We start from the raw sequence: 242,548 nt of genomic DNA, 5'->3' as shown, positions 1-242,548 counted from the left end.
TACAAGCTTAGCAGTAGCCTTCATTCTATGTATATGCCTGCTTATTAGGGCTTTCACACACACCCCAAGCGGCATTATTACAAAGTCAGCTTAATTGCCCCCAACAATCTGGGTCCTCATTTTACCTACCTCGGAAGGATGGAAGTCTCCGGTCCTGCAATTGGTCAACTTTGGGCGGCAAGCATGGCTTCAGTCCAATTGGTTAATACCATAGGGCCTGGCTATATATTGAAGCAGGGTGACTCCAATCTCTCAGTAAAGTTTCTGCTTAAATAAAGTATGAGTTTGTCTGTACTCATCTGCGTGTCCTCGTTCCTGCTCATCAGAGCCCACGACATAATACCACCCAAGCCCCCACTTTCTCTTTAACCCTGGCAGGGTCTTCACTTTAAGTTGAACTGTCTAGCGTGCAGATAATATTGAACACTGTCTCAACAGATGTAATGCTAGCTAAATGTGGATTTCTGAAATGCCACTTTAGTGCCTACATAAACAAAGTGCATTTCTTTAAGGATTTCCTCTCTCCCAGGGAAAAGGCAAGGACGGCTCTGATTTCAGAAGGGTTTGTTCTACCAGCTTCCCACCATCTATGTTGCCTTTGCTGTTCTGAATCCCACAAAGGAGAAGGTCACCATGGGGGAAATTGCCAACAGCTGGCAGGAGTGGCAATTCATAATGTTTGTATAGAAAAGAATTATGTAGGACAATATTTTGTGGGAATGTAACGCTTCTTTAAAGCACGTTTTCACAATGTCCTCAATACAACTGAGCCCCAAAATTTTGTTGCTAAGCAAGGCAGTTGTTAAGTGAGTTGTGACCAATATTACAACCTTTTTTTGCCATAGTTCTTAGTCAAACCACTGCACAGTAGTTCAGTGAATAATGCGGTCATTAAGGGAATCTGTCTTTCCCCATTGACTTTGCTTGCCAGAAGCCCACTGGGAAGGTTGCAAATGGTGACCACATGACCTTGGGACAGTGAAACTATTGTAAATACATTCCAGTTGCCAAAGTCTGAATTTTGATCATGTAATCAAGGGGATGCTGCAAGGGTCATAGGTGTGAAAACTGGTCATAAATCCCTTTTTCCAATGGTATTTTAACTTCGAACAGTCACTAATGATAGTCAGATCTGGCCCTAGGTTCTGCCTCAGTTTACCCAGTCGGAAGATCATTTTATTAGAGTACTGACAAAGTGGGATCTCCCTACGAAAAGGGAAAACCTTGAGACCCATTATACCTTCCCTTTTATACTTAAGACATCAAAGAAAATGGAAGAGGAAAGATGATTGGGCAGGACAAAATCACACATGTTCATTAAAATGAGGCCTGATGTGAGAAGGTTCATAAAATTTAAAGAAAAAGGTTATTTGGAGTTCACGAAGAGACAAACCAGATGCCAATTAGCACTAACAAACTTTTTCATATCAGGAGATAGTCTCCATCCATCCCTTTTATAACTTATCTTTTCAGTTTAGGAATGTTAGAAGCTATCAATCAACTCATGTGCAGCAATAGGATAAAACGTTTTCCTACATTCCAGTCTATAATGAGCCTTAAAATCATTTTAAAAGAGAGAAAAATAAGTCAAATTAAAATACAAAGTTACTATGTCAGTTAACAAATTACAAAGTCCATGTCCTGTGCCCCTCACAATTCCCCTTTTTCAGATAAAGGGCAAAACAAAATATGCCCTTTCAGCATCACCAAAAAGAAAATACAGTAACAATAAACAAAAACCTAAGGAATTTGGACCAACAGTAACTGGGGCCAAATGTGCAGAAGTTTCAATGGAAAACAGCTTGCAAAAGTTGCAATGTACAGGGCAGGTACCCTGAGAAACAAATCAAAATCCCTAATAGAACATCAAAATAAAAACACCAAAAAGTGACGCCATTTATGTCAACATACTGTAGGTCAGGGGTAGGCAACCTCGGCTCTTTTATGACTCATGGACTTCAACTCCCAGAATTCCTGAGCCAGCCATGCTGGCTCAGGAATTCTGGGAGTTGAAGTCCATGAGTCATAAAAGAGCCGAGGTTGCCTACCCATGCTGTACGTCTTATAAATGAAGGGAAAAGGGTCATCAACACATACTACAGTATAAAACAGCGTAAATTAAAATTACAAAACAACAACCTGACTCTGGTAATAGGCATAACAACTAGAAGTAATGGGCGCACAAGCACCTCCTATTTCTGCCCATAAAAAAATCTAGGGCCATGTCATTCCAAATAGCAACAAGAAATACAGAGGAGACTTCAATTGATAGTCTCCTAATGGCATTTACTACAACAGCGACATAGATTACAAGTGATGCAGAAATAATGACAAGGGCAAACGCTAATTTAGCAACCCTAAACCAGGCAAGTGCCATGTATTGTTACATATTTTGTGTTATGTTATGAATATATCACAAATATGATATAAGTTATGAATATAGAGAGCCTGTAATACAACCATAGTTGTTGTTGTTGTTGTTAGCTGCGACGTCGTGTCCGACCCATCGCGACCCTATGGACAACATTCCTCCAGGCCTTCCTGTCCTACAACCATAGTTAGCCTTTTCATAAACTCACTGGGAAACTCACGTTGCTGGGATGTGTGTACTACTGATAAGGAAAGATTCTGAGTGCATGTATGAATGATTTATTGTTGGTGATACCAGGTGGAACATTATTGGGCATAAGGAGTGTGTAGTGGATTGCACTTTTCATGGAGTCTTGGAACAGAAAGTAAGAATGTAAAGTTCCAGACGGGGCTGGGGCAAGATGTACCATACATATGAATTCTGAGTAAACAAGTTGGGTATAAAGAGAAGACTGGAATGAACCCAGGCCCCGAAGTTCCAGACAACTCTTTTTGGAGTAGGGGACGCCCTGAGTCTGCTTCCCGGCCCATTATAATGTAGCCTGATCACCTGTGTTGAGAATGTATGTGAGTATTGTGTGAATGAGCAGCCTAGTTGGGCACACGTGTGTGGACATCTGAAGGTACCTTATTCAAACAAATTATACTCACTCTCACAACTGTTTTATGGGATTTTGGAAAATTTAAAAAACATTGATATGCTGAGCTATTTTTCATTGTCAGCAGAAATCCAGAATTATTGGGGGAAAAATGCCATCAAATTGTGTAAAGTGGCAACAAAAGAGAATTTCTTCTTCTAAATCTACCTTAGAGAACAACTGCAACATTTCAAATCATTCCAATATTTTACCTGATGTTTCCATAAAAATTCCTTTACCCATATATAACCCCACAACTGGGCAGCTGCATCTCAAAACAAAACAAAATGAAACAAAAATTGTTGAACTCTCTGGCCAGCCAACAAATTAAAAATTGGGCTTCTCAACTTGGCTTAAAGCCCCCAGATCACATTTCTAGTGGAATCACTCCTTGCATTTTCCCCACTGCCCAGAGAATAAGTCACAGATTGTCCCAGGAAAGAAAAAGTGGAAATTTAAAGGAACAAAACCTTCACAGGTCTGGAAATTATGTTTAATGGGGGTGGTGTGTGTATGCTTGTGTTGGGTTATTTCCAAAAGCTGGATGTGGGCAGACCCTCTATAATAATAAAAGCAACAACAAGGCCTTATTCCAAAAACGATTTGGAAAATGGAGCTTATTGGCTTGTGAAAAAGCTCCCTGAAAATAATGATTGTTTTGCCTGGAGAAAACATTGGGTAAAGTATTTGTATGTGGAATCATTTACACAGAAAGTCTGAATGGAGAATCCTGTGATTAGATGACTGGTGTGAATGCTTGTGCTGACAAACTTCAACCTCCCAGTCAGTAGACAGGGCTAGTTACCCTTCTCTTACAGAAAGCAAGGAGTGGCTATTGTGGAGTAATTAGAAGGACAGTAGAAAGTGTTAAAAAGAAGTGAAATGGGAAAGATCCACATAGAATAGAGAGATGATGGCGTGGGAAGTCAGCCCCATAGAGAAGGAAATATTAAAAGGTCAGAAAAATATATTTCCTCAAAGAATCTTAAAGAGGCAGAAAAGCATGCTCAGTTTTTCTTAATAGCCCCAAGTCTCTCTCCTCCAAGCAGAAACCAGCTCTATAGAAATGCAGATGTAAACCATCCAGGAAGGTTGGAGGCCCCCAGCTGGAAGATTAAGAAGACAAAAGACCTAAAATCTACATACCCCACCCAAACTCTAAAAGTCATCAGCCCCAGCCCCAGGGAAGCAGGATATGACTTTTGGGACATTATAGATAAACCCACCATCATCAGAATACTAGAGAGGCACACTCAGACTCAGGTCAAAGTTCATGCCACAGGAACAACTCCAAACAAAAGGCTCTAGAGCAGGGGTGTCAAACTGCCGGCCGGACATGTCATCTGGAAGCCGTGTCCACCCCATTGCCGGCAATGACAAAACCGTCCCGATACGTTGTGTGACATCACGTGACGTTGCGAGTTTGACATGTCTGCTCCAGAGGGTATAAAGACCCACTCCCTACATGTGCTCAGTCCTTTTTTTCCTCTTTTCTGCCAGAGCCTGGCTCCCCTCTTCAATAAACTACAACCTTCTTCCTAAAGCAGTCACCATGTTTATTCCCAGCTTGGAGTGAACCACGATGAAGACTTTTCTTCCAACAATGGCAATTACAAGTGAATCACAGGAGAGAGAGAGAGAGAGAGAGAGAGAGAGAGAGAGAGAGAGAGAGAGAGAGAGAGAGAGAGAGAGAGAGAGAGAGAGAGACTTTAAATACATGGAGCATCAACAATAAATACACATAAGCAATGAAATCATACAAGTAGTTACATATATACAAATCAATACCCAAATGTCCACCATCCCACTGTTCCATGAAGCTAATACAGCATCAGTCCTAGGGCAAAATCAATCAATTCTATGGCAATGCAGCAATGCCAATCTTTTTGTAGCTGAAATGGTAATCAGTTCAGCATCTGTAGTGCTCAGCAGGAAAAGTGTAACAAAGTCCATTATTGTATAATTTTCAGTAGTGTGGAGAACTCTTCCTAAAGTGACTCAGTTTCTCCTCACTGGTTTCTATTAAGGTCGACTGAATCAAAAAAACAATAATCAGTCATTAGTTCTAGGAAGCCAGGGGTCTATTAACACTCACCACACATCTTTTGAAATTCCCACCCAGGTTCCATAGTGATGTTATCAGGCATTTTCTGTTCTGTTGCCATATCTCTCAGTTTTGTGTCCACCAGTGGGAAAACAGATTCGTCTTTCCACACACGGGATATGGAAACCTTCTCCCCTGGGAGTTTCACTTGCATAGACTGGGTGAGATGCATGGCTTCCCTTGCGTGAATGACCCATGGTCAGACATGAGACAAATCAACCGTTTAAAAAAGATCTTACAAAAAATAATAAATGCCGTAACTGTTTCCAACCTCTTATTCTGGTAAGACACCTGGACATCAGCCTGTTACCACAGGTGGCAAAGAACTCACAGGTACAGGGAGTGCAAACCACAGCTCACCAGATCCTGAACTGTCTACCTTCCTTTTGCCATGATTCCTCATGTTCCTTTTACCTTGCTGGTAAAATACCTGTAAATAGTTCAGTGTCAAAGTCCAAACCGATTAATTCACAATGTTAGGGATGAAAAAAATTATAAACTTGGTTGAACTTAACTAGCCATACTTAGCCATTGAATCTTTGCAATAGAATAGAATAGAATAGAATAGAATAGAATAGAATAGAATAGAATAGAATAGAATAGAATAGAATAGAATAGAATAGAATAGAATAGAATAGAATAGAATAGAATAGAATAGAATAGAATAGAATAGAATAGAAGCTGGAAGGGAACTTTGGAGGTCTTCTAGTCCAGCCCCCTGCTCAAGCAGGAGAACCTATGCCATCTCAGACAAGTGACTGTCTAGCCTCTTCTTAAAAATCTCCAGTGATGGAGGGCCCACGATTTCTGGAGGCAAGCTGTTCCACTGGTTAATTGTCCTCACTGTCAAGAAGTTTCTCCTTAATTCTAGGTTGCTTCTCTCTTTAATCAGTTTCCAACCATTATTTCTTGTCCTGCCTTCTGGTTCTTTGGTGAATAACGTGACCCTCTCTCCTTTGTGGTGGCCCCTCAAACACTGGAATACTACTGTCATGTCTCCCCTATTTCTTCTTTTCTTTAGACTAGCCAAACCCAAGTCCTGCAGCCTTTAATTATCTTACTTGCTCTTCTCTGAACTGTTTCCAAGGTCTCAACATCTTTTTTGTGATATGGTGACCAAAATTGGCTGCACTATTCCAGGTGTGGTCTTACTAGGGTTTTATAAAGCAGTACTAATACCTTGCATCATCTTGATTCTATGCTTCTGTTTATACAACCCAGGATTGTATTGGCTTTTTTGGCTGCTGTTGCACATTGCTGGCTCATAGTCAAGTGATCATCTACTAGGACTCCAAGGTCCCTCTTACAGTTACTGTTTTTAAGCCAGTAAAAGTCTTGCCCAATCTGTATTTGTACCTTTGTCTTTCTATCTTGTCTTGTGAAGCCAAGCATGTTTCTTTCCATGGCTCTTTGCACACTTTGTAGCTTTTTATTAATTGTGAGGTTAGTGTACATGTTTCACTGGCATATGTTTTACCTGTTTTCAGGTAAAACACACTGATCGAAAACTTTTCAGGCATAGGAGAAAGGTTGTTCTTGAAAATTATGCATAGCTTGCTGAATGCCTGCCAACCACATTTTGCAAATATTGTCAATTAATTTTCCTTAGCTAAAAACTCCTGCTGGCTCATAGTCAAATGATCATCCACTAGGACTTCAAGGTCCCTCTTAGTTACTTTTTTTAAGCCAGGTCTTGCCCAATCTGTACTTGTACCTTAGATTTTTCCTGCCTAAATGTAAAACTTTGCTTTTCTCCACATTGAAACTCATTTTGTTGGATAGGGCCCATTGTTCAAGTTTGTCTAGATCTTTTTGGATCCTGAGTTTGTCTTCTGGGATGTTGGCTACTGCTGCCAGTTTGGTGTCATCCGCAAATTTGATGAGTTCCCCTTCAATTCTCGTCTAAGTCATTGATGAAGATATTGAAGAGTACTGGGCCTAAGATGGAAACTTGTGGTACCCCACTGCTTACTTCTCTCCATGTGGATGTTGTGCCATTGAGGACTACTTGTTGAGTACGGTTTGCCAGCCAGCTACAGATCCATCTGGTGGTGATGTTGTCTATTCCAGCTTTTTCTAGCTTACCAAGGAGTAGGTTGTGGTCTATTTTATCAACTGCCTTACTGAAGTCTAAGTATACTATGTCCACAGTATTTCACTGCTCTACTAGTTTAGTCACTTTATCGAAGAATGAAATAAAATTGGTTTGGCATGATCTGTTTTTAACAAACCCATGCTGGCTTCTAGTTATAACTTTGTTTGCTTCTAGTTGTTCACAGATCTGTGTTTTAATTGTCTTTTCTAGGATCTTCCCAGGTAGTGATGTTAAACTGATTGGTCTGTAGTTTCCTGGGTCCATTTTTTTTCTCCCTTTCTTGAAGATGTGAACCATATCAGCCCTTTTCCAATCCTCAGATTTTTGAAAGATGGCTTCCGGTTTGCACACGCGGCGCTGGTGGACGTTTGGGAAAAGCTCCCCCCTCCCCCGCCGTCTGGTCTTTCTCCCTCGGAGAGCCCTGAAAAGGGTTAAAAGTCACCCTGGAGGGGCGACCACCATGAGGAGGCTATCTCTCTGTGATTGCGGAAGGGTGGCAGCCCTCCATTTGATCCAGAGTTACTCCTCTGGCCTGAAGAAGAAGAGATCGGCCATGTTAAGCCGTTCCCTGCTGAAAGCCAAAATCACTATCAAACACCACAAGGCAATCTGGAGGATTTGGGTGAGACCTTACCTTTCTTACTCCCCTAATTACTTTCCTGTGGGACTTTTCTAAAAATCTTTTTCCCCATTCTTGAAAGATCGGCGACTGCTTACTTGGGGATTTACAACCTTAAAGCCTCAAAAGAAATCAAATGACTAAGCTAAATAACTAAGCAACCTTATTTGTACCTCTGGAATTTTTGGGCCACTAAAAGGTTTTTATTGCTTAGTTTTACAGGGACCTACTACCCCATTTACTGCTAAAAATGAATTAATTGGATAAAATACTCATATTATATTAGTCTGCAAAAGGAATGTACATGCTATTGAGGACATCTTCTGGCAAAACCTGGTACAGCAAGTAAACCTCTTTTTTTTACTCTTGAGATCTGGCTCTAACAGATTTGTCCTTGACATTATCTTTAAAGATAAAAATTGGGAACACCTGGCACTGAAAACAACCTTTATGAATAGTGGAGGTGGACATTTATTGACTTTTATTAAAACAGCCTCCACTAAAATACTAAAGAAATGGAAGAATATATTCCATCACTTGACTATAAACTCTTACTTGATACAATTTTGGCAATGACTGCAGAAATAAAATCAGACTTAAAGACAAACCTGATAGCACAAACTCACCTAATGAGACTCTTACTTCAATTGATGAACTGACAACCCAAAAATGAACAGAGGATGAGGAAATCAACAACAAAACAGGGGACTTTAAAGTACAACAAGTACAATCTACTGAGAGCCTTGATGCCCAAACTTTGATTTCAACTATAAAACCTACCAATGCAACAAACAACAGAAGCTCCTGCCCAGCTCACTTAGCAAGCAGCCTCTTTTCCGCAAGCAAGTGAGCTGGGCAGGAGCCCGGGATCAGCGTTTCTGAGCACAACTTCTGAGCGTGGCTCAGCTGATCCCAGGGTCCTGCCCAGCTCACATGCTTGCGGAAAAGAGGCTGCTTGCTAAGTGAGCTCAGCAGCAGCCCAGGATCAGTTGAGCCGCGCTCAGAAGTCGCGCTGAGAAATGCTGATCCCAGGCTCCTACCCAGCTCACTTAGCAAACAGCCTCTTTTCTGCAAGCGAGCTTGGCAGGAGCCCGGGATCAGCTGCCAGTCAGCTGGGAGCGCCAGTGCTTTTGATGCCAAAAAATAATAAAATTACAGACACACAAGGGAGGAAGTGAAAGCCATAAAGCTCCATGCCTGTTCCCTCTCCCCCTTGGGAATGGCAGAATCCAGGGGGAGATGAGATTTGGGGTTAGCTCAGAGGAGATAGTTAGAAATGAAATATAAATGGATTCTGACAGAGGGACTGAAAGACAAAGTATGGAGTTTTATACCTGGCCAGGATGAAAGGTGAGAACTGTGATGTTTTATTTTGTCTGAAAGACTTAATAAGTTGATAGTTCATTTATAGAAACCTATAGAAACCTAACAGAGTGAGCGCCTGTTACTCGTCCCAGCTTCTGCCAACCTAGCAGTTCGAAAACACATAAAAATGCAAGTAGAAAAATAGTGACCACTGCGGTGGGAAGGTAACAGTGCTCCGTGCGCCTTTGGCATCTAGTCATGCCGGCCACATGACCACGGAGACGTCCTCTCTATTATGCCTGCTATCTCCTATTTCTTAGTAAAAGTTCCTGCTTGGAAAATCTTGTCTCCAAGAGTCCTTCTTTCTTAAGATGTGGGCTGAGGTGGGTTCTGACACCCTGTCTCTTCTGTTGCACTTACACCCACACCAGACATAAACAATTTCCAAATACTTCACCCAATATTTTCTCCAGGCAAAACAATCATTATTTTCACAGAATTTTTTCACAAGCCAATAAGTTCCATTTTCCAATTTTTATTTTTTATTATTATTGTTATTTTGAATAAGGCCTTGTTGTTTTGTATATTATTATTATTATTAGAGGGTCTGCCTCCCCCCTCCATCTTATAAATGACCCAACACAAACATACACACACACCATTTAAAATCATTTCCAGACCTGTGGAGGTTTTGTCCCTTTAAATTTTCACCTTTCCTGGGGCAACTTGTGGCTTGTTCCCCAGGCAGTGGGGAAAATGCAAGAAGTAGTTCCAATAAAAATGTGATTGGGGCCCCCAACCACTGCCCACCTGTTCCTCACTGCTTTAAGCCAAGCTGAGAAGCCCAATTTTTAATTTGTTGGCTGGCCGAACATGTCAACACCTTTTCTTTTCTTTCATTTTTATTTTGTTTTGAGCTGCAGCTTCCCAATTGAGATTATACATGGGTAAAGAATTTCTTATGTAAACATATTCAAAGGTACCTTCGGATGACCATAAATGTGCACATAATTTTAACAAGCTCTATCTCCTTTTCTATTCAGTTTAACTTAATTCAATTTCAATTCCAATCCTGCTAGCTTCAAGGAAATTATTATAGAGACATATCAACAGAACAGAAGTCACATCCTCATTTTCTGAGTATTCAATATTCTAAGTTCCCATTCAGATAGGCTAAACTTACCTGCTGAATCCCAGGTGGGAAGAACAACAAAACGTTTCCTTTTTCATGACTTTCCATGCCAGGTAGGCCCAAATCATTTTACGATCCAGGAGATTTCCGTCTCTCCAGGATCAACTAACGGACCTTACTTCATTCAATATCTCTGTTGCCTCCAGGGGTTCCAGTTAAACCCTGCTGAGCATTATGCAGCATACCATTGTAATAATCAGCTTGTCCCCCATAATCAGAACGTAAGACACAAATGGTCTGTGTTGTGTAGTGAATTCTTTGGAAGCAGGAGGCGAGACAAGAGGGTTCAAACAGGAACATTGCTTTATTGTAGTAACAGGAACAGAACTGAATCAGAGGCTTCTGTGCAGCTACTTATATGGTTGGCCACTAGGCGATGGCCAATAGGTTTAAAAGGAACCTATTCCTGCCCCAGAGCCAACCAATGATTGTCCTGGAGACTGCATGTCTGGGCATCCAGCAACCGTTACACAGATACCCTAATTAAGCAATCTCAAGCATCATTCAAAGACACGTGAAGACAGTTCAAGTAAAAGGCCCAATACATTACACTCTGCCTCCTTTCCTTCTTTTCCTCATCTTTCTCCATTTTCTTTCTCTTTGTCTGTTGCTTTTCTCAAGAAGAACCCACTTGCCACTGTTCCTCTTGCCTGAATGCAAACCAAGAATCCTGCCGACTACACCAATTATGTCATAAGATTGAGTTCAAGCCACTCAAAGTGAAGTTTTCCAGTAGCTCTTTCATTCAGACAAAAAGCAATTATCTTAAGTTATGCCCAACAAGGCTATTCAAACAACTGTGCCCAACAAGGCTACTCAAGTTGCTGTAAATATTGCTGCACAATTTTAACAAGCCCTGTCTCTTTTTCAATTCAATTCACTTCAATTCAATCCAATCCAATCCTGCTGGCTTCAAGAACATTATTACAGACACACATCAAAGAATTTTGAACAGAAGTCACATCCAAATTATCCTAGTGTTTTGTATCACAACTTCCCATTTAGACAAGCTCTAACTTTTCATTACCTGCTAAACCTTCCAAGATGGGAAGAACAACAAAACTTTTTTTCTTCAGGGCTTTCCATGCCAAGTGGGCTGTTTTATGATCCAAGAGATTTCTGTCTCTCCAGGATCAACTAATGAACTTTACTCTGCTCGTTAGAGTACAAAAACAGTTACAATCCAGAAGATTTACCTCTCTTCAGACCCAACTAGCAAACTTTCCCTTGCTCACTAGACTAGAGTACCAAAAGAAAACTAAACAAATCAAAACTCACCAAATTTCTTTTGACTAAATTTCATCTGGATGGATATCTACTCAACCTTTCGTTTAGTGCTCCTTTATAAGGCCTCTTGCATCTCTAACGGCAGTCTCCTGAGTCTCATATAAAAATCAATGTCAACAGAAATTCTTTTGAAGCCTGCTTTCCCATTGATGGTGATCTGGAGTCCAAGAAAGAACTGGGTGAAATGAAGACCTCCTGACTGGGGTTTCACCAACTGAAAGCCAAATCTGGCCCTAGGTTTTGCCTCAGTTTACCTTTCCCAATAAGCAACCGAGTCAGAAGGTCATTTAAAAGCAATTTATTAGGGTGCCCTGATAAAGTGGGGTCTGAGATCCATCTTACATTTCCTTTTATAGTTAAGACATAAAAAAAAAGCAAGACGAAAAGTGATTGGGTGGGATAAAAGCAACTTCCCCTTTGCATAGTCAATCAGTTACATATAGTCAAACATGTTACATATTTGCATTCTATAATATCACACATGTTCATTAAAATGAGGACTGATGTCAGAAAGGGCATAAAATTTAAGGAAAAAGGTTGTTTGGAGTTCACGAACAGACAAACCAGATGCCAATTAACACTAACAAACTTTTTCTTATCAGGAGATAATCTCCATCCATCCTTTCTATAATTTATCTTTTCAATTTAGGAATGTTAGAAGCTATCGATCAATCCATACACAATAGGATAAAAGCTTTTCCTACATTCCAGTCTATAATGAGCCTTAACATCATTTTAAAAGAGAGAAAAATAAGTCAAATTAAAATACAAAGTAACTATGTTAGTTAACAAGTTACAAAGTCCACATCCTGTGCCCCTCGGAGGGATGGGGGGGAAGATAGGGGGGCACTGTAACATCCCTGCAGTCAGCTGTAAGGAAGGACAGATTGCCAAACTGTGTCCAAGTGATTGTAAGGTGGCTCCAGTTACTTAAGTTTGGGTACAGGTTGTAAGTCCTTTGTTCAGTGCCATCATAACTGCAATTGATCACTGAACAAATACTGGTAGTAGCAAGTCAAGGACTACTTGTAAACATCCTTGTAAGTGGATCTCTAAGAAAACGTATTTTGATAGGTACCGCAAATGTTAGTCTGTAAATAAAGCCTGTGTTTTGACTTTCTAAGGATGATGCAAATACGACAGCATGTATTAAAAATAGCTAAAACTACTGCTTACATAATCACACAAATCTACATTAATCCTTCTGCAGCCTCAAAACAAAAGATTTAGGAAAGTGGCAGAGCAGGATTACTCGCTTCCCATGATGCCTTTTCAAGCAGCTTTTAACACCCAGTGATTTTGGAACACATGTACTAGCAAAATCATTTGACTTCACTACGGTCAATTATTGCCACATTGTACTGTATTATTTTAATTTATATGTGTACATTTAATTTATATCTGCATGTTGCAATGCTAATTCCTCAGCCAAACTTGTTGGGAGTAGAAGTCTATTCAGTTTCTGTTAAACACATTCGTTTCTGTACAACATTGTGTATTGTGTAATTCCTCATACAAATGCATACAGTGGACTATTGCATAAAAATCTCAGATCAGGCTGTACGTGCAACAAAAATGGGAGGTGTGGCTAGGAAGGCCTTTGCACTGCTTCATGCTGATGTGTGCCAGTTGCACTTGTTCCTGGACTGGGAAGCTCTACTTCTGGTCACCCATGCCCTGTTTACCTCCTAGGTGGACTACTATAATGCGCTCTTCATGGGGCTGCCCTTGAACAGTATCTGGAAGCTTCTACTGGTGCAGAGTGTGGCAGTACAAAGCAGTTATCTCTTCCCCACAAATGACACACGTTTCACCTCTGCTCTGCGAGCTGCATTGATTGCCAATTTGCTTCTGGGTCCAGTTCAAAGGGTTGGTTTTGACCTCTAAGGCCCAGGTAAGTCGTATTGTATCTGATTTTACAACCTTTTTTTGTGGCAGTTGTTAAGTGAATCACTGCTTTCAAGTGACTATGGGACAATGCAAAGAGCCATAAATGCAGGCCAGTTGCTGAGCGCCCAAAATATGATCCCATGGCTGCGGGGGCGGGGAGGGGAGGGAGGTGGCCATCTGATTCTGAGGAAGTTCTTGAGAATGACCCGTAAATGAATCTCAACAGATGAAGCAACCTAGTTTTTGCCTTTGGCAACTAAAAGATCATTAGCAACTTCTTTCTAGCTCCTATTTTCCATTTCCCCTCCAACAACCACAGAGGCAACAACTTGTATTTATTGAATAGGCTTACTTCTTATTGAACTACTATAATTGGGAAGTTAGTATACAGAGAGAGAGAGAGGGAGAGGGAGGGAGAGGGAGATCACTCCTTTGTGTTTAACAGGGCAGCTAATATTTCCCACCAGGAAAGTTTCAGAAAAGGATCTTACAAGAACTTTATTTTCCAAACGGATGTCAGTTCTGGCTAGGATTGTTTGCTCATTGGCTCAAAGCACTTGAAAAACAAGAACAGGCCACTTTTTTTTTGAACAGAACAAAGAGGCAGAAAAACGACTGCATTTTTGGCACGGATCCCCAGCTTTCTGAACGGGCGAAAGAGTAGCTCTTTTGTCATTTCTTTTTATGAAAAGTTGCTTCCCACTTGCTGATGCTCATGGCTGCAGGTTGTGACACTCTCCTGGGTGGGCCCTTCCTCAGTTCCTTGGAAGTAACATTTTGAAACTCCTAACAGCTCCCATGGAGATATGAGAGGTGAAGGGTAGTGTTGCCAAGGGCTAGGTGTCTGTGTGCATTTCAACACAGATAGTCCTTGACTTATGACCACAACTGGAACTAGAACATCTGTGGCTTAGTGAGGCAGTAGTTAAGTGAGACACGACCAATTTTATGACTTTCTTTGCCATGGTTGTTAAGTGAATCGCAGGGTTATTCAGCGAGTCTGGCTTCTCCTGTTGACTTTCTTTTTTGGAAGCTGGCCGGGAAGGCCGCAAGTGGAGATCATGTGACCCAGGATGGTGCAAGGGTCGGAAATACAGGCCAGTCGCCAAGCACCCACATTTTGATCATGTGACCATGGGGAGGTTAAGATGGTCATAAGTGCAAGGACTGGTCACAAGTCATTTTTCAGTGCTGTTATAACTTGGAATGTTTGCTAATTGAATGACTACCTGTACAGTCGTAAGGCTGCCGTACCGTGTTTTTCTAATGGAATACTGATGCTGAACATCTGAAAGTGCAACTAGTTGATTAACCTCCAGTGGGGAACACCAACAAAATTTTGCCATGCCTTCATGCCTACTATTTTTTCTCCCCTGCCTTTCCCCAAGAGACACCACTCTAACAGAGGGATAGAAGATCAAGATCACGTGAAGTGTTAATACCACTTTACAAGGCCTTGGTAAGGCCATGCTTGGAATGCTGCATCCAGTTTTGGTCACCACGATGTAAAAAAGATGTCAAGACTCTAGAAAGAGTACAGAGAAGAGCAACAAAGATGATTAGGGGTCTGGAGGCCAAAACATACAAGGAATGGTTGCTGGAATTGGTATGTCTAGTTCAGGGGTTGGCAACCTTGGCTCTTTTATGGCTTGTGGACTTCAACTCCCAGAATTCCTGAGCCAGCCATGCTGAGGGAAAAGGGAGAGGTTTCTGAGCTAAGCCATGCTGGCTCAGGAATTCTGGGAGTTGAAGTCCACAAGTCATAAAAGAGCCAAGGTTGCCTACCCCTGGTCTAGTTGAATGAAGAGAAGGATGAGAGGGACATGATAGCAGTGTTCCAATATCTCAGGGGCAGCCACAAAGAAGAGGGAGTCAAGCTATTCTCCAAAGCACCTGAAGGCAGGACAAGAAGCAATAGATGGAAACTAACCAAAGAGAGAAGCAACCTAGAACTAAGGAGAAACTTATAACAATTAACCAGTGGAATGACATGCCTCCAGAAGCTGTGAATGCTCCAACACTGGAAGTCTTTAAGAAGAGACTGGACAACGATTTGTCTGAAATGGTATAGGGTTTCCTGCCTGAGCAGGGGGTTGGACTAGATGACCTCCGAGGTCCCTTCCAACTTTATTATTATTATTAGAATTAATCAATCAAGGCTTTTTTCTTCAAGAAGGGACGTTTTAGCATTTTTTGGTATTTAATTAGGAAAAGACCCTACATGGGGGCCTGGATATTTCCTGGGGTTCTCTCGGTGGCTAATTATCCATAGTTAGACTTTGCTAACTACTTATAGAAACAAAATGGACTTTACAGTAAATTTAAACTTGAGCCTCAAAACCTAAATTAAAGGAAGGAACTCTGCCAGGCATAAAGGCTGGTTTAATAACTGGTTAGTTTAAGTTGCAGAAAGCCACTTTTATGCATGGACAGACCTCCTTACCTAATTTAAGTTTTGAGACTCAGGTTTAAATTTATTGCAAAGTCTGCAGATAACAGAAATTAACAGAAATAAACACAGTGCATCACATTATCAGCTGAGTTACAGATTGTGTTTTGCAACAATTTATTTTAGCTGTATTTTTTTTTGTAAAATGAGCCACTGTCACCCAATTCATTTGTAATGCTAACCAATAAACCACAGTGCATTCACACATTGCATTAAGCTCCAAAATCCAAGCATGCTATACTATGGCTTGATGTAGACTTAATGCAGCTGAGAACAAATGAACCAACTGTTTATAAGTAAATATGAGATGTTTGTTGCAGAATACATTGAAGATCCAACTTTAGGTTTTCAGTATTTAGGCAAAACATGACTGTGTAAAAGAGAGGGGAAAGGAATTTAGCATTAAAGGGCCACAGATCCCTCAGAACAGGGATCCTTCCAATCCATTCACGGTTAGCATCCTTCTGACAGGTCCTGAGAGAGAACAGATCCTGAAGATAGAAATAGATCTTTATTTGGGTTCAAAAGCACAAAGATGCCTAGAAGCACACAAGTGCACCTGCGAGCCACAGCTTAAATCGGGGTAGGTAACGATTCACCTTTACAACCTGTGGATTTCAACTCCCAGAATTTCTGGCTGAGGAACTGTGGGAGTTGAAGTTCACAGGTCATAAAAGGGCCATAGGTGTTGACCCCTGGCTTAAGTCAAACATCTGTTCCAGGAAACACATGGGGGAATTAAAGAGAGGTGCTGTGTCCAGTTGTTCCAGAGCACCTTTTGGCCATCAGATCCAAAGCACCACACAACTCTAATGCCTTATTGTATACCTACAATTAAATAAACAAAAATGCCTGATGGGCAGCCCTGCTTTTCCTAGTGAGTGATCCGAAAGTATCTACAGCAGAAGAATTTGGGATTTGGGAATGACCAGTCTAGAGAAAAGAGGGACTGAGGGGACATGATAGCCATATTCCAGTATTTGAGAGGCTGCTACAAAGAGGAGGGGGTCACGTTATTCACCAAAGCACCAGAGGGCAGGACAAGAAACAGTGGATGGAAAATGACCAAGGAGAAAAGCAACCTGGAATTAAGGAGAAACTTTCTGACAGTGAGGACAATTAACCAGTGGAACAGAAGTTGCCTCCAGAAGTTGTAGAAGCTTTATCACTGGAGGTTTTTATGAAGAGACTGGACAGTCATTTGTCTCAGATGGTATTGGTTCTCCTGCTTGAGCAGGGGGCTCGACTGGAAGACCTTCAAGTTCCCTTCCAGCTCTATTCTGATTGATTGATTGAATTACAACAGTTATATGGAATGAACCCAGCCTTAAAAGTGGGAAGGTGCATTACCAACTACAGATAGAAGTGGCTTAGTTCTAAGTTTTGCTAAAAGAAAGGGAATTAATTTAGTGGCTCCAGAGAATCTCTTTTGATTCTTTCTATTTTCAAGGAAAGCGAGAGATAGAGCAAGCAGCACAGGAATTATGGGCAGAAACCATCTCAACACAGCATTACCCCGCTCCCAGACCCAATGAAAACCAATCCCACCTTGATGTAATGCAGGGCTTTGGTGGTGTAATTGGATTCTCCCTAGGTAGGCACCGATGCTGCCTTTTCTCCATTACCCTGATAGAAATGCATCGCTGTTTGCTTAAATATAAAGGCATGACTGATGCTTTCTATTTGTTTCCATTTCAGGTCACTTTGTTGAAAAATATTTCTAACCCACTTACTGATTTTAAAGGCCTTGCTTGCATCCAACTGCTTACATAGCAAAAAGTATTGCAATTGCACACAAGAGGGAGACGTCTGTGCACTTGGAAGAATCCCAGGTGGCAGATGTGGAGACAATACTTTGGGAGGGGACCCGCTGCAAGAGAGCAGGGTAGTAAGGAATGGACAGAGAACATGGGCGGGGGGCATCTCCTGAAAAGAACTCAATGTTGAAGAGCTGCTTCAGGTCACTTTTGCATTAGCTGAGCCAATATATCCAACATAATACCCAATACAGTACAACATAATGCAATATTCTGGGTTAGAACCGCAGTCAAAGGAGTGCTGAATTTTTCTTTTGCAGCGCTCCAAATTTGGTAGCTCCAATGACCTGGGATCAATGAACCTCCATGGAGGGCACAATTGCCTTGCCCCACCCTTTGGATCCTTGGCTTCAGCATTGTTGGTGCTTCTTTGAAGAGGCCCCACAAGTGTACACAGCATGATATGGATATTCATGCCACCCGGCTCAGCCTCTCGGCACTGTGAGGAGAGCACCCCGCTGCCTGCCAAAACTGGGCAGGCTGGGGGCTGTGTGGCATCGCGCTTCTCTTTGGATTTGCTCTGCCTGGCTCAGCCTCTTGGCACTATGAGAGAGTGCCCCCGCTGCCTGCTGAAGCCAGGCAGGCTGGGGGGTGGGCAGCATTGCACAGGTAATGTCGACTTTCATGCTGCTCATGGCATCCCCTCCCCCAGAGCCCACCAAGCCGGATATGTGAAGTAGGCGAGGGCCATGTGCTGGCCATTTCCAGGCAATGGTGCATTTCTTCATTCCTCACGAAGGATGACACTTCCCCAGCTGCGTTTCTTGCCTATTTTTCTCCCTTCCTCATCTCAAATATGAAGGAAGGAAGGAAGGAAGGAAGGAAGGAAGGAAGGAAGGAAGGAAGGAAGGAAGGAAGGAAGGAAGGAGAGGGAGGGTCTCAGGGAAGTCCTGCCTTAGTCCTTTCCTGCTGCCATTTCACCATCCCCTTGCCCCCTCCTCCTGGCCTATCCTGGGGGGTCTCCCATCCTAGTGCTAAGGAAGCTTTGGATACAAAGCCAGGTCTCCTCACATGGAGAGGGAGTGGGCCTCCCTCTGACTTTGCCCTCATACCCATCATGAGCAACCTGGCTAAGGAGAGCAAGCACAGCAGCAGCAGCCTTGAGGAGGAGGTAAGTGCAGCTGGGCACCCCTTGGGGAAGTGGGGCTGGGCTTAGTGCCGCGGGCACTTGAGGGCTGGGCTGGGCATTTGACCTCTGTGCCACCATTGAGTGCCCCCCCACATGGCCTGAGAGGAACAGTGAGGCTCCTCCAGTGGACCATGCCTTGGCACTTGCCCAGGTCCCATCTCCTTCTGCCAGAGACCCTCAGATCTGTCCCACTGCTGCACCCTTGACGTGAATGATGTAGAGTTGGCCATGCCATGAAAGTTGAAAAACCAAAAGCCAGTTCCTAACTTGTGTTTTGTTTACATTACAGGATCTGTCCTTTTTCTCAGGGGGGCCGGATGTCAATGCTGCTAACATCGAATGTTATTGCTTGACAAGAGATGAAGAAGTAGCCATTTCATATGTTAAACTTGTGTATTGCTTTAAGAGATTGAATTAAGGTTGGGAGGGGGGAAGAGGAGGATTGTTCCTCAAGGCCATCTGAAATTAAAGAAGCTTAATAGGAGCTTAATAGGAGAATATGATTAATGACAAAATTAGAAAGGTGGGGAATTCTGTTTTAATATATTGTGCAAGGGGCAGAGATTTCAGATTCCAGCTTCCTTCGAGCAAGCATTTATTTATTTTATTTTTATTTTAATCCCATTTATATCCCGCCCTTCTCCGAAGACTCAGGGCGGCTTACAAGCTTAGCAGTAGCCTTCATCCTATGTATATGCCTGCTTATTAGGGCTTTCATACACCCCCCAAGCGGCATCATTACAAAGTCAGCTTAATTGCCCCCAACAATCTGGGTCCTCATTTTACCTACCTCGGAAGGATGGAAGGCTGAGTCAACCTTGAGCCTGGTGGGAGTCGAACCTGCACTAATTGCAGGCAGCTGGTGTTACTTAGGGAGGCATTAGCCCACTGCTCCACCAAGGCCGGTGTATTAGGCTAAATAAAGGACTTTTAAGGTAAACAATGCCTCAGAGTCACTTGAAAAGCCCATACGTTGGAAATTTGACATCAGGAAATATGTAGGAGGCAGTCAGGAAGAGTGTAACCTCATAGTACCTCAGCCAATGGGGAAAGAGGAGGGATGTGGCAGCCGGGACAGGGCTGTATAAAGAAGGGAATATTTTGCGTTGAAACTTTGAAGAGAACCAAGCTTTGATAGCTTCTCTCCCCGCTTATTGCAATAAACGAAACAAAAGGCCTTCACTGTGTCTTGGCTGGTTATTGGTCAGGCGAGGTTGCCTCTGGTCATGAAGGAAAGTGGCCAGGAGCACATAACAATTGCCAAGGAAATGAACACTGCAAAAGCCCAGATGATGGGGGGAGGGGGTTTACGAAAACATTTCACACACTCATTTACACATATAAACATTCACTGGGATATAAAAGAGGGAGAAAGAGAAGCACATTCTGACTTGCAAGAGACCTTTACTGCAGTCAGTCTTAACAAAAGTAGTTTTAGGCACAGGCAGCTTCTGTTTCTTGGCCTGGTCTAATCTGTAGGGCTGACATATTAATGAAGCTGAACGTATCTGCTGCTCTAACAAGACATCAGGTAAGTTCATGAGACTTTGACAAATGCCACTAACACAGGTGTTGCGGCCATCTTTGGGCTTGCAGGCATGGGGAGGCCCAGCAGGAATTCCAGTCTTTAAAACACTAAACTGGATGGTGGCCAACTGTAAGCCAGCATGTGCTGCTAGAAGAACCCTGACATTCCCAGTGATGGGCAAGAAATACAAGCCAGAAACTTAACTGTAGCCAAAGTCTCACTTATTGCTTTCCTGAGTAGTGAAGCGGGAAGCCACTAGATGGCAGCAAAGGAATACAGAAACTTGTTTTTGCTGCCATTGGTTTTCATCTGGATTCTTGCAGCCCAATTAATCGTAATCGTAATGCAGTGTTTCTCAAACCTGGCAACTTTAAGATATGTGAACTTCAACTCCCAAAATGCTGGCTGAGGAATTCTGGGAATTGAGGACCACACATCTTAAAGTTGTCAAATTTGAAAAAAAAAAATATGCAGTCTTAGGACTAGCTCTATTTCCCAAGAGATTGTCCTGAGGAGCAGCTGCGCAAAGCCTGAGCATCTCCCTCCAGTGTTGCCAGTGGCTTTGTAATCAATTATTAAGGGGCAAATGAAGCCCATCTGAGAGGTCTGCCTTTCAGGCCAGAGAGTCCCACCGGCCTCACTTCCTTGACATCCCGATCCCGTGAAACCTTGGAGGGCATTAAACAAGAAGGTTGCAAATTTTTGAGATTCATAAAATCCCTGAAGAATCCACACTGGGTTAGAATCTGCAGGTGGATTCTTAGTCTTCCACTTTGTGCGGAGCATTTTGTTGTTGTTGTTAAGTCATGTTGCGAAGTCATGTTGCTAAGTCATGTATGACCCATCGCGACCCCATGGACAACGTTCCTCCAGGCCTTGCTGTCCTCTACCATCTTCTGGACTCCATTTAGGCTCACGCCTACTGCTTCAGTGACTCCATCCGGCCACCTCATTCTCTGTCGTCCCCTTCTTCTCTTGCCCTCAACCTTTCCCAGCATTAGGCTCTTCTCCAGTGAGTCCTTCCTTCTCATTAAGTACTTAGCTTCAGGATCTGGCTTTCTAAAGAGCAGTCAGGGTTGATCTCCTCTAGCACTGACCGGTTTGATCGCCTTGCAGTCCAAGGGACTCGCAGGAGTCTTCTCCAGCACCACAGTTCAAAGGCCTCAATTCTTTGGCGCTCAGCCTTTCTTATGGTCCAACTTTCACAGCCATACATTGCAACTGGGAAGACCATGGCCTTCACTATACACACTTTTGTTGGCAGGGTGATGTCTCTGCTTTTTAGTGTGCTGTCTAGATTTGCCATAGCTTTCCTCCCCAGGAACAAGCGTCTTTTAATTTCTTGGGCATGCTGATCTGCATATTCAGTCCCCACCGACAGGTTGAGTATTACTCCCAGGTGAAGAGAGTCTGAGGTTGCCTATTATGCTGACAACTGCATTCCGAACGTGGAGAGATCCATTTTAATTATTTCTGCCCAGGCTTTTGAAAAATTTAATTGCAGTATTTTTACGGAAATTTGATAATAGCAAAATTGTCCCCTCCCCAAACTTGTCATTTCCCCCCCTCCCCGGTAGAGGGCACAATAACATTGAGAGTGTTTCAGATTTAAAGCTTTCCTCAGCTGAGAAAGAAAAAAATTCAGTACTGCAGCCTTTTCTACAGCAAGACGTTGAGCAAAGAAGCCACCAGAGGTCGGGTTGAAAGCCTGTTTGCTTATGTTACTATAGCTTGGAAGGAATGATTAAAAATTTTACAAATGTAAAATTGGCTTAATTTGAGGAGATTTTGAGCTTTTTTTAAGGAATGCAGTAGATGCCTTAAACCTCTGTAAACCTAAGGAAATCCCCTCCTTCCAAACCTTCAAACCAACAAACAAGTCTCCAAACATCCCAGGTCTGTCTACCTCATTCTGTGATGCAGTAAGTAATAGGGGTGGGGGAGGCTACCAGAGTCACAGAAGAACTGCTGGTGACTTTTGTGACTATGCTGGTGATTTGCAGCATCCTCTTAAATCACGTGATCAACACTTGGGCATTTGGCAATGGGCATGTATTTATGACAGTTGCACTGTCAGGGTCATGTGATCACCAATGGTAACATTCCCAGAGAGATTCTGACAAGCAAGGTCAATGGGCAAAATTCACTCAACCAAAGTCTCATTTAGCAACAGAAATTTTGGGTTCAGCTGGGGTCAAAGTCAAGGACTACCTATAGATCATGCAAATGATAGCAAAACCTGTTATTTAAGGCTTATCAGTAGAAATCAGAAAAGCTAATGCCATCACTTTCTCTTTTTTTGACTTGTCCATCAACTCTCACACATATGAATTATTAAGAGTCACATAAATTGAAGGATGCAGTTCTGTGAAAACTTGGCAGAGTTTTCTGGGTGTTGCAGCTGTGCTTTAGCCAGATGTATTATCTCAGCCTCTCTTAGTTGCGAGATCTATTTTCCCCCCCCCTGGCCCGGAAAAAAAAGGTTTGGGAGCCTACCAACTCCCCTTCCCTACTTTCACATGTTGAACTAGCCATGTGTTTGCTAATTTATTTATTTGTTCATTCATTCATTTCCCCCCCCACCCCCGCTGAGCCTGCCAGGAGCGGCTTGCTATCTCATCTCATTGGTGTTTGCATCTTTTGGCTGGAACATTTGTTTGCCTAACAGATAAAAGTAAATTGAATAGCTTAACTAATACCCAAGATGAACAGATTCCTTTTAATTTTAGGCTGAGCGTTTCCAAAACAAAGCTATTATTTGTTCAGAAGAGAGAGATTTCTGGACAGGGATGGGAGAGATGAAAGATAACAAGCACAGCTTTGGAAAGATGATTTATGAATCCGAGGGAACAAAAACGATAAGTGCCGTAAAGTAAAACTTTCATTTGTGAAGAACTTTGGAAATTACCTACTTATATTTGATTGGAAAAAGGTAAAGGTAAAGGTTCCCCCGCACATGCGTGCTAGTCGTTTCCAACTCTAGGGGCCGGTGCTCATCTCTGTTTCAAAGCCGAAGAGCCAGCGCTTGTCCGAGGACGTCTCTGTGGTCATGTGGCCGGCATGACTAGATGCCAAAGGCGCACGGAACGCTGTTACCTTCCCACCGTAGTGGTCCCTATTTTTCTACTTGCATTTTTACATGCTTTCAAACTGCTAGGTTGGCAGAAGCTGGGACGAGTAACAGGCGCTCACTCTGTTACGCAGCACTCGGGATTCGACCCGCCAAACTGCCGACCTTCTGATCTACAAGCTCAGCGTCCTAACCCACTGAGCCACCACGTCCCTATATTTGATTGTATTATCTGCCAATTTATATAGCCGCCCATCTCACAGAACAATATTACTCAGCGGAGCATAGGTTAAAACAATAAATACACAAATATGATACAATATTAATCTGCCTGAATATGGCAAGAGCAGTAAGTTTAAACCTTGTTTTTCCCCCCACCAAATAATAAGGGCCCAAAACATGACTGACCTGGTAGGCCCACGATTAGCCAGCTTCTGCAAGTGAAAACATACTTTAACCCTTCTCACCTCTTAGGTTGTGACTGTTGTTCAGACTGCTTTCAGCAACCAATTAAGAGTTCGATAAGCAATGTACAATACACCAAAAATGTCAGAATCCATTTATATTTCATTTTTAACTCTCTTTTCTGTGCAAACCCAAATCTCTCCCCCACCCTTGGATTCTGCCATTCCCAAGGAGGAAAAGGGAATAAACATGGGAGTTGATTGCTTTCACTTCTTAATAAGATAGATGAGAGGCATTCTCCCTCTCATCTTACGGGCAACTAAGAAAGGGGGTGGGGAGGAATCTGGTAGTTTCTCCGGATGGAATGTGAAGGGGTGGGATTGATTCTGCTACGAATGGACTGATGTTTCTCCTTTTGCCACGAGGGGCTTGCCACCTAGAACTCGGCTGATCTGGAACTGACCAAATGAACTGAGGGGTGGAGTTTGCTTGGGGACACTTTAAAAATATTGATCTGTGAGGGGATTCTTCAGATCCTGTCTATTATACCCGCTATCATCTATGTCTTAGTAAAAGTTCCTGCTTGGATAATCTTGTCTCCAAGAGTCTTTCTTTCTTAAGATGTGGATTGGAGTGGGTTCTGACAGAAAATATAAGTGAGGTAGACATGAAACACAGGGGTGCCTACAAATCAACACGGTCAAAACTCATCATGGTTGTAAAGTGGGTCAGTCACACAACTGACACAATTTTATGACCTGCCTTGCACCGGTCGTTAAGTGAAACCATTGTAAAACGTGGTTACACCCCTGCAGTTCATGTGACTCTGAGGCCGCTTTTCCAATTGTTGAAACTTTGAATCCAGGTCATGAATACCCCTTCAAGTAAGTCTATTGGAAATTTGGTAATTTAAGTAAATTAGTCATAAGTTGAGGACTACCTCTATGTGTCTTTTTTTAAAAAAAAAAAACCCCAAAAGCTTCTAGTTAACCATCTCAACTGTGAGAAGCATTTTTAAGAATTTGAAGTTACATGGAATTATTGAAGTCAAAGTAAAATCTGGATGTCCAGAAAACTGATGAGATCTACAAAGTGATCAATGCAAATGACACTGGTGGGGTTGTCCACATTGGACAGCTTTGCTTACCCAACAGGGATCCGTATGAGAGTTATCCGAAAGAAACCTGTTCATCAAAAGAAAATGTCCAAAAGAATCCCTTGATCAGCCTGAAAAAAATTGGAAACAAGATGCTAACCCTAACCCTAACCCAACCGTCCGATGCATTTGAAGAGTGAAGAAAAGAACCAACCAAAGAGACTCTATTATGCTTTTGGGTTGGGCGGCAGCCAGCGGTGCAGGAAATATGCTGGTAGAGAGAAGGGTTCAATTAAATATCAACATACCCTAGCAGTTAACATCTCACAACCTATGAAGAACTGAAGCTGAAAGAGGTTGGATGCTTCTGCGAGACAAATCATTTTTGTTGCTTTTAGTGCTTTAGTGCTGCATGGTTTCAAGGTCCGTTCGTTGTTGCACTTATAATGCTTCCTGGTTCCTACTGCAAAGCTATCTGTGCATGATACAAGTGTGGGGCTTGTTTGGCAGCTATCTTGCTCCAAACCCTAAGACTGAGTAGGTCTGCGAGGTGAGGTCTACCCAAGTGCACTGTGCTGGTTTCCCTGCCTGAGGGACAACTAGCATCCATTTTTTTCCATGTTTAATCTAGCCCCTTAACCACTGTATTGTACACGGCACTCAAATCTTTCATGAAGGATTCAGGAAAGAAAGAATAATGTTTTCAAAACTCCCCAGACTCAAGATATTACTAAAAACCAGTGTCTGAATCTCAAACCTGCAATGCACATAAAGGAGACCTAAGAATATTTCTGAGCCGCAAGAGTTTTGAAGCAGGGTGCAGGGTGGAAACGTTGGGAACTGCTATTTCTCCTAAATCTGATATTGCAAAGTACTTACTTGAAGAGTATCCAAAGTTCTGCACCTTTTTTTATTGTTTTTCCTATTTTTAATCTGAAAACAGCCACACCTAAATAGTAATGTATATACATTTGCAGAAAGAGGTAGTGTCATTGCAATGTTTCTCAACCTTGGCAACTTTAAGCTGTGTGGACTTCAAGTCCCAGAATTCTCCAGCCAGCTATGCAGTATGCTGGGGAATTCTGGGAGTTGAGCTCCATACAAGCTTAAAGTTGCCAAGGCTGAGAAACCCTAATGTGAAGTCTGTGTCAGTTTCTCTTCATTTAGGACAGTGTTTCCCAAACTTGGTCACTTCAAGTTGTGTGGACCGACTCCTAGAACATGCAATGTCAAGTGATTAAGATTGGGAAACAATGACTTGGGGGTTCATTGACATATACAATTTGACAAAATGCCTAAACTCTGGCATGCAACTCTACTTATGCACCTCTTTCTCTTTTGAAAGTAAAGTAAAAATAAATATTAGGACAGAAGAGACATTGGAGGATTTGGGGACTGGAGATTTTCAGCAGGGCTCCAAAGAAAGGAGCTTCTTTAAATTTCACTGTTCTTTTACAATTTAATGTGCCCGTACACAAAAGTACTAATTTCAGAAGAGACTAATCAAAATTATGTTTTTATTGCTATGACTGCAATATCCAAACTCCTGCTCTTGAGATGTCACGGGATGACTCGAACAATTCAGAAGTATTTAAATACCACCTCATAAAACAGCTTATCCATTAACAATTATGAAAATGTTGGTCTGTCAGCACTTACAATGCAGTTCTGTAACCCTCCACTCTGGGAAAAATAGACTCAGGCCAAAGCCTCTGCGGGTCGATACCAAGCTCTTGAATGTGTCAAGAAAGCACTTGGTAGCCAGTGCCAATTTTTCAATGCAGGTATTATTTATCTCTCTTCCTTGCACTGATCAGCAGCTTTCCAACTATCCCACCATTTCTCTAATAACATCAGAGAACAGTTGCAAAATAGCAAAGCAAAGGATGCAGTCCAATTCTCCCCCAGTGTTGGTAGATAAGGCCAAATAGGGTCAGTACCCTAAGGGGTTCCCTTTATTTTAATTTTTTTTTATTTTCTTATCTGGCAAACATTCAATATGTATAATTTTCCAACATAGTAGGGTAATAATAAGAGCAAGTTTCTCTTCTTACATTCTAGCTTGTCATACTGCTATTAAAAGCCAATGAATCCTGCCAAAGAAGTAGTGTCCTTGTTTATCCACACTGTAGTTTTCCGAATTATTTGCTACAGCTGTTGACGGATGGGGTTTAGATTTCTCTTGGTTCCTATAAACTGTAGCCAGGTTTCACTTATGAACTAATATGATTCGTAGGGGTAACGTTCCTTCTTTCAGGCACTTTATACAATAACTCCTATGGTATAGATTGGCCAAATTCTGAACCTCACAATTTGGAGAAGGGGCAGATGCTAATAAATAATTTAAAGTTTGTATACGAGATAAAATTAATATTCCATTTCTTCATATTATTTATAGAAGTGGCATTGAGCAAAGGTCATTGTAATCTACTATATGTGGTAGGACTTGAAAATTAAGTCATTTTAAAAACAGATCATACAATTAAACTTGTAGTACTGGTAGTCCCCAACTTACAACAATTCATTTAGTGACCATTTGAACTTAGAATGGCACTGAAAAAGGAGACTTATGACCAGTCCTCACACATACGACCATTGCAGCATTCCCGTGATCATGGGATCCAAATTCAGCCACTTGGCCACCAGGATGTATTTACGATGGATACAGTGACCCGGGATCACATCATCCCCATTTGCGACCTTCCCAACTGGCTTCCAACATGCAAAATCAAGAGGGGCAGCCAGGTTCACTTAATGACTGCATGAATCACTTAACAACTGCAGTGATTCATTTAATTTAATTTAATTTAATTTATTAATATTTCTATACCGCCCTTCTCCCGAAGGACTCAGGGCGGTGTACAGGGCAAGAATAAAAATACAGAATTACAAAAGTTAAAAAGTAATTAAATACATGCCCATTAAAAAAACAGTTAATACATAATAAAAAACCCCAATAAAATGACAGTAAAAACCCCACCAATCCCCCCTCAGGCCAGGTCAGCTTGTTCGAACAAGTATGTTTTTAGATCGCAGCGAAAGGAGCGAAGATCGGGCGCCGTCCGGAGCTCAACTGGTAGCTGGTTCCATAGTTCCGGGGCGCCCACAGAGAAAGATCTCCCCCTGGGGGCCACCAATCTACATTCTCTGACCGGTGGCACCCTGAGGAGGCCCTCTCTGTGGGAATGCACAGGGCGGAGGGAGGTTGATGCCGGCAGCAGGTGTTCCCTAAGGTACTCCGGACCCCTGCCATGTAGGGCTTTAAACACCATTACTAGTACCTTGAATCTCACCCGGAAGACAACTGGCAACCAATGCAGCTCGCGGAGCAGAGGTGTGACATGGGAGTATCGGGAGACTCCCAACACAACTCTCGCGGCTGCATTCTGTACCAGTTGGAGCCTCCGGGTGGTCCTCAAGGGAAGCCCCATGTAGAGAGCGTTGCAGTAGTCTAGACGAGAGGTCACGAGCGCGTGAGTGACCATGCATAAATCATCCCGGCTTAGATAGGGCCGCAACTGGCGCACCAGGCGAACCTGGGCGAAAGCCCCCCTAGTCACAGCCACTATCTGATCTTCCAAGGTGAGCCATGAATCTAGGAGGACTCCCAAGTTGCGAGCCCTATCTACGGGGGGTAATAATTCACCCCCCATAGAAAGAGATGGAATATCCGAATAGACCCGGGATGAAGGTATGCAAAGCCACTCAGTCTTGTCGGGGTTGAGTTGAAGTCTGTTCCTCCCCATCCAGACCCGAACCGCCTCCAGGCAACGGGACATCACGTTGAGGGCATCACTGGGGTGGTTTGGGGTCGAAAGAAAAAGCTGGGTGTCATCAGCGTACTGATGATACCCAACTCCAAAGCCACGAATGATCTCACCCAGCGGTTTCATGTAGATGTTGAACAGGAGAGGCAAGAGGACCGACCCCTGAGGAACTCCACAAACGAGAGACCTCGCGGTCGACCTCTGCCCTCCTGTCAACACCGACTGCGAACGTCCCTGGAGATAGGAGGAGAACCACTGTAAGACCGTGCCTCCCACTCCCAATCCCTTGAGACGCCGCAGCAGGATACCATGGTCGATGGTATCGAAAGCCGCTGAGAGGTCTAATAGGACTAGAACAGAGGAATGTCCCCTGTCCCGAGCCCTCCAGAGATCATTCACCAGCGCGACCAATGCCGTCTCCGTGCTGTACCCGGGCCTGAAACCCGATTGGTACGGGTCTAGATAATCCACTTCATCCAGGATCAGAGGGAGCTGATGCGCCACCACACTCTCAACAACCTTCGCAAGGAAGCGAAGGTTGGAGACCGGACAAAAGTTGTTCAATACAGCTGGGTCCAAGGCAGGCTTCTTGAGGAGAGGCCTCACCACCGCCTCTTTCAAGACGGCAGGGAAGCTACCCTCACTCAAAGAAGCTGATATAACTGCCTGGAACCAGCTGCGTGTCCTCTCCCAGGCTGCTGGTTAGCCACTGTAGCAAAGAAAAGGTCATAAAATTGAGATGATTCATTTAACAACCTGCTTCCTTAGCAACAGAAATTCTGGTCCCAATTATCATAAGTTGAGGACCACTTGTATATCAGCAACTGAAAGCCTTATGTACGAAACTAGCGTAACCCAGAAGTCCCAGCCTGGCTTCTCAACTCAAATACATGAAAAGATGTTTTTAGCTGGAATTCTCCAGATTTCGCTTTTGCAAGACATTTCACATTGTGTTCTAAGTCTAAGAAATCTATAAGAAAACAATAGAATAACAGAGATGGAAGGGACGTTGGAGGATGAAAGGGTGGCTGGTCAAAGGCAAAGAATCAGGACCACTCATTAAGTTCTGGTTCAGAAGATTTATTGCTCTAGTCAACTAATGGTCAACACTAAATTTGTGCTAGAACAAAGTCAATAGAATTCCAGGGTGGCTGGACTTGGAGCATTTGTAGACACTTAAGGATTCTAAGCTGAGTCTCTCTTGACTCTGCCCCCAGGCCCTCCTCTTTTCCTACATCTGGACATCTATAACTGCTTTGGGATATGTGTGTGTATGATGAAAATATAATTATAGTAACCATGATGATGATGCGAATTGACATTCAGTAGTAACTGGAATACGATTGGCTTATTATAAAATGTAGGAAATTTGCCTTCAAACGCCCTAATGTAAATTTACTTCCTGATCAACAGTCTGATACTGTATTGTTTTGATAGAGTTGGATCAGACTTCTTTTCCATGAATATCTTCTCTTAAAATTTTATGCCTTGAATCAAATATGTATCCATATAAACTTCAAGGATGCTTTTTTGTGATTAATTTCACATTTTTAATTGACTTTGTGCAAAGTTGCAAAATGAGACAAAATTCACCTGGCGTTGATGGGTTTGCAGGATCACACTGGTCATGCAGAGAAAAAAAATAATGTAGAAATGACAGTCCATCTGGGAAATCAGCAGCGCAAAAAGAAAATGGGACTCTTTGAGACTTGCCAAGAGGATGGAATGAGCTTCCTAAGGTTGCCCAGAGGGCTATTTGAGGAACTTCAGTTATTTGAAATCTTATTACTTTGAAGAGCATTTTATGATTAGTATGTTGTTACCATCCTTAATAGTATTGTCAGATTATGCTGTGACTGATGTAATATTTTATGTACTTATTTGTTAAATTTATTTGCCGCCTCTCTCACGGGGCTATTATAGGTGGCTTACAATAATAAAAAGAAAAACGAAAGTGTAAACAGAAGTAAAATAATAGAACAATAATATAAACAAAGACAGAAGAACACAATAAGAATAATTTATCAATATCTTTGTGTTCCTTTGAGGTTTACTTTATTTTTATTTGTAACATTTTATAGCTAATTAGCTAGGTTTGCTACAGGTATTTTTATCTTTTTATCCTACATTTTTTACAATGAACATTTGATTGTATATGGTGGGTGCTTTATTGGTCACTGTTCTTGTGAACAGCCCCAGGTGTATAGTTGATTTGGCAGTATACACAAAGAATAAACAAATAAAACATTTAATGTATGAAAAAGGTACATATATTGGAAGAGATAATAATGCAGAGGATTTCTTGAGACTGTGTTTATGATAAAAAGAATCACTAGCCAGCTGTTCAGTGGAGATGGCAATATTTAACTCCTGTTTTGGTCTAATAAAAAAAAACCGCGTATGTCCAACCAGGAAACTGTGAAAAACTGGATGAGAGGTCATTGAAACTTTTTTATTTTTTTAGTTTAAACATCTACCGTCTTGTGAATTGCTTTCTGAAGTTGGGGAGGAACAAGTTGACAGCCAGGTGAAACACTTTGAGAAAACCCAGATAGTCCCCCACAACTAGAACAGGTCCAATCTCTTATCTCCCAAAAGTGAGAAAAGGAAGATCCAAAAACACTACAAATGAGTCTCTCTGACATCAATTCCCCTGGGAAGACTGCAAGGCAGAGCATAAAGAAATCCATCTTTAACCATCCTGAAAATCATGGAATAATAACCAGAAGTCAGTAGAGATTTCTTATGCAAAAAAACTTTATTAACCTTATCTCAATTTTGATCACGTAACTTCCTTAATAAATTGTAAGAGTAATTTTGACTTAATCAAAGCATCTGACAAAGTACCCCCATGACATGTTAATTAGCAATCTAATGATATGACAGTGAAGTGGATATATATCTGACTCAAAATTTGTAATCAAAGAAATTCCTCTTCAAGCTGGAGAAAAGTGTGAAGTGGGGTGCCACAGAATGATTAGTCCTGTGCCCTTCCCTTGTCAATATTTTTATTATTGACTTGAAGAAGCAGAGAGTGCGCTTACTGAATGTACTCCTAATAGTAAAAGCAGTTTGAATTTTCCTTTGTTTAATGTGCCAAAGTATGTCTGGAATGTTTTAATTTGGATTTATGTATCAAGCAGAGGTTATTCTATGATTTTATACTTCTTCAAGGTCCCTTCCAACTCTTATGATTCTATGAGCACAGAATGTAGGCATTGGAATAAACTATGAAGATCATTCAGCCCAATTTCTGCCCAGTGCAGGAACAGCATCCTTGACAGAGGCCCATCCACCCCGTGTCCAAGAACTTTTAATAAAAGATGATCCAGCACCTTCTGAGATAATATGTTCCATCACTGAATAGTTGCTACTGGCTGGGAAATGTGTCCTAATGTCCAACCTGGAACAATTCTGCATTGTGTATTACAATTCTTCTGATGTTGCAAGACAATTATCAGACCTCTCCACAATTTTCTCTTACCCAGGATATTATGTCCAATATTTTCACCTGTTTCGCATGTGTTTTCTTACTAGGTGTCCCATTTTGGTTGCTCTTCTCTGGAATTTTTCCAATGTATTAACACCTTTTTTAAAGTGGAGTTATGAGAACCAGATGAAATATTCTGTCTGACCAACACAGGAATGTAGGGAGGAAGAGTAACTTCTACAATATATAGTGGTACGTAAAAATTTAGGAACCTTGGTCAAAATCTAATTTCATTGAATCACTAAGTAAGCAACAATAAACCTCTACATGATACAAAATTAAGTACAACTGTCTAAAATTTGAATGCATGGTTCACATAAATAGTGCAGTTGTTTGGATTCAGAATGATAGAGCAGATAAATTTGACCACCTTTCTAGTGTATAATTTACAACACCTCCATTGGGAGAAATTACCGTATTTTCCGGCGTATAAGACGACCCCCTACATTTCCTGTTAAATTATAGGGTTTGGGCTATACTCGCCGTATAAGACTACCCCTCTTCCAACGCACACCAAATAAAAATTAAAAAACATCAGATTTGATTTTAATATGGTAATTTTAATTGAATGCTTATGACATGCAGGTGCTTAGTAGGAAAACTGTCACTTATAAACATAAGGCTGTTTGTCATCAAACATGTAAACATAAAACAGTGCAAGTGGATTAAACTATAATAATAATAATAATAATAATAATAATAATAATAATAATAATAATAATAATTTGGAGGGGACCTTGGAGGTCATCTAGTCCAACCCCCTGCTAAGGCAGGAAACCCTATACCATTTCAGACAAATGGCTGTCCAGTCTCTTCTTAAAAACTTCCAGTGTTGGAGCATTCACCACTTCTGGAGGCAGGTTGTTCCACTGGTTAATTGTTCTAACTGTCAGGAAGTTTCTCCTTAGTTCTAGGTTGCTTCTGTCCTTGACTAGTTTCCATCCATTGCTTCTTGTCCTGCTTTCAGGTGCTTTGGAGAATAGCTTGGCTCCCTCTGCTTTGTGGCAGCCCCTGAGATATTGGATCACTGTTATCACCCTTCTCTTCGTTAAACTACACATACCCAATTCCAGCAACCGTTCCCTATTTTCCTAATTCACTTTTTCACTTTTCCTAATTCACTCTAAAGCTTTCCCTGCGCAGAGCCTTAAGTAACACTAGCTGCCTGCAATTAGTGCAGGTTTGCATCCCACCAGGCTCAAGGTTGACTCAGCTTTCCATCCTTCCAAGGTAGGTAAAATGAGGACCCAGATTGTTGGGGGCAATAAGCTGACTTTGTAATAATGCTGCTGGGGTGTGTGTGAAAGCCCTAATAAACAGGCATATACACAGAATGAAGGCTATTGCTAAGCACATTGATTTGTGCTTTAAATTGTAAGCCACCCTGAGTCTTCAGAGAAGGGCAGGATATAAATGGGATTTTTTTTAAAAAAAGACCAAATGGGAGATCCACTCCAGGTTTTCCAGCCAGCCCGCCCAGTTCCTGAGTCAAATGTGTCCTTTAGAGCTAAGCCGCTGCTCTGGCTGCTGCCTTCCCCACCTGCCTTTCAAGTTGGGATATACTACAGCTGCTCTTCAACTTTAGAAGGAAAGACGCCCAGACCACAGCCTGTAAAAAATCACAGACTGCAGCTTCTTCTCCAATTGGTCCCGCTTTCCCTGCGCAGACTAAATGGGAGATCCGCTCCAGGTTTTCCAGCCAGCCCTGTCCCTAAATTTTCAGCACCTGGCTATAAGACGACCCCTGACTTTTGAGAAGATTTTCATGGGTTAAAAAGTAGTCTTATACGCCGGAAACTACGGTATATCTTTCCTATAGAGATTAAGAGATTTTCTCTTCCTGCTTTTGGATTTTCCCCCACACATGCTGGCAGAACTCTTCCAGTTCAGAAGTGTTAAGCTTTTTTGCAATCATGGCATATTCCAGATCTATATATTTGCAATATTCAATTCTGGGAACTAAGGAGGCCCTCTTGATATCATTATCTTTCTTTCTAGTAAGTACTTTATAGTTGATTTGGAGATACATTTCAGATGCATTAAAGCTGAAAAGAGATTGGGTAATTCAGGAAGACAGTGAAGGACTTTTAGTTGGCTACAATAAAGTTTGGAAGTTGCTTTTATTCCCTAAGATGATGTTACACACTAATTGAAAGGGTGCCCAAGCTTCTGTAACTGCTATGTCCACTGTTTTCTTATTTTGAATCTGTAAACAACTACACTAAATAGTAATGATTCATTCAAATTTATAGAAATATGCAGAGTTTAACTCTGCTTCATGCAGAAGTCATGAAAAGTTCTGTTCTAAGGATTTGTGGGAACATCCAATTTGACCAGGGGTGCCTGAACTTTTGCATACAGAGGCATGGCATAACATGTATCAAAATGAATTTGGGCTTCTAAAATTCTTATCATATAATTAATGCAGAAAACATTTCAAGGTAAATCTAAAAATTTACCATGAAATATCCTGGTGCTAAAAACATCCCTGGGATGCTGTTGGTTGGAGGAAATAACTTTGTGGAATTTTGACACAATGCATTTTGCACTATATAAGAAGCCAGGAAACGCAGTGGGAAAAGCATGGCTCCCTTCTAATCTAGAAACAGCTGCTGGCCTATTAAGTGTTTAGTGCTGGTCACTCTGATGCTTTTTGGAATCCCTGTAGCATCTGATCTGAAAGTGGATTTAAAAATGGCAAGCTATAAGAGTGATATGGAAAAAGACATTACACTGGATATACAAATAAAATTGGCTAATGTGTTAATAATTAAAAGGTGAATACAAACGGTAAACCAAAAGAGCAATTTGGATAACTTTCTTGTACTGGAAACCTGTTTTGTGCAAAGGGACAAAGAAAGAAATGAAACTAAATTGCAGGAAATTATTTGAAGGGATTCAAGATTAAGATTGTTAAAAGTAAAAGGAAGGTATATAAAGTAGGTTTATTTGATCAGTAAGACTTGTTATTTATGATAACCCTTAAAGAACCTTTCCTGATCAGGACTGAACCACACGTTTTTAAGGATCTGTTCATAAATCAGAGATGAGATATGAAACATAGAGATAGTTATATTCTAAGAAGTGGTGATAAGTTAAAATTGCTTTTACTTATTGTGATGGGGGGGAAGTCACTTCTTTATATATATATAGTCCTTGAGTTACAATAATGGAGCCTGCCCATTACGCTCGTAAGTCATGATGGTCATAAAGGGGTTGATCACATGACTGACCTGATTTCATGATCTTTTTTGAGGTGGTGGTGAAGCGAATGCAGTAGTTAAACAAACCAATGGCTTGCTATGGGGGCGGTTGGGCCAAACATCAGAAGTAACTACCAGTTTTCAGCAAAACCATTGTAAAATGCAGTGATAGGAGGATACTGCAAATAGTTGCAAATGCAGCCTGGTTGCCAAGCATCTGAAATGCGGTCACATAGCTGCACGGAGGTGTACAACTGTCGGAACTTCAAATCCAAGTCATAAATAGCCACCAGATAGTTCCATCCAAAGGATTATCTGTGTATTTCTTTACTTTTTGTTTGCTACATTGTTTTTTTTCTTTTTCCTTCACTATTTTCTTTCTATTCTTTTATTTTTCTGGTTTGTGTTACTTATAAAAACAGATAAATTTCTGCAGTATCAACTGTTAACTGGTTCCTTCTGTGAAGATCAGCAAAGCTACTTGGATTCAGCTTAATCTTCATTTATATATCGCTTGCTACCCTGGGCAGAATTGTAATAGGTATGTATTTGAAACCAGGGCATATGAGAAAGAGTCCAGTATGTTACTGGCAGATAACACTGCATTTTGGATAATCGTCTTTGCCCCTTAACACAAATATCTAAACATGTAGGGGTTTCTTTTGTCTACTGCTATGCATTTTCTATTCATAAATCCTGCTTGTTGACATTTTTGCTGGTGAAGAGCAGTTCTTTAATCCTCAGAGGTTTCTTCCTGAAAAGATTAACTTGCCATAGATTGAGAAATTACAACTGTGCCCAACACATACTCTTTAACCATAATCATGCTTTCTACCTACATCATGAAGGTGTGAAAAGATTGAGTTCAATGACATGTTAAAGACTATGCTGACATGGTTCTTATTATTCATTCTTAAAGCGTAATAATAATTTTAGCCTTTTAGAACAAGATAGTCAGTAATTAATGATGTACTTGCATGATATTTTAAAATCCCTTTTTCACCTGTATGTTGCCTTTTTATCCTTTTTTCCTGTCTTGTTTTTATGTCTGTTTATATATATATCTTCTTTAATGTCTAATACAAAGAAGTCAAGGAGCTTAAAAGGGATGAGAATTGCATTTTACAGGATGACTCAATCACTCCAAGCCAAAAAGGTTAGGAAATGTTTTTGTTTTTTTTTAAATTTAAAATACTTACAGCCTTCCCTTCTGGCAGATATGCAGGCTGGCTAAGATAACTCCGTAACTTGGCATAATTTACAATATATTACAACTGCAATATAACAAAACCAATTATAGTCAACCAAGATTAAACATACATGATATAAATTAAAACATAGCAAAAAAGAAAACATAAGTTAAATCACTAATTACAGCTTTTCAGATATTTTTTTTGGAAAAACCACCTTTATGGATGTTAGGAAGGAAGAGCAAACCTTATTAAGGAATTTTTAACAGAAAGGGAATTGAAGACCCCAAAAGGTTTTGTTCTGTCTAATCTGCCTTCCCTTTGAACCTTTAGTTCTCATTTTATTATTATATATTTAAGAAGATCAGATCAGAGGCTCCATAGTGCAGGATATACCTTAAAATCAGAACCCAGAAGAACTTAATTAATCTACATCACAGGTCTATTTAAAATGAAGATAATCTTTGGGCCCTGAGAGCATGCAGGTGTCATGTTAGAACAGTAGTGGCACACCTGTCAGCTCCTGGAAGTGCACAAGTTTCTTTCCTTTCCTGTCTCACAAATCAGTCGATACATTGTTTAATTTTCACACACATCTTTTTCTCACAGCTCCTTAAAAAACCCCCACAATTTATACTGTAATTAGCAGGAAAAATAAATCTAACATTTTTGAATTCTTTCCCCAAGGGAAAAAGGAAGTTCACAGCCTGCAGGCTGCTAGCAAAGACGTTAAAGAATTTAGTTATTGCTGCTAAAGGCAAGAATAAATAACTGAGCAATTTTACAAGTCTCTCCTGTTACTACATCATTTTACGTCCAGAATGTGGCCTGGGATTGCACAACAGGCTAGACCAGGGGTCGGCAACTTGAAACACTGAAAGAGCCACTTGGACCCGTTTCCCTCACAAAAGAAAAAACTGGGAGCCGCAAAATGCGTGCACACATGCGCCTAAGGCAAGACATGCACCGGCCCTGCCCCCATCCAGCTCTGGTATGGGCGGCTCTGCCGTCTTGGCTTCTCCTCCCCTCGGAAAAGACTGCTCTCCTGCCGCCCCGCGCTCTCCCTCTCTGGGACTTTCCTCTTTCCGCCTTTTGGCGCGAAGGTTCCGGGGGAGCGGAGGAGGAGGCCAACGGGGAGAAGGAGCTGGTGCAGCAAATCTTCTGAGGCAGCAGCAGACAGCCGCTTGGGCTCGCCTATCTCAGCCTGCTGCGGGAGGCCGGAGTTGAGGCTTCTGGCTTGCTCTGGGAGGGATGCTCCATTCCTCCTCTTGGCTGACGGATGGAGGAAAACCCGGATCCACAGACCCAGAACCGGCGGCGGGAAAGAGGGAAGATGGAGAAGAGTTTGCAATCTCAACCGATTGGTTTCTGGAAGGGGTGCTCGGAAAAGAGAGGATGAGAAGCAGAAAGTGGGAGAAAGGACGGGAGGGTGAGGAAGCAGCAGTTCTGCTCCGCGGGAGGTGGGAGCAGGCGGCCTCTCCTTCAAGCTTCACCAAGGGACTCTGGGAGCAAAGCGAGGTCCGAGTCCCCGGAATGTCAACTTTGCGAAAGAGGGAGGCGGTGGTGGGATTAAAATAAAACGGGGGAGGAGAGGTTGAGGAAACCCAGCAGACGCCTACAGAGAGCGAGCAAGAAAGGCAAGATCGGAGAGAGGAAGAAAGCTTTTGGGGCTTGCCCAGCAGGCAGCTGCTCCCCGCTCTCAGAAATCACCGCGACGGGAGTGGAAAGGGACGGCCGAAAGGCGGGGGCCAAGAGGGGATGCTTCCAAGACCCCCGGCAACCCCCCCAGGCTAGCAGAGGTGGCGGTGGAGCAGGGCGAGGGGAGACCCGCTGGGCAGGGAAGAGGTGGGCCCGGGGCACCCTGAGATTGGCTGCTCCCACCCGTGGCTCCTTACCCAGGTTCTTAAGCTAAAATGCTTTTTAAAAAGCATTAAATACTAGCATGTAAACGAAATCCCGCTTAGGTCATCATCTGCTGGGGCAGACAAGACCGCCCATCAATCCAGCTCAAGAAGGAAAGAGGAAGCGACCAAGAGGCCATGCCACCTGCGCACACAGGTGGCTGAGAGCAGCTCTGAGACCACTTCCCCTTGGCCACTTGGGAAGGGGTAAACGGTGCCACCCTCCAACAGGGTGAGCCCGCTCGCATGTAGACTGGAGGGCAAGGTGACTGCAGGGCACAGCGAAAGGAACTGCCGCCGAGCCCCGGGCAGGCGGATCCCCATGCTGCGGTGGGGACGCCTCCAGGTCCCTGCAGAAACGGCGACCGGGGGGGGGGCACCAATGACTTGGACTATTGGCTACAGCAGCTGGGAAGAATCGGAGTGCAAGGAATTTTTCTTCACAGCTCACATCTCCTTCGTCAAGAAATCCTTCGGCAAGTCGAGCCTGCAAGTAAGCGATTGTCGGCCTCCCTCGAGGCTGCTCCCGGGGTGCCAGCTGGGTGGGAATCTTCGGGCTGAGTCCCACACCCTACCCTGGCCTGACCCATTGCAGGCTGCGCCTACATCTGTAGTCCCACGTGCTCTTTCCAGCTCCAGAGCTAACACTTATCTTACCCACAGCTCCCATGTTTCCTTTTCTCCATATATAAATTCTACGAAGGATCCATGTGAACCAGGACTCTTGGAAGACCCAAGTGCAGAAAAGGTAGTGAGATAGCTAGAGGGGTTTTTTGGTCCCGCAGAGCTGGCGGGGAGAAAGAGAAAGAGCGGGCCGGGCAGACTCCACGGGGAAATCTCTTAGAAGAGGCCCCAGAGACCCGCTGCCTGCGGGACAGCCAAAAGGCAGGGGCCGAGGGGAAGCTTCCAAGACCCCCCCCCCCGTGACCCCCTGCAGGCTAGCAGAGGCGGCAACGGAGCAGGGCGAGGGGAGACCCGCCAGGCAGGGAAGAGGCAGGCCTGGGGCACCCGAAGACTGGCCATCCCCACCTGCACAGCAGGTAGAAAATGGGCCCACTCACCTTTCCAGTCCTCCCGTCTCTTCCTCCGCTGCCGCCACGTGCAGTCCGAAGAAGCAGAGGCTTGTGGACAGTCCCATAAACCAAAGAAGTTCAACCAATCAATTCAAACTTTGCAAGTTTTTTTTTCCATGAGAAATTTCAATTGATTGAACTTTTTTAGTCCCACTTTTTTTTTTTAGGACCGCACATGGCCGAGGAAGACTGGGAGCCACAGGAGACGGCTGAAAGAGCCGCACGCGGCCCCAAAACTGCAGGTCGCTGACCCACGGGCTAGAGTAGACTAAAATCCAGCTGACTAGTTTGTAGATGTTCACTAGAGAGCTTGCCAAAGCGATTTTAATAGTCCACGAAGGGACAGGAAAACCTGGCAATCAATAAACCATGGTGGACTCTGCTTGTTTTGCCCTATTTTGATTCTCCTCCCCAGCAGCAGCCCATCAATTTTAGAACCGCATTGCCACAAAGACAGTCCTGATCCCTGCAGAGAGAGAGAGAGAGAGAGAGAGAGAGAGAGAGAGAGAGAGAGAGAGAGAGAGAGAGAGAGAGAGAGAGAGAGAGAGAGAGAGAGAGAGAGAGAGAGAGAGAGCGCCAGGGTTACCTACCTCTTGCCAGGGGCGCTCAAAGGTTGCCCCAACTTTACTCTGGAATTTGGGGGTTTGTAGGCATCAGCTGCACCTGCTGGAAAGACTCCCGCTCCCTCCCCGGCCTTTCTGACCCCGACAGCCAAAAGGGTGAGCCAGGCCGGGCTAAGCCCCGCTTGCCCCTTCTCTGCTCCTCGGGGCTGGATCCGGGCAGGGAAACGCCGCTCCCGGACCGACAGGGAGGCGCCTCCCCAGGCAGGCAAGAGCGCGGCGGCCGCCTCTCCCGGCCCGTCACGCAGGCGCAGCCTCAGCCGCTCCGCCCGCGAAACGCGGCGCTTCAGCGGGCCCTCGGGGAGGCGGCGGCGGCGGCTCTTTGGATGCTTGGCCTCGGAGATCTCGCGGTGCTGGCGGCCGGCCCCGGCTGGCTTCAGACGCCTCCTCCTTTTTGTGTCGGGGTCGGGACTGTGCGCAGTGGAGCGGGCGGGGAGGCGCGCCGGCGGCGGCAGCAGCAGCAGCAGCAGAAGAGGAGGAGGAGGAGGAGGAGGAGGAGGAAGAGCCGGAGCCGCAGCGACCGGAGGCGGGAAGGAGGAGCGCGCTGGTCTGCCTTCGCCAGCGCCGCCGGAGCCTCGCCCAGTCCGATGTGCCTCCTGCGGCGGCGGCGGCGCTGCTGCTGAGCCAGCCGACGTGCCGGCCGAGCCTTTCCGCTTCCCGCAGTCCGAACATGGCCACCCCGGCAACGTGCACCCGCTTCACCGACGAATACCAGCTCTACGAGGAGCTCGGCAAGTACGTCCCCAGCCCGGCCGCCCCGTCCTTCCCGCCTGCGCGGCGCAGCCCCGGGCACCGCCACGCCGCGCCTTCCGGGGGCCCTGGAGCCGTCGCCTCGGCCTCCCCGGTCGCTTGCTTCCCAGGCTTGACAGCGCCTGCCGCTCAGCCCCCGGACACTGCGGTCTTTCCCCGAGCCTCCCCGGGCAGCCTCCTCGGCCGCCGCTGCCCGCTCGGCTTGCGCAGGAGCGGCGCCGCCCGCCCCTCCGTACTTGCTCAAGCGAGCTGCAACTTCTGCGGCCGACGGGGGCGGAAGGGGCTGCGCAGCGCCGGGGCAGCCGGAGGGGGCCCCGCGGAACCCGGGACGGGGAGCTGCGGCACCGGCGCCCGCTCTGGGGAGCCGATCTCGGCGCTCCCGCTGGGAAAGCCGGCCTCGCCTCCTGTCTTGCTTCGGCTCTAACTTCGAGATTTCCACCCCTCCATTCACCCCCCCCCCGCGCTCCCTTCTGCATTACAGCAAGGGCCGTTGCTACATTTCTCACACGTCGAGATCAGCTCTCTGTATGTCTCCCCTCGCCCCCATCCTCCACCTGCACCGCTTCTGTCTTCCCGCTTGTATTTTTTCTCATAGGTGCCCAATATAGGTGAAGGCGTAGTGTCTGGGGAGAGAGGGAGTTGGGAATGTCCCGGGTGCAATCTTCTTTTTGCACCAGTCTCTACGCATCCCTCCCGCTTGGTCTTGGACCCTGGGGTGGTTCTTTTTAATTTCTGGGCAGGAATGGAAGCGGGTGGATACCGCTAGGAAAAATGTCTCTTTATCAGGGCTGAAATTGGCAAGGTAGGAGCAGCTAGGGTCCCAATCTAGAAAGGGTCCCTTAGATAGATGTATCTCACTACCCGTGGCTCCCAAGCAAACAGCCAAGTCTAGAGCAGAGATGAAGTAGCTTGGAATCCTTTGCCTTGCAATGGGCAAGTCCACTGCTGATTTTAAAACTTCCTGTCTGCAATAATAATTCCAACCCATTCTAACTTTGCCATATAGTGTCTGAGGTTCTCTCCACTTCCCATCCCCCCACCCCTTGCTCAGAATTGGAGGCAGATGATGTCTTCTGCCATCCACACACCAAATTGCAAAATGACTCCCCCAAGGGGAAAGTGGCGGTTGAGGGTGGGGTACTTTCCTCGCTTTCTTGGGTGGCCCCTATTTCAGGATGCTGTCCTTGCTTTCTGGGCACCAGACAAGATGGGGATCTGGTTTCTCCTCTCAGAGAACCGGAGGCTTCCAAACTGATACTACTTTTGAGTAGGCTGCTTTGTGGTGGCTTGTGCTTGTCTGTCTTAGGACTGGGGCTTCCCTTGCTAAATTTGGATTGCCCGTGTTATAAAAGGCCACGATGAGGTACATATCAAGGCTCTTCCCATTAGAGTAACAGTATTTCAGTTCTGCAGACAGGGAGGGGTGCTAGAAAACTGGAATAGGAGTGGCCGTTTGAGATTTTCCCGTCCGAGATTTTCCCGTCCATTTACTCTGCTGCTTTGGAAGGTTTGGTGCTGAGTTATCCCAACGTGTTGGGGGGGAGGGCGTGTTTTGGGGGGCCTCCGTTGAAGAAAAGGAGTAATGGATACAGTGAGCTCTTGTGGGGCTGTGTTCATGGTTAAGAGCCTTGGCTATGTTCATGGTTAAGAGCCTTGGTGGAGCAGTGGGCTAATGCCTCCTTAAGTAACACCAGCTGCCTGCAATTAGTGCAGGTTCGCATCCCACCAGGCTCAAGGTTGACTCAGCCTTCCATCCTTCCCAGGTAGGTAAAATGAGGACCCAGATTGTTGGGGGCAATAAGCTGACTTTGTAATAATGCCGCTTGGGGTGTGTGTGAAAGCCCTAACAAGCAGGCATATACATAGAATGAAGGCTACTGCTAAGTTTGTAAAGCCGCCCTGAGTCTTCGGAGAAGGGCGGGATATAAATGGAATTAAAATAAAAAATAAATAAAATAATTAAATTAGCAATAGTCACAGAACACACTGAACCATAGAAATAACCGCATTATTTTAGTTTGTATAATACAGGGGTCTTCAAACTTGGCCCTTTTATGACTTGTGGACTTCAACTCCCAGAATTCCTCAGCCAGCTGGCTGAGGAATTCTGGGAGTTGAAGTCCACAAGTCATAAAAGGGCCAAGTTTGAAGACCCCTGGTATAATACATTGAGCCACACATTTCAGCTGCAATCCCAGTTTCTCTGTCCAAAGTGATAGTGGGAGACCAGGCTGGAATGAAAGAGTAAATTAAGTAAACAAATCTCAAAACTCCCCCCCCTTTTTTTTTTAACCCATGCTGGCTGTTTTCCAGACCATCTGATTTCTTGGAAGTTCCTTCTCCTATACTAATATTTTTTCTGTTTCTAGTTCTATAACCAGTTGAGCAAATGGGTTCTTTTAAACACCTTGACAGATTTAATCCTTCGTTCTTGATTCAGTTTCACGGGATCAGCCTTTCCGTATTTCTTCTAGGGGTGCTTTCTCAGTGGTACGGAGATGTGTGAAAAAACCCTCATCTCAAGAATTTGCTGCAAAGATCATCAATACCAAGAAGCTGTCAGCAAGAGGTAAATATCCAAGCACTGGTTTTAATCAAATTCCTATACAAGATAATGTTGGAGAATTGATTGCAAGACTCTAGATTGATACAGTGCGGCAAATGTTCTCACTGATCTTCTTGGAATAGGTGTTTCTTTTAGCTTTGATTTTGGAGTATGCTGCCTTCAAGCTCATAGTTAGAATGGATTCATTTCTTATTAGATACTAAAGTCTGGAACATCATGTACTGATGCTTAATACCTATCTAATAAGTCACTCAACCTATTAGGGGGTTGGGGTTATACTTTCAGAAGTATAAAATGCATTATGACTCTGTATTTGGACCAATTCCTTTTTAAACTCACGGGGTCAGTTCTAAATAAGTTTGCTTAGAGCTGCAGTGAAATTGGCCCAAAAGATTATAGCAGGCCTCTCCAGGTGTATGTTTTATTTCATATTTTGAAGTCTAGAAGAATGTTGGAATCAGAAAGAGAAGGGATTGTTAGAGGAATTATCTAGGACTCAGGGGTAGGCAACCTTGGCTCTTTTATGACTCGTGGACTTCAACTCCCAGAATTCCTGAGCCAGCATGGCTCAGCTTGGAAACTCCCTTTCCCTTCAGCATGGCTGGCTCAGGAATTCTGGGAGTTGAAGTCCACGAGTCATAAAAGAGCCAAGGTTGCCTACCCCTGGTCTAGGTCCTAGGACCCTGGTCCTTAAGCTTGGTATTACAAGTAATAATGTTTTTGTTTTTAGTGTTGTGATTTGGGGCTTGATTTTGTTACTATTATTTAGTATAATGATGCATTTTTCTGGCCTGGGGATTTGGCATGTGAGAAATCTGGAATTTATGAAGAACAAAAAGAATCAATAATAAAGTAACGTTTTCTTTTAAGGGATGTTATGCTTTGCATGTACTTAGCTATAGATTACTAACACACAACATCAACTCCACATTACTTAAATACATGTGTGAAATGGTACTCATATGATGCTTAAAATGATGTATTCCATGATGTTTGTCCACTCATCCAAGACCTCTGTTTATACTTGAAGAAGCCCATAACAGCATGCCACCATGCTTTTATACTGTTTTGAGTAGCATAAAATGTGTAATAATCCAATTTAAGTACAAGCATTTACTTACTCAGTGGTTCTGTTAGCAAATGTTTATCTATTCTGCATAATTAACCAGTATGTATAATGATATTTTCAGTAAAGCCAGGTTGTTGATTTAATCCTAATCAGTGTGTTATTTCTTTACTCATTTCCCAATTATCTTACCTGTTTTCTGGTTTCAGTGCATCTAGCTGATGGCATGCAGTTACTTGAACTAAAGAGTTGTCTTTTTTGCAATATTAATGTTATTGTTTCTTCTTGTAATTCCTCCATGACTTCTATAATTGCATCTTCAGTTCAGTGTCTTCTTGATTTCCTCCCTCCCTCCTTTTTAGCAACTTCAGCAGTAACAGTCGCCTTCCTTTGCTCTGACTTAATTGCTCCCAACCAGGAAATTCCTTGTTCATAACATACATTGATCATGAGTTTGAGGAAGGGTGTCTGCTTCTCAACATAGGGAGAGTAAGGATCTACGAATGCCTTTTCAACCATTGTAGATGGCAGAAAATCAAAGACCTAAACAGTTGCAGAATTGGTAGAGAAAACTCAAAGCTTGTTCTCTTTGAGAACTTCTCTTCATTTCCTACTACAAAATATAGATTACGATTATTTTCATTTACCACAATTGTGTCTTTGTCCCTGCGGTCCCTGTTTTCTTTTCATGGCAATTCTATTAAATAAGAAAGACATCAGTTGTCCTAACAATTATCATAATGTCTCAGTGGAAATTTGAATTTCCCAGTATCACTTGTAACTGTTGCACTGGTCTGGTCTTTGTTTTTTCAATGCATTTTGGAAGAACTGTAAAGCCATAATTAGGGCAGGTAATCCTATGCTGAAGTTTCGGTTTCTCTGACATACCTGATTCAAAGAGGTTTATCAAGTGGTAGAAACGATAATGGGTGCACCAAACTTCATTAAAAAGAGTACATAGTTTTATTCAGATTCCTGAAAAATTCATGCAGCTTTAGGTGTATAATTCCAAAGGAAAAAAATTGATATATTTGGTCATAGGTTAGGTCGTAAGAGAAATGAGGTGTAAATTTATTTATTTATGAAATTAATAGCAAAAGTAAAACCATTGAACTAATGGGTCCATGTCTGTGAAGAACGGAGAGTTATTATTGACTTATTGTAAGATGGAACAGACAGATAACATGATCTGAGCTTCTACAGATTGGTAGTAGCATTCAGTATTGAATGGGGGGCAGCTATGTTCTGGCAGCTATGTTCATAACAGAGTGAACGCCTGTTACTCGTCCCAGCTTCTGCCAACCTAGCAGTTCGAAAGCACATAAAAATGCAAGTAGAAAAATAGGGACCACTACGGTGGGAAGGTAACAGCATTCCGTGCGCCTTTGGCGTCTAGTCATGCCGGCCACATGACCACAGAGACGTCCTCAGACAAGCGCTGGCTCTTCGGCTTTGAAATGGAGCTGAGCACCGGCCCCTAGAGTTGGAAACGACTAGCACGCATGTGTGGGGGAACCTTTACCTTTACCTATGTTCTGGCAAAGTCAATACAAATATTAGTGGTGCCAAGAATCATGGAGAATTGTTTTTAGTGATGATAGGAGATACTGTCTTATTGCTTTTGCAATAAGTTGTAATACATTATATCTCAAAGCTATCCAGAGCTTAGGAGCAATTGTAAGGCAGAAAATATAAAAGAGTGATTAGTCTAAAATGACAATAACATCTAAGATGGTTCCTGATTACAAGTATACCGTAAGAGATGGAAGGAGAAAAACACTATGTCTCTTCCAGGAACACCATGGGGCAGGTCTTACTACTGCACATCTGTGAGGAAAACTATATTCAGCATGAATTCCTATTGCTGCTAGTTCTGCTTTCATCTTCCTCCTGTTGGGCTCAAATTATTGGTTGCTCTGATGTGTGGGGAAAATGTGTCTGAAGTTGGGCTTTGCTTTGACCATATGTTGTGTGCAACAAGATTGCCATACAAATCTGTTCCTTGTGAATCACCACTATGTGGAGATGGCAAAATAAACCACAGTACGCATACACAGTGTGTGCAGATTTTGATAAGGGTGTGAAAATTACAAGGAAAAAAAATCTGTCAAGTGTCATGATATTTAAATCATGGAATAAGAATTTAAGGACCCAGATGACTATTGAGCTGCAATAAAATATAAGCCATTATCACGAGCCAAGAAAGCAATAGGCAGTTAGTTATTCTCACTGATTTCAGGCTTGATGGTCTAAACAACATCAGTGATAAATGATCATGCTTGTGCTAAAGATGGGAGACTAATTCATTTCAGCATTTTTGAGAACCATGAAGGGTGGAGTTCTCAGTATTACATATTGAATAGAAGGGCAAAGTAGGAAAATATATAAAATCAGGAAATACCAAGAGAAACCCCTTTAGGTCTCTGTATATAAAGAACCTCTGCTGGAAAAAGCAATCTGGCAGAGTCTGTTAGGATCAGATATAGCTCTGGGTGACCTAAGAGGTGTTTAGTTTCTCTGGTGCTTCAGAGCAGCAATGTGAGTCAAGACTATGACTGAACACTCGGCTTAGAAAGTATTGGAGCCACAGTAACACCAGCTGCAAAGTGGCAGTGAGATCTCACCACCCCATCTCTTTCTTTACAAATTCAGGCTGCTTGTAAGAAAAGCTGTGGTGCAGTGTTTCCTCTAGCAAGTGTGAGTTGGCCTTGATCATTACGGCTTCCTTTAAATACCAGGTTTTTTTTTTACTATTTCAGTAGTCTCTTGAGTCACGTGTTTTAGTATATGCTTAGTGCTTTCCTTTAACATGTGTTGGCCCTCTTATCTGTGAAATAAAACTGGTTTACAATGGGGCAGCTTACATTTCTTAGTACATACTTGTGTGGGAGCCAAGATTCTTGATGCTGACAGAGACACTGAAAACAGAAGTGAATTGTGGCAATTACAATCTTCCTTTGTTCTGTGATCTGGCTACCTTGAGGTTAGTAGAAGCAAGATTGAAGAACTGCAATCTGCTGCTGTTCTAGTAAGGAAGACAGTGGATTAGTGGAAAGCTTGTCTTCTGCGCAGTGCTTGCTCTGCATCCTTCTTTCCTTCCTTCCTCTTCTCTTGAATCTCTCTTTCTATAGACCATAACACAAGAGATAGATTCTTGACTTGGATGGAGATAACACCTTGCATTGCAAAACATCTCACACTGTTAAACCTTGACGTGGATTTAGAATAGTAGTTGTTTTTTTTAAAATTGAAAAGTTTTACAATACATTTTTGAATACAACCCCCCCTCCCCCTCCCCTCTCCCCAACCCCCCCAACCCTCCCCTCCCCCCTCCCTGACTTCCCAGAGCAAAATACAGGGTATAAAAATACAAACAAACATAATCTAAAATATGCAAACAACAATAAAATATTAAATTCTATCGCACTTTAACTCTTAGTAAAATAACTACAAGCTGGTTATACAAGCTAGTTGTTATGGCTGTGACTTTAGTCCAGAATTGATTCCATAACTGGAAAAGAGGTGTTGAATTTGTTTCTGGCATCACTTTAGGAGAAAAGGGAAAGCTATTAAACTGTTTCAGAAATGCTTGCTGTTGTAGCTTTTCACTTCATGATATCTGTGCTGAAGTCATGTGAGTTTCCGTTGCTCACTCTGAGAGTCAGTTTTCTGTAAAAAAAGTTATTAATAGAATATTTTCAGAATAGATAAAATAAAATATGCTGATACTTTATTTAATCAAGCTTGTTTGCCTAGTAAGGAACAGAGGCAATCTGTGGGCCACAGGCCACCCCTGACATCCCATCTGTCATGCCAAGATAACATTCTGCTAAAATTGGTGAGAAATAGATGAACTTCATGGGTATTATATTTTTTCCCTCCAAAATAATGCTAGGAGGCCTTCGGGAGGGAAGACGCCCTTCCATCCATCCCCATTCCCAAATTTGGCTAAAACCAAGCTGCTGAAATTTCTGAACAGTGATGCAGTTTCTGCCCATTTTGGGAGTGGGGAATAAGTGTGGCCTGCTCTCATCTCTCCAGCCAAACCTCTGCTCCCTTTCCCATATTTAGGCCAGCAAAATAGGCAAAAAAATATATATTTGCCTCCTCCATTTTTGTTTTTAACACTGATGATCTCTGGTGTCCAGCAGCAGGTCAAAGTGCCTGGAAGAGAGCAAATAGGAAAAGAGTAGACCAGAACAGTAGACTGAGAGGAACCCTTTGAATCCCTGTAGGTAAAGAACCTCTGCTGGTTAAGAAAAAAGTGAAATCTGGCACAGTATGTAAGATCAGATGTTGCTGTGGGTTTTTGCAGGGCTCTGGAGTAGCAATGTGAGTCAAGACTCTGGCTAAATACAGGTAGTCCTCGACTTACAACTGTTGGTTTAGTGACTGTTCGAAGTTACAACGGAAGTGAAAAAAGTGATTTCTGATTGTTTTTTCACACTTACAACTGTTTCAGCATCCCCATGGTCAGGTGATCAAAATTCGGACACTTGGCAACTGACTCATATTTATGACTTTTGCAACCTTTTGACAAGCAAAGTCAATGGGGAAGTTAGATTCATTTAACAACTGCAGTGATTCACTCAACAGCTGTGGCAAGAATGGTTGTACAATGGAGCAAAACTCACTTAACAACTGTGTCAATTAGCAACATAAATTTTGGGCTCAAATGTGGTTGTAGGTCAAGGACTGCCTGTCCTGGCTGAGCGGTTGAACATCCCTAGTCCAGCAGAGATGCCATTGGAAGCCACAAGATGCTATTCCAATTGAGGTAATGGCACCGGCCACTGCTTCTGCTGACTGCTGGCTCTCTGCAGTTTGGCAGTTCCATTCTCACTGGCTCAAGGTTGACTGACCCTTCCATCCTTCTGAGGTCAGTAAAATGAGGACCCAGATTATTGACTCTGTAAACTGCTTAGAGAGGCTATAAAGCACCGTGAAGCGGTATATAAGTCTTAAGTGCTATTGCTATCTTAGCCAATGATTACTTTCATTATTTTACTGGATGTTCAGGCTGTTCCATTTTTCTTCTTTCTTTTTGCCTGGAAGAGAACCACTTTTAATAGTGATTCCCAGCCTTAAGCCCAGAAGCATAACTTCCTTGCTCGGTCATGTTGCAATTAAGCACCCTGTTCTTCATGTAATTAAATATGGGCCATTGAGGAACTAATTTGCATTAAGGTTGTGACTTGCTGTAATGTTTATGTCTCACTAAACAATCAAAAAAGTCTTTTCTCCCCTTTTCACTTTCTCTGCTGCCAGTTGCATTGAATAAGGGAGCCCCTGGAGAAAATTGTGGAATGATGTGAATGACCCCATATCACCCAACCAAATAAATCTTATTTATAGCATTTTATTCCTGCCCTTCAAACAAAAGCTCCCCAAGTCTCTTACATATAATCAATGAAAAATGTGTTGCGTGTTGTAGCCTTACAAACAAAATAGATAATCCAGAAAGGAAAAAGTATATGGAGAAAGGTGGGATAATGACCTCTTTCCCCTCCCTCATTCTTGGGCTTAAGCAAGAGCTACTGTAGGTCCAGAGGGATGCGGTGGCTCAGTGGGTTAGGACGCTGAGCCTGTCGATCAGAAGGTCAGCAGTTTGGTGGGTCGAATCCCGAGTGCCGCGTAACAGAGTGAGCACCTGTTACTCGTCCCAGCTTCTGCCAACCTAGCAGTTTGAAAGCATGTAAAAAATACAAGTAGAAAAATAGGGACCACTACAGTGGGAAGCTAACAGCATTCTGTGTGCCTTTGGCGTCTAGTCATGCCGGCCACATGACCACGGAGATGTCCTCGGACAAGCGCTGGCTCTTCGGCTTTGAAACGGAGATGAGCATCAGCCCCTAGAGTCGGAAACAACTAGCACGCATGTGGGGGGGGGGGAAACTTTACCTTTACTGTAGGTCCAGGAATGGAGCTGATGCAGTTGGATCTTTTAGCAACAGATCCTTACTTCCTCATTAGGCTCTAATTTGGCTTGATAAAATGGCAGGTGTTGCTGTTCTTTCAGTTTACAGGACTGGGGAGCATTTGTGGGGTTGGAACTACCAATCATCCTTCTGAAGGAGATGCTGGAGCTCATCTGTTGTCAGTGTGGCAACACTAGAAGGCACATGGTAGGACCCAAAGATGCTTTTGGACCCAAAAGTGCCAAAGGGAACTGTGCTTTCTTGGGTTTTTTTCTTTGAAAATGTTTTGCTTCTCATCCAAGAAGCTTCAGAAGAGAAGCAAAACATTTAAAAAAAAAAAGAAAGTCTACTTGCCTTTTAGAAAAGCACCTTTGGGAGAACCATGACCTTGATGATTGAAAATCTCCACAGATGACATGTTAGGAGTACTCTGGTAGTTTTTAAAGCTTAGTTTTAGAAGAGGATATGGATGAGAGTTGGGAAGCAAAATGCTCGTATCAGGTCTTCACCCTGAAAAGCCACATCAAAACACCAGTATCAATATTGGCATCACGTTGCCCAATTTCAGCCAATCTTGGAATGTGGTGAGTATAATGTGGGTTAACCAATCTTGCTTTGAAAACTATTTTTAGGTGAGGTATGGTGCTATCTAATCAAATTGCTTCCTCCCATTCTCCCTAAGACAGGGGTAGGCAACCTCGGCTTTTTTATGATTCATGGACTTCAACTCCCAGAATTCCTGAGTCTGCTGACTCAGGAATTCTGGGAGTTGAAGTCCATGAGTCATAAAAGAGCCGAGGTTGCCTACCCCTGCCCTAAGAGTACATGCGCTATGAAGCTTTAGATTCCAGGCTCAGTTACAAGACAATGTAGCCAGGAATGAAAATTAGAGTTAAGATGTCGATTTGAAATTGGCTAAAAATCCCAAGTTTATGAAAGTGAGCAAAATGATTAAATACAGTAAGACCAAATAGTATCTGAGTGCAGATGGGGAAAAGAGCTTGAGGGGAATGGGTAACTGAGTAGAAGGAATCAAATTTAACTTGGAAAGTCAGCAGATGGTCTTTGAATCTCTGAGTGGATTGTTTTATTTAATATACAAATTAGCTGTAGTGCTAACCATCACAAGTCTTTGGGCTGAAAATAATTTGTGATTATCTTCAAGTGTTTGAAATTGACACAGATATTTTATTTATTTATTTATTTATTTTATTGAATTTGTATACCGCCCTATTCCCGTAGGACTCAGGGCGGTTTACAGGGCAGTTAAAACCATGAATACAAAAAATTAAAAACAATTAAAACAATTAAATTAAATTCAAGCCCCAAGAGTAAATCTAAAACCCAGTTAAATTAACAACCCCACAGTCTGGACCAAACAGATCGAAGAGCCAGGTTTTCAGGTCCCAGCGAAATGAGCGAAGGTCGGGGGCAGTCCTACATTCTGTGGGTAGTTGGTTCCATAGGGCAGGCGCACCCACAGAGAACACCCTTCCCTTGGGAATAACCCGCCGGCATTCATTAACCGGCAGTACCCTAAGAAGGCCCTCCCTGTGGGGGCGCACAGGACGATGGGAAGATGCTGCCGGCAGCAGGTGTTCCCTTAGATAGTCCGGACCCAAGCCATTTAGGGCTTTATAGGTCATTACCAGCACCTTGAATCTCACCCGGAGGGCAACCTGGAAGCCAATGCAGCTCACGGAGAAGAGGTGTTACACGGGAGTATCGGGAAGCTCCCATCAAAACTCGCGCGGCTGAATTCTGCACCAGTTGAAGCCTTCGGGTGGTCCTCAAGGGCAGCCCCATGTAGAGGGCATTGCAGTAGTCTAACTGGGAGGTCACGAGCGCATGAGTGACTGTACGTAGAGCATCTCGGTCCAGATAGGGACGCAACTGGCACACCAGACGAATCTGGGCAAAAGCCCCCCTGGTCACGGCTCCTATATGATCTTCCAAACTGAGCCGTGAATCCAGGAGGACTCCCAAGTTGCGAGCCCTATCAACGGGGGTAATACCTCATCCCCTATTGTTAATGATGGAGAAGGCTGGTCAGCCCGAGATGCCGGTATGAACAGCCACTCAGTCTTGTCAGGATTGAGACGAAGCCTGTTTCTCCCCATCCAAACCCGGACCGCCTCCAGGCAACGGGACATCACAGTGAGGGCATCACTGGGTTGGGTCGGGGTGGAAAGAAAAAGTTGGGTATCATCGGCGTACTGGTGATACCACACCCCGAAACCATGAATGAGCTCACCCAGCGGCTTCATGTAGATGTTGAACAGGAGGGGAGAGAGGACCGACCCCTGAGGGACTCCACAAATGAGAGATCTCGGGGTGGACCTCTGTCCTCCCGTCAACACTGACTGCGAGCGGCCCAGGAGGTAGGAGGAGAACCACTGTAAAACGGTGCCTCCCACTCCCAGCCCCCTGAGACGCCGCAGTAGGATACCATGGTCGATGGTATCAAAAACCGCTGAAAGGTCTAATAGGACTAGGACAGAGGAACAACCCCTGTCCCGAGCCCGCCAGAGATCATTCACCAGTGCGACCAATGCCGTCTCTGTGCTATGCCCAGGTCTGAAACCCGATTGGTACGGGTCGAGATAATGTTATAATGTTAGAGTTTAAAAGGGCAGGATTGACAAGTACTAACTAGTCTGTTAAAAACTTTATTGAAGAACAAAACAAATATAGAACTAGCTGAGCAACAATATTCAAGTAGTAACATTTGGTAATGTGCTTTGTTAGACAGGGCTTTCTTTTTCCCTTTCACTCGTGTCCAATTTTTAGAGGCTTCCTGGACAAGTCCCTGCAGTTTTTGGGCAAGTTTCTTCAGAAGTGGTTTGCCATTGCCTTTTTCCTAGGGCTGAGAAAAAGGGACTGGCTCAAGATCACCCAGTTGGTTTTCTGCTTAAAGTGGGGCTAGAGCTCATAGTTTCCCAATTTCCTGTGCTCTAACCACTACACCAAAGTGGCTCTCAAATTTCAGTTTGGGAATATCATGTTTTAAACTTTTTATGCTGAAGAATCTGTTAGTTTCCCAGATTTCCAGAACTCCCAGTCAAGAAGCAAAACTAGTAAATCCCCAAAATACAATTTAAAAAAAAACAAAAAACCCCAATTCATTTATCTGATAACTGAAATGGGGTTCAAATGTCTTCCTTTGTGAAGAAATCTGATCTAGATATATCTGCAACATTAGCACTCTTTCCTGGAGGAATATGTGGTGCATTTCTGGAGTAGCAACCATTAGAAGCTAGTTAGCTTTAATACCTAGTTAAACTTTTCCAGAAAATGAGAATTTGTCCTGGAAACATGGAGAAAAAGGCATGAGATGCAGACTGATTGTAGGAAGCACAAAACATTGATATAATAGGGACTTGTCTTGCCAATTAGAAGATGGCTGCCAGTGTTTGATAAAGTGAAAGAAAAATGCACAGTGACAAAGGCCATAATTTGAGTATAGACACTTCTAGTTCAAACCTTGTCTCATTTATAAATTCACTGATGCAGTTCAAATATGCATTAGAATTATGCAGCTAGTATCTTTTTCTATAGGGAAAATAGCTTTCATTTCTGGAGATGAATTGCCTCATAATATTAGTTACATAATGGATGCGTACAACCTCTACTATATTAAATGGTTTTAAAATGCCATTGTTTGTAGAAATTCATTTCAAATACATATGTAAATGGAGACAAATTTAAACACAAAAATACACAATATTCCCGAGAAATGGAAAAAATAAAGAATGTTGAACATTGTGGTGATTTCCCATTGTTAAGTGTAGCAGCAAATTTGTTATCTCATTTCAGAAAAACCATATCATTGGTGTTCTTATTCATACTAATGTGGCTGTAGACCATGTTTTCAGGAAATGTCTTGGATTGAGTTAACTTTATGGCTAAATACATGAGGATTCACTCTAGCACAGAAGAGTCTCTTTCCTTTGTTGTATAAACTCTAATGCCGTAATTGCTGCATTATATAAGGAATCTGAAATCTTGGATGGATGCCTACCAGTGAAGTGATGTACTTTGCAAAAATGGCTGATATTGAAGCCAGAAAATCAGTCTCTGATGTGTGCTTGGATTAAACAGTCTTACTTAGCACAAATCTGATACACAGTGTGGATTTAAGGCCATGGGATCTGTATGGTGGGCTGGCATGACCAGAAGTTCTGCAAGTTAACTTCCACATTTCTGGTGGGCTTTTTGGCGGATGAGGACTGACCTGATGCCTTTCATATGGGTAACAGTGCCCCTGCTAGTCACAAATTTAAATTTAATTTAAATTCAACACTATTCTTCTTAAGTTATGCCCTGTCCAATTGGGTAGCAACTTTTCCCGCTAACACATTTTATTCAAGGACTGAAGTTTTCATGAGCTTTATCACTTTATCTGATGAAGCTGCCGTTCGCTCTGTGCATCCAGCGAAGTGAGCTGCAGCTCACAAAAACTTATGTCTTTTAATAACACGTTATTCAGAAAAAGTACTGCCAGACTTCTGGAACAAATAGATTATCCTACTGAGAGATGTCTATTATTCCGACATCAGTATACTCAGCAGTTGGTATGCAATAGCTTCATAGAGTGAATGTTCAGGTCTTGCTCTTCTAAGTCTTTTTGTTGTGGTGGTTTTTCAGCTGCAGCTAAGCTTGGACTGATCTGGTCTTTTTCCCCCAACTCTCATCAATGAACTTAATGCAAGTAATTGTTTGCTTCTGTGGTATTTAATGGGAAGACAATCCCAGGTGTTGAACATTATGGGCATTTTTGTACCTATAGTCACTTTCCTTGGTACTTCCAAGCTGACATGTTTAGATTCTTTCAGTAAAAACTGACAAGCCTTTAGATCATCTTTATTTCTGAATTATCTCTGCCCTCCCTTCAGGCATTCTTAGGAAATAAAAATAGAGGGGAGCTATGCCTCAGTGCTTTGTTTGGAAGTGTGCCATTCCATTTTGTGTGTGTGTGTGTGTGTGTGTGTGTGTGTGTGTGAGAGAGAGAGAGAGAGAGAGAGAGAGAGAGAGAGAGAGAGAGAGAGAAAGAGACAGACAGACTCTGGCCATGCCAGTTACGGCAGACATTTTCTGGCTAGGCTAATCTCCCATGGCAGCCATGTTGTGGCCACACAACTGCCTCTGAAAGATGTTAAGTTCTTTGAGCCACACACTGAAGTTGCAGATTGCCTTGGGGTGAGAAAGAGACTGAGTGTGTGGAGAATGTAACTACATTTTTTGTGCTACAGAGTCTTATTTTGGTTTGTAGTACATAATGAAAACTTCCAGAAAATATTTCAGGACTTCAAGGTGACAAACTCCAGGCCCTTCTCTAATTGCCGCATCGTATTTAGCATCCAAGTACTTTCTTCAGTAAATGAAAGCAATGACAGAATTGGTACTGGTCTTAGAGGTCATCTAGTCCAGCCTCTTGTTGGGAGCAGTATTGGTTAAAGCATCTCTGACAGATAATTGTCTAGCCTCTGTCTGAAAATCTTTAACAAAGGAGAATCTAACACTTTATGTGGTAGCCTGTTCCACTGGTTGACAGATTAAATTATATTTATTTACTTGATTTATATAGCCGCTCATCTTACTTTTATGTAGCTCTAAACAGCTTACAGTAAAGCAAATAACACAAAATAAATGATACAAAACAAGAATAGCAGCATACAGCAGGAAATGGGCTCTAATCCATGCCTGGGAACTCAGACTTGAGCACAAAGCCAGGTTTTTAAGTCCTTATGAAAAGCCAGCAGGGCCAGGGCCAGTCTAATCTCAGGGGAAATGATGCTCTAAAGGGCATGTGCCAAGGTAGAAACGGTTCTCCTTCTGAGCCCCATCAGCCAATGCTCCTTAGCTCCTGATTGGATGGGATGAGTAGAAACAATTGGGAAGGGATGGTCTTGTAAGTAACCTAATCTTAAATCATGAAGGTGACAACCAGCATCTTGAATTGCAGCTGGAAGCACACCAGAAGTCAGTGTAGCTCACAAAACAGTGATGTCATAAGTGCTGAGTAATTGGCACCAGTAATTGCCTGTGCTGTTGCATTTTGCATCAGCTGAAACTTGCAAATACTCTTCAAGTACAGCACCACAGAAAGTGTACTACAGAAGTCCTGCTGGAGGTCACAAGGACATGAGTGACTGATACACATCCCTAAACTGTGGAAAAGTCCTCCTAGCCGTGGCTGCCAGCTGTTCTTTGATCAGGACCTGTGAATCCAGGAGGGCCCCAGACATCCAGTCTTTCTGGGGCAGAACCATTCCATCCAGAACCAAAGATGGAAGATTCCTGGAACCAGGAGGTCCAAAAACCCAAAGCCCTCCGGTCTTTCTTGAGTTGAGCAGAAGCCTGTTGTCCCCCATCCAGGCCGCCACAGCTTCCAGGCACTTAGATGAAACCTCCATGGCATCATTCAGATAGCCTGGCATGGCGATACAAAGCTGGGTATCATCACTTAATGAAGATGCTTCACCCTAAACTGTTGGATGATCTCATCCAGTGGCTTCATATAGATGTTAAATAGGTGGGGCAAGACTACCAAGCCCTGAGGAACTCCACAAAGAAGTGGTCACTAGCTGGATCTCTCCCCTGATTGGAACCGATTCTGGAGGAAGGAGGAGAACCAGCACAACATCATGCTGCCAACTCCCAACTCCTGAAGCAGGTCCAGAAGGGCACCACAATTGATGATACTGAAAACTATTGAGAGATCAACAAGAGAAGTGCCAGAGATAATCCAAGAGTATAATCAATGCTGTCTTAGTCCCTGGACTCTGGCTAAAAGGAGTCCATCTTAGTCCCTGGACTCTGGCTAAAAGGAGTCCAGATAATCCCTTTTTCCAAAATCCTCTGAAGCTGCAATGTAACCTAGGAAGGAAAAGTTAGGAAATGGTAAAAAAATTGTTTAGAATGATGTGGTCGAGTCTGTTGAGGAGGAGGCAAAACCACTGCCTGGTTAAGAGGCAGCAGAAGTACCTCTTCCATTGAAGAGGAATTAACCACTGCCAGAGCCTAACCACACATCCCTTCTCAGGAGGCCTTAATCAGCAAGGACAATTAAAGTCAGGAGGTTCCTCATATCTAATCTGGATCTTCTTGTAATTTGAAGCCACAGATCCTGATCTTGTGCCCTGGGACAGTACAGAGTAAACTCGCTCCTTTCGTGTTCCTTCTGATACTTGAGGACTGCCATGGTATCTTTTCTGCAGGCTAAACATACATGGGTCCTTTAACTATAGGACTTATTTCTTTGAGGACCTACCACCAGGTATGGTTGGCAGGGTTCATGCCAAATGCAAGATTGATTGATTACAAGTGATTTTATGCTGTTTCGATTACTTGATTTTAAGTGGATTTATAAGCAATATAGCATCAGAATAGAAAAAACGTACAATCAAATTATATGCCAAAACAAATTTATAGTATTTACCAATTCACCGTCATTTATCCCAGGACCATCCCACTATTCACTACTTAGCTAGGTCTGCAGAAACCTTATAAATAACCAAGAATAAAGGTGTAGATCTTGTTCCTGGTAGAAAGACACTAAAGGGGGAGTTCTCCTGCTGAGGAGGCTCTCTTCCAGTTCCCCGCTTGCTCTGTGCAGGGCCTATTGAGTAGATTCTTTTTTGAGTAAGCAGTCTTGCAGATAACAGGGGTCTGAATTGATGTAGACCATATAACTAGCACTATGAATTGCATCTGGAAACTGCAAACAGAGTGCGTTTCACAGTATTGAACTTTTGTGGCAAGTATCCCACTGCTTTTGTTACTGCTCGGATTGTTCCAGATGATGTTCAAGAACAGTGCAGAGTGAATTACAGAACTCCAGAAAGTGTTGAGAGCATGAATAACCATTGCCAGCACCTCCTGGCCTAGCCATACCTGCCATACCTCTGGGCTACAGTTTTCTTACTACTATTCCAGCAAGAGATGAGAGTCCAGGAGGACCTCTAAGCTGCTCACCATCTCCTTTTGGGGTAGCAGAGCCCCACTGAGAGTTAAAGTTGATGTTCTCTTGGTGTTAGCTGAATTTTGAATTAGGTTCTGTTTGGCCTCAGCTATTTCAGTTCTCCTCAACCAGACCCTTGCGTCCTCCAGACACAAAGGATTTCACTGCATTTCCTGTTTGGGTGGAAATGTATAATTGAGTACCATCTGTATACTGAAGATAATTGGACCCCAAATGGTCATAATTTTCCCCCACAGCTTCATGCAAATGTCAAATAAAGTAGAGAAGAGAATTGAGCCCTCTGGTACTTCATACTAAAGTGCCAAAGGGCTTACCTTTCTCCACACAGACTGCCTGAGTCCATCTACTCAGGAAGTGTAGAAGCACTGCAAAATGCTTTTCCCACCTTCCAACCCCCATAGGCAGTCCGGGAGGCAAAAAGGAACATGGTGGCTCACTCTGGCTTGAGACCCGAGTGCTGCCACGAGACGAGGTGAGCTCCCATTTTTTGCTCCAGCTCCTGCTAAACCTAGCAATTCAAAAGTGTGCATTAGCAAATAGATAGATAAATACCACTTTGGTGGGTGCATTAATGGGGATATGAAAGGACCCCCAAACTGGGTGTTTCTGGGGCAGCAGTGATGTCACTGGCTAATCCTTTCAATCTGGAAGCAACTTGATGCTTCCGATATGAATGGGATGCGATGCAAGTCCAGGAGAATGTCAGTGGTATCAGAAGCCACCAAATGCTCCAGGACGATTCTTCCTATTCAAATTTCATCATAGATAATCAACAACAATTATCAGTATATTTGTATGTGCGCATTTCAGATAGGCTGGGTTTAAATGATGTGCTGAATGGTTAACAAAAATGTCAGCTTTAAATCAGGACTCGGAATTGGACAGGTTTGGAATCTTTTCAAAATGATTGAAACACATCCCAGAAGTTTGAATCAGTTCATTTTGCATTTGAAACCATTTTGAGCTCAAGATATTTCAAATTTAAGGTGCTTGTAGCGGTTATTGCTCACCTACTTTGAGGAAAGGTATTTTAACATTGCCATTTTCTGCCACCCTTGCTGTAGAAGGAAAAATGAGAGGGCTCAAAAGTCTTAAAACATCCAGCCAAAAAGCTCAGAACTCTGCATTTAGTGGCTCTGTTAGAAAACTTGGTATACAGACAGAATTATGTCAGCTTGATTTCCCTGTGTGTCCTTTTGCCTTGTCTGATGCCAAAAGAGGACAATTAAGAGGGCTTGGATATACTATTGACATCAGCTGCTGCTTAATTTGGATTTTCTCCTTAAGCTATTTGTGCATCCTGTCTGTGTAATGCGAACTAAAATACATTTATATTTTTAAATATGTTCAAAGCACCCACCATCTGTGAATCTTGTTTATAACAATCCTATAATCCAGGTTATATAAATTAAAAGGGAAGATTGAAACTTAGAGAATGTCTTACTTTAGGCCACTTAGTGGATTAAGGGCAGAGAGAAAATTATGAATGAAGGATTCTCTACATTTTTGTTGTTGTCAGACTGAAAACTTCTTTCATTGAGGGGCACAGTCCATTTCTACACATTGCACAGATTATAAATAACTGAATTAGTTCATTTACATCAGTGTTTTTCAAACTTGGCAACTTTAATTTGCGTGGACTTCAACTCCCAGAATAACCCAACCAGCAAGTTGACTGGGAATTCTGGGATTGGAGTCCACATATCTTAAATTTGCCATGTTTGAAGAACGCTGATTTACACTAACAAGTTACTTGTTGATTTCAAGAGTCGGTAAGAAGGTTGATTATGTTTTTCTGAACTGAAAATGTTATGTCTGTCCTCTTTCTTCCACAGTGCTTGCCTACTAATAGGTTAAGAGCTAGTGCATTTGGATGAAATTTGTATAGGTCAGAGGTAGGCAACCTTGGCTCTTTTATGACTTGTGGACTTCAACTCCCAGAATTCCTCAGCCAGCATGGCTGGTTGGCTGGCTCAGGAATTCTGGGAGTTGAAGTCCAAGAGTCATAAAAGAGCCAAGGTTGCCTACCCATGGTATAGGTGTACTAAGGTTCTTTTTCTAGTGGCTTTGGCTGAGGCAGGAGGTGATGGTAGTTCTCCCGGGAACTCACAAATGCTTTGCTGATAAAAGTAACATAGTTGATTAAATACCAAAGCAGAGGGGTACTGGAAATCATTCCATGATCCATCTCATCCTGCTATGTTTGGGAGGAGGAGGAGGCTGCCACCGCTGTACTATATGTGCTCCAACATCCAGTACAGCTGGTTTTATAAAAACCTCAGCCTTGCCATGGCACCAGTCCCATATAAGGAGCACCTAAAGACAGTAGGCATTTTGCCACTGGCCAGTGGTGCATCTACAGCATTCTGAATGAATGAATGAACAAATAAATGAATGAATGAACCTTTATTATCAAAGTACAACATGTGTACAGTGAGAATGGCTGAGCCTTCCTTCATGCCCCCCACCGCCACAACTCACAGTGACAACAAATCCACCATCTTGTTACACCATGTGAGCTAATTGCACAACATGCCGGCCCCGCAAGTCTTATCATACATAGAGTTATTTCCCATTCAGGGGCCCGACAGCCCATGGATAGAAGCTGTTCTTCAGCCTGTTGGTGCAGCTGGCTATCCTTCTATATCTCCTACCCCATGGTAAGAGAGTAAAGAGGTACCGACCAAGGTGTGAGTCGTCCCTGAGAATTTTCCTCACTCTTCCAAGGCAGTGAGCCCTGGCGATGTCATCCAGTAGTGTTTTGGTTCTAGCCCACAATGTTTTGGTTCTGGTCTACAAGGGTCCTGTTTGAAGCACAGTCCCACTTCCCTCACTTTCTCTCAGGGTATTGAGAAGAGGCACATATGAATGTAAACACAAAGAAATATTTTATTTCTTTGTATCCTGCCTTTATTATTTTACAAATAACTCAAGTTGGAGAATTTACACAAAACATCTCCATCCTCCTATTTTTCCCACAACAATAACACAGTGGACTGGACCGACTTTCATGTCTAAGGTGGAACTTGAACTCACGGTCCCCTGCTTTCTATAGCCTGGTGCTTTAACCATTAGACCAAACTGGCTCTCCCTAAGAGCAAACTGCTCAATAGGTTAAACTGATAGTTAACAACATTAATAGTTAATTTACTGCATGAAGAATCGTTGGTTTTATCTTGCTTTCCTCTGATTCTCAAGAGAAAATTCATTCCTTTTATGCAGAAATCAAAGTAATTCAACTTTACATTGTTTATAACAGACATGTCAAACACAAGGTCCGGGTGCCGGATCTGGCCCGCGAAGTGGTTTCATGTGGCCCACGAAGCCAACCTGGAAACAGTGAGGGAATGGCCCCCACTGCCCTGGCCCTGGCCCAGAGACCCTCCTCCTGCCAGAGACCCCCAGATCTGTCCCACTCCTGCCCAGGCCCCCATAGGCACCCTTGATGCGAAGGATGTAGAGCTGGCCATGCCCACCCAGTAGGCCACACCTTCTAGCCACGCCCATCCAGTAAGCCACGCCCACCCTGGCCATACCCACCCAGCCCCCTGAGGGCAACCGCAATGCTGATGTGGCCCTCAGTGAAATTGAGTTTGACACCCCTGGTTTATAACTTCTTAGTTATGTTGTGCATATTTTATTATGCAGTAGAATTGTCTCAATTCTCAGCTCAGCTAAATGTAATATGAAGCATTGCAAGGCAGAAATGACAATGTTCTGCTTGTTCACAAAACCAGTTTATTCCAGCTGGGCATGCATTCCAATGAGGGAGGTTTTTTGGTTTTTTTTTTAGCAGTGGTGCATTTAGAAGTCCTTGCAAAAAGTTTTATTGTGAGTACATATGAGAACATCTATCTTACGAGACGAAGATCAACTTCTTTTGAACCATAGGAGGAACGATCTTGAAGAAGAATTTTATCTTTGCTGTTAGGAAAGGTTGTGGTTTGGCGTTCCCAGCAGGGCGTTTCTAGCATTTGAAGTCAACTTGGAAAAGTAAAACAGATGAGCAAATAAAGTAGTGAGGTCTTTGACAGCTGCACACCAGTCTCCTACTGAAAAATCCAAATATGCATTCACACTTGAATGTTGACTTATTATAATATACAACATCTGGCAATTGTAGGCTCTTTATATTAACAATAACTTGGCACTCCCCTAGATACAATATGTTACAGCTACAACACGTATCTAACCTCTGCCAACATAGCTGCTTGTCAAACAGATTGGGGTTCATGAAACGGCCAGCAGGTTTCAAGCTTCAGGAACCAGAGATGGTAGACCCATTTGGGGGAAATCAGCACAAGATTGAAATGGAATTGTATCTCACAAATTCTTCCTTTTTTATGTGGCTTAGTGTTTACGACAACAAATTGGTTTGTGGTAATTCTTTAAGTCTTATTAGATCATAATTCCTTTTGTATTTTGCTGTTGTCAGGAACATTTGTAAAAGTAAGCAGTCTTCTCACAGTTACAAATCTTTCTTGTCTCTCTGAGGAAGTTTTGCTAAAGTGATATTTTCTGATCTTGGAATAGTTATTTATTAAACATCTTTCTATACTTTAGCAATCATAAGATTCTTGGCTTACATAGAAAAAAAATACAGATAAAAACATTGATTGGGCAAGATTAAAAAGAAAACCATCGCAACAATATAACAGTAAAACCATAAAAATAGAAATAAAGACAAACATTGAATAAGGGAAATCTCTCCAAAATTGTCTGGGGTTCAGATTCGGTCTTCAGAAGAGCGGGTTGACTAATTATGCCTGGATTGTTATGCTGTGGAACTGTCCTAGTTTCTCAGCTCAGCTAAATAGGAGATGAAACAGTACAAAGCTGTGTATATTACTTCCCAGATACACTTCCCAATATATATTGCTTTTCAGAGTCAAAGGCACAGTAATATAGCTTAACTGTTTACGTCATATAGGACAAAAGGTTTTCTGATTTCCCACAGGATCCGTCCAGGGAAAACCGATCAGTGGGGGTTTTGGGGGAGGGGAAAAGACCTGCTTTTATGAGACTTTTTGTATTTTCACAAGATAGGATGGATACAGATTTTTTAAATTAAGATTTTATTGTTCCATAAATTACCTGGGTATTTTATTCTAAATAAATGAATACAGAGTAAAATTTAATCAGCCAGCAGGTAAACAGATTGCTTTTTGCATTTTTTTTTCTTACTGATGAAGCTGATTCAAGGAGCAGCAAACTGGACTGAGTCTTGAAGATGTTCTCTGAACTGGATTGTTTTCTAGCAGACATTAGGTAACATCTGAAGATAACTGGGTAATGAAATGTCTGCAGCAAATCAACCAAGTTCAGAGAGGACCAATGGCCACAAATAGAGCACTTTAGAGCCTCAAATATTCTCTGCTATTGGGGCTGTGTTGATGTGGTTGGCTCAAATAGTTCTATTTTGGTGACCTCTTAGGGATCTTCTTCAAAGGCAGGGCTTTTCAACCTTTTCACTCATTGTACCACTTTTTGGATATGGCAACATCCGAGTACCACCAGTCGCCTAGCAAGGTGTCAAAAACTTGATCACCAAAAAAAAAAAGGAAAAAAGTGATGAAGTGCAGGTAGTCCTCGACTTACAACAGTTTGCTTAGTGACTGTTCGAAGTTACAATGGCACTAAAAAAAGTGCCCCCCAAGGCACAGTCGAGCAAGATGCCTGCCTGCCCAGTGGTGCTCTTCCTCCTGTCCGAGGCTTTCATTGTGAGCATTTCTGTTGAGGATTGGCAGCAGGGGTGGGGTGGGGAGTGTTTGGTTTTTATTCCCCCCATTTGCTGGGTTGTTTCAGCAGGTTTTGGTCACTTCACATGACCCTGGGACACTGTGACCATCATAAATATGAATCAGTTGCCAAGCATCTGAATGTAAATCACAAGACGCTGGAGATGCTGCAACGTTCCAGCTGATCAGCGCTTCTGGGCTCAGCAGAAGTGCCAGGATCAGCGCCGAGCTCCAGCTGGAGCCTGGCGCTGATCCTGGTGCTTCCACTGAGCCCTGACAGCCCTGCAGCTCCAGCCATCTCTCGCTCAGGCTTGTGCGATGCTGCCACCGGTTCAGCTTATTCCCCTCCCCCGCTACCACTTTTCTAGGATGGTCACGTACCATCTGCCATGTGCCAATGTACCACAGGTGGTACCCATACCACTGGTTGAAAAGCCCTGCTTTAAGGCATCTCCAGCCATGACTTAAGAGCTAATAGCTTATCGATATTCAGAGCTACTAAATGCAAGAACAGGAGGCCATTACAGTGTGGGGTTCACATAAGAAATATCTGTGTATTTCTTTTTTCTGTAATCACCTGGTTATGTGGTATAGTATATATTGGGAAACCTTCACTCTCCTGTACCTTATGAAAGGAGGCAGTATGATAAAAAGGTCGCTGCCCCTTTTGTGTATACACACACACACACACACACACACCATTTAGAATTGTTCAGTCTTTAACACAACCTTGTATATAAAACAATGTTTGCTTGGAGTTTTAATGTAGTATTGTGCATTCCTTGTTCTTATTCAAAATCTATTTCTTATTTACAAGATTGTGCTTCTTCATTTCAATTACTATTTGCTTTGTTTCTAATTTAGAGTATGTCTGTTTATAACCTGTAAATCAGAAATGGACTTAATTTATGCTTTTATGAGCTATATTTGAAAATACAAGGTGAATATTTGAAATATTTCAATGAAAATGAAAGAGACAGTAATATAGAGAGATAAATAAAGTTCTTATTTTAGAGGTCATTCTGCATAAAGAGACAGCATAGCTGAAATGGCAAGTTGTGTTCATGTCTCTCTGTGATGGTGGAATAAATGAGAGCAGAACTGCTCCATTGGTTTCTAACCAGCTGCCCTGTTAGATCAGGTCTATCTCTGTTGTCTACTGACTGGCTTCATGATGTCTATGCCCACTTTAAGATGGCTCATCTGCAATGCAGCTGTTAGCTGAGGAATTCTGTAAATCAAGACAGAGCCAGCCCAAGACCTGTCCTTGCATCGTGGCAGGGTTGCTGTTGCAGCAGGAGAGAAGGGAAGGAAAGGAGGGGGGGGGAAACCTGCATAAAAGAGAAAGTATTCTCATTGGAAGTGGCTAGCTCAGAGACTCCTTAGCCAAAGCCATTGACTTTATGCCCACATCTGCACCAGCTGTTCTGGCTGGAAGATACTGGGCAGTAGTAGCCAGAAACCATAAAAAGCCACTCCTAATAACCTGCCTCCCATCTGATCTTGTCTTTTGCTTCTGTTTCTGGGGCATCTGTCTTCATGTACAGGTAGCCTCAGTTAATGATGGCAATTGGGATTGGAATTGCTCTTGCTAAACGACTGTCAGGAGCAAGAAGGATAGAGTTCAAAAGTACTAAAAGTTTATTTCATACTACCTATACCACAGGTGTCAAACTCGCCATGTCACGTGACGTGTCTAGACATATTGTGACTTTTTTTGCATTGCCGGAGCTGGTGTGGGCCCGGCCTCTGTATGATGCAACTGGCCTGTGGGCCGGCAGTTTGACACCCCTGACCTATACACAAGAATTGGAATTACGTCCAGTCAAGAAAACAGGGGGGCTGGACCTAGGTCTTTTATGGGGGCGTAGGATTCCAAACTAATGATGGGTTTGACCCCGCACTCAGGCTCAGCTTGCTCATCTCCTACAGGGACACAATCCTAAATCATGATTCATGTGATCTTGCTGCTTAGCAATGGCAATTCCAGCACCCCTTGTTTGTTGCCCAGAGGTGCCTCTCGGGGCTTGTAATGTCAACAGGTTGCTGTTGTTAAGTGAATCACTATAGTTGTTAAGCAAGGATGTCACGTGGTTGCCATTTGCAATCCCCTGCCAAGTTCCCCATTTACAGTATTTTGCCGGTAGGGAGCTGGCAAAGAAGTCACAATGGTGATTGTGTGGCTGTGGGAAACTAACTGTGGGAATTCTGAAAACCACTCACAAGTACCTCTTGTTCAATTTACTGAATGAGTGGTTCAAGGCCAACCTGCATTGCTAGATTTTGGGGAAAGACCATTTAATGTTCCAGGTTGTGTTCATAAGTGAAGTGTTGTTTGAGAGCCCCTTTCGTTCTACTTTATGCAAAAGGGCTTCAAGGCCTTTTCTTGAAAATATAGTCAGAAAAACATAATGCAAAGTGCAAGTATGAGAACTTATAACAGCAACCTTCACAGTTATAAGAGAATCATGAAGATGTCTTTACAATCAACTGATTGTAGAAGAGGAAATGTAAACTTCATTTCCTGTTTTTTCTCTAGCTGGTCAGTACTCTAAAAGAATTTATGTGGGAAAGATGTTGGAAGACACTTCTGACTTGAACATTTTTCTGATTCAGAATTTGTATCTGTGTGATAACACAGTTGTATAAAAATGCAAAGTTCAGCATCTCTTTAAAGTTGGTATCTACTTTCAGCCAAGAGTAATGTTGAGAGCTGCCCTGTGACGTGGTTGAGCCACAGGCCTTCACAACCATACCACCATTATACGAGGAAGTGGAAAAGAATGCTAATCTGGTGCTTGATTTTGGCAGTAGACAAACAAGAATGCCCAAGTTGAAAGAATCACAAAGGAAGCTAGTTAAGGAATAGGATGTACTGGATGAGGATAATCTGCTTTTGAAGGGGCAAATTCCCAGCAGGGTTTACATTCTTTTTTTGTTTTAAATTTGACTGCCTGGGTTTGTCAGTGGCCAGAACCATGGAGCCAAAGCCAAAAGTATAAAATTCTGCTTTGTAATGATGTGTCATCTTGGGTTTCTCCATATGGTAAGTTTCTAAGAATACAAAAAGGGTAAAGAGGTTCTGGTTAGATTCCCACAGGGTGAGGAGCTAAGCTGTTCTAAACTGGCCTGGGCCATGTGTCCCAGCATCCGCTTGCTTTTGCTGTAAGAGGCTACTTTTAGGATGTGCTCCCAGGGATATACAGGTAATCCTTGACTTACAACCACAACTGAATCCAAAAATTTTGTTGCTAATAAAGACAGTTGTTAAGTGAGTTTTGCCCCATTTATGAGCATATTTGAGCAACCCTGGTACACAGTGGTTAGAATGAAGTATTGCAGCCAAACTCTGCCCACAGCTTGGAGTTCGATTCTGATGGGGCTCGAGGTTGACTCAGCCTTCCATCCTTCCAAAGTCAGTAAAATGACCCAGATTGTTGGGGGCAACAGATTGACATTTTAAACTGCAAGAGTGTAAAAGCACTATGAAGCAGTGTATAAGTGTTATTGCTATTGCTAAGTGCTATTGTTATTGTAAGTAAATCTGGCTTCCCCATTAACTTTGCTTATCAGAAGGTCGCAAAAGGTGATCATATGACCCAGAACTCTGCAACCATTCATAAATATGAGGCAGTTGCCAAGTGTCCAAATTTTGATCATGTGACCATAGGGATGCTGCAAAAGTCGTAAGTGTGAAAAATGGTCATAAGTCAGTTTTTTCAGTGCCATTGTAACTTTGAAGTGCAGTAAATTAATAGTTGTAAACTGAGGATTACCTGTATTGTTCGTAGCTCACTATCATCAGGAGAATGTGATTGACAAAATGCAAAAGCCCCTAAATCATTGCTAATTCTTTAAAAGTATGCCTTTGGAATGGTTGCACTGGAGGGATTCAGCTGCCAAGCTTCTCAGAGGTATATTTCAAAAGAGTTAAATATTTTACAGTTAATGAGATCAAATTTGGTATTAGATCAAAATGATTCTAATTGCTAGAAACAATGAAGATGGAGAAAAGCAGTCTATTTGATATAACTTTCCAGTATAGGCTAAATATCATGCAATGTTACTTAAGAGCCTTAACTTGAGCTCCTGGATGTTGAAAAAGACTGTAAGAATCAGTTTCAGTCAGATTGTGACCCTGCATCAATTTTCTTTTTAGATGTATTATTTGCTTGCTTTGGAGGAAGCAAGTCATTTTCCCCCACACTCTCCCAAATAATCCATTTTGTATCTCTTTCTGGGAATGAAAACCCAAAGACTGTGGATATGGTGAAGATAGAAGAAAAACTATTTATGCTTACAGTGAGATCTGTGTGTTTGAATATGTGTTGGAAGGGTTGATCTGATTTGATTTCTTGTTTGATTTTAATCCCTGTAATGCAACAAAGTCCTTGTGAGGGGGATGCAGGTATGAGACTGTTCCCAATGAGTTGAAATACCATTTTTAATGTGTTAAATACTTGTAGAGGAAGGACCACTGTCCTGCTTTGGATCAAGTTGCCATGGAGGCACTGTGGCCAGTTGTTGGGAATATGAGGAGTTGGTAATCCAGGGTTAGAAGTTCATCATACCTCTTCAAAATGGTCATGCGTCATATCATTTATGGTCAACTCTCCTAAAGCTCTCTAAAGTGGTTTTCTTGATGGAGCAGGAATGAATATATTTCAGGTATTCAAAGCCTGTCACAAAACTTAGCAATGTTCCTTATACAGTCTGCGGTTTATAGTTCTTGGCAAAATCCTGATTGGCTTTCTAAATGCGATTTATCTTTCCCAGTCAATCATCCTTGTCCGAATAGGCATGCATGACTGATTGGTATCAGTCCCATGCTAATATTTATAGGGAAGTTCTAACCTCTGGGAAATTTGTTCTGTATTTAGAAAAGTCTTTGCTTAATTTAAAGCAACCTTAAAATTGTGCCAGTGAAGTCTCGGTGGAAGGGGACGTTATTTTTCAGTTAAAGTCTATCAGTCCCCAAAGACTTTTGTGTCCACGTGCTTGCTATTCTTTTATGTTCTAGTACTTTTGATTATTTCTTTGAAACGATGGCTGAGGAATACCTGTGCATTCTGCCGAGGGAGGAAAGGTTGTGTTACCAATGGTGTGTTTTATTTTTAGAACATAAGAAGTCTCCTTGGTATACTTTATGCAAGCAAACTATTCCTCTCTTCTATCAAATGAGCCTGTGCTTCTTATCCCTTTAACATACTCTGTACCTTTTTGGACTTTGTATGTTGGAGACTGGATACAATTTTCTCTTTCTTTTCTGTTTGTCCCAATGTATTTTAGCTAAGATAAATGAGAAGCTTTCTGGAAAGATAATCCCTTCGGTCACTGAGGGTGTGTCTGAGTAGCTTTGCAAGCTACTGCCACAAATATATTGTGGTAGAATTATCTAGAACAGAACAGCCAGCTGACGACCCATTGGCCAGATCCAGCTCACAAAATCAGTTGCTGCTGCTCAGTGACATTATCAAATTTTAATTACAGAATAATTGAATGTTTACTCAGATACATATGTAAGGAATAGTACTAAGTCTGTCTATATAATGTACATGGCTGCATTTATGTAGAATTCAATAGCCTCAGCACCAGCCTGAAGGAAATGGTATATTAAGCTTTGGGCTGTTTTGGAGATAGTCTAGTCCAGGGATGGGCGATTAATTTTTCCAAATAGCCATGTGAGAAACTGGGACACTTGTGGGCCAAACCAGTAGGGCTGTGTGGGTATGGACTTATTCACATAAGTAAATTGAAAAGAAAATAGTTGCTTTCAAAATAAAAGCAATGCAGTTGTATTGTGTGCACGGCATACACTTAAGTTACATTTGATTTCTAATTTCCGATTGATCTTGTGCGGGCCAAACCAGGACAGTCAAAGGGCTGGGTGTGGTGTGGGGGCTGCAAAATGCCCAAGTCTGGTCTAGTCAGATCTAGTATCTTGATCCAAAGTAAAATCTGGGAAAGTATGGTTCTTTGCTTCCATATTTTTAAATGAAAAAACCCACCAGTGTAATGTTTTTGTTTTGCAGCAGAAAGGAATGATCAATACAAAGCATTATGGAAAGATAGCATGCCAAATTTCATAGAAATAAGTGCAGGGGAGATACAGCTAAAGATAATCTTCAACATATGATCCTCATTTAATGACTGTTCAAAGTTATGAGGGCATTAAAAAGTGTGTTATGAACAGTCCTCACATTTAGGCCATTGCAATCACATGTTCAGAATTTGGGCACTTGGCAACCAGTGTGTATTTACAGTTGTAGCATCCCTAGGTCACATGATTGGCCTTTGTGACCTTCCTGGGGTCTTCTGACAAGCAAAGTCAATGTGAGAAACTGGATTTGCTTAGCAACCATGGCAAAAACACTTAACGCACTTACCCAGCCCCCCTCGTTTAGTGATGAATGTTCCGGTCCCAAATTGTAGTCATAAATCAAGGACTATCTGTATATTTCTTTAAAATTATACGGATAAAAAGTGGCTGCAACTTCGTTGTTCTTAGACCTACTGCCACGAAGTATCGAAGATTCCCCTTGTGAGGAATACCAAGCTAGATTTCATAGAAAAAGGCTGAGAGAGTTTTTTTGTGTGTAAGGGAAGCTGAATTCATTGGGAAGGCTGCATCTTCCTGAAAGTGAGAGAGGGCTTCCCCTTTCATGAGAAAGCATTAATTCCCCTGTTTCCATAGTGTCCAGTTGTCATTAAACCACGTCTGCTCGCTAATTCAAAAAAAATGCTCAGAATGAGAGAGTGGTGACCATGACAGAGAGCCACATAAGGGAGTGATAAACTAAGAATATTTCATAACATTTCTGGATCCAGTCTAGGTCTGCTACCGGGATCAGAGCAATAGCAATAGCACTTAGACTTATATACTGCTTCACAGTGCTTTACAGCCCTCTCTAAGCAGTTTACAGAGTCAGCATATTTGATCACAAGAATCTGGGTCCTCATTGACCTCGGAAGGGTGGAAGGCTGAGTCAACTTTGAGACACTCAAAATCAAACTCCCGGAGTGAGCAGTACTACATTCTAGCCACTGTGCCATCACGGCTTTTGGACTCTCTAGAGAGAAATTCCCTGAAGATGGGCTCATGGATGAGCCCGAAAGCTCGGAAGATAAAACCTCTGGTCCCAGTGATCGACCCATATTGGATCCGGCAGCATTATCCTGGGACATGCCTTCAAGCATTGTACATTTAGGCTACCAGTGATGGCCTGATCACATTAGAAGTACTCTATTAAGCTTCCGTTGCTACCTTTTATATCTTCTTGGAGTGCAGCAAAACTGATTAAGTCTAGACCAGGGGTAGGCAACCTTGGCTCTTTTATGACTTGTGGACTTCAACTCCCAGAATTCCTGAGCCAGGAATTCTGGGAGTTGAAGTCCACAAGTCATAAAAGAGCCAAGGTTGCCTACCCCTGGTCTAGACCATACTTGAAGCCAAGGAAGGAATCGGTAGTTTTCCTTGGGAAAATATCAGAAAATAGAAGTCCGTTCTATATTGACTTGTTCAGGTAACCTGGTTGGACTAGACCAGTATTTCTCAACCTTGGCAACTTTCAGACAACAAGGTTGGCTGGGGAATTCTGAAGGTTGAAGTCTACTCGTCTAAAAGCTGACTAAGTGCATAGTTGGACATAGTTTTCGTTTACACATTTTGGATAGCTATGAAGACCTTTAACCAGATTATGTCAATTTTACTCCAAAAACAGTGGTAATATTTTATGTTATTATAAAACTTGACTGTTGCTGAGTGGTTTCTATTGCTAGCATCTGGAGAACAGATGAAGAATGTACACAGTTCTGCCTTGTTTGAAATCAAATTGTCCATTACCTCTTCCACAGGGCTGATATATATCCTTGGAGCCAAATTATAATAAAACTTGGTAAGAGCCCTCCAATTTATTTCTACCATTTTGAATTTTTCTCACTCTGTTTTGATTTTGTGAAATTACTCATCTTAATTCAGATGTTCAATATTTAAAATAGCTATTGACATTGCCTGTGAAACTTCCTGTGGAAACATCCACCCAGCCTTTCTGACAACCGCAGAACTACTTGCTGAGAAGAAAATAAGAGGGATTCTGTAGTTTCCTGTCTTTTGTTGGTGACTATAATGGAAACCTGTCTACATTTTGGCTCACTGATGTGAGAGAGAATATGTATAAGGAGGCTAGATCTTTCCCATACTAGAAATCTGGCTCTCAGCATCATAGTGTAAACATGGAAACAGCCCTCCTTGAGGCATACAGCACCTTGTATGTGAATCCTAAGCTTTTAAGGGTGCATTTGATGCTTGTAGGGGGGAAATTTTAGCTAAAAATACCTCACTGGCTAGAAAAGAAAGGATATTTAGCTAATGGATCTTCTCATGAAGAGGAAAATTAATACTTCTGTTGATACAATTCTTTGTTCTTCCACTTTATGCCTTTTTGTGCTCTTACATTCTTTGTTTATTCACCTATCTTCTCCAATTCATAGTAGAAAAATAAAAACCAAGCATTTTTAGTAGTGCAAAAGCTGTTCTTTAGCCTGTAATTTCTTCTCAGAGTATCTAGAACAGAGGTCTCCAACCTTTGGGTCACCAGGGACCGGTTCCGTGGAGAGAGGTTTTTCCATGGACCGGAGGGTGTGTGCTTTTGTGTACTCTCTGCATCTTGCGGATGAGGCTTTGCTTGTTTGTTCGGACAGTTGCTGGCATGCTGTGGCCCAGTACTGGTCCACAGACTGGGGGTTGGGGACCACTGGTGTAGAAGTATGGACGGCTGGTTAAGAAAGCTGGGCTAAAAACTGGGAGACTGTGAGTTCTAGTCCCACCTTAGACACAAAGCCAGCTGGGTGACCTTGGGCCAGTCACATCCCGTCATGTATGGGAAGCAGGCGGTGGAAAATCACTTCAGAAATCTTGCCAAGAAAACTGCAGTGATTAGTCCAGGCAGCCACCAGGATTGACTCAAACACACACGCAAAATTATACAGAACTGTAACCCAGGATCTTGTACTACTTTCCCATCAGGAATGGAAAGAATGGTGTGCTCAGAGCATTTGTTTGACATCCATTTGTTAAAGGGCTAGAATACTCTAGAGCATGGGTGTCAAACTGCCTGTGTCACATGACACATGTCGTGACATATTGTGACTTTTTTCACATTGCCTGACCTGGGGTGGGGGCAGCCTCCACATGATACAACCGGCCTGTGGGCCGGAAGTTTGACACCCTTGCTCTAGAGCAGGGGTGTCCAACCTTAGCAACTTTAAGACTTGTAGACTTCTGGCTAAGGAATTCTTGGAACTGAAGTCCACAAGTCTCAAAGTTGCCAAGGTTGAACACCCTTGCTCAGGAAATATTCTTTGCTTTCCTTGCAGTTTTCAATATAACTACAGGAGAAGGAGAGCTCAGGATAGGAAAGCACCTTGTAATTTTATGTTAACTTGTTAGATAACTGTATATCTAATGGCACAATAGAGGTTAAGTTGCCACAAAGTTGGCTGAATGTGCTACAGCATGACTATGTCTTTTGGGAGGCACTGCAGTAAAAGAAAAAGGATGATTTATTGCCGTCACTCAGTATTTTCATAGTTGGGGCATTATTATCTGCCCTAAATATAGTGTCTAATTTCTACATATTAGCTTACTCTTACATTTTGAACGTTTTGAGGAGAAAATTGCTAAACACAAAATAACGTGTACACTTGGGTAGGGTTATGGTGTGCTTTTGGTCCCAAACTATAGAGAAAGTCTGGGTTAAAGCAGACTATAGACTTGGTGTTTTTAAAGCTGCTACTTTTAGCTTTCATAATCATATTAATTATAATAAGTGAGAGAAGGAGCAAAGTAAGCCGGGTGTATTAAATGTTGGATTCTACAACACTGCATGATGAAACTGAGTCTGCATCAAGGAGATTCAGATAGTAATTCCCCAAAAGCTACTTCTCTGAAAACAGCTGTGGAACTAGAATCTTGCAAGGCTGAATGTGCTTCCCTTCCTTCATATGAATTGGGGGGTGGGAGGGCTGTTTGCACTTTGCTTTCTTGATAAGAGAGAGATGCTGCTGCGAGCAATGTGTAATAATGAATCCCTCTGATAGAACTGAACTGAACTCCTAGTGACTACATGGGCAAGCCTGTGTTGTTTCCTTGGCAACAATTGGAATTGTTTGGCTATTGCTTTCTTCCAGGGCTTGCCTTTATTTATTTGTTTGTCATTTCTTTTTACTACCCCTGTTTTCCCAAAAATAAAACAAGGTCTTAGATTTTATTTTTTTGAACCAAAAGACCCATTAGGTCTTATTTTAGGGGGATGTCTTATTGTACAGCAGGCGGCGAGTATTCGGGTACGGGGCGGGATGACATTCGATACAAACAGCAGAGCGTGGCCAGTACATGGGGTGGAGATGCGGAGCTTTGAAGCTTGCCCCAGGGATGCTGGTGGGCCATCTTCTTGGCCTGGCCTGCCAGAGAAGTGAACAGGGAGGCGCAGCCCAGGGCCAAAGTGTTGGCGGAGCCCTGGAGGGTCAGGGAGGGTGCTGAAGTGAACAGGCGTCCTGCCTGCAGTGCCCATGCTGGTTGCTCCTTCCCTGCCAGAGCCAGAATGCTGCCGTGTTGCAGTAGATGCCGGCCTTGCCCTCCAGAGAGCTGCTGGAGAGAAACGGGCCCATTTCAGCACCTGCAGCCCTTGGGGGGGGGGGTTTGCCTTGCCACCTTCTTTCGAGCTCCTTCGTGTTTCTCTGCCACTGCAGAGCTTGGAGCGTCACCGCCCAACTTGCCTCCCTTCTCCAAAGCATTCATTTGCTAACCTGATTTCAAGCTCTGCTGCGTTTCTCCACCGCCGCATGCAGGGAAACAAAAGAAGTTTGTGGGATTTAAAAAAAAAGTTCAATCAGACCTTCCAACTTCACGAGATCTTTTTTTTTTTCTCGTGAGAAGTTGGAAGGTCTGGTTGAACTTCTTCTCTTTTTTTTTAGATCTACAGTATGCTCTCCAGAGTGCACCCCCCTGCCGCTGGCCTGCTGCCACCAGAGGTGAGGCAGGGTAGGTGGTGGGGGGATGGAGCTGCCTCCCTCCGCCTGCCAGACCCCCGCCGAAGCTGCACAGCACAGAGGGAGGCGTGCTGCCTGGCCTCTGGGATGTATGGGGCAGCTCCAACGGGAGATAGTAGAGGCTGCTGGGTAGCATCCAGAGCTTGACGGGCCGGCGGAAGGTGAGGTGGTGGCAAAGCAGCCGCAGGTGAGGTAGAGACTGAAGGCAGCCAGGAGTAGACCCATGCTCGCCTCACACAGCCAGCATGAGAGCTCCACCGGTGACTGCTGGCGAAGAGGCCTTAGCAGGCCAGTGGTGGTGGGGTGCTCTGGAGGTCATGCTGTAGATCTGGGCCAACTCGCCCCATGCCAGTTAAAAGCATCCAGAGTGGGTGGGGGGGTCTCCTGCCAAGAGGGAAACTACAAGGACAAGGGCCCACTTCCCCCAGAGCACAGAAGGAAAGGGGGGAAGCATGCGGCATGTTTCCAGGCCATACGGTAATCAGGACAGGCAGGCCCGGGGGGCAGCGCTGCTGCGACTGAAGGCGGAATGCAAACCATGGTCGCTGCCTGTTCCAGAGTCACAAGGTGAGCTGCAGAAGAGAGGGGCCCTTGGTGGCAATGTTGTCTGCTGCCACAGGCATGGCAGGGGCTGGCAAGAATGCACCTCCAGGTGCCTGGAGAGATGGAACGAGAGAATTTTGAGACAGAGCTTGGGATGGTGCTTTACCCACATTGCCAGTCCCGCCGCTACGCTGAGTCCCGCCGTGCACCCCCTCCCGGCCACAGGTGGTGTTTGGCACCAAGGCCTATTGGGCTGCAGTCATGCTGGCGGTGAGGGAAGGGGCCAAGCCTCCAAAAGGAGACCAGGGAAGGGAAGGAGCTGCCATGCTAAGCGTTGCCTCAGGGATCACTGCCCGTGTTTGTGAGGGACATGTATGCATATCAGTAAATGCAAATTCACAGATTTATTTTATAGGAAGAGGTCCAGGAAAGTACAGACCAAATGAATTGTCATTGGTCATCCAGTAGAGTTACGTAACCAGTAAAGTGGCTGTGAGAATGAGATGAGATGAATGGATGGGATGGGATGGGATGGGATGGGATGGAACAGAACAGAATAGAATACTTTATTGGCCAAGGGGGATTGGAATTTGTCTCTGCTGCATAAGTTCTCAGTGTACATGCAAGCAGCAAGTGATAAATCATGATCAATTATAAAATACCATCATCATAAATCATAAAATACAATCATAAATCATAGCCAGATTGAAAGTTATTTCACCAGTTTGTAGAATATCAGATTGTCATTGAGTTATAACCATTTATTCAATGACTGTTGAAAGTTATAATGACAGTGAATGAACGGTACTTATTCATGATCCCTGAAGTTATGACCATTACAGTATCCCTGTGGTGACATGATCAGAATTTGTGTGCTTGGAAACTTGCCTGCTTGTATGACAGCAAGGGTCTATCTCTGTCTTACCCCATTTCTACCTTTTGGCCCCTGTGCTCCCCTGCCCACGATGTCCCGCTGAGGCACGCCTCGTCTGCAGCAGAAGCAAGAAGACTGTGAGGGTGATCTGGGGCTGCGGAGTACAGGCAAGGGAAGCGTTGGAGTGCAGGGCGGCTGGGGCTTTTGTGTTGCACTGCTGCGCTGGGGGGCAGCTGCAGCTTTGCAGCATGGTGCTGGGCTGTAGTGGATGGGGCTTCCACAGGCAGCTGTGGGTTTTTGCAGCTCTGCAACTCAAGGCCTTCTCACAGTTCTGCAAAACAGGGTGCAAGGTGGCCAAAAGAGCCGGTGGACAGTCAGTGGTTGGAAGAAGTTGAAGGCAAGTCATCCTTTTATCTTGGAAGAACCGTTGCTCAGGTCTGGGAGGGCGCAAAGGGGAAATAGCTTGGATTGGAATGGGTGGGATGGGTGGGATGATGACTAATGGGATTTGGTTAAAGATGGCAATGGAGATTGCCGAGATTACTGTTACTAAACAATACAGTCGTGATGTTACATTTTACGACTGCATCGCTTAGCAACCAAAATTCTACTCCCTGTTGCCACTGTAACCTGAGAACTAGAAGAAGCAGGAGTGATGTGAGGAGAGACATTGGTGAGAATTGAGATAAAAGAGTAGTAGTAGCAAAGCAATTTGGCATATCCAGGCACATACACACAAGCACCCCCACCGCCAAAAAACAGAGAGCTAGGAAATAATTGCTGAAAGCATGAGGCCAATGAGAAGTTGTGAGTCAGGCAACTTAGATCAAAACAAAATGGTTTAGGAGACAGTATTTTTTAGGCAGATGGTAATATGGCACTCTTCTTCTTGAGAAGATCTGGTGAACCACAGTCCTCCATGAAACTTATTTTTCTGTGGTTAGTAAATGAAGAAGTAGAAGTAGAAGGTAGATAAAATGAACAATTTGATATGGGGACTAAGTTGGAAATTCTACAGAGAATTAGGAAGGAAAAGAGTAAGGATTGTTTCAGATCAACCAGCTCAACTTGATATTTTCTTGTGCTGAAATAGTTTTGTAACAGAGACTACCGGAATTTATTTATAGTTATAATTCAATTTTGATTCAAATAAAGTGATTTTTATTGATGTATTTGAAAAGCTATATTCCCCCTGAGGAAAATGGTGACAGCAACAAGTACAAAACAACAGCAACAATAATGGTGATAATAATAATAAAGGTGTGGTAGTGGTGGAAGACGAGACCGAGACAACAACCAAATAATCTCATTATTAAAGGACATGCTGTAGCTGACTTGCTCTTAGGCAAACCCTGAGTTCTGATTGTTAAGAATCTGATGGGTTTCAGTGTTGGATGTGGATAGTCTTCCGTTTATATTTGTCTGGTTGCTGAAGCCATTAATAGAGGTTATCATGGTTGTGTTATGTGCTGAAGGCTTTCTATATTGTGGTAGCCACAGTCTGAAGCATTGTTTCTCAGAAATAAAATATGTTGCAATTTAAGTAAAATATTTTCCCTGTCATTTGAGAATGTATGATTGCCCTGTTGCATTAATTCTTGGTCCCCAATTAGGTTATAAATTTGTGTTTTATATTTTAAGCAATAGGTGACATCTAGAAATTTAAAATAAATGCTACGTATCCTCTTATAGAGCGAAAAACAGTTAAGAGGCCTTTTTAACAAACTTCTCTTGTCTTTGGCTGTGTCCACAGATTAGCTCTAGTATTTCTGTTCTTTAATTTCAGAACAGTCTTGCAGCTTTTGCAGCATCTGATTAAAGGCTGTCGTGCTCAGTCTGTTATGATGTGAAAAGCCTCTTCGGTCCCAATGTTCCTAGCCTGCCAAACTCATAGTAGACAGGCTCAGACCCAGCCAGTACACGTCTTCTCTTAGCCATGGGCTCCTCCATGTAATAAAAGACAAATGACCTCCAACCTATCCAGAAGGAGGAAGCGTTGTTCTTTTGGGAGACTGCAGTGAGATTAATCTATTCCCAAGAGGGTTATTCCTTGGACTCTGTATGGCCTAGAGCAGAGGTAGGCAACCTCGGCTCTTTTATGACTCATGGACTTCAACTCCCAGAATTCCTGAGTCAGCTGGCTCAGGAATTTTGGGAGTTGAAGTCCATGAGTCATAAAAGAGCCGAGGTTGCCTACCCCTGACCTAGAGCATTCCTTAGAAGGTAGTGAGAACTAACAAAGTTTCTGCTCCAGAGATCAGGACTGGGGCCAAGGTGTTAAGAGGAGTCAACTTCTGGGGAAAGGAGTTAGAGGTCTTCAGCCCTCCGTTCTATGGCTGGCTACAGCTGTATATTTGAAATCTCATTGGCAGCCCTGCCTCACAACGGGAAGGAAACATAGCATTGTTTGCAGTATACAGAATTCAGATGGGTGAGGGTCAGCTCATTACACGTGAATAAAATTCCTACACATGAAACATATCAGGATAAATTAACTTATCTGGGCAATGTTCATTCTTTACTATTCTTTTAACCACTGTGATCTATTACTATAGGTAGACCTTGACTTACCGCCAGAATTGAGCCCCAAATTTCTCTTGCTAAACAAAACATTCATTCAGTGAGTTTTGCCCCATTTTATGACCTTTCTTGCCACCGTTGTTTAGTGAATTGCTGCACTTGTTAACATTAGGCACACGGCTACAAAGTGAATCTGGCTTCCCCCCTTGACTTTGCTTGTCAGAAGGTCATAAAAGTTCATCACATGATCCCACAACACTGCAACCATTATAAATATGAGTCAGTTGCCCTTGTGTCTGAATTCCGATCACATGGCCATGGGGATGCTGCAACAGTCGTAAGTGTGAAAAACCGTCATAAGTCACTTTTTCGAGTTGTAACTCTGAGCAGTCACTAAGCAAACTGCTGTAAGTTGACGGCTATATGTACTACTAACTATACCTTACATTTTCTTGGTTTTGAACCGCTGAGTATGCTTCAAAATCAAAAGCTGAGTGGCAGCCTGTCCTGTCCTTATCTGAGGAAGACTCACCAGGAGAAAAAGTCAGGGCAGGCGATCTCTCTGACCAGATGAATGAAATCTTTGGACAGGGCTAGGGCGGAAATCTGTCTCCATTAGCCCCAAACCCTCTGCCAGAACTGCAAAAGAAGTCACTGCTGGCTTGAAAAGCATAGAAGTATTTGTGTAGAAAATGAACTGCTGTAGCGTCGTCACTACACCTGCCTGGCTTTGCAGCCAGATCCCAGAGTTTGAAGGAGTGCTTCTGCTACAGCCAGTAGTGTAAAGATATAGCAGGAAGTTTGTGGTGCTGCCTATCTTTGCATCTTTCTTAGCAGATCTTTGTGTTATACCAACTCTTTGGCTTGGTTTTTATACGATCTGAAGAGAAACCAGACTTGTCTGAAACTCGGTTATGCTTTGATTTCTTCACTGAATTTATGACCACTTTTCTGATATTAAACCTTAGATTGTATAATCATGCTTTTGTTGCTTCTAATCCCTAAAGCCTATCACAGGACAGAATACTTTTATATTTTAAAAATGCCTCTAGGGCTCAGAAGAAGCATAGTGCAGTCTTTTGGAATCAAAGTGGCAGAGTGCATGACATCATTTTGCAGTATGCCAGTCTGCAAATGTTTTGATCTTAAAATATTTATTTGTTAAAAAAGAGCAAGAGTTCTTAGCTGCTAGGAAGGACAGAAACCCAAGTTTTGGAATTATTGAAGTTGGGAACAAGGAATAATACTGACCAGTGACTTTATGACAAGATCTTGGTAGCATTAAGCACTGAGCAGCTGTTGTTACTTCGTTGATGATGGAAAACTCCTATTGATGGAACAGATAAAATCTGCTACCTGGCTTCATTTAATGAAGCCTTCTGGATCTTGGAAAGTTAACTTGGCTAACATAATTTGTAATCTGGAAACGTAGTTTTAAAATTCAGTGATGAAATCATGCTGTACACTGCAGTTAAGAGCAACTTTTTATATTCTTAGTTTCAACTTATTTCATTGCTTTTTGTAGGGCAAACCAATAACAATTTATCCAAATTAAAGTGGCTGTAAAAAAAGTTGGCCTCGGGGAACTGTGTTCAGAATAAAGATTTCCCTGAAATAATTGTGTATATATTATATGCTCATTTCTAATTATTGTATTCTGCAACTGTCACTGTGTAATTGCTTGCCTCTTAACAAATGTGTGCTAACCTAAACTCTACTTTGCAATCATGTAAAACTTATTTCATACTTGAGATCATGATCTCTACTTGATTCTGGGAGATTCAAGGAATTCAATGCTTTTCTTAATTTGTCCTTAAATCATTTATTTAAAGGAATCTGCAACTTTTCCATATGGATTTTCAGATAGTAGGATGATAATCTCCAAAACTGTTTCATAAAAAGAACAATACAGTATTTGAATGACAAGAATGCAATGGAGACAGATTAAATGACATTTCGCTTAATATTTTTGCAGAAAAAGAAGCGTTTTTGTGGGATAGCAAATTAATTAGCACCTCAACTTCATGTGCTCCAGGAAAGAAAGTAAATGTGAAAATCTCATGAAACTCCCATATTTTGTGAGATTTTGTTGTTACTATCTGAAAGATTTTGCCAAATTTTTAATATCAAAATTTTGCACAATTAGGTGATCTTGAAATAGTTTGACCAATTTAAAAGGGGACTTTTTCTCATGCTTGTTGGACATTTAAAAAGCCAAAACATTTTGGATTCAAATACATACAATTGAAGCCAGAGATCTTTCTTTTGGAACTGACTGGCAACAATTTGAAAACAACAACAAACTCATGGGGCTTTGTTATGGTAACAGTGGCAAGAATAGTAAACAATGCACAATGGTGGACAGATTTGACATTACCCACAATGGAAGTGGAAGGTGAAGATGATGGAAGTGGCTGAGGTGGCCAAATTGATAGTTTTGATGTGAGAAAATACACTGATTAATTTTAATAGGAATCCCTTTGGAACCTTCTGCATGAAACAGAAAAAAATGAAATTATGATATAGGCTTGATAATTAGAAAAAATAGTAGATAGAAAAAAAATGAAAATTATGTTGTAACCTTAGAGTAAGAGGTCAATTTAAATTTATACTTTTAAGTATTGTAAAAGAAAATCAGACATCATATTTCCCTGTTTCTTTCTTTCTTCACTTTTAGATTTGTTCTTTTGCTTTTTCTATACTTTTTTCTTTTTCCTATCTTATGAGTGGCTATTAGTTATTAGCTTTCTGCTTTAAAAAAATTAAATAAAGTTTTCTTAAAAACAAAATTTTGATCATTTAAAGAACATAATTTAAGAGCCAATACCACTTTGAAAGTCATTAATTAAAGTCTTGCAAGCATTTGAGAAAATTTTTTTGCAACAGTAAGATATTGTGGAATTTTAAACTTCTAATCATGAATACAATGCTTTTTTATTCTTTACAATCAGATCTGATTTTCAAAGACTACCTGGACAAATCTTTACAGTTTTAATTTTCTTAGCATTTCAAAAATTAGTTGCTATTTCCTAGAGCCAACATCACCCAGCTGGCTTTTGTGTCCAGAGTGGGACTAGAACTCATGATCTCCCAGACTCTAACCTGATACCTTAAGCACTACACCAAGTGTGCTGTCAATGCTTTAATAATCATCGATAATAGTTCACCTCACTTTTGAAGATATAAAATACTAGATTTTTTCTATATTTGGAGCATTTATAATACACTCTATGATTAACTAGTAAGTTTGTCTTATGAAATAACTCTTTGGGTTAAATATTAACTTCAGTTTTTGTAAATTATCTCTGTTCCTTTCTAAAATAGCCAATAGGATCCTTCGCCCCTGGAAGAAATACTGTTTGATTATATTAAATGATCAGTGCTACTCTTTAGTATAAATATTCTTAGGGCAGTCATGTATTGTATTTGTGAAGCTTTCTACAGGCTTTCTTAAAGCATTGGGCTATTAGCTTATTTTTATTTATTTATTTGTTTAGATTTATATACCGCCCTTTTCCCGAGGGACTCAGGGCGGTTTACAGGGCAAATTAAAACAGTGCAATGTACAAATTAAAATAAAATTAAATTAATAGCCCCAAAAGAGTTTAAAATTTAAAACCTTAAAATCCCTCAGTCCAGGCCGGCTAACTCAAATAGCCAGGTTTTTAGGTCCCAGTGAAACAAGCGAAGGTCGGGGGCGATCCGGAGTTCCACAGGCAGTTGATTCCATAGGGCAGGTGCGCCCACCGAGAACACTCTCCCCCTGGGGATCGCCCGCTGGCACTCCCTGACCGGTGGGACCCTGAGGAGGCCCTCCCTGTGGGAGCGCACAGGACGATGGGAAGTTGATGCTGGCAGCAGGTGCTCCCTAAGATAATCCAGACCCATGCCATTTAGGGCTTTGTAGGTCATCACTATTAGCTGCCGACATGTTCCAAATGTGTAAGTCCAAGTCTGTGCCCTGTGCCTGTTTCTTCCAGGTTTGTGGGCAGAACAGAACACTGACACAGAGAATGTTCTCATTGATGCTTCTCTGCTTAAGATGGGATGAAGGATGACATCACCCTACATGTTTAAATTTTAGGGCCAACAAGAATTTAGCCTTGCTGCAGGCCAGCAACACAGAGCTGTATCTATGGTTAATTAATGCATAAATATGATTACTACTAGTTAACTGAAACCTGCCCTTTTTGTGATCTGTGTATCTCCAGAATGCAGTAAATTATTTTTTCAGCAGCATTTTAGCTTTTCTTACCTTTATACTGTTAGAAGAATTCCTCTTTATTACTCTACATCAGAAAAGTCTTGGAAGATTCTGTGACTATTTGTTAGTTTCTAGAGTCAAAAATCCTGCATTTCAAAGAGTTTAAAGCTGTACTTGGTGATACCTTCACTAAGCTTTCATACTCAGAAAGTATATATTCTTTTGAATAGTTCTGCTAGTAGAGATCTTGAAGACTGTGGCCATGCTTACAGTTGAAAAGAGATGGCAAAAGAGAGAAAATCAGGAGATATTTAATTATTTAATTAAATTATATAAATTATATAATTATATTTAATTTTTTTGTGTGCGTTTGTGTATACAATTTTAAAAAGCTGTGATTTTCAGAATATGAAAAATAATAATGTTATAAAAATAAATCTCCTAGAGAAACAGAAATAGTTGGCTTACCTCAGATTTAGAAAATGAGATTGATTAGAGGATAGCTTATTAGCAAAACTATTCTGAGACTTTTGTTAGGATGTTTTTTTCCAGCAAATTAATATTTTCTTTATTTGTTTAGTATAGTAGAGGACAAAGTCCAGAAAATATTTTTGCTGCAATGTTGATGCTTCCACTGTTTTTATTATTATTATTATTTTGGCTGCCTACTTGTCCTAAAAAGGCAAAAAACAAGAGACGCTACATTCCTCAAGGTTGAGCAGCAATAGACCCCAACACTAAACAGACGTGTGAATAAACCAATCAATGCATTGGTTTTATAAAGTGTTGTGCTATCTCTACTGGGAACTATTACGTATTTTTTATGTATTTTTTAAAATGGATACACCTTTCATGAAAATGAGTGAATAAAAATTGTAAGCTGGCCTTTGGGTGGGGGCCGGTATGTTTGATCACTTCCACTTTCCTTCCTCTACTGAACATAGATCTTTTGGCTAAAGAAGCAACCTAATTTAAGGAAAGGCTTACTGATGATGGTTTGATCCTTTTTTTAAAAACAACAACAACAACAACAACCCCTAGAACAGATCGCTCATTTTTATCTGTGGTTGCAGATTATTAGAGTGGTTGGAGCGAACGTTTTGGCCTCGGGCATTTTCTTTCAGCTTTCAGTGCTTGGAAGTATTCATTTGCAAATTGTTCTAAAAGTTACACCAAAGCATATGAATGCTTATTCAGCTTTCCTTAAAATACCCATTTTTGTCCAGGTTTTAATCAGGGAATTTAGAACTTTTAACAAAACTCTGAGAAAGCTTTAGAAGGAAAGATAGCTGTATTCTAATTCACATATTAAGCTTAATATGTGTGAATTAGGTCTGATTCTGCTTTAGTACTTGTGGAACATCTTTCTTAAATCAATCATTTCAAAGAAGAAATGGATGTTTCCAGTCAAGAAGGTGGGAAGTGCTCCAAAAAAAGTTTTTCTCTTTTATATCAATTCATTCCCCCTTACATAGCAATAAGAAATGATGGGAAATTCTATGAACGCAATGCATGCATGCAGTTATCCGTTTGCAAGCATGTAAGTGCATGCTCTCATAGATAATTTAGAATAAAAGCAAGTGTAGATGAGATTAATCTCCTTTCTGCACTTCTACCTGGCCTTTGACTTACACCAGTCATTTCTTTTTAAGTTTGTTTTCAAAGCTGTAACTTTCAGTTCTCCAGAAGCTGTTGAATTACATCTCCCAGCCTGTAAGCTATGATTCAGATGTGATTCAGAATGATAATCTATGATGGAACTTGGAGGGAGGGACCACAAGCATCATTTTCCACCTAGATTTATTTGTGGACTTCAACATTGACAAGCCTAGTAGCCTTCTGGACTGCATGTAAAGTTTGGGAACTGTTGGAACTTTTGATAAGAAAAGCTTCATCCTCTTTCATCAACCATAGTATGGCCATTCACTGTTCAGATTTTTAAGCATCAAGAAGCTAGACTATTTGCAGGAAGAGGTCAACCTATTCTGCAAACATTGCAGACCACTTTTGTTTTCTTAAGGCACAGAACATTGGAGGTTAATATACAATTTGGGTTTCATAAGCACCACCACCAGATAGATTTGTAACTAGCTGGCAAACCACATTCAATGAGTAGGTCTTTAATGGAACTACAAGGTTCTGTTTTAGGCCCAGTACTCTTCAATATCTTCATAAATAATTCAGATGAGGGAATAGAAGGGGAACTCATCAAATTTGAAGATGACACTAAACTGGCAGGAATAGACAGTACCCCAGAAGATAAGTTCAAGATCTAGATGGATCTCGACAGACTCGAATACTGGGAAATTCAGTGGAGAGAAAAGTAAGGTTCTACACTTAGGCAAGAAAAACCAAATGTACGGGTAAAAAATAGATGGAACTTGTGTGAGAGGAAGAGGGATCTTGGAGTGCTAGTGCTAGTGGACAATCACTTAAATATGAGCTAGCAGTCCTAGGCTGCATTAACCGAGGCATAGAATCAAGATCACATGAAGCATTAGTACCACTTGATAAACCCTTAGTAAGACCACGCTTGGAATACTGCATCCAGTTTTGGTCACCACAATGTAAATAATAATAATAATAATAATAATAATAATAATAATAATAATAATAATAATAATAATAATAATAATAATAATAATAATTTTATTTGTATACCGCCCTTCTCCCAAAGGACAGTATGTTGAGACTCTGGAAAGAGAACAGAGAAGAGCAACAAAGATGATTAGGGGACTGGAGGCTAAAACATATAAGGAATGGCTGCTAGAACTGGGTATGTCTAGTTTAATGAAGAGAACGACTAGGGGTGACATGATAGCAGTGTTCCAATATCTCAGGGGCTGCCACAGAAAAGAGGGACTCAAGCTATTCTCCAAAGCGCCTGAAGGCAGGACAAGAAGCAATGGATGGAAACTAATCAAGGAGAGAAGCAACCTAGAACTAAGGAGAAACTTCCTGACTGTTAGAACAATTAACCAGTGGAACAACTTGCCTCCAGAAGCTGTGAATGCTCCTACACTGGAAGTTTTTAAGAAGAGACTGGACAGCCATTTGTCTGAAATGGTATAGGGTTTCCTGCCTGAGCAGGGGTTTGGACTAGATGACCTCAAAGGTCCCTTCCAACTTTACTATTATGATTATGATTACATATGAAGAACGGGTGCAGCAATTGGGTGCGTCTAGTGAAAAGAAGGACTAGGGGTGACTAGATAGCAGTGTTCCGATATTCGAAAAGCTGCCACAAAGAAGGGGGGGGGTGTCAACCTATTTTCCAAAGCACCAGAAGGCAACACAAGAAGCAACGGATGGAAACTAATCAAGGGAAGAAGCAACCTAGAACTAAGGAGAAATTTCCTGACAGTGAAAACAATGAACCAGTGGAACAGCCTGCCTTCAGAAGTTGTGGGTGCTCCATCACTGGAGGTTTTTAAGAAGAGATTGGACAGCCATTTGTCCAGAATGGTATAGGGCAAGGGTAGGCAACCTCGGCTCTTTTATGACGCGTGGACTTCATAAAAGAGCCGAGGTTGCCTACCCCTGGTATAAGGTCTCCTACTTGTGCAGGGGGTTGGACTAGAAGACCTCCATTTTGCAATATTTAGCTTTTGTAGCAGGAAATTTCTATATAATATAGACTATGTGTGGAATCCTGAAAAATTTGAGGAAGCTTGGGATAACAAAAATGAGAGAGATTTTCCCTGGAATCAGGGTTGAAAGACAGCTGCTGATATACAGGACAGTTTTTATAATATTTAATTACTGTGGCAAGCTGGCTTGATACAGGACTGCTACTGTAATGTTCACCACCGATAAAGTAAACAAAGAACTTGTATATTATGCAAATTGCATCTGTGTACATTGCACCAGCTTGCTTTAGAACTGGGAGTTTGGGGAAAGAAACAGCACAGTTAATTAAAGACCTTGTTGATAATGTAAGAAATATTGTTTAAAACGTGTCTCATTTTTCTTCAGCACAGCGTGCAGCTGAATGCTACGTGGGAAGGAATGGAAACCACATAATTGCTGTCCCCCAAACAGTATAATCTTAATTGGACACCTTGCTAGACAGCAAGAGTTTTTTACACAAGCTTCTGTGCAGAATTTCCAGGGACACACACCCATAATCATATCATAGACTTCCCTCTTGTTCTGGCATTCAGGTTTTGTTCTCCTGTTTATTGCATGCTGGTGCAACTATTAGGAGGTTGAACTGACAGCTTTTATAGCCCTCTGTTACCAACTGAGATGTATGTCTGTTTTATTTTTAATCACTCAGGGTATTGCTCCATAAGCAATGCAGTAGTCAGTTTCCAAAATATATTCATCTACTTGTTTAGTGATGTTGGCCCACAGGCATTGAATCTCTTTACATCTTTACATTCTTTACTCGAGCAAGCAATAATGAGAATAATTGTGTGTGTGCACCCTTTTTGTAACAGATGGATGTGAGTGTTCTTTTATTTGAGCTCATAGAAAAGCATCCTAAGACCGTCATGATTTTCTCATTTTAATGAATGTATATTTTCACTTTTACCCTGTGATTGTTGTAATTTTGTTATAAAAATAACCAAGAGTTCTGGATGTCTTTAAGACTAACACATTTATTATTGCATAAGCTTTATAATGGGTAAGGGGTCACTTCATCAGATGCCTAGAAAATAGACCTATGGTATATGTCTGCACAATCATTGGAGTGGTGAGAAATGGCTAACCTATAGATCGTTTCTTATTAGCAAAGCAGTAATTAGGCATAGTGCAAATTAATTTAATTTTATCTTACTAAGTATTCTTAGTTTCTGAACCATTTAGCATATGTAGAGTGATAACTAATTTGGATTTCTGTTTATTAATGAATCTAAAACCTTTAAATTTCCTGATGAATTTTCAGAAGAATTTGGATGTACCGGTATATATTTTTTGCATATATATTCCATTTGCTGGAATATATATGCAAAAATATATGCATCCAAATTCTTCTGAAAACTGTGAAATTGTTATGTTGCATTATACCCTTATCTGTTTCTTTCAGAATGTCACAATAGGCAATATTGTTAATAAATAATATAGAAGAAAGTTACACAGTGTGACCTTAGAGAGGTCAATCTAACTAAAGCAACATGATACTAAGAGTTTTTCTATTTTATTGAATGAAAAGCTGATGGATTTCAATGTAAAACCAACATTTCTCTGTGTTTCTCAATGGATATTCCTTTCCTTGTGAAATACATCTTAGGTGACAAGGGATACAGCGATATTTATCAACAAATTATCTTAGAAATTGTGTGGGGGGAAAATTAGTTACTTTATTACAGTATCATACATTTGGTTCCCCTTTGAGACAAGAAAAGGATTATGCGGAATAGGAATTACCTACGAACAAAAAGGGGGAGTGAGTAAGGGAAGTGTAGTATATTTTGACTGTGGATGATAAAGGTAGTCCTTGATTTACAGCCAGGGCTTTTTTTCTCATAGAACGCTCAGAACTGGTTGTGGCCCCTTTTTTTGGCAAAAAAAAAGCTCCCTCTGTTGGCTTTTCTAAACCTATTGCAGGGCTAGCAATCTTGGCTCTTTTTTATGACTCGTGGACTTCAACTCCCAGAAATCCTGAGCCAGCCATGCTGAAGGGAAAGGGAGAGGTTTCCAAGCTGAGCTATGCTGGCTCAGGAATTCTGGGAGTTGAAGTCCTTGAGTCATAAAAGAGCCAAGGTTGCCTACCCTGCACTAGAGGAGGACATTACAATTATTTACAGGGTTACTTCTTTAGGAACTAAACTTTAGGAATCTAAAACAGCTAATTCAAAAAAGCCAACAGGAAAGAACCTCACATTTTTCATCTGCTTCTGTCTTTTGGAAGGTAAAATTAGATAACAAAATAATCTATTTCCTATGTTAACATCTCTGCAGTGAAATCAATAAAGAAATGGAAAAAATGAGAAACATTTTTCTCAATGTAATATGTGTAATTTAGCTGATGCTAGGAAAAAAAATCTTTTGTACATACTCTTGAAAACTATTTTGAATCTAACCATCTATTACAACTAAACCACTTTAAATTAAACAATTCTTAAGAATGAAATATTCTTAATTTGGACTTTACTTTTACTGTTTGGACTGTTGTGTGTTTTGAAAAATAGATTATTTAGAATCTAGTTATTTATTTATTTTATTTATTTATTATTGGGACTTATATGCCGCCCTATCTCCTGAAGGACTCAGGGCGGCTAACAACAATAAAATACAATAATACAGAAGTTAAAAGAAAAATAAATTAATGGCCCCTGTAGAATAAATTAAAATTAAAATAAGTTAAAAATTAAAAACATAATTAAAATCCGTCAGTCCAGGTCAGCCTGATGGAAAAGGAGTGTTTTGAGGCTGCGGTGAAAGGACCGGAGATCTGGGGCCATCCGAAGCTCGGGGGAACTGGTTCCATAGGGCTGGCGCTCCAACAGAGAAGGCCCTCCCCCTGGGGGTCGCCAGCCGACATTGTCTAGCCGACGGTATCTTGAGGAGGCCCTCTCTGTGTGAGCGCACTGGGCGATGGGAAGTCGTTCCCGACAGCAGATGGTCCTGCAAGTATCCCCGGCCTAAGCCATGTAGGGCTTTAAAGGTAAGTACCAGCACCTTAAATCTCACCCGGAGGACAACCGGTAACCAATGCAGCTCATGCAGGAGGGGTGTAATATGGGAGTATCGGGGTGCTCCCATCACTACCCGCGCGGCCACATTCTGCACCAGCTGAAGCCTCCGGGTGGTCTTCAAGGGCAGCCCCATGTAGAGAGCATTGCAGTAATCTATACGGGAGGTAACAAGTGCGTGGGTGACTATACGTAGGGCATCTCGGTCCAGAAAGGGGAGCAACTGGCGTACCAGGCGAACCTGGGCAAATGCCCCCCTGGCCACGACTCCAATGTGATCTTCAAAACTGAGTCGTGAATCCACGAGGACGCCTAGATTGCGTGCCCTATCAACGGGAGGTAACATCTCTCCTCCCATAACCAAAGATGGAACCTCTTGGACTAAACGAGATGCTGGTACGTAAAGCCACTCAGTCTTGGCCGGGTTGAGCCGGAGCCTGTTCTTCCCCATACAAATCTGTACCGCTTTCAGGCAGCGGGACATCACATCGAGGGCATCACTGGGTTGGTTCGGGGTGGAGATGAAAAGCTGGGTATCATCAGCATATTGATGATACCTCACCCCGAAGCCACAGATGATCTCACCCAGCGGCTTCATATAGATGTTGAACAGGAGAAGCGAGAGTACCAACCTCTGAGGCACCCCACAACTAAGGGGCCTAGGGGTTGACCTCTGCCCCCCTGCCAACACCGTCTGCGAACGGCCCGAGAGGTAGGAGGAGAACCACTGTAAAACGGTGCCCCCCACTCCTAACCCCTCAAGATGTCGCAGCAAGATACCATGGTCGATGGTATCAAAAGCCGCTGAGAGATCTAATAGGACCAGGACAGAGGAATAACCCCTATCTCGGGCCTGCCAGAGATCATTCACCAGCGCGACCAATGCCGTCTCCGTGCTATACCTGGGCCTGAATGTTGCACTTCAGTCTTTAAATAATTAACCTAGTATATACATAACAATATATGATGTTTTCCATGGTGAGCTTAACATCAATAACAACATTTATTAAAAAGGCTAAAATAATTTCTGGTGGTATTATCTGTACATTAAAATTTTGGACAAGCAGTGATCATGTATCCTAGCAAAAGATGTTACATATGTGCTTAAGCGTAGTCAGTAGCATATGCCTTTTTAAAAATATCAAACATGCAAAGAAACAAAATTAAATCCAAAATATCTGTATTACATCCAGAAATGCCAACTTTGCAACCAATATTTCTCACTCATAACTATGGCACCCTAAGGATACCTGCATACATGCAAATGCTTCTCTGGGATCAGTAACGCAGCAGGGATTCCTTTTTCCTTCCAGTAACATATACCTAAAACCAGTTTATTGCATTTGGCAATTGTACTAAAAAAATATCTCATTGTCAACCAATATAATTCATTTAATTTGAAATCAAGTGAAAAATTGATTTAAATTGTTTTATTAAAACAAATTAATGGCAATTCTTTTATAAGAAGTTGCCTCAAACAAAATGAGTTTGACATGCCTGCTCTAGATAGTTGAATGCTCCAAAATAAATTCTAGACCAGGCCTGTACATGCAGCCTACCAAGCACCCTTGGACAGAGCACAGACTTAAAAAAAAAGTAATAAAATCACCACCACTGCCCTGAAAGTCATGTTGCGTAGTGCCTCCATGGCTTACCATGACCACAAGCTGTAGATGCTCCTTTAGTCACCAAATCATTGATTAGCCCACCAGCATTCCTTTGCAGACCACAAATATTTTTAATTTATCAGTGTGGGCCTTTCCCTTCCACAAGTTGCACAGATCTCTTCTAGATTTTCCTCTTGCCTTTCCGAGTTAACTCCTTGGTCTGTCATTGAGCAAGAATTGACTTTGTAGGGAAGGATATTATCATTTGATGTATATTTAACATATGTTCTAACTTTATTTACTGATTATATAATATTTGTATGAAATCCACATGGCAATGTTTGGGGCAACTTACAATATTTTTAAAATCATAAGATTAAAACATAAAAGCAGGGCTTCTTTTCTCATACAATGCTCAGAATGGCGTTACGGCACCTTTTTTGCACACACACAAAAAAAGCTTTTGCACAAGCTATGCTACTCCCTCTATTGGCTTTCGAAAGCCAATAGGAATTGCTGCTGAGCGCGCCAAAAGACCTGGCCAGCAAACGTTGCACTGGCAAGTTGTCTGCAGCGAAGGTGAGTAGGCAGAAACTTTGCATCTCTCCCTCCTGCCCAACTACACCATCTCAACTAGGTAAGTAAGAGAGGACAAGGAGTGGGAGGTGGGTTCTGCGGAGTCCATGTGCACTCCTTGCTTGTGCACTCCGCCCTGCACGCCTAAGTGGCCACCCTGCATTGCCTGGCCCACACCGCCTCTGCCGCCTGCCCCACACAGCCCTGCCATATAGAGTGGGCCCTGCTGCTCCCACAGCACCAGCCGCGCCGGCTCTGGCCCCTGGGGGCAGCCCACCGCCGATACCCCTCACACCCATGACTGCAGCAGCGCTGGCCCCCCACCTCCTGCGCCCACCAAGATGAGAGTTCCGGAACCCTTTTTTTGTGTGTGAAAAAAGCACTGTTTACAGCCATTCATTTAGTGATTTTTTTTATAAAAGTTACAATAGCACTGAAAAAAGTACTGTTTTTCACACTTATGACCGTTGTAGCATCCCCATGGTCAGATGATCCAAATTCCAGCTCTTGGCAACTGGCATGTATTTATGACAGTTGCAGGGTGTCAGGATCATGGAAAGGGGTTGTGACCTTCTGACAAGCAAAGTCAATGGGAAAGCTAGATTCACTTAACAACTGTCTTAAGTAACTTAACTGTAATGATTCACTTAACAACTGTGGCAAGAAAGGCCATAAAATGGGCCTCTGGTGTAAACAGTGACTTGCAGCTTCTCTAACTTGGAACTGTAGAAAGGATGGAGGTTTCCCACCCACTTGAGTTAAGTTTAAATTCAGAAAGAAGTTTTTATCTCTCTTTCAACTTTGTAAGCTGGATATGGGCTGTAATTATTAGGTAGATAACACAACTGTTTCTATATTACCTTGCATAGAAAAGTTAAAAATGATAAGAGGCACCCTTAATATCCTGCTGTCTGAAGAAGACTGACTATAATAGCAATCTTCCAGTATTTGAAGGGCTGTCACAGAGAGGAGGGGGTCAAACTGTTTTCCAAAGCACCTGTGGGCAGGACAAGAAATAATAAATGGAAGCTTATTGAATAGAGATCCAATCTAGAATTAAGGACAAATTTCCTGATAATGAGAACAATTTAATTAGGAGAATAGCTTACCTTCAGAAGTTCTGGATGCTCCATCACTGGAGGCTTTCAAGAAGAGATTGGACAGCCATTTGTCTAGAATGGTATAGGATCCTCTGCTTGAGGGATCCCTCCAAGATCCCTTCCACCTCTGTTATTTTGTAATTCTGCACAATGCAGTTTTGAAAAATATGCACTGGCTTAGTGCAACCTTCCTTTTTTACAAGTTGTGTAATGATTGATTTGTTTCTCTGAAGTCATTGCACTTTATTGCATAATGAGAGTCATAGTAAAGTTGCACTATGAATTCCTTACCACGGTAACTGTGATTGCGGAAGCTATGGAGTCTGTACCCTCCCACCTCTGAAAAGGAGCACAAGTGTGAAATGATCTGTTTTGATTTTTCTTCCCACCCTACAGAGATGTTTTCCTATGTGTCTTGCACATAGCTTCTGGTAGGGAACATGTTTGTGTTTGATCTCTGATAGTGTCACCACCCACACAGTGAGTCACTGGCAATGTCTTAGGTCTTATTTTTAGCCTGGTTGCTGCCATCATTCTGTATCCATTAGCCAGTAAGAGACTTATGCCCTGAGATAAACCTGTTAATCTGTGTGACTGCCTTCTCGCTTAGTTGCCTTATCTCCAGATGCGGTTCTCCAGGGCTTTAATCACTGGCTGATTAAAATGATTCAGTCTTCTCAGGAAAGGTGCTGGAGTATTTGGTTTGATTGTAACACAGCAGATCACTTTTCTACAGTCCGATTTTGAATTTACTTACGACAAATGACATATTTAAAAACAAAGTAGAGCTTGCTGCTGAGAACAGCAACTCATTTAAATTTTCATGGGATTCTAATCTATATATCTATATCTATTTATCTATTTATCTATATCTATATCTATGTATTAAATAAATTTAATACAAACAATTTTTGCAGTTGCGAATGCTGCCTGTGGATAGCCCTAGTTTGGCCTGATACAGACAAAAGATTTTGCCCATATTTGGGTCGACGAGGTGCTCAAAACACTCAAGACATATATCTATAGCGCTCTCTCTCTCTCTCTCTCTCTCTCTCTCTCTCTCTCTCTCTCTCTCTCTCTCTCTCTCTCTCTCTCTCTCAATGATACATGTCTGAATTGGCTATTTTTCTTGTTACTTTGCAATTGTTGACAATCATGGATATGGAAGAAAGTCTAGAATTTTGCATTATGATCTGTACAGGTAGCCCTCGACAACCGTTCATTTAGTGACTGCTTGAGGTTACAATGGCATTGAAAAAAAGCACCTTCCACTGATCCTTGCACTTATAACTCTTGCAGCATTCCCATGGTCATGTGATCAGAATTTGGGTGCATGGGGAGCAGCATATCCTTGCAGTGGCTGCAACGTCCCAGGGTCACAAGATCACCATTTGCTACTTTCCCAGCCAGCTGCTGACTAGCAAGTCAAGGGGTGAAGCTGGATTCACGTAAAGACAGCATAATTCACTTAACAACTGCAGTAATTTGCTTAACTATGGCAAAAAAAAGTTGTAAAATTTGGCACAATTCTCTTAACAAACACCTGGCTTAACAGTGGAAATTCTGGTTCCAATTGTGGTCATACGTTGAGGACTACCTCTAACTAGGTCCTGTTCTTTTGAGGAATTCTTACATGCAGTTATTGAGCATTAATGGAGTCCTCTCCACTCCCTTTGAAGAAGGTATGTTAGTGAGTCGTCCCTATCTCAACCATGAATAGCTTTCATGCAGGGGGGTTAGACTGAAACTGCCTCTTACTTATGGAGCTGGGCCATGTGGCTATTTTAGTCACATTATGTACAGTATAGAGAAATAAACTGGTGGTTGAAGCGTGGAAATGCTTGAAGAGGACTATATGGTTATTAAAGCAAAGAATTGCCCACTTTTTAGTGCCTTTGCTCAATATGAACTCCATTCATGTGTTATGAAGTGCACAGAGTAAATCTCTGCCTCCTTTCAAAACTGTTCTAATGATAGCTTCCTGATAGGCATTTGTGCATTTGCTACATTTGTCCGTAGGAACTTGCAGTCTGAGATTATCCCTGAAAAGTTTAACAGTTACTATGGGTATAAAACACAGCAGCCTGTACAGACAATGCTGGATTCCAGCTGTTCAGAATTTAAGATGTTGGTCTTGACCTTTGTAAGCCTAAACAGCTCAGGGCCTATCTAAGGGACAATCTCTCCCACTACAAACCTGTCCAGTTACAGGTAATCCCCTAGGTCAGGGGTGTCAAACTGCTGGCCCGCGGGCTAGACATGGCATCCGGAAGCTGCGCCCACCCCATTCCCGGCAATGGCAAAACTCTCCCAATACTTTGCGCGATGTCATGTGTCGTTGCGAGTTTGACATGTCTGCCCTAGGTAAAAATGTTTGTTTAGCAAATTTTCACAAAAATGAATTAACTCAGAAAGGGTACTTACGTTAGAAATTCAAAACTGCGAGTAAAAAGAGGCCTGTGTAGCCATGTGACTTGAATTCAGTCCCTGCTACAGCCGTGGCCATTTTCAACTCTGTGACTTGCCTGGGCCGTTTGCTTAGAAGCAGACAGGGCTTCTTCTTCTTTTTTTCCCCCCTTGTTCACATGGTCAAACAAGAGCTGAGCCGGTGCAGAGTTGTTGTTTTTTTGTTGGTGCTGGTGCAGAATCTGCTGCTGATTGGGCTTCAGGACTAGAACTGCTTCTGGAAGTATTTTTATTTTATTTTTTGTTACTCTAGAATGCTTGCAAACTGTTTGCAAACACTTTGGAAACTGCTCTTCTTTTTAAGTACTTACTATTGTGTTTCTAAGTACAGTACTTGTAGAAATTCTAGCCAGCTTCCTCACAAAGCATTCTGTAAGTTGTGTTTCCTTGCTTTTATTTTTGAGATTAGCATATATTACTATAGTCTGTAGGTTTAAATTTTAAATTGCCTCCAGAAGTTGATGCTGTGTTCGCCTCCTTGGGTATCACCAGAACAGGCAATAGCAATAGCATTTAGACTTATATATCGGTTCACAGTGCTTTACAACCCACTCTAAGCAGTTTACAGAGTCAGCATATTTCCCCCAACAATTTTACCAACCTTGGAAGGATGGAAGGCTGAGTCAAATCTTGAGGAAGTGAGAATTGAACTGCCAAACTGCAGTGAGCCAGCAGTCAGCAGAGGTAGCCTGCAGTACCGCATTCTAACCACTGCACCACCATGGCTCAAAGCAGCGATTAGGTGAAATAATAAATAAGCTGCATTGAATGGCACAGCCAAACACAGAGGTTAATGCAAGTAATAGAGATAGTCCTGGATGCCAGCAGGTGATGTGCCATTTCGATTGTCCACTCCACCACTGGAAACATTTTTGAGAGTTCCAGTTTTTTCAGACAACTCAGAAGGTTTATAATCCTTCACTAGATACATCCGGAATAATATCAAGAAGAGTATACTTTCCCAGAGTTTATGCACATATAGAAACAAAAAACAAAAACAAAGAAAAGACCTTATCTTATCAGATCCAGGAAGATAGCAGGTGATGCAAATTAAAGTTTGCCACCTGGGACTTCTGGTTTTGCATCGTAGCGTACGGCCGGGGATAGTGAAGCTCCACTCCCTGTGGCCAGTTTCGTCCTGCCAGGGGGGACCCTAAATGGGTCTGAAGTTGCCTCAAAGAGGTGACCGTGAAGGAGGGGCGCTCCGTTGATCATGAAACAATGGCGGTCATTTCGTTCAATCCAGGGAAAGCCCTCTGACCCGACAGGAGAAAGGCTAGTGTGTCAGCGTCTAGCCCAAGCTATCTGCAGCCGAAGTCCCAAGAGCACAAATGAGAACATCGGTGAACACAGTGCTTGGAACTGGTGAGAGTATCAATATTCTCTCTTCTGTCTACTAACTGAATCCTTGGGAAAGACCCCCAAAGAAAGAAAACCTCCGAAAGTGAAGGGAGGGGATTATATCCCCATTCCCTCATAAACAGAAGCGGCGAATTAATACTAAGGGGGAAAGAAATAGACTGAAATAAAACTTAAAATACTACAGTCTGGACAAATCTAGAAAAACCCCCCAAAATGTTAAGAATACACCTAAAAGGGTTTTAATGAAATTATAAAAAATAGATAACAATATTTTTTGTCTGGAAAAACTGGAAAATGAACAACTACTGACACCTAGTGGAGAATCAGAGCACAGAACATCAACAATAATGACTCAGAAACTGGCAGGATCCCCAGAAACAAAAGAATAATCTGTTACCTTAAATTTTAAATAACCTTGAACACAGCTGGGAACAAAGAAGAACTAGCCCAGCCATAAGATTAAAAAGTGTCTCAGTTCCGGTTTTGACGTCGCAGCAAAATAGACACAGAAAAACGGGGCTCCATCTTTCGCATTTGATTTCGCCCTGCTGGGGGACCCTGGAAAGGGTCGAAAGTCACCCTGTAGATGCAACAGGTTCATTACCTGTTACAACTTTAATGGTTTTTCTGGGCTTGAATTCAGGTACATTCTATGAAGAAAGACTGTTGGTTTAGATCAGGGGTCTTCAAACTCAGGCACGCTGGCTGAGGAATTCTGGGAGTTGAAGTCCATGAGTCATAAAAGGACCAAGTTTGAAAACCCCTGGTTTAGATGTAGATATTTGAGCTTCCTCTAAAATTGTGTGAAAAGTAATATGCAGATCCTGTTGGGTCTGATACCCAGCATATTGATCAAATATCTTCTCTTGCTCCTAACTCTGTTATTCATGGAGATGGTATGTCTAAAAGCTGCTTCTAAAAAGATTGACATTCTGTGAAGTTTCTGTGCTTTTCTGCCTTCCTCTGTCCTCTTGCTGGTAATTCTGTTTTATCTTTTTGCTTGCTTTCTTTTAGCTGATTTTAACCCTGATGCTTGAAATTTATTTTTATAACGTGAAGCCAAGTTAGAGGAAGTCTTGTATTCTTCAACAGGAGTGTTTCAGATCTCTTCATTATTCCATTGCTCCATCTTGACCAAAGAAATGGTCGATATTTAACCAAGATTATAAAAGACATTTGCTTAGATTGCTATTAATTGATATATTTTTTGTTTAAAGACAGGACTGGACTCTGGGCAGAATGAGGCACAAAACTATCTTTTAGTATAGAAATCAAATTCCAAATAGTTGCCCTGTATATAGAAATACAGAATTTGTAAACAGAATTGTGTCCTGCATTGTCTGATCACAGGTTACCCCTTCGCTAAAAATATGCTTCACTCTATGAATTCTGTGTTCCCCGAAGAATCTCAGGCTTTCATCTCCCCACCACCACCACCACCCTCAGAGATATTTTTCTTCCCCAAGAATATCTGGTCTGGCTTGTTAAATGCTGAGATGGTACATGAGTTTCACCTGGAGTGCATGATGATAACAATATGAATGTATTCAGTTCAGCTACCCTTTGGCAACCAGTGTTAAAGAGTTGCGATCACAGAGAAAGTGATGTGTGTCCTACACTCCTGAAACAGATGCTGTGGAGATTAAGCTGCATCAGGATTGAAGAACTCAAATTATCTGGCAGGGAAACATCCATTCTGTCCTATGCTGCTAATGGACCAGTTTGTCCCTAGCTGCCATCTGGCTGTTTCATCTTGCTCTTATTAGCAGCAAAGACAAATGTAACATTCAGAGTTTGACCTGGGTAGCACAGAAGCCAAGTGGCTTTTTTCCAGTATCTAGCCTTGATTCTGAATATCCAGTGCACAAGGCTGCCTGGCTTTAAAAATCAACAACTTTCATGTCCTGGTGACTGCAGAGATAGCAAGATGTAACTGAGGAAAATATTTAGCTCCCCACTGCAGATTGCTCTGATAGTTGCTTACAGTATGCCAGCATCTTAAAAATGAAGGGCGTTCCTTGCAGAAGCAATTTGCTATCAGCAATTCTGCAAGGAGCTATTTACAATAGCTCTCCATAACTTTCTGTCCTTCCAAATACCATGTGTTATTTCATACATTGCCTTTTCTTTAAACTTTTACATATTCATGGATTTTGTCACCTGCATCCAACCTCTGCCATCACCTTCCTCTCAACTTGTTTGCTCATTCTTCATTTGTTTTATTATTTTTCTATTTCATTATCTCTGTGTGACAAACTACACTAACATAGTTTATATTCAGTCTACAGTCATCGTACGTTCTTAACCATAACTCTTCTTGTATTATTGCACACACTTTCAATGTATCCCATTCCCATTGCATTCAACTTACCTTTGTGCTACTCTGGAAATACTCAGCTCTCATATCTGTGACACAAAGTCAGCAGAGCATGCTCTTATCTACAACCAATTTTAATAATAATAATAATAATAATAATAATAATAATAATAATAATAATAATAATAAGTAGTTGGAAGGGACCTTGGAGGTCATCTAGCCCAACCCCCTGCTCAGGCAGGAAACCCTATACCATTTGCAAAGATCATCTACAGTACTATCCATTGCCTTTCTACCAACATTTCCTTGTCTTCAACTTTTTTCCCATCTTTAGTAAACATTCTACCAAGTAATACAAAATTGTTTATTTGTACTATTTTGCCATTTATGTATAAACTGCAATCATCACCTTTTCTCAGTCCAATTTTACCTTACTCTTTGATACAGTTCTGTACAGATTACATGAGACAAGCTAGTTCAGACACGTCAAACACAAGGCCCGGGGGCCGGATCCGGCCCGCGAAGTGGTTTCATGTGGCCCGCGAAGCCATCCTGGAAACAGTGAGGGAACGGCCCCCGCTGCCTTGGCCCTGGCCCAGAGACCCTCAGATCTGTCCCACTCCTGCCCAGGCCCCCATAGGCACCCTTGATGCCAAGGATGTAGAGCTGGCCATGCCCACCCAGTAGGCCATACGCACTCCAGCCACACCCACCCAGTAGGCCACGCCCACCCTGGCCATACCCACCCGGCCCCCCGAGGGCAACCACAATGCTGATGTGGCCCTCAATGAAATTGAGTTTGACACCCCTGAGCTAGTTGATACTTTTGCCTAACATTTGGCTTATTGGCAAACCAGTATGGTATTATCAGCATACAGAAACACACATATATTCACATCCTCAACCAATACACCTCCAGTATAATCAAAGATACATTCAACTGTATAAATTTTTTAAAAAAGAACAAATATCGCCCTTCCTTTTGTTGACTCAATGTTAACTCTTTCACAAAGCATCCCATTCTCATGAATTACTCCAATTGGTATTCAGCAACCAACATTCATATTTGTACTGATCATTTCATAAATCAACATTTTAACATATACTTGATCTAAATTAAGAGTGTCCAACCTTGGAACTTTAAGACTTGTGGACTGCAACTCCCAAGATTCCCCAGCCAGCATTAGGAGTTGAAATCCACGGGTCTTAAAGTTGCCAAGGTTGGACACCCCTGCTCTAAATTAACATTAATATAAAATAATGTTCCATAAATTTTCTTCTTCATGTTCATTTTTCTCACAATGTATTGAGAGCAAAAATGCAATCTGAAGCTGCACTGCAGTTATTTTTATAGTCATAACCAATATTATATGGATCAGAATTTTGCTAGACACCTTTTCAGAACTTTAGCAGACAAATTCCATTTTAATTTTTGCATTCAGTTTTTTTTTATTTCCATCCAATAATTCAACCATGCTGAGACTCATAGAACATTAACAAATCAATTTAAAACTATGTCAGATGTCTCAATGAACCATTAGAATATTATTATCCATAAACCTAAGCCTATGCAATAGTTAAAAGAGGCAGCTTCAGAAGAAATTAACTGTTCTTTGTCCGGTGTTAGACAAAAATTAACTCCTTGATGGTCTGATGAGTTGCTAGCATTAAATGTTTATCACTAAATACCTAAATAAACAAAAAAACCCAGCAATGAGAAGATTACAGTGGTAGTCCATGCTGTGATTGAGCTCAGGTTAAAGCATTGATTTCAGCTATTCTGTAGTGGTAATGGCAGCAAGAAAAGAAAATTGTTTGGCATCAATACCAGCTAACAGAGTTGTTCTAAGTTGCAAGAACACAAGCGAATCGTCAGACAAGGAGACCCAAATTCATTGGTAGCCTCACACTGTAGTGAACAAGGATACATATTCAACTTTGCAGCTATTAAGATTATTAGACAAGCAGGCACAAAAACAGCCAGGGAAGTGATTGAAGCCTGTGAAACAGGTCCCTTGTCAGTCAATAGGAGTGCTAATTTACCACCAACCCATCAAATACTTAGGATGTGAGAGCTGGGCAGCACAAGCAAATGACAGTCAACGATTTAAAAGCTTAAAAACTTCCTGCTTCAGACAGGAAGGCGGTACAGAGAGTGGTGAGGATGGCCCAAAAGATCATTGGCAGTTCCCTTCCTCCCATCCAGGACATAGCACATAGCGTTGCTTGAGCAGGGCCTGTAAGATTATCTGGGACACTACATATCCTCTTCACGACCTGTTTTCCTTGTTACCTTCTGGGAGGAGGGGGCTTCGTGGTATCCGTAGCAGAACATCCAGATTCAGCCATAGTTTCATTCCATATAGCATTAACCTTGTGAACTCTCAGGCTTCCTCTTTCCGTTATGTATTCAAGATGGACAGTGTTTAATATTTTATTGTTATGCATATGTAGCGGTGTGGGTCTATACGTATGTTGTATATAGTATGTTATGGGTCTGTGTCATGTATGTGTTTCACTTTGAGAGCGGGCAACTAAATTTCATTTTTGATGTGTGCCATTGTGCCCACAGTAAAAAAAAATGACAATAAAGGTTATCTTATCTTATCTTATCTAAAAAGCCACATGCAACAGGCACCATATAAATACCACACACAGAATAGCAACACACTCTGCAGGAGAAAAGTTCCCTGAAGATGGGCTCCAGCACAAGTCCGAAAGCTCGGAGAACAAAACCTCTGGTGCCGGTGACTGACCCAGATTGGATCTTGCATCATTATCCTGGGACACGTATATTCACCTTCATTTGTAAATTGAATTCAGTTCAATCTGAGCAAACTGAGGATGTTAAAAGGATTCTTGAAAAGTGGATGTGGATTTGACCTTTTTTTAAAAATCCCATTTATATCCCGCCCTTCTCCGAAGACTCAGGGCAGCTTACAATCTAAAGCACAAATCAATGTGCTTAGCAATAGCCTTCATTCTATGTATATGCCTGCTTATTAAGGCTTTCGCCGCCGCCCCCCCAAGCAGAATTATTACAAAGTCAGCTTATTGCCCCCAACAATCTGGGTCCTCATTTTACCTACTTTGGAAGGATGGAAGGCTGAGTCAACCTTGAGTGAACCATTTTGTCTAATAAACACACCCAGAGATGCACTGGTTGAGTGGTTGCTGGGTATAAAAAGTGAGTTGATACAGGAGGGATACTTTATGTGTGGGGAAAAAAAATATATGATGAACACTTTAAGAAATCATTTTCAAGCCAAATCTGATAGAAATATTTCAGCTTATACCATTTTGAAGCAAGGTTTTCAGGTGTGTAGTAGTTTCTTAAGTCTAGTTTTTTCTGAATGAAATGAGTGTGTAGATCTATTTCATGCTGACTTTAGGGATCAGGAACTCCTTCATTACATCAGTTAGAGGCCATCAGGATTTGGACAGAGAACATGTTTGTTTGCTGGATGTTTCTCTGGAATCAGCCTGTGTTTTGGCTAGGCTTGCCTGACTGGGATTTAGAGACAGTTTTTACAATGTCTTTAGTTCCCCCTGAAAAGCTGATCTTGGGAGGTTAGGGTTTGATTTTTCTGGCCAGTGGTCTTTGGAATTCTCCAGAGGTCAGTTCTGTCCCCATGCTAAAATTGGAATTTTAATCATCAATTTTTAAAAAATAATTTGTTTTTTGAAAATGTAAGCAAATTTAATCAATTTACAAACTGGAAGGCATATCAGATGCATTCTTTTAATGTGATTATAGTTACCCACTGTATATGCGTAAGTAACAAGATGGATTTGACAAATTAGACAGAAAGAGGATGTTTGTGAACTCTTTAAATCTTTCTAGTATGCCAATTCATGTTGAGAAAAATTTGGTTGAAAAGTAGTGATGAAAACTGGTGAGCATCCTAAAACCATCAAAGAAAAACCAAATAGGTTCCCTCTGTGTGTATGTTACAATGTGGGGATTGGTGTGTACAGAACTAAGTTTCCAGTAATGAACTTGACCCCCAAAATATCTTCCATCTTTCAAGTTCCGGTGCTTGGGCATTTTTCATTTTAACTCTTTAAGTATGACTTGGTTTCGTATAGCTGATCTTCTGTGAAATAGGATAGTTCTTCCTATCCTTTGCCTCAGCTGTACTTGTGCTTCATAAGATAGCTGATTAGGCACACTGACTTTTTTCATCATATCTCTGTATGTTACATAAACATGCCCAGCTGACAGTTCTGAGGTTTGCTGGAGTTTGCAGATATCTGTTGCTTTGTTTGTTTGAATGTATTCTGCCCAAGGGTTTCTCTCCCTTCTCCCCCGTTTTAATGTGCTAAGAAAAATCAGTGTGATTTTTGTAGACAGGATGAAAGCTACATCATTCTAGGCAAACCCTCTATGCTATTTATATTTCCAATGAAAATTCTAATTTATATAGATTTAATTTGGTGTTTAGAGACATGTATGAGCTTGAAGAGCATTCTTGAGACGTGCTATACCAGCAACATTGTTGAATAAAATGCACTTGGAGATAGAGACGTAAACATGTGGAAAAACAGAAAAAAAGATCAGAGGAAGAGTTATTTCCATTTTTTAGTTACTAATCTTTGATTCATCATTATCACATGTATGTAGCCTCCGTGAGTTTTCAGCTGTGAAGGTTTCTCTTTCCATTTTTGAAGAACCCCTCCTGAAGCCTGCAGTTCATCTTAGTTCATCTGAACTCTGTGTAATAAAGCAAGCAATCTTCACAAATTGTATTTGGCTATTATAAATGGTAGTGGGTGCTTTGCTAGGAATTTGTTTTTCTGTTTCTATAAGGCAAAAAACACATTTTTACACATTGGGGTCAACAATGAAGTGGGTTGTTAAGCAGTGGTTTTTTTTCTTAAGCATTACTACCACATCAATTAATAGGCAATCCTTCTTGATTTGGACTAATTTTGAGGTTTGATTAAGCAACTACTTAAAAGCTGGTTGAAATATTTATGGTTGCAAAATTTGTTTTCAAAATCATCGCCCTCAAATGTTCTGGGATGTTATTGTTTTCTACCTTTCAGAATTTTGGTGTGTTTTTTTACCTTTGACTTGCAAACTCCTGCTTTATAGTCTTACCTTTCCATATTGGTATCTTTTCCTGAGCCATTTTCAAAACAGAGTATCTGTGAGATGGGTTATGTTGTTTGTACATGCTTGGGCATTTCAGCAGCTTTCATGGGAGGAAACTTGGAAGCACATTGCCTGAATATGTTTCAGAGTCTTTAATTACAAGGTACTCTGATGGTCATAAGAATTTCTGGAATAAGCATTTCAGCTGATGATCTGTCTGCATTCCAAGTGAGTCAACGGTGGGGGATCCCAAATCCATTTTTACCTGACCTTTTATTGTTACTAGTGGTTAATGCCATAGAGACCTGAGAGGAGACCCACGCAACTGGAGCGAGCTTAGTTTTCTGCTTTGTGCTTGTCTGCCTGTTTTGTTGCTCTGGAGACGGAAGAGCATGGAATTCTTTCCCCCATCCAGAAATAGTTCCATTACCTTGTGACCGGAGTGTTTTCCTCCTTGGTTAGAGGCCAACGCTCTCTGTGTATGTGCACACTCGGACGAGGCTGAGTTCTGGGAACAGAGAGGTCATCATTTCTTGCCCCAAGCTCCTCACATAGTATCATGACTGCCCTATATCTTCTACCCCTGATGCCTCAGATGGGGGTAATCTTTGCAAGAGCAATGGATCTTGAGTGACATCTCCTTTGGCACTTCACTGATTATGTCATATTTGCCCTGGGCTATAAGCTGATCAGCTGTCCCTCTTGGCCGCTTGGCTGGACAGCACATGTAAGCATGTGAAAGCTCCTACCTTTTCCATTTCTGTTGTGGCTACTTAGCTGTTTGCTTTCTTGAATTATTGCAGACTTCCCATAGGCTACTGGAAACTGGATCTTCGCAGTTGGAAGACCGGGATCTTAAACCCCCTCCCCCGGTGTGGAAATCTTCCATTAAAAGAGAGGGTTATAATTATAACCTTGTTCAGCTCTTAATTTGTAAAATTCCTCAATTTTCTGAAGCCCGACGGGCGAATTCTAAAAAGATTGGGTGACTTTTTTATGTATGTCATAGAAAGATTATTAGCATGAATTTCTTCATTAAATATTGGGCATCTTTTTTGAGTATAGGTTTTAGCAGGGCTGGTCAAGGACCTCCAAACTTCCTTTGAGATTGGATTTTTAGTTTGGAAATCAGTCCACCCTGACTTCTGTTGATCCAGTGCAGCTTCTCCAAGCTCAGAATTAAGTGTTATTCTGGAAATACGGAACTGTAAAATTAGGGTTCTGACTAAATGATGGCCCTATAAATGTTTTTTTTTTGAACGCTTGACGGGATTGTTTCTGAAGTAAGCACAAGGTTTTACTTTTGGGGAGGATTTACTTTTTGCCGGTACTGGTACCAGCAGGCTGCGAGCGTGTGGGGTGGGGGCAGGGCCTGTGCATGGGGTGGAAAAGCAAAGCGGCAGCGAGAGCGTAGTGGCGGACCAGGTATGGTACTGGTGCGGCCGTGGTGGGCAGCAGCGGAAAGAGCGCCAAGTCTGGCACGGGGCAAGTCAGCCCAGATCTGGAGTGCCGCCCTGCTGCTGGCCTGCCAGGACCCTTCACCAGCGGCCACTGGTGGAACTGCACTGGCCACGCCTCCGCCTTTGGGCTGCTTGAGCACCAGCCTGCACGCCTACTTGGTGCTGCAGGCACTGGGCTAAGGGCTGAACCGGGTGCTCTTCGGGCCCTGGTGGGCGCTGCAGGTCTCATGTCGGCTGGGTGCTTTTGGCCTCTACCGGCTACTCCAGTGGATCGCTTTCCACCCGGCTGGCTGCTGCTGCCGCTGCCATGAACTAAACAGGCAAGGCAAGTGGCGGGGGGATGGAGTTGCTTCCCTCTGCCTGCCAGACACCTGCTGAAGCCATGCAGGGTAAGGTTGCCGTGCCCACCCCCGCCCAGATGCCCTCACATCCCCCAAGCAGTTTTTTACCGTACTAACCTGCCTTTCAGCTGCATTGCGCTTTTCCGTTTGCTTCTCAGCCTTCGCCAGGTGTCTGTGGGACAAAAAAAGAGTTCAGAATATTCAAGAAGTTATCACAATGGATACTTGGGAAAAGATCTGGGTGAGGAACGTAAAATTTACGCAAGCCCAAAATTTAAGAGAGAACTTTTATAAAATGTTTTATAGGTGGCATCTAGATCCTAAAAAGCTTGCAAGTATGTATCCGAACTATCAACCTAAATGTTGGAGATGTGGTGGCGAAGATGCAACGTATTTTCATATAAGGTGGACCTGTAAAAAGGTTAAGGCTTTTTGGATAAAAATTTGGTGGAACATGCAGAAGATTTTCAAGCAAAGGATAAAGTTTTGTCCGCAACTGTTTTTGTTGGGTATAATTATGGATACTACTGTTGTGGACACTAAGTTGATGTTGAACTTAATTACGGCAGCAAGACTTTTAGTAGGTCAGTATTGGAAGAAGGAGAAACTGCCGACTATAGAAGAATGGACTTTAAAAGTTTCTGACCTGGCGGAAATGGCAAAGATATCAGCTTATTTGAAAGACCATTCGCAACAACGTTATATTATGGAGTGGAAAAGTGGATTGATTACATCCAGAACAAATATGGGACCAAAAAGTTTCATTTAGCATTTGTATAAGTTTTGATGTGACATTAGTATTGCTTGTAGTCATTTTATACGAGCTAGAGTGCGATAGACTTAATAGTTTATTGTTGTTAGCATATGGTTGTTTATGATTGTTTTTACTTTTATACCTTGTATTTAGCTCTGGGAAGTCGGGATGGGGAGGGGGGAAGGGGAGGGGGGAGGATTAGGGAGGGTTAGGAAGGGTTGGGTAGGGGGTGGGGATTGTTAAAGATAAAATGTATTGAAAAACTTTTCAATAATAAAAAAAAGAGTTCAATCAGACTTTCTAACTTCTTGAGATCTTGCAAGAAGTTAGAACATCTGATTGAATATTTTTTTTTGTCCCGCTGGCGAAGGGCCCTGGCAGTCTGGCGATGGGGTTGCACTCTGGATTTGGGCTGACTTGCGCTGCGCCAGGCAGGGCAGCCCAGAGCAGCATGGCCAGGAGGGCAAAGAGCCCCCAACGCAACCAAGAAATGTCTCAGCAGCAGTCTCAGGAGCAGCCCCGGCCAGCAGGCAGGGTGGGCGGAGGCCGGGGCTCGCTGAGAGCTTGGTTTGTTGTGGCCACAGGCAAGCAGATGGTGGGATGGAAAAGGCCGGCCCACTGGTAGCAGGTTCCACCAGCAGCCTGCTGGCCCTGGCAGGCCAGTGGGGGGGCACAGAAGATCTGGGGCGACTCGCCCCCCCCCCACATTAGGCCTTACTTTCGAGGTAGGGCTTATATTAGGCCCACCCCCCAAAAAATCATCTGGGGCTTACTTTTGGAAAAGGGGAAAACATGAGGTATCTCATATGATAGCCCAAGAACCTGCTGAAGTAGCGTGGAATCGTGAGATTTTACTAATCTTGCCAGAGATCTTATGGGAGAAATTGCTGAAACCTCACAAGGTTTGGATCCTTTTATAAATCGGGGATGCGTGAAGTATTTCAAATTAGAAAAAGTGAAACAGCCTCTTTCAGGGGCAAAACACCAACCTCAAGGAAATACTGTACAGTAAGTATTCTGGAAGTGTGTGAAACCTGAAACCGTTCAAATCACTTCCAAAATGCAGGTAGTCCTCAACTTTTAGCCACAACTGAGCCCAACATTTCCGTTGCTAAGCAAGGCACTTGTCAGTTTTATACCCTATTTTATGGGCTTTTCTACCACAGCTGTTCAGCGATTCACCGTAGTTGTCCGGCTTTCCTCATTGACTTTGCTTGTCAGAAGGTCGCAAAAGATGTTCATGTGACCCTGGGACGCTGCAACTGTCATAAATACATTCTGGTTGCCAAGTGCCCAAATTTTGATCATGTGGCTATGGGGATGCTGCCATAGTCGTAAGTGTGAAAACTGAAAATAAGTCTTTATTTTTTCAAATGCTGTTGCAATTATGAATGGTCACTAAATGAATGGTTGTAAGTCAAGGACAGCTTGTAATCGAAACAGAACCGTTTTGTGCTCGAATTGGAGTGTTTCACACTCAAAACTCTTCAAATTCAAAACATCTCGCCCACTCCAAATTTCTGTTGAGGTTTGCTGGCTCTTAAGCAGAGGCAAACATTACTTCTCCCCATGTCAGGGTGTAGGGTTGAGGTTCTAGGCTAAGAAGCTGGGTAGCCTTGAGTCTCAGCTAAAGACCTGCTTCTCAAGATCTTTTTTTCTCTCAGTCCTAATCATTATCAGGATCCACAACTAGCCAGCTGAAAAGCCAAACCCTTCATCTCCTTATGCACTGATAGCTTTAATATAGCTGCACCATGGTACTAGGTCACAGGTGTCGAACTCGTGACGTCACGTGACGTGTCGCGACGTATCGTGAGTTTTTTCCCATTACCGGCAATGGGGTGGGCACAGTTTTGGCATGAGGCATCCAGCCCATGGGCCGGCAGTTTAACACCCCTGTAACTAGGTGAACTCAGTTCAAAAACAAGTGGCCTCCGCAAGTGACTGGGACAGGCTCTTCCCCGAACTTAATTTCTACTTTCCTGATTATTTTTGTTGTTTTTTCCCTAGGCCTGTTCTTATTTCTGTGAATTCTTGTGCAGTGCCCAGAACTGAATGCAATACCAACCCAGTTATTTATTTATTTTTTAAAATTCTTTGCTTGTGATCCATCAGCTAAGGGTTTGCTATGCTTTGCAACTTGGCTTCTATTTTTGTGAAGTAAAGTTAGATTGGCCTTGAACTGAGCTTGACTCTTGATGATTCCAACTGCCCTGGCAAGGTTTTCGTGGCAAGAACCTGGAAATGGTTTACCATTGCCTTCTTCCAGGTTGTGTTTTGGCTTCCCAATCTTGCTTACTACACTGAGATTCCTTGCTAGTACTAAACAGACCTGCTGAGTCTTAGTTTCCAAGCCTAGCAAGGCTGAGCAAAGGGTGACTCCATTATCTGTCCTTATTTGAGGTTTTTTCCTCTATTCTTCTTTGGCACAATTAGTAGCAAATAAGATGTTGAAGGCTGAATTTCACCTTGGAGAACCTATGTGTTTATGAAATGATGTTTTATGCTGCAGCCCCATTGCCTCCCCTTCAGCCCAGTGAAAAATCCATTGGTCATCACATTATTATTGTAGGACAGGAAGAGATAGGGGCAAAAGATAAAACATTTATACTGTAGTAGTATATAAAACAGTTCTTCTCCTGGAATATGTTTCTTCTGAGAAAAGGTAAAGGAATTCTGGTCTGAGTGGAAAGAAAGAACTTTAAAAGAAATTCTAGCTTATGCAGTCCATAAATCGGCAGCAGCTTTAATAGTGGTGCTATAAATTATGGTTTAAAAAAAGACAGATATGCAAATATACTTGGTGTTAATACTGTTTGCCATTGTTGATGCATTGTGACCAAAGTTAACCTCACCCAGGATGATTTTCCTTTGCTGGGTTCAGAATTTGCTCTCCTCCCTACTCCCCCCCTCCGCCCCTCCCCTCCCCTCTCTCCTATTTCCTATTTCCTTTATTTTTATTTTTTGGTGCTGCTGCTTTAGAAAGAAACTTGATCAGTATCTTTGTAAATCCCTTCTCTGTCTGATCTCAGTGATCAAGAAGGCCACACTGGCATTTTCTCCCACCCCTTTTTTGCCTACTTCTGAGTTGTAGCCTCACCTGGTGGTGTTCTTTTTTCCCCCTCCTAGCCCATGACAACCCAGGTCTAAGTGACGTTACTTTTTTATTGCAATGCATGTGTCAACGCTGCTAACATCGAACATTATTGCTTGACAAGAGATGAAGAAGTAGCCATTTCATATCTTAAACTTGTGTATTGCTTTAAGAGATTGGATTAAGGTTGGGAGTGGGGAAGAGGAGGATTGCTCCTCAAGGCCATCTGAAATTAAAGAAGATAAGACCTTGGAGGGTTTTCTAATGGAAGGGAAACTGATTCTTTAAATTAATTGGAGAATATGATTAATGACAAAATTAGAAAGGTGGAGAATTGTGTTTTAATATATTGTACAAGGGGCGGAGATTTCACATTCCAGCTTCCTTCCAGGAAGCATTTGCCGATGTATTAGGCTAAATAAAGGACTTTTAAGGTAAACAATGCCTCAGAGTCACTTGAAAAGCCCATACGTCAGAAACTTGACAGCATGATGTTTTATCATTTAGACAGCCAGAAATCTCCTCTCCCTCCCCCCCACCCCAAAATCCTATTCTCCCCCATCAAATTCAGTTCTTGCTATGCCTCAAGGAAATATATTTCTCCACTGAAAGCAAAATATGCAAACAGTAAAATATACATCTAACTACCTGTTCTAGGTTCAGTGCTTGAGCTTGGATTTTTTTTAAAAAAAAATGGCATGTGGGATTACTATAAAACGTGAACAGATTTATTGAGCCAACAGAAAGTTTACAGGCTGAATGTTTGTGAGGTTATGCGTGCCTTCTTCCAAGAAATATTTTGATATTACTAGATCCATGTAATATGCTGTTCGGTTGCAATAATGATTATAAAAATTGTTCCCCTTTAAGAAGACAGTATACAATGGTTCAAAACCAGAAAATTGGAATGATAGACATTTTGTCATCTCTGCCAGAGATTTTTGCTCTACCTGTTACATTATGATGGCATTTCAGACCAAGTTCAATGGATTCCAATTTGCCTTAGTTTTTCAGGCACTTTGTTCACCAGATTCTGCTTTTCTAACTGCCAGGTTAGATGCCTAATGGCAATTATAGCTGAACTGTCGATAAAGGAAGCGCTTGCCCCAAATGCCACTAATTGTAGCAAGTTGGACCGTTGGAGTTTCAGCAGGTCTGCAATGCATTTACAGTCCATTCTTACAGATATGAGAGAGATTTCCATCTAAGTCGTAGTAACTTTGGAAATGGCATTGTGTAAACCATTTCTATTGTTATAAAAATGTAGTTTGGGAGATTCATAATTGATTCCATCAGTCTTTTACCTGCTGATACCCCTGCTCACTAGTACCCTGACCCATACAGTGAAAGCAGGACTGGGAAAGAAGTAAAAGACATTTACTTCTGGAGGGGAAAAAAATTATGGATGAACTAATATGCTCACAGGTTTTTAAAATGGCATTTTGTGCCCAAAGCACGAACAGTTCCTGCCAAATAAAGACACCATCCCTCGAATGTAACCATTCACAAGGAAGCCTGCATAGATTTTTAAATCTGTTTGTATGCTGTCCTTAATATAAATAATTTCAGCCAAGAATAGCTACGGCAGCATCAATATGGGCAAATATGGGCACAAAAGCATGCATGCACCAAAGAGTGTAGGTGAATCTCCCTAAAATGGAGTGAAAAGTGAAGGGTAACTTTTGCTGGCAATCTAGGAATATTGGAGGTCAACATTGCTTTGGGCTGTTTTGATTCTGATTATGCAGGATTCGAAAAATAACAATACTAGACTCAAACTAGAAAGAACCACAGATGGTGAAGGGACATGAGATGCGTCCATCGCTCTTGGCTCTGAATAGTAAGGTTGGAGGTGGGGCTGTCAGTAGAAGAGAGTTGAACTCTGTGGGGAGGTAGCAGGCACCCTAACCTTAACCCTAGCCCCCACCTATCAACAGCGAATCTGCTCTTTTGAATTGGTTTTGCTTTTGACTGCCTCCAGTGGGTTCACCTCTTCCTGGCTCAAATCCACCTACCCAGAGCCTTTAAAAGGATTATTAAGCTTCAGTTGACTGGCTCATGCACAATCCATTATTTCTGTTGGTTTGCCTGTTTTGAATTGCACGAGGGTATACTAATTGGAGGAGCAGTATTTGTTTCTTTGTTTGCTTAAACTTTGGCAATGTATAAACCATTCCTAAATGACTCTGGGCAAATTACAAAAATATGAACGTTAAAAAATGCACTGTGAACAGGACAAAGTCCACAATAGATACTTAACATATACTTGACAAACCTTCTGAAAAGTGAGCACCCCAAGTAAATATACTCACCGCATATGTGGAAGCATCATGAGCAATCTAATCTAACATATTAGACCAACACATGTCTGAAAAGCAGATGTTACTAGGCCCTAATACTATTACTAGATGCATAAACAGTTAGGAAATCATTTATAATATTAAACATTATTATTGTTAGGTATAACGTTTGGTAGGAAATGGGAGGAATATACTTATCAACCCAGTTTAAATTCACATTTCATTAAAAAGATCAGAGAATTATTTGTCTGGGATGATGGTCTCCTGCCGTAGGCAGGGGGGTTGAATTAGAACAGTGGTCCCTAACCTTTCCACCTTGGTGGCCCGGCGCAGGGCATAGCATGTAAACGGCGGGTACATGCACACGCCCATAGCTCCATTGGTGTGAGTGGTGGGTGGGCACACCCTCCGCCCATGTGAATGGAGCTTCACATGTGAGCACAAGCGCCCTCTGCTCAAGTAAGTGGAGCTTTCTGCATCAGCGCAAAGACCCAGTGCTTGTGCGAGTGGAGCTTCATGTGCGCAGATGCACTTGGCCATCACTTGCGCAGCCTGGTTTCAAAGAGGCCTCAGCCCAGTAGTGGGCCATGGTCCAGGAGTTGGGGACCCCTGGATTAGAAGACTTCCAAGGTCCCTTCCAGCCCTACGAAGGTATAATGGAGAGTGACAACTTTGAAGGGAGTCTGGAGTTCTACTGTAGTTTGTATCCCTGGAAACCTTGGTACAAACAACACAAAAAGATAATTTAACTACTGGTTGCATTGTGTGTTATAATCTGTGTTTTGTTTCAAGTATTAGTGAGCTTAGCTTGAGGAAAACTGGAAGCATCACTTGAATATATGTCTCTTCCATCTTTTACATGTTAATATCTCTGATTCTAACAAACTCAGCTTTAATTTAGACTGTTGGTTTTGCAGTTCCATTTGGAAGGTAGGGTGGGATTTTATTTACTAAACAGGTTTCTATCACTGCCCATTTAACCAGTCAAACTCTTGAGCGGCAATGCAAAAGACAAAAATGGGTATTATGACATTTCATACCAAAATTCTGGATATTGTCCCCTTTGGAAAAGAAGAGAAATGCCATTTAGATTCTCATGGGTTTGGAACACATTGAGAAAGCTAATCAGAAGTCCGTAGGCAACACCTTTTGGAGCTCTCCAGTGCCACTAACTCAGAGTGTCGCTGGTATCAAAATCCGGGTCTGAAACAGGATTGAAATGGCTGGAGATAATACAAAGTGCTTGGCATTAAATGTTGCCTTAAAGCAGTTCAGACTAATATTATCAGGCACAGGAAAAGCAGCTTTCTATCAGATGCAGAGTAAGGCAGGGTGGGGGGCTGAGGTTTTTCACATCATCTGCTGTCTGGTCTTCTGAAGTAATGTAGTCCAAATACAAGCTTATCTTCTCAGTGAGAAGTAGATTATAGCTTTAGGAGTCATTGGGATTATCCTGATAAGTATTTGTACTGTATATCTGACTGGAGAATGGGTGGAAGCTTCCCCCCCCCCTGTGAAATGTTTTTCAGAACTCAGTATACTTTCCCTTTGAGGACAAAGGGATACCTGTTTTGTTTAAGAAACTGAGGTACAGCACGTTGCTTATCTCTTCCAAACTTGTCAGAGCTTTTTTTAAGAAAGGGTTACTCAGTAAAACATTCACCTTTTAAATCTTTCTTCTGTCATTTGTCCCATCCCACTCTACTGCAGCAGGGATTGGAGGACGAGATTAGATGCTGCCCAGTAGAGGTGCCTTCATAGAAACGTTTTAACATCTGTTGCAAGTACCCACTCCTGATACTCAAGGCAGTTTTCAACCAACTCAGATGCCTCTTTGCCCCTACATTTGACACAAACAGAAGCAGCACAGTCCCCAACAAGTACACAGTCAAAATCAGAGGCACCTTCAGATGCTCTTTCTAATGTTATCTGTTCCATCCTCTGCCAGCAATGCCCCATATCCATACACACAGATGCATATATGCACACATTTTTAAACAAGAAGATAACAACTAATAAAAACCAAGATAAAGCAAGGAAGAAAAAGAAAGCAAAGAGCAAAAAGTGCAAGAAAAAAAACCTGAGGCAAAATAGAAAAGAAAAAAGATATAAAGAAATGGCTTTATATTCATCGCAGCAGTTATAAGTACAACTATATTTTAACCACGCTATCTAAAGTTACATTTTAATTTATTTCTGTACTCTATCTAATCATCAATGCCATAAATCACATTTTTTATTTTTACCCAAAATATCCATAAAACATTTCCAGTCACCAATAAATGTAGATGGTATCTTTTCTCTACTGAAATACGTTAATTTAGCCATCTCAGCAATTTTACCAACCATTCTTCCGTAGTGGGTCTGCCAAAACATCTCTCTGTTCATATAATAATCTTGTTGCAGTACTCATATATTGAAATAATCTTCCATTTTTCCCCTAACTGTTTATTCATTAGTCTTAAAAAGAAAAGTTCTGACTTCAGTTGAATCTTTAAAAATCCTCTGTATGAAAGTATGTATTTGAATACTTTTTAAAGCTTTTTTTATAAAGTCTACCAAACACGATAAAATATCTCTTCATGTTGTTCACATTTCCAACATACATTTGAAGTACCTTTATACATTCTAGATATTTTTTCTGGCATATAAACCAACGATACATCATTTAAAAAAAATCTCTTTTTAAGATTTTAACACAGTGTAAATTTCAACCCTTTTAATCACATATTTTCCCATTGGTCCATCTGTATATTACAGTCAAACTTCTTAGTCAACACTCTTTAACTTGTTTTTCCTCTGCTTCAGATTTCAGCAAAGGTTTACTTGTTTATTTATTTCCCACCTTTATTATTTTGATAAAAATTCAAAATGCTGATGTACCTAATACACCTTTCTCTTCCTATTTTCCTCACAACAACCCTGTGAGGTGAGTTGGACTGAGAGAGAGGGACTGACCCAAAGTCACCCAGCCATGCTGAAGCTAGGACTAAAACTCACAGTCTCCTGGTTTCTAGGTCTGCACCTTAACCATTAGACCAAACAGGCTTTACACTTTTATCTACATCTCTTTATACATTTTAGTAATTACATGTTTATCATCACTGTGCACATGTACTTTAAATTCTGTCTTACTTTGCTCTGCACCATAAATCTTTTCATCCATTTTAATCTTTCTGATAAATGTAATTGGGAAAGCCATTGACAGTTATATTCTTCTCCTATTAATTGCTCTCTTGATTTAGTTTTAAATTCCCCTTGATGGCTTTCCAATAATTTCTGATATGTCAACCATTTGTCCTTGTCTGCTGTTTCTCTTCTATAAGATGCTTCTTGAGCTATTCCATATTCCCAATGTGGCATGTCAAATAAAGTGATTTTAAAATCCAAATTAATTTTATTGAACCATAAATATCCATGACATCTAAAACTCAGGCTGTGACTTTCTAACTCCAAAAGTTTCTTGTTTCTCAGCAACATCCATTATTTCATCTGTATCAAATAACAAGCAGCAAAATGTAATTTCAAATATGATAAATCCAATTCTCTTTCCTTTATATGTTACAACACTTAATATTTGACTCATGATTTCCCCCCCTCCTTGCTATATGAATGTAGATATATAATTTTGCCATTGTTTAAATGATGAAACAGATGTCAAAACAGATATTATCTGAAACAGAAGCATCATTCTTGGCCAAACATTCCTTTTTATCATAAGCATTCTCCTCAACAGTTTTAATTTCTCCCACGTTAACATGTCCTTCTTAATTTCATTCTATGTCTTAATATAATTATTTTCAAGCAGCACCACAACTTATATTTGTCATAATAATACCAAGGTGCTTTACATTTGTTCTCAATCTTAAAATCAATTTTTCTCTCAGTTTATTTGGTCTTATAATTTCATATTTTTGTTAACATCTGTGTCTTCTGGTTATTACAGGTAGTCTTTGACCTACAACCATTTATTTAGTGATCATTTGAAGTAATAACAGCACTGAAAAAGTGACCTATAATCATTTTCACACTTAGAACAGTTGCAGCATTCCTAGGGTCATGTGATCAAGATTTGGAGGCTTGGCAACTGGCATGTATTTGTGTCGGTTGCAGTATTGTGGGGTCATAACAACTTTTGCAACCTGGCAAGCAAAGTCAATGGGGAAGCCAAATTTAGTTAACAACCATGTTACTAACCTAACTGTGGTAATAAAGATTATAAAAGGGGGCAAAACTTACCTATCAAGTATCTTGCTTTACAATAGAATTTTGGGCTCAATTGTGGTCACAAGTTGAAGACTACCTGCAATCTGAAAACCTGCTAACATACCAAAATTCTCTAATTTCCACATTAAAGTTTCTATTTCTCCTAACAAATCTTCTAAAACATAGGTCCCCATCCTCTTGGCCACCCGGCTGCATGAGTAGCTGGGCAGTGCATGTGTGTGTGTGTGTGCGCGCGTGCTAACCCCTCTCGTGCCACCATTGCTGCAAGTGTTCTGCAGGCAGTGGCAGCACCACTAGTATCGCGCAGGTGGCAGTGTTGCCAAGAACTTTGTGTGGGTGGCGGTAGCGCTGTACGCAGCAGGCAGGCTGCAGCGCGAGCCTCACGCAGGGGCAGCAGCGCGAGCCTCACGCAGGGGCAGCAGCACGATCCTCATGCCAGTGCCGGCATTGCTGCGGGTCATGGCACGAGCCTCACACAGGGCGGGGGCATGATCCTTGCGCATATTGCATCACTGTGAGCCTAGCGGCAGCACCACGATCCTCAAACAAGCACCAGCATCACTGAGAGCCTCGGGCACATGCTCACAGACTCATTTGTATGGTGCGCATGCTCGTGTTCTGTATGTATGCACATGTGGCCACATTCACATTTGCACATGCATGCGTAAGGCACCTGCCCCTCCCTCTTCCACCAGGCTGCCAACCCAGAAAGGTTGGAGACCCCTGTTCTAAAATCTGTACTAGCATTTCATCCTCCTTGGCCATTCTGTGGCTGACCCTCAAATTATCTGTTTTAGAAAAATATGACTTTAACTGTGCCATAAAGCAAAGCATTGTTGAAGTCATAGACATAAAGTTTTCAGGCAACTTAAAGGGTCTCAAAGGGACGCGGTGGCTCAGTGGGTTAGGACGCTGAACTTGTCGATTGGAAGGTCGGCAGTTTGGCGGGTCGAATCCCGAGTGCCGCGTAGCAGAGTGAGCGCCTGTTACTCGTCCCAGCTTCTGCCCACCTAGCAGTTCGAAAGCACGTAAAAATGCAAGTAGAAAAATAGGGACCACTACGGTGGGAAGGTAACAGCATTCCGTGCGCCTTTGGCGTCTAGTCATGCCGGCCACATGACCACGGAGACGTCCTCAGACAAGCGCTGGCTCTTCGGCTATGAAACGGAGATGAGCACCGGCCCCTAGAGTCGGAAACGACTAGCACGCATGTGCGGGGGAACCTTTACCTTTACCTTTAAAGGGTCTCAGCTAACACAATCGGTTTTCAACACACTATACTTGTTAATTCAGGAATCCCCAACCCCCTGGTCCGTGGACCGGCACTGGGCCATGGCATGCCAGCAACTGGTCCGCACAAACAAGCGAAGCCCCATCTGTGGGATGCAGGCAGCATACAAAACCACGCACCTTCTGGTCTGTTGAAAAAACTCTCTCCATGAAACCGGTCCCTGGTTGCCAAAAGGTTGGGGACCTCTGTGTTAATTGATGAAGATGACTCTGTCTCACATGTAACCTGCACCTGCATAACCAACCTGTGTTCCCTTTCCTCATTCCCCATTTAAACATTTCATCTGTCCAGCCACTTTATGCAGCCGATGAGGTGAGCTCAAACTCATGAAGGCAGAAAAGGTGTTGTTAGACTCCTCCTGTGTTGTTTTCTCAGGCTGAAAAAAGTTTTCCAAAACCTGTTTCAAGCCTCATAGTAAGAAACCAGTAACTGCATCGATTTGGGATTGATCCTAACTTTTTCTATGAGTATCTTCAACAAGGTGCATCTAGATTCCAGGGCTAGCTCGACCAGTAAAATTTACTAAGTCTCAGACATGCCTGCTCTCAGAGTTGCCAAAGGGATTATTGAGAGCACGTTTTAAAAACCACAAGTGCTTTATGCATGTTGTCATGATAGTTTCTTACTTATTTTCATCTGGATACTGCAGATTCTGCATAAAGCTGAAAACGGTGAGTTGGCATAAAGCTAAATTTGAATAAAAAATAAGCTATGTTTTTTCTTATTACATAGTAGCAAGTTCAGGGTTAACTGCTGCAGAAGGCAATAGCTGTTTCCATAAGTGAGTTGGACTACTTTTGTAGGTAGGTCATTTGCTTTTGGAGTAGAAAGCATAACATTTAGATGAGTGACTACAGAACAAAATGACCAGCATATATACTAAATCTAAAACTAAAACAGAAGTCAAACCTTTACCAAAAGTCGAACTTTTACATTGGGTTGTGAAGGCATAATAACTATACTGAAGAAGAACACCATAGAAGTATATTTTGCCTCCAGTGGGAAGCTCTGCAATCTGCCCATCATTTGCCACACAAAGGACATGAAACGGAGATAGGTGAACCCTGTGGAGTATTTTAGCACTGGGGCATGGGAAAGGTAATTTTTTTTTTTTAATTCCATTTATATCCCGCCCTTCTCCGAAGACTCAGGGCGGCTTACAAGCTTAGCAGTAGCCTTCATTCTATGTATATGCCTGCTTATTAGGGCTTTCACACACACCCCAAGCGGCATTATTACAAAGTCAGCTTAATTGCCCCCAACAATCTGGGTCCTCCTTTTACCTACCTCGGAAGGATGGAAGGCTGAGTCAACCTTGAGCCTGGTGGGACTCGAACCTGCACTAATTGCAGGCAGCTGGTGTTACTTAAGGAGGCATTAGCCCACTGCTCCACCAAGGCTCTTAAATAGTGGGAGAAAGGCAAGCGCCTACTAATCTGCCTACAGATGACTCTCATCCCTTTACAGAGTTAAGTCCCAGCTATTTGATTTTTTTTTTCTTAGCATTTTCAATTCCCAGCAAATTAATAAACCCAGAGTAGAAACCTTAGAAGTGAAGTCACCCACCCCCGTTTCTTTTCCACCTGAATTTAAACCTCTTCTAGAATAGAATTGAAGCTGGCTAGCAAGCAGGAAATATTGTCTAAAGCAAAGGTCCCCAACCTTTTGGGCACCAGGGACTGGTTCCGTGGAGAGAGGTTTTTCCTTGGACTGGAGGCTGCGTGGTTTTGTGTTCTGCCTGCATCCCGTGGATGGGACTTTGCTTGTTTGTGCGTCCCGATTGCTGGCATGCCATGGACCAGTACTGGTCCATGGACCGGGGGTTGGGGATCCCTGTTCTAAAGACTGAAAAAGAAACAACTGGAACATATTTAAATCAAAAAGATCATATAAAACATTTGCTTTTTGGAATATTTCACCTACAGAGTATTCTATAGAAAGATTGCCCTTTTTTTAGGATGGTTGGGGGTTCTGGGAGAAGCTGTCGTGCATCTGCTACTTTTTGTTATTGGCAGTTGGTGTCTGATTTTCGTTTTAACTCTGAACATGGGCAGAAAGCGGAAGTCATTAATACATTTTCCTCTTTTCTTTCTTCCAGATCATCAGAAACTGGAGCGGGAAGCTCGAATCTGCCGATTATTAAAGCACCCAAATATTGGTAAGTGCCGTTGCAAAACAGGCTTTGAAAGGAAATGAAACTTGCCAAAGGCTTCTCTCCTGAGAGTGGTGAGCTAGAACTATTGCAACCTTTTTGGTTAGACGGGGGTGTGTGTGTGCTTAGTGCTGAAGGGGCTCCTCAGAAAACCTGCTTCTGGGTATGAAGCATTTCTGTCTGTCATCTGGCTAGACAGAAATTTCACCCAAGAAAATGAACTGCACCATTGTTCCTCCCTGAATCTCAGTTCAGCTTGTCCTATGGTGGGTGGGGGGAGGTGGGGGGGTGGGAAGACATGTTGCCAGAATATTCTGTCCTAACCCTGAAAGGGCCCTTTCCAATCTCAGAACAGGCTATTACAAGTCTTCTGGAACGGGTCCAACTTTAAAATGGGTCCATTTTTGAGGTCAAACCACTTCAGAATGGTCCTCTTTCAGTGTTGGGTCACTTCTCATAATTGCTTAACATTCTGTGCACCTTGCTGGCTTGTCCCTGACTTCGTTCGCATGTTCTTGTTCTTCCATTAGAATGAAAGCTATATTAGATATAGAAAAGATGCTTTGCTGTATCAAACGAAACATTTCTCCAGTTCATTCTTCTCTTCCGTAGAACAAACAACATTTTTTATGGAAGCTCACTAGAGAAATTAGGTTGTTGTATGACTTTTGTATTTCAGTGTCTGATCTTTAAAGGAACATTACTGTCTGGGTGGTGATTTGAGTCTGTTGTTGTGCTTGAGAGCTGTTGATAGACCCACAGCCACTGTGCTGGAATCTATTCTGCATTTCAAAAACTAAGTATCTAAAGGCTGCCATTATTCCAGGATGGTATTTTAATTATTTTCCCACTGGTTTTCCAATTCTCTTTCACTGCAAGAATTTGTTTGCAATTTCCAAGCTCAGAGAATCCGTATTTGGTGTATTTGCTCTCCTTTCCCACCTAATTTAGTAATAGTTTCCTTCTACATTCTTTTGAAATAAGATTTCAAAAATGTTGTGCAGGGCACATTGGGATCTAGTTCAGAAATAAATCTTGAAATATCCAAAAGAATTTTCCACATACTTAGACATTTTTTTTTATTTTAATTCCATTTATATCCCGCCCTTCTCCGAAGACTCAGGGCAGCTTACAAGCTTAGCAGTAGCCTTCATTCTATGTATATGCCTGCTTATTAGGGCTTTCACACACACACCCCAAGCGGCATTATTACAAAGTCAGCTTAATTGCCCCCAACAATCTGGGTCCTCATTTTACCTACCTCGGAAGGATGGAAGGCTGAGTCAACCTTGAGCCTGGTGGGATGCGAACCTGCACTAATTGCAGGCAGCTGGTGTTAATTAAGGAGGCATTAGCCCACTGCTCCACCAAGACATGGGGCAGAATCGCCATAAACTTAAGATTGGTGTGTTTATAAAAGGACATAGCTGCTTACCATCCAGATTGCAGCTAAACAGGTCAGCTTGAACAGAAAATACCGGGGACTTTCTATGAGTCTTCCTTTTATGTTCTTAACTTGGTTTTGTGTCTTGCTATTTTCAGCTACATCAGATTAGAGCAAACAAAGGTCACACAGTCAGTTGCCTGGGACAGTATGAGGATTCCTGCTCTGAGTAGGAGGTTGGACTAGAAGATCTTGAATGCCCCTTTCAACTCTGTGATACTTTGCCTCCCTGTCCTTCTGTGGTCTCTAGCACACAGGGCAGGTAGTTGCCAGAGTTCTGGGAAATGTAACATACAAATGTACTTACCAATGTTTGACCCGCCAGTAGGATTGAGGACAATTTCCCAGCTTACCTGTCTATCAGAAGGCAGAGGCTGCGAAAGAAAAAAAAATCTTAAGATGGAACATTCTGATGCTGGAATAAGCTGATTTTGCTCAGAATGGCCAGTGTTGGTGTCAGCACATTCTGACCAGGAATGTTTTGTGTTGTCCCAGTAGACAACTGTTTTTCTGACAGCAGCCATGTTCTGTTACACTAAGGAGTTGGTAGCTGTTCAGTACATGGAGCTGAAGCAAAGTGTGGTAATATAAACCGTTGTCTTTGCCCATTTTTGTCCTCACTTCAACAGATAGCAGACCATAGAAAATGCTTATTAGAAATTAGAACTTACTTTTTACCAAAGAATTTTGGAATTAGACTGAGGACTACAAATTGCCTACTCCAATCTTAACTGCATTATTTTATAAGTCACGTCAAATTCCTTTCAAAATAAAATGCACAGTTGCGCAAGAACATGCAAGGCTAGAAAAGAATTCCCTATTATCTGTAATTTTGCAAATATGTTGCTGACATATACAGCTTTGCAAGCTGGACAGTCTGTTTGTCAGAATTGTTATGTCTGTTAAATGTTATTCCTATCCAAGGATCTACATTGTAAAAGACTTACTTTAGTGAACCAACTTTGGGGCTCAGAACTATGGATATTTAGTGCAATTCTTTTTAACAGACACTTGCTGTTTGATATGACTTGCTTTCCAAGAACTCTTAGATTATTCTTTGTTTCCATTTTCCAGTTCTTGTCCCTGAAAAATTAAAGACTGCATTCAGATCAAAATACTTTTAAGCAAGCATCCAAGTTACCAGCTTCCTAATTCTTGGACCAATAGCTTCTGAATCAGAAGAACTGGTAAAATGTATTTATTGAGATTCCTTTGTCTCTTGTCAGAATACATTTCCAACTAGTTCTCTATGTTCATGTTTTTCATCATGCACAACAGACTTATTCTCCTTTAGAGGAACAGGGAACCTGATAATAACCTGTTGGAAGGCTATAACAAAGTACTAATGAAAACATGTAGTCAAATTATAGTGACGGTTTCCATTTTAACCAAGGAAGAGGAAGAATACGTTTGTCCCAGTGAAATCATTAACTTTGGCAAACAGCAGGAGAACTGTTATTTATTCTTGAAAAGCTATGGAATCCCCCATTCACTCTCACATCCTTCTCATTATAGTTGATATTCCTAATTTGTAGTTTGAACAGAAAAACAGAGCAGTCACTAAAGCAATAGCTTTGTTCTGCTCCTGGATCTTTACTCTTCTTCAAAACATCATCTATTTTCCCAGTGTTCAAATACGTTGCACTGTGTTCTCTTGCCAACGGGAGCTGGCCATGGAAAGCAGGTGTAGAAAAAGGCAGTGACTACTTATATGTTTCCCACCCACCCCAAAGTATCAGAAATTACTTAGAACTCAGAAGTGGAATTCCAGCAACCTGGGCAGCATTTTGCAAGGTAATATTTCTGAGCTCTTGGAGTCTCACCAAAAGTTAAGTGCAGCTTGACTGGAAAACTGCTCTTACTCATCAAGAGGGCCTTCGGTGGCAAGTAGATAATTATGCATGAGGGCCCTTGGTTTCACATATGAACCCTTCTGCATTAGACAGCTGATTTTGCCTATTCCCAGCAGCTGGACAGAGAGTTGTCTGGACCAGAAGGCTCTTTCTTCATATTCTGAGGAGAAGGCCAGTCTAGAAATGTTTCTCTTGAGGAACTGTGCAATTGTTTGAGAATCTCCTGCTTCTTGGGGTTCCAGAATCTCTTCCAAAGAGGTGCTGGGAACATGGGATCTGTTTAATAAGTATTTTTTTTTACTTCTGGTGCAGCTGGTGAGTTGACAATGCCCTAGAGGCGTACAACAATAAGGGTGCCTTGAGCAGGCTGGGCTGTGTGTCTAAAATATATACATTAAAGTATGTTAGCGTGCTTCAGTCTTGCCCTTAGTAAACAATGATTTGGCTTGGCTTGCCTGGTTTCTCCCTAGTTTTGACATGGAGAATTGCTGGAGATTATTTTATTTGCTTGGCCCATTTAAAGCAACATAGGATGAAAATACAACATTATCAAGTGTAGATAGGTCATGACTAACTTATCTCATTGACTTCAGTGGGAGTGCAGTATGACTATACTCTTGGATAGATACAACCTGTAATTAAAACAAATAAAATTTGCTAAAAATAACCACAATAAAGGCTGTTTGGTATGAATTACACAAGGGTATGTGGCAAAATAAATTAGAAGCATTAACTCCCTGCATGTTAGCATTTGCTAACAGAAAAGGCAGCTCATTATCAGTCATGAAATAAAAGCAGAGATTCTGATTAGTAATCTTTGCACAGAAGACTATTTCAAACTTATTCTACTCTTCTCTTTTTCCCCTCCTCACCCTCTTCGTTAGATGAATATTGTAGCATGGATCCAGGGCTCTACATATTGAAGTAAGTAGGGAAATCAGTAAAGGAGAATATTTGTAGCTCAGGGTTGAAATGAGGGTCTTTAGTATTCTCTGACCTTGGTTGTTTTCTTGTAAATGTTTTATTACCCGAAATAGGCAACATCATCAATGCAACGTTGACATTGCCAAGATTGGGTAGTGAAACATCTGCAAGAAAACAAGCTCAGAGAACGCGAAGGATCACCTCAAGTAGGGAAATCAGCTTGGATGCAAAACAGCGGTTGTTTTCATTTCTTCATGGGCTGAAAAGCATGTATGTAGAGTTGAATTTTTCTTATTAAGGGTTGACTTAAGCAACATTTGCCCTTTTTTAGGCTGATTCTTGTCTAAGTTTAACTGACCTCTAATCCCCCCCCCCAGTTTTCCTCAAATTCTTCCTACTTGGATTGGTGGTTGGCCATCTGGAAATAAAGGCACTGCTCAGTCAGGAGGGACAGTTATACAACTTGGCAAATGTGTTGCAGGCTCCAGGTTGAAGACGATTTTCAAGTCATTCTCTTTCAGCCTAACCCATTTCAACAGAGTGATTCCTGTTGTGGGGAAAATAAAGGAGGGAGCATTATGTACAACACCTTGAGTGGTACAAAATAAAGGCAGAATATAATCAAATAACTTGATACCATCCGAAAATCTTTGCCCCTTTACAGTGCTATTCCATTTGGAAACAGTTGTATTCCTTTTTATGCCATCTAAACTTCATGTGTCTTTCTTTCTTTCTTTCTTTCTTTCTTTCTTTCTTTCTTTCTTTCTTTCTTTCTTTCTTTCTTTCTTTCTTTCTTTCTTTCCATGTTTATTTATTCACACATAAAAGACAATTCCTTGGCTTCTCCTACGAGAGTGGCAGTGTCACACCCAATTCCTTTGATTTTGACACAAAGGAAAGTTCAGCTTAGGTTGCACTGATGGATCAATTATATATGGCTTTTTATCTATGTATACAAATGTATACAAATTCCTGAGTATACAAATAACATTTAGTAATGGAGTTTGTTACACCCCATCTTGGAATGCCTTCTTACATTAACTCTTGTCAAATTGTGAAATTTATTCTTTTTTAATTGTGGACTTGGAATTACAGCCAGCTTGATACATATTTTCATATGTGATGGTCATGTTCATCCATTAAAAAAGTTTTGGATCTAAATCTTTATGATGTAGGAATATTCAAAAAGGGAGAAACTATTTCCCATATTAATTTTCTATTAGTACCTAAAGCTTAACATAGAGCAGGGGTAGGCAACCTTGGCTCTTTTATAACTCATGGACTTCAACTCCCAGAATTCCTGCTGACTCAGGAATTCTGGGAGTTGAAGTCCATGAGTCATAAAAGAGCCGAGGTTGCCTACCCCTGACATAGAGCAACTTTTTTTCTAATAATTGCCTTCAAGTCGTAGCTCATTTACTGCAGAATGTAGCAGAGCATTGACTCAACTGTTAATGCAGCATAGCATGGAAGAGTTAGCTGAACTTCTCCAGGGGAAGTTGAACAGAAGTATGGGTATAATTTTTATTGAATATTTAATTTTATTGGTTTAAAAAATGAAGATGAGAATATTCAGTGCCTTAGGATGTTTTAGGGATTGATTCTTTAGCACAGGGGTGTCAAACTCAATTTCATTGAGGGCCGCATCAGCATTGTGGTTGCCCTCAAGGGGCCGGGTGGGTATGGCCAGGGTGGGTGTGGCCTACTGGGTGGGTGTGGCTAGAGTGGGTGTGGCCTACTGGGTGGGCATGGCCAGCTCTACATCGTTCACATCAAGGGTGCCTATGGGGGCCTGGGCAGGAGTGGGACAGATCTGAGGGTCTCTGACAGAAGGAGGGTCTTTGGGCCAGGGCCAAGGCAGTGGGGGCCGTTCCCTCACTGTTTCCAGGATGGCTTCACAGGCCACATGAAACCACTTCGCGGGCCGGATCCGGCCCCCGGGCCTTGTGTTTGACATGTCTGCTTTAGCATCATAGTGCAAAAGCGGCATATTGTTAGCAAACTACACAATATTTGTGTATTTGCAGGGTTGATAATAATGGTTAATTTGTAGTTTTACTCCATTTTTCTGGCTTTAGTGCTTGTATATGACATGTGTTTTGTTTTTTTTAAAAATGAAATATTGTAGGCCCACAAAAAGGTGGTCACAAATATCAAAATATCAAAATCAGTGCCATCCGATTTTGAGTTTGGATGAAAAGACAATGTGTTTCTATCCAGATTCGATCTTCCTCATACAAGTCTGCCTGTAGGCTTATAGCTGTAGGCTGAATAGTGTAAACAGCTGTTTTATACTGGCAGAGGCTCTCCAGGGGTTTTGCTGTTGTTGTACGAAGGATAAAAGGTACTAAGGACTAAAACTAGGGCCTTTTTATAAGTAAAGCATGTGTTTTACCATGGAACTTTGTCATTTTTCAAATTTGGTAGAGTTGATTGAAGAGCATTGTTTAGAGTGGATCAGAAGCAACTGGCTTTGTGACTTATAGTTCTTGCATCGAGTATTGTACCTGCTTTCAATGAACAAGTGGGCCACGCAGCCAAATTGTAACTCTGGTTCAGAATATACATTAGAAGAGAAATTCACAAAGCGAAATGCATTTCCTAATCTTGAAATTTGCAGAGAATAATTTTTAAGTTGCATTTAAAGTGAAGCCAGGAATGGATTACTTTACAACTAACTTGAAAAATATAATTCTAATAATTCTTTAGTCATTTCTCTTCAGCTTCTCCATCACACAGCTTGCGCAGGCTCTCTGCTAAGCCAGCCTCTTTGCATCCTGCCTTCTCCAGGCGGCAGTCCAGTTTTTCCTGTGTGAACCAGCAATCTCACGGAAGGCTTAAGACCATCTATTTAACTTCTCTTTGTAACAAAACACTGCTTGATGCTTTCCCATTTCCTGCCTTGGAATAGCAGTGCCCTTGAAGGGTCCCACAACTGCTGGAGAGAAGGTTGGGTTGTCATGGTTCCAGGCATTTGTAGGGTAAAATAGTCTGTTCCCTTCATGGTGATTACCAAGGCCTGCTCTGCAAAACTTTTTCTAAGCAGCTGATTGCACTGCAGAATGAATGGTTAGAGAGACCAAAAGTTGCTTGGGATACGTTTGCCATTTCCCTTTTTTAAGAAATTACATAACTTTTAGTGCCAAGTATCTCTCAGGTATGTTTTTAAGTAAGTAGATTCTGTCAGGCTGTAGTGAGAGAGAGCTCAGATGAATAGCATTAGCACGTACTTTTTGGAGTCTGATGAATTTTTATTTCTTTTCCTTGCTTTATCTCCACTGTGAGGCCGATGGCAGGTGATGAAATGTTGCTCCTTCTTTTCCCTTCTTATTCTTCCCTTTTAATGCTGGATAGCACCTACTCGGAGACTGAGATTGCCATGGGAGGCACAGTGTGATCATTTCTGTTCCTTGCTGATAACTGCTCCTTGAAAGTTTTACATTTCTGTAAACAACACATCTGTGGTGTTTAGCTTTTTTAGTATCCTTCAAATCATCTGTGTCTGTTTCAGCATTGCCAAAGAAGTGTGTGTGTGCGTGTGTGCGCGCACACACACACGCAGGGGAACAAAGAAATAATTTTCCATTAACTTAAGCTACAATAAAAGATAAAGCAAACATTACATATTGTACTGGTTTCTCCTTGCTAGGCATTTCCTGATGTAATTTGCTAGAAGGAAAAGAGTGCAGTTAACCTCATGCCTGGCCACATACTCCGTATTTCATTTAATCTTTTCAGGAGAGGTATTAAAACCCCACATTTCTAAAGAAAATTAAATAACCTGTGATCGATTGGGTCATCCTTCTTTCCATATATAATATAAACTGGGCCATTTCCCCTCCCCTCGTGACTCAGTGAAGCCTTAGCGAAGCCTTCTCTTCCTCAGCAAATCTGCGGGACTGCCTGACACTTTACTCACGTTAGGGGGAATAAAGGGAATATAAGGAAAGCTGCACCCATGTGAGAGGAAGAGGACTCACCTTTTGAGTGCCATGCTCCCCAATCAGCCCTATCTGGCATCCACATCTCCCTTACTGCCCATTGCTCTTAAGAGATTTCAGATTTTGGCCTTGTTTCAAAGCAGCCAATTGTGGCCTTGCCATTAGCCAATTGGACACAGAGGGAAGCAATAAAGATGGCATGGATATGCCCCTCCACCTTTCCTTGTGCCATGCAGTCTGTGGGTTTCTGGGAAATGAAGTGTGATACTTAAGCAGCTACAGCTTTGCCAAATTTTAATCCCACAAACATATTGGGGCCTGGATTTTGGACACATTCTGTAAATTAACCCATTTAAGATATCTTGCTGCCCTAATTATTGCCCAACTATTGCCCAACTATTTGCCCAATTGAATGTTACAAACAGATAAAGGAATTTTAATGTTATATAGGTTCTTTCTTCCATGTAGTTGAGGCATTTATTTATAGACTTTCCAAGGACTAGTTGGTGGTGAATATTTGGAGAAGTAAGAACAATATCCTAATACTTTAAAGAATTGATATTATAATACCCACAAGCTTTAATCAACTAGAATTAAAGGTAAACAGTGGGATAGAGGACTAGGCTTCAGTTGGCATAGGGTACATGTATAAATGGATACAAAAGAAAAAATCTCTGCCTTCTCCTCGATTCATGAAATGTGAAAATAATGGTGGTAATAGTTCTGGATTATGTGAATGCAGGATGAAATTTCTTTTCAGTTTTGTTTGAGATAATTTGTGTAATTAAACAGATCAGCACTTTTAACCTCTGTTAAAGCAAATACCATACTCAGATTGCTTTATTTTCTAGGTATCACAAGTTTTAATGTTCAAAAAAGTATAAAATTTAATTGCACAATTATGCAGTTAAGTTGGGTTAAATGTGCATCATTAAGCATTTAACCAATTTAGTGTATGTGTGAAGATCAAGATCTGTCTTCCCAGTTTAATCTCTCCTTAAGGCAGCTTACTATACTCTCAATATGTATATGTGCTAATACTGAATGGTAATTAAAAATTAAGAGCATATGCTATGGTACATTTTTCCTAAAATTATGTGGGATTGGGATTTTGAGTAAGAATTTATTCTATTTACCGTCAATGTGTGGTATAAATATAAATTAATAAATATAAAATAATACAATAAAACAAAACAAAGCACACCCAGCTTCATTAAATCAGTTCATCAGTTAGAAGTTTAGATGAAACTATCCACATGTTTTGAATGTTAGCAAAGAGGAAATTCTTCTAGCTGCAATAAGCTTCTCTTAGTAGACTAGGTTCTGGATTGGAATCTTGTGAAAAGCATGTTAATTACTGCATGATAACGTAGTTAAGTCAACTTTATTCATGGAATAGGCAACTTTATGATCTCTAGAGGGTTTGGATTTCAAAACCAAACCATACCCACTTATTAATATTACTAGTTTAGATTTGTGGTCAGATGACTGGACAACTCTAAGGTCCTTCATTCTGCTTCCTGAGTAGCCTCCGATCTGCATTGCAGAAGATTAAGTAGGCAGCCTGACTATTGTTCACAGATTCTCCAACTAAAAGCTTAGAGTGGTTGCTAAAGCTGCCAAGGCCAGAATCAAAGAGCCTGAGATTAGGCAAAACCATGTTATATTCTCTCCACCAAAACCTAATAATGAGTAGCGAGAGGCCCATTACTTCTGAGAATATTTTGACTTTCTTCATGGCACATGTTGCATCAGCTATGAACATCTCACAATGATGGGTTGTAGCAGTTCAGAAACTGCTACAGCTCTGCAGTTACCTCTTCCCCAAATTAATATAGGCTTGGAGAGGATACAGTACAAGCAATGGTATTGCTTTCCTTCTAATCTCATTTCTCCAAGTAAAGAAATGAACCAGACCATATATGGGAAACCTTCAGACTAACTTTGATGATCGCTGCTGCTTTAGCTATACAAATAAGGCAGTCCCTGATTTAAGTGGTTACTTTCAATTGGAAATAATGGGAATTAACAGATAAATAGTAAATTACTATTTACCTCACCAAAAATAGTTTTGTATCAGAACAAAAACAAATGCAACACTTTTCTTCCTCCATAGTTGTCCAGAACATTCCATTAAACCAGAAGTATGTAAAAACCATATTTGGCGAATCATCATAGTCAATCAATCAGAATAGAGCTGGAAGGGACCTTGGAGGTCTTCTAGTCTAACCCCCTCCTCAAGCAGGATACCCTATACTAGGGGTAGGCAACCTCAGCTCTTTTATGATTCATGGACTTCAACTCCCAGAATTCCTGAGCCAGCTTGGCTGGCTCAGGAATTCTGGGAGTTGAAGTCCATGAGTCGTAAAAGAGCCGAGGTTGCCTACCCCTGCCTTATACTATTTCAGACAAGTGGCTGTCCAGCCTCTTCTTAAAAACCTCTAGTGATGAAGCACCCACAATTTCTGAAGGCAAGCTGTTCCACTGGTTAATTGGTTTCACTGTTAGGAAGTTTCTCCTTAATTCCTGGTTACTACTTTTCTTGATTAGTTTCCATCCATTGTTTTTTGTACTGCCCTCTGATGCTTTTTTTTTTAATTGGGGGCAATTAAGCTGACTTTGTAATAATGCCACTTGGGGTGTGTGTGAAAGCCCTAATAAGCAGGCATATACATAGAATGAAGGCTACTGCTAAGCTTGTAAGCCGCCCTGAGTCTTCGGAGAAGGGCGGGATATAAATGGAATTAAAATAAAAAATAAAAATACCGGTAAAAATTTTGTGGTGACCCCTCAAATACTGGAATACTGCTATCAGGACACCCCAGTTCTTCTTTTCTCTAGACTAGCCATCCCAATTCCTGCAACCGTTTTTCATATGTTTTTGTATCCAGGCCTTTAATCATTTTAGTTGCTGCTCTTTGTACTTTTTCCAACATCTCAATATCTTTTTTGTAATGTGGTGACCAAAACTGGGTGCAGTATTCCAGTGTGGTCTTACTAGGGATTTTATAAAGCGGTACTAATACTTCACGTGATCTTGATTCTGTGGCTCTGTTTATACAACCCAGGATTGTATTGGCTTTTTTGGCTGCTGTTGCACATTGCTGGCTCATAGTCAAGTGATCGTCCACTAGGACTTCAAGGTCCCTCTTACAGTTACTGTTTTAAAGCCAGGTCTTGCCCAATCTGTACTCGTACCTTTGTCTTTCTATCTTGTCTTGTGATGCCAAGCATGTATCTTTCCATGGCTCTTTGCACACTTTGTAGCTTTTTATTAATTGTGAGGTTAGTGTCCATGTTTCACTTGGCATATGTTAAAACAGGTAAAACACACTGATCGAAAACTTTTCTCTTCAGGCATAGGGGAAAGGTTGTTCTTGAAAATTATGCATAGCTTGCTGAATTGCCTGCCAACCACATTTTGCAAATATTGTCAATTAATTTTCCTTAGCTAAAAACTTCCAATAATTCTTTGGAGCTTTCAGAAATTGATGCATAACATATTTGCTTTTCTTAAGTAGATCTTTACCTTGTAAAGCAGACCCTGCCTTTTGCCTTTTGTCTTGATCTGAAATTTGATCTGAAATTCAGCAACATGGATATCCCCTAGATCAGAGGCCCCCGACCTTTTGGGCACCAGGGACTGGTTCTGTGGAAAGAGGTTTTTCTGCGGACCGAAGAGTGCAGGGTTTTGTGTGCTGCTTGCAACTCGTGGATGGGGCTTTGCTTGTTTGTGCGGACCGGTTGCTGGCATGCCGCAGCCTGGTACTGGTCCAAGGATTGGGGTTTGGGGACATCTGCCCTAAACGCCAGCAAAGAGTTACTGTTTTCTGTAGCTCTCTGCTGCCATTTAATGATTGTCTACTTTTGTGTTGCTTTACAAGAAGCTCTAAACCTTATATCACTCATATTCCCTGGCTACAATGCAGAGATTAAGAATTTTTAATGTGCTTGTTAATTTACCGTCTATATGTCACTAGGGTAATCTAATAACCCATAGCTAGCTAGCTCTTTCTGAAGCATTATTTGTATTACACCTTATGCTTTCTAAGATAAATGTTTAATTAAAAACTCAATCTTTCTGGAATTTCTGGAACTAGAAGCTAGAGAAAAATCTGGCCCTCTTAATATAATCATGAAAGCTAGGGGTGGGAAGCTGCACTGTCCTTGACAGATTTTATTTAAGAGCATATTTTTACTGGCAGCTATGCTGCAGCCCTGCTGGCAACGCTTGGTTGCTCAGCGTCTGGTTGATGATGTGGGCTGCTCCCAGCCTTTTCCATCTGTGTTTTGGCTGTGCTAGTATGAGTGGATTGTGGCCCTCAGAGGCAATTGATCTATCAGTTATATTGCTTGCTTTGCCATTTCAGACCGTATGTATCTTATATTTTTAGCTTCAGCATATCCTGACACTGAAGGTAACATTTTGAGTAGTATGGAGGATTTTTTCTTTCTTTTTCCCATTCAATCACGTCCATTCCTCAGGCACTGCCTAGACACAAACCCCTGCAGTTTTCTTGCTAAGGTTTTTACAGAAGTGATTTGCCATTGCTTCCTTTCTAGGGCTGAGAGAAAACGACGGGCCCAAAGTCACTCAGCTAGCTTTGTGCCCAGCATGGGACTAGAACTTACGGTCTCCCAGTTTCTAACCTGATGTCTTAACCACTATACTGATCTAACAATCAATTCATGTAATACATTTTAATTCCATTTCTCCCGTGGCAGTCAGTTTTCTGCAGTCCCCCAATTCCCTGTTTATCACAGTGAATTGTGAGAGAGCCATCACAGCTCCTCCTAGAGATGAAAAGACTTGCTAATGGCTGTTTGGCAAATATTTAGGGCAGTGGTTCTCAACCTGTGGTCCCTGGACTCCTGAGGGGCTGCAACATCATCACAGAGGGTCTGCAAAGGATTGAAGAAATATTGTGATTTAAATCTTAAGATAGGTTTTGGGGTCCGTGGCCATGATCTTAGCCAAAGAAGGTATTTAAAGGGGGTCCATGGTGAAGAAAAGCCCGAGAACCACTGATCTTGGCAATATGATACAAGGGACTTTGATTACATGGCTATTACCATCACTCATTGAGAAAGACTTCCAAAATATTTTGCAGGTTATTGTTGCTTGGCATTCCTCTATAAAGAATTAAGATCTCTGTTTCGCAGCCCTTCAGGGGTGTCCATCATTTGCAGTCCTAGAGCAATTCCGGTACTATAAAATCCGCCCGTGTCTTGACTGGGCAACAGATTCCGCTTACTCTCATAGGTTGGTGATAGTGGTGAGAGTTGCCCTGCACCAATGCTACGGCAAAAGGGATGTCAGTGACTTTCATGAATGGAAGTTTAAGGTAAAGGTAAAGGTTCCCCCGCACATGCGTGCTAGTCGTTTCCAACTCTAGGGGCCGGTGCTCATCTCCGTTTCAAAGCCAAAGAGCCAGCACTTGTCCGAGGACATCTCTGTGGTCATGTGGCTGGCATGACTAGACGCCAAAGGCGCACGGAACGCTGTTACCTTCCCACCGTAGTGGTCCCTATTTTTCTACTTGCATTTTTACGTGCTTTCGAACTGCTAGGTTGGCAGAAGCTGGGATGAGTAACAGGCGCTCACTCTGTTAGGCGGCACTCAGGATTCGATCCGCCAAACTGCCGACCTTCTGATCGCAAGCTCAGCGTCCCAACCCACTGAGCCATCGCGTCCCTGAATGGAAGTTTAGAAAGTTAAATTTTAATCGATGGATGGTGAGAGCTTAAAAAGGATTAAAAAGCTTGGGTTCAGTTTTGTTAATTGGCCTGGACCTGCATGGCTCATGGTAAGTTTAGCTTTACAAATCCTAGTATAACCCAATTAATATTGGAATTAGTAGAACTGAGATTTTAGCCCTAAATAGCCATGGTGGTCTGGGGTTATCTAAAGCTTCCCCAGCCATTCTAATAGGAGTGAAAGGGCAAGTCTTCTCTTCCTCCTATTGGACACAGAGAAGAAATTGCTGCTCCTGCTTTTTACAACTTCACCACAGCACCGCTTGCTTGTGAGACTGGGAAGAAAGGGGGTACGAATGAGGAAGCCCCTTTATCTCAGCCAACCTGGCAACTAATTCCTGCTGGACCTCCTGTTTTTTGTTTTTTAACTTTTTCTTTAAAAAAATGTTCTTTAAAGGGTAAGCAGTGCTAGACACTCAGCCATCTTTGCAAGGACTGGTACAATATCAGAAATTTCTGGCTCTTGTTTGACCTGGGCATTGTGACTTATGTGCTGTTGATTTACCAGATAGATAACGGGTACTTACTCAGCTCAATTGAGTTTTTGACACAGCTATTGATTGGCATAATTTATCTGCTGCTGTGCTTACACGTATTTAAAAAAATCAGTAAAACACTATGTAAATTCCATTTGCGTGTTGCTTTTGATTGCAAAGATAATGGAAACAGTATAGATTTACACCCTAGTTATCTGAGACTTGTTGTGTAGTAAGTAGTCTGTGGTATTAAGTGATTCAAAAAGATTTGTTCATGGACAGAACCAATTTTGAAATTGATTTGATAAAGATGTTTCATGATGTGTAATAAGGTACCATATATCTTTTTCCTTCTTTGCATTTTTTCCTGTGTCTTCATTTGAACACAGTGTAGGTAATTGGAAACTGCATTGCTTGGGAGTGCATATCCTCTGCTCTTCCCAGTCTCAGTTGGCCTTGTTTGTTTTTAGCAATCTTGCCAACAAGCTAAATTGGCCGTATAATGCCATGGTGACACCCTATTCATTATGTGATCTCCATCTGGATCAATTACATTACCAAATAAGGAAGAAATGAATCCATTTTATGTTTGTTCTAAGTTAAACATTATGCAGATACACTTCCAAATATTAAAAAATATATTTAACAAACATACATTTGTATGTTAGGTTGAATAATGTTCATATAATAAACTGGAAGGAATATCTAAATAGTGCACAAGAGTCTGGAAATATTCCTATAAAATTAATTACATATAGCTTCATAATGCTAATGTAAAGAGCCATGGGTAATGAAGATGCAATTCATTTTTACATAATTTTTGCTTATTTTGCTTCTGAAAACTTTCACATTTTCATAGCTCAAGGTGGAATGGAATGGAATAGAATAGAATAGAATAGAATAGAATAGAATAGAATAGAATAGAATAGAATAGAATAGAATAGAATAGAATAGAATAGAATAGAATAGAATAGAATAGAATAGACCTTGGAGGTGTTCTAGTCCAGCCCACTGCTCAAACAGGAGAACCTATACCATTTCAGACAAGTGACTGTGTAGTATCTCTTCTTAAAAATCTCCAGTGATGAGCGCCCACAATTTCTGAAGGCAAGCTTCTTCCACTCGTTAATTGTCCTCACTGTTAGGAAATTTCTCTTTAATTCCAAGTTGCTTCTCTCTCTGATCAGTTCCCAACCATTGTTTCTTGTCCTGCCTTCTGGTGCTTTGGAGAATAATTTGACCCCTTCCTCCTTGTGGCAGCCCCTCAAATACTGGAATATAGCTAACATGTTACCCCTATTTCTTCTTTTCTTTAGACTAGCCAAACCCAATTCCTGCAGCCATTCTTCATATGTTTTAGTCTCCAGGCCTTTGATCATCTTAGTTGCTCTTCTCTGAATTTTTTCCCAAGTTTCAAAATCTCTTTTGTATTATAGTGACCAAAACTGTTGCAGTATTTCAGGTGTGGTCTTACTAGAGTTTTATAAAGCGGTACTAATATTTTGTGTGATCTTGATTCTATGCCTCTGTTTATACAACACAGGACTGTATTAACTTTTTTGGCTGCTGTTGCACATTGCTGACTCCTATTCAAGTGATCGTCTACTAGGACTCCAAGTTCCCTCTCACAGTTGCTGTTTTTGAGCCAGGTCTCACCTAATCTGTATTTCTACCTTTGATTTTTCCTGCCTAAATGTAAAACTTTGCTTTTCTCCACATTAAAACTCATTTTGTTGGAAACGGTCCATTGTTCAAGTTGGTCAAGATCTTTTTGGATCCTGAGCTTGTCTTCTGGGGTGTTGGCTATTCCTGCCAGTTTAGTGTCATCTGCAAATTTGAGTTCCCCTTCTATTCCCTCATCTACTGTAGACTCACTGCTGTTGTCATTTATTCCCTCATCTAAGTCAGTGATGTTCTTGGGATTGTCAGTGTGTACGACTGTTACTTTCCATTATTATTTTTATTTATTTATTTATTTTAATTCCATTTATATCCCGCCCTTCTCCGAAGACTCAGGGCGGCTTACAAGCTTAGCAGTAGCCTTCATTCTATGTATATGCCTGCTTATTAGGGTTTTCACACACACCCCAAGCGGCATTATTACAAAGTCAGCTTATTGCCCCCAACAATCTGGGTCCTCATTTTACCTACCTCGGAAGGATGGAAGGATTGGGCTGAAGGATCCACACACTGCCCCTTCTAGTTTTTCTAGGTCTGGACAGAATGGAGAACTCATGTGAAACAAGCTAAGAAGGTCCCCAGCAGCCAGTCTAGAGGAGGTTCAGCCTGATCATTGGTGCCCTATGTCTGGGGTCACCTGTGGATTGGCACAAACAAGCAAAGCCCCATCCGTGGGATGCAGGCAGTACATGAAACCACGTCCCCTCTGATCTGCAAAAAAACCTCTCTCCACAGAACCGTCCTTGGTGCCCAAAAGGTTGGGGACCTCCAACCTTTTGTTGGAGAAGCACATGAAGACGGTCTGCCAGGAAGAATTTTTATTTATATATTTAGAAAATTTATGCAGCTGCACAACTCACAGTGACTCCGGGAAGTTTACAGAAATGAAACTCCAATACAAAACCCAATGCTTAGCCCCCTCCCAACAATAGTCACACCAACTATTTGATGGACACCATTTTAAAAAAAGAAATGCTGCAGAAGTTATCAAAAAGGAAATAATATGTATCAAATTGGAAGCTTTAGAAATAAGTGAATTTAAATGGATCAGAATTGACCACTTAAATTATATGATTACATGATACACTTATTAACAACATGAGTGCATATGAAGGCACAGAATGGCAATGATACTGAGAAAGGATATTGCTAAGTATGCGATTGGCCATAGTCCAATAAATGATAGGCTCCTGTCTACGAGAATTAGTGGCTATCCAGCAAACATCAACTTTGTGTGCATGTATACAGTATATCTGTACTACGGATTCAGCATGAAAATCATTGGGGAATTTACTGGCAAATTCAAAGCATGCCAAATGTTCCATTTAAAAAGGATATATTACTAATGGCTGATTGGAATGCAGAAGTTGAACTAATGGAGGAACCTGAAATTACAGGAAGATGTGAACTTGGTAAATAATGCACGGGATAGGTTAGTAGAGTGTTGCAAAGATAATTGTTTATTCATTGCTGATACTTGCTTCAGAAACATAAATGCAGACTCTATTGTATGGATGACACCAGAATCCAAGCGACTACATACTAAGAAAGTAAAGATTTGTTGTTGTTGTTAGTTGTGAAGTCATGTCCGACCCATCGCAACCCCATGGACAACGTTCCTCCAGGCCTTCCTGTCCTCTACCATCTTCTGGAGTCCATTTAAGCTCACGCCTACTGCTTCAGTGGCTCCATCCAGCCACCTCATTCTCTGTCGTCCCTTTCTTCTCTTGCCCTCAACCTTTCCCAGCATTAGGCTCTTCTCCAGCGAGTCCTTCCTTCTCATTAGGTGGCCAAAGTATTTGAGTTTCAATGTCAGGATCTGGCCTTCTAAAGAGCAGTGAGGGTTGATCTCCTCTAGGACTGACCGGTTTGATTGCCTTGCAGGCCAAGGGACTCGCAGGAGTCTTCTCCAGAAACATAGTTCAAAGGCCTCAATTCTTTCGCTCAGCCTTTCTTATGGTCCAACTTTCACAGCCATACATTGCAACTGGGAAGACCATAGCCTTGACTATATGCACTTTTGTTGGCAGGGTGATGTCTCTGCTTTTTAGTATGCTGTCTAGATTTGCCATGGCTTTCCTACCCAGGAGCAAACTTCTTTTAATTTCTTGGCTGCAGTCCCCATCTGCAGTGATCTCGGAGCCCAGGAAAATAAAATCTGTCACTCCTTCCATTTCTTCCCCAACTATTTGCCAGGAATTGAGAGGGCGAGATGCCATGATCTTGGTTTTCTTAATGTTAAGTTTCAAGCCAACTTTTGCACTCTCCTTCTTCACCTGCAACAAGAGGCTCTTTAGTTCCTCTTCACTTTCTGCCATTAAAGTGGTATCATCTGCATATCTTAGGTTGTTGATATTTCTCCCGTCAATCTTAATTCCAACTTTTGATTCATCTAGCCCTGCCTTTCTCATGATGTGCTCTGCATATAAGTTAAATAGGCAGGACAACAGTATACAGCCTTGCCGGACTCCTTTCCCAATTTTGAACCAATCAGTGGTTCTGTGTCCAGTTCTCACTGTTGCTTCTTGACCTGCATATAGGTTTCTGAAGAGACAAATAAGATGATCTGGTACTTCCATCTCTGCCACAGTTTGTTGTGATCCACACAATCAAAGGCTTTAGCATAGTCAATGACGCAGAAGCAGAAGTTTTTCTGGAACTCCCTAGCTTTCTCCATGATCCAGCGTATGTTGGCAATTTGATCTCTAGTTCCTCTGCCTCTTCAAAATCCTGCCTGTACTTCTGGTAGTTTTTGATCCACATACTGCTGGAGTCTAGATTTTAAGCATAACTTTACTAGCATATGAAATGAGTGCAGTGGTGCGATAGTTTGAACATTCTTTGGCACTGCCTTTCTTTGGAATTGGAATGTAAACTGATCTTTTCCAATCCTGTGGCCACTGTTGAGTTTTCCAAATTTGCTGGCAAATTGAGTGTAGCACTTTTACTGCATCGTCTTTTAAAATTTTGAATAGCTCAGCTGGAATACTGTCACCTCCACTAGATTTGTTGTTGCTCAGATTTCCTAAGGCCCACTTTACTTCACATTCTAGGATGTCTGGCTCAAGGTCAGTGACCACCTCATCATGGTTATCAGGGATGTTAAGCTCATTCTTGTATAGTTCTTCTGTGTAATTTTGCCACTTCTTAATTTCTTCTGCCTCTGTTAGGTTTCTGCCATTTTGGTCCTTTATCATGCCCATTTTTGCATGAAAAGTTCCCTTCACCTCTCCAATTTTCTTGAAGAGATCTCTGGTCCTCCCTATTCTATTGTTTTCTTCTATTTCTTTGCACTGTTCATTTAAGAAGGCATTCTTATCTCTTCTAGCTATTCTCTGGAATTCTGCATTCAATTGGGCGTATCTTTCTTTTTCTCCCTTGCCTTTCGCTTCCCTCCTTTCCTCAGCTATTTGCAAAGCTTCCTCAGACAGCCATTTTGCTTTCTTGCATTTCTTTTTCTTTGGGATGGTTTTAGTTGCTACCTCTTGTATAATGTTGCGATCCTCCATCCATAGTTCTTCAGGCACTCTGTCTATCAGATCTAATTCCTTAAATCTATTTGTCACCTCTACTGTATATTCGTCAGGGATATGATTTAGTTCATACCTGAGTGGCCTAGTGCTTTTCCCTACTTTCTTTAATTTAAGCCTAAACTTTGCAACAAGAAGCTCATGGTCTGAGCCACAGTCAGCTCCTGGTCTTGTTTTTACTGACTATATAGAGCTTCTCCATCTTTGACTGCAGAGCACATAGTCAATCTGTTTTCTTGTGTTGACCGTCTGGTGATGTCCATGTGTAGAGCCGCCTCTTGGGTTGTTGGAAAAGAGTGTTTGCTATGACCATCGTATTCTCTTGACAAAATTCTATCAGCCTGTGCCCTGCTTCATTTTGTACTCCAAGGCCAAACTTACCTGTTATTCTGGTTATCTTTTGGCCTCCTACTTTAGCATTCCATCCCCCATGATGATAAGGACATCATTTTTGGGTGTTAGTTCTATAAGGTGATGTAGGGCTTCATAAAACCAGTCAATTTCATCCTCTTCAGCACCGGTGGTTGGGGCATAGACTTGGACTACTGTGATATTGAATGGTTTGCCTTGGATTCGAACTGAGATCATTCTGTCATTTTGGGGATTGTATCCCAGTATTGCTTTTCCTACTCTTTTATTGACTATGAAGGCTACTCCATTTCTGAGGGATTCTTGCCCGGAGTAGTATACCTGATGGTCATCTGAATTAAATTCACCCATTCCTGTCCATTTTAGTTTGCTAATTCCTAAGATGTCAATGTTTAGTCTTGTCATCTCTTGTTTGACCACGTCCAGCTTTCCTTGATTCATGGATCTTACATTCCAGGTTCCTACGGAGAAAAAATCTTTACAGCCTCGTACTTTCCTTTCATCACCAGATACATCCACAGCTGAGCGTCCTTTCAGCTTTGGCCCAGTCGCTTCATTCTTTCTGGCACTACTAGTACTACCCCAGTAGCATATTGGTTGCCTTCCAACCTGAGGGGCTCATCTTCCAGCGTCATATCGTTTTGCCTTTTAGTACTGTCCATGGGGTTTTCATGGCAAAGATACTGGAGTAGGTTGCCATTTCCTTCTCCAGTTGCCATTTCCTTCTCCAGTGGATCACGTTTTGTCAGAACTCTCTGCTATGACCTGTCCGTCTTGGGTGGCCCTGCATGGCTCATAGCTTCATTGAATTATGTAAGCCTCTTTGCCACGACAAGGCAGTAATCCATAAAGGGGAAAGTAAAGAAGGAGAGCTGCAATCCAGTTAACCAGGATACTTCTAGTTGTACTTTGTAGGATAGAAAATAATGAATTATTGGTGTCAAAATATATCATATTGCCAGAACATAGGATCTGTTTATACAATAGAAGTGAAGGAGAAGCTGAGGAATATAGCAAGAGATGAAATCATTGTGAAACATTAAGGGGGGAAAAATCCCCAAATTCCAGAGAGGAAAAGATCCAAGTGACTTTCAAAATACTATATATTGTGATAATCAAAGAAAGGCAGAAGGTAAACCGCCCTGAGTCCCTAGGGAGAAGGGCGGTATACAAATTAAATAAAATCTAAATCTAAATAAAATCTAAATCTAAACCTTGAGGTCTTTAATAACAACAACAACAACAAATTCAACATGTTAGTAACAACAGCAAATGTCGCTATGCAATGAGAGATGCACAGTGTTTATTCTCTTGGAATAAAATTTTATCTTACAGAGGAAGAGTTGATTCGTATTTGACACTGAACTGCAGGCCCTTATAGAAACAACTTTTTAAAAGTCTCCTTGTAGTTCAGTTCTTATGATTTAAAAATGAATTAACTCATCATAAAATATTGTTTTGTATGATTCCTCAGAAAATGTTTTGAAAAAGATGGTGACTAGTTTATGTAGGTGTTACAAAAAAGTTTTTTAACTCATGTGATCTGGTTCCCCTATAATAATTGTAAAGTTTTTTATTCTAAAAACAATTAAGAAGTTCACACAATATATAATGTGAAGTGATTTTATTTCATTGGTACTTAAAGTATATGGATCTCACTGACTAGTCACAGTCTGTTTATTTTGATGGTACTTTAGCTTTTTGTATTTTACCATTTAAAAAGAAAATAAAAAGCATGAAGGATCTGTGTGTCTGTGTATTTCTGTGTCCATGGCTAATTAAGAGGAGTGGAATTGAAGTTCTTTTAAATTTACTTTTTCCTGATCTATATTGCCCCTAGCAATGCTGTTTATAATATGGAGGTGGGATTGGGTGAAATAGCAGCTTTGACTTTTGGAAAATGGCAGCAAGGAAAAAAGACACTGTCAAGTGTCCAGCTAGTGAATCCAAGAAAGGAACTCCTGGAACATTGTTCTTCCTGAAAGTAACACTTTTATTGAATACACTACATTGGCACAAAAGAAGCAAAACCAGCTCTGTATTTCCTGCTCAAAATCCACATAGTTAAACTTGAATTCCCCTTTGGCTGTTCCCCTCAGTCCATTGCATTGTCCAATCGAATACACTCCTTTTGTTATGGGAACTGCCTGGATTGAACACCTGCCCAGCATGGCCTTGAAGGGAGAATCAGGGTCTCACGGTCTGCAGACGTAGTCTTGGCAATCCATCCCCACCCCAGACATTACAACTACACCCCTCCCGAGAGCGAAGAAGAACTCTTGACACCAGTTCTCATCCTATTCTCCATGATTTACCTTCTTATTCTTAATTCCAATTTACTTGCCCCCTACATCTGAATGAGGATGCCCCAATTAATTTCAATCATGTATTAATCCATGAACTCTCTGGGTTATCTTAGGCCAGGGCTTTTCAACCTTTTCACCCATTGCACCACTTTTAGGATATGACAACATCCGAGTACCACCAGTCGCCTAGCAAGGTGTCAAAAACTTGATGAGCAAAAAAAAAAAAAAAAAAAAAGTGATGAAGTACAAGTGGTCCTCGACTTACAACAGTTCACTTAGTGACTGTTTGAAGTTACAATAGCACTAAAAAAAGTGCCCCCCAAGCCATAGCCGAGCAAGACACCTGCCTGCCTGCCTGGTGGCGCTCTTCCTCCTGTCCGAGGTTTTCATTATTATGAACATTTCTGTTGAGGATTAGCAGTGGGGGTGCGTTGGGGGGTGTTTTGTTTTTATTCCCCCCCATCTGCTGGGTGGTTGCAGCAGGTTTTGGTCACTTCACATGACCCTGGGACACTGTGACCAACATAAATATGAATCAGTTGCCAAGCATCTGAATGTAAATCACAAGACCCTGGAGTTGCTGCAACATTCCAGCTGATCGGTGCTTCTTCTGGGCTCAGCAGAAGCGCCACGATCAGCGCCGAGCTCCAGCTGGAGCCTGGTGCTGATCCTGGCGCTTCCGCTGAGCCCTGACAGCCCTGCAGCTCCAGCCATCTCTCGCTCAGGCTTGTGCGGTGCTGCCACCAGTTCAGTTCATTCTCCTCCCCCACTACCACTTTTCTAGGATGGTCGCGTACCACCTACTAGGTGCCAATGTACCAGAGGTGGTACCCGTACCACTGGTTGAAAAGCCCTGGTCTTAGGTCAACCATCTTGTCTCAGGCTCATTCTCTACCTGCAAGGTGATTTTGCTCCATTGCCTCAGGAATCACCAAGGGCTTTTATGCATAATAGGTTTGCTATTTCGTCGCTACAAATATTTTAATAGTATTTCAGTTACAATGTTAAGCATGGGAATTTTGAAAAGTAATTAGTTCGAAGGAAGGGAAAATGTTAGTTGAAGGTGCTGCAAGCTTTTTTCCTGTTAAAGTTGAGGTACTTTTGAAAAATGTATGCATTGTCTCTTTCCTGATAGTCTTTGTCTTTCTTTGCAGTGCGGCTCCATGAGAGTATTTCAGAAGAAGGTTTCCATTACCTTGTATTTGATCTGTAAGTCTGCTTTATTTGATTTTCATCTTTGCTCTCTCTCTTTCTCTCCCCCTCTCCCTCCCCCTCCCCCTCTCTCCCTCCCTCTCTTTCTCTCCCCTCCTTAGTAGCCATACCTGCATGTAATTCAGCTTAAGCAAACAAAAATAATTATGGCCCTAAATCCTGTGCAAGAAAATGTCTTTTTGTCAGGAGTTGTTAGTTAACTCCTGCCAGAGTTAAAACCAACTTGTAAATAATGAAGTTATTTCAGACTACTTTCCTGTGTGCAGATATTGGGTATTAGCTGATAGAGGAGCAAGAAGTCTTGGGATCCCCAAAATAGAGAAGAGACTTCCTCCTGTTCAGTCAGTAGAAATCCTTCTACTGAGGCAGGATTTCTATTGGTTTCTTTCCAGTAAATTTGTAATCCTTGGGCTAAATTAGTAGTAGTACAACTCTGTGATTATTTGTAGTCTAGGCTGTGAGCCATAGCTTTCTTTTATTGCCCTTATTTCATTCTGCAACTCCACAATTCAGATCCTTGGCCTTGCTACAGATGTAGGAAAAAGCTTAGGGATTGGGTTCAGCTATTGGGTGCTGAACATATATGATTGAGGATTATTAGTCTTTAATTATCTCTTGTTTTGGAATTAAAGCTTTTAAAGTTTGTTTACAAAGCTGAGGGGGGGAGTTTCTCTTTTCATTTGCTATTGAGTGTTAGTTTTTGACATCTGCTTCATCAAAGTGTGACTTCTTAATTTCATGGATTATGTTTGATTCCAGGGTGACTGGGGGGGAGCTATTTGAAGACATTGTTGCCAGGGAATACTACAGTGAAGCTGATGCTAGGTAAGTTCTTACTTTTATTTTGTTTTAATTTATTTATGGTCCATGTCCCAACGTCAATCCTCCCTCAACTTGGTCAGCATATCATGGCAATTCTGACACCTGCAAAATATCATTTCTTGACAAAAATTTTACTGTAGCTGTTCATACATTTTAGGCATAATACTTGTACAGTTTATAGCGTTTTTAGATAGTTGCCGCAATAAATTATTTATATAAATATAGGGAGAGCATTTAACATAATATAAAATCTGTTTAACAGGGTAGCATTTAACAAATGAAAATGTGTCCAGGTGGTCTTTACTTATCTTGACTACATTGCTTGGTGTTCAAGTACTTTAAGGTGTAGTATAATAAAATTGCCCTTAAATTGCACATGCGTCTAAATTCTTGTTTTTTTTAAAAAAGCTGTTTATCTATTTCCCTGTTGCAAAGCAGGGTGGTCTGAACCATCTTACTGAACAGAACAGTAAATCACTGTAACTTGCATTTGAATGCATTGTTGTCGATATTGATAGGGAAGACTATGGATAGGTTTTGTCGGAGATTCATCACATTTATGCTCTGATTCTCCTCTGGGACCTTAAAACAGCTTATTGGATACACCCCTGATAGCTGAGGGATGGTAGTAGTGGAACAAAATTAAACCCTGGTTCTCTTTACATCCTGTAGATTGCACCTTGGTTTCACAGATACACTCTCTACCTATCCTTTCCCTTTTAAAAGATAGTATTACCAGATCTTTATTACTACTGTTTCGTTAGGAGCAGCCCAACAGTAAAGACAACTTTATTTTTAATCTTTTGTCATGAGTACAATCCATTCATGAAGTGTGTTTTTTTACCATGCCTTGTATGGTGTTTTGTAAGATTTTTTTCCATAATATAATCTTCCTCTCCACCATCCTTTATTAACTGGTAAATGCAAAGTAAGTTTAGGTCATATCCATTGCAGTCATTCTATGTAAGTAATTCTTTTTTCTGTGTAAATAATGGCTGCGTAGATATATAATAATTCCTCTTATTATATTATGCATCTGATATAGATTTAATCTACAAATATTCAGAAGGCAACATCCAGTTATAAACTGTTTAGACTTTCAGGTGTCACAAGGCTCTTGTATTGGTTTCTGCAGAGTAAAATGGCTAGAAATTGCTGTCTGGTTTAGGTTTGGGAGAACCTGTGGTACTAGAAGATCACATCCGCAGCTAAAACTTGACTTTGCTACTTTTCCCTTGTTATTATTTTGCTTGCTCCTTGCTGTAGAGAGCTATTTGCAATGAAGTGAGAGTGAAGTCCACTCACTTCTGCCATTTTTGGCCTGAAAAGCCTTGCTAAATGCTTGGCTCTGTTCTAGTTATACAGTGTGTGTCTGATTCTTGCTCTCCACCCAGCTTCCCATTCTGGGATTGGCACATAGTTGCACAGCCTTCCAGAATAGTTCACCCTGCCAGCAGCCCTGGTATGTACCTGCTGGGGATATGTTGAGATGCCTTGCTGTTTCCCAGAGCAAGCATCTATCCCTCCACTGTAATATATAGGTATACAAAACGTTAGCAGTAAGTTAAAACCGTTTATTCCATTTATTCCATGAGGTAAACAAAACTGACAATAGAACACGCGGGAACTTTGACAGCTGTCAAAGTTCCCCGCCAGGGCGCAGGGGCAGCCACTGACAGCTCGCGGCTGTCAAAACACCAAGCCGGCTCACCATGCGGGAAGAAGAACTGTCAAAGACAAGACAGCGGTGATTGGCTCGGCTAGTCGCGGCGCCAAAAGAAACGATCCTGATTGGATCTCACTGACAGCTGCCGGCTATAAAAGCCGGGCAAGTTATTCTGCTTTTTGCCTTGTTCTAAATAAAGTCCTAGTTGAGTAACCTGTCGTCCGAGTGGTCCTTCGGCTACTTCATCCACTTAATGCAGTTAGTTTTTATTGTGCAAGTTACCTCTAATGGTACTTCTGAGGAATGCTCAGTTAGCTTCTCCATCGTTGTATTTATTGAGTTATATCATTTGTTATAAAATTTGGACAGATTGTGCACAGCTCCCTTTCAAAAGCACTTAACTGTATATGGTGATGGGCATGACTTCAAAATACTTTAAGAGAGAAGATTACTATGACAGTTACCCCGTGGCAAGGCGAGTGTTGCCATGGAATGGCATAAACCAGGTAATTGTCCTGGTTTATGCTCAGAGTGAGCGCCTGTTACTCGTCCCAGCTTCTGCCAACCTAGCAGTTCGAAAGCACATAAAAATGCAAGTAGAAAAATAGGGACCACTACGGTGGGAAGGTAATAGCGTTCCGTGCGCCTTTGGCATCTAGTCATGCCGACCACATGACCACGGAGACGTCCTCGGACAAGCGCTGGCTCTTCGGCTTTGAAACGGAGATGAGCACCGGCCCCTAGAGTCGGAAACGACTAGCACGCATGTGCGGGGGAACCTTTACCTTTACCTTTTTATGCTATGAGAACTGTTACGGTGCAAAATTAGCTACTTCCTTCCTTGCAATAAATTGCTTATGCCAGCTGTCAACTTAGTTTCATTATAAGTGCCTGGAAATGAGTTTAATGAACATTTGCAGGTTTTGTGTATGGTGTTTCATGCATGCGCTCTATGGGTGTAATGTTGAACTAATACAATAGGTGTTGATGACACATTACGCCATTCATTGCAAAGGGAGAGGGACAGCGAGAATTTTTTGTTTTGCTGGAGCCTGAAGGCTGAAACAAGGGAAGTAAAAATACAAGTTAAGTAGCCTCTGTACTTTCAAAGACTCCAACCCCTTTGTGCAAATATGCTTGCAATGTTCTTGTATTTATTGCTGGTTAAACTTTCCACTGGAAGTCTCCCAAATATGAAGACAGTGAGGGAATCTTCAGTTTCAGCCAGGCTAGCAAAGAGGTTATAGTAAATACTGGCTCATGGAATTGGATCTTGTCCGGCACATTTTAGGAATTCCTGAAAAATCTCTTTCAAGACAACCCTGACCAGGGGAAGAGGTTTCTGGGTTGGAGTAGGATTCAGACTTCCAAGCACTTCTCAGTGCCCAGAGCCAAACTGCAGAAGGTGCTGTGAAGTACATTTTCTTCATAGAACAACGCGGATAGTGGGCATTATCAGTAATAGCTCCTATTTTTGCTTGTGGCATTTTATGTATTGTTAAAACTTTAATCTGCAGTTCCTGATTAAAAGCATATTTGCTGATTTGCATAATAATTTTGGCTTGGGAGTTTTTCTAGCAAAATGATTATATATTGGAGAAATATATTAATAAATCATGTTTCTTTTCTGCTTTGTTTGTTTGTTCTGCAGCCACTGCATTCATCAGATTTTGGAAAGCGTCAATCATATTCATCAACATGATATTGTACATAGGGATTTAAAGGTAATACTTGGCTCCAGTGAAAATTAGACTTGCCTGGAAGCTACAGTTAAATGAAATCAAGATAGTTGCACAGATGGGTCTAGGGCAGTATAAAATTGGTTTGCTTCTCCACTACAGTCTTTGGCTTAATAATCTTTCATTTAATTCAATGCCCTGGTCTCTTCAAATGCTGCACAATTCACATAAACTTTAGTATCACTAATTGATATTGTACTGTAGTTGAGGGATATGAAACGTAAGCGTTCTTCTTGTAGGCAGATCATAACTACCATTTAGAGCAGACATGTCAAACTTGTGATGTCACGTGACATCACGCAACATATCGGAGCTTTTTCACCATTGCCGGCAATGAGGTGGCCGCAGTTTCTTCATGACATGTCCGGCCTGTGGGCCGGCAGTTTGACACCCCTGATTTAGAGAAATTACATGAGCTGCAAGAAAGTATATGGGTGGATCTTTTTCTTGACTCCTGTTTTCCCAGTCAGTTATAATTCTAATTTTTAAAGAAATAATGTTAGAGCACATTTTTCTTGCATTCATTATGCATGTAAGATGTTATACAGTGGGTCTAACTATTCGTGTAGCTTAATAATTCAAAGGATTTTTAGAAAGTTCTAGTATAGTAAAGATAAAGCTTGACGAGATCTGGGAGGAAAGCCCAATTGCCTTAAAGTGGACACCAGTTGGAGGGAAAATGGATCCAAACATGCTGCAGAATCAGGTAAAATACTGTCCATTCTTATTGCAACATCATGGTAGCTCCGTGGTGCAGGAAGGTTTCCTAAAACGATTCGTTAAGATATTTTTGTGTTTTGATGAGGAAACTAATACCTATAGAGGTACCAGTGGTTCTTGTTAACAGCAATTTCACCTTGGCATGTTTGATCATTTAGAGACCTGGCTTCAAAATATTCATAAAGTTCTTTATCTGCAGTTTTCAATTTTTTATTACTTTACCTATGACAACATGACAGAAGGGCTTTTGTGCATTTATAATTTCTTTAAGAATGAGGTCATCTGCATAATTTCGATTTGTATTGTATTTGATGACTGTATCATCCTCCTCACTAGATGAGCCCATTCATGAGGCACCATATGGTGTCCTTGCAGTACCTGGTCACCTTTTTGGAGCAACTTCCTGAGTTGTGCCATATGATGCACACTGGCTTCTCTGGTCCTTGCAGCTCTTTTGTGATCAGGTAGAGAGACTTCTTGACCGTGTCACTGGTTGCTGGTGCTACCCACAAATTGCTTACAGTTTACTATTGGGCAGCAGTGGTGTCCATGAGTACAGTTCAAATATCCCTCCACCAAGAAGCCAGTGTGAGCTATGTAACCCAAGCAGGTTGTCTCCCTCAATCACTTGCTAAGCAACGTTACTTGAAGAAGGTCAGGTGCTATAAGGAAGCCATGTGAAACTTTGAACTGGGCTGATGATGGTAATTTCTGCCTTAACCAAGTGAAAAGAAGGAGAAACAAATACAGGTGCATTACATATAGAACAACCTGCCTCCAAAAGCAGTGAATGCTCCAATTATAGAAGTTTTTAAGAAGAGACTGGACAGCCATTTGTCTGAAGTGGTATAGGGTTTCCTGCCTATTATTATTGTTGTTGTTGTTATTGATACATTATGGGAAAAAGAGGATGCTGGGTATTATTAGTTAATAATATTTATTATCCATGGTTTTACATTAGAATGGAAATCCTATAAATCAGAAGGGTCACCACTAACTCTGTTGGTCCCTTCCATTCAAAACAATTGATTTAATGCTGCTACTATGAAAAGGCACTTATAGTTGCTTTAGCAGAAATGCAGTGCCATGTTCAGAATAAGTCATAATTCCTTTCCATTTGGTGTTGGTGTTGGGCAAACCATATCATGAGCATTGCACCAGCATATTGACAGATTGTAGGTAGTCAAGGGAAAATAACTAAGGGATGTAGATAAGTGGTTAAAGGCAGGGCTTTTCAACCTTTTCACCCATTGTACCACTTTTAGGATATAGCAATATCCGAGTACCACCAGTCGCCTAGCAAGGTGTCAAAAACTTGATGACCCCCTCCAAAAAGGAAAAAAATGATAAAGTACAGGTAGTCCTCGACTTACAACAGTTCACCTGCCTGCCTGCCTGGCGGCGCTCTTCCTCCTGTCCGAGGTTTTCATTGTTCTGAGCATTTCTGTTGAGGATTGGCAGTGGGGTTGGGGTGTGTTTGGTTTTTATTTCCCCCCCCTTCTGCTGGGTGGTTGCAGCAGTTTTTGGTCACTTCACATGACCCTGGGACACTGTGACCGTCATAAATATGAATCAGTTGCCAAGCATCTGAATGTAAATCACAAGACCCTGGAGATGCTGCAACATTCCAGCTGATCGGCGCTTCTTCTGGGCTCAGCAGAAGCACCAGGATCAGTGCTGCTTTCCAGCTGATTGGTGCTTCTTCAGGGCTCAGTGGAAGCACCAGGATCAGTGGCAAGCTTCAGCTTGAGCCTGGCGCTGATCCTGACGCTTCCACTGAACCCTGACAGTCCCAAAGAAGCACCGATCAGGTGGAAAGTGGCACTGATCCTGGCACCTCCACTGAGCCCTGACAGCCCTGCAGCTCCAGCCCTCTCTCGCTCAGGCTTGTGCGGTGCTGCCAATGGTTCAGCTCATTCCCCTCCCCCACTACCACTTTTCTAGGATGGTTGCGTACCACCTGCCAGGTGCCAATGTACCACAGGTGGCAACTGTACCACTGGTTGAAAAGCCCTGGTTTAAAGCATGGGCATTTTTAGTCTGCAGAGAGACACTGTAGCTCTGTTCAAGTATCTGAAGGGTGAAGATGGAACACAATTGTTCAGAGTTGTTCTAGAGCACAGATCAAGAAATCACAGATTGTCATCAAGGAAAAAATCCTAATTGACTATTCAACAGCCTCAGAGCCAGTAAAGCTTTTTTTTTTTTTGCTGGAGATATTTCAGTAGAAATTAGATGGCCATTTGTCAAGCATGCTATAGTCATGGATGTCTGTGCTGAGTAAGGGATTGGATTATTAGATAATTCACCCATCAAACCTTTTCATTCCATGATTCAAAGGATTCCTTTAGCAGAGATGAACTCTATATGGTAGTAAAAAAGATTGAGAACTTATGAGATTGCCTTTTTCCAGGACTGGGCTTTGTTTTTTCCTATTGTTGACATACAGCCTTGGAATTCCTTCATTGTCTTGCATCAAAATACTGACTCAGAGGGAGCTGGCTAGGTGCAGCCCCTTACAAGGACTATGTACAGAAAAGTTGTTTGTTTAATCCTGTGATAAATGAGTCAGCCAGTGTAATAGATTCCAGCCAGAAGTGTTTTCAGGAATGATCCTTCCTTCGGTGAACACTGCCTTAGCTGGAATTGCAGAAGAATGACTTGTTTTTCTAGTTTTGTTTCATTGGGCTCTCCATGCCAATGATGAGAGAGCTGCTCTATTAGGAACACAGCACTTTGCGGTGCCATCTATTCTGTGCTTCAGGACATAACCACACTTATTCTTAAAAATGCTCCTGCCCTTTTGCTGAATCAATTCTAGCTGGCTTCAGATCATCTTGCCTGGACTCAGTTCAGTTTATAAACGGCCACATCCTCGGCCTTACTGACAAACTGGACATCAACAAATCATTTTGCCTGATGGCATCTACCCCTCCAGGTATTATTGTAAGGAATTTAAAGCTGACATTGTGGACTTTCTAACTAAAATATGCAGCCTGTCTCTGTATTCAGCCTTTGTAGTTGAAGACTGGAAGGTAACATCTTAATTCCAATTTTTAAGAAGGGTTCACAGGGAGATCCAGGAAATTAAAGACCTGTCAGCTTAACATCTGTTCCAGGAAAACAGTGGAAGCCAGAGGACAGAACAAAAACCTAAAGGAGGACTAAAGTATCATCATCCTCCCAACAGACAAATTGGATGTTCTTGCTTTGACACAAACCATAGTTATTATGGACAGATGACAACGTATGCAAAAAAGCAAAGAATTACTGGCCGACAGAGAAACCTACATCCTAATAACACCAACCCAAGACAGCCTGATCAAGAGTATTCTTAATCATCTAGCCAAGGGAGGTCAATTCACAAAAGAAGAATAGTGGCAGATGAAAAGCAGTAGACCTACTCTCCCATACATTTATGGATGTACCAAAATACACAAGCCCAACATATCTCTTTGTCCAATTGTATCATTACCAGGGGCCCCAACACACAACCTAGTTAAAGAACTTACAAAAGAGCTTGAACTGCTTACAAAGGGAAGTTAATATTCTTTCAATTCTCACTATATTGCATCCAGAACATCAAAGACCTGATAATAAAAGAAGATGAGATTATGGTTTAATTCAATGTTACAGCACTCTACGCCTGTAGACCCAGAATTAGCAACAGAATCCATAGCAACTGGACAACACAACACCGCCTAATTGTTTTTATTTAAGCATTTATTAAACAAATTTATGTAGCCACCCGACTCCAATATAGGTAATTGGGATCACCACTCTCAGGATTCTTAGAAACTGTAATGCAATGCAGCATCTAGAAAACATGGCATTTCCATACAGGCAACCAATACTATGGATCTGATATGTAGACCACACCTTTGTCATAATAAAAAAGGAACAACTAGACAGATGAAATCAGCAACATATTTAAAGGAATAAAATTCACAAGGGAAGAGGAAATCAATGCACTACTTCAGTAAGGGAAGGTCCATTTTTTAAAAAATAGCTATTAGTGTTTTTGAGAGTGTTAATAAACACATGGATAAAGGTGAGCCACTAGACATCTACTTAGATTTTCAAAAATCTAAGGGTTCTGTCCTAGGACCAGGGATTTTTAAATAATCTAGCATTGGACACGATTCATGGAATAGTCAAGTTCATATTTTTTACAATGGTTAAAAACAATAAGGAACTGGGAAGGAATCTCTGCACACATTGGCATAAAAATGGCAGAGGTCTTTCAGTGTAAACAAGTGTAGAGTGATGCATATCATATGAATGAGTGGGATCAGAGCTAAGAAGGACCGATGAAGGAAAAGATTGCAGAATAATAACATGAAATATATGAAGACACGGGTATTCTGAATGTACGCATTTGATCCTGTTGCAGGTAGCTGACATTTACAGAAACATAAAGGCAAAAAAGTCAGATGCATATGAGGATTATGATCCACTTTTAGACCCAAGACCACGGGGATAAATATCCAGTGTCACCTATTCTATACTGCGTACACTCAGATGATCTAAATAACTTTTTAGTTGTAGAAGTGCTGGTTTGCGTGGTGCAAATAGGGGGCTGGATACAATGCCTTGTGGATGATTGACATCTTCACCTTCTTGTTCTCAACATGCATTTACACTACAAAATTCCATACTTTAGAAATAAAATTCTCTGTGGCGGTAAGTTTTTTTTAGACTGCTGCTTCCAATTTTTCTGATACCTACAGGGTTATTCTGGGGGCAGAAGGGGGAGATTCTTGGAAGAGAAGAATGAGCAGAGAGCAAAATCACCACAACGAAAGCTATCAAAAGAACTAACATGGAATCAATAGAATTTAAAAACTGCAGTTTGTTGCATTGTTTTTCAGCTGGGTCTCCCTGTTCAGCAGCCAGCATTAGAACTGCTTGTGTGTGACAGCATAAAACAAGGGTTTTATATTGAGCATAGACTACAAATATAATAAATGTATGAAAGATAATTTCCTGGGCCTTAATGCTGTGCCAGGTAGACATAGGAGGCTTTGAGAAGATGAATTTGGTTGTTCCACCACACAATTAGCAGGATGCATTATTCCAGTGCACAATTGGAATAATTTTAGTTTTTGCTGAACCGTAATTGGGATTTCTGTGCCGCAATCATAACTGAAGTTTTGTACAGTTAAATGAACGTATGTATGTAGCCTGGGAACTTCACGCAAAGTTTGCCTTGCTGCATCTTGTTCTGCTGCCTTCAGAATTACCTCCAGTAGTGACTACGTCACAAGGAAACCTGAAGGCCATGCAGAATTAGTGCCACCTACTGTTTGCGTGGCGCCTAAGAAATGCTTGTCTGAAGAGTTTGACAAGTTGCAGTGCATGGTTGTGAAGATGAATTTTAGTCCACCCCTTCCATTGCCACCACCTAAAGTTTGTTAATGATCCAGGTAAGAATCTGGATTTTTAAAAGAAGGATAGAATGCGATGCTGTGAGCTTTAAAAAGAGGGCGATGGTTTTAAGATACAAATATTCACCTCAGGTCTTTCTCTTGTTTTGCCTCTCTGGGTTCTCTTAGCCTGAGAACTTGCTCCTTGCCAGTAAGTGCAAGGGCGCTGCTGTCAAACTGGCTGACTTCGGACTTGCAATTGAAGTACAAGGAGAACAGCAGGCGTGGTTTGGTAAGTGTTTCAGAAGTGTTGGTGTTTTATCAAGTTAAATTTCTTTTTTATTTAAAATGAGGGTTTCAACTTGTCACTTAAAGAAAGGCCCCAATTCACCTCCAAAATGGGGATGGTTTTTGCGTGGATGATGTACCCCGAGCTCCATTTTGTGTGCTCACTTACCTACTGCAGCCCTTGCTTCATTCCGCTCAATTCTGTAGCAGGGACGTTTGTTCACCCTTGGTTTAAAATGCCAAATTCTGGGACATGAGATTCCTCAGCTTTCATTCTATTAGTTTACTTCACCGAGACAAGCCTGAAATAAAAGAATAAAAGGAAACAAGCCTGAAATAAAAACAATATTAGAAAGTGAGACGGGCAGACTTGCAGGGCCTGAGACCTGTGGCTGTTGCTGTTGGGCATATTTGTGGGAGCTGAAGCCATTTGCCAAGTGCTGAGAAGCACTTCATATTGCAGCTCCTCACTTTGCTGCTTTGAACAGTGTCTGGCCCAGAAGAAGATCTTTGGCACTGGCTACCAGGTAAAGATTTTTTGCTGCATCTGGACACGTTTTCTGGGGGTGCCATAGGCTCAGTCGTTGAGAAGCACACTCCCATGCAGCTTCCTTCTTCCATCAATGCTAGTCTGCACCCAGGGGAGATCTAACCATGCCCTCCTCCAAGAACTCCACCTTGAGAGCTTTGCGTTGCAGAACTGAATTGGATACTCCAAGATGTAATGAAACTGGTGCAATTTGAGGAGGAAGAAAGATTTTTTGGAAGGGTGGGGAGGGAATGAGTTGAATTCATTCTGATAGATCCTGATGAGAGTAGGGCTGGATGGGAGTTGATGTAAGGTTTTAGAACCATGGGCCCTTGATTGGTGAGATGATGGATGAAACTAGATTCAGATGGTGGGTGCAGAATTAGCATTGATTTTGTCAAGTGCAGCCTGTGGAGGAGTGTGAGTGATGTACTGTCTTCAAAAGAACATTCAGATGCTGCAACTGCTCTAGAACATAGTAGCTGTGGGTGCACCATGTGAAAGCCATGCAATACATCTATTCTGACAACCAGACTGGCTGCTAGTTGACTTCTGGATGCAATTCAAGGTGCTGGTTGTCACCTTGAAAGACTTAGATGTTTCAAGACCTATGTATCTGCAAGACTGCCTTCTCCCAGTAACATCTGCCTGCCTAATAAAATTTAGTAGGATTGGATCTTTACATATCCTGCTGATCAGACTGGCAAGAGACTTCAAGGACCATGAAGGTTTAACTTCTCAGTCATCATCCCATTTCACCACTATCACACCTTCAATTTTTGAACTGATCCCTCCTTCCTGGCCTTCAGAAAACTAGTGAAAGCCTGGTTGCTCCACTAAGCCTTAAGCTTGATTTGCATTACTTTTGATTTCAAATATGCATTGGGCAGGCGTATATTGCTCAAAGTTGGCTGATTGGAGTGGGCTATAAGTCCTGTAAATATATAAATGAAAAACAAATAAAATAAAAGTGTCCCCTGGATAAAGGAAACACGGGATATAAATACAATGTAAAAGTAAGATTAAAATATTAATTAACATTTGGCCATAGCATTAGATTTCATCTGCTAATTGACGCTGAATCAGTCATGGCAATCTTATGATTATCTTCCCAGCAACTGATGTGGGAGTGAATTGGTTTGACTGACACCCTGTGGTAGACTTGGTCCAAGTTTGCGTAGTCTGGGAAGGTTTTTCATGAAGTATTCATGGTGTAGCTCTCTAACACCTCCCCCACACTTCATGTCAGAAGGCTTATTTTCTAGTAATTGTGAAATTAATAGCTTTATTCTGAAGTGCTGCACTGTACTTTGACAGGGTTTGCAGGTACTCCAGGTTACCTCTCTCCTGAGGTCTTAAGAAAAGATCCTTATGGAAAGCCAGTGGATATATGGGCGTGTGGTAAGATCCTCTAACTTTTAATCATAGTTCTTTAGGTTGTGGGGTCTATTTGCTTTAAGGTGGGACCAAGCTGCATAAGGGTATCTGACAATTTGCAGAGATTGAGAATAGTCTATGAACCTGTGACTGTAATGTTCCTCAACTGAATTGAAAAGGCAGCTCTATACTTTTAATCCAACTGCTGTATGTTCTATAGAAACCACGGTTGCCTCAGTGCTACCAGCTACATAGGGTGCTCATCCTCATTATTTGGAAGATTATTAGTTTCCTGAACCTTGATGGACATAGACAGATTCCACTTTGTCCTATGTGATGGAAATGTAGAATCTGGACTGACAGAACGTACCGTGAAAGGAGCCAGGATGTAGGGATTGTGAAATGAGCATGTTCTGTCTTGCAAAGATTCGACACATCCATTTTTTTAACCAACATTTGGCTGCAAAACTCTCAGAGTAATCCAGCTTTTCTTTCGATCGCAATATATTTTGCAAAGCTCTTTTTATTTTAGTATTTAGATTATTAATTAGGCTTCTCAATTCTCAGACATTTTTATCTGTTTGTCTTCCTTTAATAGAAAATTGTCCCATGAAAATTCCCAGGGAACTAATGGGACAGCACTTTCGTAACTTAAGACTTTTTCTTTATGCAGCCTGCAATTAACTGCTGTTCCATTAAGCTGTAAGAGTATTTAGACCTTTAACTCTCTTCATCAGAAGTTTGAAAGGAAAACCTGTATTAGTTGGGGTGAAAAAACACTGGTTTCTTGTCCATTTTTGCACCAAACTGATTTAGAATGGAAATGGTCCTGATTGATCTGTTCATTGATCTGTTCATTCATGTCTGAGATGAATGGTGCTTTTAAACTTCTCATTGGGACACTCTCTTCATTGTAAAAAAATCTAGAACATTTACTGCATGAATGTAACATTGTTCTCTGCTTGCTAGAGTAATAAACCTGGTTTCAATTTAATAATGCACTTCTGGTGCTTTGTTATGACCTGTAACTGGAACAGACTTCTACTTATGAAAACATGTATGCTTAATTTGTATAAAGTATGCTGACTGGAGCAAATGAGCAAGCAATTAAAAAATGTCCTTAGTCATCCATTATCTTCAAGGAACAGATCAGGAAAAGTCTAACCTTGCTACATTTCTTTTGCTTACATTTCATTTTGTTCACAATAAAATGTTTTATCAGCTTGCTACGAGTGGTCATTTGCACATATGGGCAGGACTTATCAATTTTTAAAAATAATTGTCGATCAGAAGGTCGGCAGTTTGGTGGGTCGAATCCCGAGTGCCGCGTAACAGAGTGAGTGCCTGTTACTCGTCCCAGCTTCTGCCAACCTAGCAGTTCGAAAGCACGTAAAAATGCAAGTAGAAAAATAGGGATCACTACGGTGGGAAGGTAACAGCGTTCCGTACGCCTGTGGCGTCTAGTCACACCGGCCACATGATCACGGAGACATCCTCGGACAAGCGCTGGCTCTTCGGCTTTGAAACGGAGATGAGCACCGGCCCCTAGAGTCGGAAACGACTAGCACGCATGTGCGGGGGAACCTTTACCTTTTTTTTATAATAAATTTGTTTCTGCAAAGTGACTCTTGAGCGGCTTACAAGATCAAAATAAAACCATAAATACATGTACAAATGTGTAAAATCACAATGAAATGTAAAATAATAAAATACAATACAATAATACAATACAATAATAAAATACAAAATATAAACTAAAAGATGTGGAGGAAAAGACCAGAATGTATGGTGGGAGCTGCTGTTAGTTGATCAACTACCTCCAGCGTGATAACCACCCCCCCACACACTGGGGTCCCAAGCCATCTGGCAGAGTCCGGTCTTGAAGAAGGGTCAGGAGAGTGGGAGTCAAATCTTGCCTCAAGGGAGTAAGATGTTTCAGAGTAGAAGAAAAAATAGAAGTTCAGGAGGTGCAGAAAATAAAAGACAAAAAAAGTAGAAGGGAAAAGGAAAAGGGCAACGAAGGTGGCCTTCAATCTTCATAACACCAAGCATAATCTAATAATACTAACTTTTCACCCTCTTTTGAAGTTACAAATTTAAAAAAAACACCTTTTCTTCCCACAACTTAACTTTTATTTATACACAGTCCAGAAATCACCATCTTTTCAATCCCAGTCAGCAAAAACTGAATTCTCCATTAAGAGTTACCAGAAGTATCCAACAAATAATTTATCCCTGGTCAAATAGTCCTCTTTTTTGCTCTGTAAATCTTAACCTTCAAATCATTCTTATGGCATTGCAGGATTTGATCTTTCATCACCCTTTGGCATTTAAAATGAGTCTTCAAAGCTTTTACCAGCCTATTTTGTAAATCCCATAAAGACGCTTTGTTCAGGATGTTTCGTTGCAGCTGTTCCATCTCGGTAATCTCAATTTTGTTGCCTCCCATTTCATCAAATTCTATAATGTCTGTCAGATAAAGGTTTTTTAAATATTTTTTTCTCATCATATTGTAACAGTTTGTCCATTGAAATCTTTATTCTTTTCAATACATTTGTTATTAATATTTCAGTCCATATTTTTTTAAAAAATTAAAATGAGAAACAGTTATAGCCATTTTAACTCTTTTCTGCCTGATCCTTTAGTGTCCATTTACAACCTTCATTAAACCTCAGTTCCTAATAGGGGTTTGTTCTGATTCAATCATTTCCCACAAGTATATAATTTAATTATACACTTGTGTTTTTTTTAAATCTTACAGCAAATATAACCAATATTCCAAATCTGTCTGGTCTCCAAATTCATTTAAACTTTCCTAAATCAAGAATTATTTTTTTTTGCTTTTTGCCAATCGTATATTAAATATATAGTAAAATTTCTTAAATCTAAGGAGGAAGGTAATACTCACCAGGTGTTGAATTAAGTTTGCTGTTTTGAAGGTCTCTGATATTGATAAAGTGTTTAAATGGAAGATTTCCAAATGTGATTAAAAAGTGAGTTTGGCTGGCAGTGTCTTATGAAAGACTCTGCCATTTTTCAGAGTAAAGATAGTTTATCTCCCTCAGGTCCTGGCACTTAGACCCATGGAAGATCTCAAATAAATGTATTAACATACAGTACATGATGGCTGAGAATGCTGCAAGCATTTTCACATTTTTTCATGTACAAATATTTATGGTAAATGCTGGTATGACAGAGAGGGGAAGGTATATTCCTCCACAGAAGTTGGAATGATAGATAGGTATGATAGATAGATTGCCTTGTGACAATGGGCAGCAGCTTAAAAGGTGATAGTCCCTGTGGATTGACTCAAGGGTATATTTGCCTTTTAGGGTAACTATTCTTTTTAATTTTCTCCCAGGAGTTATTCTTTATATATTACTTGTTGGATATCCTCCATTTTGGGATGAAGATCAGCATAAACTGTATCAGCAGATCAAAGCAGGGGCCTATGACGTAAGATAATTCCTTATATGTTGTTTTCTTTAGTTAATTCTCTGATTTTGATGCATCATGCTGAAAAATACATTGTTAGGCATACGGGATAAGAAAGAGGGATAGTGTCAAGTTGCTCATTCATAAAAATTATAGAGGGGATTAATACTCGTTCAGTAATTTAAAATCTTTTAGTGGTTGAACGTTCTTTTAAAGAGAACCATTTTCTATTGTTAGCTGGATGAAATAACAGGAACCAACTAATGTTCCCATTTATCTGTCCCCTAAATTCAGCAATCTAACACTCCAATAATTTGTAGTCTACAGTTCACATCCATATTGGAAATGTGTCACATATATTTTTCTGCTTTGATTCATAATGTGAGTCCCCGAAAGGCCACTAACTCATAGCGATTCAGCATGGAATAAGAGCAAAAGCAACTACAGAAGTACATATTACGTAAACTGGTAAAAAGAGCCTCTGTTATCTCTCGGCTTAGTTTCCTTCTCCAGAATGGGATACTGTGACCCCAGAAGCAAAGAATTTAATCAACCAGATGCTGACAATAAACCCTGCAAAGCGCATCACAGCAGATCAGGCACTTAAGCACCCATGGGTCTGTGTAAGTATCTACAGCTTCCCTTCTCAGAATAACTTTAGAAACTTGGAAATGGGTCCTAACCACCTTAAAGCTGAAATGGAAGAACTACAAGGACGCCATGTAGAGGGGGAGAGAGTGAGATTGAGAGCCACGGGTTAGGTGGTTGGACTCAGATTGATGGGACATAAGTTCAAGCCTCTCTTCATTGATGGCCAGTTACATGCAGTGGAATAACATGAAGAGAGATTGCCATGTAAGCTACCTTGAACGCTTAGAGCAGGGGTCCCCAACCCCCGGTCCGTGGACCGACACTGGTCCGCAGCATGCCAGCAACTGGTCCGCACAAACAAGCAAAGCCCCATCCGCAGGATGCAGGCAGTACGCAAAACCACACCCCCTCTGGTCTGCAGAAAAACTTTTCTCCACGGCACCGGTCCCCGGTGCCCAAAAGGTTGGGGACCTCTGGCTTAGAGGAATGGCAGAATAAAAATCTAGTAATTAAATAGATTGAGATAGTGATCTAAATGCCCGTTTCTGTTTGCTTTTTTCCAGCAACGATCAACTGTAGCTTCTATGATGCACAGACAGGAGACTGTGGAATGCTTGAGAAAGTTCAATGCCAGAAGAAAGCTGAAGGTATATTCTTAAAAGGGACAGTGACTTATGATTCCACATTGTGTGATTATAGAAGTTGGCAATATACATTGCAAAGAGCATTCCCCTCCATCACTTTACCCTTCCTTCAAAATATTGTGAATTCAATCCTCATTCATTTTCTCTACAGCACCCATCCACTTCTACATATTTCTTTCCCCTTTTTACTCACAGAGTTTTGTATTCAGCACCCATTCATTCTCTTCTTGTTTCGTCACCTGCATTCTTGATGTCCTCATTCCACCAATGGCTCAGCTTTTTGTTTCTTCTGATGTTGCCGCTTCATTTCTCATACAGCAAAGTGAGCAGAAGTATGCTTTATAGACTTCATACTTCTTTCCCAATTAACATTCCTTCCTTCCAACAAACCACATATTACTCACTACCTTTCTGTTATCTTTTGCACCTATCAGCAAGATACAGAATTTCACCTCTATTCTCTAGTTTTTCATCATGTATTTAAAAGTTGTAATTGTTTGCTCTGTTTTCCCTGCTAAAGTGGAAAAGCAATATCTTGGTCTGCACTATTAATTTTTGGATCCTTATTCCATGTTGCATCATACATTTAATATTACCTTTAATATTTACTAATTTATTTACTAGTTGGTAAACAATTTGACATCATTCATGTTCTCAGTCAACACATCTCCGCCACTACATTTACTTAGAACTGTAGGGCTGGAAGGGGCCTTGGAGGTCTTCTAGCCCAATCTCCAGCTTAAGGCAGAAGACCTTATACCATCCTGGGTAAATGGTGTCTAGCCTGTTCTTGGAAACCTCCAGTGATGGTGGAGTATCCACAACTCCCAGAGGCAAGCTGTTCCATTGTTTAATTGTTCTCACTGTCAAGAAATTTCTCTGTAGTTCTAGGTTGTATCTAGGTTGAAACCCTTTAACGAGCTTCCACTCGTTTCTTCTCCTGCCTTCAGATGCTTTGGAAAATAAGTAAACGCCCTCTTCCCTGTGACAGTCCCTCAAGTACTGGGAGACAGCTGTCATGTCACTCTAATCCTTCTCTTTGATTGGCTAGACATACTCTTTAACTGTTCATGTTACAGTTCACTTCTAGACCCATATCATCTTTCTTCCTCTTCTCTGCACATTTTCTAGGGCTTCAGCATCTTCTTTGTATCATGGTGACGAGAATCAGACCAGAACAAATGTGGGCTCCTTAGTGCAGTATAGAGCAGTACTATCACTTCTCGTGATCTTTTTTTTTATTGAAAAGTTTTACAATACATTTTATTTTTAACAAAACAAAACAAAACCTCTCCCAACCACCTCCCCTCTTCCCAACCCTCCCCAACACCTCCCTCCCTCCCCCCTCCCCGACTTCCCAGAGCTAAATACAAGGTATAACAGTAAAAACAATCATAATCTACCATATGCAAACAACAATAACTATTAAATCTATCTCACTTTAACTCTTATAAAATAACTACAAGCAATATAAATATCACATCGATACTTATTCAAATGCTAAGTGAAACTTTTTAGTCCCATATTTATTCTGGATGTAATCAATCCATTTTTTCCACTCCACGATATATCTCTGTTGCAAATGGTCTTTCAAGTACGCTGAGATCTTTGCCATTTCCACCAGGTTGGAAACTTTTAAAGTCCATTCTTCTATAGTCGGCAGTTCTTCCTTCTTCCAATATTGCCCTACTAAAAGTCTTGCTGCCGTAATTAAATTCAACATCAACTTAGTGTCCACAACTGACCGTAGTGTCAGTAGTAATGCCCAGTAAAAACAATTGCAGACAAAACTTTATCCTTTTCTTAAATATCTTCTGCATATTCCACCAAATTTTAATCCAAAATGCTTTAACCTTTTTACAGGACCACCATATATGAAAATACGTTGCATCTTCACCACCACACCTCCAACATTTAGGCTGGCAGTTCGGATACATACTTGCTAGTTTTTTAGGATCTAAATGCCACCTATAAAACATTTTATAAAAGTTCTCTCTTAAATTTTGAGCTTGCGTAAATTTTACATTTCTCACCCAAATCTTTTCCCAAGTATCCATTGTAATGACTTCTTGAAAATTCTGAGCCCACTTTATCATACAGTCTTTAACAAGTTCTGTCTCTGAATCAATTTCTATCAGTGCAAGATATATCCGTTTGATATGTGCTTGACCTTGATCTCTAATTTGCTTTACCAAATTTTCATCAGTCATTGAAAAGCCAATTTTCTGATCTTCTTTCCACCTGGCCTGTAATTGCCCATACTGAAACCAAGTTTGAACAATCTTTCCTTCTCGTAAGATATTATACGGCTTCAAATACCATACATTCCTTTCCAAACTTAAAATTTCCTTATATGTAGTCACATCATGTCTCGTGATCTTGATGCTATCCTTCTGTTGATGCAACCTAGGACTACATCAGGATTTTAGCAGGTGCAGCACACTACTGGCTCAAACTTAAGTGGTGGTCCACTTTTGACACCTAGATCCCTCTTACAGTTACTACTCTTGAGCCAGCTGCTGCCTATTCTACACCAGTGTATTTGGTTTTTTCTGCCTAAGTGCAGGACCTTGCTTATCTCACCACTGAACTGCATCTTGTTGGATAGGGTCCAAAGCTCAAGTCTGTCAAGATGCAAATTTGATGAGTTCCCTTTCTATCCCCGCATCTGGATCATTCATGAAGATGTTGAAGAGCGTTGGGCCCAAGATAGAACCTTGAGGCACCCCACTCCATGCTTCTCTCCATGTCGATGCAGTTCCATTAAGCACCACAGACCTCCATTAATTCAAGTTGATACGTTTTATGTGTACATTCCCTAAATAAATAAATGTATGAATGGTTTCCTTTCTTTTGTATAATGTTTATTGAAGCTTAAAAAGGCAAAGATAAAAAACTAATACAAACTAAGAAAAATATGAAAAGGTTGAAAAGAGAAAAACTGAGAGGAAGGGAGGAATATATATGGAAAAAAAATAATATTAAATGATTTCACCTTCATCTACAATTTAACTTTTGACCTTAACATTTCAACCAAAAATCTCTTTATCTCACATCTCACCTTTTATCTATTAGCAAATAATAAAGCCTCATCATTCAATCAGTAAAAGTTCATTAATGAACACACGTACACACACACACACATCAAACACAAACAGACAGATTAAAGAAGTAAATCAATGTCATATTCCTTGTTCAGTTTCCTTTCTCACATAAGTACACTTTGCAGTCATCTGTTGGGAAGCAAAAAAATTGATCTGCACACCCTCTGCCCAGCATGAAGTTTCAATGTCCTCCGATTTATCTTATAGTTAGTTTTTGATGCAGGTACACTTAATAATTAACCCTCTGTAATTATTTCATTCTTTTGCTACTTTTCCCTTTATATAAGTATAATGCTATTCTTTCAGTCATTAGGCATAGATACATCCTCAAACATGAAATAACTCAGTTTGTCACCCATGTATATCAAATCCATAATTTAACACTCCTCCGGTTATACCATGTACTCCTGCAGTCTTTCCCATGCAAATCTCATTCTGTCAAGGATTGTCTGTATCTCTCTCCCTCTCCCCTTCTCTCCCTCTCACCCCCCCCCCTCTCACACACACTGTACCACTCTGTAATATCCCTATCGGACTGTTCAAAGGACCTTCCACATCTTCTCTCCTTACATCCGCTATCCAGTGTTAGGAGATTTATTCATCCAATTTTATTGTTGTTCTTTCACTGTCATTTCTTTCATTTTACTTTTCTTCTAAGTTCATTTTTCCCAAGAGCACTCCTGATACTATCAAAGAAATGTCTATTCCACATTCAGAGCCCCTGATTCTTATGTCCTTTACTGTTTTTTTCTTTTATCAATAATAGTTTTAGATTTATATTAATTCCTTTGCCATATGGCTTTATAAATAAATTTATGTCCAGTCACATATTTGAAACAAGCATTTTTCTGAAACCATTTACCAAAAGCATCACCCTTCTAAATCACTCTTTAGTCTCTGAATGGCTGGAACAGTTTTTCTTATCTTTCATTTTGTTCTCTTGCACCCATTCATTTTATTTGGCAGAGTATTTTTTTTAATCGCTGGATTGCATTTGTTCAGAATATGGCACTGTTTTTCACCAAATTCATGTCTGGTTCAGTATAACATACATCGTATCTTCTGACACACATTTATCCCTTTCATTCATGTTTAAACCTAAACTTTCAGTTCTTTGCATGCATTCATCAGCTCCACACCATAAAATCAGATGACCTTTATTAAATCCATTACATTCAATTCCCCCCATCTTAGTTTCATGGACACAGAATAATGTATTTTCTTCCTTTAATTTCATTAATTAATTAATGCTCTTCACTATTTACTCCTCCTACATTTCATGGGACAATCTTATGATCACCAACTTGTTCTATGGATATGGATCATTGTTAATAGTAATACAGAAAAATATAGATGTTACCAATCTTAGTGGTATCTGTGGCTCATGCAGCATTACCAGCTCTTGGTAAAGACAGTAACAGCCAGTTTTAGCACATTTTGGTAGTATGCCCAGTTTTGCCCAGGTATAGTCACCCCAAGAGATTGTGACTAACATCCTGCTAACTAGTAGGTACATGCAACATATAGGGACCCTATTTGGGAGGCTACAACAGCCAAAGCAGAGACGTATTTCCTTGAAAGTGAAGAGAAGAAACTTTAATTGGTGACTGCATGACATATCTTTACATTTTGTGGTATAGACCATAATAAACATATATATTCACTGGTATAGTATCCAGAATATTCATTTTTTACGTTTTGTGTATTTATATATATATATAAATATATATATATGTATATATATATATATATATATATATATGTGTGTATATTGCTATTTTTAGGGGGCAATCCTTACTACTATGCTGGTGTCTCGGAATTTTTCAGGTAAGAAATTGTTTTTCTGTTTCTTGATTTGTTTCTAGCAGATATGTTTAGCTTTACAAATCAGACAGATTACACTTTACTTTTTGAAGAACAGTCCAATTTTATGGAGTCGTTGCATATCTGACCTGATCCTAAATAAGAATTGCCATGATTGTACATGGTACTTTTCAGTTTTCAGTTTGCTTTTACTTACTTATATTGTGGCAGCAAAGTTTGTTCTTTTTCAGCTAAGAGGAGAAAGAACGAAATCCTAACCAAACATGTGGTTGATTTCTGGGAGGAATAGTAGGTTGGCCCCTATGTATACAAAGAAATAGAGCAGTGTTTCTCAAGCTTTGCAACCTTAAGATGTGTGGCATGACTGGCTGGGAAATTCTGAGACTTGAGGTCCACACATCTTAAAAGCTCTGAGATTGAGAAACGGTGTTCTAGAGGATCCAGAATGGGGCAGTAGGAATAAAAACAAAAATCAAGATGGCGACCACAATGCTGCCATCTTCTTGACTTTTTCAAATCTTTCTCTCCACCCCGTGAATGTCTCTGCATCGAGAGCTGATTCTGATAACTGTTTCCAAAATTTTTAAACAGTCTCAGCTGGTATTTATATCCATAATTTTATAAAGAAATAGCAAAAACCTGACATAAATTAAAACCATTGGCATTTTTGTTTCCTCTGAGCCATCTTAAAGAGATTTTGCATGGCATTCAAGTCTCGAAAAGATTGCTGGCCCCTGCTACAGCATTCTTTCAATTTGCAAATAGTTTTTTTTCCCATTGTAAAGTACCTAATATGGATGACAAAGTAATAATTCACAGAAATTGCTTTAAAATGATTCTCTCTATATCCTAACTTCCCAAATTTACACGTTATGTTTTCAGTTTGCAGAGGTGGGTCTGCTTATGACAGGGATATATTTTTTTTAGCTGTGGCAAGAAACAACAGTTACTTTGGAGAAAACTACCTCTGTCAGTATTTTCTTTCAACAAAACGTTTTCTAACTTCACATCAGTATGCATACTATTGTTTTCAGGACTTGGGTTTGAAATTTTCCTCCCTTTTCGCAAATAGAAACTAGTTTTTCTTCTTCATCTTCCAATGATAAGAGAACTTCTGAAAGTCCTCTTCCCTTATTTCCAATTTAAGGTGAAGCAAAGACAACTCCTTAAGCACTACAGTGGTTTGAGAGGGTGCTTTTTTAATTTCACTCCTACGTGTAAGGGTTTTATGGGGAAAATCTTGGATCTCGATTTCAGTAAAATTGTCTTAATTTCTCACTATTCAAAAATACACGATACTGTATTTACACAACCACTCAAAACTCTTAATTTCTCTGTCAGAAATGTTATAAAAAGATATTATTATTGCAGCAGAGAATTATGGTGATTGTGATATTGGAAAAAATCAGGAAAAGATTTGTATAGCTACAGTTCTCTCCCTGTTTCTTCTACCACCAAATCAGCCCATAATATTTATCAGTGACTAGTTCGTGGTCAAAAGACTGACAAGGGATTCATTATTCAGGTCTAATAGAATTTAGTAATAGGATTTGAAGCAGTAAAAAGACAGTGTTTTAGAACTAAAGTAGCTCAGGATAACTGAAGGTCTTCATTGCCCAAGCTGTATGTGTATGAGAGGAAGAATGCCAGTTAAATATTGGTGTAGAAATAACAGGACAGTATAGGAGTCCCGGGTGAGGTCAGACACCTGTAAACTTAGTAAATAATAAAATACATTTAAGCACCTTTTCCTACTAATGGCCATCAGGTCACTGACTGTATTTGTCAACTATTGATATATTTTAGAAAACACATGCGCAAGTGGAAATTAACAGCACAGATCTCATTATTAAAGCTGTACTGATAATATAGTAAAGCTTGCACTAACATCTTACACTATATTCATAGTGCTATTCATGTTCCCTTGCAACAGAGATCAGAGCAAAGATCACACAAATAATACCCATTGGTGCAACTACTCTAGGAAATGCAAGCTCCGACTTAATTTCTGAGAAATACATACCCAATAATAACCAGCAAAATCCAAATAGAGCTAGAAATCCAAGCCTAACATAGAGGTGCCTGGAAAGAATAACATGGCTGCAGGATGCTACCAGCCGTGAGTCTTCAGTACAAAAACGTGGGCAATAATACTGAAACCCATATATCAGAAACAGGAAATAAAGGAAAGCAAAACTTTTTTAGATCTCTAAATCCAAATCAGAATAGGCCCAAAGGAGCAGAGAAAGCAGATACAAGCGAAATTTTTGAAAACAAAAATTCATAGTTTTTTCTTAAGGACGAGTGATGGGAAGGTAGTATTGAGTAAAAAGGACAACTAATGCACCTAGAATGGATGGTAAGTGACAAAGTTAAGGTTCTGTTTGTAGTAAGAAGGCCAAAATCAAGGCAGGTAATGAACAGAGTCTTACTCATTAGAAAGTGGAGCATAACTGATCTTTCAAGCCCTGGAGTTTCTAACATTATTGGAATTCATTTTTGTCATCTGACTAACTTTCTCCACAGTTTCTCAAGCAGATATGTTCTCCACTCTATACGCTCCGTGATTATAAATGTTTACATTAATAAACCACTCTATTTCTTTAGCTATCATTTTTATTTGTCTTACTGGAGTTTTCAAGATGTCCGGCCTCCCTGTTTTTTGTTGAAAGCCGCTAGCGGTGAGATTTTTTGCTGCTGTTTTGGCAAACGAGGACCTCCTCAAATTTCTTGTGTACTTTATAGTATGTCCTTGACTTGTAAACATGTGCTCAGGTTTTTATTTAAGAAATTAACCGGCTAATTTAAAATGAGCTTTTTCTTGAAAGGTGCTTCAGTTGAATGGGGAGAAGGTCCAAGGTCATTGTGAAAGCTGTTTGTGATCCACATGAGCCCCATATGTTGCATAACCTTTCAGCCTCTCCTATGCTACACGGTTTGAATTGTAATATCCCTCAGGAATAAGAAGGGAGCATTAGGGGGCTCGATGAGGCAGAAGAATGCATGACAGTTTTCTAGCTTTTCTCTGGAAATCTGCTTTGTGGGAGGGCTGCTGATTTCATATTCCCAGATTCACATAGTAGCTGGACTCCCATCTTTTCGCTTCCTGTAGCCACACCATCAGTGCCTTTCACCCAAACCTCTTCGTGGAATAGTTTCATTTCTATGAAGTTCTGGTTCTCAATTTTTCTTTAAAATCTCACTTCTATCAAAGCTTTTTTTTACAAATAATTGTAGCTTCTTAAAGAAACATCTGCAGAGAAGCAGACACCAGGTGAGAATTGAGTCTCACTGAAGACAGTTTAAGAAGTATTGTAGGTCTCAGTCTGAAAGACAGCTGACAGCTGACTAATCCCCTGGCATCTTACAAGCACCGCCTTGCCTGCATATGGTCCTTTTTGTGTGTCACACTCCTCACAGTCACATCCTCTGCCTTTTGTTAAGAGAGTTTCTCTATTCCACTCAGGGAAGAAAAGAAAAAAAGCAAAACGTAACCATTTGATAAATTAGTGCTTTCGATAGGGTGGGCAGGGAAAGCTCTGTTATCTCTCTGTGAGAGAAAATGGCCTAAAAACTGAATGATTGATGAGTGGGTTGGCTGAAAAACTATAAAACAAATGAAGGACTAAAAACTTGCTTTTAGAAGGTTAAAAATGGTGTGTTGTGACCCTTAAGAAACACACTGGATCTGTTGTTGATGCAAATGAATTGGGAATCAGGTTCAGATGTACCTGCATGTCATCAGTTTGGCTACAGGGCTGAACATGTCAGCAGGTAGCAACTATGGTCAGGGAAGCCTTTGTACAGCTTCATCTGGTTTGCCAGTTGCTTCCTTTCCTAGACTGAAAGCACTTCCGTATAGTTAGGCCCTGTTCCAGAGAGTCACTCAGACCATGTCTTGACTTCTGAAACATGACCTATGTAGAGCTTCCCTTGAAGACCACGTGGATGTTTCAGCTGGTCTAGAAGGCAGCCGTATGGGCAGTGATGCCTCAGTGTAACACCCCTGCTTTGTTAATGACATGGTTCTCAGTTTGCTTCTGAGTGTGAATCAAGGAGCTGGTCATTACCTGTAATACCCTACATGGCATAGGGCCTAGTTACTTGAGGATCTGCCTGGCTGATTCAGTTTGGTTCCTTTAATTAAACAGTATGCCTTCTGCGTTGCAACACCTCTGCTTTTAGGTTCCTCATGAAATCTAGGTGCCTCCTTGTAATGCTATATGTGAATGACCTTAAGAGACAGAGCAATGAGATGCAACCAGGGGAATAGTCAGATAAAGGCAGCTTAGCCCTCCCCTGGAATGTGGGTGGGCAAGGGTCTCAAAAGAAACCTTCCTTAGCTTCTTGGGCTGTAAAGGAGACAGAGGAGAGAGAAGCACTTTCACACTTGCAAGTTTCTGTTAATGTAACTTTACAGTAAAGTAGATTTAGCTCTTTTGCTCATTTTTCCTTTCTGGTCTACCTGGTAAGACTGACATTCTGACCTGTTGGTGTTTCAAGGGCCTTGAAGAACTTCTTGTTCAGTCTTCAGTTAGGGTGGTTGAAACCCCTTCTGAGTCATGTGGATATATCCCTTGTTGCCCAGTTTTGCCATCTTTCACCTTTATTACTGTTATTTTTCTGTGTTTTTACTTTGTGCACCACCAGGAGTTGCCTGGAATTGAGCAGTGTACCAAATTTAATTAATAAATGGCCCTGACCAGTAGTTTGCCTTTGCTCCGTCCTTCCCTCTCCTTCCTTCTCCCTTCAAGTTCTCTTCTCATCAAAGAGACGGTGAAAATAGTTTTGCAATGAAGGGGGCGGGGGGGGGGGAGGAAGGAAAACACCCATTTCCCCCTAAAAATTCAGTTTGGATCTGAGTGCTAAGTACATCAGTCTTGTCCAGAGAAGATGGTTGTTTTGAAGAGGAAGAGAGCAATAGCCTGACCATCCTCTCCCGTAAACTGCTGAACAGTGGACAGAAGAGAGCCCAAGCTGGCTAGCAATCTACGGTTCTGAGAGGAAGTTCTAGGGTGGCCTTATCTCAAGTGACAGATATTCTAGACATCAATTGTCACATTTGTGCACAATTATATATCTGCAGATCAAAACTAATTTGGTAAGAATTTACACAGTCTTTTCCATATGTCTCTGGAAGTTTGCAGAAGACCCAAAAGGCCAGAAGAAATTCTTCTCCCTCATTTTTCCCCCTTTTTTCTTTGCAGCATGTTAAGATATGTTTGGAAACTGTGCAAACAATGCCTGTTATAATCCTATTCAGGAATACTCTTGGGGCTCCCAGATGGACAGTGGATGAAGGATAGCACTGCACCAGGAAAATAATCATGCAGAAAGAGCTGAATGGGGCAAATGTGCTTAATTTAAGTTGTCCTGGTAAATAAAATTTACGTAGTTCATTGCAGAATACAGTTTTTCTCTAAATGCTTCATTATATTCCCTAGCATTTTGGGAAGCAAATTTAGATCTCCAGGTTTCTTTCTCAAAAAAAGTAGTCTTTTATATTTCAGCGATAAAGTTATATACTCTGACCACTTTTTTCTTAATATGATGAATGGATGGATGATGGATGGATAAGCTACTTAGTATGTATAATACTGCAAAGTAATAAGGCTTTTAAATAAATGTTAATTTTTATGCTTTTATTTCAAAAAAAATTTAAAAAGCAACAAAAAATAATTTAGAATTTAGAAATATTAGCTCTGTGGAAGAAAGAAGATAATGTTTGAGGCACTTACAGTAAAGCTGCTGTGCCGAAAATAGCTTTTGATCTTAATAACAATGGCTTCCATGTACTTGCATGAGATGGTTCTAACTTCTCACTGTACGCAGAGCATGATAGAACAGATGTCAACGCTGCTAACGTCGAATGTTATTGCTTGACATCAGAAATGGAAGTCACTGTTGTTTCCATCTTAGCAGTTCTCAGATTGCCTTCCCACAACCATATGGCATCATACTAAAAACAGAAGCAAAATTTTCAGTGGCATGATTTTTTTACAACTAAACAAATAAAATAAAATGAGGGTGTGAAACCTAGTTTTTAATTGTGAACATTAAGGATGAAATATTTTAATTCTGCCCATTCTCATATAAACTTGTAATTCCAGAGATACCATCCTCACAGCTAGAAAACAATATTTTGAAATACACTCTTTACCCCAAAATGTTGCCTATCATTGCTATATAGTATGAGGAACCAAATATAGTATGTCATAAGGATGTTCTTAAAAGGTAAGGTAGAATTGTGTGATGTGCAAATGTGTGTAGATGTAAATTCATTCAGGGAGGCCTAATATGATTATGATGCTGTATAGAATTCATGCTGTATATCATAAACAGATAAAGATGCCCTCTAGTTGAACTTGACTCATGGTGACTTCATTGACATAGCTGTGTAGCTTTCTAAGCAGCAGTGGTTTGTCATTGCCTTCTTCCAAGACTGGACAGTGATGGCCAGGTGCCTCCCTATGTTGAAAATCTATACATATCACCTGAATTCAAACTGTTATGGAGCTCCAATTTAATTGTTGACTGTTTTCATGCAAAATAAGAGTCTGATATGAGCAAAATGGTTAGAAAATGGCACAATTGCCTGGTTTACCAATAAGAAGCTTCAAAATCCTAAGATGAGATTCTAACTAATTGGGGATAATGGACATTGCAGAAGTGATGGAATGTAGTCCAGATTTCCAGGAAGGAAGGCTTTATTCCAGTGTAGTAAGAGACAGTATAATTCAGATAGCTTGGGAGAAAAAGGGTCAAGAGAGCTCCTCCCTAACAGTTTCTAAATATTATGTTTTATGGTGCAAGTAGTCTGCTCTACTTTGGCAAGATTACTGCCTAAAGGTGGGGAATAAATAAAGGAAACTGCTTAGAAGAATGTCTTTCTGCTCAACCTGTCTTTCTTTGTTTTGGGCAGTAAACAAATTCCAGTTCCATGCAGATACTATTGGCTATATTATGTCCAAATCAGAACAATAATATTTTTTACATTAAATATGCTTATAATTTACCATAGCCTGTTCTTTAATGCTACATTGCCTTTTAATCGTAGTGGTATTAGTTATAAGGGTGGAGGGAGGAGCAGTGGCTCAGCAATTAAAGATGGTAAGCTTACAGTCCGGATTCAAGACTCAAGCGCCATGTGACAGGTGAGCTCCCATTATTTGCCCCAGCTCCTACCAACCTAGCAGTTTGAAGCATGCAAATGCGCATAAATACATAGGCACCTCTTCGGTGAGAACAGTGTTCTGGGCGCCACAGGGTATAGTTACGCTGGACATATGACCTCAGAAATGTGTGTGGGCAACATTTGCTCCCTCGGCCAACAAACGGAGATGAGCACTGTCCTCTAGAGTTGGAAACCTTTACCTTTTTATTTGTCATAAACATATTTACTTTACCCCTCCATACTCCAATCTTGTTTCATATAAAGTTGGTTAAAGAACTGGAAAATTTGGGGTATCATTTCCTTCTAATCATAAGCTGTGCAAACCTCTGGTTATGTGGATGTGGCTTTTTCCTTTTTCCTGAACTGTCAGTGGGCATCAAAGACCACATTCAATTTTAAACAAATGGGTCGCAGATGTGTATTTTTTAATCTGTTGAAATTAAATCAGTTGTTTTGGGCCATGTGTACAAGCTTACATGCCACTGAAAATTATGTCTGGGGTATGAAAAGTGGATAGCTTGTTTCATATTTTGGGGAGGATACATTTGGATTTGGATATATTACTCTATCCCTGACAATGTTGGAATTTCTTCTCCAAGGAATCTGGTTTTGATAAAATGTTTCCCTGTTCAGTGAAGTCTTTGGAGTCCACTCCAAAATACATATATATTTAGGAAATTTACATGGCTGCTCATCTTATGCAAATCTGGGAGCCTCACAAAATGATAAAAACAGCATAAATATCTAACGAAAACATAATAAATACAAATAAACATAGTATACAAATAAGACAAACATAGTAAACACACAATATAAAAGCTGAGGCAGTTTACACATTTTCTTCACTGACAGATTTACCTATATTGGGCTTTAGTAACAATCCAGCTTGCCTGAGGGAAATGTCAGGTTTTTACAGACCAGCAGTTCAAGGTCATCTAGATCTTCAGGGGAGGCTATTCTACAGGGTAAGTGCCACAGGAGACAAAGCACATCTAGGTGTTGCAGGATGCCACTGTTCCATTGAGCACGCTCACCCTACTGAATCTAGTGGGATAGGCAGGAGAAATTGGAGAAGGCATTCCTGCAAGTAACTGGGCCTAGGAATTTAAAGGGGACAAGCAGCAACTTGAGCCACACCCAGAAACATAGTGGGAGCTTATGCAGCAGATGTTCCAACATGGGCAAATCTTGGTGTGCCCAATACTACATACATGGTTGCATTCTGAGGCTTCCGAATGCTTTTCAAGAGCAATCAACCCCATTTAGGGCATGTTGAAGGATTCCAGATGGGAAGCGATTACGTGGCTGTGAGTAGAGTCCCTCAGTCCAGGAACTGGTACATAAATGGTTGTGTGCAAAGCCCTCCTACACACAGCCGTGAAGAGATGATCTTTCAAGTAGGGCTGCCAGTAAGACAGTGGCTGACTTTGTACGCACTTCTGCCTAAGTAGGATAACAGACAGCATTTTAAAATGTACAACCAGTGCTTGTCAGGAAAGAAGATTGTTTGAATGAGTAAAGTTCATAATCTTTTCAATATGCCGAGAAAGGGAAAGAAAGAAATACATTTTCGGGGATGATCAGTCTTCATTTCTTGAAAGTGGCATTTTCAATATATCTCTTCCTTTTGTCCCTTCATTGTTTGAAGGACTTCAGAGGGAAACTGGTATAGTCCATAATATGAACCATGAGTGTCTGTTCCCCCATTTAAATCTCAGCTCAGTGATAAACCCATCAGATGGCCTTGAGCAGCCTCAACCCTCTTGTTTTCTCCTTATGTTACATTATCAATGGTACACAGCTTTGGACAGGGGCAAACACCGGTGACGTGCCTTACTTCTTGAAATGAACAATTCAGCATAATACAATAGCTTGCCTATTGATCTCTGCTTTCACTTGGATTAGAGAAGAAAGTAGCCCTAAACTGCTAAAATAGGTTTGCTGTTGGCTGGCTGCATTTCTTTAAAAATGCAACTGCTCCCGTTAAAAAACAAACAAACATATAATCCTCTCTTTTTTCAAAGCAATTAGTTGTTCACCTTCCATGCTACTTTGAAATGCTATCCTTTATTATATTTTTTATTATTATTTTAGTTTAGCGGTTCTGTAGCATTACTAAAATACTGAAATATTTCCTTTACTCTGTATTTTTTCTAACCGGTGAGGTAAAATTACACATTTTCCTCTTTGGCTTTGAGACCTTCTGAATATTTAACAAATTGCAGAATTTGACATTTGCTATTTATCTGATAATTACAGTTCTAGATCAATGATCATCAGAAACTTTTGAACTTCTATGAGTGCTCTTCGGACTGGAGGATAATAAAAAATCCTGAGTTAAATATTTGTATTTTTCTAGAGAGCAAAGAGTTAAAAGCACTTTAATAAACTAGTTCAACGCAGGTTAGCACTTCATTCTTATTAACAAATACTGATTTTCTTATTAATGTTTCTTCACTTAATATACAGTGGCTGAAGCTGCTGTTCATAAATCAAGCCAACTGGTTGATTGATCATTCTAATGTATATTTGCCTTTATTTCTCTTAATTTTTAAAAATATAATAACATGACCTGTTGCAACTGGTGTATATAACATCATCCAGTCCCTTTTGTGATGTTAAAGTAGGCATTCTAGTCTTCTGTTTTACTGCTAATACTTTCAACTTTGATTTTGTTGACATAAAACTCTATAACTGAAAGTCTGTTTTACATCTAAAATCTGCAGCTTTCTCAGCTTCCTGATGTCCAATCCTTTGTGCCGGCTCCTGTGGTTTTATTGTCCTATTTAAAAGGGAATAATATCTTTTTCATAATATTGTGTTTCCCCTTTTCTCCTTTCTTTTTTCCCACATTTCTTTTTAAACTAATTTATTTGCACCATGCTAATGGGCCTTTATTGCTTTATTATGACTCCTCCCACTGAATGATTGTGTCCAATCAGTTGGCAGGCAGAGCTCCGCCCCTGCTTCGGCCGCCATGAGTGCTGCCGGCCTGGCTGAGCAAGGTATGTGGCATGAGTCGTATCTCCTGAGTGCCTGATCTTAGAACCACACACTTGCCCACCCTTGATCAATTCCACTGCCAGTAAAAACCAGCATGATAGTATTTGTGCACCTAGTGAGACACACCATCCATGCTTGCTGGCTGAGAAAAGGGCATGCACTAAGGTATCCATCTAACCAAGAATCATTAAGTACATTGAGTTTGAACCTACTAACAAATGCATGTTGGGTAGTTAACTTTGATTTGCTGTGAATTGACATGACATTTGGAGACAGGGATTGTCATAGTGTCAGTATATTCAGAAAGTTAAAATGGCTTCTACAACTATGAATGTCTTACGAGGATATCAACCTGTTAGCAAATTCTGAAATTTGTTTTTAAACAACATTTACCATTTGATAGGAGGATAGCATAAGATTAACCTGCTATTTTTTCATATGGATTGGTGATAAGCAATGACACACAGTAGCATTCAGTATTACGCATTATGTTTGTCATTATATTTGACTGTGCAGCTTTAAATTTGGGGAACAAAGGATAAAAAGCAGTGGGATAAGGTTTCTTGTACTGGCAAAGACACTTAAACTTTTTTATCCAATGAAGAACATTGCTCTTGTACTTCCAAATTTATTATCATTTAAGAATGGAAAATATCTTTTGTCCTCTGTTAAATCCACCCAAGCAGGAAAAATATAGTGTGCTGGTAGAAGCATTAATCTCAAATTTGGAAAAAGCTTCAAAGACCAGGTGATTTCCTGTTGTTAATTCCTCTTCAGCCAACCAAAAGTAATTAGTTCAGGGACAAATAAAATATGTCCACAGCCAGAATGTTACTTGAACAGGAAGCATATAATGTGGGGTGCTCCTTTGACAAGTTTCAGAGTAGTTTTCTATTGACTTTAGAGCCAGAGCTGAGCCAACCCCCCTAGGATTTCTTTATGGACCTACAGGTGTGGGAACTCTGAAGATGTGTTCCTAGAACTATTGAATGCACAGAAAGTTTCCCATGATCCCTTTGCGTATCAGATGAGGGCCCTTAGAATAGAGGATGGAATAAGGACCCTCTCATCTCTCAGTTGTATCTTCTTCCTACTTATTAACTTAATCTGCATGCTTCTATCTGGGTGCACCTTACATGTATGACATTTCATGCAGTATATATGAATTCATGCAATATATTTGAATATATATTGTAGATTTTGGATGTATTCTGATCTAATTTCCCTGTCACAGACTGTACGAGTAGGGTTTGGTTTAGCAGGAAGAAAACCAGGCTTGGTGTTCATCAGAAGCAGTTTTGCCGATAAGTTCTCAAAATTAGTGTTGCAGTCTTCCAAATCAAGCTTCTAGTTCGAGAAAGAGCTTTATACACCAATTACTAGATTATTCTTTAAAAGCCACGTTAATTCAAAATGCAAATTACACTGTATCCATTGCATTAAAATGAGTCTATGTATAAATGAAAAGTGCACTTTTATCCAACCAAATTAGATGTGTGAGCAGGCCTCTACGATTTATGTGGCTAGAAGCAAACTTCTTTTTTTTATGAGAAATGGAAATTTTAAAATGAAATGGAACATATAGATTGGTGCGAGATGAAACTCTCCTCCACACTGAGCACTTTCTTTTCCAGCCTAATTAACTTTTGATTTCACTTTTGTGCCACATTTGAAACCTGTGATTAGATACATGAGGAGATCCCACTGAGTGGAGGAAACAGGAACATTTATTTTCCAGGCTACTAGCTTTTCTTTCAAGGGATTTTACTTTTCCTTGAAAAGTAGCAGAATCCCTGTTGTTTGCCTTTGATGTAAAGACCTGGACTAATTGGTATGGTAATTTCTCATAAATTAAACAGGGATTATGGAGAGGTTTAAAGGCCCTTTAAGGACTACTTATGAAATATTTAAATACTAATGAAGGGATGATCCCAGACAAAATTCTCCAGGACTGGTTTTGATATCTACAAATCTGGAGATATAGATACACATATTTGCAATCAATTATTTAAATAGTTTAGACTAATAATAGGAGGAAATGTATGTAAAAGCATTTCAGTAATACATACTATTGGGAACATAAAAATTATTCCTAGTTAATGTTGATATATAATTTTAGGAAAGGACTTCAACTGCAGAATAGAACATTTTTGTTCTCTTTAGAAGGAAGACAGTAGTTGTAAGTCTACTACATAGTCAGAATCTGTCCTTCAAAGGTAAATTCACATTTAAGCTTTAGCTAGGCTTTACAATTAGAATGCTTCCAAATTCATTATGGACACTGACTTTTTTAGATATATAGATAGTCCTCAACTTACAACCAATCATTTTACAACCATCTGAAGTTATGATGGCCACAGAAAGCACCTGTGACTATCTTATATCATCTCTCCCTTCCCCCGCAGTCACATGACTGCATATCAGCTTCACGACCCATCACAGTATTCCATGGTCACTTGATTTCAATTTGCTTTGTTTTTTGCTGATTTCTGGCCAAAAAACAGCCATTCAAATAAATGGGTCCATTTAATGACTACTGTTTGATTATTAACCACTGCATTTGACAACAACTGCCACATTTGCTTAATGACCACTGCAAAAAAGGCCAGAAAATTACTTCAGATCATGTGGGTGCTTCAACTAACGACCGTAACAACTTACAACTGGACTTCCAGTCCCAATTTTGATTGTAAGTCAAGATACAAGTTCATTTCCTTTTAGAAATTACAGTGCAGGTTATGAGTCATTTAGGCCAGTACTAAAAACAGAAAACTAAAATAAAGATGGAGTAATAACTAAAGAAAAGTCAGATTCAAACAACCCATTTTAAGTTTCACCAAATTTCTTTCTCACTGTAGCCTTCCCCTAAGGCCACACATAATTTCTGTAAAACTTAAATGCAGCTTTGTTTTGTGTGATCCATTATCTTTGCTATTCAAAGACTGTATACAATTTGGTTCAAAAAGGATTGGATTCCCCTGTTCTATATCAAAGGCAGGATATAATTGCACAGTGAAAATTGTGAGTATGCTTTTTAATATTTCCAAAGGCTTCTCAAAACACACATGTTTACAGGTAAGATGTACCGGTAGGTTAGAACTGGATGGTGGTATGTCCCCATATTGAGAAACTGCAGAGTGTAGCTATAGATAGAATCCTACTTTCTCTGGAAAAGCTCTTTGCAAGTCATCTGTTGTTGTGTTGTGCTGAATATAGCATTCTCTGTGCGTTTTGTCTTCTAAGTACTCCCAGGAAGATTTGTGTTCTTGTGTGGTGCTTAATTGTAGGAATCCAAGTTTCATCTTTTGGATAACAGCATGTTATCTAAAAGTTTAAGCTTCGTGCAAAATGTATTTTTGTCTGCTGTTTTTGGGTGGGGAACTGTTTTGTAGATTAATGTATAGCCTTTCCCAGTCTGCTGTGTATGCAAAGGAATTATGCAGCTTCTGTGTGTGGAAAGGACTACAGACCATTTATGAGACCAGAATATGGGTGAATGTCAAGTTTTCCTGTAGCAAACTCCTTGGGGCTTTCATTCTACTATATCAACTTTTTACACTGACAGGAGCTGAATGGAAAACTTCCATTAGTTCTCCTCTCAGTGTCTGCACTCTATATTATAAATGCAGATTTCCTATTCCCATAATATCTATGTTAGATTTCCAGATACCTTAACATAGATTTGACCACATAACCTATTTCTGGCCTCCCTCCAATTGTTTGTAGCTTAATTGGTCTTAATTTAATCTTGGGTTAGCATCAGGAGATCTAGAGCAATGCTAATACCTTGATTTTTGACAGGGCTATAGGGAAACTGCCTGACAGAAATAAGTAACCGTGAACCTGATTCCTTTGGCAGGAAAAGGCCAACATTAGGCTTCTATGAAACCAGCTTTGAATTTTATTTCAGAAGGCCTATTCTCCCACTTTAATTACATCAATTTCTCAGTAACTCTTGCTATGTGAGATATTTGTAAGCTACTTTACAGTGTGAAAACTCTATATCCAGGTGGGATTGGTTTTCATTGACCACTCTGTTGTCTTAATTACACAATGGCATCACTTCTAATGGAAGCAAAACTAAGGCAAAGTCTGAAAGTTTCAGAGGCGGATTCCTTTTCATTCTTTCTCATATTTTTTAGTGTGATTAACTGCAAGAGGTAGTGTTTCATTTCCATAAAATAACCACATTAGAGTTGGAATAGATGGAGTAAGGACTTCTCTTTCTGCCAAAAATGTCCCTGAGTTTGCCGGAATCAGTCTCCTGTAGATAACATTGATACTTCCCCTTATGCTGCAAATAAAACTACAGTATATGAATTACAGACCTGGAATGGATTAGGGTTTAATTACACAAACTTAAACATACATTGGTTTCCTGTTGGTTGAATGCAACAGCGCCTTTATGTTACATCTTGCCTTAATTTCTCAGAGCTCTTTTCTGCTACCCTGAATTTTATCCCATGGTATGAAAACATACATGAGCCAACATGCCTTCTTCACCTGTGAAATATCTTTGTGCAACAGAGTTACGTAAAAGAGGAGGAATAACCTTTCTCCCCTTTGAATTCTTGTACTTACATGTTTTAAAAAATTGCCTCACTTTAAAAAAAGGAAAAAAATTAAAAGCAGCCCATCAAGCACAGGGGAAAGGCTTACTGTGAGTCAAGTTGGATCCTGGCAGGCACATGAGTTGGTGTAGTTGATACTGTCAATTTTGTTCATATTATGAGTGGGTTTGTTTATTATTTTTGAAGTAGTTGCCTTTTATGCTAAGTTGATCGTGGCAATTAGCTGCACGGGGCCTTTGGAAATGGATAGTGTATAAATGAATAAAATTTAAATTTAATTTTGTTTGCTTTTAAATGACTCACAGGACAGAAATATGTTATCTAACAAAATTCCAGACTGAGGCCTTAGATTCCATATTTAGTGAATAGGAAATCAAATCCAGCTAATGTATTCTGTACATATTTTTCTCATTGGTATCATAATCTGTCTGGTTTTGGGTTTAAAAAATTTGTAGGGCTACAAAATAAATGTGAATCTTGTACTTTGTGTTAAATACATGTGGTACTTAATTTTTTTATGTACCTTTTTGTTATAACTCAGTCGTCTGCTAGCTTGCTTAAGGCCAAATATATGCTGTGTTGGCCCAGCATTTAAGGTTTATTCTTCATTGTAAGAAGAAGACCAAATAATGTGTAGAACAGGGGTCGGCAACCTAAAAAAGAAAAAGAGCCACTGGGAACCGGTTCCATCACAAATTAAAAAAAGAGGGAGCCGCGTGCGTGTGTCCATGCACGCGCATGCGCAAAAAGGTTTTTTGCGCATGCGCGGACGCACGCGGCTGCCATTTTTTAAAAAATGAGATGGAACCGGTTCCCGGTTGCCTGATGGCGACGGCCCGTCTGCAAAGCTGCCGCTTTCGGCAGCTTTGCAGACGGGCCGTGGCAGCTTCCGCAAAGAGCGGCGCCCCTGCCCATTCCGAGAGGTGCGCGCGCACCTCTCCGAACGACCGGAGGTGCGCGCGTACCTCCGCGCGAATGGGCAGCGGTGCCGCTCTTTCAGGAAGCCCGCCGCGGCCCGTCTGTGAAGCTGCCGAAAGCGGCAGCTTAGCAGACGGGCCGCGGCAGCTTCCGCAAAGAGCGGCGCCCCTGCCCATTCCGAGAGGTGCGTGCGCACCTCTCCGAACGACCGGAGTTGCGCGCGCACCTCCCCAAAGGTTTGGGGAGGTGCGCGCGCACCTCCGGTCGTTCGGAGAGGTGCGCGCGCACCTCTCGGAATGGGCAGGGGCGCCGCTCTTTGCGGAAGCTGCCGCGGCCCGTCTGCTAAGCTGCCGCTTTCGGCAGCTTCACAGACGGGCCGCGGCGGGCTTCCTGAAAGAGCGGCACCGCTGCCCATTCGCGCAGAGGTACGCGCGCACCTCTCCAAAGGTTTGGGGAGGTGCGCGCGCACCTCCGCCCATTCGGGGAGGTGCGCGTGCACCTCTCCAAACGGGCGGTGCCACTCTCCATTTGGAGAGGTGCGCGCGCACCACTGCCCGTTGGAAGAGGTGCGCGCGCACCGGGCGGCTGGGAGCCGCAAGAGACGGCTCAAAGAGCCGCATGCGGCTCCGGAGCCGCAGGTTGCCGACCTGTGGTGTAGAATAATATTCTAGAGCCTCAAAGACCTTTGGATGTCACCAGGGGCAAAATAGGCTCTTATGCTGCCTTTATGTTCTAAAGAAGGTGTTGGGATAGAACTCACAACTCCAAACTTTGGTTGTCATTTCAGAGAACAACCTCCATGAAACAAAGCCGGTTTCATTTCAGGGTGTTTTAAAGCTTAGAGCATCTTCCCTGGAAATTAGAGTACCAAAACTCTTGGACTTTTAAGCACCTGGATTAATGCTTTTATTTTTAAAAACATAAAGCAGATGACAAAGTCCTAATTTTTGTAATGGCAGTGTAGATATCACTATTCAAAATATGCTGTTCCTGATTAAATGGATACATCATTGTGTGGATGTGAACAGTTTTCAAAGGGCATTAGTCAACTAATTTATACTATCCACACCCTAAAATCCTCTGCCAATCACAGTATATGAGTTCTGTAGTATAAACTACAGGATCTAATTTACTTGTGTGCAAATGTCTCTGTTTTGAGTGTGTTGGTGAATCAAAGAGCTGCAACACAAAATTTGTTTTGAAAAGCATATTTGAAAATTGTAATTGGCATGGATAGGTCATGTGCTGTCAAGCTCTTTGGATGTCTCTCTGTTACACATCCATGTTCTGGTTCTATGTGTATTCTGTCTTTGCCTTTGCAAGATAGTTATATGAAAAGCAAAGTAACTTGCTCTTCTCCAAATGAAACATGTAAACTTCATCTGATAAGTGATTTCTGTTTGAATTCTCCCTCTGGTCAATTGCCAATCTGACCTCTGCCCAGATTAGCAGCAATCATTTTTTCCCTAATGGTTTTCCTACATTGGATTTTAGTGGAAACTTGGATTTTTCATTGTACTAAAATACTCAGATTTAATTTTTACTTTTTCTATTCTACACTATAGGTAAGGGATGAGCCACTTCACATGCAATATTTCTTACAAGAATATCATATTTGCCTATTGTCATGTCTATGTGCAAGAGGAAATCAAGATACCCTAATAGTCACTGCACATGACAACTTGGCATTAAAATGTAAAAAAATTTTTTTGTGACTTTAGAATAAATTTTGTCATATGAAACATTGATTCAAGGGATAATTCTTCTATGTTCAATTTAAGAATTGGTTTTTATTGCTTCTTTGATAATAGGTTTGGCTACTGAAAGGGACAGAGGTAGTAAATAATGAAAGCAAAGATATGAACTTCTCAAGAGTTCTGAAGATTTGTGTTTTGTCCAGTTCTCGTGAAAAAAATACGATTGTGGTCTAAGGTTTAGATTTTGGTAAAGCTTATTTTTCATGCAGATTTTATTGTTTTGAGCAAATAAGAGCCTAAAATGAATCTAGCTTGGTTCCTGATGTTGACCTGCTTTAAGAAAAATAATATTAAAATTTAGTTCACTTGCTTTTCTTAATTCTATTTGCAGCTGCCAAGAGCTTACTGAACAAAAAGTCAGATGGAGTAAAGGTAGGTTTTAAAATTGGGAGCATCCCTTTCTTTTTCAGTCCCATTCATAGAAATCTGCATCCTTGGCCAGCCTAAGTGATTCATATGCCAGAAAATGACTCTGCACAGCTTCTGCTAAAATCATCTCTGCAACTTGGCCATGTGAGTGCGGCAGTGAAGTTGATAGTTGACCAACCCATTAAGGCTCAAGACCTAATATAGAATTTTCTTCCAAATGTGTCCTGGGATTTTCAACAAGTGCAACAACTACTGTAATATTGATTTATGGAACAAGGGACTATCTCTGGAAAATTCTTAGACCTGCAATCCCGTATTGGGTTATCAAAAATATTTCATACTTAGTGAATTTGCAGGGCACGGTTTAAGTATCTGGAAGTCCTTATTACTTCTTTAAATAAGTATATGATTATTTGCATGCTACAGATGCCCTGCACTTCTGTGTGGAAATAAAATGAGAACAAGAAATTATAATATTGGGTTAAGAAAGCAATATACATTAATGGATTTCAGAGCTGTTTTATCAAAGATCTCACTCCTGATTATTATTTATGTTTCCTTTTCCAGTGGGTATTTGTCTTTTAGGAAATTATGTTTACCATATTACCTATATTTATTGGAATAATTTGTTATTTTATATATGAGTTTCATATCCTTGAAATCTACTTTCAAATCAAATTAAATTCTTTGATAATATTGTTGGTTCTTTTATATTTGGGGATATAAATGGCCCTCAAGCAAGGAAATAAAGTATAGTCCTGATTCTTGCATCCTATCCACTATTCTGTGAATATTCATCTGTGAGCTATTTTGTTTATCTGTACAGTATATATTTTTAAAAGTTGCATTTATTTAAAAATGGGAATTGCACATCATTGAATTAACATTATTTACCAGTCATAGTAATAGAAACTAGCAGCTCCTCATTAAAATCCATTGTTGCATTTATTTATTTTGTTATGTTCTGTTAAAGATGACTAAAACGTTTGCATACTTTCCATTCCACATATTCACTGGATGCACAGAGAGAATTAAATCCCATGCAAGCTGAGCTCACGTGTCAGTGGTTCTCCCAATTTTCCTGTCTCCCCCCCCCAATATATACATAGTGTAAACCAGACATGTCAAACACAAGGCCCGGGGGCCAGATCCAGCCTGCGAAGTGGTTTCATGTGGCCCACGAAGCCATCCTGGAAAGAGTGAGGGAACAGCCCCCGCTGCCTTGGCCTCGGCCCAGAGACCCTCCTTCTGCCAGAGACCCTCAGATCTGCCCCACTCCTGCCCAGGCCCCCATAGGCACCCTTGATGCGAACGATATAGAGCTGGCCACGCCCACCCAGTAGACCATACGCACTCTAGCCACGCCCACCCAGTAGGCCACGGCCACCCTGGCCACTCCCACCCGGACCCCTGAGGGTAACTGCAATACTGATGCGGCCCTCAATGAAATTGAGCTTGACACCCCTGGTGTAAACTAATACAACTAAGCAATATATTTAATATGGTGCATTTAATAATAATAAAACAGGTGACCAGGCTTCACTAATGCATGAAGGTCTCTGTACAGAATATAAGGACTCCTTTAACATTAAACGGGTAAAATTAAAAGGCACGATCCTATTCCTCTCTCATATGTTCAGTAGAACATTAGAGAATGGGCATTAGCACTACTAGGTACTGCTTTGTCATTGTTTTTCCCATTTCCCCACTCATCATAAATATTTCTTTAGGCATAAAATATGAACCACACTATGGTTCTTTGGTAATTGTTTCAGTAAAAAATGATGCACCTGTTATTCTACATGTAATAATTTTGCTATTAGGAGAAGAAGGCCTTTACTTTTCTCAGAACTCCTCTAAGTTAACAAGATACATTATTCCAAACACTTCCCCATGGACTACCCTCACTTAAGAAGTTGTGAGTATACACTGTGAGGGTTTGTTTCCATTTCATTGTCTGATTCTCTTCGGATGTCTTTCAGAACTGGATCAGAGAGAATATGCTGAAAAGAGGGGTGAGCTGTGGGTCAGTGGAAAAAATAGCTAAGGCATAAAAGAGAGAATTTATACTTGGTGTAATCCTTGATTTCACCTCAGTGACAAATGTCCGTGGAGATTCTCAATCATCCAGGCCATGAGTGTTCCAAAGGTGCTTTTCAAAACATTTTAAAAAGTTTCGCTTTTCGTTTGCCTTTTGAAAAGCACCTTGGGACCTCAGTGACAAAGTGAGCCTTTTCTTCTCCCCGTGAAGAACTCACAATGTTCCTCCTGTTCCTCCAATTCACGGCCTGTTTACGTAAGCAAGGCAGAGGAGGATTTTTCTTTTTATCCCTTTCTATTTTGCTTTCCCTAAAGTCTTCATTTTTAAAAAGAGAGAAAATGGGCCTTTGAAGTCCTTGTCAGAATATTTACGCAACAATTGTATTGATGCGCAAATCGATGGGCTCTAGCAGTTCTTGTCCATCTTGATGGTCCTCCACTTTCAAGGATTTTGCTTTTCCTACATCCTCATTATCTAATAAGAAATACAGGCTGAAGTATTCTGCCATTGCTTGTTGCTTTTTTACTTATTACTCAGTTACTCTGATATTTCTGAGCTAAGCTTATCTTAATACGTTCAAGCTAATGGGAATGTTATTTGCTCTGACTAGTCTCAAACCTCAAAACATACTGTATTTGGTCCTAAAATTAATCAAAGGGCTGGGCTCTCCTAGAACTCCTGGCTAATGATGACACAGACATGATTGAATTAGAACTCTAAATGTCTGTCTTCCCTATTGTCTTGAACCCCAGCCATTTCAGTGGAGTCTGTTACTTTGCCTGTAATCTTACAGAAAAATATAAATACAGCAACTTGTTTAGGGCAGATTACCAGAGTTCTTTATCCTTTGCTATTTGCTGACAGATAGCTGTGGCTGCATAGAATCATTTAAGCCAGCTGAAGATGAATGGAATAATTCTTATTTTTCTGTAACCTTTTGTAGTTTTAATCCAGATTTTTATAGTTAATTAGTCATTTCTTAAAAGACCTTTGTGACTTGGGCTTGTCTTAAGACACTGTGTTTCTCCAGTATTTTTGCCCATTTGACCTGGACCACCGGCTCCACTTCCATTGTGAGATTTAATGGAAAAGGACTAACTTCCTTTGGAACAGGTTTCCCCCCCCCCCCCCGCCCCCCAAGGCAAATTCAACTTTCTCTCTCATGCCTTGCAAAACTTTACTGAAGGCCTCTGGGAACTGATCACTGCAAAATTCCCAGCACTCCAAATCAGGTAGTGTTAATATCCATTTTATTACAAAAAGTATTATTTAATTATATTATTTTTTTATTAACTAGTTTTCTTTGTTTAATAAATTTATGTAGCAACCCGTCTCATATACTTCATTACAGTTGAGCATTAAAACAGAATAAAAAACCAAGCAATAATTATAAACATATTTTATATTCTAGGAGACTGAGGTACACCTTCCCTAGCAGTAATTTAATACAGGAGTACTTATATGAGGTTCAGATAGAATCAAACGTAAAGGGGATGCACCTCCCTCTGATACTGTTTGTATCTCCTAGATTTTCCAAGCTTACATAAAATATACCTTCCAGCTTTTCCCCAGGATAGGCTCTACGTACTTGCTACAGGACAAAAGCAAGAAAACAGCAGTACTTTAGCCAAATTCCAATTTAGATCAGAGAAATCCTTGTATTCTTTCTTTTGCAGCAGATGCAGATTTCTCATAGTTTCTTCTTGAAATTTAATTCACAGATTGTGATGCTTAATGTAGGTAATGGTGTGTGCTGCTCAGAGCTCTTGAAAAAATATCCAAGTGGAAATGCAGTGCATTCTCAAGAGAAAATACTGCAAGAGAAATAGGACAAAGTGCCTGCATGTTAACAGGAGTCTTGCTTTGTTTACCCCAAAGCACTTAAAGTTTATGCATTATATTTGTAATACTTTCTGATAAACTTCAGATTGAAGTTCCAGTAAAATTACTTTATATTCCCAAGGCTGTCTAAGCCTTTGGCACGTAAGAACCATAATGCTCGCCTTCCAGTAATGAAAAAAGCACATTTATCTTATACTCAAAGCAAATCTAAATGTGGTTGCAAATCTTTGCAAAAATGAAAAAAAAAACTGCTTGGAAGCTTCAAAATATTATGCATATAATCAACATGGAATAAAAATACTGAAGATATCATGATACCAAAGGCAAAGTGCCAGCCGAAAGAAGGTACAAAGATCTAGAAGTAGAATTGTTAATATATCTGGGAGATTTAAAAGGTCTTCATCTAGCTCTGAAAAGATGAAAACATAATGGGAGAACATTATTCAAATAAGAATGATCACTGCAAAGGCTTTATCTCTAGGGATCTGCAGGTGAGGTTTGTTCCTCCTGCTTTGCTCTAGAAGGCTTAATACGGGGCAACAGGGAAAGGAAGTTATCTCGGATTATGTGGTGGAAGTGGAAATGGGGGTGCAAATAGGTATATAATAGGATTTCTTAGAAGCAAAATTGGCAAAATGTTGCAGGTATAGGTTTTAGTGGATTCTGAAAAAGGAAAAGCGCCATGATTGGTGAATGAACTAAGCCAGGGGTAGGCAACCTTGGCTCTTTTATGACTCGTGGACTTCAACTCCCAGAGTTCCTGAGCCAGCCATGGTGAGGGGAAAGGGAGAGGTTTCTATGCTGAGCCAGGCTGGCTCAGGAATTCTGGGAGTTGAAGTCCACGAGTCATAAAAGAGCCAAGGTTGCCTACCCCTGGACGAAGCCATAACTTGGACCTTGAATAAATATGGGGCAGGGCAGATTTAGGGAAGGAAACATCATCTCCCTTGTTTGCATCATTGTGGAGTAATTTCTGTCTCTCCACAGTTCTTAAGGAATGATCTTTCTTTTTTCTCTGCCATATTGATATTTCTCCTGTTTTTCTCCCTGATTTCTCACATAGGACAAGAAAGAGAGAAGTTCATAAAATCTAGCTTTATCAAATGTCTATTCCGTGTATTTTTTCACTCATACCCGGTGTCTCCTTGTTGGGCATATATGCCATCTGATCAGTCCTGTCTGGCCCCTGCTTGCAGTTATCTTTCATAAGTATTTGTTTTTCTATGCAAGCATTACAGAGAATAGAGTCACAGAATCACAGGGCTGGAAGGGGCCTTGGAGGTCTTCTAGTCTAATTCAAAGCAGGAGATCTAACTGAAGCCCAGACAAATGATTGTTCAATCTTTCCTTGAAAACCTCCTGCAGTGGGGCACCCACAACTCTGAGAGGCAAGCTGTTTCACTGATTATTATTCACAGTATCAGAAAGTTTCTCCTTAGTTCCAGGTTGGATCGTCCTCTGATGAGCTTCTACCCATTGCTTCTTGTCCTGCCCTAAGGTTCTTTGGAGAATAAGTGGATCACCTCCTCCTTATGACAACCGCTCTAGTACCGGAAGACAGCTATCATGGGTCACCTTATAGGGGACATGAATGGCATAAAAAGATAATCAATAAAAATAAATAAATAAACCATGTCACCCCTAATCCTTCTCTTCATTAGGCTAGATCTACCTAGTTCTCTCAATTGTTCATCATATGATTTAGCCTCTAGATTCCTTATCATCTGTGTTGCTCTTCTCTGCACTCATTTCTAGGCTTTCAGTGTCTTTTTTGCATCATGGCAACCAGAACTAGAAGCAGTTTTCCTAGTGTGGCCTCACTAGTGATCTTCTCTGTTGATGCAACCTAGCACTGCATTGGGTCTTTTTATCAGCTGCAGCACACTTCTGGTTCATACGTCAGTGGTGGTCCACTATGACATTTAGATCCCTCTCACATTTACTACTGTTGAGCTAGGTGCCGTCTATTCTACACCGATGCATTTGGTTTTTCCTGCCTTAAGTGCAGGATAATACTTTTCTCCAACTAAACTGCATTTTGTTGGATAGGACCTAATGCTCAAGTCTGTCAAGATGCAAATTTGATAAGTTCCTCTTCCATCCCCTCATCTAGGTTATTTACGAAGATGTTGAACATCACCGGGCCCAAGAGAGAACCTCGAGATACCTCACTGCATGCTTCCCTCCATGTAAATGTAGTTCCATTAAGGCAGAAACGTATCGGGACGGTTTTGCCATTGCTGGCAATGGGGTGGGCGCGGCTTCCGGATGACGTGTCTGGCCCGCAGGCTGGCAGTTTGACACCCCTGCATTAAGGACTACACGCTAAGTGCAGTTGGTCAGTCAGTTGCGAATCCATCTGATGGTGGCACTATCTATCCCACATTGTTCTATCTTACCAAAAAGTAGGCTGTGGTTTACTTTGTCAAATGCCTTACTGAAGTCCAAGTAAACCATATTCATAGCATTTCTCTTATCCATTAATTTACTTACTTTATCAAAAAAAGCATGATCTGTTTTTAACAAACTCACGTTGGTTTCTAGTGATTGTTTTGTTCATTTCTAGGTGCTCACAGGTTTGCAGCTTGATTATCTTTTCTAGGATTTTCGCAGGTATTGATGGTAAGCTGGATCCATTTTCCTCCATCTTGAGGATTGGAATCATAATAGATCTTTTCCAGTCCTGCAGTTCCCCCTTGGTTCAGGAGCCCTGAAAGAATTTGTACAGTGGTTCTGAGATCACATGTTCCAGCTTTTTCAATACCCTGGGTTATAAACTATCTGATCCCAGTGTTTTGAATTTGTCATAGTGGATAGGTGGTTTTTTATCAGTTTGTTATCTATTTTGATTTGTGTGCCTGTTCTGTCTCCCACTGTATTGCTTTCGATAGGTTGGGCGATTTTTTTTCTTTTGCGTAAAGACAGAGACAAAGAAGGAATTAAGCAGATCCGCTTTCTCTCTCCTGCCCATCAACTTCTTGCCAGCTAGTGGACATCATTTCCTTAAATTTTTCTTGTTCCTTACATATTGAAATAACTTTTTTTGTTATTTTCAGCATGTGTTGTAAGTCTTAGTTCATTCTGAACCTTAGCCTTCCCGACTGCATCTCTGCAAATTCAGGCTATTTGCTGGTATTTTGTTTTAGTTATATGTCTCCATTTCCATTTTTTATACTTGTCCTTCTTACCCCTCAGTTTGTCAGAGAGCTCTTTGTGCAATCATGCTGATCTCATCTGGTGTCTTTTCTTTCTCTGTGGTATTGTTTTGTTTGGGCTTTTAGTATTTTTTTTCAGAGTTTCCCCTGCACCTGGATCTGTTTTTCCTTCTAGGATTTTCATCCATGGAATCCTTCCTAATCTTTGTCTTTGTTTGTTGAAGTGAGCTCCTTTGAAGTTTAAAACACTAGTCTAACTTTGTTCAATTGCCAGTGCCTATTCTAATAGGACATGGTCACTTTCCTCCAAAGTTCCTACATTTACTCCTTCAGTCATTTCATCTGAAGGAGTTAGGATTAAGTCCAGTATAGCTGATCTTTTAGTTCCCACGTCAACCCATTGGGTGTCAAAGTTGTCAACTAGGCACATCAGAAACTCACTGTGGAATTTGTTTTACAGTTGATGTCAGGATAGTTAAAGTCCCCCATTACTACAATAGTGTATTTACTTCACACCTCAACTATCTGATCAATAAAATTAGTTAAAATTAGCAATAACTATTTTATTACTGAAGAGGAGTGGCTAAATGTAAAATGCTGAATGGATCTTTTGCACATGGTCTCGTGTGTATAGGATTGGGCTTATCTTGGAATTATAAAACAAAACCATTTATCATTACAGACACCTTCTCAATTATTGTAGTAATGAAACAACTTCATTTGAATGAGAACATGCATGATTGCTGTTTACCTGTCAGGAACTAGTCACTTGAAAGTAGAAGATTCAAAATTCCGTAGGTCAAAAGATTTGTGTACAATAAAAACATGCTTATAGGTAGATGTTGAATAAAATACTTTTTGATGGACATTGTGTCATCTTAATAATTTGTAGGTAAACAACTCTACCCACAATTGGGCACAATTTGAAAAAGAATGGTCCTCTGGTTTCAGTCTCTCCTGCGTCACACTGGCTACATCGTTTGCCATTTTGTTCTGCTTGGAATTTTCTATATCCGGGTTTCTAGTACTATTATAATAACTGCTGGCTTTCATGAGCTCATTTATTGGTGGCGTTCAGTTCCTTTCTTAAAGGAACGTGATTGGCAGCAGAGCTCTGCTGATGCATAATGCCAACATTTTCTTTGCTTCTCTTCTCATCTCTTCTTTCCTTCTCTTTCCTCCTTTCAATGGTGTGCCCAGAAAAGGAAGTCAAGCTCCAGCGTACATTTGATGGTGAGCTCCTCCCATGAACTGCCTGTAAACCTGTTTAACCACCATTCTCATGCCATGCACGTCCAGCTTGTGCTCATCACCTCACATAGCATGTCTGGGCAAGGGGAGGTGGTTGGTTGAATGGAGAGACATCTTGCACTTCAAAAAGCTCATGTTCCCACAAAAAGTGGGCACTGAGTAAGAAACAGTCTTCCACATGCTATTACGCTATTTGCTCTTTGGGGTCAAGAAGCCATGGTCTCTAGACTCCTCCCAGGGGCATGGAATCTTGGCTGTTTTGTTGCAGAAATCCTGTAATGGGCAGTGCTTGTAGAAAAATCCTTATTGATAAATAGCCCTGCTCCAGTTTGAACAGTCGTTTTTGGTATGTGGGTGTAGCACTATTGGAAGCTTGCAGCTACCATTCCACTACTCTTCAAAGAATTTTAAGCAAACATCTTGTGGAATTCAACCATTCTCATATCTCTTTTCTTCTTTCCCTTCAAATTTCAAAATTACAAGGTTGGCATTAATGCCAACATTAGTTGGCATTAATCAGAGCTCATCATTCTTCCCATTCATTTTTTCTATATATGAATGTGTATTTTCCCTGGAATGTGTTGGATAAGTAATACAATCAGATGTGAAGAGACAAATCCTTCATGTCGTTTGTGATGCTGAAGCCCTCATCTCTTTGAGGCTCAGCTTGAATGAAATCAACATTGTGCCTTGTGCTAGTTGACTATTTTGGATCCTTGCAGATAGCAAGTATTTTAAAAGCAAGCCACATCAAACACTGGACTATTTCAAGAGAAAATCATTATTCATCCAGCTGTACTTAGTAATGGCAAAGCAAAGTACCTTTAACAGATACAGATTTTTTTGTGTGTGATTTTGTTACATGATTATTTTAATCTTCCTTTTTTCCCCTTATGCACCTGTCTGATATATCAGAAACATCAGATATGTCTGATATGACAGTACCTGAATTTGAACCATAAATGACATGTTGGGTTAGCACTTATCTGGACACCCTCCTAGCACAAAGGCAAGACGGGACAATATTATAATTCCTGATTGGCTTTTATTTTAGAGCATGGGTGTTAAACTCACCACGTCACGTGATATGTCGCGATGTATCATGACTTTTCACATTGCCGGAGCTGAGGTGGGCACGGCCTCTACAAACAGCCCATGGGCCAGCAGTTTCACACCCCTGCTTTAGAGATTCAGTCCTTGAGAATGGCTTTAAGACCCTGAAATCCTGGATGTCTTTACTCTAAGAAGTGCTGATAATTTCTCTCTCTCTCAACATTGGAATAGAAAAAAAAATCTGGCTAAAGGCCAGAATATCTAGATCCGTACCAATCGGGTTTCAGACCAGGGCACAGCACGGAGACGGCATTGGTCGCGCTGGTGAATGATCTCTGGCGGGCCCGAGATAGAGGTTATTCTTCTGTCCTGGTCCTATTAGATCTATCAGCGGCTTTTGATACCATCGACCATGGTATCTTACTGCGTCGTCTTGAGGGGCTGGGAGTGGGAGGCACCGTTCTGCGTTGGTTCTCCTCCTACCTCTCGGACCGTTCGCAGACGGTGTTGGCAGGAGGGCAGAGGTCAAGCCCTAGGCCTCTTAATTGTGGAGTGCCTCAGGGTTCGGTGCTCTCGCCCCTCCTGTTCAACATCTATATGAAGCCGCTGGGAGAGATCATCCGTAGCTTCGGGGTGAAATATCATCAATATGCTGATGATACCCAGCTATTCATCTCCACCCCGAACCAACCCAGTGATGCCCTTGATGTGATGTCCCGTTGTCTGGAAGCGGTACAGATTTGGATGGGAGAAAACAGGCTTCGACTCAACCCGGCCAAGACTGAGTGGCTGTACATACCGTCATCTCGTTTAGTCCAAGAGGTTCCATCTCTGACTATAGGAGGAGAGATGTTACCTCCCATTGATAAAGCACGCAATCTGGGCATCCTCCTAGATTCACAACTCAGTTTTGAAGATCACATTGGAACCGTGGCTAGGGGGGCATTTGCACAGATTCGTCTTATATACCAATTGCGCCCCTTTTTGGACCGAGATGCCCTACGTACAGTCACCCACGCACTCGTTACCTCCCGTATTGATTACTGTAATGCTCTCTACATGGGGCTGCCCTTGAAGACCACCCGGAGGCTTCAGCTGGTGCAGAATGCAGCTGCACGGGTTGTGATGGGAGCTCCCCGATACTCCCATATTACACCCCTCCTGCGTGAGCTGCATTGGCTACCAGTTGCCCTCCGGGTGAGATTTAAGGTGCTGGTACTTACCTTTAAAGCCCTACATGGCTTAGGTCCGGGATACTTGCAGGACCATCTGCTGCCGGGAACAAATTCCCATCGTCCAGTACGCTCACACAGAGAAGGCCTCCTCAGGGTACCGTCAGCTAGGCAATGTCGGCTGGCGACCCCCAGGGGGAGGGCCTTCTCTGTGGGAGCACCAACCCTATGGAATCAGCTCCCCCCTGAGCTTTGGATAGCCCAAAACCTCCAATCCTTTCGCCGCGGCCTCAAAACACACCTGTTCCACCAAGCTGACCTAGACTGACAGGCATTTTAATTAATTTATATTTAGTATTTTTAATTCATTTTTAAATTCTCTAATTTTTTATTGCACTGATGTTCTCAATTTCATTTTATCTTGATTTATGTACTTATTATATGTTTTATTGTTAGCCGCCCTGAGTCCTTCGGGAGATAGGGCGGGATATAAATCCCATCAATAAATAAATAAATAAAGGCGAATTCAAGAATGAAAACACACACCATTTTAAAGGAATTAGTATTATAAAGTTAAAAATGAGAGCTAGAGCATTAGAATGCAAACTATTTCATTAGGAAAGAGTCTGGTAGCTCATTTTCAGGCTAACAATTTTTATGAGCTGCTTATGCCTTTAGTAAAATTATTAATTTCAGAAATGCTACCAAAATTTGAATTTTGGTTGTATTCTTCTTCCCTAGTATTGTATTGTGAGTCCCATCTTAACTGAACTATTTAATATTATACTACACTTGCTGCCTTTTGTCAGTTTTTAATGCCTAGTTATATAGCATGAGTTATATAGCAATTAAATGATAACTGTTATTCAAGAAATAAGGCCACAAAATCAAGTCACAGTAGTCCTTCCAGAGTCCAGCGCAGCCAGTAACATCTAAACACATGCAACTAGCAAAGGGAGAAATGGTTGCTGTTTTTATTTCCAGGTTTAAATGGCTGAATGAGCTCTTTGAGTGTGCAGACTTACCTTTGATCAAGGTGAATAGCAAAAAACTTGACATCTTATCTTTCATCCTTCACCTCTTATTGGCACTTTCCAAAGGAATACACCTGCTTTGGTTTTAGCATTTGTTCTACAGCCATCAGCAGTAGAACATCTAGGTTGTTCTCCAAATCTGAAAGACTGGATCTCAATCAGTGGCTCCAAAATATGCATTAAAGATATCATGTGGTGGCCCATATTCCATTAATAGTTGGCGAAGAGATTATTTGCTATGTCCTTCTTACTCCTTGGTCCAATGCATAATCAGCTCAGCTCTTGTCTATATATGTAATTCCTTCGTAAAAGAATTCCAGAACTGAATGTGGGTTCCTTTTGGGACATTAGAGGATTCTGCTCCTTTTTTTTCAAAACAAAACAAAAGATTACTAACCATATTTGTAACTTGTAGCTAATAAACAGGTGTATGGCCTCCCAGCAACTTGTGTTTCAGGGACTAAGTCTTTTTATTTTTTTCCCTTTTATCTAATTTATATAGTCTTTCATCACATAAGCCTGTGACTCTGGGCCTCAGCAAAACTAAAAATTAAAGCAGATGATTTTCTATATCTGGCAGGGGATTCTAATTGAACAACAAAATTGAACATGGCATTTCAGGGCAAGATTTGAAGGCAGTATGTGTTCACTATAGGCAAATGTTCCAATATCTCAGGGGCTGCCACAAAGAAGAGGGAGTCAAGCTATTCTCCAAGGCACCTGAAGGCATGATAAGAAGGAATGGGTGGAAACTAATCAAGGAGAGAAGCAGCCTAGAACTAAGAGAAACTTCCTGACAGTTAGAACAATTAACCAGTGGAACAACCTGCCTCCAGAAGTTGTGAATGCTCCAATACTGGAAGTTTTTAAGAAGAGATTGGACAGCCATTTGTCTGAAATGGTATAGGGTTTCCCGCCTGAGCAGGGGGGATAATGATGATGATTATAGCCCAAGCCTGGATCATCTACAGAGCATTTACTCCCCATCTGTTTATAGAGAGGTGGTACTATCCTGAACTGCATTCATGTGCCTTTTCTTCGTCAAGGTTTGTTAATGGTTTGTTTTGCTAAATGATTGACAGAGAAAATGGGCAGTATTTTGTGTTCTTTTTATTGACACTAACTAAATCTGGTCATATTGTTAGAAACTGCCCATGATAAACATACTTCACAAGGCAGAATCTTACATCCTTTCCTACCAGATCTTTCTAACAGGACAGTGGAATAGAGAACAAATGACATAAATATTGGTGACACATAATTCTTGACTCACAGTGATAGTGCAGTCTTGGTAGAAATGCAGCCACCAAAAGTATATTGTATTGTGGACAGTACCTTACATCATGCTACCTAGTTTTGTAGTGAAATGTCTGCAAGAAAACAACCAAGCTCAGAGTGTATTGAGGACCCCACAAAAGTGTCTTCTATCACATTCTGTAAGATTTATTCCATCTGATAGCAGTGAGTCATAGTGGCATCAGCTTTAATAGTTGAGCTGTTCAGATGCAGTCCTGGCCATATTTCTAATCTTTTAGTGACAGCTCACCAATAAAGTGCATTTGAGAGACCTTTATGAGTTGATGCAGGTGAGCACTGCAGGCTTTAAGGGTTAAAAATGCTTAGGCATTAAGATTAATTAAGTTAAGTTGTTCTACTAGCTTCACACAGGGATAATCACACTTCACACTTGCGCTGTCTACTTTATGTTTCAACTAAAACCTTGAAGGCAGAAAAGGCATGCATTTAGATGAAAAGAATTCTATGTCCAGGAATTTGTTTAGAGTGCCAGAAATGAATAGAATTCATAGCCATTCTGACCGGAACTCTCAAAAGGTTTTGACAAGCTGTTCGTTACATATTTGGGTAAGTTGAAATCTACTTTTTCTGTTAAACATTTGGGTGACAGAATAATTTGCCAATCTATTGCAAATCATCTAGAGATCTGTCACTAGAGTCGTAGCTATTGTCTCTACATAATAAAGCACCAGGTTGCACTTTAAATAGGATCTGAATAAAATACGTTTAATCTTCTTGGCCACAGGTTTCCTGAAAAGAAACTTTTTAGTACTAACAGAAATCGTGGCCAGAAACCGCTTAAAGATCTTGATCTTTCTGACAGCTATTGCTTTCTACCAGGAGGTTTAAATTAAAGATAAAAAGGTAAAGGGTAAAGGTTCTCCCACACATGCTTGCTAGTTGTTTCCAACTCTAGGAGCCAGTGCTCATCTCCGTTTCAAAGTCGAAGAGCCAGCACTTGTCCAAGGACGTCTCCGTGGTCATGTGGCCGGCATGACTAGACACCAAAGGTGCACGGAATGCTGTTACCTTCCCACCGTAGTGGTCCCTATTTTTCTACTTGCATTTTTTACGTGCTTTCGAACTGCTAGGTTGGCAGAAGCTGGGACGAGTAACAGGCGCTCACACTGTTACGCGGCACTCGGGATTCGACCTGCCAAACTGCTGACCATCTGATCGACAAGCTCAGCGTCCTAACCCACTGAGCCACCGTGTCCCATTTAAATTAAAGATACAGTCTTGTAAATTACATATCTTTCACAAACTAGGATATAAAGCAGTCAGGCATCAGTTTTGTGCCCAATGGTAAAAATATCAGTAGGATGAGGATGGTAAATGGATTCTCGGACTTTCCTTACAATGAGAGAGGGATCCATTTCATCCCTGTGCTGTTGGCATTACTGCCTAACATTCATGTTTCCATTTGCTGTACAGGTAGTCCTTGACTTACAACCACAATTGAGCCCCAAATTTCTGTTGCTAAGCAACACAGTTGTAAAATGAGTTTCCCTCCATTTTATGACCTTGCTTGCCACTGTTGTTCAGTGAATCACTGCAGTTGTTAAGTTAGAAACAAATCTGGCTTCCCCCTTGACTTCGCTTGTCAGAAAGTCACAAAAGATGATCACATGACCCCAGGACACTGCAGCCATCATAAATATGAGTCAGTTACCAAGCATCTGAATTTTGATCACATGACCACGGGGATGCCGCAGCAGTCATAGGTCACTTTTTTCAGTGATGTTTTAACTTTAAACGGTCACTAAATGAATGGTTGCAAGTCAAAGACTATCTAAACCTGTTACTCGCCTTGAGATTGATTTCTCTTCTTGTCTGCCACTGTTTGATGGGTATCTGAGAGTTGCTCCAAAGATGGACAGATGGCTGTCCCGCCACATTTCTGCTCTAACCAACATATAAATATTTTCTTTTATGTGATTTGGATGGAGTACTAATGTAAGCATTCGTGCTGTCTTCTTTTACTAATATTTAAGACTGTTACCTAATGTTAAACTTAATTGGATCCCACATTTCAATTCATGCAGGTTTATGAGGGAGGAAAATGCTCTGGAAACAGCAGGGCTGACATCCATGTAGATATCCATAGTTCTTGATATGGTGCAAAGCCAGTTAGGTTTCTCCAGGTAAACGCACCTAAGGTACTCAACATTTCCAATCATTCCTTGTAAGTTTTTCTTTCAAGCTCCTTATCATCTTAATATCTCCCATCTGGACTCGACTCACTGTTTTGTAGGTACAGTGGGACCAATGCAGAATAGAGACTTCTTAAACACTGTTTTGCATGCAATCATGCTTTTTAAACATCCAAGCTTACTTTGATTTTTTTTTCTTTTTTACATTTGATTTCCCAACACTTTAAGCCAAGAAATGAAAGATGTTTCTTTATCTAGGTTAGAGAAGGAAGAGGGGGCCTTCTAGCCAAGTCAGCTAAGGACAAGAGATGCTAGGTTAGATTGCAGCATTTTATTTTGGATAGAGCATCAAGGGATATAGGATGCTGGACACATTCTTTCCTTCCTTCATTCTGACTCCTTTAGACCAGTTTGGAAGTATGCAACGTAGCTCACTCATCATACGAAAACTTGCTACGTGGCTCATTCTCTTCTATTTCCCTTCGGTCCCTCCCATACTTCAAAGGTTGCCCTGAATGCAGGCAGAAAAATTGGATCTCCTTTGTATGTCTGTGCCAGGAATTCTGACACTGTGATGCCACAGCTTCTAAAAGTGATAAATGAACTTATATGAATTTCATCCTTATTCACGGTTAATGTTGGGGAAAAATAAAAATGCCATTTGCTTTTAATAATTACATTTGAATTTGTGTGAAACAAAGCTAGAACTTTGAGTTTATGAAACAAAACTCTTAAAAATACTATTAAAATTATGCAGTTTGCTAGCGTACATTTCTGCAGACGTTCCAAAGACAACTGATGCATTATCATTTACCATTTCAGCAGAGTCGCAGGGGATATTTTCACAAGAAGCTGAATACAGCTATCTGTAGTCAATGTCCAATCAAATCTCTCTTATATCTATAGGCCTTCAAAAGTGACCTGTGTCAGTGAATCATCTGCCTCAGTTAATAGATTGTTGCATGATCAGTAGATGTTAATATAACTTGCAGAAAAAATAGCTTTGTTCAGTCCGATTGTGCTAACTCTCCCCTCCAAATATTTGAAATATTAAAATATATTAAAGCTGTCTGTCAATGCTGCTAACATCAGATGTTCTTGCTTTGACAACAGATGGAAATGCAGCCATTTTCCTCTTTTGCTTTTAGAGTTAGTTGATGCTGGGAGGGGGGGTGTGAATGAGAGTCCAGTTAGTCATAACAATCATAACTCAGCTGTGGGAATCCAAGGCTATTGCCCCAGAGTTGATAAAGATTTGGCGGGCTTGCTTCAAGCTAATTGGGGAATGTGATTTATGACTGTTAATTGGAGGAGGGAATTGTGCTTTGCTACTTTGTGCCCAGGCCATGGGGGGTGGGTGGGATGGGATTCAGTTTTTGGCTTCAACTATGTAGTGCCGATACTTTGTTTCTCAAATAAAAGATTTGTTAAGGTAAACAATGCCTTGAAGTTCTTTTGCAGAGTTTCGTCTGTCGGAACCATGACGCTGTCATTGAAGCAAATTATAAAAACATTATCAATGTAACAATGGATTTTAATAGATATAGTAGTCCAGGATGACTGGGTCAAGGAATGGCCTTTTTAAGAGGGGTAGTGCTGTTGCCTAAGATATCGACTCATACCCAGTCCCTGGTCTTTCTCTGGGACCTCATACTCAGAAGGGATTGTGTTCAAGCCCACAGGTGGTAAAGCAGGCTTTTTGAGAAGGAAGTTGTGACGCATTCCAGAATAGGTAATAGTGGTAAAAACATTTAAAAATAGTATAAATTTGTGAACGTATTCAAGCACACGCATGTGCATACTGTTGCCCTAGATATTCTTCCTAAGCGCTGTCATTTTTATTAGAATATAGCAGCCATTGCAATAACAGGCTGTAGTAGTAGGACTGTATTTTGAGATGAAGAGAAAGTAACAATAGACAACAATTTTTTTAAAAAAATATTTAGAACCAGCAAATTGTTGGATGGAGCATTTGGTCAACAAACTGACATTTCTGTACCTCAGGGCCAATCCACCATCATCACTACTTTTGATTATCCTCCATTATTGGCCTGCTATATTATGGAATCACCACATAAGGGTGAATTCTTTTCTTTGATCTCATTCTGTGATGATTTACCAGTAATCATCCTGTATTGGGGAACAGGACTCACTATCACTTTTACTTCCTTGGTTAGAATTCAGCCTAAAAGGAAGGGAAACCAGCTAGCAACCTACTAGTAGGTTGCAATCTAGTTGTGACCTTAGAACCCGTTCCCAAGCTATTTCCTTTTCCTCGTTTCTATCTCCAGGTCTTTTGTCTTAACACAAACTACAATAAAACCAGCAGTAGTTTTTAAAAATCTCTCAGATATTCTCAGTATGTGTAGAAAAAGAACAAGGGTGTCCCTGCTCTCCATAACAGCCCTTCAAAACTTCTCTCAAGGGCTTCCTTCAGTGGTGGCTCCTTTTGGGGTGAACTGACACAGTCTTGGCTAGGAAGGCTGAACGAGATACCAGGAGTCACTTGGGAGCATTGAGGCATGATTCATTAAGGAGGGAGGCATGGACCCAGTGTGGTATCCTTGACTGAACGACTGGTTTTCTCAGACTTATTTGAGGGAGGGCTGGCTTGATATCCATGCAGAGTTCATTTTTAGACCAATTCCAAGGAGCTAATTCGAGGAAAAAAGCCTGGGTTTGGTTCTGCAAGGGGAGGCAGCTATTATGGAATGCTTGCAAATTCTTAGCAGCAATTTGAGAGGTCAGATCCCACAGATCCTCTGTCCTCCACGTTCCTTTCATAATACTGAAGCAACAAATGTGTGGATTTTCTATAGGTAGTTCTTGCTTAACAATCATTTGTTTAGTGACCATTCAAAATTATGACGGTGTTGAACAAATGTTAGTTATGGCTAGTCCTTGAAGTTGTGGCCATTGTAGTGCCCTCATAATCAAAATGCAGGTGCTTGGTAGCCCACCTGAATACACAACTATAGAGTACACTTCTACTGCCCCGCCCACTGATCAGCAAAGCGGTAGATCCTTGTTAGGGGAAGGGAACTTGGTGGGCCCGGCTGAGGAGGAGGCCACGGGATTGAGGCATCAGTTTGTGTAGGTAAGGAGAAGCAGGCACAAAGACCTCGCCAACAACCACAGTGAGGACTAGGGGAACTGCTGTTGTTAAGCAGTGTGGCCACATGACGTTTTGCCTAATGACCATTTCCTCTGGGGTGGAAATTCTGGTCCTAATTAGGGTTGTTTAAGTGAGGACTATCTATAGAGGGCATCATTTTGTGTTATTACTATTCACAGCACTGCTCGAAATTAATAACTACTATTTTTTTATGTCGCTGTATATGAAAACCTTTAAAATGGGGAGTTGGGCTTGCTGCCTGCTGAAATGTACAGTTGCAGAAAAGATCTGGAAGAACTTTGATTCTGTCACAGTCACCCCACCCCACCCCACCCAAAAAAGCATGATGTGGGAGTTCTATGTCCAGGCGCCTTTTTGCTTGTTACAATTTACTTAGAAGGTGCTATTTTGTCATGCATTTATTATAGGTATTGTAAGGAACTGTTTGTGACTCTTGGGTAATCCAGCCCTCGATGGGGCTAGATTGAATAAAACAGGCTTTTAGACATTTTATTTTTATTTTTATTTATTTTTATTGCATTTATATCCCGCCCTTCTCCGAAGACTCAGGGCGGCTTACAAGCTTAGCAGTAGCCTTCATTCCATGTATATGCCTGCTTATTAGGGCTTTCACACACACCCCAAGTGGCATTATTACAAAGTCAGCTTATTGCCCCCAACAATCTGGGTCCTCATTTTACCTACCTCGGAAGGATGGAAGGCTGAGTCAACCTTGAGCCTGGTGGGATGCGAACCTGCAATAATTGCAGGCAGCTGGTGTTACTTAAGGAGGCATTAGCCCACTGCTCCACCAAGGCTCTTTTTAAGGGCCATTGTTAAGGGCCAGTGCAAAACAAATTTGTTCTGTAACTCTCAGCAATGAAACCTCCCTTTTCACTATTAAGTTCTACAGGTGGACCTAAAGGTGCCTTGGCTCACTTGCTAATTTCTAAGTAGGATGCTTGTCCAGGGTAGCGTGTGCTACTTTCCTACACATCTTGAATGAGAAGAGACCCACAGGAGGGATTGCTTCTTACAAAATGCACATCTGGATCTACCCAGCTGACTGCGCTTCATCTAAATATGTTCTCTTTTCTTAAATTCTCCACCCATTGGTTGATTTAAGAATCTGTCTGGGCCACTCATTTTCCTCCATACACTTTGGGCCAACTGTCATTTTCCATCTCCTCGTTTTGCCCATCCTGTCTAACTTTCTGGCATTGTCTGTGGGAGGTGATAAATAAAGTAGTGCTTGTTATCGTCCTCAAGCTCTCTTCTCTCATAGGGTTGATTTGGGAAGGGACTGAACTAATTTTTAGCAATAAATGTCATGTTGTTATGATTACTGCCCAAGGGGGCAGAGCTAAAACTAAACCATCTGTTTTTCTGTCTTAGCCACAGACCAACAACAAAGCCAGTGTAGTAAGCCCAGCAAAAGAAACGCCCCCAGTGCAGATGTCCATGGTATCTTTCCCAACCATTTCTTTCTCCTTGCTTCCTTTTTGGTCTTACCCTTGGCCAGAATGCTGCCTGTTTTGCTCTTTTGTTTTGGCTTAGTTCTGTCTGCACTCCCAAACATTATCCCAGCTTCCTTGCCAGTTGGAAGTGCAAAGTGCTCTGGCGTCTGTATGTGGGTCCAGCAGACCGAAGGAGGCTGTAGCAGAGTGGCCATCAGCATCCAGTCTCCAAGGAAGGAAGGAATGGAAAACTCTTCTGTGGTCCGATTTGCACAGGGTTTTTCGCTGCTCCTCACTAATACTCTCGCCAAGGGCCACCCATTCCATAAGGCAGTGGAAAGGCCCTTTTGCTGTTGTCCTTAAAAAACTGAGTGATAGCCTTATGCAGTATCTGATGCGGAAATGTGAGAGCATTATGGCACTGAGTCATACTGCTGACAAGAAGGCATCTGAAGGCTCCTGGGGAACAAAACTGGATAAGGACAAGCCTCTCCATAACAATTCAGGAATGAGGGCCAGCATATGAACTTAGTGGGATTCTTAGAGACTGGATAATTGCTTTTCATTCTCTGTAATGCTTTTCCCCCCTCTTGGGATATTTCATAATTTGAATTCCCACATACATGGTGTGTCTCAGATTGCACTGGCTTTAAAAGAGTTGCTTGTAAGTTGCTTATTTATCTTCTTCTCTTTGTATTGAAGTCATCCCATCTTGGCAACTCAATTTGAATCAAACATGAGATTTTGCCTGTTCTCTGTGTAGTTCTTTGCGGTAGCATATACGGGTGCCTTTGTCGCCCATTGCGTGGGAAATTATGAATGTCCCCATAGAGAGAGAAATAATGCCAAAAAGCAGGGTGGGGAAGACGTGGAGACAAAGCCATATGTTCAGCCTTTTTATTCTGAGTGAAATTTTAAGTGGACATTTTCCTTTATTTAATGAATTACAACAGTTTGCCCAAACTTTTCTCTTGATAGCTGTAATGAGCTTTCAGATGAAATGCGTAGCTTGTTAGAATATGGAGAAATACCATGGCTTTGTCTCCTAGAAAATGAAGGTAATTAGTGCACGGGTGTCAAACTCGTCACGTGACGTGTTGCGGCATATTGCGACTTTTTTTGCATTGCCGGGTTGGGCGCAGCCTCCACATGATGCAACCGACCCATGGGCCGGCAGTTTGACACCCCTGTATTAGTGGGTCTTTTGGGGCTCTCCAAGGGAGTGGTCTGTGTTATCTGTTATCTGCTCACACCATTCCTTAGATAGAAATCTTGCGCTTTATTGTTGTTTGTTATTTTGCTTTCCCAACAGATACATGCTTTGAGCTAGAATCTGATTCTTTATTTCTGTCCTCTTTCAATTAGGAACCACAAACTACTGTTGTCCACAATGCTAATGATGGCATAAAGGTAAGGTGAGGTTCACAAAAGACTTCCATAATTTCAAACTGGCCTCTTCCTTATCCTTTGAAATTGCATACATTACATAGGATTTACATTAGCCAGAGTTATATGTAATTTATTTATTTTTATTTTTTATTTTAATTCCATTTATAATCCTGCATGAAGAAATGATCAGCTAGTTTTCCATGAATCCTATGCTGTTTAACTGGCTTACCTTATTTATTAGACAGATGGCATAAAAATACATTTTATTTTGAAATGTACCTATCTTTATGGCAAAAAGCTTGATTGTTTTAGATATTTGGATATTTCATTCAGAGATTTCTCCTTGTACAGAAAATATAGTACAAATGAATACAAAACTTTTTCATTGTTTTTATATTCTGCATTTGTTTGGCAGAAAGGTGATACAAAATACAACTTTTCCTACAAATTACAAATTCAGTCTGGTGTTTCTCATCATATACAGTTGCAATATAACTTCTCTTGCTGGCCATGTTTTCTTTTAATATTTTAAGCTTTCTTTTAATTGTGGACTTTGTTCCATTTGATCCTGAGAGCTATCCCATATAAAAGCTTGTAGTAGGAAATTTTTCAGGAAATCAAAACCTTCAACATGATACTGCAGTTAGTTCCTGACTTGCAACCATAACTAGACCAGAATTTATGTTATTAAGCAAGGAAATTCTTAAGTGAGTCATACCCAATTTAACAATATTTTTGCAGAGGTTGTAAGTGACTCACTGCAGTTGTTAACCCACCAACACAGCATACCCCGTTGATTTTGCTTATAAGAAGCTGGCTGGGTAGGTTCTGATTGCTGGAGTCATACAATCATTGTGTGAGTCATACAATTTGACCCGTACGAAGAAAGCCCTGTGCCAGGGAGGGATCACTAAATTTTGCTTCATGTAAAAAATGAATACATGTATTCAGAAAATTTCAGTGTATAGAAGATTACAGAAGACATAATTTATCTGTAATTTAAGCAACATGCCTTGGAGATGCTGGGAGGCCAGTTGTGGAATTTCAAAATGATATTTAGGATAACACTGCATCGAATGAATGAAGGTTGCCAAATATTCATTTTTCCTACTCGATGTCTGCTTTTCTTGTCTTGTGAATGCTGATGTTTCTATCTTACAGGGTTCCACAGAGAGCTGCAATACCACTACTGAAGATGAAGATTTGAAAGGTACATACAGCTTAATAGCAAATGAAGACAGGATTGCAGGCTTGTTGGCAAAGCAGCTTTTCCCCATGCCACCTTCTGTGCATACAAAGTTGATTGACACCCTTTAAAGGAATAAGAGTTATTTTAACTCTTGTTGTCTGGGATTGCTGGTTTACAGACAGCATATTATTATTATGTTTGGTTGCACGCTGAGCCAGATCGTTTGACTAGATATGATATTTTTATCTTTATTGAGTCCTTCCCAAATACCTGGGATATTGTTACTTATTAAATTTACACGCCACCTGAACTCCCAGCAACTCTGGATGCTTTACAAATGTTAAAACATTTAACACAAAAGCACAGAAGGCAAAAGAACAATGATGGCTAAGAAAACACACACATACGTATGTATGTATGTATGTATGTATGTATGTATGTAGAATCTTGCTAGTAGTTTCTGGGGAAACAGATTTGCTATATTTCTATGCAATATGTAAAAACTACAAGATGAACTATTCACAGCGCAAGCTGCCACAATAGTCAAACATTAATTTCTGTTATTTACAGCATGTTACAATGAGTCATTAATTAATTAAACAATTAAACAATTAATTAATTAATTAATTATTGGGACTTATATGCCGCCCTATCTCCCGAAGGACTCAGGGCGGCTAACAACAATAAAATACAATAATACAAAAGTTAAAAAGAAATTAAATTAATAGCCCCAGTAGAATAAATTAAAATTAAGTTAAAAATTAAAAACATAATTAAAATCCCTGTCAGTCCAGGTCATTTAAACTGACCTCAACTTACTGACTAGAATTGAAGGAGGAGAGTACTTGCATTATTCTGTGTGGATGTGATGCTTCTGGAGAGTTCTTATATCAAACCTTTCCTGCTTATCTGTCAAGCAGGCCCCTCAGTTGTGGAACCACATTGCCATCATACCTGGCTGAGCACAGGATGGCAACACAGGGTCACAAAAGTGCAACTGCATTGCTGCCATCTAGTGGATAACTAGGTTGTACTAATTGCACTGTTTGCCTTGTTCTCCTTTGTCTTTTGAAAAAAGAGGTGGGTTAGGGAATGGGCAGAATCCTGGGAAAGCAGCATACAAAGCTCCTAATATTTTATAGGTCAGCCCAAGTGACCAAAATCCTTTATTTTTAAACAGAAAGCTGGACTGAGGGCCAGCCTGTTTCATTGTGCATGCCTCCTGAAGCAACAGCTTTGAAACATACCCGGGAGTCAGTGTCCGCTTTACTCACTTCTCAGCCGGTCATCTTTGGCAATGCTTACCCATACTTGTCTCCCTTCCATTTTGACCCCTGTAATGTTTTCTACACTGAGCTACATTTGTAAAGTCACAATAAGTAGTTATATTTTTATATGATACTGATACGAAAAAATCTGAAGTGATGGGCAATTGTTCACTGGATATAATTAAGATGTTATTACTGTTTTTAGGGCCAAAAATGACTCATGGGATGACTATCACAGGAGCCATTTCTTTCCTTATGAATCGTGTGTGTTGGTGCTGGGGAAGCATCGTCTTCACATTTTACTTGTGAAATTGCCTCTCTGTAGAGTAATTAAAAATGAGACCTAAGCTGAGACAATTCCTTAGTTTCGCTTTACATAATTATCAAAAGGCAGTATGTTTGAACCTCCAAGAACTTAAACCAGAAACTCCCAAGCCTCAGAATAAAAAAAATGAAGTGATCCTTCAATTTATTTGACCAACTTCTAACCTCACTAATCTTAAGTTTATCGAAGCCAGTTTCATATATTGTCGATCTTTTGTTTCTGCCTGCAGCTCATGTAACCACTAGACCAGTGTTTATTTGGTCGGCAATTTTAAGATGTGTGGACTTGAAGTCTGCACAGACTGATGGAATACAAAACAGTTCTGTTATTTAAAGACTTTTCCTTGGATTTGGTGAGATAAAGCATAGCTTTCTTGACTCAACAGAAAAATCTTCCGGGGTATGCCTTACATACTAGGCATTGCATCTGGACAGATTGCAAAAAGTCACTAAATATGTTCTTGCCTGGTTTACAGTCATCAAAGTGCATACATAGATAGCGAAATGAAAAAAAAAATTTTGTAATTTAAAAAGTGGCTTAGCATTTGACTGTTATTCTGTAGAGATTTCCACATTTGGGGGGAGTCTGCCTTGATTAGCTGAAGTAGATACTAAGAGGTGTTAGGAGGGATGAAAAGAACAGATATACATGAAAACCTGTTTGGTCAATCTGCTTACTCAGTCAGACAATCTCAAATGTTGCATTTGTGAAGACAGGAGGTTCTCTGCTTGCCTGAAAATGAGGTGGGAAAAGCACCAAGAGTTGCCTAGAGAGGGCACTTACTATTACGGTTTTCTATCTTTCTTCAATAGGACAGAGGAAGCATATAGTCAAATTAGAAAAGTAGCATTATATTTGCTGCATTTGTAACTCACTTTTCTTCCATGACACTCAAAGTAGCCTTGATCAGACCCCTAACCTGTTGAGGTTAAGTTGTGTTGCACACTCAGAAATTGTTATATTGAGACAGGGATGTAATAATCTGGCCTTTTTACAATGCCCTCTCCAACTTATTGGTTGTTTTAATAAGTATATATTGATTTGGGGACAAGATCTGACATTTTCCTTGCTAAAATTGGCATTTTTAAAAATTCCAAATAATTGCAATGTCTTTTTTTTTCCTCCTAAGTGTCCGGAAATTATGGTCCTGGGTTAGACAAATGAACTTCTGTCTGCGATGTGGTTTTGATTGTAACGTGGAATCTGTGGAATATTTTATTCTCCAACTTGTGTCTCATTTAGTTCTCAGAGTCAGTACATCAAAAGGGTGGATCTCTTTGAAAAGATGCTTGGCGTGTCTCTCCAGTGGGGAAGGTCTTCCAGAGATCCATCAAAGAATGGCCCTGGCACTGCTTTTATCTGGGAGCAGTGTGTGCTCTGGGATTTTGTCTATGTCAAGGGTAGGCAACATTGGCTGTTTTATGACTTGTGGACTTCAATCCCAGAATTCCTGAGCCAGCTATGCTATGCTATGCTGGCTCAGGAATTCTGGGAATTGATGTTCACAAGTCATAAAAGAGCCAACGTTGCCTACCCCTGGTCTGTGTGAATGGGTGTGGATTTGTATTTTCACTGCAATTCTTATTCTGCTTTCTGCTTTTATTTTTATTTTAATGCTTGCATTTGTTTTGCAGCTACTGCTACACTGTCTTATGAAGAGAAACTTCTTGCCTGGGATAGCCCAGGGCAAACAGTGGAGTTGGATCGTGCTCAGTCGGAGCCTATCCTAACTCCAGTAGTTCCATTTGCATTTAACAGTCTATCATGTAAGTTAGCTGTTAATTAGCAGTAGTAGCAGGTAGAGAAATATTAGTAGTGATTTATGTCCCTTTTTATTTCTCTATTTCTACCTTTCTTCCCTATCATCCTGTAGCAGTTATCACTTTCTGCTTGAATTAACTAGTTAGAAGAGTAGATCCGTTCATTACTAAGTGTCCCTAATCCCTGGAAAACTGTCTTGTGCCAGACTTCATCTGCATTCTCTTACATTTCAGTCTGGGACAAGTTATTGACCAATTGAACATTGTTGACCAAGAGTTATAGACAAAAGTGTACATGGAAATGCAAACAAAAATGCTAAGAAAGTAAAGCATTTGATAATATTGTCAATTGTAGCAAATTATCATCTCTTCTAGAGATAACAGATGACTTGTCCTCAAAGTATTCTCCTCCTTTGAGCTGCTGTTAGAATGGGCTTTCAAAGGGCATTATATGTACCAGTAAGCTTGCCATGCTATGTAGAAGGGGCAGCACAAAAGCATATGAGAAATTGTTGCTGTTTCCTCTGTCAGACAGTGACAAAGTCTCCCTTGTGGAATCCTCTTGCGTATTTGATTGTAAGCCAAGGTGGGAACATCCTTGGTTAAGCCATAGGATGGGAACTGAATCTGTTGGCCATCTTTCTTCATTGTCTTTTCTACCTACCTTTATCACCAAGAAAACCTAAATGTTAAGAGAAACTGTTCTTCTGTAGATGAGTGATGATTTCTAAGAATGCTGCAAAGGTTTTTTGCCATTCTCATTGAAATCATTGAGATTGCTAATTTTCAGTGGATTATTAAGTTTAATTTTGGGGTTTATTGTACGTAATGATCAATAGAAAGCAAGTTTATGCGTTGCTGTCTATTATCCATGATGATTACTGCACTCCACTGGGTTTTAAAAGCTTTCTGTTCATGCTGTCATGTTTGCTTCAATCCAAGACCATCATAAAGTATTCATCATCACTGAATCTTCCTTCTAACAACAAAGATGAAAATGTTTTTTGTAGCAGATAAAGATAGAAACTCATGTCCAAGAAATATTTGCTTACAAATGGGACACTTCGACATGAGAGAATGATCTCCCAAACAAGCTCACTCCTCTATAGTTGGGGTTTTATTTAGATTGTACTGGAATACTCAAATCAAGTTGTTTCAAGGCTGAGTAAAGTCAGATGATAGGTCATAATATGTTAATATTGGATACTTGTTTTCTGTACAGACATAAAGTGACTAAGGTACTCCATAAAAAAGAAAGTTAATTCAATATTTCAGGTAGCCAAGCTGCATATGAGTCTCCAGAGAAATTAACAAGATTCAAGGGCTTTCAGAACAGGTCTCCAAAATTTAGAGTGGGTTCCTCTACAGACTCAAATCACAGTGGTAACAAATTTACCTATCATTTAGCAGGCATTGAAAGTTCTGAACTCTGGATATATTTATTGCAGCAGGAATATTACTGCCATTATGGTTAGAAAAATGCAGAATTTCATTTGAAAGTTTATGGACCTGACAGTGATATGCCTCTGCTGTTAATCTTGGGTTGCCAAGACTTGGAAAGTTGTGGCCAAATATTTGAATATAAATATATTTTGTTTACTATGACATGGATCTATAGAAATATGGCTCAATAGGAAAGAGAGAAAAATAGATTGTTGGAAAGTACAGTGTGATGTTTCTCGTTGGTTGTGATGTTTAGTCTATTTGGGCACAATTTAATAGCTGGTATGTCTACAGTCTGTTGACAATATTTGTGGTTTTATTGATGCTAAGCACAACAAAAGTAGCAATTGTTCAAAAATAATGTATTGCTCAGTATTTGAACTTAGAAAGTGGTTCATCAGCCATACTTTCCATTTGTACTACCCATTCAGTTCTAACTGCTCACGGAATGATGGACACAACAGGCCTTTTAATCTATTCTAGCACAAATGATTTAATGTATTTATTAACTAAGGCAAGGGTAGGCAACCTTGGCTCTTTTATGACTTGTGGACTTCAACTCCCAGAATTCCTGAGCCAGCATGGCTGTCTCAAGAATTCTGGGAGTTGAAGTCCACGAGTCATAAAAAAGCCAAGGTTGCCTATCCCTGAACTAAGGGAACAGAGTAATCAGTTTGCAAGTGGTAGATGACAAAGATATTAGACTTTGTTTCAATGGTTTCAAGTTCAAGGTTTGCGTGGATTCCAAAAAAGCAAGGAGCTTGGTTATGCAAACTCTTAGAAGGGAACCAGGTGAAAATTTGGTAAGGATTAAGGACATCATGAACATTTTGCTCTCTTGACTTCAAAAAAGATTGACAGACTTGTGATAAGCTGCACGTGTCTGCTTTTACAAAAGTATTTGATGGAATTGCATGTTTTTTTGTAATTGGATGAAGCGAAGCAAAGCATAATATGTAATGCATTACACCAGTGGGTACCATTCAGAAGATTTTAAAGTCTTTGATAAGATTTTATCATCCACATGATCTGTCTGTAAACGTTCAAGGCCTACAAATGAGCCTGTTTTTTGAAGCTATTTATTTCTGTCGTGGAGGAAATCAGAAACAGATATTAATATGCTATTGCTCAGGTGGAGGGTATCTAAATTCTAAGCATATGCTTCCTGTGTGCAGTTAAAACTTTGCCTTAAATAATTTCCTTACATGGTGAGAGTTAGAATTTTGAACTGCCACAAAGTTGTTGTGGCATACATAAAACTGGGAATGGTAGTCAGTCACAAGGGCTAATTGAATAAGGTATGAAAATGTTTGTTCAAATGAAAGCCTGAACATTTTCATAACCAACATGAAAACAACATCGTTTCTTCATACCAAAAGACTCTTGTGTCCTCATCACTAATCCTCTCCTTTAAAAGATAAAAGGCAGGATAGTGGATCACAAGGTCTGCAAGTGTATCCGTTGAAACCAATGCTGAGGTTCTGCTCAGTCTAGTCCAGGGGTAGGCAACCTCGGCTCTTTTATGACTCATGGACTTCAACTCCCAGAATTCTGCTGACTCAGGAATTCTGGGAGTTGAAGTCCATGAGTCATAAGAGAGCCGAGGTTGCCTACCCGTGGACTAGTCTGTGAGCTATTTCTCTGAGAACTGCTACCAGTGTGACACTTCTTCAGATGATTCAAATAACAATCTGCAAGAAAAGTCATTTGATGACTTTGCATCAGTTTGGCAAAGACACTCTAGCAGAGTGAGACTACACTTGGGACATTTTCAGGAGAAGCAGCAACTTTATTCAAGAATAAAAACAGTTCCTATTAAATCATTTATTTAAGCCACCAAGCAGCCATTGGAGGCAGTGTCTGAAAACCTATCACTGTGTCCTTTTGTTAATGTGTTTGAAGTTTGTATAATTTGTTGGAAATTTCAAAGAACCAGCAGTCTTGCTATAATCTTATCTGGGTCAGTACAAACACAATTAAGCTTCTTCCTGCAGATCTGCATTTTGTCCCACCAAACTCAGAGTGGTCTTACAGTCATTCCCACTGATGCTGATGAAGTTCTAGTCTTTGTCAATACAAATCATAGTTACTATAACCCAGGTCTCTACAGAACCATAGTAGTTTACAAAATACAAATTGTGGTTCAAACTAGAACTGCATAACATGAGACCAAGGGTACAGCCCCTAAAATAAATAGAATACAAACCTTCCAGAATTTGCTACTAAATTGTAATGTCTAATTTGATGGATTTTTTTTAAAGAAAATTGATTATACTGAGGATATCTAATTTAAATTTATTACTGTCATTAAAAATCCAATTGTGGCCATTGAATGAAAAAAAACCCTGTTCCTGGTACAATTGCTTAGTTTCTGAGGGAGTAATAAACCAATGATAGACCTGTAATGGGCCCTTTTCTTCAGATTTGCATCATATGGTGAATTTTTCCCATCACAGAGATGATGCTTTAAGATTTGTTCCTTGATTCTTAGAGCATTACTGCTCTATATGGAGATTATATTTTAAATTTAGTACAATATCTTGACTTTCTGAATGGTACAGCCTGTTTCCTGAGCTCTTTCCTCTTAACAGCAGACGCCATCCCCCCAAATCAGGTAGGCAACTATGGCCCCTTTACGACCGATGGACCTCAACTCCCAAAATTCCTCAGCCAGCTATGCTGTTGTCCACTCCTTCTCCAAATGGTTAGCCTCATTGCTGTGCTGTTTTTCTGGAATGCAAGAAGTCAGCTGCCCCTCAAGACTAGTATCAACCCTGTTGATTGTCTTAAAGGAGTGACTTATTCACCATATATTTTTCATAATTCCAGTGCTTTAAAATTGTCTTTTTCATGCTTGCCCTCAGCGCGTAAGCAAGAAATCATCAAGATAACAGAACAGCTGATTGAAGCAATCAACAATGGAGACTTTGAAGCTTACACGTAAGTGAAGAAATGCAGAGGTCTTTTTATGTATCATAATGACCATATAGTTAGTCCTCATTTCGTGATTACTGACAATTACAACAGCGATGTGTGATCAATCCTCCCATTTTTTTAAAACTTTTGCAGGTCTGTAAAGAAAGGAAAGCTGAAGATAGATCAAAAGTCCAGTTGCAGTTTCAGTTAGTGATTGCTTGGCTTAACCAAGTTGCCAGTCCCAATCGTAATTACACGAGGACTACCTGTAATTAGTTACATAAGCTATGAAAGCTTGTCCCAACTAATAGCCAGAAATACTTGTAACCTATTGGTGATAACACTGAGTGTCAAATGTGCCTTTGTGTTTTTTAGCTAGAACACCAGAAAGGCATAACTGAATATTTTTTGATGCTGTAGAACTAGTATAAAACACATGTAATAAATGCAGTTCTGTCAATACCAATATTTTGAAAGCATGAAACAATGGTCATTCATTGTATCAAATTCATTCCTCTATACAAAAATATTATTACCGTAGTTTTTTTCTCTCTGCAAAAATGTTTAGTTAATCTGCAAATGCATTGTTAGACAGGAGGAAATGTATTGAGTTCTAATGGGAATAGAAAATGGGCATAAATAAATGTACTTGGAAATGAATCACAGGTAAAATCCATACATTGAATTTGGAACTAGAACAGCTTCCCCCAAAGTTTGTTTTCCTATAATCTGCATCTATTTTATCAGACCAAGAGAGAGTTAAGATCTTCTCTAAAGCAAGAAATAATTAGCATAAATGATTGTATCATAATATTTGAAGCTGCTACAGGGGGTTTTTTTTGATAGGAAAAACTTTCTGCATCAAAGTGGCACAGTACTAACAATATGTAATAATATATGCAGTTCTCTGATAAATTATTTCAAGGATTAGATGCCAATGAGATCAGATTACTTCATTTGTTATAGGAAGATCTGTGATCCTGGGCTGACCTCATTTGAACCTGAAGCACTGGGAAACCTCGTGGAGGGGATGGACTTCCACAAGTTTTACTTTGAGAACTGTGAGTGGTAGATAACTGGCAAATTCAAAATTACACTTCCCCTATCTCCATGGGTAGGAAATGGCTTGGGATTTCATGTCCACGTCTCGACTAGCTGTCAGTAAGGATCATATTGTAACTGATATACACACTTCCAAAATTCACTCCATTTTTCCCAGATTGTTGCTCAGATTGGACAAATCTGTTCCATGTCCTCCGTGTTCTCTTTTTATTTCCAAATTTTGTATATAAAGCATGTGCACTTTGCTACAACTTTCTGTCTCTTGTGATTGTCTTGTCATAACACCTTGTTTTAGATCACTAGGGTTTGTATACCTAATGTTATCTATTAAATTCAGGGGAATGCAAGGTTGGACACCCCTGCTCTAAAGAGTCAAGAGCTGCCCAGAGTAATTGGACAGTGAGATGAGTGACATATAAATTAAATAAATTAATTAATAGCACATATTTAAAATCCTGAAAAATTCCTGCCTACCTAAAAGGCAGTATTCTCTGTTTTTATAAGCACACACATGTGATGAACAAAACTCACTGGAATCAATTTTAGTGTCATATATCTAATTGCATCAGAATTTCATTTGTGTGTTTTACTAATGCACTTCATGTATGTATTAATTAAATATCATAACAAATAGAGTGTATATTAAGTTAAAGTATTATATTGACAACCACTGAAATCTGTTGGCAATTTACAGTAAAAGAAGTATCAACCATATTCTATTATTTAACAATAAGGAGAATATATCTTAGTGAGATGCAAAAGTAGAAAATTGTAACAAAGTGCTCTAATTATTTTTAATTTCATCTGTTTCAGGAATGTATGCTACACTTGAATATTTTCAGGGCATTTTGCAGAATAATATATATTAAAATGCTCTGCAGCAATCAGTACGAAAAAAACTGAATTAATGTTAAAAGCAAAATTACAACCTATTCAGATGACGAATGTTTGGAAAAATAGCAAAACATTTTAGGCAGGTCTTCCTAAGTAAAGATCCTCAGAAATAGGGTGAAGAAGGCCCTCCACTTGCAAACAGTGTGTCTCATGTACTTTGATGGGAACATGTGGAGATGAAGGAGGTGACTGGAGATTCTGCTGAGTTTGACTCTAATTCCCAAATCATTTAGGATTTTCAGGACAGGCAGTAGCTCTCACTGTGCTTCGCATATGGCAGTGCAGTGATTTTAGCACTAATAAAATTCAATTATAAGACCAAATTTCATACTTCAATTTGGAATGTATCATTTCAGAGATTGCCTGACTGAAACTGAGTCTCAAACAGAACATTGTTTCTGGAAACCCAACGTTTCCTGAGTCTCGTTGACTTTCACTGCAGGAATTAACAAACGGCAATTGCTCTTGGACAGAATTAGATGATCTGACGTAAGCACAGTGGGGGAAAAAAGCCAACCTAATTTTAAAAGTGCTTTTTAAAGAGTTGTCTTTGTTAAAAACTCAGGACAAGTGAATAGAAAATTCTATTCATATCAGTCCATGGTTTGTTTGAGAATATATAGTGCTCAAGGTTAAAGGGCAGCATTGAAAGAATGTGCTATTGCCCCGTAAAGTACTGTTTTCTTGCAAAAGGTAAGCAATAGCTTTGCTCCCAAATTTCTTCCTTGCTAGGATTTGAGGTATCGTACAGGTGGTGGGGAATATGGTAATACAATGTAATGATATCCCTGGTCTCCATCGTGGAAACCTCTGCAATACTGTCCTCTCTTGGCAGCCAGGTGTGAGTAAACATCTTTCCGTTGCCATCTGACAGCTTCCCAAAGGCAGACAGAGGAAGCCTTTAGGCTGGTCAAGTTACTCTCTCCTTCCTCTTTCTGCTGCTCATCTGTGTCTGTCTTTTCCGTAATTTTCCTAATTCCGTTACATTCCGTAGAGGCAAAGTGGATTCTATTGTATATGATTACGTTAAATGATAAAGCCATTAATTTTGTCCTTCCAAGAATTATTTAGATTCAAAACAGCAGGAAAGTAATACCATTTTTAGAATTTATGGAGAAAGTCTCTGAAATGCTGGGTGGACTGGAGCTTTGCTATGATTAGGGGAAGAAAAGTAAGAAAAAATTGTTTGTAAAAAGGGGAAACCCGGGCGCTACATCCCCGATTAAGATGGAAGAAAACAACAAAGGGGACGGAGATGGGTCACAGGGTTGCCAAGCTGTAACGGACAGAGCCAATGTCTCTTGGGTGAGTTGAGAAGAATCTTGATCATTTTTTGTATCTCCTCAGTACTGTCCAAGAACAGCAAACCAATCCACACTACCATCCTGAATCCCCATGTTCATGTTATTGGTGATGATGCAGCTTGTATTGCCTATATCCGTTTGACCCAATATATTGATGGCCAGGGCCGGCCTCGCACCATGCAGTCCGAAGAAACCCGGGTCTGGCATCGCCGTGATGGCAAGTGGCTGAACGTACACTACCATTGTTCTGGGGCCCCTGCAGCTCCGCTCCAATGAAGCTAAAAATGGGTAGGTTTGGCAGGGAAAGGCTACGAGTGCTGTTAGGAATATATCTAGCAAAGTTTAGCTAAACAAAGTGCCCCGTATCTGAAAACGTGCAGGCAAAGTGAGCCATACAAATACTTTATATTCTGAAATGTGACCAGGGATGCAGAGAAGGCAGAGATGAAAAGCATGCAAGGCAAAGATGTACAGATAAACCAATTCATGTTAGTAAGTCTTAATAGAATAAAAGTCCTTGTTCTTCAGGTGGTTAGAGACAATGGCTTTAGGCAGCCCCCCCCCCCTCATCCCATAGAGAACCAAAGGATTTGGTTTGGTCTTCTCTCTTTATCAAGGCAGAAGCCAGCAAAGGCTTTTTGTCACTCCTGGGCGCTGATGTTTGTTCACTGATCAGCCCTGCAAGATTGGATGGCATATTTGATATAAGGTTCAATTCCCCTAGTTTTTAAGGCCCTGGTTAAAGCAAAAGTCCATAAAGATTAGATTAGATGTTTTTGTAACCTGCCTAATTTTTTGATAAATAACTCTGCCTGGAAAAATACCTAACACTCCTTACTCCTCCTATTTTTCCTATTTCTTCTCTCCAAAGAACTAAATGGGATAGAGCAATTCTTTAGTCTCACGGGGCAGTGCTTTTTAGAGTGAAAAACCTACATCTTTACTATTCCCAAGTTATAGAACTTGGAATTTTATTAGCGGGGTATGTTTTCAAAATAAAAGCTATACAACTAGTACTATATAAAAAACCTGTATGATATTTATCAAGGTCTTCAATTTCTCTCATTATTTCCAGAAAAATCAGTAATTATCTGAGCAAACCTAAGCTAAAAAGTAACAAAAACTTTTGGTGAAATTTCTTTTGCTCTTTAGGATGATGAATCACAGTAGATCTCCCAGAAGCTTTCTTACCTGACCAATCTTTGCTGTTCCTTAAGATTCAGCTTGATACCTAGCATTGGTAATTGGAGCATTATATTCGTTTAAACTTTTATCCCGATGGCTTTTAGTAGTTCAAGTGGATTGCTGAATTTCCCTGTCTACCCTTGCAGAGGGACATGGAATAAGGGACAGTAGGGAAACAGGAACGAACAAACATTGTCTTCTAATAGTTCAAGGACGTGGTTTCCTAATTAAAAAGTCTTGAGTTCCCTTCAGCAGTTCACTAGGACATACAAATAAACCTTAAGAAAATGTATGTAAATTGATGGAGTTTGTTTTTTTTTTAAAAAAAAAACCTGGCAGACCAACCCACCTTTTCTCTTGACGTCCTACAAGTGCTTCTTCTTGTCCCTTTTCAACCTATTAAAGTTTTAACTTTCTTAAATCCCTTCTTGAGCTTAATTTTAGTGCTGAGAACTGACATTTTGTTATTTAATGGCATTATCTTGTCAGTTTTCTTATTTAATTCTTACCTTAATTTTTTAAACCTACTTTTCAATTCCCAATGAAGACCTAATGTGACTTTCATTTCCTGCCTCATTACAAGAATAAGAATTCATCAAGTAATGATAGGCATATATGCTTGATACTCCTTAGGGCTACAAACTGAGGCTACTTTTGGCAAAATTTTGTAATCTTTCCTCTAGTGTATTGTAAAGTAATGTCTGCAATGTTTTGCAGATTTGTTTGGAAGATTTTTGAATAATGTTGGATATTTAATTTTTAGAAAAAATAGTCAACGGTACCTCACTGAAAAGGAAATTTAGCTGTTCGAGAGTTTACAATGTCTGAAACCCGATACCTTCGGCACAGAAATTATTCTGGGGCAACACACTTGCCCCGTAGCATCCTTGACATGGAACAGATACAACATTGGTTGAATTCTCAAATATTAGAAGGGCAATCCAACAGATAATTTGTCTCTTGTTCACCATGTCCTTTCTTCCATACTAACTTCTTAAATGTATTATTTTAGGCTATTGAGATAGCTTACAGCCAGGGGAATATTAACGTAAAGAAATGATTTTAATGATCAACAGTAATTAAGTGGAATAGGGAGGACTATCCCTTAACTATTGTGCGCTGTGAAGTGTAACTATCTTCAGTGTACTAGTTTAAATGCAGGTGTAACCATCCAGGCCTTGGGATTCCTAATCTGATTTGCCCCATTGACCCCGTTACGTTTCCTTCTACAGTTTTTCTCTTCACGCTTATGCTTTTCTGATTGCAGCAGTTTTCGGAGATACTCAGCGGGAGGGCAATATCTTCTCAGCAAGCAGCTCTGGAGTACCTGAATTACAGCAACGGTCATATTCGTTTTGACGTTTAAAGAAATAAGAATTACAAACCGGCAGCAGCCAAGTGCACGAAACCCTGCATGAATCTGATGCTCCGGGTGCTGCCGCCTTTCTGTTGTTTTTCCATGGATCCATCGTGTCTGTTTCTGCTGTATGAAGGTGTCTTACAACTCCTGAGAGAAACCCATATTGTTTGTATAGAAAAGAGATCGTCTGTGATGGAGTATCCAGCACCTCCCCTCCAGGGCTGATGATGGAGCAACAGCTGTGAAGCATCTTTCGGAATTGGAGCAAAGAGAGAGAAAGAGTTTGAAAGTGAGACACTGCACCTCTTACGCAGCAGGATGCTGTCCTCTGGTGTAGGCCCAGTGGAAATGGACCTCGTCTTTGGGTTATGCTGCTGCTTTGATCAGTGAGATACGGCTGGTGCTGGTGAGCTCACTGGGGCCCGCGTAAAGAAAGGAGTAAAGCAAAAGAAGGACTTTTCTTACACTGTTGCTATCCAGCAACCCACTGGAGCCCAGACACCAGCAGTAGAGATGAGCCAATTATTTGACCACTGGCTCTCACTGATGGATTGGATAAAAATGAACAAGAATGTTTTAAGGAACAAGTATGGGCTGGTTTTGTTAGCATAGGAGCTTCAGAGATGCACTGATTTTTACAAACAGCCACTCCTCGATGATGTAAGTCGACTTATAAGGGTAGAATTTAAAAGCAAATAATCTTAAGAGGGCAAAAAGTTATGTGAACGGCTTATTTTATTTTACTTTTTATTGTTTAGAATAGATGGGATCCAGAGTGCTGCAGAATATGTGCTCCTTAGGAAACAGTTGAAAAGCTTTGTTACACTCTGCCCTGAAGATTTGCACACACATGCATTTGCTTCCTGTATGGTGTGTAATTTAGTCTCTGTGTTATACTAAAATACTATATTAGCTATGAATTTAAAAAGTTCTATAATTATGGGGCTAGCTGGTTTCCCAGTTTGATTTGCTTTCTGATAAAACTAGCAAAAGGGAGCCAGCAACTTCCAGAAGTGCTTTTTTCAGTAGCCCAGTCTATTTGACATTGCTTTATTTCCTGTTATTCTGTAGTTTTTTGGGTTGTTTTAACCACATAAACATAGAGCTTTTGCATCAACCGTATTTATTGTCTTTGCTACAAAGAAAGCAAGTAATGTTCTTTATTTCCTACATCAGAAGTGTTTGTCAGCTTTACGGTTTGACTACTGTTTTTTCAGTTTCTGAGTAGAAGTGGGATAAAAGCTTTCCCAGTAAATTTCCAATATCAGATTTATACTATGACATTCTCTGCCCCTGGTATACAATGCACATCAAGCATTTTTATGTCCAGTCATTGGATCTGAGAACATTGAATTCCATTAAGGTGTTCCCTTTGTACCTGAAATAGGATTGAGAATAATTGTGCTGTCTAATTAAATAAAAAATTGAGGGTCAACTTAATGGAGTTCAGGAAAATACAGTTTCAATTTCAATATGAATTGAAAGGGAAATACCCTTTTCTATTCTTCTAGTGAGAAACTCCTAACTCAGCTCCATAATATTTATGATTGCTTATGACTCAATGCAGGAAAAAAGCATTCCTTCTTGCAGAGGTTTGGGCAAAATTTCCTTCTCCTTTAAAGAGAAGGAATATTTTCTCAAATGAGAGAGAGAATTCTACTGGGGCAAAAGAACCTGTGACACTTCAGTTGTTGCTGGCTACACCTCCTAGTATCCCTCACCATTGGCTTGTGAGCTGGGGTTGTTGGCGAAGTTAATTCAACAGCATCTGAAAAGTGTGACAAAACTTCATCTCCTCCTATAAATTTAATATAGAACATATCTAGGACTAAGTGCGAAGTAATAAAACCCCCGATAATTTTACTAAGATTTTTAAGAACGACATTACAAAGTGAGGAACAGGAAATTAGTTATACTGCTTTAAAAAAAGATGTGCATGCTTCTAGGTCTGATCTTTTCTTGTCTTTATCTGATTATTTATAATAATCCCCCTGTATTGAGTATCTGCATCCTTAAAACATATTTTTGGAACCGTTTGAGTTGTTTTGTCTTTGTTTTTACCATCTGTAAAACCTGTTCCAATTTAATGAGAACCTTAGCTTGGTATGGCCGTTATCAAACACAGCTATAGACCTTTGGCTTTCTTAATGTTCTGCTACGAGGTTAATGTAAGCATCTATATCATGTCCAGTTTTACACAGGAAATGGAACACGTTTGATGCAAATTTTTTGCATGATAGTGAAATAATAAAGTTAGTTTTTTTTTCCTGAATGTTAATAGAACCTTCATAGCTTTGTTACAATAAACCTTGAAGTCAACATATTTAATAAAATAACATTTAAATGGTGCAAAATATCAGATAGTAATCTTCTATTTTCCTGAGTGCCTGAGATATCAGCATGAGCTGTTTGGAGATACCCCTTTGTCAAGGTGGCAGTGAAGTATGTGCAAATGTGTTGTACACCTGGAAACAGCTGAGTGAGATGAATGAGTTTATGTGTTATGTAGCTGCACCCAGCTGAAGTTATGGGCACTAATCTACCAAGCAGTGATAATAGAATAGAATAGAACAGAACAGAATAGAATAACAGAGTTGGAAGGGACCCTTGTAGGTCTCTACATCATTTCTGACAGATGGCAGTCCAGTCTCTTCTTGAAAGCTTCCAGTTATGAAACTACCACATCTGGAGGCAAACTGTTCCATTGGTTCTGACTGTCAGGAATTTTCTTATTTCCAGGTTGAATCTCTCGTTGATCAGTTTTCATCCATTATTCCTTCTCTAGCCTTCAGGTGCTTTGGAAAATAGGTTGACCCCCTCCTCTCTGTGACAGCCCTTCAAATATTGGAACACTGCTATCATGTCTCCCCTGGTCTTTCTCTTCACTAGACTAGCCCCTTGCAATCCAAATGGCATAATCCTAAATTGGTAGCTGCCGAGTGGACAATTAAAGGCCATCTTCCATTCATCACCAGCTTTGACCCTTACCCTGTAGTACGCCTCCCTCAAGTCCAGTTTTGTAAACACCCTTCACTTCGCTAAATGGGCTAGGAGGTCTTTCATCAAGGGAAGAGGATACAGGTGTTCCATACACACCCCATTGATGCGCCGGAAATCAACACATAAGCGGAGGAAGACATCCTTCTTAAACAGGACGAGTGCCGCTATCCTGGAACGAGCCAGTTGGATAAAACCCCGTTTCAAGTTTTTGTCAATATACCGTCGCAATTCCTCCATCTCCCGTGGTGTCATGGCGTACATACGGGGTTTAGGTAATTTGACTCCTGGTTCCAGTTCAATGGCACAGTCCGTTGGTCGATGAGGTGGCAGGATGTCACACTCTTGTTCGTTGAATACATCGGCCAAATCGGAGTACACCCGTGGGACTTGGACCCCTTGTCCGGACTCTGCTGTACAGGCTCTCTCTTCCTCGGTTCCCCCCTCTGGTCTTATGAGGCCATGAACTGGGGCCTGGGGTCCCATCCTGATATGGAGGTGATGGTATCCTCCCTCCCACCAAATCGTTGGGCCCCATTTGTCGAGCCAGGTAAGCCCCAAAATCATCGCCTCGGTCACAGAGGGTACTACTATGAAGTGAAGGGTTTCCCAATGCTCCCCCATCTCCATCCAGATAGGGTCCGTCACATGGGTAACAGATGTCCCACCCAGAAGGGACCCGTCCACCTGTTGGAACCTAAGTGGGGTGGCTAACTTTTCCTAATGCCTACCGCAGACGCCACTGCTTGACTAACAAGACAACAGGTGCTACCCGAGTCGATTAAAGCTTTGTATGTCCCCTTCCGTCCTGTCTGTGGGCTCACTAACGCAACAGGGATGGCAAAGGGACACACCGGCACGCTCACCATGGGGTCCTCATCTTGCTCATCGGTGCTGTCGTAGATCACCAGTCCAGCAGCCATTGGTATCTCCGGACCCGTCAGGGACGTTCCCCTAGGCACTTTACCCAGCATCTGATGTGCGGCTCGTGTTCGTTCCACGGGCCTCCTGGACGTGGTGCTGTGTGTTCCGGTAGTCACCAGAACTGCTCGGGGCACCGGGACCGGGCTCTCTGCCACTTGATGTCCTGGCTGTTCGCATCGGAAGCACCGGATCGACGACCGAGGCGCCGGACTCGAAGGCCTTGATGTTACAACCAGGGGTTTCTGTCCTTCCTCCCTTACCCTCTCAGTGGTCCTTTGACCTCCAGGCATGTTCTCCATTCTTCCCTGGAACTCCTGCAATCCCACGTCCAGTTCTATGGTTACCCGGAACCACTCTTACAGTCTGGGATGCCATGGACGATGCATGCCCTGCGAAGAGGCCCGTCTAGACCCACCCTAAAATGGTGAACCAGAAGGCATTCTGGCCATGAGCGCAATTTGCTGGCCACCCGGTAGAACTCACGGACGTAGTCAACAATGGGTCAGCCACGCTGTCGGAGACCCACCACCTCGGCCTCGGCTCTTTGGACCTGGGAAACATCCTCGAATCTTGCCCGTAGTGCCTCCAGGAAGAGACCAGAATCACCCAGTTCTCTGGCGTGGTTGCTGTACAGGTCCGCTGCCCAGGGCGCAGCCTCACCCTGCAGGCTCACCGTTACTGCCACTACCATCGCCCACTGGGATGGATAACCCAGGGCATACCTGTCCAGATGGCTAATGGCGTGGCTCAAACATGGCCAAGTGGTCGGGATGCCCGTCATAGGACATTGGCAATGGCGGTGGGCCCCAAACCACACCTGACCCCCATGGGCCCATTTGTAGCCCCAGGCCTCGTGTTGTGGTCTCATAATGCCAGGGATCCGCTGCCTGCCAGTCCAAGGCACCAGATGGTATTGCTGCTTGCTGGGTGGGGCCTCCCTCTGCTGTCAGCCTGGTATCAGAACCACTCTGTGTTGTTGCTGCCAGAGGTTGAGCAGCAGGACCCCTCCCCTGGGACGTACCCTGGCCAGGCGGGATCTGGAACTGTGGACTGGCTAGCTGGAAACGAGAGGACCCTGAGCGCATAGGCTGGGTCTCAGTATGCGACCACCGCATTGTATCATGTTCCGCCTCTGAACCTGGCCATGGTAAAGGCTCTTGATATCCGATCTCCCCGAACCTGTCCCGGAGTATGTCCATTGTCTGCCTGCCCGGCGCTGTGAAGTAACTCCACTCCTCCTTGTCAGTTAGACGTCATTCCCTCCATTCCATCAATGAGCCTCTTGGCCATGCTATCTGTCCCTGGCTACGGTCCATATGGCCAAGAGCAGGGCTAAACCACCATTCTCCTCCATGGGTCTGGTCCCCTGCCTCCTGGAACTCATCCATTGTGGCTGCCGGTGGTGGGGCCCATGCCTTGGGTCTCACCACTGGTTGAGCCTCTCCCGGCTCTGCCACCTCTATAGGTGCTGCAGCTCCAGCTGGCTCTCCCTCGTCAGCCACTGGGGCAGCCCCCTGTGTTCCCTCTGCCATGCCTACGCCTAAGCGAAAAGACAGGTAGAGGTGAACAGTAACAAAAATGAACGCTGACTTACTGTCACGTCCACATCCTCAGATAGAAGTAACCACACAACTCCAGTAGGAACGGGTGACGAAACAAAGATCGCTTTATTCAGCTCCAGGGGAAAACAAAGTCAGTGTTGGTAGCACATTGCTCCCAACACTTAAATAGCCGTTGAGTACATGGGCTCCGCCCTCATGCTACAAGCCAACATCCGCCAGCACACCCATATAAGCCCTCCTCCCCCCCTACAAGTCCTTTTGCTGCTTCTCCAAGCTCCCATTCCCCCGTGCGTATGCCAACCCGCCTCCCCTCATTCAGCATACTACCCTCAACCAGGTAAGTATGCCAGGCAATTCCTACCCTTATCCCCAGGTGCCCCTCCCCACCATACCCAGTCACCTCAGGGGACCCGCGCCCCAAACCACCCTCCACAGTCCCCAGGACATTCGGTCCCACACTGTGGAACAGCTGTCTGGCGGCAGACCTGGTAGAAGGGCCCGGTTGCCAAACCGCACCTGCCCGGATCCCAGGGAGCTTCTGGCAGGCAACCGCAGGCCCAGACGTCGCCCGGCAGTCGGCAGGTGTGGCAGGGAGGTCCGTCTGCGGCCGCGCCAGTCGGCAGTCTTGAAAGCAGCTGGCAGGCGGCCGAGGACGCAGAAGCCAGCTGTCATTTGGCAAGCTCAGCTGGAGGGTCCATCTGTGCAGGTGCGGCCGCCAGAGGCTCAGGAAGTGCTTGAAGGCCGTCCGGAAGCCCCGGATGTGTTAGGAGGGTGACCGGCAGAGGCGGACGGCCAGACACGCCGGCAACAAGAGTAGGGCACAGACGAGGAGGACGAGAGAACGACACGGGACCGGTACGCGAAGCCGCTTCCCTCATGGAGTGTCGGGCCCACGGGGCTCGACAGTAGTATTCAAGAAGAGACCCCTCTAATGGTGCTATGCCCTTTTTACTCTACCCAATTTGTGCAAATATCTCAATTTTTCCAATACTATTCTTGAATAAAGTATTACCATAAATTATGAAATTAAGAGAATTCTTCTTATCCAGTAATAGTACAGGTAGTCCTTGAGTTACGAGTGTAATGGATCCTGCTGTTCTGTACCAGCCTGCTACCGGCCCTGCAGAAAAAGCAGGGACAACCCCTTTTACAAGAAGGCAAGAGGCTGGAACTAAGCCTGCCAAATTTATGGATACAAAAGCAAACAGAACAAGACACAAACCATGAAACAGGAGCTATTCAAGCGGTTGCCTTCAGCAAACCAGCCCTCCCACGCATTCACCTTTTATACAGTTCAGGGCGTGGCTTCTCTCTGCCTCCTTCCGAGGTGCCCCATTGCCTTCCTCTGTTTACTCCTGATTGACTGCTTCCTGCGTCGGGCGTCCTTGAACAGGGCCAGCTGTGGGTCATCTTCATCCACGCTGTCAGGCTCACACAGCTGGGTCTGCGTCGTGACCAGGTGGGAGGGGCCTGGCTGAGGGCTCTGTGGAGCCTCAATATTATTCTCAGTAAGCTCTTCAACACCCCCCTCCTCCTCTGAGTCGTCCAACCCAACTGCCGAACCCACAGGCTGACCCTGAATCACAACACCTGCCCATTCCACTCGTAACTTGAAAACTCTTATAGTGAATCTTGTTCGAGGTACAAGATCACTCCCTTGCTCGTTAAAATGCATGCAGCTTGTTAAGCAAACATGAGGTACCTCAGGGTGGGGAAGGCTGTGGAGGGCCTAGTGCTGGAACAGGCCCCCAAGGCCTCCCCAACCCAGTAAGATACTGCTTGCTTCTCCCTTCCTTCCTGCCGTGCCAGACTCACCTGGAAAAGATCCATCTCCTCTCTGCCACAGTTCCTGCTGCCGCCCAGATTTGAGGCCAGGGAACACTTCCATGACCCTCTCCCCCCTGCAGCCCAAACCAGGCTCCGGAGGCCTTTTCCAGGCCCAATCAGGCCATGGGGAAGCTGCAGAAGCTTTCACTGGCCTCAAATCTGGGTGACAGGTGCCTGGAAAAGGCCTCTAAAGCCCGGATCAGAGTGCACAGAAGTGTTTGCTGGCCTCAAATCTGAGCAGCAACAGCCTGGAAAAGGAACATGTGAAACTGGTCAGAGCTGTGCTAAACAAGCTGTGAGCGGCCCATTTGTATGCCAAATTATCCAAGTGTGAATTACACAAAGATAAAATTTACTACCTTGGGTATTGCATCTCATCAAACGGCATAGAGATGGACCCTGGGAAAGTACAGGCCATGCTAGAATGGACTCCGCCCCATACCAGGAAGCAATTGCAGTTTCCTCGGATTTGCAAACTTTTACCACCAATTCATCTCCTCTTTTGCACAAATTACATTGGCCATCACAAACTTATTAAAGACAAAAGGGGAGGAAAAACCAAAATCCAGTCAACCATTGAAATGGACGGTAGAATGCCAAGCTGCTTTTGAGAAATTAAAAAGGTTGTTCTCAGCCAAACCAGTATTAAAACACCCAGATACTGAGCAACCTGTTGTAATTCAAGCAGATGCTAGTGATGTAGTGGTGGGAGCAGTACTGCTTCAGGCAAATAATGAAGGAAAATTACAACCTTATGCTAACACATCGAGAAAACTTACAGACAGAACAAAGGTGGGTGGTTTGGGAAAAGGAAGCTTATGCCATCCGGTGGGCTCTTTTAACCTGGTGACATTTCTTGGAAGGGAATAAAATCCCCTTCCAAGTATGGACTGACCACAAGAACCTGGAAGCCCTAAAAACACCTAGAAAGTTGTCTCCCAAACAGGCGAGGTGGTCCCAGCATTTCCACCAGTTCAATTTCACCATAAAACATCTGCCAGGGGAAAAAAAACTTCCTGGCAGACAGACTATCACGATTGCCGCAACAGCAACAAATCAGAGATAATGGAACCACTCATGCCATCAAAACAATTAGTTGCACCAGTCACCACTTGAGCACAAGCGAAAACACTGAAAACCCTAATGAGCCAAGCTAGGGTAGAGTTCAGGAAGGCACTAGAGAAAGATGAATGGTTCCTGGGCCATAAAAAATTGTGCACCATGAATGATGGACTTTCATGGGTGGGAGTTAAACTCTACATTCCAAAGAGCCAAAGACTAATATTCATGCAGCTTTGCCATGAGTCCAAATCTGGACATTTTGGGTTCATGAAAACATGCCATTTGGTGAAACGGCAATTCTGGTGGCCATCAATAAAAAAGGACATTGAAAGCTATGTGGCTAGTTACCCAATATGTGCAGCAGCCAACAGAAGATGGGAAAGCTCCAGGACTATTACAAACTGTAGCTACCCTATTAGCTCCCTGGAGGGAGATTTCTATGGACTTTATTGTAGAGCTACCAGAAAGCGGGGGAAATACAGTGTTATGGGTCATGATGGACTTATTTTCCAAGCAGGTGCATTTTATCTCAGGCCTGAAAATTCCCACTGCAAAAGCTTTAGCAAAGTTGTTTGTACAGCATATTTATCGACTACATGGAGCCCCACAACAGATTATATCAAACAGGGGTGCAATTTACCTCAGAATTTTAGAAAGCATTTCTAGACCTTTTGGGGACCACCCAGGGGCTATCTAGTCATCATACTCAGATGAATGGTGGGACGGAACATTCAAACTCAGGACTGGAGCAGTACTTAAGATACTTTATAAACTACCAACAAGACAACTGGACCAACCTGCTTCCATTCGCAGAAGTCACCTATAACAGCGCAATACATTCCAGCACAGGCTACACTCTGTTCCAAGTAGCAACAGGACAGAGTTTTAATCCAATGCCTGAACTACCCTCCACCAAACTGACCATCCCCTCCTTGAAAGAGTAGATTGCACAACTCCAAAACACCTGGCTGGTTGTAAGGAAAGATTTAAATGAGGCTAGGGAGGCATATAAATTCCAAGCCAATAAAAAATGAATTGAGCCCAAACCATTTCAAGTAGGAGACAAAGCATGTTTATCTACAAAATATTTAAAGTCACTACAACCCTCAAAGAAATTAGGACCAAAATTTGTTGGACCTTTCCCTATTAAAAGGGTAATCAATCCAGTGACAGTTGAACTAGAGCTCCCTAAGACATTTAGACAGGTTCACCCTGTATTTCACATCAGCCTTTTAAAGCGTGAACTGAACTCACCCTTAAGGCCAGCGACAGCTCCTCCTCCTGCTCCAATCATGGTAGAAGGGGAGCAGCATTTTGAGATTAAAGACATTTTAGACTCTAGGAAACATCATGGATCCACTCAATATCTAGTTACTTGGAAGCATTTGCCTCCATCCCAGAATGAATGGATCCTTAAACCCCATATTACAGCCCCCTAGGCTACTTAGTAAATTCCATGCTATGTACCCTAACAAACCAGACTAATCCCTCTTTTTGTTTCCTTTTTTGTCTTTTACAGGTGAATCTCTTTTTTTTAAGGGGGAGGGGGCGGCATGTCAGAACCCATTTCTTTCATGGGTGGCCTTTCCCTATTCCTTTCCTTTTTCTCTCTTTGGGTTCTACCAAACTCCTGGGGGGAGGGGGGAGGCTTTTGGAGGATTGTATGTGTATGTATGTCTTTCGCTTAGCTGCTACAATGTATCCTCTCCGCTTCCTCATATCTGCTTGCTCTTTGAACTATTCTTCCCTTGATGTCAACCTGAGGTGAGAAAGGAATGTGCCTTCAGCCATCTGGCTTATCTCACACTGCAGAAAGGAAGGTGCGAAGACCCAACATTTTCACAGCCTTGGGAATGGAGTCTTATCACCCTCGTTCCCACAGCAGACTTGACACCTGGAAATTAGGCCATTTGAACTGACCAGATGAACTGTTGGGGTGAGGTTCACTTTTTGCTCCTTTAACTTATTGATTTGAGCGAGAAACCCTCAGATCCTGCTTTCTATGCCTGCTGTCAACTTCACCTAATAAAAGTTCCTTTTGGAATGGAATTGTTCCAAGAGTCCTGCTTTGTTGGGATGAGGTTTTGAAGCGGGTCCTTACATGTGGAGTGAATCTGGCTTCCGCCATCGACTTTGCTTTCAGAAAGTTGTAAAAGATTATCACATGACCCTGGGATACTGCAACCATCATAACTACATGCCAGTTTCCAAGCATCCAAATTATGATTATGTGACCATGGGGATGTTGCAACAGCTGTTAAGTGTAAGGGGTAAGGGGTAAGTCCCTTTTTCTGTGCCATTATAACTTTGAATGGCTGTAAGTCGAGGAATATCTGTATTTAATCCAGTTCCATATATTATTTAATGAAATGAACTGTCTTTCTAAAAGAGATTTGTCCTTGGCATGATAACAGCCAAGCATCATCTATTTTTTTTTTCCTGCTCCAAAGATGGCGGACGCGCTGGGGAGAGCTCCGTAGCCCCCAACGGTAAGGCGTACCCCCAGGAGCCCCCCAGGGATGTCAGCGGACCCCTGGGGTGGGGCCAAAAATTCGGGCAGATGAGCTGGGCAATGGTGCCACCTGCTGCCTCCCGAAACAGCTGCTGGGGTGCCGGGACATCTCCGCCTCGTCACCTGGGCCGTTGGCAACCGTTATAAGCGGGGGCCAGCGCCTCTGCCCTGCCTCTACCAATGTTCATGCTGCCGGGCAGGGGCGGCGTCTCCGCGGATCAGCTGTGCGGCGGAGGCGCCCTCAGGCATCCAGGAGAGACCGGAGGCTCTGCTCTGCCCGGCCCCCTGATCGACTCCTGACCGGCTCCCGGGCGGCAACGGCATCTCCGCAGATCAGCTGTGCGGCGGAGGCGCCTTCAGGCATCCAGGAGGGGCCGGAGGCTCTGCTCTGCCCCGGCCCCCTGATCGACTCCTGACCGGCTCCCGGGCGGCAACGGCGTCTCCGCAGATCAGCTGTGCGGCGGAGGCGCCTTCAGGCATCCAGAAGGGGCCGGAGGCTCTGCTCTGCCCCGGCCCCCTGATCGGCTCCTGACCGGCTCCCGGGCGGCAGCGGCGTCTCCGTGGGCCAGCTGTGCGGCAGAGGCGCCTTCAGGCATCCAGGAGGGGCCGGAGGCTCTGCTCTGCCCCGGCCCCCTGATCGACTCCTGACCGGCTCCCGGGCGGCAATCGGCGTCTCCGCAGATCAGCGGTGCGGCGGAGGCGCCTTCAGACATCCAGGAGGGGCCGGAGGCTCTGCTCTGCCCCGGCCCCCTGATCGGCTCCTGACCGGCTCCCGGGCGGCAGCGGCGTCTCCGCGGACCAGCTGTGCGGCGGAGGCGCCTTCAGCGGCGGTGGCAACGACTCCCAAGCCCCAGCTCGGTCGCCTATTCGGGGAGCCGGCAGCCACGATGGCAGTGGCGGCAGGGCTTCACCAGGCCCGCCCCCTGGCCCTTGGCGGGCATCCAGGAGGGGCCGGAGGCTCTGCTCTGCCCCGGCCCCCTGACCGGCTTCCAGGCGACTGCGGCAACATCTCTGCCCTGCCCCAACCCCCGTACCTGTTCGACTCCGGCAGCTTCCCCAAGCGACCAACGGAGGCGCTGCAGACCACCTGGGTAGCGGAGGCGGCGGCATCGTCGGCAGCGGCGACGGCGAGTACCCCGCGGGGCCCTAGCCTGTCATCTCCCCACGGGCCCGAACACCGGCGGGGGCAGTGGCGATGGGGCGCCTCTAACCCGCCCCCGAGCCGCTGCAACTGCTGCAGCCATCCAGAGTGGGGCCGGTGCCTCCATCCTCGGCTCCCTATTATGCCTCCCTGGACAACAGCGACGTCAGGGATGTTCAGGAAAGACCCCGCGGATCAAATGGATCAGCTAGGCGGCGGAAGAGACAGCCGCAGCAACCGGGACTGGAGTCGTTGCCCTGCTTCGACCTCCTGGCCTGCTCCTGATCAACGGCGGCTTCTCCCTGGGATCAAGGAGATGCCGCAGGCCGGCTGTACGGACCCGATCGACCACCACCGAGGGGCCTTTGACAGCGGCGCTAAACTTCTCCAGGCCCCGGTCACCCAATCTCACCGAAACCCCTCGACGGCAGCACCACTAGATGCGGCGGGGCGTCCACGGCCCGCACCCTGGGTGCCGAAACAATCTCCGTGCCGATCAACACCCCTAAAGACGCCAGGATGCAGCTGATCGTTGGAGATGACGGCGACCAGACAACCGAGGCCATCAACATCTGGCCTCCTCCAGCTCCGAACCCCCCCCCCTGCCCTCCCTCGCCCCACAGGACATGATGGGCCTGGGTGCAAGCCACGGTGGCAGAGTGGCCTGTCCTACACCTGCAGCCCCATAGAGGTGAGAGCTCTATGGGGTATGCTTCACCCAGAGTGGGTCCTGGACCACCCCCAGAAGCAGAATCACAACCCATCGTGAGAGGATGGGGGAGTGGCCTGCTTCTGCGGTTCACCCAGCCAAGTGGCAGTGGCTGGGTGACGGTCCAGATACCCACCTACCCGACTAGACCCTCCTTCTAATGCTCCACCCAGGGGACCGCCTTCCCAATGCTCCCCGATGCTCCCTATGCATCTTCAATATTCTTGCATAGACCTTCTCGCCCTCAGGAGTTCCCCCCTCTCCTGGGTTCGTCCTGCCTTCATTACATCAAACCTCGATGACGGGCCCGACCTTTGGGCCTCTGAGAGATGGCCAGGCAGGGTCAGGGGCCTCCATTACAAGACCAACAAGAGGCCCCTGGTTAAGTTTCTTGTTAAGTTTTTTGTTGGGTTAGGGAGGGGGGCGGGAAAAGAGTATGGCTGCTCGGGGAAGGCAGGCCTTCCGAGTGCCATAACGCAGGCCAGGCTTGGTGAGAAACGAGGACCAGTCGCCGACAATATCCGAAGGTGCACTGACGAACATCCTATTCCCAGGATGGTGGGGAACGGCAGAAGGTGCACAAACAGAGGGCCGCATCATCACCGGGAGTGTCATCTCCGCTCTGTACAAGCGGTGAGATGCTCCGACCCTCTGTACTTCCCCGGAGGACCCGGGAGCGAAGGTGTGCAGCCTCCTATGCTGAGGCTGGTCTACCTGAATGCCAGGTCCGTAGCTAACAAGGCACATCTTGTTCGTGACCTAGTGGAGAGCGAGCACGCGGACCTGGCTTGCATCACGGAAACCTGGCTGGGCCAAGAGGGTGGTATCCCTCTGGTTGACCTCTGCCCGCCAGGTTTCCAGGTGCTGCACCAGCCTCGGACCCACGGGAGGGGCGGGGGAGTGGCAGTTATCATCAGGGAATCCCTTAGCCCGCGAGAGATCACCGTCCCTCAGATGGTCGGGTGTGAGTCTCTCCTACTGAGATACGGCCCGGGAGCGCAGTTGGGCCTGCTGCTAGCATACCTACCACCTAATCGTGCAGCAGCAGCCCTGCCCGAGCTACTCGATGTCCTCTCAGGGTTGGTGGTTGAATTCCCAAGACTCATGGTCTTGGGCGACTTTAACCTACCGTCCCTGGGAGGATCGTCCGATCTGGCTCGGGAGTTCATGGCTTCCATGACGGCCATGGACCTGTCGCAAATAATTTCTGGACCGACTCATGAGAGAGGCCACACCCCAGACTTAGTGTTCTTGTCTGGACGGTGGCGCGATGATATCGGTGGGGGTGCCACGACTGTTATGCCCCTGTCATGGACCGATCATCACCTCGTGCGGCTAGACTTCCCCTTTGCCACCCCCCGCCGTGGGTGCACGGTGCCAACCAGATGGTACCGCCCTAGGCGCCTAATGGACCCTGATAGGTTCCAGGCAGCGCTTGGGGACGCACATGCACTCCCTGCTCACAGCTCGGCGGATGCCTTAGTGGAAGCCTGGGAGAAGGCAGCCACGGAGGCTCTGGACCGAGTTGCACCCATGCGGCCTCTGACCCGGCGCAGATCCCAGCGAGCCCCATGGTTCACCGCGGAGCTCCGGGAAATGAAGCGTCGGAGACGGGGCCTAGAGAGCCGTTGGAGATCCAGTCGATCCGAATCCGACCGATTGCGAATAAGAAGCCTCACCAGGTCTTATCTCGCTGCGATAAGGGTGGCAAAATCCAACTACTTTTCCACCCTCATCGCGTCCGCAGATAATCGCCCGGCTGCCTTGTTCAGGGTGACTCGCTCCCTACTGAACCAAGAGGTGAGGGAGGAACCCTTGCAGGGTCGAGCCGAGGAATTCGGTCAATATCTGCTGGATAAAATTGCTCGGATCCGAACCGGCCTGGACTCCAACTGGGCTGAGTTGGAAGAACAAGGCATGGACAGTCTTGTCGACGTCACCTGGAAGGAATTTGATCCTGTGACTCCCAAGGAAGTGGACAGGATTATGAGGAGGTTGAGCTCCTCCACATGCTTACTGGACCCGTGCCCTTCCTGGCTGGCATATGCAGCTCGAGAGGGGACACGAGGCTGGTTCCTGGCGGTCATCTCCGCTTCTCTGAGTGAGGGTCACTTCCCCACCGCCTTGAAGGAGGCGGTGGTGAGACCTCTCCTCAAGAAGCCCACCTTGGACCCATCCTCATTGAATAACTTTCGTCCAGTCTCCAATCTTCGCTTCCTTGCGAAGGTTGTTGAGAGCGTGGTGGCGCACCAACTCCCTCAGATCCTGGACGAAGCGGTTTATCTAGACCCGTACCAATCGGGCTTCAGGCCGGGGTACAGCACGGAGACGGCATTGGTCGCTCTGATAAATGATCTCTGGAGAGCCCGGGACAGGGGCCATTCCTCTGTCCTAGTCTTATTAGACCTCTCGGCGGCTTTCGATACCATCGACCATGGTATCTTGCTGCGACGCCTCAGGGGACTGGGAGTGGGAGGCACGGTTCTGCGCTGGTTCTCCTCCTTTCTCCAGGGTCGCTCGCAGTCGGTGTTGGCAGGAGGACAGAGGTCGACCCCGAGGCCTCTCGCTTGCGGAGTACCTCAGGGGTCGGTCCTCTCGCCTCTCCTGTTCAACATCTACATGAAACCGCTGGGCGAGATCATTCGCAGCTTTGGAGTAGGGTACCATCAGTATGCTGATGACACCCAGCTTTTCATCTCAACTCCAAACAACATCAGTGATGCCCTCGACGTGATGTCCCGCTGCCTGAAAGCGGTCCGGGAATGGATGGGGAGGAACAGGCTTCAACTGAACCCGGACAAGACTGAATGGCTGTACGTACCGGCTAGCCAGGATACTCAGAACATCCCATCCCTTAACATCGGGGACGAGTTACTACCCCCTGTTGATAGGGCCCGCAACCTGGGTGTCCTCCTTGACTCGCAGCTCTCCCTGGAAGATCACATAGGAGCTGTGACCAAGGGAGCCTTCTCCCGGGTTCGACTAGTTCGCCAATTACGGCCTTATCTGGACCTGGATGACTTACGTACAGTCACCCATGCTCTTGTGACCTCTCGCCTAGACTACTGTAACGCTCTCTACTTGGGGCTGCCCTTGAGATCCACTCGGAAGCTTCAACTGGTGCAAAGTGCAGCGGCACGGACACTCTTGGGAGCCTCCCGATACTCCCATATCACACCTCTCCTCCGTGCGCTGCACTGGCTTCCAGTTGCCTTCCGTGTGAAGTTCAAGGTGCTGACAATGACATACAAAGCCCTACATGGCATGGGTCCGGACTACCTGCGGGAGCACCTTCTGCCAATGTCAGCGCCCCACCGTCCTGTGCGCTCCCACAGAGAGGGCCTCCTCAGGGTGCCACCGCTCAAGGAATGTCGGCTGGTGGCCCCCAGGGGGAGGGCATTCTCAGTGGGTGCGCCAGCCCTCTGGAACAGCTTGCCAACCGAAATCCGGATGGCCCCCGACCTCCGCACCTTCCGGCGCGAATTAAAAACTTACCTGTTCCAGCAGTCCGGCCTGGCCTGATAGCTCTTATTGGGGTCCCAGTTTGTATTTTACTATTGTTTGTTTTTCACTACGGTTCATTCTGTATGCCTATCTTATTCTGTACACCGCCCTGAGTCCCTCGGGAGAAGGGCGGTTTATAAAAATAAATAAATAAATAAATAAAATAAATAAATTTTAAAAATAAGTCTTCATTCACAATTTTGAAAAATATCACATACTTGATTTTTGCATCATACCAGATGCTAGTATGGTAAGTCTCTTTTGCCTCTTATAAATTTAGAAAATGATGTGCTCTGAAATCTGTATACAAATTTTTGATCTGATGTACAATTAGCAAATCCTTTGCTTTCAGAACACAATGGATATCCACCAATGCTCTTTATTAATGGTCTTTTCTGTGACTTTGAATTGTCATTATTAGCCAGAATAATTTGATAATGTTCTGTGATCAGCCTCTTTATCACAGTCCATCTTTTCTGGGCCAATCACCAAGTGTTTAGCAAGACTGAAGATAACCTCTATGTCAACGCTGCTAACATCGGCTGTTCTTGCTTTGACAACAGATGGAAATGCAGCCATTTTCTCTATGCTTTTAGAATTAGTTGAATCTGGGAGGGGGGAATGGGATGAGAGTCCAGCTAGTCATAACAATAATAACTGTGCCATGGGAACCCAAGGACATTGGGCCCAGAGCTGATAGCATTTTGGCAGGCTGGAGAGCTGGGGACGAAGCCTGTGCTTCAAGCTAATTGGGGAATGTGATTTATGACTCTTTATTGGAGGTGGGAATTGTACCTTGTTACTTTGCATCCAGGGGAGGGGAATTTAGTTTTGGGGTTCAACTATGCAGTGCCGATACTTTGTTTCCCGAATAAAAGATTCTTTAAGGTAAACAATGCCTCAAAGTTCTTTTGAAGGATTTCATCTGTCAGAATCATGTACAAATTATTGAGAAGGATTTTTAATACTGAGCCTTAGGTCCTAGGAGGATCCTTGTATGGTTAAGGTATTTGGGACAATTAAACAACTATCTGGAGAAGTTTTAATTGCTCTTTCAATTTGTGAATTTCAGATGTCTTATTTGCCTTCCTTCAGGTTCCATCAGAAGTGGATCTTCTTTTTAATCCAGTTAACGTCATGCTTCTTTCAATTATTTCCTGTATTTTATTTAAATATATTTTCCTGAGAATGAACTTGGGAAACTCTCTTAAACATAATAGGATTTAACAAATACAAGAGTTTGCTATTTAATGATGTTTGTTTTTAAGAAGGAATATAATTCCTTGTGGAAAATTGCATGGAAATTGACTGGAGATCATCAATGAAGATCACACCACACATTTTTATTGAGGGATAAGTATGTTTTCTGATAACCACCAGTTCATGAAATCTGTATCAAAAAGCAATCACACAATAAAATACCTTTTAAAAGTATTAGTAAAAACATTACAGTTACAATCCTAATACTGTTTTTGATAGCAGAATGTATAGAGGTGAGAAACACAACCAATTTACAACCTGCCCAACAAGTGGGCCTTTTTCATTGGCACTCCTGACATTTCGACTTGAAGAGAAAAGGGGGCAGAGAACAATAATGAAGCTCCAAACCTCTGGGAGATTCGGGGAGGAGCCATGACACAGAAGGTACATTTCCTAGGTCCAATCAGATGATACTGCTTAATGAATGGGACACACTATCGGTCCTTAACCCAAGGGAGGGAAGAATAATAGCAGTCTCTCAAGCAGCCAAGCCCTATATCATGAAGGGTTTTAGAAATGGTAAGCAGCACTTTGAATTGCACTCAGAAGTTCACCGATCACCAGCCAACGACTTTTGTTTCTACTTGGAAGCCACTTCTGGACTTTATACTTGAGGTGGAAAAAATGAAACGTTGATTTTGGGTTTTACCAATTAGATAGATTTGTTGTTATAGAAATGGCTAGTTTATACTATTATATAAAAGTAAAAAGTTGAGGTTTGATGTTATTATGCGATTCTACTGTACCAAAGGAAGTCGGAAGTCAACGCCTTTTCTTTCTTTTCCCCCTTTCCCCCACATTTTCCTTTTTTCCCCCTCCCCTATCTTTGCTATTTTCTTTTGTATTTTTGTATCGTATAATATTAATACATAAATAAAGTAAAAAGTATTTGAGAGTTCACTGATAACCAGTGTAGGTCACATTGCTGAAGTGTTATATGGGTGCATTGGACTGACCTATAATTACTCACATTGCTGCATTCTGAACCACCTGTAGCTTCCAAATAGTGTCCAAGGACTGCATCATGTACAGCATTTTGCAGTAGTCTATACATGAGGGTCCAGGATTTTAGTGACTCTGAGATGGGGGTCCTGGTCCATGAAAGGGTGAAATTGGTGCAGTAAATCTGTGTGAAGTTCATCCTGGTATGCTATGAAGCTATGAGCCCAGAAGAGGGAAGTACAATTCCACTTAGAACTAAACATGAAGAGTCACTGCAACCAGAATAACCATCCACATTTAGGTTTGAGCCTCTAGCACTGAGACATGGTCTTAACAGCCCAGCTGAGCTAACCAGAGGCTGATATATATCCTAATGATATCTGACCCCATCCTGGCAAATGACCTCATCCAGCTTTTTCATATAGATGTTAAACTGGAAAGCTATCCTGCAAACAAGAGGCTTTGGGCTGGACCTGTTTCCGCCTGTTGGTACTGACTGGAAGTGACCACCAAGAAAGGGGAGAGCTGCTGCCATGGAGATTTTTAAAATGTTGCACAGGTTTGAAAGACAATTTTCTATTTGTCTTTAGTTAGTTTAATTATTTAATTTGTGGTGGTTTTTTTTAACCTTTTAAAACTGTTTTCCTAAGGGAGCGGGAACTGAGAAGTGACATGCATTCAACAATGATGCATTTCAAACTCTTTCACTGCATATGATTTCTCATGATTGGGCTGTGAAAATGGAGGTAATCCCAATCACCAAGAATTAGTTTCAAGGGGAAAAAGTGGGAAAAAATTATTTATTTATTTATTTATTTATTTATTTATTTATTTATTTATTTATTTATTTATGGGATTTATATCCCGCCCTATCTCCCGAGGGACTCAGGGCGGATAACAACAACAAAACTTAAAGGTCTCTGTACAGTAAATTAAAAATAAAAATTTGAAATAAATTAAAATAAATTAAAGAATAGAGTTAGAATTGTAAACATAATTAAAATCCCTGTCAGTCTAGGTCAGCCAGGTGGAAAAGGAGTGTTTTGAGGCCGTGGCGAAAGGACTGGAGATCTTGGGCCATCCGAAGCTCAGGGGGGAGCTGGTTCCACAGGGCTGGCGCTCCAACAGAGAAGGCTCTTCCCCTGGGGGTCGCAAGCCGAATCCAGCACTGGCAAATTGCAGAAATGACACTTTTAAAGACACTCAGCGAAAACCAGAATAAATGAATTTTGCCATGAGATTTGTTCAATTGGAATTAACTACTTTGAAGATTATTTCTAATTCCATGCTCCACTACCTTTCTGGGAGTCATCTTTCCCATTTGCAGATATTTTTCTATTGCTTTTCAGGGAGTAAATAAATTCTGTGGGGGGAAAAATGTGGCAAGTCACTTGTTTTTGCAGAGATTCTATTCTCAACTTAAAAAAACATCCCTGCACATTTGCATCTCATTGTTTCTATCATCTTACAATGGTCGACTGATCAATTAATGTTGCTTAGGCATCTAATATCAGCATCTGCCTGGCCAATTCAATCTTTTAGGATTGTCATGCTCCAACGATTAAACAATGTCATCTATTCAACATGTTCTCCCAACATTTTTTCTAACCAAGCATGTATCTTTTCCCAATAAACCTGAACTTTTCCTATTAGGTACAATGCCAGAAAAGACTAACAAACAAAGCTTATGTTGATTCTACGCGTCACAACAGCAGGAAGAATAGACTTCACGTAATATTGGAAAAATGAAGGATTACCACCAGAGGAAGAAATAATTAAAAAATATTGGAATGCACAGAGATGGATAGATTAACTATGAGATTGAAAGATAAAGAAGAAACAGAATATTGCCAAATCTGGGATTCATTTTACAAATGGCTAGCTAGAGGAAAGAACCAAGGATTAGGAATTGACTATGTATTAACGCTTTTGAATCCAGACAGCACGCTGGCTGAAAAATTAATATATGTATGTAAGAGAAAAACTAATAAAACCTTTTTTAAAAAATAATGTCATCTATCAGGACCCCAGAAACCCTTGTAGCAACACCTATCCTCTAAATGAGGTCCCCTCCAAGATTCAGACGGCCTTATTTAAAATAGCTATGAAAATCTGATTCTACAACCAGGCCTCAGGTGAGGGGGAGAATGAGACCCCTCACTTCATTCCATCTAATCTGTCACACTTGCCATGTTTTATCCCTTTATTGGCTTTATTGTAATTTCTTTGTTCTGATTGTTGTAAGCTGCTTAGAGCTGTTGGCACCCTTCTCTTTGGCACAGCCCCTCAAGTATATTTCATATTGGCTCTGTTTAAAAGAAATTAAAATAAATGGGCTTTGCTATAATTTCCAAAGATGTTTGTTTGGATTTTGGCGAATCTTCAGTGAAAGATAATCATGTAATTCTTACTTATATCTAACCAATGCTTCTCACCTGGGTTCCTCAGATAAGGCCGCGATAAAAATAAAAACATATGTATGTTTATATGGCCAAAATCTTGGGAGGCTACAAATTTTCCAAGATACTGGTTTTCCTATTCAAAATATAAGATTTCAATGTTCTTACCAGAGTTTTACAAGATATTAATTAGGAATATCAAAATCTCACTGAATTGAGCAATCTTGTAAAATTTCAGCCATTTAAAAATTATTTTAATTTAAACTTAGGGTTTCATGGATGTCACTGAGAGAGGGGGTTGAATGCCATGTTGCCTCTTCTGATGGGGATCACTTATCTATGAGGATACCAGAAGGATCCATGGTCTAGGCAGCAAGAAAAGATTTTTTTAGTGATCAAAATGTCACAAAATCTTCCCATCATTGGTTTTCAAATAAAAATGTCCCAAAATTTCAGAATTTAATCAAGTGAGTAGGTTTTAGGAAGCTTTGCAACTATTTAAAAGTTGTCCTTTAGAATTACAATGACATGTGCCACAGCACTTAGGGGATGGACACTGACCTTGATTGGTTTATATATAGTTCTCAACAGCTTTGGATAATAATGAAGTGGTCCACATAACAATCTAATCCTCTACAAATACAGATATGGGAGAGAGGAAAGAATAACAAACTGATAGTTCTATTTCAAATGGATTTTTCAAACATACTCACTCACTTTGTGGCTGAAGAATCTGGAAAGCAAGTGGAAATATAACCCACTGGGTGGCTTTCTATCTTGGTCTCCTTATCAACAAAGTTTAAAAGGCACATTGATTGTTTTCCCTACCTCATTCAGGGTCTTACTTTGACCTGAAAGATGTCCCTACTTGGTGCTTTTTCATTTTCAGGTGGGTTTTGATGGAGGACAATATTTGGAATATCTGAATTCTTTCTGAAGGCCCAACATCAATACATCAGCATTCTCCAGACACCACGAAGATGTTGCGTGAGCTGGTCCCAAATTCAAGTTGAACTTTTGTTATGAATGAGTTCAATTTCGGTAGCAAAAAACCCCCCACTCCAACAGTGAAAAAGGAATGTTTGCAGTTTTTCTCAGGCATCACATTAAACTAATTGGGGGAAAGTCACTGAAAGAGAATGTGAGCTTTTAACACAAAAAGCAAAGATTCTACTTACTTTTCCTTCTGTCTGCATATGTTTGTGAACATTTAGCAGTCTTATAACAAAGCCCAAATATCCAAACAGGCTGAATATTACAATAACCCAAAGGCTTTAAAAAAATATCAATCCCACGGATTACTATCCCTTTCTTTTCCTACACATGGGGACCAATGACACAACAATGAATCTGAGAATAACAAGAGATTACGAAAATTTAAGGAAGAAAGTTAAAGAATTAGGAGCACAACTGGTGTTTTCACCTATACTTCCAATAAAAGTCCAACAACCTATGAGGGAGCAAAGGATTTTAGAAACGAACCACTGGCTTAAAAACTGGCGTCAACAGAACTTTGGCTTCCTAGCTCATGGTCTGCATTATCTACGTAAAGGGCTACTGGCAAGGAATGGATCGTACCTTACAAGAACTGGAAAGAATATATTTGGAAAATGACTGGCTCATCTTAGCAAAAGGGCTTTAAACTAACATTGAGGGGGAAGGGGAACCAATCTTCACAACCTTTAGAACAGGGGTGTCAAACTCAATTTCATTGAGGGCCGCATCAGCATTGCGGTTGCCCTCAGAGGGCCGGGTGGGCGTGGCCAGGGTGGGCGTGGCTAGAGTGCGTATGGCCTAATGGGTGGGCGTGGCCAGCTCTACATCGTTCGCATCAAGGGTGCCTATGGGGGCCTGGGCAGGAGTGGGACAGATCTGAGGGTCTCTGGCAGATGGAGGGTCTCTGGGCCAGGGCCAAGGCAGTGGGGGCCATTCCCTCACTGTTTCCAGGATGGCTTCGCGGGCCACATGAAACCACTTCGCGGGCCGGATCCGACCCCCGGGCCTTGTGTTTGACATGTCTGCTTTAGAATCTAATTCCAAGCAAAAAAACACTAGATAACCAAACACATAAGGAGGTAGGAAAGAGAAAGAAGAAAGACATAATGAAGTACAGAGTGATGGAAAGGATGGAAATCCCAGTTACAAAGTATGAGATGTAAGAAACATGTAACATACCCAAGACCGATTAAAGGATTTAAATGCCTGTACACCAACGCTTAAAGTTTAGGGAACAAACAGTATCAAGTATTAATACATGAAGGCAGATATGATATAGTTGACATTACTGAAACTTGGTGGGATGAAACTCATGACTGGAATGTATTGATGGAAGGATACAACTATTCAGAATAGAATAGGAATAGGAATAGGAATAGGAATAGGAATAGGAATAGAATAGAATAGAATAGAATAGAATAGAA

The 242,548-nt window shown here is 41.5% G+C and overlaps 1 protein-coding gene across 14 annotated transcripts; it reads left to right on the top strand.

Moving 5' to 3' along the window:
* The first annotated feature begins 40,681 nt into the window (after positions 1-40,681).
* Positions 40,682-221,645, top strand: CAMK2G (calcium/calmodulin dependent protein kinase II gamma). 14 transcript variants are annotated; one of them, XR_014492708.1, is made up of 24 exons: positions 40,682-40,973; positions 43,463-43,557; positions 120,183-120,242; positions 143,671-143,725; positions 144,488-144,553; positions 147,868-147,940; positions 154,231-154,333; positions 156,176-156,259; positions 159,597-159,691; positions 160,171-160,293; positions 160,825-160,908; positions 165,794-165,836; positions 175,950-176,012; positions 183,588-183,628; positions 191,864-191,896; positions 203,133-203,201; positions 204,560-204,604; positions 205,745-205,793; positions 209,000-209,131; positions 213,433-213,508; positions 214,451-214,545; positions 216,788-217,032; positions 217,897-217,984; positions 219,197-221,645. XR_014492708.1 is itself a non-coding variant. In XM_083364215.1 (23 exons), exons 1-22 carry the CDS (start codon positions 40,909-40,911, stop codon positions 217,018-217,020), a joined length of 1,782 nt encoding a protein of 593 aa, XP_083220341.1. In that variant the 5' UTR covers positions 40,682-40,908; the 3' UTR covers positions 217,021-217,032; positions 219,200-221,645. The 14 variants fall into 14 exon arrangements, 13 of the variants coding, with proteins under 13 accessions (XP_083220341.1, XP_083220335.1, XP_083220343.1 ...); XM_083364215.1 differs by lacking the exon at positions 217,897-217,984 and having other exon boundaries at positions 219,200-221,645; XM_083364209.1 differs by lacking the exon at positions 217,897-217,984.
* The last annotated feature ends 20,903 nt before the right edge of the window (positions 221,646-242,548 follow it).

Source organism: Vipera ursinii (genome assembly GCF_947247035.1).
Source record: "Vipera ursinii genome assembly, chromosome: 5".
In the NCBI taxonomy this organism is placed as follows: Eukaryota; Metazoa; Chordata; class Lepidosauria; order Squamata; family Viperidae; genus Vipera; species Vipera ursinii.
The sequence above is the reverse complement of the archived record's forward strand: the minus strand, read 5'-3'. Positions and strand labels throughout refer to the sequence as shown.

Excerpts from the sequence above, each read along its gene's own strand:
- CAMK2G (XM_083364215.1), top strand. The coding sequence starts at position 40,909 with ATGGCCACCCCGGCAACGTGCACCCGCTTCACCGACGAATACCAGCTC. Across the intron at positions 40,974-43,462 it reads CTCTACGAGGAGCTCGGCAA|GGGTGCTTTCTCAGTGGTAC; the intron begins GTACGTCCCCAG and ends TATTTCTTCTAG. Across the intron at positions 154,334-156,175 it reads AGAACAGCAGGCGTGGTTTG|GGTTTGCAGGTACTCCAGGT; the intron begins GTAAGTGTTTCA and ends GTACTTTGACAG.